Source organism: Heterodontus francisci, chromosome 3 (assembly GCF_036365525.1).
Source record: "Heterodontus francisci isolate sHetFra1 chromosome 3, sHetFra1.hap1, whole genome shotgun sequence".
In the NCBI taxonomy this organism is placed as follows: domain Eukaryota; kingdom Metazoa; phylum Chordata; class Chondrichthyes; order Heterodontiformes; family Heterodontidae; genus Heterodontus; species Heterodontus francisci.
This window is the reverse complement of record NC_090373.1, coordinates 7,821,662-8,104,263: the sequence shown is the minus strand read 5'-3', so window position 1 is coordinate 8,104,263 and position 282,602 is coordinate 7,821,662. Positions and strand designations below refer to the sequence as shown.

Genomic DNA, 282,602 nt, shown 5'->3' with positions numbered 1-282,602 from the left:
ACTTCACTGCACTCTGGATCTCTGGCACTGTTTCCTCTCAGGCTCTCTCACTCTGTCTCCCACTGATTCCCAGCCACTTCTCTGCACTCTGGATCTCTGTTACTGTTCTCCCTCTGGCTCTCTCACTCTGTCTCCCACTGATTCCCAGTCGTTTCTCTGCCCTCTGGGTCTCTGGTACTGTTCTCTCTCAGGTTCTCCCACTCTATCCCGCACTGATTCCCACTCGCTTCCCTGTCATCTGGGTCTCTGGTACTGTTCTCTCTCAGGTTTACTCACGCTATCTCCCAGTGATTCCCACTCGCTTCTCTGCCCTTTGGGTCTTTGGTACAGTTCTCTCTCAGGTTCTCTCACTCCATCTCCCACTGATTCCCAGCCACTTCACTGCACTCTGGATCTCTGGCACTGTTCTCTCTCAGGCTCTCTCCCTCCTTCTCCCACTGAATCCCAGCCACTTCTCTGCACTCTTGGTCTCTGGTACTGTTCTCTCTCAGGTTCTCTCACTCTATCTCCCACTGATTCCCACTCGCTTCTCTGCCCTCTGGGTCTCTGGCACTGTTCTCTCTCAGGCTCTCTCACTCCATCTCCCACTGATTCCCAGCCACTTCTCTGCACTCTGGGTCTCTGGCACGGCTCTCTCTCAGGTTCTCTCACTCTGTCTCCCACTGATTCCCAAAAACTTCTCTGCACTCTGGATCTCTGGCACTGTTCTCTCTCAGGCTCTCTCAATCCGTCTCCCACTGATTCCCAGTCACTTCTCTGAACTCTCGGTATCTGGCACTGTTTTCTCTCAGGTTCTCTCACTCCGTCTCCCACTGATTCCCAGTCACATCTCTGCACTCTGGATCTCTGGCACTGTTTCCTCTCAGTTTCTCTCACTCTGTCTCCTGCTGATTCCCAGCCACCTCTCTGCACTCTGGATCTCTGGCACTGTTTCCTCTCAGGTTCTCTCACTCTGCCTCCCACGGATTCTCAGTCGTTTCTCTGCCCTCTGGGTCTCTGGTACTGTTCTCTCTCAGGTTCTCCCACTCTATCTCGCACTGATTCCCACTCGCTTCTCTGCCCTCTGGGTCTTTGGTACTGTTCTCTCTCAGGTTCTCTCACTCCATCTCCCACTGATTCCCAGCCACTTCCCTGCACTCTGGGTCTTTGGTACTGTTCTCTCTCAGACTCTCTCACTCTGTCTCCAGCTGATTTCCAGCCACTTCTCGGCACTCTGCGTCTCTGGTACGGATCTCTCTCAGGTTCTCTCACTCTGTCTCCCACTGATTCCCAGCCACTTCTCTGAACTCTGGGTCTCTGGCACTGTTTCCTCTCAGGCTCTCTCACTCTGTCTCCCACTGATTCCCACTCGCTTCTCTGTCCTCTGGGTCTCTGGTACTGTTCTCCCTCTGGCTCTCTCACTCTGTCTCCCACTGATTCCCACTCGCTTCTCTGCCCTCTGGGTCTTTGGTACTGTTCTCTCTCAGGTTCTCCCACTCTATCCCGCACTGATTCCCACTTGCTTCCCTGTCCTCTGGGTCTCTGGCACTGTTCTCTCTCAGGTTCTCTCACTCAATCTCCCACTGATTCCCAGCCACTTCACTGCACTCTGGATCTCTGGCACTTTTCTCTATCAGGCTCTCTCACTCCGTCTCCCACTGATTCCCAGCCACTTCTCTGCACTCTGGGTCTCTGGCACTGTTCTCTCTCAGGCTCTCTCCCTCCTTCTCCCACTGAATCCCAGCCACTTCTCTGCACTCTGGATCTCTGGCACTGTTTCCTCTCAGTTTCTCTCACTCTGTCTCCCACTGATTCCCATTCGCTTCTCTGCCCTCTGGGTCTCTGGTACTGTTCTCTCACTCTATCTCCCACTGATTACCACTCGCTTCTCTGCCCTCTGGGACTCTGGCACTGTTCTCCCTCAGGTTCTCTCACTCCGTCTCCCACGGATTCCCAGTCGTTTCTCTGCCCTCTGGGTCTCTGGTACTGTTCTCTCTCAGGTTCTCCCACTCTTTCCCGTACTGATTTCCACTCGCTCCTCTGCACTCTTGGTCTCTGGTACTGTTCTCTCTCAGGTTCTCTCACTCTATCTCCCACTGATTCCCACTCGCTTCTCTGCCCTCTGGGTCTCTGGCACTGTTCTCTCCCAGGCTCTCTCACTCCATCTCCCACTGATTCCCTGCCACTTCCCTGCACGCTGGGTCTTTGGTACTGTTCTCTCTCAGGCTCTCTCAATCCGTCTCCCACTGATTCCCAGCCACTTCTCTGAACTCTGGGTCTCTGGCACTGTTTCCTCTCAGGCTCTCTCAATCTGTCTCCCACTGATTTCCCTTCGCTTCTCTGCCCTCTGGGTCTCTGGTACTGTTCTCGCAGTCTATCTACCACTGATTCCCACTCGCTTCTCTGCCCTCTGGGTCTCTGGCACTGTTCTCTCTCAGGTTCTCTCACTCCGTCTCCCACGGATTCCAAGTCGTTTCTCTGCCCTCTGGGTCTCTGGTACTGTTCTATCTCAGGTTCTCCCACTCTATCTCGTACTGATTCCCACTCGCTTCTCTGCCCTCTGGGACTCTGGCACCGTTCTCTCTCAGGCTGTCTCACTCCATCTCCCACTGATTCCCAGCCACTTCTCTGCACTCTGGGTCTCTGGCACGGCTCTCTCTCAGGTTTTCTCACTCTGTCTCCCACTGATTCCCAGCCACTTCTCTGCACTCTGGATCTCTGGCACTGTTCTCTCTCAGGCTCTCTCAATCCATCTCCCACTGATTCCCAGTCACTTCTCTGAACTCTCGGTATCTGGCACTGTTCTCTCTCAGGTTCTCTCACTCCGTCTCCCACTGATTCCCAGTCACTTCTCTGCACTCTGGATCTCTGGCACTGTTTCCTCTCAGTTTCTCTCACTCTGTCTCCTGCTGATTCCCAGCCACCTCTCTGCACTCTGGATCTCTGGCACTGTTTCCTCTCAGCTTCTCTCACTCTGTCTCCCACGGATTCTCAGTCGTTTCTCTGCCCTCTGGGTCTCTGGTACTGTTCTCTCTCAGGTTCTCGCATGCTATCTCCCACTGATTCCCACTCGCTTATCTGCACTCTGGATCTCTGGCACTGTTCTCTCTCAGGTTCTCTCAATCCGTCTCCCACTGATTCCCAGCCACTTCTCTGAACTCTGGGTCTCTGGCACCTTTCTCTCTCAGGCTCTCTCCCTCTGTCTCCCACTGATTCCCAGCCACTTCTCTGCACTCTGGATCTCTTGTACTGTTCTCCCTCTGGCTCTCTCACTCTGTCTCCCACTGATTCCCAGTCGTTACTCTGCCCTCTGGGTCTCTGGTACTGTTCTCTCTCAGGTTCTCCCACTCTATCTCGCACTGATTCCCACTCGCTTCTCTGTCTCTGAGTCTCTGGTGCTGATCTCTCTCAGGTTCTCTCACGCTATCTCCCACTGATTCCCACTCGCTTCTCTGCCCTCTGGGTCTTTGGTACAGTTCTCCCTCAGGTTCTCTCACTCCATCTCCCACTGATTCCCAGCCACTTCACTGCACTCTGGATCTCTGGCACTGTTTCCTCTCAGGCTCTCTCAATACGTCTCCCACTGATTCCCAGCCACTTCTCTGCACTCTGGATCTCTGGCACTGTTCTCTCTCAGGCTCTCTCACTCCGTCTCCCACTGATTCCCAGCCGCTTCTCTGCACTCTGGGTCTCTGGCACTGTTCGCTCTCAGGCTCTCTCCCTCCTTCTCCCACTGAATCCTAGCCACTTCTCTGCACTCTGGATCTCTGGCACTGTTTCCTCTCAGTTTCTCTCACTCTGTCTGCCACTGATTCCCATTGATTCTCTGCCCTCTTGGTCTCTGGTACTGTTCTCTCACTCTATCTCCCACTGATTCCCACTCGCTTCTCTGCCCTCTGGATCTCTGGCACTGTTCTCTCTCAGGTTCTCTCACTCCGTCTCCCACGGATTCCAAGCCATTTCTCTGCACTCTGGATCTCTGGTACTGTTCTCCCTCTGGCTCTCTCACTCTGTCTCCCACTGATTCCCAGTCGTTTCTCTGACCTCTGTGTCTCTGGTACTGTTCTCTCTCAGGTTCTCCCACTCTATCTCGCACTGATTCCCACTCGCTTCCCTGTCCTCTGGGTCTCTGGTACTGTTCTCTCTCAGGTTTACTCACGCTATCTCCCACTGATTCCCACTCGCTTCTCTGCACTCTGGATCTCTGGTACTGTTCTCCCTCTGGCTCTCTCACTCCGTCTCCCACGGATTCCAAGTCGTTTCTCTGCCCTCTGGGTCTCTGGTACTATTCTATCTCAGGTTCTCCCACTCTATCTCGTACTGATTCCCACTCGCTTCTCTGCCCTCTGGGTCTCTGGTACTGTTCTCTCTCAGGTTCTCCCACTCTATCTCCCACTGATTCCCACTCGCTTCTCTGCCCTCTGGGTCTCTGACACTGTCCTCTCTCAGGCTCTCTCACTCTATCTCGCACTGATTCCCACTCGCTTCTCTGTCTCTGAGTCTCTGGTGCTGATCTCTCTCAGGTTCTCTCACGCTATCTCCCACTGATTCCCACTCGCTTCTCTGCCCTCTGGGTCTTTGGTACAGTTCTCCCTCAGGTTCTCTCACTCCATCTCCCACTGATTCCCAGCCACTTCACTGCACTCTGGATCTCTGGCACTGTTTCCTCTCAGGCTCTCTCAATACGTCTCCCACTGATTCCCTGCCACTTATCTGCACTCTGGGTCTCTGGCACGGTTCTCTCAGGTTCTCTCACTCCGTCTCCCACTGATTCCCAGCCACTTCTCTGAACTCTGGGTCTCTGGCACCTTTCTCTCTCAGGCTCTCTCCCTCTGTCTCCCACTGATTCCCAGCCACTTCTCTGCACTCTGGATCTCTTGTACTGTTCTCCCTCTGGCTCTCTCACTCTGTCTCCCACTGATTCCCAGTCGTTACTCTGCCCTCTGGGTCTCTGGTACTGTTCTCTCTCAGGTTCTCCCACTCTATCTCGCACTGATTCCCACTCGCTTCTCTGTCTCTGAGTCTCTGGTGCTGATCTCTCTCAGGTTCTCTCACGCTATCTCCCACTGATTCCCACTCGCTTCTCTGCCCTCTGGGTCTTTGGTACAGTTCTCCCTCAGGTTCTCTCACTCCATCTCCCACTGATTCCCAGCCACTTCACTGCACTCTGGATCTCTGGCACTGTTTCCTCTCAGGCTCTCTCAATACGTCTCCCACTGATTCCCAGCCACTTCTCTGCACTCTGGATCTCTGGCACTGTTCTCTCTCAGGCTCTCTCACTCTATCTCGCACTGATTCCCACTCGCTTCTCTGTCTCTGAGTCTCTGGTGCTGATCTCTCTCAGGTTCTCTCACGCTATCTCCCACTGATTCCCACTCGCTTCTCTGCCCTCTGGGTCTTTGGTACAGTTCTCCCTCAGGTTCTCTCACTCCATCTCCCACTGATTCCCAGCCACTTCACTGCACTCTGGATCTCTGGCACTGTTTCCTCTCAGGCTCTCTCAATACGTCTCCCACTGATTCCCTGCCACTTATCTGCACTCTGGGTCTCTGGCACGGTTCTCTCAGGTTCTCTCACTCCGTCTCCCACTGATTCCCAGCCACTTCTCTGAACTCTGGGTCTCTGGCACCTTTCTCTCTCAGGCTCTCTCCCTCTGTCTCCCACTGATTCCCAGCCACTTCTCTGCACTCTGGATCTCTTGTACTGTTCTCCCTCTGGCTCTCTCACTCTGTCTCCCACTGATTCCCAGTCGTTACTCTGCCCTCTGGGTCTCTGGTACTGTTCTCTCTCAGGTTCTCCCACTCTATCTCGCACTGATTCCCACTCGCTTCTCTGTCTCTGAGTCTCTGGTGCTGATCTCTCTCAGGTTCTCTCACGCTATCTCCCACTGATTCCCACTCGCTTCTCTGCCCTCTGGGTCTTTGGTACAGTTCTCCCTCAGGTTCTCTCACTCCATCTCCCACTGATTCCCAGCCACTTCACTGCACTCTGGATCTCTGGCACTGTTTCCTCTCAGGCTCTCTCAATACGTCTCCCACTGATTCCCAGCCACTTCTCTGCACTCTGGATCTCTGGCACTGTTCTCTCTCAGGCTCTCTCACTCCGTCTCCCACTGATTCCCAGCCGCTTCTCTGCACTCTGGGTCTCTGGCACTGTTCGCTCTCAGGCTCTCTCCCTCCTTCTCCCACTGAATCCTAGCCACTTCTCTGCACTCTGGATCTCTGGCACTGTTTCCTCTCAGTTTCTCTCACTCTGTCTGCCACTGATTCCCATTGATTCTCTGCCCTCTTGGTCTCTGGTACTGTTCTCTCACTCTATCTCCCACTGATTCCCACTCGCTTCTCTGCCCTCTGGATCTCTGGCACTGTTCTCTCTCAGGTTCTCTCACTCCGTCTCCCACGGATTCCAAGCCATTTCTCTGCACTCTGGATCTCTGGTACTGTTCTCCCTCTGGCTCTCTCACTCTGTCTCCCACTGATTCCCAGTCGTTTCTCTGACCTCTGTGTCTCTGGTACTGTTCTCTCTCAGGTTCTCCCACTCTATCTCGCACTGATTCCCACTCGCTTCCCTGTCCTCTGGGTCTCTGGTACTGTTCTCTCTCAGGTTTACTCACGCTATCTCCCACTGATTCCCACTCGCTTCTCTGCACTCTGGATCTCTGGTACTGTTCTCCCTCTGGCTCTCTCACTCCGTCTCCCATGGATTCCAAGTCGTTTCTCTGCCCTCTGGGTCTCTGGTACTATTCTATCTCAGGTTCTCCCACTCTATCTCGTACTGATTCCCACTCGCTTCTCTGCCCTCTGGGTCTCTGGTACTGTTCTCTCTCAGGTTCTCCCACTCTATCTCGTACTGATTCCCACTCGCTTCTCTGCCCTCTGGGACTCTGGCACCGTTCTCTCTCAGGCTGTCTCACTCCATCTCCCACTGATTCCCAGCCACTTCTCTGCACTCTGGGTCTCTGGCTCGGCTCTCTCTCAGGTTTTCTCACTCTGTCTCCCACTGATTCCCAGCCACTTTTCTGCACTCTGGATCTCTGGCACTGTTCTCTCTCAGGCTCTCTCAATCCATCTCCCACTGATTCCCAGTCACTTCTCTGAACTCTCGGTATCTGGCACTGTTCTCTCTCAGGTTCTCTCACTCCGTCTCCCACTGATTCCCAGTCACTTCTCTGCACTCTGGATCTCTGGCACTGTTTCCTCTCAGTTTCTCTCACTCTGTCTCCCACGGATTCTCAGTCGTTTCTCTGCCCTCTGGGTCTCTGGTACTGTTCTCTCTCAGGTTCTCCCACTCTATCTCGCACTGATTCCCACTCGCTTCTCTGCCCTCTGGGTCTCTGTTACTGTTCTCTCTCAGGTTCTCGCATGCTATCTCCCACTGATTCCCACTCGCTTATCTGCACTCTGGATCTCTGGCACTGTTCTCTCTCAGGTTCTCTCAATCCGTCTCCCACTGATTCCCAGCCACTTCTCTGAACTCTGGGTCTCTGGCACCTTTCTCTCTCAGGCTCTCTCACTCTGTCTCCCACTGATTCCCAGCCACTTCTCTGCACTCTGGATCTCTGGTACTGTTCTCCCTCTGGCTCTTTCACTCTGTCTCCCACTGATTCCCAGTCGTTTCTCTGCCCTCTGGGTCTCTGGTACTGTTCTCTCTCAGGTTCTCCCACTCTATCTCGCACTGATTCCCACTCGCTTCTCTGTCTCTGAGTCTCTGGTGCTGTTCTCTCTCAGGTTCTCTCACGCTATCTCCCACTGATTCCCACTTGCTTCTCTGCCCTCTGGGTCTTTGGTACAGTTCTCCCTCAGGTTCTCTCACTCCATCTCCCACTGATTCCCAGCCACTTCACTGCACTCTGGATCTCTGGCACTGTTTCCTCTCAGGCTCTCTCAATACGTCTCCCACTGATTCCCAGCCACTTCTCTGCACTCTGGATCTCTGGCACTGTTCTCTCTCAGGCTCTCTCAATCCGTCTCCCACTGATTCCCAGTCACTTCTCTGAACTCTCGGTATCTGGCACTGTTTTCTCTCAGGTTCTCTCACTCCATCTCCCACTGATTCCCAGTCACATCTCTGCACTCTGGATCTCTGGCACTGTTTCCTCTCAGTTTCTCTCACTCTGTCTCCTGCTGATTCCCAGCCACTTCTCTGCACTCTGGATCTCTGGCACTGTTTCCTCTCAGGGTCTCTCACTCTGTCTCCCACGGATTCTCAGTCGTTTCTCTGCCCTCTGGGTCTCTGGTACTGTTCTCTCTCAGGTTCTCCCACTCTATCTCGCACTGATTCCCACTCGCTTCTCTGCCCTCTGGGTCTTTGGTACTGTTCACTCTCAGGTTCTCTCACTCCATCTCCCACTGATTCCCAGCCACTTCCCTGCACTCTGGGTCTTTGGTACTGTTCTCTCTCAGGCTCTCTCACTCTGTCTCCAGCTGATTTCCAGCCACTTCTCGGCACTCTGCGTCTCTGGTACGGATCTCTCTCAGGTTCTCTCACTCTGTCTCCCACTGATTCCCAGCCACTTCTCTGAACTCTGGGTCTCTGGCACTGTTCTCTCTCAGGTTCTCCCACTCTATCTCGCACTGATTCCCACTCGCTTCTCTGTCCTCTGGGTCTCTGGTACTGTTCTCTCTCAGGTTCTCTCACTCAATCTCCCACTGATTCCCAGCCACTTCACTGCACTCTGGATCTCTGGCACTTTTCTCTATCAGGCTCTCTCACTCAGTCTCCCACTGATTCCCAGCCACTTCTCTGCACTCTGGGTCTCTGGTACTGTTCTATCTCAGGTTCTCCCACTCTATCTCGTACTGATTCCCACTCGCTTCTCTGCCCTCTGGGACTCTGGCACCGTTCTCTCTCAGGCTGTCTCACTCCATCTCCCACTGATTCCCAGCCACTTCTCTGCACTCTGGGTCTCTGGCACGGCTCTCTCTCAGGTTTTCTCCCTCTGTCTCCCACTGATTCCCAGCCACTTCTCTGCACTCTGGATCTCTGGCACTGTTCTCTCTCAGGCTCTCTCAATCCATCTCCCACTGATTCCCAGTCACTTCTCTGAACTCTCGGTATCTGGCACTGTTCTCTCTCAGGTTCTCTCACTCCGTCTCCCACTGATTCCCAGTCACTTCTCTGCACTCTGGATCTCTGGCACTGTTTCCTCTCAGTTTCTCTCACTCTGTCTCCTGCTGATTCCCAGCCACCTCTCTGCACTCTGGATCTCTGGCACTGTTTCCTCTCAGCTTCTCTCACTCTGTCTCCCACGGATTCTCAGTCGTTTCTCTGCCCTCTGGGTCTCTGGTACTGTTCTCTCTCAGGTTCTCGCATGCTATCTCCCACTGATTCCCACTCGCTTATCTGCACTCTGGATCTCTGGCACTGTTCTCTCTCAGGTTCTCTCAATCCGTCTCCCACTGATTCCCAGCCACTTCTCTGAACTCTGGGTCTCTGGCACCTTTCTCTCTCAGGCTCTCTCCCTCTGTCTCCCACTGATTCCCAGCCACTTCTCTGCACTCTGGATCTCTTGTACTGTTCTCCCTCTGGCTCTCTCACTCTGTCTCCCACTGATTCCCAGTCGTTACTCTGCCCTCTGGGTCTCTGGTACTGTTCTCTCTCAGGTTCTCCCACTCTATCTCGCACTGATTCCCACTCGCTTCTCTGTCTCTGAGTCTCTGGTGCTGATCTCTCTCAGGTTCTCTCACGCTATCTCCCACTGATTCCCACTCGCTTCTCTGCCCTCTGGGTCTTTGGTACAGTTCTCCCTCAGGTTCTCTCACTCCATCTCCCACTGATTCCCAGCCACTTCACTGCACTCTGGATCTCTGGCACTGTTTCCTCTCAGGCTCTCTCAATACGTCTCCCACTGATTCCCAGCCACTTCTCTGCACTCTGGATCTCTGGCACTGTTCTCTCTCAGGCTCTCTCACTCCGTCTCCCACTGATTCCCAGCCGCTTCTCTGCACTCTGGGTCTCTGGCACTGTTCGCTCTCAGGCTCTCTCCCTCCTTCTCCCACTGAATCCTAGCCACTTCTCTGCACTCTGGATCTCTGGCACTGTTTCCTCTCAGTTTCTCTCACTCTGTCTGCCACTGATTCCCATTGATTCTCTGCCCTCTTGGTCTCTGGTACTGTTCTCTCACTCTATCTCCCACTGATTCCCACTCGCTTCTCTGCCCTCTGGATCTCTGGCACTGTTCTCTCTCAGGTTCTCTCACTCCGTCTCCCACGGATTCCAAGCCATTTCTCTGCACTCTGGATCTCTGGTACTGTTCTCCCTCTGGCTCTCTCACTCTGTCTCCCACTGATTCCCAGTCGTTTCTCTGACCTCTGTGTCTCTGGTACTGTTCTCTCTCAGGTTCTCCCACTCTATCTCGCACTGATTCCCACTCGCTTCCCTGTCCTCTGGGTCTCTGGTACTGTTCTCTCTCAGGTTTACTCACGCTATCTCCCACTGATTCCCACTCGCTTCTCTGCACTCTGGATCTCTGGTACTGTTCTCCCTCTGGCTCTCTCACTCCGTCTCCCACGGATTCCAAGTCGTTTCTCTGCCCTCTGGGTCTCTGGTACTATTCTATCTCAGGTTCTCCCACTCTATCTCGTACTGATTCCCACTCGCTTCTCTGCCCTCTGGGTCTCTGGTACTGTTCTCTCTCAGGTTCTCCCACTCTATCTCGTACTGATTCCCACTCGCTTCTCTGCCCTCTGGGACTCTGGCACCGTTCTCTCTCAGGCTGTCTCACTCCATCTCCCACTGATTCCCAGCCACTTCTCTGCACTCTGGGTCTCTGGCACGGCTCTCTCTCAGGTTTTCTCACTCTGTCTCCCACTGATTCCCAGCCACTTTTCTGCACTCTGGATCTCTGGCACTGTTCTCTCTCAGGCTCTCTCAATCCATCTCCCACTGATTCCCAGTCACTTCTCTGAACTCTCGGTATCTGGCACTGTTCTCTCTCAGGTTCTCTCACTCCGTCTCCCACTGATTCCCAGTCACTTCTCTGCACTCTGGATCTCTGGCACTGTTTCCTCTCAGTTTCTCTCACTCTGTCTCCCACGGATTCTCAGTCGTTTCTCTGCCCTCTGGGTCTCTGGTACTGTTCTCTCTCAGGTTCTCCCACTCTATCTCGCACTGATTCCCACTCGCTTCTCTGCCCTCTGGGTCTCTGTTACTGTTCTCTCTCAGGTTCTCGCATGCTATCTCCCACTGATTCCCACTCGCTTATCTGCACTCTGGATCTCTGGCACTGTTCTCTCTCAGGTTCTCTCAATCCGTCTCCCACTGATTCCCAGCCACTTCTCTGAACTCTGGGTCTCTGGCACCTTTCTCTCTCAGGCTCTCTCACTCTGTCTCCCACTGATTCCCAGCCACTTCTCTGCACTCTGGATCTCTGGTACTGTTCTCCCTCTGGCTCTCTCACTCTGTCTCCCACTGATTCCCAGTCGTTTCTCTGCCCTCTGGGTCTCTGGTACTGTTCTCTCTCAGGTTCTCCCACTCTATCTCGCAATGATTCCCACTCGCTTCTCTGTCTCTGAGTCTCTGGTGCTGTTCTCTCTCAGGTTCTCTCACGCTATCTCCCACTGATTCCCACTCGCTTCTCTGCCCTCTGGGTCTTTGGTACAGTTCTCCCTCAGGTTCTCTCACTCCATCTCCCACTGATTCCCAGCCACTTCACTGCACTCTGGATCTCTGGCACTGTTTCCTCTCAGGCTCTCTCAATACGTCTCCCACTGATTCCCAGCCACTTCTCTGCACTCTGGATCTCTGGCACTGTTCTCTCTCAGGCTCTCTCAATCCGTCTCCCACTGATTCCCAGTCACTTCTCTGAACTCTCGGTATCTGGCACTGTTTTCTCTCAGGTTCTCTCACTCCATCTCCCACTGATTCCCAGTCACATCTCTGCACTCTGGATCTCTGGCACTGTTTCCTCTCAGTTTCTCTCACTCTGTCTCCTGCTGATTCCCAGCCACTTCTCTGCACTCTGGATCTCTGGCACTGTTTCCTCTCAGGTTCTCTCACTCTGTCTCCCACAGATTCTCAGTCGTTTCTCTGCCCTCTGGGTCTCTGGTACTGTTCTCTCTCAGGTTCTCCCACTCTATCTCGCACTGATTCCCACTCGCTTCTCTGCCCTCTGGGTCTTTGGTACTGTTCACTCTCAGGTTCTCTCACTCCATCTCCCACTGATTCCCAGCCACTTCCCTGCACTCTGGGTCTTTGGTGCTGTTCTCTCTCAGGCTCTCTCACTCTGTCTCCAGCTGATTTCCAGCCACTTCTCGGCACTCTGCGTCTCTGGTACGGATCTCTCTCAGGTTCTCTCACTCTGTCTCCCACTGATTCCCAGCCACTTCTCTGAACTCTGGGTCTCTGGCACTGTTCTCTCTCAGGTTCTCCCACTCTATCTCGCACTGATTCACACTCGCTTCTCTGTCCTCTGGGTCTCTGGTACTGTTCTCTCTCAGGTTCTCTCACTCAATCTCCCACTGATTCCCAGCCACTTCACTGCACTCTGGATCTCTGGCACTTTTCTCTATCAGGCTCTCTCACTCCGTCTCCCACTGATTCCCAGCCACTTCTCTGCACTCTGGGTCTCTGGCACTGTTCTCTCTCAGGCTCTCTCCCTCCTTCTCCCACTGAATCCCAGCCACTTCTCTGCACTCTGGATCTCTGGCACTGTTTCCTCTCAGTTTCTCTCACTCTGTCTCCCACTGATTCCCATTCGCTTCTCTGCCCTCTGGGTCTCTGGCACTGTTCTCCCTCAGGTTCTCTCACACCGTCTCCCACGGATTCCCAGTCGTTTCTCTGCCCTCTGGGTCTCTGGTACTGTTCTCTCTCAGGTTCTCCCACTCTTTCCCGTACTGATTTCCACTCGCTCCTCTGCACTCTTGGTCTCTGGTACTGTTCTCTCTCAGGTTCTCTCACTCTATCTCCCACTGATTCCCACTCGCTTCTCTGCCCTGTGGGTCTCTGGCACTGTTCTCTCTCAGGCTCTCTCACTCCATCTCCCACTGATTCCCTGCCACTTCCCTGCACGCTGGGTCTTTGGTACTGTTCTCTCTCAGGCTCTCTCAATCCGTCTCCCGCTGATTCCCAGCCACTTCTCTGAACTCTGGGTCTCTGGCACTGTTTCCTCTCAGGCTCTCTCAATCTGTCTCCCACTGATTTCCCTTCGCTTCTCTGCCCTCTGGGTCTCTGGTACTGTTCTCGCAGTCTATCTACCACTGATTCCCACTCGCTTCTCTGCCCTCTGGGTCTCTGGCACTGTTCTCTCTCAGGTTCTCTCACTCCGTCTCCCACAGATTCCAAGTCGTTTCTCTGCCCTCTGGGTCTCTGGTACTGTTCTATCTCAGGTTCTCCCACTCTATCTCGTACTGATTCCCACTCGCTTCTCTGCCCTCTGGGTCTCTGGTACTGTTCTCTCTCAGGTTCTCCCACTCTATCTCGTACTGATTCCCACTCGCTTCTCTGCCCTCTGGGACTCTGGCACCGTTCTCTCTCAGGCTCTCTCACTCCATCTCCCACTGATTCCCAGCCACTTCTCTGTACTCTTGGTCTCTGGCATGGCTCTATCTCAGGCTTTCTCACTCTGTCTCCCACTGATTCCCAGCCACTTCTCTGCACTCTAGATCTCTGGCACTGTTCTCTCTCAGGCTCTCTCAATCCATCTCCCACTGATTCCCAGTCACTTCTCTGAACTCTCGGTGTCTGGCACTGTTCTCTCTCAGGTTCTCTCACTCCGTCTCCCACTGATTCCCAGTCACTTCTCTGCACTTTGGATCTCTGGCACTGTTTCCTCTCAGTTTCTCTCACTCTGTCTCCTGCTGATTCCCAGCCACCTCTCTGCACTCTGGATCTCTGGCACTGTTTCCTCTCAGGTTCTCTCACTCTGTCTCCCACGGATTCTCAGTCGTTTCTCTGCCCTCTGGGTCTCTGGTACTGTTCTCTCTCAGGTTCTCCCACTCTATCTCGCACTGATTCCCACTCGCTTCTCTGCCCTCTGGGTCTCTGGTACTGTTCTCTCTCAGGTTCTCGCATGCTATCTCCCACTGATTCCCACTCACTTCTCTGCACTCTGGATCTCTGGTACTGTTCTCTCTCAGGCTCTCTCAATCCGTCTCACACTGATTCCCAGCCACTTCTCTGCACTCTGGATCTCTGGTACTGTTCTCCCTCTGGCTCTCTCACTCTGTCTCCCACTGATTCCCAGTCGTTTCTCTGCCCTCTGGGTCTCTGGTACTGTTCTCTCTCAGGTTCTCCCACTCTATCTCGCACTGATTCCCACTCGCTTCTCTGCCCTCTGGGTCTTTGGTACAGTTCTCCCTCAGGTTCTCTCACTCCATCTCCCACTGATTCCCAGCCACTTCACTGCACTCTGGATCTCTGGCACTGTTTCCTCTCAGGCTCTCTCCATACGTCTCCCACTGGTTCCCAGCCACTTCTCTGCACTCTGGATCTCTGGCACTGTTCTCTCTCAGGCTCTCTCACTCCGTCTCCCACTGATTCCCAGCCGCTTCTCTGCACTCTGGGTCTCTGGCACTGTTCTCTCTCAAGCTCTCTCCCTCCTTCTCCCACTGAATCCTAGCCACTTCTCTGCACTCTGGATCTCTGGCACTGTTTCCTCTCAGGCTCTCTCAATACGTCTCCCACTGATTCCCAGCCACTTCTCTGCACTCTGGATCTCTGGCACTGTTCTCTCTCAGGCTCTCTCACTCCGTCTCCCACTGATTCCCAGCCGCTTCTCTGCACTCTGGGTCTCTGGCACTGTTCTCTCTCAGTCTCTCTCCCTCCTTCTCCCACTGAATCCTAGCCACTTCTCTGCACTCTGGATCTCTGGCACTGTTTCCTCTCAGTTTCTCTCACTCTGTCTCCCACTGATTCCCATTGCTTCTCTGCCCTCTGGGTCTCTGGTACTGTTCTCTCACTCTATCTCCCACTGATTCCCACTCGCTTCTCTGCCCTCTGGATCTCTGGCACTGTTCTCTCTCAGGTTCTCTCACTCCGTCTCCCACGGATTCCCAGTCGTTTCTCTGCCCTCTGGGTCTCTGGTACCGTTCTCTCTCAGGTTCTCCCACTCATTCCCGTACTGATTCCCACTCGCTCCTCTGCACTCTTGGTCTCTGGTACTGTTCTCTCTCAGGTTCTCTCACTCTATCTCCCACTGATTCCCACTCGCTTCTCTGCCCTCTGGTTCTCTGACACTGTTCTCTCTCAGGCTCTCTCACTCCATCTCCCACTGATTCCCTGCCACTTCCCTGCACTCTGGGTCTTTGGTACTGTTCTCTCTCAGGCTCTCTCACTCTGTCTCCCACTGATTCCCAGCCACTTCTCTGCACTCTGGGTCTCTGGCACGGTTTTCTCTCAGGTTCTCTCACTCTGTCTCCCACTGATTCCCAGACACTTCTCTGCACTCTGGGTCTCTGGCACTGTTCTCTCTCAGGCTCTCTCACTCTGTCTCCCACTGATTCCCAGCCACTTCTCTGCACTCTGCATCTCTGGTACTGTTCTCTCTCTGGCTCTCTCACTCTGTCTCCCACGGATTCTCAGTCGTTTCTCTGCCCTCTGGGTCTCTGGTACTGTTCTCTCTCAGGTTCTCCCACTCTATCTCGCACTGATTCCCACTCGCTTCTCTGTCTCTGAGTCTCTGGTGCTGTTCTCTCTCAGGTTCTCTCACGCTATCTCCCACTGATTCCCACTCGCTTCTCTGCCCTCTGGGTCTTTGGTACAGTTCTCCCTCAGGTTCTCTCACTCCATCTCCCACTGATTCCCAGCCACTTCACTGCACTCTGGATCTCTGGCACTGTTTCCTCTCAGGCTCTCTCAATACGTCTCCCACTGATTCCCAGCCACTTCTCTGCACTCTGGATCTCTGGCACTGTTCTCTCTCAGGCTCTCTCAATCCGTCTCCCACTGATTCCCAGTCACTTCTCTGAACTCTCGGTATCTGGCACTGTTTTCTCTCAGGTTCTCTCACTCCATCTCCCACTGATTCCCAGTCACATCTCTGCACTCTGGATCTCTGGCACTGTTTCCTCTCAGTTTCTCTCACTCTGTCTCCTGCTGATTCCCAGCCACTTCTCTGCACTCTGGATCTCTGGCACTGTTTCCTCTCAGGTTCTCTCACTCTGTCTCCCACAGATTCTCAGTCGTTTCTCTGCCCTCTGGGTCTCTGGTACTGTTCTCTCTCAGGTTCTCCCACTCTATCTCGCACTGATTCCCACTCGCTTCTCTGCCCTCTGGGTCTTTGGTACTGTTCACTCTCAGGTTCTCTCACTCCATCTCCCACTGATTCCCAGCCACTTCCCTGCACTCTGGGTCTTTGGTGCTGTTCTCTCTCAGGCTCTCTCACTCTGTCTCCAGCTGATTTCCAGCCACTTCTCGGCACTCTGCGTCTCTGGTACGGATCTCTCTCAGGTTCTCTCACTCTGTCTCCCACTGATTCCCAGCCACTTCTCTGAACTCTGGGTCTCTGGCACTGTTCTCTCTCAGGTTCTCCCACTCTATCTCGCACTGATTCACACTCGCTTCTCTGTCCTCTGGGTCTCTGGTACTGTTCTCTCTCAGGTTCTCTCACTCAATCTCCCACTGATTCCCAGCCACTTCACTGCACTCTGGATCTCTGGCACTTTTCTCTATCAGGCTCTCTCACTCCGTCTCCCACTGATTCCCAGCCACTTCTCTGCACTCTGGGTCTCTGGCACTGTTCTCTCTCAGGCTCTCTCCCTCCTTCTCCCACTGAATCCCAGCCACTTCTCTGCACTCTGGATCTCTGGCACTGTTTCCTCTCAGTTTCTCTCACTCTGTCTCCCACTGATTCCCATTCGCTTCTCTGCCCTCTGGGTCTCTGGCACTGTTCTCCCTCAGGTTCTCTCACACCGTCTCCCACGGATTCCCAGTCGTTTCTCTGCCCTCTGGGTCTCTGGTACTGTTCTCTCTCAGGTTCTCCCACTCTTTCCCGTACTGATTTCCACTCGCTCCTCTGCACTCTTGGTCTCTGGTACTGTTCTCTCTCAGGTTCTCTCACTCTATCTCCCACTGATTCCCACTCGCTTCTCTGCCCTGTGGGTCTCTGGCACTGTTCTCTCTCAGGCTCTCTCACTCCATCTCCCACTGATTCCCTGCCACTTCCCTGCACGCTGGGTCTTTGGTACTGTTCTCTCTCAGGCTCTCTCAATCCGTCTCCCGCTGATTCCCAGCCACTTCTCTGAACTCTGGGTCTCTGGCACTGTTTCCTCTCAGGCTCTCTCAATCTGTCTCCCACTGATTTCCCTTCGCTTCTCTGCCCTCTGGGTCTCTGGTACTGTTCTCGCAGTCTATCTACCACTGATTCCCACTCGCTTCTCTGCCCTCTGGGTCTCTGGCACTGTTCTCTCTCAGGTTCTCTCACTCCGTCTCCCACAGATTCCAAGTCGTTTCTCTGCCCTCTGGGTCTCTGGTACTGTTCTATCTCAGGTTCTCCCACTCTATCTCGTACTGATTCCCACTCGCTTCTCTGCCCTCTGGGTCTCTGGTACTGTTCTCTCTCAGGTTCTCCCACTCTATCTCGTACTGATTCCCACTCGCTTCTCTGCCCTCTGGGACTCTGGCACCGTTCTCTCTCAGGCTCTCTCACTCCATCTCCCACTGATTCCCAGCCACTTCTCTGTACTCTTGGTCTCTGGCATGGCTCTATCTCAGGCTTTCTCACTCTGTCTCCCACTGATTCCCAGCCACTTCTCTGCACTCTAGATCTCTGGCACTGTTCTCTCTCAGGCTCTCTCAATCCATCTCCCACTGATTCCCAGTCACTTCTCTGAACTCTCGGTGTCTGGCACTGTTCTCTCTCAGGTTCTCTCACTCCGTCTCCCACTGATTCCCAGTCACTTCTCTGCACTTTGGATCTCTGGCACTGTTTCCTCTCAGTTTCTCTCACTCTGTCTCCTGCTGATTCCCAGCCACCTCTCTGCACTCTGGATCTCTGGCACTGTTTCCTCTCAGGTTCTCTCACTCTGTCTCCCACGGATTCTCAGTCGTTTCTCTGCCCTCTGGGTCTCTGGTACTGTTCTCTCTCAGGTTCTCCCACTCTATCTCGCACTGATTCCCACTCGCTTCTCTGCCCTCTGGGTCTCTGGTACTGTTCTCTCTCAGGTTCTCGCATGCTATCTCCCACTGATTCCCACTCACTTCTCTGCACTCTGGATCTCTGGTACTGTTCTCTCTCAGGCTCTCTCAATCCGTCTCACACTGATTCCCAGCCACTTCTCTGCACTCTGGATCTCTGGTACTGTTCTCCCTCTGGCTCTCTCACTCTGTCTCCCACTGATTCCCAGTCGTTTCTCTGCCCTCTGGGTCTCTGGTACTGTTCTCTCTCAGGTTCTCCCACTCTATCTCGCACTGATTCCCACTCGCTTCTCTGCCCTCTGGGTCTTTGGTACAGTTCTCCCTCAGGTTCTCTCACTCCATCTCCCACTGATTCCCAGCCACTTCACTGCACTCTGGATCTCTGGCACTGTTTCCTCTCAGGCTCTCTCCATACGTCTCCCACTGGTTCCCAGCCACTTCTCTGCACTCTGGATCTCTGGCACTGTTCTCTCTCAGGCTCTCTCACTCCGTCTCCCACTGATTCCCAGCCGCTTCTCTGCACTCTGGGTCTCTGGCACTGTTCTCTCTCAAGCTCTCTCCCTCCTTCTCCCACTGAATCCTAGCCACTTCTCTGCACTCTGGATCTCTGGCACTGTTTCCTCTCAGGCTCTCTCAATACGTCTCCCACTGATTCCCAGCCACTTCTCTGCACTCTGGATCTCTGGCACTGTTCTCTCTCAGGCTCTCTCACTCCGTCTCCCACTGATTCCCAGCCGCTTCTCTGCACTCTGGGTCTCTGGCACTGTTCTCTCTCAGTCTCTCTCCCTCCTTCTCCCACTGAATCCTAGCCACTTCTCTGCACTCTGGATCTCTGGCACTGTTTCCTCTCAGTTTCTCTCACTCTGTCTCCCACTGATTCCCATTGCTTCTCTGCCCTCTGGGTCTCTGGTACTGTTCTCTCACTCTATCTCCCACTGATTCCCACTCGCTTCTCTGCCCTCTGGATCTCTGGCACTGTTCTCTCTCAGGTTCTCTCACTCCGTCTCCCACGGATTCCCAGTCGTTTCTCTGCCCTCTGGGTCTCTGGTACCGTTCTCTCTCAGGTTCTCCCACTCATTCCCGTACTGATTCCCACTCGCTCCTCTGCACTCTTGGTCTCTGGTACTGTTCTCTCTCAGGTTCTCTCACTCTATCTCCCACTGATTCCCACTCGCTTCTCTGCCCTCTGGTTCTCTGACACTGTTCTCTCTCAGGCTCTCTCACTCCATCTCCCACTGATTCCCTGCCACTTCCCTGCACTCTGGGTCTTTGGTACTGTTCTCTCTCAGGCTCTCTCACTCTGTCTCCCACTGATTCCCAGCCACTTCTCTGCACTCTGGGTCTCTGGCACGGTTTTCTCTCAGGTTCTCTCACTCTGTCTCCCACTGATTCCCAGACACTTCTCTGCACTCTGGGTCTCTGGCACTGTTCTCTCTCAGGCTCTCTCACTCTGTCTCCCACTGATTCCCAGCCACTTCTCTGCACTCTGCATCTCTGGTACTGTTCTCTCTCTGGCTCTCTCACTCTGTCTCCCACGGATTCTCAGTCGTTTCTCTGCCCTCTGGGTCTCTGGTACTGTTCTCTCTCAGGTTCTCCCACTCTATCTCGCACTGATTCCCACTCGCTTCTCTGCCCTCTGGGTCTCTGGTACTGTTCTCTCTCAGGTTCTCGCACGCTATCTCCCACTGATTCCGACACACTTCTCGACACTCTGGGTCTCTGGCACGGTTCTCTCTCAGGTACTCTCACTGTGTCTCCCACTGACTCCCAGCCACTTCTCTGCACTCTGGATCTCTGGCACTGTTTCCTCTCAGGTTCTCTCAATCTGTCTCCCACTGATTCCCAGCCACTTCTCTGCACTCTGGGTCTCTGGCACTGTTCTCTCTCAGGCTCTCTCAATCCGTCTCCCACTGATTCCCAGCCACCTCTCTGAACACTGGGTCTCTGGCATTGTTCTCTCTCAGGTTCTCTCACTCCGTCTCCCACTGATTCCCAGCCACTTCACTGCGCTCTGGGTCTCTGGCACTGTTTGCTCTCAGGCTCTCTCATTCTGTCTCCCACTGATTCCCAGCCACTTCTCTGCACTCTGGATCTCTGGTACTATTCTCCCTCTGGCTCTCTCACTCTGTCTCCCATTGATTCCCAGTCGTTTCTCTGCCCTCTGGGTCTCTGGTACTGTTCTCTCTCAGGTTCTCCCACTCGATCTCGCACTGATTCCCACTCGCTTCTCTGCCCTCTGTGTCTCTGGTACTGTTCTCTCTCAGGTTCTCGCACGCTATCTCCCACTGATTCCCACTCGCTTCTCTGCCCTCTGGGTCTTTGTTACTGTTCTCTCTCAGGTTCTCTCACTCCATCTCCCACTGATTCCCAGCCACTTCACTGCACTCTGGATCTCTGGCACTGTTCTCTCTCAGGCTCTCTCAATCCGTCTCCCACTGATTCCCTGCCACTTCCCTGCACTCTGGGTCTTTGGTACTGTTCTCTTTCAGGCTCTCTCACTCTGTCTACCGCTGATTTCCAGCCACTTCTCGGCACTCTGGCTCTCTTGCACGTTTCTCTCTCAGGTTCTCTCACTCTGTCTCCCACTGATTCCCAGCCACTTCACTGCACTCTGGATCTCTGGCACTGTTCTCTCTCAGGCTCTCTCAATCCGTCTCCCACTGATTCCCTGCCACTTCCCTGCACTCTGGATCTCTGGCACTGTTCTCTCTCAGGTTCTCTCACTCCGTCTCCCACTGATTCCCAGTCACTTCTCTGCACTCTGGATCTCTGGCACTGTTTCCTCTCAGTTTCTCTCACTCTGTCTCCTGCTGATACCCAGCCACGTCTCTGCACTCTGGATCTCTGGCACTGTTTCCTCTCAGGTTCTCTCACTCTGTCTCCCAAGGATTCTCAGTCGTTTCTCTGCCCTCTGGGTCTCTGGTACTGTTCTCTCTCAGGTTCTCCCACTCTATTTCGCACTGATTCCCACTCGCTTCTCTGCCCTCTGGGTCTCTGGTACTGATCTCTCTCAGGTTCTCCCACTCTATCTCGCACTGATTCCCACTCGCTTCTCTGCACTCTGGATCTCTGGCACTGTTCTCTCTCAGGCTCTCTCAATCCGTCTCCCACTGATTCCCAGCCACTTCTCTGAAATCTGGGTCTCTGGCACTGTTTGCTCTCAGGCTCTCTCACTCTGTCTCCCACTGATTCCCAGCCACTTCTCTGCACTCTGGATCTCTGGTACTGTTCTCCCTCTGGCTCTCGCACTCTGTCTCCCACTGATTCCCAGTCGTTCCTCTGCCCTCTGGGTCTCTGTTACTGTTCTCTCTCAGGTTCTCCCACTCTATCTCGCACTGATTCCCACTCGCTTCTCTGCCCTCTGAGTCTCTGGTGCTGTTCTCTCTCAGGTTCTCTCACGCTGTCTCCCACTGATTCCCACTCGCTTCTGTGCCCTCTGGGTCTTTGGTACAGTTCTCCCTCAGGTTCTCTCACTCCATCTCCCACTGATTCCCAGCCACTTCACTGCACTCTGGATCTCTGGCACTGTTTCCTCTCAGGCTCTCTCAATACGTCTCCCACTGATTCCCAGCCACTTCTCTGCACTCTGGATCTCTGGCACTGTTCTCTCTCAGGCTCTCTCACTCCGTCTCCCACTGATTCCCAGCCGCTTCTCTGCACTCTGGGTCTCTGGCACTGTTCTCTCTCAGGCTCTCTTCCTCCTTCTCCCACTGAATCCCAGCCACTTCTCTGCACTCTGGATCTCTGGCACTGTTCACTCATTTTCTCTCACTCTGTCTCCCACTGATTCCCATTGCTTCTCTGCCCTGTGGGTCTCTGGTACTGTTCTCTCACTCTATCTCCCACTGATTCCCACTCGCTTCTCTGCCCTCTGGGTCTCTGGCACTGTTCTCTCTCAGGTTCTCTCACTCCGTCTCCCACGGATTCCCAGTCGTTTCTCTGCCCTCTGGGTCTCTGGTACTGTTCTCTCTCAAGTTCTCCCACTCTTTCCCGTACTGATTCCCACTCGCTCCTCTGTACTCTTGGTCTCTGGTACTGTTCTCTCTCAGGTTCTCTCACTCTATCTCCCACTGATTCCCACTCGCTTCTCTGCCCTCTGGGTCTCTGACACTGTCCTCTCTCAGGCTCTCTCAATCCATCTCCCACTGATTCCCTGCCACTTATCTGCACTCTGGGTCTCTGGCACGGTTCTCTCAGGTTCTCTCACTCTGTCTCCCACTGATTCCCAGACACTTCTCTGCACTCAGGGTTTCTGGCACTGTTCTCTCTAAGGCTCTCTCACTCTGTCTCCCACTGATTCCCAGCCACTTCTCTGCACTCTGGATCTCTGGCACTGTTCTCTCTCAGGTTCTCTCACTCCGACTCCCACTGATTCCCAGCCACTTCACTGCGCTCTGGGTCTCTGGCACTGTTTGCTCTCAGGCTCTCTCATTCTGTCTCCCACTGATTCCCAGCCACTTCTCTGCACTCTGGATCTCTGGTACTATTCTCCCTCTGGCTCTCTCACTCTGTCTCCCATTGATTCCCAGTCGTTTCTCTGCCCTCTGGGTCTCTGGTACTGTTCTCTCTCAGGTTCTCCCACTCGATCTCGCACTGATTCCCAATCGCTTCTCTGTCCTCTGTGTCTCTGGTACTGTTCTCTCTCAGGTTCTCGCACGCTATCTCCCACTGATTCCCACTCGCTTCTCTGCCCTCTGGGTCTTTGGTACTGTTCTCTCTCAGGCTCTCTCACTCCATCTCCCACTGATTCCCAGCCACTTCACTGCACTCTGGATCTCTGGCACTGTTCTCTCTCAGGCTCTCTCAATCCGTCTCCCACTGATTCCCTGCCACTTCCCTGCACACTGGATCTCTGGCACTGTTCTCTCTCAGGCTCTCTCAATCCATCTCCCACTGATTCCCAGTCACTTCTCTGAACTCTCGGTATCTGGCACTGTTCTCTCTCAGGTTCTCTCACTCCGTCTCCCACTGATTCCCAGTCACTTCTCTGCACTCTGGATCTCTGGCACTGTTTCCTCTCAGTTTCTCTCACTCTGTCTCCTGCTGATACCCAGCCACCTCTCTGCACTCTGGATCTCTGGCACTGTTTCCTCTCAGGTTCTCTCACTCTGTCTCCCAAGGATTCTCAGTCGTTTCTCTGCCCTCTGGGTCTCTGGTACTGTTCTCTCGGTTCTCCCACTCTATCTCGCACTGATTCCCACTCGCTTCTCTGCCCTCTGGGTCTCTGGTACTGTTCTCTCTCAGGTTCTCCCACTGTATCTCGCACTGATTCCCACTCGCTTCTCTGCACTCTGGGTCTCTGGCACTGTTTGCTCTCAGGCTCTCTCACTCTGTCTCCCACTGATTCCCAGCCACTTCTCTGCACTCTGGATCTCTGGTACTGTTCTCCCTCTGGCTCTCGCACTCTGTCTCCCACTGATTCCCTTTCGCTTCTCTGCCCTCTGAGTCTCTGGTGCTGTTCTCTCTCAGGTTCTCTCACGCTATCTCCCACTGATTCCCACTCGCTTCTGTGCCCTCTGGGTCTTTGGTACAGTTCTCCCTCAGGTTCTCTCACTCCATCTCCCACTGATTCCCAGCCACTTCACTGCACTCTGGGTCTCTGGCACGGTTCTGTCTCAGGTTCTCTCACTCTGTCTCCCACTGATTCCCAGACACTTCTCTGCACTCTGGGTTTCTGGCACTGTTCTCTCTAAGGCTCTCTCACTCTGTCTCCCACTGATTCCCAGCCACTTCTCTGCACTCTGGATCTCTGGCACTGTTCTCTCTCAGGCTCTCTCAATCCGTCTCCCACTGATTCCCAGCCACCACTCTGAACTCTGGGTCTCTGGCATTGTTCTCTCTCAGGTTCTCTCACTCCGTCTCCCACTGATTCCCAGCCACTTCACTGCGCTCTGGGTCTCTGGCACTGTTTGCTCTCAGGCTCTCTCATTCTGTCTCCCACTGATTCCCAGCCACTTCTCTGCACTCTGGATCTCTGGTACTATTCTCCCTCTGGCTCTCTCACTCTGTCTCCCATTGATTCCCAGTCGTTTCTCTGCCCTCTGGGTCTCTGGTACTGTTCTCTCTCAGGTTCTCCCACTCGATCTCGCACTGATTCCCACTCGCTTCTCTGCCCTCTGTGTCTCTGGTACTGTTCTCTCTCAGGTTCTCGCACGCTATCTCCCACTGATTCCCACTCGCTTCTCTGCCCTCTGGGTCTTTGGTACTGTTCTCTCTCAGGTTCTCTCACTCCATCTCCCACTGATTCCCAGCCACTTCACTGCACTCTGGATCTCTGGCACTGTTCTCTCTCAGGCTCTCTCAATCCGTCTCCCACTGATTCCCTGCCACTTCCCTGCACTCTGGATCTCTGGCACTGTTCTCTCTCAGGCTCTCTCAATCCATCTCCCACTGATTCCCAGTCACTTCTCTGAACTCTCGGTATCTGGCACTGTTCTCTCTCAGGTTCTCTCACTCCGTCTCCCACTGATTCCCAGTCACTTCTCTGCACTCTGGATCTCTGGCACTGTTTCCTCTCAGTTTCTCTCACTCTGTCTCCTGCTGATACCCAGCCACCTCTCTGCACTCTGGATCTCTGGCACTGTTTCCTCTCAGGTTCTCTCACTCTGTCTCCCAAGGATTCTCAGTCGTTTCTCTGCCCTCTGGGTCTCTGGTACTGTTCTCTCTCAGGTTCTCCCACTCTATCTCGCACTGATTCCCACTCGCTTCTCTGCCCTCTGGGTCTCTGGTACTGTTCTCTCTCAGGTTCTCCCACTCTATCTCGCACTGATTCCCACTCGCTTCTCTGCACTCTGGATCTCTGGCACTGTTCTCTCTCAGGCTCTCTCAATCCGTCTCCCACTGATTCCCAGCCACTTCTCTGAAATCTGGGTCTCTGGCACTGTTTGCTCTTAGGCTCTCTCACTCTGTCTCCCACTGATTCCCAGCCACTTCTCTGCACTCTGGATCTCTGGTACTGTTCTCCCTCTGGCTCTCGCACTCTGTCTCCCACTGATTCCCAGTCGTTCCTCTGCCCTCTGGGTCTCTGTTACTGTTCTCTCTCAGGTTCTCCCACTCTATCTCGCACTGATTCCCACTCGCTTCTCTGCCCTCTGAGTCTCTGGTGCTGTTCTCTCTCAGATTCTCTCACGCTATCTCCCACTGATTCCAACGCGCTTCTGTGCCCTCTGGGTCTTTGGTACAGTTCTCCCTCAGGTTCTCTCACTCCATCTCCCACTGATTCCCAGCCACTTCACTGCACTCTGGATCTCTGGCACTGTTTCCTCTCAGGCTCTCTCAATACGTCTCACACTGATTCCCAGCCACTTCTCTGCACTCTGTGTCTCTGGCACTGTTCTCTCTCAGGCTCTCTCCCTCCTTCTCGCACTGATTCCCTGCCACTTCCCTGCACTCTGGGTCTCTGGCACGGTTCTCTCTCAGGTTCTCTCACTCTGTCTCCCACTGATTCCCACTCGCTTCTCTGCCCTCTGGGTCTCTGACACTGTTCTCTCTCAGGCTCTCTCACTCCATCTCCCACTGATTCCTTGCCACTTCCCTGCACTCTGGGTCTCTGGCACGGTTCTCTCTCAGGTTCTCTCACTCTGTCTCCCACTGATTCCCAGACACTTCTCTGCACTCTGGGTTTCTGGCACTGTTCTCTCTCAGGCTCTCTCACTCTGTCTCCCACTGATTCCCAGCCACTTCTCTGCACTCTGGATCTCTGGTACTGTTCTCTCTCTGGCTCTCTCACTCTGTCTCCCACTGATTCCCAGCCACTTCTCTGCACTCTGGATCTCTGGCACTGTTCTCTCTCAGGCTCTCTCATTCTGTCTCCCAGTGATTCCCAGCCACTTCTCTGCACTCTGGATCTCTGGCACTGTTCTCTCTCAGGCTCTCTCATTCTGTCTCCCACTGATTCCCAGCCACTTCTCTGCACTCTGGATTTCTGGAACTGTTTCCTCTCAGGTTGTCTCACTCTGTCTCCCACGGATTCTCAGTCGTTTCTCTGCCCTCTGGGTCTCTGGTACTGTTCTCTCTCAGGTTCTCCCACTCTATCTCGCACTGATTCCCACTCGCTTCTCTGCCCTCTGTGTCTCTGGTACTGTTCTCTGTCAGGTTCTCGCACGCTATATCCCACTGATTCCGACTCACTTCTCGGCACTCTGGGTCTCTGGCACGGTTCTCTCTCAGGTTCTCTCACTCTGTCTCCCACTGATTCCCAGCCACGTCTCTGCACTATGGATCTCTGGCACTGTTTCCTCTCAGGCTCTCTCAATCTGTCTCCCACTGATTCCCAGCCACTTCTCTGCACTCTGGATCTCTGGCACTGTTTCCTCTCAGGCTCTCTCAATCCGTCTCCCACTGATTCCCAGTCACTTCTCTGAACTCTGGGTCTCTGGCATTGTTCTCTCTCAGGTTCTCTCACTCCGTCTCCCACTGATTCCCAGCCACTTCACTGCGCTCTGGGTCTCTGGCACTGTTTGCTCTCAGGCTCTCTCACTCTGTCTCCCACTGATTCCCAGCCACTTCTCTGCACTCTGGATCTCTGGTACTGTTCTCCCTCTGGCTCTCTCACTCTGTCTCCCACTGATTCCCACTCGCTTCTCTGCCCTCTGGGTCTCTGACACTGTTCTCTCTCAGGCTCTCTCACTCCATCTCCCACTGATTCCCAGTCACGTCTCTGCACTCTGGATCTCTGGCACTGTTTCCTCTCAGTTTCTCTCACTCTGTCTCCTGCTGATACCCAGCCACCTCTCTGCACTCTGGATCTCTGGCACTGTTTCCTCTCAGGTTCTCTCACTCTGTCTCCCAAGGATTCTCAGTCGTTTCTCTGCCCTCTGGGTCTCTGGTACTGTTCTCTCTCAGGTTCTCCCACTCTATCTCGCACTGATTCCCACTCGCTTCTCTGCCCTCTGGGTCTCTGGTACTGTTCTCTCTCAGGTTCTCCCACTCTATCTCGCACTGATTCCCACTCGCTTCTCTGCACTCTGGATCTCTGGCACTGTTCTCTCTCAGGCTCTCTCAATCCGTCTCCCACTGATTCCCAGCCACTTCTCTGAAATCTGGGTCTCTGGCACTGTTTGCTCTCAGGCTCTCTCACTCTGTCTCCCACTGATTCCCAGCCACTTCTCTGCACTCTGGATCTCTGGTACTGTTCTCCCTCTGGCTCTCGCACTCTGTCTCCCACTGATTCCCAGTCGTTCCTCTGCCCTCTGGGTCTCTGTTACTGTTCTCTCTCAGGTTCTCCCACTCTATCTCGCACTGATTCCCACTCGCTTCTCTGCCCTCTGAGTCTCTGGTGCTGTTCTCTCTCAGGTTCTCTCACGCTATCTCCCACTGATTCCCACTCGCTTCTGTGCCCTCTGGGTCTTTGGTACAGTTCTCCCTCAGGTTCTCTCACTCCATCTCCCACTGATTCCCAGCCACTTCACTGCACTCTGGATCTCTGGCACTGTTTCCTCTCAGGCTCTCTCAATACGTCTCCCACTGATTCCCAGCCACTTCTCTGCACTCTGGATCTCTGGCACTGTTCTCTCTCAGGCTCTCTCACTCCGTCTCCCACTGATTCCCAGCCGCTTCTCTGCACTCTGGGTCTCTGGCACTGTTCTCTCTCAGGCTCTCTCCCTCCTTCTCCCACTGAATCCCAGCCACTTCTCTGCACTCTGGATCTCTGGCACTGTTCACTGAATTTCTCTCACTCTGTCTCCCACTGATTCCCATTGCTTCTCTGCCCTGTGGGTCTCTGGTACTGTTCTCTCACTCTATCTCCCACTGATTCCCACTCGCTTCTCTGCCCTCTGGGTCTCTGGCACTGTTCTCTCTCAGGTTCTCTCACTCCGTCTCCCACGGATTCCCAGTCGTTTCTCTGCCCTCTGGGTCTCTGGTCCTGTTCTCTCTCAGATTCTCCCACTCTTTCCCGTACTGATTCCCACTCACTCCTCTGTACTCTTGGTCTCTGGTACTGTTCACTCTCAGGTTCTCTCACTCTATCTCCCACTGATTCCCACTCGCTTCTCTGCCCTCTGGGTCTCTGACACTGTTCTCTCTCAGGCTCTCTCACTCCATCTCCCACTGATTCCCTGCCACTTCCCTGCACTCTGGGTCTCTGGCACGGTTCTCTCTCAGGTTCTCTCACTCTGTCTCCCACTGATTCCCAGACACTTCTCTGCACTCTGGGTTTCTGGCACTGTTCTCTCTCAGGCTCTCTCACTCTGTCTCCCACTGATTCCCAGCCACTTCTCTGCACTCTGGATCTCTGGTACTGTTCTCTCTCTGGCTCTCTCACTCTGTCTCCCACTGATTCCCAGCCACTTCTCTGCACTCTGGATCTCTGGCACTGTTCTCTCTCAGGCTCTCTCATTCTGTCTCCCACTGATTCCCAGCCACTTCTCTGCACTCTGGATCTCTGGCACTGTTTCCTCTCAGTTTCTCTTACTCTGTCTCCTACTGATTCCCAGCCACCTCTCTGCACTCTGGATTTCTGGAACTGTTTCCTCTCAGGTTCTCTCACTCTGTCTCCCACGGATTCTCAGTCGTTTCTCTGCCCTCTGGGTCTCTGGTACTGTTCTCTCTCAGGTTCTCCCTCTCTATCTCGCACTGATTCCCACTCGCTTCTCTGCCCTCTGTGTCTCTGGTACAGTTCTCTCTCAGGTTCTCGCACGCTATATCCCACTGATTCCGACTCACTTCTCGGCACTCTGGGTCTCTGGCACGGTTCTCTCTCAGGTTCTCTCACTCTGTCTCCCACTGATTCCCAGCCACGTCTCTGCACTATGGATCTCTGGCACTGTTTCCTCTCAGGCTCTCTCAATCTGTCTCCCACTGATTCCCAGCCACTTCTCTGCACTTTGGATCTCTGGCACTGTTTCATCTCAGGCTCTCTCAATCCGTCTCCCACTGATTCCCAGCCACTTCTCTGAACTCTGGGTCTCTGTCATTGTTCTCTCTCAGGTTCTCTCACTCCGTCTCCCACTGATTCCCAGCCACTTCTCTGCGCTCTGGGTCTCTGGCACTGTTTGCTCTCAGGCTCTCTCACTCTGTCTCCCACTGATTCCCAGCCACTTCTCTGCACTCTGGATCTCTGGTACTGTTCTCCCTCTGGCTCTCTCACTCTGTCTCCCACTGATTCCCACTCGCTTCTCTGCCCTCTGGGTCTCTGACACTGTTCACTCTCAGGCTCTCTCACTCCATCTCCCACTGATTCCCTGCCACTTCCCTGCACTCTGGGTCTCTGGCAAGGTTCTCTCTCAGGTTCTCTCACTCTGTCTCCCACTGATTCCCAGACACTTCTATGCACTCTGGGTTTCTGGCACTGTTCTCTCTCAGGCTCTCTCACTCTGTCTCCCACTGATTCCCAGCCACTTCTCTGCACTCTGGATCTCTGGCACTGTTCTCTCTCTGGCTCTCTCACTCTGTCTCCCACTTATTCCCAGCCACTTCTCTGCACACTGGATCTCTGGCACTGTTCTCTCTCAGGCTCTCTCAATCCGTCTCCCACTGATTCCCAGCACCTTCTCTGAACTCTGGGTCTCTGGCACTGTTCTCTCTCAGGTTCTCTCACTCCGTCTCCCACTAATTCCCAAACACTTCACTGCGCTCTGGGTTTCTGGCACTGTTTGCTCTCAGGCTATCTCACTCTGTCTCCACTGATTCCCAGCCACTTCTCTGCACTCTGGGTCTTTGGTCCTGTCCTCTCTCAGGCTCTCTCACTCTGTCTCCCACTGATTCCCAGCCACTTCGCGGCACTCTGGGTCTCTGGCATGGTTCTCTCTCAGGTTCTCTCACTCTGTCTCCCACTGATTCCCAGCCACATCTCTGCACTCTGGATCTCTGGCACTGTTTCCTCTCAGGCTCTCTCAATCTGTCTCCCACTGATTCCCAGCCGCTTCTCTGCTCTCTGGATCTCTGGCACTGTTCTCTCTAAGGCTCTCTCAATCCTTCTCCCACTGATTCCCAGCCACTTCTCTGAACTCTGGGTCTCTGGCATTGTTCTCTCTCAGGTTCTCTCACTCCGTCTCCAACTGATTCCCAGCCACTTCACTGCGCTCTGGGTCTCTGGCACTGTTTGCTCTCAGGCTCTCTCAATCTGTCTCCTGCTGATTCCCAGCCACTTCTCTGCACTCTGGATCTCTGGCACTGTTCTCTCTCAGGCTCTCTCATTCTGTCTCCCACTGATTCCCAGCCACTTCGCGGCACTCTGGGTCTCTGGCATGGTTCTCTCTCAGGTTCTCTCACTCTGTCTCCCACTGATGCACAGCCACTTCTCTGCAATCTGGATCTCTGGCACTGTTTGCTCTCAGGCTCTCTCAATCTGTCTCCCACTGATTCCCAGCCACTTCTCTGCTCTCTGGATCTCTGGCACTGTTCTCTCTCAGGCTCTCTCACTCCGTCTCCTACTGATTCCTAGCCGCTTCTCTGCACTCTGTGTCTCTGGCACTGTTCTCTCTCAGGCTCTCTCCCTCCTTCTCCCACTGATTCCCAGCCACTTCTCTGCACTCTGGATCTCTGGCACTGTTCACTCAGTTTCTCTCACTCTGTCTCCCACTGATTCCCATTGCTTCTCTGCCCTGTGGGTCTCTGGTACTGTTCTCTCACTCTATCTCCCACTGATTCCCACTCGCTTCTCTGCCCTCTGGGTCTCTGGCACTGTTCTCTCTCAGGTTCTCTCACTCCGTCTCCCACTGATTCCCAGTCGTTTCTCTGCCCTCTGGGTCTCTGGCACTGTTCTCTCTCAGGTTCTCTCACTCCGTCTCCCACTGATTCCCAGTCGTTTCTCTGCCCTCTGGGTCTCTGGCATGGTTCTCTCTCAGGTTCTCTCACTCTGTCTCCCACTGATTCCCAGCCACTTCTCTGCACTATGGATCTCTGGCACTGTTTCCTCTCAGGCTCTCTCAATCTGTCTCCCACTGATTCCCAGCCACTTCTCTGCACTCTGGATCTCTGGCACTGTTTCCTCTCAGGCTCTCTCAATCCGTCTCCCACTGATTCCCAGCCACTTCACTGAACTCAAGGTCTCTGGCATTGTTCTCTCTCAGGTTCTCTCAATCCGTCTCCCACTGATTCCCAGCCACTTCACTGAACTCAAGGTCTCTGGCATTGTTCTCTCTCAGGTTCTCTCACTCCGTCTCCCACTGATTCCCAGCCACTTCTCTGCACTCTCTATCTCTGGTACTGTTCTCCCTCTGGCTCTCTCACTCTGTCTCCCACTGATTCCCACTCGCTTCTCTGCCCTCTGGGTCTCTGACACTGTTCTCTCTCAGGCTCTCTCACTCCATCTCCCACTGATTCCCTGCCACTTCCCTGCACTCTGGGTCTCTGGCAAGGTTCTCTCTCAGGTTCTCTCACTCTGTCTCCCACTGATTACCAGACACATCTCTGCACTCTGGATCTCTGGTACTGTTCTCTCTCTGGCTCTCTCACTCTGTCTCCCACTTATTCCCAGCCACTTCTCTGCACTCTGGATCTCTGGCACTGTTCTCTCTCAGGCTCTCTCATTCTGTCTCCCAATGATTCCCAGCCACTTCTCTGCACTCTGGATCTCTGGCACTGTTTCCTCTCAGTTTCTCTTACTCTGTCTCATACTGATTCCCAGCCACCTCTCTGCACTCTGGATTTCTGGCACTGTTTCCTCTCAGGTTCTCTCACTCTGTTTCCCACGGATTCTCAGTCGTTTCTCTGCCCTCTGGGTCTCTGGTACTGTTCTCTCTCTGGTTCTCCCACTCTATCTCGCACTGATTCCCACTCGCTTCTCTGCCCTCTGTGTCTCTGGTACTGTTCTCTCTCAGGTTCTCGCACGCTATATCCCACTGATTCCGACTCACTTCTCGGCACTCTGGGTCTCTGGCACGGTTCTCTCTCAGGCTCTCTCAATCTGTCTCCCACTGATTCCCAGCCACTTCTCTGCACTCTGGATCTCTGGCACTGTTTCCTCTCAGGCTCTCTCAATCCGTCTCCCACTGATTCCCAGCCACTTCTCTGCACTCTGGATCTCTGGCACTGTTTCCTCTCAGTTTCTCTTACTCTGTCTCATACTGATTCCCAGCCACCTCTCTGCACTCTGGATTTCTGGCACTGTTTCCTCTCAGGTTCTCTCACTCTGTCTCCCACGGATTCTCAGTCGTTTCTCTGCCCTCTGGGTCTCTGGTACTGTTCTCTCTCTGGTTCTCCCACTCTATCTCGCACTGATTCCCACTCGCTTCTCGGCCCTCTGTGTCTCTGGTACTGTTCTCTCTCAGGTTCTCGCACGCTATATCCCACTGATTCCGACTCACTTCTCGGCACTCTGGGTCTCTGGCACTGTTTCCTCTCAGGCTCTCTCAATCCGTCTCCCACTGATTCCCAGCCACTTCTCTGAACTCTGGGTCTCTGGCATTGTTCTCTCTCAGGTTCTCTCACTCCGTCTCCCACTGATTCCCAGCCACTTCACTGCGCTCTGGGTCTCTGGCACTGTTTGCTCTCAGGCTCTCACACTCTGTCTCCCACTGATTCCCAGCAACTTCTCTGCACTCTGGATCTCTGGTACTGTTCTCCCTCTGGCTCTCTCACTCTGTCTTCCACTGATTCCCACTCGCTTCTCTGCCCTCTGGGTCTCTGGTACTGTTCTCTCTCAGGTTCTCGCACGCTATCTCCCACTGATTCCCACTCGCTTCTCTGCCCTCTGGGTCTTTGGTACTGTTCTCTCTCAGGTTCTCTCACTCCATCTCCCACTGATTCCCAGCCACCTCACTGCACTCTGGATCTCTGGCACTGTTCTCTCTCAGGCTCTCTCAATCCGTCTCCCACGATTCCCTGCCACTTCCCTGCACTCTGGGTCTTTGGTACTGTTCTCTTTCAGGCTCTCTCACTCTGTCTACCGCTGATTTCCAGCCACTTCTCGGCACTCTGGGTCTCTGGCACTGTTTCCTCTCAGGCTCTCTCAATCTGTCTCCCACTGATTCCCAGCCACTTCTCTGCACACTGGATCTCTGGCACTGTTCTCTCTCAGGCTCTCTCAATCTGTCTCCCACTGATTCCCAGCCACTTCTCTGCACTCTGGATCTCTGGCACTGTTTCCTCTCAGTTTCTCTTACTCTGTCTCATACTGATTCCCAGCCACCTCTCTGCACTCTGGATTTCTGGCACTGTTTCCTCTCAGGTTCTCTCACTCTGTCTCCCACGGATTCTCAGTCGTTTCTCTGCCCTCTGGGTCTCTGGTACTGTTCTCTCTCTGGTTCTCCCACTCTATCTCGCACTGATTCCCACTCGCTTCTCTGCCCTCTGTGTCTCTGGTACTGTTCTCTCTCAGGTTCTCGCACGCTATATCCCACTGATTCCGACTCACTTCTCGGCACTCTGGGTCTCTGGCACGGTTCTCTCTCAGGTTCTCTCACTCTGTCTCCCACTGATTCCCAGCCACTTCTCTGCACTCTGGATCTCTGGCACTGTTTCCTCTCAGGCTCTCTCAATATGTCTCCCACTGATTCCCAGCCACTTCTCTGCACTCTGGATCTCTGGCACTGTTTCCTCTCAGGCTCTCTCAATCCGTCTCCCACTGATTCCCAGCCACTTCTCTGAACTCTGGGTCTCTGGCATTGTTCTCTCTCAGGTTCTCTCACTCCGTCTCCCACTGATTCCCAGCCACTTCACTGCGCTGTGGGTCTCTGGCACTGTTTGCTCTCAGGCTCTCACACTCTATCTCCCACTGATTCCCAGCCACTTCTCTGCACTCTGGATCTCTGGTACTGTTCTCCCTCTGGCTCTCTCACTCTGTCTTCCACTGATTCCCACTCGCTTCTCTGCCCTCTGGGTCTCTGGTACTGTTCTCTCTCAGGTTCTCGCACGCTATCTCCCACTGATTCCCACTCGCTTCTCTGCCCTCTGGGTCTTTGGTACTGTTCTCTCTCAGGTTCTCTCACTCCATATCCCACTGATTCCCAGCCACCTCACTGCACTCTGGATCTCTGGCACTGTTCTCTCTCAGGCTCTCTCAATCCATCTCCCACTGATTCCCTGCCACTTCCCTGCACTCTGGGTCTTTGGTACTGTTCTCTTTCAGGCTCTCTCACTCTGTCTACCGCTGATTTCCAGCCACTTCTTGGCACTGTGGGTCTCTGGCACTGTTTCCTCTCAGGCTCTCTCAATCTGTCTCCCACTGATTCCCAGCCACTTCTCTGCACACTGGATCTCTGGCACTGTTCTCTCTCAGGCTCTCTCAATCTGTCTCCCACTGATTCACAGCCACTTCTCTGCACACTGGATCTCTGGCACTGTTCTCTCTCAGGCTCTCTCAATCCGTCTCCCATTGATTCCCAGCACCTTCTCTGAACTCTGGGTCTCTGGCACTGTTCTCTCTCAGGTTCTCTCACTCCGTCTCCCACTGATTCCCAAACACTTCACTGCGATCTGGGTCTCTGGCACTGTTTGCTCTCAGGCTCTCTCACTCTGTCTCCCACTGATTCCCAGCCACTTCTCTGCACTCTGGATCTCTGGTACTGTTCTCCCTCTGGCTCTCTCACTCTGTCTCCCACTGATTCCCACTCGCTTCTCTGCCCTCTGTGTCTCTGACACTTTTCTCTCTCAGGCTCTCTCACTCCATCTCCCACTGATTCCCTGCCCCTTCCCTGCACTCTGGGTCTCTGGCAAGGTTCTCTCTCAGGTTCTCTCACTCTGTCTCCCACTGATTCACAGACACTTCTCTGCACTCTGGGTTTCTGGCACTGTTCTCTCTCAGGCTCTCTCACTCTGTCTCCCACTGATTCCCAGCCACTTCTTTGCACTCTGGATCTCTGGTACTGTTCTCTCTCTGGCTCTCTCACTCTGTCTCCCACTTATTCCCAGCCACTTCTCTGCCCTCTGGGTCTTTGGTACTGTTCTCTCTCAGGTTCTCTCACTCCATCTCCCACTGATTCCCAGCCACCTCACTGCACTCTGGATCTCTGGCACTGTTCTCTCTCAGGCTCTCTCAATCCGTCTCCCACTGATTCCCTGCCACTTCCCTGCACTCTGGGTCTTTGGTACTGTTCTCTTTCAGGCTCTCTCACTCTGTCTACCGCTGATTTCCAGCCACTTCTCGGCACTGTGGGTCTCTGGCACTGTTTCCTCTCAGGCTCTCTCAATCTGTCTCCCACTGATTCCCAGCCACTTCTCTGCACACTGGATCTCTGGCACTGTTCTCTCTCAGGCTCTCTCAATCTGTCTCCCACTGATTCACAGCCACTTCTCTGCACACTGGATCTCTGGCACTGTTCTCTCTCAGGCTCTCTCAATCCGTCTCCCATTGATTCCCAGCACCTTCTCTGAACTCTGGGTCTCTGGCACTGTTCTCTCTCAGGTTCTCTCACTCCGTCTCCCACTGATTCCCAAACACTTCACTGCGATCTGGGTCTCTGGCACTGTTTGCTCTCAGGCTCTCTCACTCTGTCTCCCACTGATTCCCAGCCACTTCTCTGCACTCTGGATCTCTGGTACTGTTCTCCCTCTGGCTCTCTCACTCTGTCTCCCACTGATTCCCACTCGCTTCTCTGCCCTCTGTGTCTCTGACACTTTTCTCTCTCAGGCTCTCTCACTCCATCTCCCACTGATTCCCTGCCCCTTCCCTGCACTCTGGGTCTCTGGCAAGGTTCTCTCTCAGGTTCTCTCACTCTGTCTCCCACTGATTCACAGACACTTCTCTGCACTCTGGGTTTCTGGCACTGTTCTCTCTCAGGCTCTCTCACTCTGTCTCCCACTGATTCCCAGCCACTTCTCTGCACTCTGGATCTCTGGTACTGTTCTCTCTCTGGCTCTCTCACTCTGTCTCCCACTTATTCCCAGCCACTTCTCTGCCCTCTGGGTCTTTGGTACTGTTCTCTCTCAGGTTCTCTCACTCCATCTCCCACTGATTCCCAGCCACCTCACTGCACTCTGGATCTCTGGCACTGTTCTCTCTCAGGCTCTCTCAATCCGTCTCCCACTGATTCCCTGCCACTTCCCTGCACTCTGGGTCTTTGGTACTGTTCTCTTTCAGGCTCTCTCACTCTGTCTACCGCTGATTTCCAGCCACTTCTCGGCACTCTGGGTCTCTGGCACTGTTTCCTCTCAGGCTCTCTCAATCTGTCTCCCACTGATTCCCAGCCACTTCTCTGCACACTGGATCTCTGGCACTGTTCTCTCTCAGGCTCTCTCAATCTGTCTCCCACTGATTCCCAGCCACTTCTCTGCACTCTGGATCTCTGGCACTGTTTCCTCTCAGTTTCTCTTACTCTGTCTCATACTGATTCCCAGCCACCTCTCTGCACTCTGGATTTCTGGCACTGTTTCCTCTCAGGTTCTCTCACTCTGTCTCCCACGGATTCTCAGACGTTTCTCTGCCCTCTGGGTCTCTGGTACTGTTCTCTCTCAGGTTCTCGCACGCTATATCACACTGATTCCGACTCACTTCTCGGCACTCTGGGTCTCTGGCACGGTTCTCTCTCAGGTTCTCTCACTCTGTCTCCCACTGATTCCCAGCCACTTCTCTGCACTCTGGATCTCTGGCACTGTTTCCTCTCAGGCTCTCTCAATCTGTCTCCCACTGATTCCCAGCCACTTCTCTGCACTCTGGATCTCTGGCACTGTTTCCTCTCAGGCTCTCTCAATCCGTCTCCCACTGATTCCCAGCCACTTCTCTGAACTCTGGGTCTCTGGCATTGTTCTCTCTCAGGTTCTCTCACTCCATCTCCCACTGATTCCCAGCCACTTCACTGCGCTCTGGGTCTCTGGCACTGTTTGCTCTCAGGCTCTCACACTCTGTCTCCCACTGATTCCCAGCCACTTCTCTGCACTCTGGATCTCTGGTACTGTTCTCCCTCTGGCTCTCTCACTCTGTCTTCCACTGATTCCCACTCGCTTCTCTGCCCTCTGTGTCTCTGGTACTGTTCTCTCTCAGGTTCTCGCACGCTATCTCCCACTGATTCCCACTCGCTTCTCTGCCCTCTGGGTCTTTGGTACTGTTCTCTCTCAGGTTCTCTCACTCCATCTCCCACTGATTCCCAGCCACCTCACTGCACTCTGGATCTCTGGCACTGTTTTCTCTCAGGCTCTCTCAATCCGTCTCCCACTGATTCCCTGCCACTTCCCTGCACTCTGGGTCTTTGGTACTGTTCTCTTTCAGGCTCTCTCACTCTGTCTACCGCTGATTTCCAGCCACTTCTCGGCACTCTGGGTCTCTGGCACTGTTTCCTCTCAGGCTCTCTCAATCTGTCTCCCACTGCTTCCCAGCCACTTCTCTGCACACTGGATCTCTGGCACTGTTCTCTCTCAGGCTCTCTCAATCCGTCTCCCACTGATTCCCAGCACCTTCTCTGAACTCTGGGTCTATGGCACTGTTCTCTCTCAGGTTCTCTCACTCCGTCTCCCACTGATTCCCAAACACTTCACTGCGCTCTGGGTTTCTGGCACTGTTTGCTCTCAGGCTATCTCACTCTGTCTCCCACTGATTCCCAGCCACTTCTCTGCACTCTGGGTCTTTGGTCCTGTCCTCTCTCAGGCTCTCTCACTCTGTCTCCCACTGATTCCCAGCCACTTCGCGGAACTCTGGGTCTCTGGCATGGTTCTCTCTCAGGTTCTCTCACTCTGTCTCCCACTGATTCCCAGCCACTTCTCTGCACTCTGGATCTCTGGCACTGTTTCCTCTCAGGCTCTCTCAATCTGTCTCCCACTGATTCCCAGCCGCCTCTCTGCTCTCTGGATCTCTGGCACTGTTCTCTCTAAGGCTCTCTCAATCCTTCTCCCACTGATTCCCAGCCACTTCTCTGAACTCTGGGTCTCTGGCATTGTTCTCTCTCAGGTTCTCTCACTCCGTCTCCAACTGATTCCCAGCCACTTCACTGCGCTCTGGGTCTCTGGCACTGTTTGCTCTCAGGCTCTCTCAATCTGTCTCCTGCTGATTCCCAGCCACTTCTCTGCACTCTGGATCTCTGGCACTGTTCTCTCTCAGGCTCTCTCATTCTGTCTCCCACTGATTCCCAGCCACTTCTCTGCACTCTGGATCTCTGGCACTGTTTCCTCTCAGTTTCTCTGACTCTGTCTCCTACTGATTCCCAGCCACCTCTCTGCACTCTGGATTTCTGGCACTGTTTCCTCTCAGGTTCTCTCACTCTGTCTCCCACGGATTCTCAGTCGTTTCTCTGCCCTCTGCGTCTCTGGTACTGTTCTCTCTCAGGTTCTCCCACTCTATCTCGCACTGATTCCCACTCGCTTCTCTGCCCTCTGTGTCTCTGGTACTGTTATCTCTCAGGCTCTCTCAATCTGTCTCCCACTGATTCCCAGCCACTTCTCTGCACTCTGGATCTCTGGCACTGTTTCCTCTCAGGCTCTCTCAATCCGTCTCCCACTGATTCCCAGCCACTTCTCTGAACTCTGGGTCTCTGGCATTGTTCTCTCTCAGGTTCTCTCACTCCGTCTCCCACTGATTCCCAGCCACTTCACTGCGCTCTGGGTCTCTGGCACTGTTTGCTCTCAGGCTCTCACACTCTGTCTCCCACTGATTCCCAGCAACTTCTCTGCACTCTGGATCTCTGGTACTGTTCTCCCTCTGGCTCTCTCACTCTGTCTTCCACTGATTCCCACTCGCTTCTCTGCCCTCTGGGTCTCTGGTACTGTTCTCTCTCAGGGTCTCTCACTCCATCTCCCACTGATTCCCAGCCACCTCACTGCACTCTGGATCTCTGGCACTGTTCTCTCTCAGGCTCTCTCAATCCGTCTCCCACGATTCCCTGCCACTTCCCTGCACTCTGGGTCTTTGGTACTGTTCTCTTTCAGGCTCTCTCACTCTGTCTACCGCTGATTTCCAGCCACTTCTCGGCACTCTGGGTCTCTGGCACTGTTTCCTCTCAGGCTCTCTCAATCTGTCTCCCACTGATTCCCAGCCACTTCTCTGCACACTGGATCTCTGGCATTGTTCTCTCTCAGGCTCTCTCAATCTGTCTCCCACTGATTCCCAGCCACTTCTCTGCACTCTGGATCTCTGGCACTGTTTCCTCTCAGTTTCTCTTACTCTGTCTCATACTGATTCCCAGCCACCTCTCTGCACTCTGGATTTCTGGAACTGTTTCCTCTCAGGTTCTCTCACTCTGTCTCCCACGGATTCTCAGTCGTTTCTCTGCCCTCTGGGTCTCTGGTACTGTTCTCTCTCTGGTTCTCCCACTCTATCTCGCACTGATTCCCACTCGCTCCTCTGCCCTCTGTGTCTCTGGTACTGTTCTCTCTCAGGTTCTCGCACGCTATATCCCACTGATTCCGACTCACTTCTCGGCACTCTGGGTCTCTGGCACGGTTCTCTCTCAGGTTCTCTCACTCTGTCTCCCACTGATTCCCAGCCACTTCTCTGCACTCTGGATCTCTGGCACTGTTTCCTCTCAGGCTCTCTCAATATGTCTCCCACTGATTCCCAGCCACTTCTCTGCACTCTGGATCTCTGGCACTGTTTCCTCTCAGGCTCTCTCAATCCGTCTCCCACTGATTCCCAGCCACTTCTCTGAACTCTGGGTCTCTGGCATTGTTCTCTCTCAGGTTCTCTCACTCCGTCTCCCACTGATTCCCAGCCACTTCACTGCGCTGTGGGTCTCTGGCACTGTTTGCTCTCAGGCTCTCACACTCTGTCTCCCACTGATTCCCAGCCACTTCTCTGCACTCTGGATCTCTGGTACTGTTCTCCCTCTGGCTCTCTCACTCTGTCTTCCACTGATTCCCACTCGCTTCTCTGCCCTCTGGGTCTCTGGTACTGTTCTCTCTCAGGTTCTCGCACGCTATCTCCCACTGATTCCCACTCGCTTCTCTGCCCTCTGGGTCTTTGGTACTGTTCTCTCTCAGGTTCTCTCACTCCATATCCCACTGATTCCCAGCCACCTCACTGCACTCTGGATCTCTGGCACTGTTCTCTCTCAGGCTCTCTCAATCCATCTCCCACTGATTCCCTGCCACTTCCCTGCACTCTGGGTCTTTGGTACTGTTCTCTTTCAGGCTCTCTCACTCTGTCTACCGCTGATTTCCAGCCACTTCTCGGCACTGTGGGTCTCTGGCACTGTTTCCTCTCAGGCTCTCTCAATCCGTCTCCCATTGATTCCCAGCACCTTCTCTGAACTCTGGGTCTCTGGCACTGTTCTCTCTCAGGTTCTCTCACTCCGTCTCCCACTGATTCCCAAACACTTCACTGCGCTCTGGGTCTCTGGCACTGTTTGCTCTCAGGCTGTCTCACTCTGTCTCCCACTGATTCCCAGCCACTTCTCTGCACTCTGGGTCTTTGGTCCTGTCCTCTCTCAGGCTCTCTCACTCTGTCTCCCACTGATTCCCAGCCACTTCGCGGCACTCTGGGTCTCTGGCATGGTTCTCTCTCAGGTTCTCTCACTCTGTCTCCCACTGATTCCCAGACACTTCTCTGCACTCTGGATCTCTGGCACTGTTTCCTCTCAGGCTCTCTCAATCTGTCTCCCACTGATTCCCAGCCACTTCTCTGCTCTCTGGATCTCTGGCACTGTTCTCTCTAAGGCTCTCTCAATCCTTCTCCCACTGATTCCCAGCCACTTCTCTGAACTCTGGGTCTCTGGCATTGTTCTCTCTCAGGTTCTCTCACTCCGTCTCCAACTGATTCCCAGCCACTTCACTGCGCTCTGGGTCTCTGGCACTGTTTGCTCTCAGGCTCTCTCAATCTGTCTCCTGCTGATTCCCAGCCACTTCTCTGCACTCTGGATCTCTGGCACTGTTCTCTCTCAGGCTCTCTCATTCTGTCTCTCACTGATTCCCAGCCACTTCTCTGCACTCTGGACCTCTGGCACTGTTTCCTCTCAGTTTCTCTTACTCTGTCTCCTACTGATTCCCAGCCACCTCTCTGCACTCTGGATTTCTGGCACTGTTTCCTCTCAGGTTCTCTCACTCTGTCTCCCACGGATTCTCAGTCGTTTCTCTGCTCTCTGCGTCTCTGGTACTGTTCTCTCTCAGGTTCTCCCACTCTATATCGCACTGATTCCCACTCGATTCTCTGCCCTCTGGGTCTCTGGTACTGTTCTCTCTCAGGTTGTCGCAAGCTATCTCCCACTGATTCCGACTTACTTCTCGGCACTCTGGGTCTCTGGCACGGTTCTCTCTCAGGTTCTCTCACTCTGTCTCCCACTGATTCCCAGCCACTTCTCTGCACTCTGGATCTCTGGCACTGTTTCCTCTCAGGCTCTCTCAATCTGTCTCCCACTGATTCCCAGCCACTTCTCTGAACTCTGGGTCTCTGGCATTGTTCTCTCTCAGGTTCTCTCACTCTGTCTCCCACTGATTCCCAGCCACTTCACTGCGCTCTGGGTCTCTGGCACTGTTTGCTCTCAGGCTCTCTCACTCTGTCTCCCACTGATTCCCAGCCACTTCTCTGCACTCTGGATCTCTGGTACTGTTCTCCCTCTGGCTCTCTCACTCTGTCTCCCATTGATTCCCAGTCGTTTCTCTGCCCTCTGGGTCTCTGGTACTGTTCTCTCTCAGGTTCTCCCACTCTATCTCGCACTGATTCCCACTCGCTTCTCTGCCCTCTGGGTCTCTGGTACTGTTCTCTCTCAGGTTCTCGCACGCTATCTCCCACTGATTCCCACTCGCTTCTCTGCCCTCTGGGTCTTTGGTACTGTTCTCTCTCAGGTTCTCTCACTCCATCTCCCACTGATTCCCAGCCACTTCACTGCACTCTGGATCTCTGGCACTGTTCTCTCACAGGCTCTCTCAATCCGTCTCCCACTGATTCCCTGCCACTTCCCTGCACTCTGGGTCTTTGGTACTGTTCTCTTTCAGGCTCTCTCACTCTGTCTACCGCTGATTTCCAGCCACTTCTCGGCACTCAAGGTCTCTGGCACGGTTCTCTCTCAGGTTCTCTCACTCTGTCTCCCACTGATTCCCAGCCACTTCTCTGCCCTCTGGATCTCTGGCACTGTTTCCTCTCAGGCTCTCTCAATCTGTCTCCCACTGATTCCCAGCCACTTCTCTGCTCTCTGGATCTCTGGCACTGTTCTCTCAAAGGCTCTCTCAATCCGCCTCCCACTGATTCCCAGCCACTTCTCTGAACTCTGGGTCTCTGGCATTGTTCTCTCTCAGGTTCTCTCACTCCGTCTCCAACTGATTCCCAGCCGCTTCTCTGAACTCTGGGTCTCTGGCACTGTTCTCTCTCAGGTTCTCTCACTCCGTCTCCCACTGATTCCCAAACACTTCACTGCGCTCTGGGTCTCTGGCACTGTTTGCTCTCAGGCTATCTCACTCTGTCTCCCACTGATTCCCAGCCACTTCTCTGCACTCTGGATCTCTGGCACTGTTCTCTCACAGGCTCTCTCAATCCGTCTCCCACTGATTCCCTGCCACTTCTCTGCACACTGGGTCTTTGGTACTGTTCTCTTTCAGGCTCTCTCACTCTGTCTACCGCTGATTTCCAGCCACTTCTCGGCACTCAAGGTCTCTGGCACGGTTCTCTCTCAGGTTCTCTCACTCTGTCTCCCACTGATTCCCAGCCACTTCTGTGCACTCTGGATCTCTGGCACTGTTCTCTCTCAGGCTCTCTCAATCCGTCTCCCACTGATTCCCAGCCGCTTCTCTGAACTCTGGGTCTCTGGCACTGTTCTCTCTCAGGTTCTCTCACTCCGTCTCCCACTGATTCCCAAACACTTCACGGCGCTCTGGGTCTCTGGCACTGTTTGCTCTCAGGCTATCTCACTCTGTCTCCCACTGATTCCCAGCCACTTCTCTGAACTCTGGGTCTCTGGCATTGTTCTCTCTCAGGTTCTCTCACTCCGTCTCCCACTGATTCCCAGCCACTTCACTGCGCTGTGGGTCTCTGGCACTGTTTCCTCTCAGGCTCTCTCAATCCGTCTCCCACTGATTCCCAGCCACTTCTCTGAACTCTGGGTCTCTGGCATTGTTCTCTCTCAGTTTCTCTCACTCCGTCTCCCACTGATTCCCAGCCACTTCACTGCGCTGTGGGTCTCTGGCACTGTTTGCACTCAGGCTCTCACACTCTGTCTCCCACTGATTCCCAGCCACTTCTCTGCACTCTGGATCTCTGGTACTGTTCTCCCTCTGGATCTCTCACTCTGTCTTCCACTGATTCCCACTCGCTTCTCTGCCCTCTGGGTCTCTGGTACTGTTCTCTCTCAGGTTCTCGCACGCTATCTCCCACTGATTCCCACTCGCTTCTCTGCCCTCTGGGTCTTTGGTACTGTTCTCTCTCAGGTTCTCTCACTCCATATCCCACTGATTCCCAGCCACCTCACTGCACTCTGGATCTCTGGCACTGTTCTCTCTCAGGCTCTCTCAATCCATCTCCCACTGATTCCCTGCCACTTCCCTGCACTCTGGGTCTTTGGTACTGTTATCTTTCAGGCTCTCTCACTCTGTCTACCGCTGATTTCCAGCCACTTCTCGGCACTGTGGGTCTCTGGCACTGTTTCCTCTCAGGCTCTCTCAATCTGTCTCCCACTGATTCCCAGCCACTTCTCTGCAAACTGGATCTCTGGCACTGTTCTCTCTCAGGCTCTCTCAATCTGTCTCCCACTGATTCCCAGCCACTTCTCTGCACACTGGATCTCTGGCACTGTTCTCTCTCAGGCTCTCTCAATCCGTCTCCCATTGATTCCCAGCACCTTCTCTGAACTCTGGGTCTCTGGTACTGTTCTCTTTCAGGCTCTCTCACTCTGTCTACCGCTGATTTCCAGCCACTTCTCGGCACTCAAGGTCTCTGGCACGGTTCTCTCTCAGGTTCTCTCACTCTGTCTCCCACTGATTCCCAGCCACTTCTCTGCCCTCTGGATCTCTGGCACTGTTTCCTCTCAGGCTCTCTCAATCTGTCTCCCACTGATTCCCAGCCACTTCTCTGCTCTCTGGATCTCTGGCACTGTTCTCTCAAAGGCTCTCTCAATCCGCCTCCCACTGATTCCCAGCCACTTCTCTGAACTCTGGGTCTCTGGCATTGTTCTCTCTCAGGTTCTCTCACTCCGTCTCCAACTGATTCCCAGCCGCTTCTCTGAACTCTGGGTCTCTGGCACTGTTCTCTCTCAGGTTCTCTCACTCCGTCTCCCACTGATTCCCAAACACTTCACTGCGCTCTGGGTCTCTGGCACTGTTTGCTCTCAGGCTATCTCACTCTGTCTCCCACTGATTCCCAGCCACTTCTCTGCACTCTGGATCTCTGGCACTGTTCTCTCACAGGCTCTCTCAATCCGTCTCCCACTGATTCCCTGCCACTTCTCTGCACACTGGGTCTTTGGTACTGTTCTCTTTCAGGCTCTCTCACTCTGTCTACCGCTGATTTCCAGCCACTTCTCGGCACTCAAGGTCTCTGGCACGGTTCTCTCTCAGGTTCTCTCACTCTGTCTCCCACTGATTCCCAGCCACTTCTGTGCACTCTGGATCTCTGGCACTGTTCTCTCTCAGGCTCTCTCAATCCGTCTCCCACTGATTCCCAGCCGCTTCTCTGAACTCTGGGTCTCTGGCACTGTTCTCTCTCAGGTTCTCTCACTCCGTCTCCCACTGATTCCCAAACACTTCACGGCGCTCTGGGTCTCTGGCACTGTTTCCTCTCAGGCTCTCTCAATCCGTCTCCCACTGATTCCCAGCCACTTCTCTGAACTCTGGGTCTCTGGCATTGTTCTCTCTCAGGTTCTCTCACTCCGTCTCCCACTGATTCCCAGCCACTTCACTGCGCTGTGGGTCTCTGGCACTGTTTGCACTCAGGCTCTCACACTCTGTCTCCCACTGATTCCCAGCCACTTCTCTGCACTCTGGATCTCTGGTACTGTTCTCCCTCTGGATCTCTCACTCTGTCTTCCACTGATTCCCACTCGCTTCTCTGCCCTCTGGGTCTCTGGTACTGTTCTCTCTCAGGTTCTCGCACGCTATCTCCCACTGATTCCCACTCGCTTCTCTGCCCTCTGGGTCTTTGGTACTGTTCTCTCTCAGGTTCTCTCACTCCATATCCCACTGATTCCCAGCCACCTCACTGCACTCTGGATCTCTGGCACTGTTCTCTCTCAGGCTCTCTCAATCCATCTCCCACTGATTCCCTGCCACTTCCCTGCACTCTGGGTCTTTGGTACTGTTATCTTTCAGGCTCTCTCACTCTGTCTACCGCTGATTTCCAGCCACTTCTCGGCACTGTGGGTCTCTGGCACTGTTTCCTCTCAGGCTCTCTCAATCTGTCTCCCACTGATTCCCAGCCACTTCTCTGCACACTGGATCTCTGGCACTGTTCTCTCTCAGGCTCTCTCAATCTGTCTCCCACTGATTCCCAGCCACTTCTCTGCACACTGGATCTCTGGCACTGTTCTCTCTCAGGCTCTCTCAATCCGTCTCCCATTGATTCCCAGCACCTTCTCTGAACTCTGGGTCTCTGGCACTGTTCTCTCTCAGGTTCTCTCACTCCGTCTCCCACTGATTCCCAAACACTTCACTGCGCTCTGGGTCTCTGGCACTGTTTGCTCTCAGGCTATCTCACTCTGTCTCCCACTGATTCCCAGCCACTTCTCTGCACTCTGGGTCTTTGGTCCTGTCCTCTCTCAGGCTCTCTCACTCTGTCTCCCACTGATTCCCAGCCACTTCGCGGCACTCTGGGTCTCTGGCATGGTTCTCTCTCAGTTTCTCTCACTCTGTCTCCCACTGATTCCCAGACACTTCTCTGCACTCTGGATCTCTGGCACTGTTTCCTCTCAGGCTCTCTCAATCTGTCTCCCACTGATTCCCAGCCACTTCTCTGCTCTCTGGATCTCTGGCACTGTTCTCTCTAAGGCTCTCTCAATCCTTCTCCCACTGATTCCCAGCCACTTCTCTGAACTCTGGGTCTCTGGCATTGTTCTCTCTCAGGTTCTCTCACTCCGTCTCCAACTGATTCCCAGCCACTTCACTGCGCTCTGGGTCTCTGGCACTGTTTGCTCTCAGGCTCTCTCAATCTGTCTCCTGCTGATTCCCAGCCACTTCTCTGCACTCTGGATCTCTGGCACTGTTCTCTCTCAGGCTCTCTCATTCTGTCTCTCACTGATTCCCAGCCACTTCTCTGCACTCTGGATCTCTGGCACTGTTTCCTCTCAGTTTCTCTTACTCTGTCTCCTACTGATTCCCAGCCACCTCTCTGCACTCTGGATTTCTGGCACTGTTTCCTCTCAGGTTCTCTCACTCTGACTCCCACGGATTCTCAGTCGTTTCTCTGCTCTCTGCGTCTCTGATACTGTTCTCTCTCAGGTTCTCCCACGCTATCTCGCACTGATTCCAACTCGCTTCTCTGCCCTCTGGGTCTCTGGTACTGTTCTCTCTCAGGTTCTCGCAAGCTATCTCCCACTGATTCCGACTTGCTTCTCGGCACTCTGGGTCTCTGGCACGGTTCTCTCTCAGGTTCTCTCACTCTGTCTCCCACTGATTCCCAGCCACTTCTCTGCACTCTGGATCTCTGGCACTGTTTCCTCTCAGGCTCTCTCAATCTGTCTCCCACTGATTCCCAGCCACTTCTCTGAACTCTGGGTCTCTGGCATTGTTCTCTCTCAGGTTCTCTCACTCTGTCTCCCACTGATTCCCAGCCACTTCACTGCGCTCTGGGTCTCTGGCACTGTTTGCTCTCAGGCTCTCTCACTCTGTCTCCCACTGATTCCCAGCCACTTCTCTGCACTCTGGATCTCTGGTACTGTTCTCCCTCTGGCTCTCTCACTCTGTCTCCCACTGATTCCCAGTCGTTTCTCTGCCCTCTGGGTCTCTGGTACTGTTCTCTCTCAGGTTCTCCCACTCTATCTCGCACTGATTCCCACTCGCTTCTCTGCCCTCTGGGTCTCTGGTACTGTTCTCTCTCAGGTTCTCGCACGCTATCTCCCACTGATTCCCACTCGCTTCTCTGCCCTCTGGGTCTTTGGTACTGTTCTCTCTCAGGTTCTCTCACTCCATCTCCCACTGATTCCCAGCCACTTCACTGCACTCTGGATCTCTGGCACTGTTCTCTCACAGGCTCTCTCAATCCGTCTCCCACTGATTCCCTGCCACTTCCCTGCACTCTGGGTCTTTGGTACTGTTCTCTTTCAGGCTCTCTCACTCTGTCTACCGCTGATTTCCAGCCACTTCTCGGCACTCAAGGTCTCTGGCACGGTTCTCTCTCAGGTTCTCTCACTCTGTCTCCCACTGATTCCCAGCCACTTCTCTGCACTCTGGATCTCTGGCACTGTTTCCTCTCAGGCTCTCTCAATCTGTCTCCCACTGATTCCCAGCCACTTCTGTGCACTCTGGATCTCTGGCACTTTTCTCTCTCAGGCTCTCTCAATCCGTCTCCCACTGATTCCCAGCCGCTTCTCTGAACTCTGGGTCTCTGGCACTGTTCTCTCACAGGTTCTCTCACTCCGTCTCCCACTGATTCCCAAACACTTCACTGCGCTCTGGGTCTCTGGCACTGTTTGCTCTCAGGCTATCTCACTGTGTCTCCCACTGATTCCCAGCCACTTCTCTGCACTCTGGGTCGTTGGTCCTGTCCTCTCTCAGGCTCTCTCACTCTGTCTCCCACTGATTCCCAGCCACTTCGCGGCACTCTGGGTCTCTGGCATGGTTCTCTCTCAGGTTCTCTCACTCTGTCTCCCACTGATTCCCAGCCACTTCTCTGCGCTCTGGATCTCTGGAACTGTTTCCTCTCAGGCTCTCTCAATCTGTCTCCCACTGATTCCCAGCCACTTCTCTGCTCTCTGGGTCTCTGGCACTGTTCTCTCTAAGGCTCTCTCAATCCGTCTCCCACTGATTCCCAGCCACTTCTCTGAACTCTGGGTCTCTGGCATTGTTCTCTCTCATGTTCTCTCACTCCGTCTCCAACTGATTCCCAGCCACTTCACTGCGCTCTGGGTCTCTGGCACTGTTTGCTCTCAGGCTCTCTCACTCTGTCTCCTGCTGATTCCCAGCCACTTCTCTGCACTCTGGATCTCTGGCACTGTTTCCTCTCAGTTTCTCTTACTCTGTCTCCGACTGATTACCAGCCACCTCTCTGCACTCTGGATTTCTGGCACTGTTTCCTCTCAGGTTCTCTCATTCTGTCTCCCACTGATTCCCAGCCACTTCTCTGCACTCTGGATCTCTGGCACTGTTTCCTCTCAGTTTCTCTTACTCTGTCTCCTACTGATTACCAGCCACCTCTCTGCACTCTGGATTTCTGGCACTGTTTCCTCTCAGGTTCTCTCACTCTGTCTCCCACGGATTCTCAGTCGTTTCTCTGCCCTCTGGGTCTCTGGTACTGTTCTTTCTCAGGTTCTCCCACTCTATCTCGCACTGATTCCCAATCGCTTCTCTGCCCTCTGGGTGTCTGGTACTGTGCTCTCTCAGGTTCTTGCAAGCTATCTCCCACTGATTCCGACTTACTTCTCGGCACTCTGGGTCTCTGGCACGGTTCTCTCTCAGGTTCTCTCACTCTGTCTCCCACTGATTCCCAGCCACTTCTCTGCACTCTGGATCTCTGGCACTGTTTCCTCTCAGGCTCTCTCAATCTGTCTCCCACTGATTCCCAGCCACTTCTCTGAACTCTGGGTCTCTGGCATTGTTCTCTCTCAGGTTCTCTCACTCTGTCTCCCACTGATTCCCAGCCACATCACTGCGCTCTGGGTCTCTGGCACTGTTTGCTCTCAGGCTCTCTAACTCTGTCTCCCACTGATTCCCAGCCACTTCTCTGCACTCTGGATCTCTGGTACTGTTCTCCCTCTGGCTCTCTCACTCTGTCTCCCACTGATTCCCAGTCGTTTCTCTGCCCTCTGGGTCTCTGGTACTGTTCTCTCTCAGGTTCTCCCACTCTATCTCGCACTGATTCCCACTCGCTTCTCTGCCCTCTGGGTCTCTGGTACTGTTCTCTCTCAGGTTCTCGCACGCTATCTCCCACTGATTCCCACTCGCTTCTCTGCCTCTGGGTCTTTGTTACTGTTCTCTCTCAGGTTCTCTCACTCCATCTCCCACTGATTCCCAGCCACTTCACTGCACTCTGGATCTCTGGCACTGTTCTCTCACAGGCTCTCTCAATCCGTCTCCCACTGATTCCCTGCCACTTCCCTGCACTCTGGGACTTTGGTACTGTTCTCTTTCAGGCTCTCTCACTCTGTCTACTGCTGATTTCCTGCCACTTCTCGGCACTCAGGGTCTCTGGCACTGTTCTCTCTCAGGTTCTTTCACTCCGTCTCCCACTGATTCCCAAAAACTTCACTGCGCTCGGGGTCTCTGGCACTGTTTGCTCTCAGGCTATCTCACTCTGTCTCCCACTGATTCCCAGCCACTTCTCTGCACTCTAGGTCTTTGGTCCTGTCCTCTCTCAGGCTCTCTCAATCTGTCTCCCACTGATTCCCAGCCACTTCTCTGCTCTCTGGATCTCTGGCACTGTTCTCTCTAGGGCTCTCTCAATCCGTCTCCCACTGATTCCCAGCCACTTCTCTGAACTCTGGGTCTCTGGCACTGTTTGCTCTCAGGCTCTCTCACTCCGTCTCCAACTGATTCCCAGCCACTTCTCTGCGCTCTGGGTCTCTGGCACTGTTTGCTCTCAGGCTCTCTCACTCTGTCTCCTGCTGATTCCCAGCCACTTCTCTGCGCTCTGGATCTCTGGCACTGTTCTCTCTCAGGCTCTCTCATTCTGTCTCCCACTGATTCCCAGCCACTTCTCTGCACTCTGGATCTCTGGCACTGTTTCCTCTCAGTTTCTCTTACTCTGTCTCCTACTGATTCCCAGCCACCTCTCTGCACTCTGGATTTCTGGCACTGTTTCCTCTCAGGTTCTCTCACTCTGTCTCCCACGGATTCTCAGTCGTTTCTCTGCCCTCTGGGTCTCTGGTACTGTTCTCTCTCAGGTTCTCCCACTCTATCTCGCACTGATTCCCACTCGCTTCTCTGCCCTCTGGGTCTCTGGTTCTGTTCTCTCTCAGGTTCTCGCAAGCTATCTCCCACTGATTCCGACTTACTTCTTGGCACTCTGGATCTCTGGCACTGTTTGCTCTCACGCTCTCTCACTCTGTCTCCTGCTGATTCCCAGCCACTTCTCTGCACTCTGGATATCTGGCACTGTTTCCTCTCAGGCTCTCTCAATCTGTCTCCCACTGATTCCCAGCCACTTCCCTGAACTCTGGGTCTCTGGCATTGTTCTCTCTCAGTTTCTCTCACTCTGTCTCCCACTGATTCCCAGCCACTTGACTGCGCTCTGGGTCTCTGGCACTGTTTGCTCTCAGGCTCTCTCACTCTGTCTCCCACTGATTCCCAGCCACTTCTCTGCACTCTGGATCTCTGGTACTGTTCTCCCTCTGGCTCTCTCACTCTGTCTCCCACTGATTCCCAGTCGTTTCTCTGCCCTCTGGGTCTCTGGTACTGTTCTCTCTCAGGTTCTCCCACTCTATCTCGCACTGATTCCCACTCGCTTCTCTGCCCTCTGGGTCTCTGGTACTGTTCTCTCTCAGGTTCTCACACGCTATCTCCCACTGATTCCCACTCGCTTCTCTGCCCTCTGGGTCTTTGGTACTGTTCTCTCTCAGGATCTCTCACTCCATCTCCCACTGATTCCCAGCCACTTCACTGCACTCTGGATCTCTGGCACTGTTCTCTCACAGGCTCTCTCAATCCGTCTCCCACTGATTCCCTGCCACTTCCCTGCCCTCTGGGTCTTTGGTACTGTTCTCTTTCAGGCTCTCTCACTCTGTCTACCGCTGATTTCCAGCCACTTCTCGGCAATCTGGGTCTCTGGCACGGTTCTCTCTCAGGTTCTCTCACTCTGTCTCCCACTGATTCCCAGCCACTTCTCTGCACTCTGGATCTCTGGCACTCTTTCCTCTCAGGCTCTCTCAATTTGTCTCCCACTGATTACCAGCCACTTCTGTGCACTCTGGATCTCTGGCACTGTTCTCTCTCAGGCTCTCTCAATCCGTCTCCCACTGATTCCCAGCAGCTTCTCTGAACTCTGGGTCTCTGGCACTGTTCTCTCTCAGGTTCTCTCACTCTGTCTCCCACTGATTCCCAGCCACTTCTCTGCACTCTGGATCTCTGGCACTGTTTCCTCTCAGGCTCTCTCAATCTGTCTCCCACTGATTCCCAGCCACTTCTCTGCTCTCTGGATCTCTGGCACTGTTCTCTCAAAGGCTCTCTCAATCCGCCTCCCACTGATTCCCAGCCACTTCTCTGAACTCTGGGTCTCTGGCATTGTTCTCTCTCAGGTTCTCTCACTCCGTCTCCAACTGATTCCCAGCCACTTCACTGCGCTCTGGGTCTCTGGCACTGTTTGCTCTCAGGCTCTCTCACTCTGTCTCCTGCTGATTCCCAGCCACTTCTCTGCACTCTGGATCTCTGGCACTGTTTGCTCTCAGGCTCTCTCATTCTGTCTCCCACTGATTCCCAGCCACTTATCTGCACTCTGGATCTCTGGCACTGTTTCCTCTCAGTTTCTCTTACTCTGTCTCCTACTGATTACCAGCCACCTCTCTGCACTCTGGATTTCTGGCACTGTTTCCTCTCAGGTTCTCTCACTCTGTCTCCCACGGATTCTCAGTCGTTTCTCTGCCCTCTGGGTCTCTGGTACTGTTCTTTCTCAGGTTCTCCCACTCTATCTCGCACTGATTCCCAATCGCTTCTCTGCCCTCTGGGTGTCTGGTACTGTGCTCTCTCAGGTTCTTGCAAGCTATCTCCCACTGATTCCGACTTACTTCTCGGCACTCTGGGTCTCTGGCACGGTTCTCTCTCAGGTTCTCTCACTCTGTCTCCCACTGATTCCCAGCCACTTCTCTGCACTCTGGATCTCTGGCACTGTTTCCTCTCAGGCTCTCTCAATCTGTCTCCCACTGATTCCCAGCCACTTCTCTGAACTCTGGGTCTCTGGCATTGTTCTCTCTCAGGTTCTCTCACTCTGTCTCCCACTGATTCCCAGCCACATCACTGCGCTCTGGGTCTCTGGCACTGTTTGCTCTCAGGCTCTCTAACTCTGTCTCCCACTGATTCCCAGCCACTTCTCTGCACTCTGGATCTCTGGTACTGTTCTCCCTCTGGCTCTCTCACTCTGTCTCCCACTGATTCCCAGTCGTTTCTCTGCCCTCTGGGTCTCTGGTACTGTTCTCTCTCAGGTTCTCCCACTCTATCTCGCACTGATTCCCACTCGCTTCTCTGCCCTCTGGGTCTCTGGTACTGTTCTCTCTCAGGTTCTCGCACGCTATCTCCCACTGATTCCCACTCGCTTCTCTGCCTCTGGGTCTTTGTTACTGTTCTCTCTCAGGTTCTCTCACTCCATCTCCCACTGATTCCCAGCCACTTCACTGCACTCTGGATCTCTGGCACTGTTCTCTCACAGGCTCTCTCAATCCGTCTCCCACTGATTCCCTGCCACTTCCCTGCACTCTGGGACTTTGGTACTGTTCTCTTTCAGGCTCTCTCACTCTGTCTACTGCTGATTTCCTGCCACTTCTCGGCACTCAGGGTCTCTGGCACTGTTCTCTCTCAGGTTCTTTCACTCCGTCTCCCACTGATTCCCAAAAACTTCACTGCGCTCGGGGTCTCTGGCACTGTTTGCTCTCAGGCTATCTCACTCTGTCTCCCACTGATTCCCAGCCACTTCTCTGCACTCTAGGTCTTTGGTCCTGTCCTCTCTCAGGCTCTCTCAATCTGTCTCCCACTGATTCCCAGCCACTTCTCTGCTCTCTGGATCTCTGGCACTGTTCTCTCTAAGGCTCTCTCAATCCGTCTCCCACTGATTCCCAGCCACTTCTCTGAACTCTGGGTCTCTGGCACTGTTTGCTCTCAGGCTCTCTCACTCTGTCTCCTGCTGATTCCCAGCCACTTCTCTGCTCTCTGGATCTCTGGCATTGTTCTCTCTCAGGTTCTCTCACTCCGTCTCCAACTGATTCCCAGCCACTTCACTGCGCTCTGGGTCTCTGGCACTGTTTGCTCTCAGGCTATCTCACTCTGTCTCCCACTGATTCCCAGCCACTTCTCTGCACTCTGGGTCTCTGGCATTGTTCTCTCTCAGGTTCTCTCACTCCGTCTCCCACTGATTCCCAGCCACTTCACTGCGCTGTGGGTCTCTGGCACTGTTTGCACTCAGGCTCTCACACTCTGTCTCCCACTGATTCCCAGCCACTTCTCTGCACTCTGGATCTCTGGTACTGTTCTCCCTCTGGATCTCTCACTCTGTCTTCCACTGATTCCCACTCGCTTCTCTGCCCTCTGGGTCTCTGGTACTGTTCTCTCTCAGGTTCTCGCACGCTATCTCCCACTGATTCCCACTCGCTTCTCTGCCCTCTGGGTCTTTGGTACTGTTCTCTCTCAGGTTCTCTCACTCCATATCCCACTGATTCCCAGCCACCTCACTGCACTCTGGATCTCTGGCACTGTTCTCTCTCAGGCTCTCTCAATCCATCTCCCACTGATTCCCTGCCACTTCCCTGCACTCTGGGTCTTTGGTACTGTTATCTTTCAGGCTCTCTCACTCTGTCTACCGCTGATTTCCAGCCACTTCTCGGCACTGTGGGTCTCTGGCACTGTTTCCTCTCAGGCTCTCTCAATCTGTCTCCCACTGATTCCCAGCCACTTCTCTGCACACTGGATCTCTGGCACTGTTCTCTCTCAGGCTCTCTCAATCTGTCTCCCACTGATTCCCAGCCACTTCTCTGCACACTGGATCTCTGGCACTGTTCTCTCTCAGGCTCTCTCAATCCGTCTCCCATTGATTCCCAGCACCTTCTCTGAACTCTGGGTCTCTGGCACTGTTTGCTCTCAGGCTATCTCACTCTGTCTCCCACTGATTCCCAGCCACTTCTCTGCACTCTGGGTCTTTGGTCCTGTCCTCTCTCAGGCTCTCTCACTCTGTCTCCCACTGATTCCCAGCCACTTCGCGGCACTCTGGGTCTCTGGCATGGTTCTCTCTCAGTTTCTCTCACTCTGTCTCCCACTGATTCCCAGACACTTCTCTGCACTCTGGATCTCTGGCACTGTTTCCTCTCAGGCTCTCTCAATCTGTCTCCCACTGATTCCCAGCCACTTCTCTGCTCTCTGGATCTCTGGCACTGTTCTCTCTAAGGCTCTCTCAATCCTTCTCCCACTGATTCCCAGCCACTTCTCTGAACTCTGGGTCTCTGGCATTGTTCTCTCTCAGGTTCTCTCACTCCGTCTCCAACTGATTCCCAGCCACTTCACTGCGCTCTGGGTCTCTGGCACTGTTTGCTCTCAGGCTCTCTCAATCTGTCTCCTGCTGATTCCCAGCCACTTCTCTGCACTCTGGATCTCTGGCACTGTTCTCTCTCAGGCTCTCTCATTCTGTCTCTCACTGATTCCCAGCCACTTCTCTGCACTCTGGATCTCTGGCACTGTTTCCTCTCAGTTTCTCTTACTCTGTCTCCTACTGATTCCCAGCCACCTCTCTGCACTCTGGATTTCTGGCACTGTTTCCTCTCAGGTTCTCTCACTCTGACTCCCACGGATTCTCAGTCGTTTCTCTGCTCTCTGCGTCTCTGATACTGTTCTCTCTCAGGTTCTCCCACTCTATCTCGCACTGATTCCCACTCGCTTCTCTGCCCTCTGGGTCTCTGGTACTGTTCTCTCTCAGGTTCTCGCAAGCTATCTCCCACTGATTCCGACTTACTTCTCGGCACTCTGGGTCTCTGGCACGGTTCTCTCTCAGGTTCTCTCACTCTGTCTCCCACTGATTCCCAGCCACTTCTCTGCACTCTGGATCTCTGGCACTGTTTCCTCTCAGGCTCTCTCAATCTGTCTCCCACTGATTCCCAGCCACTTCTCTGAACTCTGGGTCTCTGGCATTGTTCTCTCTCAGGTTCTCTCACTCTGTCTCCCACTGATTCCCAGCCACTTCACTGCGCTCTGGGTCTCTGGCACTGTTTGCTCTCAGGCTCTCTCACTCTGTCTCCCACTGATTCCCAGCCACTTCTCTGCACTCTGGATCTCTGGTACTGTTCTCCCTCTGGCTCTCTCACTCTGTCTCCCACTGATTCCCAGTCGTTTCTCTGCCCTCTGGGTCTCTGGTACTGTTCTCTCTCAGGTTCTCCCACTCTATCTCGCACTGATTCCCACTCGCTTCTCTGCCCTCTGGGTCTCTGGTACTGTTCTCTCTCAGGTTCTCGCACGCTATCTCCCACTGATTCCCACTCGCTTCTCTGCCCTCTGGGTCTTTGGTACTGTTCTCTCTCAGGTTCTCTCACTCCATCTCCCACTGATTCCCAGCCACTTCACTGCACTCTGGATCTCTGGCACTGTTCTCTCACAGGCTCTCTCAATCCGTCTCCCACTGATTCCCTGCCACTTCCCTGCACTCTGGGTCTTTGGTACTGTTCTCTTTCAGGCTCTCTCACTCTGTCTACCGCTGATTTCCAGCCACTTCTCGGCACTCAAGGTCTCTGGCACGGTTCTCTCTCAGGTTCTCTCACTCTGTCTCCCACTGATTCCCAGCCACTTCTCTGCACTCTGGATCTCTGGCACTGTTTCCTCTCAGGCTCTCTCAATCTGTCTCCCACTGATTCCCAGCCACTTCTGTGCACTCTGGATCTCTGGCACTGTTCTCTCTCAGGCTCTCTCAATCCGTCTCCCACTGATTCCCAGCCGCTTCTCTGAACTCTGGGTCTCTGGCACTGTTCTCTCTCAGGTTCTCTCACTCCGTCTCCCACTGATTCCCAAACACTTCACTGCGCTCTGGGTCTCTGTCACTGTTTGCTCTCAGGCTATCTCACTCTGTCTCCCACTGATTCCCAGCCACTTCTCTGCTCTCTGGGTCGTTGGTCCTGTCCTCTCTCAGGCTCTCTCACTCTGTCTCCCACTGATTCCCAGCCACTTCGCGGCACTCTGGGTCTCTGGCATGGTTCTCCCTCAGGTTCTCTCACTCTGTCTCCCACTGATTCCCAGCCACTTCTCTGCGCTCTGGATCTCTGGAACTGTTTCCTCTCAGGCTCTCTCAATCTGTCTCCCACTGATTCCCAGCCACTTCTCTGCTCTCTGGATCTCTGGCACTGTTCTCTCTAAGGCTCTCTCAATCCGTCTCCCACTGATTCCCAGCCACTTCTCTGAACTCTGGGTCTCTGGCATTGTTCTCTCTCAGGTTCTCTCACTCCGTCTCCAACTGATTCCCAGCCACTTCACTGCGCTCTGGGTCTCTGGCACTGTTTGCTCTCAGGCTCTCTCACTCTGTCTCCCACTGATTCCCAGCCACTTCTCTGCACTCTGGATCTCTGGCACTGTTCTCTCTCAGGCTCTCTCATTCTGTCTCCCACTGATTCCCAGCCACTTCTCTGCACTCTGGATCTCTGGCACTGTTTCCTCTCAGTTTCTCTTACTCTGTCTCCTACTGATTACCAGCCACCTCTCTGCACTCTGGATTTCTGGCACTGTTTCCTCTCAGGTTCTCTCACTCTGTCTCCCACGGATTCTCAGTCGTTTCTCTGCCCTCTGGGTCTCTGGTACTGTTCTTTCTCAGGTTCTCCCACTCTATCTCGCACTGATTCCCAATCGCTTCTCTGCCCTCTGGGTGTCTGGTACTGTGCTCTCTCAGGTTCTTGCAAGCTATCTCCCACTGATTCCGACTTACTTCTCGGCACTCTGGGTCTCTGGCACGGTTCTCTCTCAGGTTCTCTCACTCTGTCTCCCACTGATTCCCAGCCACTTCTCTGCACTCTGGATCTCTGGCACTGTTTCCTCTCAGGCTCTCTCAATCTGTCTCCCACTGATTCCCAGCCACTTCTCTGAACTCTGGGTCTCTGGCATTGTTCTCTCTCAGGTTCTCTCACTCTGTCTCCCACTGATTCCCAGCCACATCACTGCGCTCTGGGTCTCTGGCACTGTTTGCTCTCAGGCTCTCTAACTCTGTCTCCCACTGATTCCCAGCCACTTCTCTGCACTCTGGATCTCTGGTACTGTTCTCCCTCTGGCTCTCTCACTCTGTCTCCCACTGATTCCCAGTCGTTTCTCTGCCCTCTGGGTCTCTGGTACTGTTCTCTCTCAGGTTCTCCCACTCTATCTCGCACTGATTCCCACTCGCTTCTCTGCCCTCTGGGTCTCTGGTACTGTTCTCTCTCAGGTTCTCGCACGCTATCTCCCACTGATTCCCACTCGCTTCTCTGCCTCTGGGTCTTTGTTACTGTTCTCTCTCAGGTTCTCTCACTCCATCTCCCACTGATTCCCAGCCACTTCACTGCACTCTGGATCTCTGGCACTGTTCTCTCACAGGCTCTCTCAATCCGTCTCCCACTGATTCCCTGCCACTTCCCTGCACTCTGGGACTTTGGTACTGTTCTCTTTCAGGCTCTCTCACTCTGTCTACTGCTGATTTCCTGCCACTTCTCGGCACTCAGGGTCTCTGGCACTGTTCTCTCTCAGGTTCTTTCACTCCGTCTCCCACTGATTCCCAAAAACTTCACTGCGCTCGGGGTCTCTGGCACTGTTTGCTCTCAGGCTATCTCACTCTGTCTCCCACTGATTCCCAGCCACTTCTCTGCACTCTAGGTCTTTGGTCCTGTCCTCTCTCAGGCTCTCTCAATCTGTCTCCCACTGATTCCCAGCCACTTCTCTGCTCTCTGGATCTCTGGCACTGTTCTCTCTAAGGCTCTCTCAATCCGTCTCCCACTGATTCCCAGCCACTTCTCTGAACTCTGGGTCTCTGGCACTGTTTGCTCTCAGGCTCTCTCACTCTGTCTCCTGCTGATTCCCAGCCACTTCTCTGCACTCTGGATCTCTGGCATTGTTCTCTCTCAGGTTCTCTCACTCCGTCTCCAACTGATTCCCAGCCACTTCACTGCGCTCTGGGTCTCTGGCACTGTTCTCTCTAAGGCTCTCTCAATCCGTCTCCCACTGATTCCCAGCCACTTCTCTGAACTCTGGGTCTCTGGCATTGTTCTCTCTCAGGTTCTCTCACTCCGTCTCCAACTGATTCCCAGCCACTTCACTGCGCTCTGGGTCTCTGGCACTGTTTGCTCTCAGGCTCTCTCACTCTGTCTCCTGCTGATTCCCAGCCACTTCTCTGCACTCTGGATCTCTGGCACTGTTCTCTCTCAGGCTCTCTCATTCTGTCTCCCACTGATTCCCAGCCACTTCTCTGCACTCTGGATCTCTGGCACTGTTTCCTCTCAGTTTCTCTTACTCTGTCTCCTACTGATTACCAGCCACCTCTCTGCACTCTGGATTTCTGGCACTGTTTCCTCTCAGGTTCTCTCACTCTGTCTCCCACGGATTCTCAGTCGTTTCTCTGCCCTCTGGGTCTCTGGTACTGTTCTTTCTCAGGTTCTCCCACTCTATCTCGCACTGATTCCCAATCGCTTCTCTGCCCTCTGGGTGTCTGGTACTGTGCTCTCTCAGGTTCTTGCAAGCTATCTCCCACTGATTCCGACTTACTTCTCGGCACTCTGGGTCTCTGGCACGGTTCTCTCTCAGGTTCTCTCACTCTGTCTCCCACTGATTCCCAGCCACTTCTCTGCACTCTGGATCTCTGGCACTGTTTCCTCTCAGGCTCTCTCAATCTGTCTCCCACTGATTCCCAGCCACTTCTCTGAACTCTGGGTCTCTGGCATTGTTCTCTCTCAGGTTCTCTCACTCTGTCTCCCACTGATTCCCAGCCACATCACTGCGCTCTGGGTCTCTGGCACTGTTTGCTCTCAGGCTCTCTAACTCTGTCTCCCACTGATTCCCAGCCACTTCTCTGCACTCTGGATCTCTGGTACTGTTCTCCCTCTGGCTCTCTCACTCTGTCTCCCACTGATTCCCAGTCGTTTCTCTGCCCTCTGGGTCTCTGGTACTGTTCTCTCTCAGGTTCTCCCACTCTATCTCGCACTGATTCCCACTCGCTTCTCTGCCCTCTGGGTCTCTGGTACTGTTCTCTCTCAGGTTCTCGCACGCTATCTCCCACTGATTCCCACTCGCTTCTCTGCCTCTGGGTCTTTGTTACTGTTCTCTCTCAGGTTCTCTCACTCCATCTCCCACTGATTCCCAGCCACTTCACTGCACTCTGGATCTCTGGCACTGTTCTCTCACAGGCTCTCTCAATCCGTCTCCCACTGATTCCCTGCCACTTCCCTGCACTCTGGGACTTTGGTACTGTTCTCTTTCAGGCTCTCTCACTCTGTCTACTGCTGATTTCCTGCCACTTCTCGGCACTCAGGGTCTCTGGCACTGTTCTCTCTCAGGTTCTTTCACTCCGTCTCCCACTGATTCCCAAAAACTTCACTGCGCTCGGGGTCTCTGGCACTGTTTGCTCTCAGGCTATCTCACTCTGTCTCCCACTGATTCCCAGCCACTTCTCTGCACTCTAGGTCTTTGGTCCTGTCCTCTCTCAGGCTCTCTCAATCTGTCTCCACTGATTCCCAGCCACTTCTCTGCTCTCTGGATCTCTGGCACTGTTCTCTCTAAGGCTCTCTCAATCCGTCTCCCACTGATTCCCAGCCACTTCTCTGAACTCTGGGTCTCTGGCACTGTTTGCTCTCAGGCTCTCTCACTCTGTCTCCTGCTGATTCCCAGCCACTTCTCTGCTCTCTGGATCTCTGGCATTGTTCTCTCTCAGGTTCTCTCACTCCGTCTCCAACTGATTCCCAGCCACTTCACTGCGCTCTGGGTCTCTGGCACTGTTTGCTCTCAGGCTCTCTCACTCTGTCTCCTGCTGATTCCCAGCCACTTCTCTGCACTCTGGATCTCTGGCACTGTTCTCTCTCAGGCTCTCTCATTCTGTCTCCCACTGATTCCCAGCCACTTCTCTGCACTCTGGATCTCTGGCACTGTTTCCTCTCAGTTTCTCTTACTCTGTCTCCTACTGATTCCCAGCCACCTCTCTGCACTCTGGATTTCTGGCACTGTTTCCTCTCAGGTTCTCTCACTCTGTCTCCCACGGATTCTCAGTCGTTTCTCTGCCCTCTGGGTCTCTGGTACTGTTCTCTCTCAGGTTCTCCCACTCTATCTCGCACTGATTCCCACTCGCCTCTCTGCCCTCTGGTCTCTGGTTCTGTTCTCTCTCAGGTTCTCGCAAGCTATCTCCCACTGATTCCGACTTACTTCTCGGCACTCTGGATCTCTGGCACTGTTTGCTCTCAGGCTCTCTCACTCTGTCTCCTGCTGATTCCCAGCCACTTCTCTGCACTCTGGATATCTGGCACTGTTTCCTCTCAGGCTCTCTCAATCTGTCTCCCACTGATTCCCAGCCACTTCCCTGAACTCTGGGTCTCTGGCATTGTTCTCTCTCAGTTTCTCTCACTCTGTCCCCCACTGATTCCCAGCCACTTGACTGCGCTCTGGGTCTCTGGCACTGTTTGCTCTCAGGCTCTCTCACTCTGTCTCCCACTGATTCCCAGCCACTTCTCTGCACTCTGGATCTCTGGTACTGTTCTCCCTCTGGCTCTCTCACTCTGTCTCCCACTGATTCCCAGTCGTTTCTCTGCCCTCTGGGTCTCTGGTACTGTTCTCTCTCAGGTTCTCCCACTCTATCTCGCACTGATTCCCACTCGCTTCTCTGCCCTCTGGGTCTCTGGTACTGTTCTCTCTCAGGTTCTCGCACGCTATCTCCCACTGATTCCCACTCGCTTCTCTGCCCTCTGGGTCTTTGGTACTGTTCTCTCTCAGGATCTCTCACTCCATCTCCCACTGATTCCCAGCCACTTCACTGCACTCTGGATCTCTGGCACTGTTCTCTCACAGGCTCTCTCAATCCGTCTCCCACTGATTCCCTGCCACTTCCCTGCCCTCTGGGTCTTTGGTACTGTTCTCTTTCAGGCTCTCTCACTCTGTCTACCGCTGATTTCCAGCCACTTCTCGGCAATCTGGGTCTCTGGCAAGGTTCTCTCTCAGGTTCTCTCACTCTGTCTCCCACTGATTCCCAGCCACTTCTCTGCACTCTGGATCTCTGGCACTCTTTCCTCTCAGGCTCTCTCAATTTGTCTCCCACTGATTACCAGCCACTTCTGTGCACTCTGGATCTCTGGCACTGTTCTCTCTCAGGCTCTCTCAATCCGTCTCCCACTGATTCCCAGCAGCTTCTCTGAACTCTGGGTCTCTGGCACTGTTCTCTCTCAGGTTCTCTCACTCAGTCTCCCACTGATTCCCAGCCACTTCTCTGCACTCTGGATCTCTGGCACTGTTTCCTCTCAGGCTCTCTCAATCTGTCTCCCACTGATTCCCAGCCACTTCTCTGCTCTCTGGATCTCTGGCACTGTTCTCTCAAAGGCTCTCTCAATCCGCCTCCCACTGATTCCCAGCCACTTCTCTGAACTCTGGGTCTCTGGCATTGTTCTCTCTCAGGTTCTCTCACTCCGTCTCCAACTGATTCCCAGCCACTTCACTGCGCTCTGGGTCTCTGGCACTGTTTGCTCTCAGGCTCTCTCACTCTGTCTCCTGCTGATTCCCAGCCACTTCTCTGCACTCTGGATCTCTGGCACTGTTCTCTCTCAGGCTCTCTCATTCTGTCTCCCACTGATTCCCAGCCACTTCTCTGCACTCTGGATTTCTGGCACTGTTTCCTCTCAGGTTCTCTCACTCTGTCTCCCACGGATTCTCAGTCGTTTCTCTGCCCTCTGGGTCTCTGGTACTGTTCTTTCTCAGGTTCTCCCACTCTATCTCGCACTGATTCCCAATCGCTTCTCTGCCCTCTGGGTGTCTGGTACTGTGCTCTCTCAGGTTCTTGCAAGCTATCTCCCACTGATTCCGACTTACTTCTCGGCACTCTGGGTCTCTGGCACGGTTCTCTCTCAGGTTCTCTCACTCTGTCTCCCACTGATTCCCAGCCACTTCTCTGCACTCTGGATCTCTGGCACTGTTTCCTCTCAGGCTCTCTCAATCTGTCTCCCACTGATTCCCAGCCACTTCTCTGAACTCTGGGTCTCTGGCATTGTTCTCTCTCAGGTTCTCTCACTCTGTCTCCCACTGATTCCCAGCCACATCACTGCGCTCTGGGTCTCTGGCACTGTTTGCTCTCAGGCTCTCTAACTCTGTCTCCCACTGATTCCCAGCCACTTCTCTGCACTCTGGATCTCTGGTACTGTTCTCCCTCTGGCTCTCTCACTCTGTCTCCCACTGATTCCCAGTCGTTTCTCTGCCCTCTGGGTCTCTGGTACTGTTCTCTCTCAGGTTCTCCCACTCTATCTCGCACTGATTCCCACTCGCTTCTCTGCCCTCTGGGTCTCTGGTACTGTTCTCTCTCAGGTTCTCGCACGCTATCTCCCACTGATTCCCACTCGCTTCTCTGCCTCTGGGTCTTTGTTACTGTTCTCTCTCAGGTTCTCTCACTCCATCTCCCACTGATTCCCAGCCACTTCACTGCACTCTGGATCTCTGGCACTGTTCTCTCACAGGCTCTCTCAATCCGTCTCCCACTGATTCCCTGCCACTTCCCTGCACTCTGGGACTTTGGTACTGTTCTCTTTCAGGCTCTCTCACTCTGTCTACTGCTGATTTCCTGCCACTTCTCGGCACTCAGGGTCTCTGGCACTGTTCTCTCTCAGGTTCTTTCACTCCGTCTCCCACTGATTCCCAAAAACTTCACTGCGCTCGGGGTCTCTGGCACTGTTTGCTCTCAGGCTATCTCACTCTGTCTCCCACTGATTCCCAGCCACTTCTCTGCACTCTAGGTCTTTGGTCCTGTCCTCTCTCAGGCTCTCTCAATCTGTCTCCCACTGATTCCCAGCCACTTCTCTGCTCTCTGGATCTCTGGCATGGTTCTCTCTAAGGCTCTCTCAATCCGTCTCCCACTGATTCCCAGCCACTTCTCTGAACTCTGGGTCTCTGGCACTGTTTGCTCTCAGGCTCTCTCACTCTGTCTCCTGCTGATTCCCAGCCACTTCTCTGCTCTCTGGATCTCTGGCATTGTTCTCTCTCAGGTTCTCTCATTCCGTCTCCAACTGATTCCCAGCCACTTCACTGCGCTCTGGGTCTCTGGCACTGTTTGCTCTCAGGCTCTCTCACTCTGTCTCCTGCTGATTCCCAGCCACTTCTCTGCACTCTGGATCTCTGGCACTGTTCTCTCTCAGGCTCTCTCATTCTGTCTCCCACTGATTCCCAGCCACTTCTCTGCACTCTGGATCTCTGGCACTGTTTCCTCTCAGTTTCTCTTACTCTGTCTCCTACTGATTCCCAGCCACCTCTCTGCACTCTGGATTTCTGGCACTGTTTCCTCTCAGGTTCTCTCACTCTGTCTCCCACGGATTCTCAGTCGTTTCTCTGCCCTCTGGGTCTCTGGTACTGTTCTCTCTCAGGTTCTCCCACTCTATCTCGCACTGATTCCCACTCGCTTCTCTGCCCTCTGGGTCTCTGGTTCTGTTCTCTCTCAGGTTCTCGCAAGCTATCTCCCACTGATTCCGACTTACTTCTCGGCACTCTGGATCTCTGGCACTGTTTGCTCTCAGGCTCTCTCACTCTGTCTCCTGCTGATTCCCAGCCACTTCTCTGCACTCTGGATATCTGGCACTGTTTCCTCTCAGGCTCTCTCAATCTGTCTCCCACTGATTCCCAGCCACTTCCCTGAACTCTGGGTCTCTGGCATTGTTCTCTCTCAGTTTCTCTCACTCTGTCTCCCACTGATTCCCAGCCACTTGACTGCGCTCTGGGTCTCTGGCACTGTTTGCTCTCAGGCTCTCTCACTCTGTCTCCCACTGATTCCCAGCCACTTCTCTGCACTCTGGATCTCTGGTACTGTTCTCCCTCTGGCTCTCTCACTCTGTCTCCCACTGATTCCCAGTCGTTTCTCTGCCCTCTGGGTCTCTGGTACTGTTATCTCTCAGGTTCTCCCACTCTATCTCGCACTGATTCCCACTCGCTTCTCTGCCCTCTGGGTCTCTGGTACTGTTCTCTCTCAGGTTCTCGCACGCTATCTCCCACTGATTCCCACTCGCTTCTCTGCCCTCTGGGTCTTTGGTACTGTTCTCTCTCAGGATCTCTCACTCCATCTCCCACTGATTCCCAGCCACTTCACTGCACTCTGGATCTCTGGCACTGTTCTCTCACAGGCTCTCTCAATCCGTCTCCCACTGATTCCCTGCCACTTCCCTGCCCTCTGGGTCTTTGGTACTGTTCTCTTTCAGGCTCTCTCACTCTGTCTACCGCTGATTTCCAGCCACTTCTCGGCAATCTGGGTCTCTGGCACGGTTCTCTCTCAGGTTCTCTCACTCTGTCTCCCACTGATTCCCAGCCACTTCTCTGCACTCTGGATCTCTGGCACTGTTTCCTCTCAGGCTCTCTCAATCTGTCTCCCACTGATTCCCAGCCACTTCTCTGAACTCTGGGTCTCTGGCATTGTTCTCTCTCAGGTTCTCTCACTCTGTCTCCCACTGATTCCCAGCCACATCACTGCGCTCTGGGTCTCTGGCACTGTTTGCTCTCAGGCTCTCTAACTCTGTCTCCCACTGATTCCCAGCCACTTCTCTGCACTCTGGATCTCTGGTACTGTTCTCCCTCTGGCTCTCTCACTCTGTCTCCCACTGATTCCCAGTCGTTTCTCTGCCCTCTGGGTCTCTGGTACTGTTCTCTCTCAGGTTCTCCCACTCTATCTCGCACTGATTCCCACTCGCTTCTCTGCCCTCTGGGTCTCTGGTACTGTTCTCTCTCAGGTTCTCGCACGCTATCTCCCACTGATTCCCACTCGCTTCTCTGCCTCTGGGTCTTTGTTACTGTTCTCTCTCAGGTTCTCTCACTCCATCTCCCACTGATTCCCAGCCACTTCACTGCACTCTGGATCTCTGGCACTGTTCTCTCACAGGCTCTCTCAATCCGTCTCCCACTGATTCCCTGCCACTTCCCTGCACTCTGGGACTTTGGTACTGTTCTCTTTCAGGCTCTCTCACTCTGTCTACTGCTGATTTCCTGCCACTTCTCGGCACTCAGGGTCTCTGGCACTGTTCTCTCTCAGGTTCTTTCACTCCGTCTCCCACTGATTCCCAAAAACTTCACTGCGCTCGGGGTCTCTGGCACTGTTTGCTCTCATGCTATCTCACTCTGTCTCCCACTGATTCCCAGCCACTTCTCTGCACTCTAGGTCTTTGGTCCTGTCCTCTCTCAGGCTCTCTCAATCTGTCTCCCACTGATTCCCAGCCACTTCTCTGCTCTCTGGATCTCTGGCATGGTTCTCTCTAAGGCTCTCTCAATCCGTCTCCCACTGATTCCCAGCCACTTCTCTGAACTCTGGGTCTCTGGCACTGTTTGCTCTCAGGCTCTCTCACTCTGTCTCCTGCTGATTCCCAGCCTCTTCTCTGCTCTCTGGATCTCTGGCATTGTTCTCTCTCAGGTTCTCTCATTCCGTCTCCAACTGATTCCCAGCCACTTCACTGCGCTCTGGGTCTCTGGCACTGTTTGCTCTCAGGCTCTCTCACTCTGTCTCCTGCTGATTCCCAGCCACTTCTCTGCACTCTGGATCTCTGGCACTGTTCTCTCTCAGGCTCTCTCATTCTGTCTCCCACTGATTCCCAGCCACTTCTCTGCACTCTGGATCTCTGGCACTGTTTCCTCTCAGTTTCTCTTACTCTGTCTCCTACTGATTCCCAGCCACCTCTCTGCACTCTGGATTTCTGGCACTGTTTCCTCTCAGGTTCTCTCACTCTGTCTCCCACGGATTCTCAGTCGTTTCTCTGCCCTCTGGGTCTCTGGTACTGTTCTCTCTCAGGTTCTCCCACTCTATCTCGCACTGATTCCCACTCGCTTCTCTGCCCTCTGGGTCTCTGGTTCTGTTCTCTCTCAGGTTCTCGCAAGCTATCTCCCACTGATTCCGACTTACTTCTCGGCACTCTGGATCTCTGGCACTGTTTGCTCTCAGGCTCTCTCACTCTGTCTCCTGCTGATTCCCAGCCACTTCTCTGCACTCTGGATATCTGGCACTGTTTCCTCTCAGGCTCTCTCAATCTGTCTCCCACTGATTCCCAGCCACTTCCCTGAACTCTGGGTCTCTGGCATTGTTCTCTCTCAGTTTCTCTCACTCTGTCTCCCACTGATTCCCAGCCACTTGACTGCGCTCTGGGTCTCTGGCACTGTTTGCTCTCAGGCTCTCTCACTCTGTCTCCCACTGATTCCCAGCCACTTCTCTGCACTCTGGATGTCTGGTACTGTTCTCCCTCTGGCTCTCTCACTCTGTCTCCCACTGATTCCCAGTCGTTTCTCTGCCCTCTGGGTCTCTGGTACTGTTATCTCTCAGGTTCTCCCACTCTATCTCGCACTGATTCCCACTCGCTTCTCTGCCCTCTGGGTCTCTGGTACTGTTCTCTCTCAGGTTCTCGCACGCTATCTCCCACTGATTCCCACTCGCTTCTCTGCCCTCTGGGTCTTTGGTACTGTTCTCTCTCAGGATCTCTCACTCCATCTCCCACTGATTCCCAGCCACTTCACTGCACTCTGGATCTCTGGCACTGTTCTCTCACAGGCTCTCTCAATCCGTCTCCCACTGATTCCCTGCCACTTCCCTGCCCTCTGGGTCTTTGGTACTGTTCTCTTTCAGGCTCTCTCACTCTGTCTACCGCTGATTTCCAGCCACTTCTCGGCAATCTGGGTCTCTGGCACGGTTCTCTCTCAGGTTCTCTCACTCTGTCTCCCACTGATTCCCAGCCACTTCTCTGCACTCTGGATCTCTGGCACTGTTTCCTCTCAGGCTCTCTCAATCTGTCTCCCACTGATTCCCAGCCACTTCTCTGAACTCTGGGTCTCTGGCATTGTTCTCTCTCAGGTTCTCTCACTCTGTCTCCCACTGATTCCCAGCCACATCACTGCGCTCTGGGTCTCTGGCACTGTTTGCTCTCAGGCTCTCTAACTCTGTCTCCCACTGATTCCCAGCCACTTCTCTGCACTCTGGATCTCTGGTACTGTTCTCCCTCTGGCTCTCTCACTCTGTCTCCCACTGATTCCCAGTCGTTTCTCTGCCCTCTGGGTCTCTGGTACTGTTCTCTCTCAGGTTCTCCCACTCTATCTCGCACTGATTCCCACTCGCTTCTCTGCCCTCTGGGTCTCTGGTACTGTTCTCTCTCAGGTTCTCGCACGCTATCTCCCACTGATTCCCACTCGCTTCTCTGCCTCTGGGTCTTTGTTACTGTTCTCTCTCAGGTTCTCTCACTCCATCTCCCACTGATTCCCAGCCACTTCACTGCACTCTGGATCTCTGGCACTGTTCTCTCACAGGCTCTCTCAATCCATCTCCCACTGATTCCCTGCCACTTCCCTGCACTCTGGGACTTTGGTACTGTTCTCTTTCAGGCTCTCTCACTCTGTCTACTGCTGATTTCCTGCCACTTCTCGGCACTCAGGGTCTCTGGCACTGTTCTCTCTCAGGTTCTTTCACTCCGTCTCCCACTGATTCCCAAAAACTTCAATGCGCTCGGGGTCTCTGGCACTGTTTGCTGTCAGGCTATCTCACTCTGTCTCCCACTGATTCCCAGCCACTTCTCTGCACTCTAGGTCTTTGGTCCTGTCCTCTCTCAGGCTCTCTCAATCTGTCTCCACTGATTCCCAGCCACTTCTCTGCTCTCTGGATCTCTGGCACTGTTCTCTCTAAGGCTCTCTCAATCCGTCTCCCACTGATTCCCAGCCACTTCTCTGAACTCTGGGTCTCTGGCACTGTTTGCTCTCAGGCTCTCTCACTCTGTCTCCTGCTGATTCCCAGCCACTTCTCTGCTCTCTGGATCTCTGGCATTGTTCTCTCTCAGGTTCTCTCACTCCGTCTCCAACTGATTCCCAGCCACTTCACTGCGCTCTGGGTCTCTGGCACTGTTTGCTCTCAGGCTCTCTCACTCTGTCTCCTGCTGATTCCCAGCCACTTCTCTGCACTCTGGATCTCTGGCACTGTTCTCTCTCAGGCTCTCTCATTCTGTCTCCCACTGATTCCCAGCCACTTCTCTGCACTCTGGATCTCTGGCACTGTTTCCTCTCAGTTTCTCTTACTCTGTCTCCTACTGATTCCCAGCCACCTCTCTGCACTCTGGATTTCTGGCACTGTTTCCTCTCAGGTTCTCTCACTCTGTCTCCCACGGATTCTCAGTCGTTTCTCTGCCCTCTGGGTCTCTGGTACTGTTCTCTCTCAGGTTCTCCCACTCTATCTCGCACTGATTCCCACTCGCCTCTCTGCCCTCTGGGTCTCTGGTTCTGTTCTCTCTCAGGTTCTCGCAAGCTATCTCCCACTGATTCCGACTTACTTCTCGGCACTCTGGATCTCTGGCACTGTTTGCTCTCAGGCTCTCTCACTCTGTCTCCTGCTGATTCCCAGCCACTTCTCTGCACTCTGGATATCTGGCACTGTTTCCTCTCAGGCTCTCTCAATCTGTCTCCCACTGATTCCCAGCCACTTCCCTGAACTCTGGGTCTCTGGCATTGTTCTCTCTCAGTTTCTCTCACTCTGTCCCCCACTGATTCCCAGCCACTTGACTGCGCTCTGGGTCTCTGGCACTGTTTGCTCTCAGGCTCTCTCACTCTGTCTCCCACTGATTCCCAGCCACTTCTCTGCACTCTGGATCTCTGGTACTGTTCTCCCTCTGGCTCTCTCACTCTGTCTCCCACTGATTCCCAGTCGTTTCTCTGCCCTCTGGGTCTCTGGTACTGTTCTCTCTCAGGTTCTCCCACTCTATCTCGCACTGATTCCCACTCGCTTCTCTGCCCTCTGGGTCTCTGGTACTGTTCTCTCTCAGGTTCTCGCACGCTATCTCCCACTGATTCCCACTCGCTTCTCTGCCCTCTGGGTCTTTGGTACTGTTCTCTCTCAGGATCTCTCACTCCATCTCCCACTGATTCCCAGCCACTTCACTGCACTCTGGATCTCTGGCACTGTTCTCTCACAGGCTCTCTCAATCCGTCTCCCACTGATTCCCTGCCACTTCCCTGCCCTCTGGGTCTTTGGTACTGTTCTCTTTCAGGCTCTCTCACTCTGTCTACCGCTGATTTCCAGCCACTTCTCGGCAATCTGGGTCTCTGGCAAGGTTCTCTCTCAGGTTCTCTCACTCTGTCTCCCACTGATTCCCAGCCACTTCTCTGCACTCTGGATCTCTGGCACTCTTTCCTCTCAGGCTCTCTCAATTTGTCTCCCACTGATTACCAGCCACTTCTGTGCACTCTGGATCTCTGGCACTGTTCTCTCTCAGGCTCTCTCAATCCGTCTCCCACTGATTCCCAGCAGCTTCTCTGAACTCTGGGTCTCTGGCACTGTTCTCTCTCAGGTTCTCTCACTCTGTCTCCCACTGATTCCCAGCCACTTCTCTGCACTCTGGATCTCTGGCACTGTTTCCTCTCAGGCTCTCTCAATCTGTCTCCCACTGATTCCCAGCCACTTCTCTGCTCTCTGGATCTCTGGCACTGTTCTCTCAAAGGCTCTCTCAATCCGCCTCCCACTGATTCCCAGCCACTTCTCTGAACTCTGGGTCTCTGGCATTGTTCTCTCTCAGGTTCTCTCACTCCGTCTCCAACTGATTCCCAGCCACTTCACTGCGCTCTGGGTCTCTGGCACTGTTTGCTCTCAGGCTCTCTCACTCTGTCTCCTGCTGATTCCCAGCCACTTCTCTGCACTCTGGATCTCTGGCACTGTTCTCTCTCAGGCTCTCTCATTCTGTCTCCCACTGATTCCCAGCCACTTCTCTGCACTCTGGATCTCTGGCACTGTTTTCTCTCAGTTTCTCTTACTCTGTCTCCTACTGATTACCAGCCACCTCTCTGCACTCTGGATTTCTGGCACTGTTTCCTCTCAGGTTCTCTCACTCTGTCTCCCACGGATTCTCAGTCGTTTCTCTGCCCTCTGGGTCTCTGGTACTGTTCTTTCTCAGGTTCTCCCACTCTATCTCGCACTGATTCCCAATCGCTTCTCTGCCCTCTGGGTGTCTGGTACTGTGCTCTCTCAGGTTCTTGCAAGCTATCTCCCACTGATTCCGACTTACTTCTCGGCACTCTGGGTCTCTGGCACGGTTCTCTCTCAGGTTCTCTCACTCTGTCTCCCACTGATTCCCAGCCACTTCTCTGCACTCTGGATCTCTGGCACTGTTTCCTCTCAGGCTCTCTCAATCTGTCTCCCACTGATTCCCAGCCACTTCTCTGAACTCTGGGTCTCTGGCATTGTTCTCTCTCAGGTTCTCTCACTCTGTCTCCCACTGATTCCCAGCCACATCACTGCGCTCTGGGTCTCTGGCACTGTTTGCTCTCAGGCTCTCTAACTCTGTCTCCCACTGATTCCCAGCCACTTCTCTGCACTCTGGATCTCTGGTACTGTTCTCCCTCTGGCTCTCTCACTCTGTCTCCCACTGATTCCCAGTCGTTTCTCTGCCCTCTGGGTCTCTGGTACTGTTCTCTCTCAGGTTCTCCCACTCTATCTCGCACTGATTCCCACTCGCTTCTCTGCCCTCTGGGTCTCTGGTACTGTTCTCTCTCAGGTTCTCGCACGCTATCTCCCACTGATTCCCACTCGCTTCTCTGCCTCTGGGTCTTTGTTACTGTTCTCTCTCAGGTTCTCTCACTCCATCTCCCACTGATTCCCAGCCACTTCACTGCACTCTGGATCTCTGGCACTGTTCTCTCACAGGCTCTCTCAATCCGTCTCCCACTGATTCCCTGCCACTTCCCTGCACTCTGGGACTTTGGTACTGTTCTCTTTCAGGCTCTCTCGCTCTGTCTACTGCTGATTTCCTGCCACTTCTCGGCACTCAGGGTCTCTGGCACTGTTCTCTCTCAGGTTCTTTCACTCCGTCTCCCACTGATTCCCAAAAACTTCACTGCGCTCGGGGTCTCTGGCACTGTTTGCTCTCAGGCTATCTCACTCTGTCTCCCACTGATTCCCAGCCACTTCTCTGCACTCTAGGTCTTTGGTCCTGTCCTCTCTCAGGCTCTCTCAATCTGTCTCCCACTGATTCCCAGCCACTTCTCTGCTCTCTGGATCTCTGGCATGGTTCTCTCTAAGGCTCTCTCAATCCGTCTCCCACTGATTCCCAGCCACTTCTCTGAACTCTGGGTCTCTGGCACTGTTTGCTCTCAGGCTCTCTCACTCTGTCTCCTGCTGATTCCCAGCCACTTCTCTGCTCTCTGGATCTCTGGCATTGTTCTCTCTCAGGTTCTCTCATTCCGTCTCCAACTGATTCCCAGCCACTTCACTGCGCTCTGGGTCTCTGGCACTGTTTGCTCTCAGGCTCTCTCACTCTGTCTCCTGCTGATTCCCAGCCACTTCTCTGCACTCTGGATCTCTGGCACTGTTCTCTCTCAGGCTCTCTCATTCTGTCTCCCACTGATTCCCAGCCACTTCTCTGCACTCTGGATCTCTGGCACTGTTTCCTCTCAGTTTCTCTTACTCTGTCTCCTACTGATTCCCAGCCACCTCTCTGCACTCTGGATTTCTGGCACTGTTTCCTCTCAGGTTCTCTCACTCTGTCTCCCACGGATTCTCAGTCGTTTCTCTGCCCTCTGGGTCTCTGGTACTGTTCTCTCTCAGGTTCTCCCACTCTATCTCGCACTGATTCCCACTCGCTTCTCTGCCCTCTGGGTCTCTGGTTCTGTTCTCTCTCAGGTTCTCGCAAGCTATCTCCCACTGATTCCGACTTACTTCTCGGCACTCTGGATCTCTGGCACTGTTTGCTCTCAGGCTCTCTCACTCTGTCTCCTGCTGATTCCCAGCCACTTCTCTGCACTCTGGATATCTGGCACTGTTTCCTCTCAGGCTCTCTCAATCTGTCTCCCACTGATTCCCAGCCACTTCCCTGAACTCTGGGTCTCTGGCATTGTTCTCTCTCAGTTTCTCTCACTCTGTCTCCCACTGATTCCCAGCCACTTGACTGCGCTCTGGGTCTCTGGCACTGTTTGCTCTCAGGCTCTCTCACTCTGTCTCCCACTGATTCCCAGCCACTTCTCTGCACTCTGGATCTCTGGTACTGTTCTCCCTCTGGCTCTCTCACTCTGTCTCCCACTGATTCCCAGTCGTTTCTCTGCCCTCTGGGTCTCTGGTACTGTTCTCTCTCAGATTCTCCCACTCTATCTCGCACTGATTCCCACTCGCTTCTCTGCCCTCTGGGTCTCTGGTACTGTTCTCTCTCAGGTTCTCGCACGCTATCTCCCACTGATTCCCACTCGCTTCTCTGCCCTCTGGGTCTTTGGTACTGTTCTCTCTCAGGATCTCTCACTCCATCTCCCACTGATTCCCAGCCACTTCACTGCACTCTGGATCTCTGGCACTGTTCTCTCACAGGCTCTCTCAATCCGTCTCCCACTGATTCCCTGCCACTTTCCTGCCCTCTGGGTCTTTGGTACTGTTCTCTTTCAGGCTCTCTCACTCTGTCTACCGCTGATTTCCAGCCACTTCTCGGCAATCTGGGTCTCTGGCACGGTTCTCTCTCAGGTTCTCTCACTCTGTCTCCCACTGATTCCCAGCCACTTCTCTGCACTCTGGATCTCTGGCACTCTTTCCTCTCAGGCTCTCTCAATTTGTCTCCCACTGATTACCAGCCACTTCTGTGCACTCTGGATCTCTGGCACTGTTCTCTCTCAGGCTCTCTCAATCCGTCTCCCACTGATTCCCAGCAGCTTCTCTGAACTCTGGGTCTCTGGCACAGTTCTCTCTCAGGTTCTCTCACTCTGTCTCCCACTGATTCCCAGCCACTTCTCTGCACTCTGGATCTCTGGCACTGTTTCCTCTCAGGCTCTCTCAATCTGTCTCCCACTGATTCCCAGCCACTTCTCTGCTCTCTGGATCTCTGGCACTGTTCTCTCAAAGGCTCTCTCAATCCGCCTCCCACTGATTCCCAGCCACTTCTCTGAACTCTGGGTCTCTGGCATTGTTCTCTCTCAGGTTCTCTCACTCCGTCTCCAACTGATTCCCAGCCACTTCACTGCGCTCTGGGTCTCTGGCACTGTTTGCTCTCAGGCTCTCTCACTCTGTCTCCTGCTGATTCCCAGCCACTTCTCTGCACTCTGGATCTCTGGCACTGTTCTCTCTCAGGCTCTCTCATTCTGTCTCCTACTGATTCCCAGCCACCTCTCTGCACTCTGGATTTCTGGCACTGTTTCCTCTCAGGTTCTCTCACTCTGTCTCCCACGGATTCTCAGTCGTTTCTCTGCCCTCTGGGTCTCTGGTACTGTTCTCTCTCAGGTTCTCCCACTCTATCTCGCACTGATTCCCACTCGCTTCTCTGCCCTCTGGGTCTCTGGTTCTGTTCTCTCTCAGGTTCTCGCAAGCTATCTCCCACTGATTCCGACTTACTTCTCGGCACTCTGGATCTCTGGCACTGTTTGCTCTCAGGCTCTCTCAATCTGTCTCCTGCTGATTCCCAGCCACTTCTCTGCACTCTGGATATCTGGCACTGTTTCCTCTCAGGCTCTCTCAATCTGTCTCCCACTGATTCCCAGCCACTTCCCTGAACTCTGGGTCTCTGGCATTGTTCTCTCTCAGTTTCTCTCACTCTGTCTCCCACTGATTCCCAGCCACTTGACTGCGCTCTGGGTCTCTGGCACTGTTTGCTCTCAGGCTCTCTCACTCTGTCTCCCACTGATTCCCAGCCACTTCTCTGCACTCTGGATCTCTGGTACTGTTCTCCCTCTGGCTCTCTCACTCTGTCTCCCACTGATTCCCAGTCGTTTCTCTGCCCTCTGGGTCTCTGGTACTGTTCTCTCTCAGGTTCTCCCACTCTATCTCGCACTGATTCCCACTCGCTTCTCTGCCCTCTGGGTCTCTGGTACTGTTCTCTCTCAGGTTCTCGCACGCTATCTCCCACTGATTCCCACTCGCTTCTCTGCCCTCTGGGTCTTTGGTACTGTTCTCTCTCAGGATCTCTCACTCCATCTCCCACTGATTCCCAGCCACTTCACTGCACTCTGGATCTCTGGCACTGTTCTCTCACAGGCTCTCTCAATCCGTCTCCCACTGATTCCCTGCCACTTCCCTGCCCTCTGGGTCTTTGGTACTGTTCTCTTTCAGGCTCTCTCACTCTGTCTACCGCTGATTTCCAGCCACTTCTCGGCAATCTGGGTCTCTGGCACGGTTCTCTCTCAGGTTCTCTCACTCTGTCTCCCACTGATTCCCAGCCACTTCTCTGCACTCTGGGGATCTCTGGCACTCTTTCCTCTCAGGCTCTCTCAATTTGTCTCCCACTGATTACCAGCCACTTCTGTGCACTCTGGATCTCTGGCACTGTTCTCTCTCAGGCTCTCTCAATCCGTCTCCCACTGATTCCCAGCAGCTTCTCTGAACTCTGGGTCTCTGGCACAGTTCTCTCTCAGGTTCTCTCACTCTGTCTCCCACTGATTCCCAGCCACTTCTCTGCACTCTGGATCTCTGGCACTGTTTCCTCTCAGGCTCTCTCAATCTGTCTCCCACTGATTCCCAGCCACTTCTCTGCTCTCTGGATCTCTGGCACTGTTCTCTCAAAGGCTCTCTCAATCCGCCTCCCACTGATTCCCAGCCACTTCTCTGAACTCTGGGTCTCTGGCATTGTTCTCTCTCAGGTTCTCTCACTCCGTCTCCAACTGATTCCCAGCCACTTCACTGCGCTCTGGGTCTCTGGCACTGTTTGCTCTCAGGCTCTCTCACTCTGTCTCCTGCTGATTCCCAGCCACTTCTCTGCACTCTGGATCTCTGGCACTGTTCTCTCTCAGGCTCTCTCATTCTGTCTCCCACTGATTCCCAGCCACTTCTCTGCACTCTGGATCTCTGGCACTGTTTCCTCTCAGTTTCTCTTACTCTGTCTCCTAAAGATTCCCAGCCACCTCTCTGCACTCTGGATTTCTGGCACTGTTTCCTCTCAGGTTCTCTCACTCTGTCTCCCACGGATTCTCAGTCGTTTCTCTGCCCTCTGGGTCTCTGGTACTGTTCTCTCTCAGGTTCTCCCACTCTATCTCGCACTGATTCCCACTCGCTTCTCTGCCCTCTGAGTCTCTGGTTGTGTTCTCTCTCAGGTTCTCGCAAGCTATCTCCCACTGATTCTGACTTACTTCTCGGCACTCTGGATCTCTGGCACTGTTTGCTCTCAGGCTCTCTCACTCTGTCTCCTGCTGATTCCCAGCCACTTCTCTGCACTCTGGATCTCTGGCACTGTTTCCTCTCAGGCTCTCTCAATCTGTCTCCCACTGATTCCCAGCCACTTCCCTGAACTCTGGGTCTCTGGCATTGTTCTCTCTCAGGTTCTCTCACTCTGTCTCCCACTGATTCCCAGCCACTTGACTGCGCTCTGGGTCTCTGGCACTGTTTGCTCTCAGGCTCTCTCACTCTGTCTCCCACTGATTCCCAGCCACTTCTCTGCACTCTGGATCTCTGGTACTGTTCTCCCTCTGGCTCTCTCACTCTGTCTCCCACTGATTCCCAGTCGTTTCTCTGCCTTCTGGGTCTCTGGTACTGTTCTCTCTCAGGTTCTCCCACTCTATCTCGCACTGATTCCCACTCGCTTCTCTGCCCTCTGGGTCTCTGGTACTGTTCTCTCTCAGGTTCTCGCACGCTATCTCCCACTGATTCCCACTCGCTTCTCTGCCCTCTGGGTCTTTGGTACTGTTCTCTCTCAGGATCTCTCACTCCATCTCCCACTGATTCCCAGCCACTTCACTGCACTCTGGATCTCTGGCACTGTTCTCTCACAGGCTCTCTCAATCCGTCTCCCACTGATTCCCTGCCACTTCCCTGCCCTCTGGGTCTTTGGTACTGTTCTCTTTCAGGCTCTCTCACTCTGTCTACCGCTGATTTCCAGCCACTTCTCGGCAATCTGGGTCTCTGGCACGGTTCTCTCTCAGGTTCTCTCACTCTGTCTCCCACTGATTCCCAGCCACTTCTCTGCACTCTGGATCTCTGGCACTCTTTCCTCTCAGGCTCTCTCAATTTGTCTCCCACTGATTCCCAGCCACTTCTGTGCACTCTGGATCTCTGGCACTGTTCTCTCTCAGGCTCTCTCAATCCGTCTCCCACTGATTCCCAGCAGCTTCTCTGAACTCTGGGTCTCTGGCACTGTTCTCTCTCAGGTTCTCTCACTCTGTCTCCCACTGATTCCCAGCCACTTCTCTGCACTCTGGATCTCTGGCACTGTTTCCTCTCAGGCTCTCTCAATCTGTCTCCCACTGATTCCCAGCCACTTCTCTGCTCTCTGGATCTCTGGCACTGTTCTCTCAAAGGCTCTCTCAATCCGCCTCCCACTGATTCCCAGCCACTTCTCTGAACTCTGGGTCTCTGGCATTGTTCTCTCTCAGGTTCTCTCACTCCGTCTCCAACTGATTCCCAGCCACTTCACTGCGCTCTGGGTCTCTGGCACTGTTTGCTCTCAGGCTCTCTCACTCTGCCTCCTGCTGATTCCCAGCCACTTCTCTGCACTCTGGATCTCTGGCACTGTTCTCTCTCAGGCTCTCTCATTCTGTCTCCCACTGATTCCCAGCCACTTCTCTGCACTCTGGATCTCTGGCACTGTTTCCTCTCAGTTTCTCTTACTCTGTCTCCTAAAGATTCCCAGCCACCTCTCTGCACTCTGGATTTCTGGCACTGTTTCCTCTCAGGTTCTCTCACTCTGTCTCCCACGGATTCTCAGTCGTTTCTCTGCCCTCTGGGTCTCTGGTACTGTTCTCTCTCAGGTTCTCCCACTCTATCTCGCACTGATTCCCAATCGCTTCTCTGCCCTCTGAGTCTCTGGTTCTGTTCTCTCTCAGGTTCTCGCAAGCTATCTCCCACTGATTCCGACTTACTTCTCGGCACTCTGGATCTCTGGCACTGTTTGCTCTCAGGCTCTCTCAATCTGTCTCCCACTGATTCCCAGCCACTTCCCTGAACTCTGGGTCTCTGGCATTGTTCTCTCTCAGGTTCTCTCACTCTGTCTCCCACTGATTCCCAGCCACTTGACTGCGCTCTGGGTCTCTGGCACTGTTTGCTCTCAGGCTCTCTCACTCTGTCTCCCACTGATTCCCAGCCACTTCTCTGCACTCTGGATCTCTGGTACTGTTCTCCCTCTGGCTCTCTCACTCTGTCTCCCACTGATTCCCAGTCGTTTCTCTGCCTTCTGGGTCTCTGGTACTGTTCTCTCTCAGGTTCTCCCACTCTATCTCGCACTGATTCCCACTCGCTTCTCTGCCCTCTGGGTCTCTGGTACTGTTCTCTCTCAGGTTCTCGCACGCTATCTCCCACTGATTCCCACTCGCTTCTCTGCCCTCTGGGTCTTTGGTACTGTTCTCTCTCAGGATCTCTCACTCCATCTCCCACTGATTCCCAGCCACTTCACTGCACTCTGGATCTCTGGCACTGTTCTCTCACAGGCTCTCTCAATCCGTCTCCCACTGATTCCCTGCCACTTCCCTGCCCTCTGGGTCTTTGGTACTGTTCTCTTTCAGGCTCTCTCACTCTGTCTCCCACTGATTCCCAGCCACTTCTCTGCACTCTGGATCTCTGGTACTGTTCTCCCTCTGGCTCTCTCACTCTGTCTCCCACTGATTCCCAGTCGTTTCTCTGCCCTCTGGGTCTCTGGTACTGTTCTCTCTCAGGTTCTCCCACTCTATCTCGCACTGATTCCCACTCGCTTCTCTGCCCTCTGGGTCTCTGGTACTGTTCTCTCTCAGGTTCTCGCACGCTATCTCCCACTGATTCCCACTCGCTTCTCTGCCCTCTGGGTCTTTGGTACTGTTCTCTCTCAGGATCTCTCACTCCATCTCCCACTGATTCCCAGCCACTTCACTGCACTCTGGATCTCTGGCACTGTTCTCTCACAGGCTCTCTCAATCCGTCTCCCACTGATTCCCTGCCACTTCCCTGCCCTCTGGGTCTTTGGTACTGTTCTCTTTCAGGCTCTCTCACTCTGTCTACCGCTGATTTCCAGCCACTTCTCGGCAATCTGGGTCTCTGGCACGGTTCTCTCTCAGGTTCTCTCACTCTGTCTCCCACTGATTCCCAGCCACTTCTCTGCACTCTGGGGATCTCTGGCACTCTTTCCTCTCAGGCTCTCTCAATTTGTCTCCCACTGATTACCAGCCACTTCTGTGCACTCTGGATCTCTGGCACTGTTCTCTCTCAGGCTCTCTCAATCCGTCTCCCACTGATTCCCAGCAGCTTCTCTGAACTCTGGGTCTCTGGCACAGTTCTCTCTCAGGTTCTCTCACTCTGTCTCCCACTGATTCCCAGCCACTTCTCTGCACTCTGGATCTCTGGCACTGTTTCCTCTCAGGCTCTCTCAATCTGTCTCCCACTGATTCCCAGCCACTTCTCTGCTCTCTGGATCTCTGGCACTGTTCTCTCAAAGGCTCTCTCAATCCGCCTCCCACTGATTCCCAGCCACTTCTCTGAACTCTGGGTCTCTGGCATTGTTCTCTCTCAGGTTCTCTCACTCCGTCTCCAACTGATTCCCAGCCACTTCACTGCGCTCTGGGTCTCTGGCACTGTTTGCTCTCAGGCTCTCTCACTCTGTCTCCTGCTGATTCCCAGCCACTTCTCTGCACTCTGGATCTCTGGCACTGTTCTCTCTCAGGCTCTCTCATTCTGTCTCCCACTGATTCCCAGCCACTTCTCTGCACTCTGGATCTCTGGCACTGTTTCCTCTCAGTTTCTCTTACTCTGTCTCCTAAAGATTCCCAGCCACCTCTCTGCACTCTGGATTTCTGGCACTGTTTCCTCTCAGGTTCTCTCACTCTGTCTCCCACGGATTCTCAGTCGTTTCTCTGCCCTCTGGGTCTCTGGTACTGTTCTCTCTCAGGTTCTCCCACTCTATCTCGCACTGATTCCCACTCGCTTCTCTGCCCTCTGAGTCTCTGGTTCTGTTCTCTCTCAGGTTCTCGCAAGCTATCTCCCACTGATTCTGACTTACTTCTCGGCACTCTGGATCTCTGGCACTGTTTGCTCTCAGGCTCTCTCACTCTGTCTCCTGCTGATTCCCAGCCACTTCTCTGCACTCTGGATCTCTGGCACTGTTTCCTCTCAGGCTCTCTCAATCTGTCTCCCACTGATTCCCAGCCACTTCCCTGAACTCTGGGTCTCTGGCATTGTTCTCTCTCAGGTTCTCTCACTCTGTCTCCCACTGATTCCCAGCCACTTGACTGCGCTCTGGGTCTCTGGCACTGTTTGCTCTCAGGCTCTCTCACTCTGTCTCCCACTGATTCCCAGCCACTTCTCTGCACTCTGGATCTCTGGTACTGTTCTCCCTCTGGCTCTCTCACTCTGTCTCCCACTGATTCCCAGTCGTTTCTCTGCCTTCTGGGTCTCTGGTACTGTTCTCTCTCAGGTTCTCCCACTCTATCTCGCACTGATTCCCACTCGCTTCTCTGCCCTCTGGGTCTCTGGTACTGTTCTCTCTCAGGTTCTCGCACGCTATCTCCCACTGATTCCCACTCGCTTCTCTGCCCTCTGGGTCTTTGGTACTGTTCTCTCTCAGGATCTCTCACTCCATCTCCCACTGATTCCCAGCCACTTCACTGCACTCTGGATCTCTGGCACTGTTCTCTCACAGGCTCTCTCAATCCGTCTCCCACTGATTCCCTGCCACTTCCCTGCCCTCTGGGTCTTTGGTACTGTTCTCTTTCAGGCTCTCTCACTCTGTCTACCGCTGATTTCCAGCCACTTCTCGGCAATCTGGGTCTCTGGCACGGTTCTCTCTCAGGTTCTCTCACTCTGTCTCCCACTGATTCCCAGCCACTTCTCTGCACTCTGGATCTCTGGCACTCTTTCCTCTCAGGCTCTCTCAATTTGTCTCCCACTGATTCCCAGCCACTTCTGTGCACTCTGGATCTCTGGCACTGTTCTCTCTCAGGCTCTCTCAATCCGTCTCCCACTGATTCCCAGCAGCTTCTCTGAACTCTGGGTCTCTGGCACTGTTCTCTCTCAGGTTCTCTCACTCTGTCTCCCACTGATTCCCAGCCACTTCTCTGCACTCTGGATCTCTGGCACTGTTTCCTCTCAGGCTCTCTCAATCTGTCTCCCACTGATTCCCAGCCACTTCTCTGCTCTCTGGATCTCTGGCACTGTTCTCTCAAAGGCTCTCTCAATCCGCCTCCCACTGATTCCCAGCCACTTCTCTGAACTCTGGGTCTCTGGCATTGTTCTCTCTCAGGTTCTCTCACTCCGTCTCCAACTGATTCCCAGCCACTTCACTGCGCTCTGGGTCTCTGGCACTGTTTGCTCTCAGGCTCTCTCACTCTGCCTCCTGCTGATTCCCAGCCACTTCTCTGCACTCTGGATCTCTGGCACTGTTCTCTCTCAGGCTCTCTCATTCTGTCTCCCACTGATTCCCAGCCACTTCTCTGCACTCTGGATCTCTGGCACTGTTTCCTCTCAGTTTCTCTTACTCTGTCTCCTAAAGATTCCCAGCCACCTCTCTGCACTCTGGATTTCTGGCACTGTTTCCTCTCAGGTTCTCTCACTCTGTCTCCCACGGATTCTCAGTCGTTTCTCTGCCCTCTGGGTCTCTGGTACTGTTCTCTCTCAGGTTCTCCCACTCTATCTCGCACTGATTCCCAATCGCTTCTCTGCCCTCTGAGTCTCTGGTTCTGTTCTCTCTCAGGTTCTCGCAAGCTATCTCCCACTGATTCCGACTTACTTCTCGGCACTCTGGATCTCTGGCACTGTTTGCTCTCAGGCTCTCTCAATCTGTCTCCCACTGATTCCCAGCCACTTCCCTGAACTCTGGGTCTCTGGCATTGTTCTCTCTCAGGTTCTCTCACTCTGTCTCCCACTGATTCCCAGCCACTTGACTGCGCTCTGGGTCTCTGGCACTGTTTGCTCTCAGGCTCTCTCACTCTGTCTCCCACTGATTCCCAGCCACTTCTCTGCACTCTGGATCTCTGGTACTGTTCTCCCTCTGGCTCTCTCACTCTGTCTCCCACTGATTCCCAGTCGTTTCTCTGCCTTCTGGGTCTCTGGTACTGTTCTCTCTCAGGTTCTCCCACTCTATCTCGCACTGATTCCCACTCGCTTCTCTGCCCTCTGGGTCTCTGGTACTGTTCTCTCTCAGGTTCTCGCACGCTATCTCCCACTGATTCCCACTCGCTTCTCTGCCCTCTGGGTCTTTGGTACTGTTCTCTCTCAGGATCTCTCACTCCATCTCCCACTGATTCCCAGCCACTTCACTGCACTCTGGATCTCTGGCACTGTTCTCTCACAGGCTCTCTCAATCCGTCTCCCACTGATTCCCTGCCACTTCCCTGCCCTCTGGGTCTTTGGTACTGTTCTCTTTCAGGCTCTCTCACTCTGTCTACCGCTGATTTCCAGCAACTTCTCGGCAATCTGGGTCTCTGGCACGGTTCTCTCTCAGGTTCTCTCACTCTGTCTCCCACTGATTCCCAGCCACTTCTCTGCACTCTGGATCTCTGGCACTCTTTCCTCTCAGGCTCTCTCAATTTGTCTCCCACTGATTCCCAGCCACTTCTGTGCACTCTGGATCTCTGGCACTGTTCTCTCTCAGGCTCTCTCAATCCGTCTCCCACTGATTCCCAGCAGCTTCTCTGAACTCTGGGTCTCTGGCACTGTTCTCTCTCAGGTTCTCTCACTCTGTCTCCCACTGATTCCCAGCCACTTCTCTGCACTCTGGATCTCTGGCACTGTTTCCTCTCAGGCTCTCTCAATCTGTCTCCCACTGATTCCCAGCCACTTCTCTGCTCTTTGGATCTCTGGCACTGTTCTCTCAAAGGCTCTCTCAATCCGTCTCCCACTGATTCCCAGCCACTTCTCTGAACTCTGGGTCTCTGGCATTGTTCTCTCACAGGTTCTCTCACTCCGTCTCCAACTGATTCCCAGCCACTTCACTGCGCTCTGGGTCTCTGGCACTGTTTGCTCTCAGGCTCTCTCACTCTGTCTCCTGCTGATTCCCAGCCACTTCTCTGCACTCTGGATCTCTGGCACTGTTCTCTCTCAGGCTCTCTCATTCTGTCTCCCACTGATTCCCAGCCACTTCTCTGCACTCTGGATCTCTGGCACTGTTTCCTCTCAGTTTCTCTTACTCTGTCTCCTAAAGATTCCCAGCCACCTCTCTGCACTCTGGATTTCTGGCACTGTTTCCTCTCAGGTTCTCTCACTCTGTCTCCCACGGATTCTCAGTCGTTTCTCTGCCCTCTGGGTCTCTGGTACTGTTCTCTCTCAGGTTCTCCCACTCTATCTCGCACTGATTCCCACTCGCTTCTCTGCCCTCTGGGTCTCTGGTACTGTTCTCTCTCAGGTTCTCGCAAGCTATCTCCCACTGATTCCGACTTACTTCTCGGCACTCTGGGTCTCTGGCACGGTTCTCTCTCAGGTTCTCTCACTCTGTCTCCCACTGATTCCCAGCCACTTCCCTGCACTCTGGATCTCTGGCACTGTTTCCTCTCAGGCTCTCTCAATCTGTCTCCCACTGATTCCCAGCCACTTCTCTGAACTCTGGGTCTCTGGCATTGTTCTCTCTCAGGTTCTCTCACTCTGTCTCCCACTGATTCCCAGCCACTTCACTGCGCTCTGGGTCTCTGGCACTGTTTGCTCTCAGGCTCTCTCACTCTGTCTCCCACTGATTCCCAGCCACTTCTCTGCACTCTGGATCTCTGGTACTGTTCTCCCTCTGGCTCTCTCACTCTGTCTCCCACTGATCCCAGTCGTTTCTCTGCCCTCTGGGTCTCTGGTACTGTTCTCTCTCAGGTTCTCCCACTCTATCTCGCACTGATTCCCACTCGCTTCTCTGCCCTCTGGGTCTCTGGTACTGTTCTCTCTCAGGTTCTCGCACGCTATCTCCCACTGATTCCCACTCTCTTCTCTGCCCTCTGGGTCTTTGGTACTGTTCCCTCTCAGGTTCTCTCACTCCATCTCCCACTGATTCCCAGCCACTTCACTGCGCTCTGGGTCTCTGGCACTGTTTGCTCTCAGGCTATCTCACTCTGTCTCCCACTGATTCCCAGCAGCTTCTCTGAACTCTGGGTCTCTGGCACTGTTCTCTCTCAGGTTCTCTCACTCCGTCTCCCACTGATTCCCAAACACTTCACTGCGCTCTGGGTCTCTGGCACTGTTTGCTCTCAGGCTATATCACTCTGTCTCCCACTGATTCCCAGCTTTTTCTCTGCACTCTAGGTCTTTGGTCCTGTCCTCTCTCAGGCTCTCTCACTCTGTCTCCCACTGATTCCCAGCCACTTCGCGGCACTCTGGGTCTCTGGCATGGTTCTCTCTCAGGTTCTCTCACTCTGTCTCCCACTTATTCCCAGCCACTTCTCAGCACTCTGGATCTCTGGCACTGTTTCCTCTCAGGCTCTCTTAATCTGTCTCCCACTGATTCCCAGCCACTTCTCTGCACTCTGGATCTCTGGCACTGTTCTCTCTCAGGCTCTCTCAATCCGTCTCCCACTGATTCCCAGCCACTTCTCTGAACTCTGGGTCTCTGGCATTGTTCTCTCTCAGGTTCTCTCACTCTGTCTCCCACTGATTCCCAGCCACTTGACTGCGCTCTGGGTCTCTGGCACTGTTTGCTCTCAGGCTCTCTCACTCTGTCTCCCACTGATTCCCAGCCACTTCTCTGCACTCTGGATCTCTGGTACTGTTCTCCCTCTGGCTCTCTCACTCTGTCTCCCACTGATTCCCAGTCGTTTCTCTGCCCTCTGGGTCTCTGGTACTGTTCTCTCTCAGGTTCTCCCACTCTATCTCGCACTGATTCCCACTCGCTTCTCTGCCCTCTGGGTCTCTGGTACTGTTCTCTCTCAGGTTCTCGCACGCTATCTCCCACTGATTCCCACTCGCTTCTCTGCCCTCTGGGTCTTTGGTACTGTTCTCTCTCAGGATCTCTCACTCCATCTCCCACTGATTCCGAGCCACTTCACTGCACTCTGGATCTCTGGCACTATTCTCTCACAGGCTCTCTCAATCCGTCTCCCACTGATTCCCTGCCACTTCCCTGCCCTCTGGGTCTTTGGTACTGTTCTCTTTCAGGTTCTCTCACTCTGTCTTCCACTGATTCCCAGCCACTTCTCTGCACTCTGGATCTCTGGCACTCTTTCCTCTCAGGCTCTCTCAATTTGTCTCCCACTGATTCCCAGCCACTTCTGTGCACTCTGGATCTCTGGCACTGTTCTCTCTCAGGCGCTCTCAATCCGTCTCCCACTGATTCCCAGCAGCTTCTCTGAACTCTGGGTCTCTGGCACTGTTCTCTCTCAGGTTCTCTCACTCTGTCTCCCACTGATTCCCAGCCACTTCTCTGCACTCTGGATCTCTGGCACTGTTTCCTCTCAGGCTCTCTCAATCTGTCTCCCACTGATTCCCAGCCACTTCTCTGCTCTCTGGAACTCTGGCACTGTTCTCTCAAAGGCTCTCTCAATCCGTCTCCCACTGATTCCCAGCCACTTCTCTGAACTCTGGGTCTCTGGCATTGTTCTCTCTCAGGTTCTCTCACTCCGTCTCCAACTGATTCCCAGCCACTTCACTGCGCTCTGGGTCTCTGGCACTGTTTGCTCTCAGGCTCTCTCACTCTGTCTCCTGCTGATTCCCAGCCACTTCTCTGCACTCTGGATCTCTGGCACTGTTCTCTCTCAGGCTCTCTCATTCTGTCTCCCACTGATTCCCAGCCACTTCTCTGCACTCTGGATCTCTGGCACTGTTTCCTCTCAGTTTCTCTGACTCTGTCTCCTACTGATTCCCAGCCATCTCTCTGCACTCTGGATTTCTGGCACTGTTTCCTCTCAGGTTCTCTCACTCTGTCTCCCACGGATTCTCAGTCGTTTCTCTGCCCTCTGGGTCTCTGGTACTGTTCTCTCTCAGGTTCTCCCACTCTATCTCGCACTGATTCCCACTCGCTTCTCTGCCCTCTGGGTCTCTGGTTCTTTTCTCTCTCAGGTTCTCGCAAGCTATCTCCCACTGATTCCGACTTACTTCTCGGCACTCTGGATCTCTGGCACTGTTTGCTCTCAGGCTCTCTCACTCTGTCTCCTGCTGATTCCCAGCCACTTCTCTGCACTCTGGATCTCTGGCACTGTTTCCTCTCAGGCTCTCTCAATCTGTCTCCCACTGATTCCCAGCCACTTCCCTGAACTCTGGGTCTCTGGCATTGTTCTCTCTCAGGTTCTCTCACTCTGTCTCCCACTGATTCCCAGCCACTTGACTGCGCTCTGGGTCTCTGGCACTGTTTGCTCTCAGGCTCTCTCACTCTGTCTCCCACTGATTCCCAGCCACTTCTCTGCACTCTGGATCTCTGGTACTGTTCTCCCTCTGGCTCTCTCACTCTGTCTCCCACTGATTCCCAGTCGTTTCTCTGCCCTCTGGGTCTCTGGTACTGTTCTCGCTCAGGTTCTCGCACGCTATCTCCCACTGATTCCCACTCGCTTCTCTGCCCTCTGGGTCTTTGGTACTGTTCTCTCTCAGGATCTCTCACTCCATCTCCCACTGATTCCCAGCCACTTCACTGCACTCTGGATCTCTGGCACTGTTCTCTCACAGGCTCTCTCAATCCGTCTCCCACTGATTCCCTGCCACTTCCCTGCCCTCTGGGTCTTTGGTACTGTTCTCTTTCAGGCTCTCTCACTCTGTCTACCGCTGATTTCCAGCCACTTCTCGGCAATCTGGGTCTCTGGCACGGTTCTCTCTCAGGTTCTCTCACTCTGTCTCCCACTGATTCCCAGCCACTTCTCTGCACTCTGGATCTCTGGCACACTTTCCTCTCAGGCTCTCTCAATTTGTCTCCCACTGATTCCCAGCAGCTTCTCTGAACTCTGGGTCTCTGGCACTGTTCTCTCTCAGGTTCTCTCACTCTGTCTCCCACTGATTCCCAGCCACTTCTCTGCACTCTGGATCTCTGGCACTGTTTCCTCTCAGGCTCTCTCAATCTGTCTCCCACTGATTCCCAGCCACTTCTCTGCTCTCTGGATCTCTGGCACTGTTCTCTCAAAGGCTCTCTCAATCCGTCTCCCACTGATTCCCAGCCACTTCTCTGAACTCTGGGTCTCTGGCATTGTTCTCTCTCAGGTTCTCTCACTCCGTCTCCAACTGATTCCCAGCCACTTCACTGCGCTCTGGGTCTCTGGCACTGTTTGCTCTCAGGCTCTCTCACTCTGTCTCCTGCTGATTCCCAGCCACTTCTCTGCACTCTGGATCTCTGGCACTGTTCTCTCTCAGGCTCTCTCATTCTGTCTCCCACTGATTCCCAGCCACTTCTCTGCACTCTGGATCTCTGGCACTGTTTCCTCTCAGTTTCTCTTACTCTGTCTCCTAAAGATTCCCAGCCACCTCTCTGCACTCTGGATTTCTGGCACTGTTTCCTCTCAGGTTCTCTCACTCTGTCTCCCACGGATTCTCAGTCGTTTCTCTGCCCTCTGGGTCTCTGGTACAGTTCTCTCTCAGGTTCTCCCACTCTATCTCGCACTGATTCCCACTCGCTTCTCTGCCCTCTGGGTCTCTGGTACTGTTCTCTCTCAGGTTCTCGCAAGCTATCTCCCACTGATTCCGACTTACTTCTCGGCACTCTGGGTCTCTGGCACGGTTCTCTCTCAGGTTACCTCACTCTGTCTCCCACTGATTCCCAGCCACTTCTCTGCACTCTGGATCTCTGGCACTGTTTCCTCTCAGGCTCTCTCAATCTGTCTCCCACTGATTCCCAGCCACTTCTCTGCTCTCTGGAACTCTGGCACTGTTCTCTCAAAGGCTCTCTCAATCCGTCTCCCACTGATTCCCAGCCACTTCTCTGAACTCTGGGTCTCTAGCATTGTTCTCTCTCAGCTTCTCTCACTCTGTCTCCCACTGATTCCCAGCCACTTCTCTGAACTCTGGGTCTCTGGCATTGTTCTCTCTCAGGTTCTCTCACTCTGTCTCCCACTGATTCCCAGCCACTTCACTGCGCTCTGGGTCTCTGGCACTGTTTGCTCTCAGGCTCTCTCACTCTGTCTCCCACTGATTCCCAGCCACTTCTCTGCACTCTGGATCTCTGGTACTGTTCTCCCTCTGGCTCTCTCACTCTGTCTCCCACTGATCCCAGTCGTTTCTCTGCCCTCTGGGTCTCTGGTACTGTTCTCTCTCAGGTTCTCCCACTCTATCTCGCACTGATTCCCACTCGCTTCTCTGCCCTCTGGGTCTCTGGTACTGTTCTCTCTCAGGTTCTCGCACGCTATCTCCCACTGATTCCCACTCGCTTCTCTGCCCTCTGGGTCTTTGGTACTGTTCCCTCTCAGGTTCTCTCACTCCATCTCCCACTGATTCCCAGCCACTTCACTGAGCTCTGGGTCTCTGGCACTGTTTGCTCTCAGGCGATCTCACTCTGTCTCCCACTGATTCAAAGCAGCTTCTCTGAACTCTGGGTCTCTGGCACTGTTCTCTCTCAGGTTCTCTCACTCTGTCTCCCACTGATTCCCAAACACTTCACTGCGCTCTGGGTCTCTGGCACTGTTTGCTCTCAGGCTATATCACTCTGTCTCCCACTGATTCCCAGCTTTTTCTCTGCACTCTAGGTCTTTGGTCCTGTCCTCTCTCAGGCTCTCTCACTCTGTCTCCCACTGATTCCCAGCCACTTCGCGGCACTCTGGGTCTCTGGCATGGTTCTCTCTCAGGTTCTCTCACTCTGTCTCCCACTGATTCCCAGCCACTTCTCTGCACTCTGGATCTCTGGCACTGTTTCCTCTCAGGCTCTCTCAATCTGTCTCCCACTGATTCCCAGCCACTTCTCTGCACTCTGGATCTCTGGCACTGTTTCCTCTCAGGCTCTCTCAATCCGTCTCCCACTGATTCCCAGCCACTTCTCTGAACTCTGGGTCTCTGGCATTGTTCTCTCTCAGGTTCTCTCACTCGTCTCCCACTGATTCCCAGCCACTTGACTGCGCTCTGGGTCTCTGGCACTGTTTGCTCTCAGGCTCTCTCACTCTGTCCCCCACTGATTCCCAGCCACCTCTCTGCACTCTGGATCTCTGGTACTGTTCTCCCTCTGGCTCTCTCACTCTGTCTCCCACTGATTCCCAGTCGTTTCTCTGCCCTCTGGGTCTCTGGTACTGTTCTCTCTCAGGTTCTCCCACTCCATCTCACACTGATTCCCACTCGCCTCTCTGCCCTCTGGGTCTCTGGTACTGTTCTCTCTCAGGTTCTCGCACGCTATCTCCCACTGATTCCCACTTGCTTCTCTGCCCTCTGGGTCTCTGGTACTGTTCTCTCTCAGGTTCTCTCACTCCATCTCACACTGATTCCCAGCCACTTCACTGCACTCTGGATCTCTGGCACTGTTCTCTCTCAGGCTCTCTCAATCCGCCTCCCACTGATTCCCTGCCACTTCCCTGCATTCTGGGTCTTTGGTACTGTTCTCTTTCAGGCACTCTCACTCTGCCTACCGCTGATTTCCAGCCACTTCTCGGCACTCTGGGTCTCTGGCATGGTTCTCTCTCAGGTTCACTCACTCTGTCTCCCACTGATTCCAAGCCACTTCTCTGCACTCTGGATCTCTGGCACTGTTTCCTCTCAGGCTCTCTCAATCTGTCTCCCACTGATTCCCAGCCACTTCTCTGCACTCTGGATCTCTGGCACTGTTCTCTCTCAGGCTCTCTCAATCCGTCTCCCACTGATTCCCAAACACTTCACTGTGCTCTGGGTCTCTGGCACTGTGTGCTCTCAGGCTATCTCACTCTGTCTCCCACTGATTCCCAGCCACTTCTCTGCACTCTGGGTCTTTGGTACTGTCCTCTCCCAGGCTCTCTCAATCTGTCTCCCACTGATTCCCAGCCACTTCTCTGCACTCTGGATCTCTGGCACTGTTCTCTCTCAGGCTCTCTCAATCCGTCTCCCACTGATTCCCAGCCACTTCTCTGAACTCTGGGTCTCTCGCACTGTTTCATCTCAGACTCTCTCAATCTGCGTCCCACTGATTCCCAGTTGCTTCTCTGCCCTCTGGGTCGCTGCTACTGTTCTCTCACTCTATCTACCACTGATTCCCACTCGCTTCTCTGCCCTCTGGGTCACTGGCACTGTTCTCTCTCAGGTTCTCTCACTCCGTATCCCACGGATTCCAAGTCGTTTCTCTGCCCTCTGGGTCTCTGATACTGTTCTCTCTCAGGTTTTCCCACTCTATCTCGTACTGATTCCCACTCGCTTCTCTGCCCTCTGGGTCTCTGGTACTGTTCTCTCTCAGGTTCTCTCACTCTATCTCCCACTGATTCCCCCTCGCTTCTCTGCCCTCTGGGTCTCTGGCACTGTTCTCTCTCAGGCTCTCTCACTCCATCTCCCACTGATTCCCAGCCACTTCTCTGCACTCTGGGTCTCTGGCACGGCTCTCTCTCTCAGGTTCTCTCACTCTGTCTCCCACTGATTCCCAGCCACTTCTCTGCACTCTGGATCTCTGGCACTGTTCTCTCTCAGGCTCTCTCAATCCGTCTCCCACTGATTCCCAGTCACTTCTCTGAACTCTCGGTATCTGGCACTGTTTTCTCTCAGGTTCTCTCACTCCGTCTCCCACTGATTCCCAGTCACTTCTCTGCACTCTGGATCTCTGGCACTGTTTCCTCTCAGTTTCTCTCACTCTGTCTCCTACTGATTCCCAGCCACCACTCTGCACTCTGGATCTCTGGCACTGTTTCCTCTCAGTTTCTCTCGCTCTATCTCCTACTGATTCCCAGCCACCTCTCTGCACTCAGGATCTCTGGCACTGTTTCCTCTCAGGTTCTCTCACTCCGTCTCCCACTGATTCCCAGCCACTTCTCTGCACTCTGGATCTCTGGCACTGTTCTCTCTCAGGCTCTCTCAATCCGTCTCCCACTGATTCCCAGTCACTTCTCTGAACTCTCGGTATCTGGTACTGTTCTCTTTCAGGTTCTCTCACTCCATCTCCCACTGATTCCCAGCCACTTCCCTGCACTCTGGGTCTTTGGCACTGTTCTCTCTCAGGCTCTCTCACTCTGTCTCCCGCTGATTTCCAGCCACTTCTCGGAACTCTGCGTCTCTGGCACGGTTCTCTCTCAGGTTCTCTCAATCTGTCTCCCACTGCTTCCCAGCCACTTCTCTGCACTCTGGATCTCTGGCACTGTTTCCTCTCAGGCTCTCTCACTCTGTCTCCCACTGATTCCCAGCCACTTCTCTGCACTCTGGATCTCTGGCACTGTTTCCTCTCAGGCTCTCTCAATCCGTCTCCCACTGATTCCCAGCCACTTCTCTGAACTCTGGGTCTCTGGCATGGTTCTCTCTCAGGTTCTCTCACTCTGTCTCCCACTGATTCCCAGCCACGTCTCTGCACTCTGGATCTCTGGCACTCTTTCCTCTCACGCTCTCTCAATCTGTCTCCCACTGATTCCCAGCCACTTCTCTGCACTCTGGATCTCTGGCACTGTTCTCTCTCAGGCTCTCTCAATCCGTCTCCCACTGATTCCCAGCCACTTCTCTGAACTCTGGGTCTCTGGCACTGTTTCCTCTCAGGCTCTCTCAATCTGTCTCCCACTAATTCCCAGTTGCTTCTCTGCCCTCTGGGTCTCTGGTACTGTTCTCTCACTCTATCTACCACTGATTCCCACTCGCTTCTCTGCCCTCTGGGTCTCTGGCACTGTTCTCTCTCAGGTTCTCTCACTCCGTATCCCACGGATTCCAAGTCGTTTCTCTGCCCTCTGGTTCTCTGATACTGTTCTCTCTCTGGTTTTCCCACTCTATCTCGTACTGATTCCCCCTCGCTTCTCTGCCCTCTGGGTCTCTGGCACTGTTCTCTCTCAGGCTCTCTCACTCCATCTCCCACTGATTCCCAGCCACTTCTCTGCACTCTGGGTCTCTGGCACGGCTCTCTCTCAGGTTCTCTCACTCTGTCTCCCACTGATTCACAGCCACTTCTCTGCACTCTGGATCTCTGGCACTGTTCTCTCTCAGGCTCTCTCAATCCGTCTCCCACTGATTCCCAGCAGCTTCTCTGAACTCTCGCTATCTGGCACTGTTTTCTCTCAGGTTCTCTCACTCCATCTCCCACTGATTCCCAGCCACTTCACTGCGCTCTGGGTCTCTGGCACTGTTTGCTCTCAGGCTCTCTCACTCTGTCCCCCACTGATTCCCAGCCACTTCTCTGCACTCTGGATCTCTGGTACTGTTCTCCCTCTGGCTCTCTCACTCTGTCTCCCACTGATTCCCAGTCGTTTCTCTGCCCTCTGGGTCTCTGTTACTGTTCTCCCTCAGGTTCTCCCACTCCATCTCGTACTGATTCCCACTCGCTTCTCTGCCCTCTGGGTCTCTGGTACTGTTCTCTCTCAGGTTCTCGCAAGCTATCTCCCACTGATTCCCACTCGCTTCTCTGCCCTCTGAGTCTCTGGTACTGTTCTCTCTCAGGTTCTCTCACTCCATCTCCCACTGCTTCCCAGCCAGTTCACTGCACTCTGGATCTCTGGCACTGTTCTCTCTCAGGCTCCCTCAATCCGCCTCCCACTGACTCCCTGCCACTTCCCTGCACTCTGGGTCTTTGGTACTGTTCTCTTTCAGGCACTCTCACTCTGTCTACCGCTGATTTGCAGCCATTTCTCGGCACTCTGGGTCTCTGGCACGGTTCTCTCTCAGGTTCTCTCACTCTGTCTCCCACTGATTCCCAGCCACTTCTCTGCACTCTGGGTCTCTGGCACGGCTCTCTCTCTCAGGTTCTCTCACTCTGTCTCCCACTGATTCCCAGCCACTTCTCTGCACTCTGGATCTCTGGCACTGTTCTCTCTCAGGCTCTCTCAATCCGTCTCCCACTGATTCCCAGTCACTTCTCTGAACTCTCGGTATCTGGCACTGTTTTCTCTCAGGTTCTCTCACTCCGTCTCCCACTGATTCCCAGTCACTTCTCTGCACTCTGGATCTCTGGCACTGTTTCCTCTCAGTTTCTCTCACTCTGTCTCCTACTGATTCCCAGCCACCACTCTGCACTCTGGATCTCTGGCACTGTTTCTTCTCAGGTTCTCTCACTCTGTCTCCCACTGATTCCCAGTCACTTCTCTGCACTCTGGATCTCTGGCACTGTTTCCTCTCAGTTTCTCTCACTCTATCTCCCACTGATTCCCAGCCACCTCTCTGCACTCAGGATCTCTGGCACTGTTTCCTCTCAGGTTCTCTCACTCCGTCTCCCACTGATTCCCAGCCACTTCTCTGCACTCTGGATCTCTGGCACTGTTCTCTCTCAGGCTCTCTCAATCCGTCTCCCACTGATTCCCAGTCACTTCTCTGAACTCTGGGTCTCTGGCACTGTTCTCTCTCAGGTTCTCTCACTCTGTCTCCCACTGATTCCCAGTCACTTCACTGCCCTCTGGGTCTCTGGCACTGTTCTCTCTCAGGCTCTCTCATTCTGTCTCCCACTGATTCCCAGCCACTTCCCTGCACTCTGGGTCTCTGGCACTGTTCTCTCTGACGTTCTCTCACTCCGTCTCCCAGTGATTCCCAGCCACTTCTCTGCGCTCTGAGTCTCTGGCACTGTTTGCTCTCAGGCTCACTCTCTCTATCTCCCACTGATTCCCAGCCACTTCTCTGCACTCTGGATCTCTGGTACTGCTCTCTCTGGCTCACTCACTCTGTCTCCCACTGATTCCCAGTTGCTTCTCTGCACTCTGGGTCTCGGGCACTGTTACCTCTCTGGCTCTCTCACTCTGTCTCCCACTGATTCCCAGCCACTTCTCTGCACTCTGGGTCTCTGGTGCTGTTCCCTCTCAGGTTCTCCCACTCTATCTCGTACTGATTCCCACTCGCTTCTCTGCCCTCTGGGTCTCTGGTACTGTTCTCTCTCAGGTTCTCTCACTCTATCTCCCACTGATTCCCCCTCGCTTCTCTGCCCTCTGGGTCTCTGGCACTGTTCTCTCTCAGGCTCTCTCACTCCATCTCCCACTGATTCCCAGCCACTTCTCTGCACTCTGGGTCTCTGGCACGGCTCTCTCTCTCAGGTTCTCTCACTCTGTCTCCCACTGATTCCCAGCCACTTCTCTGCACTCTGGATCTCTGGCACTGTTCTCTCTCAGGCTCTCTCAATCCGTCTCCCACTGATTCCCAGTCACTTCTCTGAACTCTCGGTATCTGGCACTGTTTTCTCTCAGGTTCTCTCACTCCGTCTCCCACTGATTCCCAGTCACTTCTCTGCACTCTGGATCTCTGGCACTGTTTCCTCTCAGTTTCTCTCACTCTGTCTCCTACTGATTCCCAGCCACCACTCTGCACTCTGGATCTCTGGCACTGTTTCCTCTCAGTTTCTCTCGCTCTATCTCCTACTGATTCCCAGCCACCTCTCTGCACTCAGGATCTCTGGCACTGTTTCCTCTCAGGTTCTCTCACTCCGTCTCCCACTGATTCCCAGCCACTTCTCTGCACTCTGGATCTCTGGCACTGTTCTCTCTCAGGCTCTCTCAATCCGTCTCCCACTGATTCCCAGTCACTTCTCTGAACTCTCGGTATCTGGTACTGTTCTCTCTCAGGTTCTCTCACTCCATCTCCCACTGATTCCCAGCCACTTCCCTGCACTCTGGGTCTTTGGCACTGTTCTCTCTCAGGCTCTCTCACTCTGTCTCCCGCTGATTTCCAGCCACTTCTCGGAACTCTGCGTCTCTGGCACGGTTCTCTCTCAGGTTCTCTCAATCTGTCTCCCACTGCTTCCCAGCCACTTCTCTGCACTCTGGATCTCTGGCACTGTTTCCTCTCAGGCTCTCTCACTCTGTCTCCCACTGATTCCCAGCCACTTCTCTGCACTCTGGATCTCTGGCACTGTTTCCTCTCAGGCTCTCTCAATCCGTCTCCCACTGATTCCCAGCCACTTCTCTGAACTCTGGGTCTCTGGCATGGTTCTCTCTCAGGTTCTCTCACTCTGTCTCCCACTGATTCCCAGCCACGTCTCTGCACTCTGGATCTCTGGCACTCTTTCCTCTCACGCTCTCTCAATCTGTCTCCCACTGATTCCCAGCCACTTCTCTGCACTCTGGATCTCTGGCACTGTTCTCTCTCAGGCTCTCTCAATCCGTCTCCCACTGATTCCCAGCCACTTCTCTGAACTCTGGGTCTCTGGCACTGTTTCCTCTCAGGCTCTCTCAATCTGTCTCCCACTAATTCCCAGTTGCTTCTCTGCCCTCTGGGTCTCTGGTACTGTTCTCTCACTCTATCTACCACTGATTCCCACTCGCTTCTCTGCCCTCTGGGTCTCTGGCACTGTTCTCTCTCAGGTTCTCTCACTCCGTATCCCACGGATTCCAAGTCGTTTCTCTGCCCTCTGGTTCTCTGATACTGTTCTCTCTCTGGTTTTCCCACTCTATCTCGTACTGATTCCCCCTCGCTTCTCTGCCCTCTGGGTCTCTGGCACTGTTCTCTCTCAGGCTCTCTCACTCCATCTCCCACTGATTCCCAGCCACTTCTCTGCACTCTGGGTCTCTGGCACGGCTCTCTCTCAGGTTCTCTCACTCTGTCTCCCACTGATTCACAGCCACTTCTCTGCACTCTGGATCTCTGGCACTGTTCTCTCTCAGGCTCTCTCAATCCGTCTCCCACTGATTCCCAGCAGCTTCTCTGAACTCTCGCTATCTGGCACTGTTTTCTCTCAGGTTCTCTCACTCCATCTCCCACTGATTCCCAGCCACTTCACTGCGCTCTGGGTCTCTGGCACTGTTTGCTCTCAGGCTCTCTCACTCTGTCCCCCACTGATTCCCAGCCACTTCTCTGCACTCTGGATCTCTGGTACTGTTCTCCCTCTGGCTCTCTCACTCTGTCTCCCACTGATTCCCAGTCGTTTCTCTGCCCTCTGGGTCTCTGTTACTGTTCTCCCTCAGGTTCTCCCACTCCATCTCGTACTGATTCCCACTCGCTTCTCTGCCCTCTGGGTCTCTGGTACTGTTCTCTCTCAGGTTCTCGCAAGCTATCTCCCACTGATTCCCACTCGCTTCTCTGCCCTCTGAGTCTCTGGTACTGTTCTCTCTCAGGTTCTCTCACTCCATCTCCCACTGCTTCCCAGCCAGTTCACTGCACTCTGGATCTCTGGCACTGTTCTCTCTCAGGCTCTCTCAATCCGCCTCCCACTGACTCCCTGCCACTTCCCTGCACTCTGGGTCTTTGGTACTGTTCTCTTTCAGGCACTCTCACTCTGTCTACCGCTGATTTGCAGCCACTTCTCGGCACTCTGGGTCTCTGGCACGGTTCTCTCTCAGGTTCTCTCACTCTGTCTCCCACTGATTCCCAGCCACTTCTCTGCACTCTGGGTCTCTGGCACGGCTCTCTCTCTCAGGTTCTCTCACTCTGTCTCCCACTGATTCCCAGCCACTTCTCTGCACTCTGGATCTCTGGCACTGTTCTCTCTCAGGCTCTCTCAATCCGTCTCCCACTGATTCCCAGTCACTTCTCTGAACTCTCGGTATCTGGCACTGTTTTCTCTCAGGTTCTCTCACTCCGTCTCCCACTGATTCCCAGTCACTTCTCTGCACTCTGGATCTCTGGCACTGTTTCCTCTCAGTTTCTCTCACTCTGTCTCCTACTGATTCCCAGCCACCACTCTGCACTCTGGATCTCTGGCACTGTTTCTTCTCAGGTTCTCTCACTCTGTCTCCCACTGATTCCCAGTCACTTCTCTGCACTCTGGATCTCTGGCACTGTTTCCTCTCAGTTTCTCTCACTCTATCTCCTACTGATTCCCAGCCACCTCTCTGCACTCAGGATCTCTGGCACTGTTTCCTCTCAGGTTCTCTCACTCCATCTCCCACTGATTCCCAGCCACTTCTCTGCACTCTGGATCTCTGGCACTGTTCTCTCTCAGGCTCTCTCAATCCGTCTCCCACTGATTCCCAGTCACTTCTCTGAACTCTGGGTCTCTGGCACTGTTCTCTCTCAGGTTCTCTCACTCTGTCTCCCACTGATTCCCAGTCACTTCACTGCCCTCTGGGTCTCTGGCACTGTTCTCTCTCAGGCTCTCTCATTCTGTCTCCCACTGATTCCCAGCCACTTCCCTGCACTCTGGGTCTCTGGCACTGTTCTCTCTGACGTTCTCTCACTCCATCTCCCAGTGATTCCCAGCCACTTCTCTGCGCTCTGAGTCTCTGGCACTGTTTGCTCTCAGGCTCACTCTCTCTATCTCCCACTGATTCCCAGCCACTTCTCTGCACTCTGGATCTCTGGTACTGCTCTCTCTGGCTCACTCACTCTGTCTCCCACTGATTCCCAGTTGCTTCTCTGCACTCTGGGTCTCGGGCACTGTTACCTCTCTGGCTCTCTCACTCTGTCTCCCACTGATTCCCAGCCACTTCTCTGCACTCTGGGTCTCTGGTGCTGTTCCCTCTCAGGTTCTCTCACTCTATCTCCCACTGATTCCCAGCCACTTCTCTGCACTCTGGATCTCTGGCACTGTCTGCTCTCAGGCTCTCTCACTCTGTCTCCCACTGATTTCCAGCCACTTCTCTGCACTCTGGATCTCTGGCACTGTTTCCTCTCAGTTTCTCTCACTCTGTCTCCCACTGATTCCCAGCCACTTCTCGGCACTCTGGATCTCTGGCACTGTTCTCTCTCATGTTCTCTCTCTCTGTCTCCCACTGATTCCCAGTCACTTCTCTGCGCTCTGGTTCACAGGCACTGTTCTCTCTCAGGCTCTCTCAGTCTGTCTCCCACTGATTCCCAGTCACTTCTCTGCACTCTGGGTCTCTGGGACTGTTTCCTCTCAGTTTCTCTCACTCTGTCTCCCACTGATTCCCAGCCACTTCTCGGCTCTCTGGATCTCTGGTACTGTTCTCTCTCAGGTTCTCTCACTCTGTCTCCCACTGATTCCCAGTTGCTTCTGTGAACTCTGGGTCACTGACACTGTTCTCTCTCAGGTTCTCTCACTCCGTCTCCCACTGATTCCCAGTTGATTCTCTGCACTCTGGGTCTCTGGCACTGTTTCCTCTCAGGTTCTCTCACTCCGTCTCCCACTGCTTCCCAGTTGCTTCTCTGCACTCTGGGTATCTGGCACTGTTTCCTCTCAGGTTCTCTCACTCTGTCTCCCACTGATTCCCAGCCACTTCTCTGCGCTCTGGGTCACTGACACTGTTCTCTCTCAGGTTCTCTCACTCTGTCTCCCGCTGATTGCCAGCCACTTCTCGGCTCTCTGAATCTCTGGCACTGTTCTCTCTCAGGTTCTCTCACTCCGTCTCCCACTGATTCCCAGTTGCTTCTCTGCACTCTGGATCTCTGGCACTGTTTCCTCTCAGTTTCTCTCACTCTGTCTCCCACTGATTCCAAGCCACTTCTCTGCACTCGGGATCTCTGGCACTTTTTCCTCTCAGGCTCTCTGACTCTGTCTCCCACTGATTCCCTGCCATTTCTCTGCACTCTGTGTCTCTGGCACTGTTCTCTCTCAGGTTATCTCACTCTGTCTCCCACTGATTCCCAGTCACTTCACTGCCCTCTGGGTCTATGGCACTGTTCTCTCTCAGGCTCTCTCATTCTGTCTCCCACTGATTCCCAGCCACTTCCCTGCACTCTGGGTCTCTGGCACTGTTCTCTCTGACGTTCCCTCACTCCGTCTCCCAGTGATTCCCAGCCACTTCTCTGCGCTCTGAGTCTCTGGCACTGTTTGCTCTCAGGCTCACTCACTCTGTCTCCCACTGATTCCCAGCCACTTCTCTGCACTCTGGGTCTCTGGCACTGTTCTCTCTGACGTTCTCTCACTCCGTCTCCCACTGATTCCCAGTTGCTTCTCTGCACTCTGGGTCTCGGGCACTGTTACCTCTCTGGCTCTCTCACTCTGTCTCCCACTGATTCCCAGCCACTTCTCTACACTCTGGGTCTCTGGTACTGTTCCCTCTCAGGCTCTCTCACTCTGTCTCCCACTGATTTCCAGCCACTTCTCTGCACTCTGGATCTCTGGCACTGTTTCCTCTCAGTTTCTCTCACTCTGTCTCCCACTGATTCCCAGCCACTTCTCGGCACTCTGGATCTCTGGCACTGTTCTCTCTCATGTTCTCTCTCTCTGTCTCCCACTGATTCCCAGTCGCTTCTCTGCACTCTGGATCTCTGGCACTGTTCTCTCTCAGGTTCTCTCACTCCGTCTCCCAATGATTCCCAGCCACTTCTCTGCGCTCTGGTTCACTGGCACTGTTCTCTCTCAGGCTCTCTCTCTCCGTCTCCCACTGATTCCAAGCCACTTCTCTGCACTCTGGGTCCCTGGCACTGTTCTCTCTCAGGTTCTCTTACTCCGTCTCCCACTGATTCCCAGCCACTTCTCTGCACTCTGGATCTCTGGCACTGTTTCCTCTCAGGTTCTCTCACTCTGTCTCCTACTGATTCCCAGCCACTTCTCTGCGCTCTGGGTCTGAGGCACAGTTCTCTCTCAGGTTCCCTCATTCCGTCTCCCACTGATTCCCAGCCACTTCTCTGCACTCTGGGTCCCTGGCACTGTTCTCTCTCAGGTTCTCTCACTCTGTCTCCCACTGATTCCCAGCCACTTCTCTGCACTCTGGATCTCTGGCACTGTTCTCTCTCAGGTTCTCTCACTCTGTCTCCCACTGATTCCCAGCCACTTCTCTGCACTCTGGATCTCTGGCACTGTTTCCTCTCAGGCTCTCTCACTCCGTCTCCCACTGATTATCAGCCACTTCTCAGCACTCTGAGTGTCTGGCACTGTTCTCTCTCAGGCTCTTTCACTCTGTCTCCCAATGATTCCCAGCCACTCCTCTGCCCTCTGCGTCTCTGTCACTGTTCTCTCTCAGGTTCTCTCTCTCTGTCTCCCACTGATTCCCAGCCACTTCTCTGCACTCTGGATCTCTGGCACTGTTCTCTCTCAGGTTCTCTCACTCTGTCTCCCACGGATTCTCAGTCGTTTCTCTGCCCTCTGGGTCTCTGGTACTGTTCTCTCTCAGGTTCTCCCACTCTATCTCGCACTGATTCCCACTCGCTTCTCTGCCCTCTGGGTCTCTGGTACTGTTCTCTCTCAGGTTCTCTCAATCCGTATCCCACTGATTCCCTGCCACTTCCCTGCACTCTGGGTCTTTGGTACTGTTCTCTCTCAGGCTCTCTCACTCTGTCTCCGGCTGATTTCCAGCCACTTCTCGGCACTCTGGGTCTCTGGCACGGTTCTCTCTCAGGTTCTCTCACTCTGTCTCCCACTGATTCCCAGCCACTTCTCTGCACTCTGGATCTCTGGCACTGTTTCCTCTCAGGCTCTCTCAATCAGTCTCCCACTGATTCCAAGCCACTTCTCTGCACTCTGGATCTCTGGCACTGTTCTCTCTCAGGCTCTCTCAATCCGTCTCCTACTGATTCCCAGCCACTTCCCTGCACTCTGGGTCTTTGGTACTGTTCTCTCTCAGGCTCTCTCACTCTGTCTCCCGCTGATTTCCTGCCACTTCTTGGCACTCTGGGTCTCTGGTACGGTTCTCTCAAAGGTTCTCTCACTCTGTCTCCCACTGATTCCCAGCCACTTCTCTGCACTCTGGATCTCTGGCACTGTTTCCTCTCAGGCTCTCTCAATCTGTCTCCCACTGATTCCCAGCCACTTCTCTGCACTCTGGATCTCTGGCACTGTTCTCTCTCAGGCTCTCTCAATCCATCTCCCACTGATTCCCAGCCACTTCTCTGAACTCTGGTTCTCTGGCATTGTTCCCTCTCAGGTTCTCTCACTCCATCTCCCACTGATTCCCAGCCACTTCACTGCACTCTGAGTCTCTGGCATGGTTCTCTCTCAGGTTCTCTCACTCTGTCTCCCACTGATTCCCAGCCACTTCTCTGCCCTCTGGGTCTCTGGCACTGTTCTCTCTCAGGTTCTCTCACTCCGTCTCCTGCTGATTCCCAGCCACCTCTCTGCGCTCTGGGTCTCTGGCACTGTTTGCTCTCAGGCTCTCTCACTCTGTCTCCCACTGATTCCCTGCCACTTCACTGCACTCTGGATCTCTGGTACTGTTTTCTCTCAGGCTCTCTCACTCCGTCTCCCACTGATTCCCAGCCGCTTCTCTGCACTCTGGGTCTCTGGCACTGTTCTCTCTCAGGCTCTCTCCCTCCTTCTCGCACTGATTCCCAGTTGCTTCTCTGCACTCTGGGTCTCTGGCACTGTTTCCTCTCAGGCTCTCTCAATACGTCTCCCACTGATTCCCAGCCACTTCTCTGCACTCTGGATCTCTGGCACTGTTCTCTCTCAGGCTCTCTCACTCCGTCTCCCACTGATTCCCAGCCGCTTCTCTGCACTCTGGGTCTCTGGCACTGTTCTCTCTCAGGCTCTCTCCCTCCTTCTCGCACTGATTCCCAGTTGCCTCTCTGCACTCTGGGTCTCTGGCACTGTTTCCTCTCAGTTTCTCTCACTCTATCTCCCACTGATTCCCCCTCACTTCTCTGCCCTCTGGGTCTCTTGCACTGTTCTCTCTCAGCTTCTCTCACTCCATCTCCCACGGATTCCCAGTCGTTTCTCTGCCCTCTGGGTCTCTGGTACTGTTCTCTCTCAGGGTCTCCCACTCTTTCCCGTAATGATTCCCACTCGCTCCTCTGCACTCTTGGTCTCTGGTACTGTTCTCTCTCAGGTTCTCTCACTCTGTCTCCTACTGATTCCCAGCCACTTCTCTGCACTCTGTGTCTCTGGCACGGTTCTCTCTCAGGTTCTCTCACTCCGTCTCCCACTGATTCCCAGCCACTTCTCTGCACTCTGGGTCTCTGGCACTGTTTCCTCTCAGTTTCTCTCACTCCGTCTCCCACTGATTCCAAGCCACTTCTCTGCACTCTGGATCTCTGGCACTGTTTCCTCTCAGGCTCTCTGACTCTGTCTCCCACTGATTCCCAGCCATTTCTCTGCACTCTGGGTCTCTGGCACTGTTCTCTCTCAGGTTCTCTCACTCTGTCTCCCACTGATTCCCAGTCACTTCACTGCCCTCTGGGTCTCTGGCACTGTTCTCTCTCAGGCTCTCTCATTCTGTCTCCCACTGATTCCCAGCCACTTCCCTGCACTCTGGGTCTCTGGCACTGTTCTCTCTGACGTTCTCTCACTCTGTCTCCCACTGATTCCCAGTCACTTCACTGCCCTCTGGGTCTATGGCACTGTTCTCTCTCAGGTTCTCTCACTCCGTCTCCCACTGATTCCCAGCCACTTCTCTGCACTCTGGGTCTCTGGCACTGTTTCCTCTCAGTTTCTCTCACTCCGTCTCCCACTGATTCCAAGCCACTTCTCTGCACTCTGGATCTCTGGCACTGTTTCCTCTCAGGCTCTCTGACTCTGTCTCCCACTGATTCCCAGCCATTTCTCTGCACTCTGGGTCTCTGGCACTGTTCTCTCTCAGGTTCTCTCACTCTGTCTCCCACTGATTCCCAGTCACTTCACTGCCCTCTGGGTCTCTGGCACTGTTCTCTCTCAGGCTCTCTCATTCTGTCTCCCACTGATTCCCAGCCACTTCCCTGCACTCTGGGTCTCTGGCACTGTTCTCTCTGACGTTCTCTCACTCCGTCTCCCAGTGATTCCCAGCCACTTCTCTGCGCTCTGAGTCTCTGGCACTGTTTGCTCTCAGGCTCACTCTCTCTATCTCCCACTGATTCCCAGCCACTTCTCTGCACTCTGGATCTCTGGTACTGCTCTCTCTGGCTCACTCACTCTGTCTCCCACTGATTCCCAGTTGCTTCTCTGCACTCTGGGTCTCGGGCACTGTTACCTCTCTGGCTCTCTCACTCTGTCTCCCACTGATTCCCAGCCACTTCTCTGCACTCTGGGTCTCTGGTGCTGTTCCCTCTCAGGTTCTCTCACTCTATCTCCCACTGATTCCCAGCCACTTCTCTGCACTCTGGATCTCTGGCACTGTCTGGTCTCAGGCTCTCTCACTCTGCCTCCCACTGATTTCCAGCCACTTCTCTGCACTCTGGATCTCTGGCACTGTTTCCTCTCAGTTTCTCTCACTCTGTCTCCCACTGATTCCCAGCCACTTCTCGGCACTCTGGATCTCTGGCACTGTTCTCTCTCATGTTCTCTCTCTCTGTCTCCCACTGATTCCCAGTCGCTTCTCTGCACTCTGGATCTCTGGCACTGTTCTCTCTCAGGTTCTCTCACTCCGTCTCCCACTGATTCCCAGTTGATTCTCTGCACTCTGGGTCTCTGGCACTGTTTCCTCTCAGGTTCTCTCACTCCGTCTCCCACTGATTCCCAGTTGCTTCTCTGCACTCTGGGTCTCTGGCACTGTTTCCTCTCAGGTTCTCTCACTCTGTCTCCCACTGATTCCCAGCCACTTCTCTGCGCTCTGGGTCACTGACACTGTTCTCTCTCAGGTTCTCTCACTCTGTCTCCCACTGATTCCCAGCCACTTCTCGGCTCTCTGGATCTCTGGCACTGTTCTCTCTCAGGTTCTCTCACTCTGTCTCCCACTGATTCCCAGCCACTTCTCTGCACTCTGGGTCACTGACACTGTTCTCTCTCAGGTTCTCTCACTCCGTCTCCCACTGATTCCCAGTTGCTTCTCTGCACTCTGGATCTCTGGCACTGTTTCCTCTCAGTTTCTCTCACTCTGTCTCCCACTGATTCCAAGCCACTTCTCTGCACTCTGGGTCTCTGGCACTGTTCTCTCTCAGGTTCTCTCACTCTGTCTCCCACTGATTCCCAGTCACTTCACTGCCCTCTGGGTCTATGGCACTGTTCTCCCTCAGGTTCTCTCACTCCGTCTCCCACTGATTCCCAGCCACTTCTCTGCACTCTGGGTCTCTGGCACTGTTTCCTCTCAGTTTCTCTCACTCCGTCTCCCACTGATTCCAAGCCACTTCTCTGCACTCTGGATCTCTGGCACTGTTTCCTCTCAGGCTCTCTGACTCTGTCTCCCACTGATTCCCAGCCACTTCCCTGCACTCTGGGTCTCTGGCACTGTTCTCTCTGACGTTCTCTCACTCCGTCTCCCAGTGATTCCCAGCCACTTCTCTGCGCTCTGAGTCTCTGGCACTGTTTGCTCTCAGGCTCACTCTCTCTATCTCCCACTGATTCCCAGCCACTTCTCTGCACTCTGGATCTCTGGTACTGCTCTCTCTGGCTCACTCACTCTGTCTCCCACTGATTCCCAGTTGCTTCTCTGCACTCTGGGTCTCGGGCACTGTTACCTCTCTGGCTCTCTCACTCTGTCTCCCACTGATTCCCAGCCACTTCTCTGCACTCTGGGTCTCTGGTGCTGTTCCCTCTCAGGTTCTCTCACTCTATCTCCCACTGATTCCCAGCCACTTCTCTGCACTCTGGATCTCTGGCACTGTCTGGTCTCAGGCTCTCTCACTCTGCCTCCCACTGATTTCCAGCCACTTCTCTGCACTCTGGATCTCTGGCACTGTTTCCTCTCAGTTTCTCTCACTCTGTCTCCCACTGATTCCCAGCCACTTCTCGGCACTCTGGATCTCTGGCACTGTTCTCTCTCATGTTCTCTCTCTCTGTCTCCCACTGATTCCCAGTCGCTTCTCTGCACTCTGGATCTCTGGAACTGTTCTCTCTCAGGTTCTCTCACTCCGTCTCCCACTGATTCCCAGTTGATTCTCTGCACTCTGGGTCTCTGGCACTGTTTCCTCTCAGGTTCTCTCACTCCGTCTCCCACTGATTCCCAGTTGCTTCTCTGCACTCTGGGTCTCTGGCACTGTTTCCTCTCAGGTTCTCTCACTCTGTCTCCCACTGATTCCCAGCCACTTCTCGGCTCTCTGGATCTCTGGCACTGTTCTCTCTCAGGTTCTCTCACTCTGTCTCCCACTGATTCCCAGCCACTTCTCTGCACTCTGGGTCACTGACACTGTTCTCTCTCAGGTTCTCTCACTCCGTCTCCCACTGATTCCCAGTTGCTTCTCTGCACTCTGGATCTCTGGCACTGTTTCCTCTCAGTTTCTCTCACTCTGTCTCCCACTGATTCCAAGCCACTTCTCTGCACTCTGGGTCTCTGGCACTGTTCTCTCTCAGGTTCTCTCACTCTGTCTCCCACTGATTCCCAGTCACTTCACTGCCCTCTGGGTCTATGGCACTGTTCTCTCTCAGGCTCTCTCATTCTGTCTCCCACTGATTCCCAGCCACTTCCCTGCACTCTGGGTCTCTGGCACTGTTCTCTCTGACGTTCTCTCACTCCGTCTCCCAGTGATTCCCAGCCACTTCTCTGCGCTCTGAGTCTCTGGCACTGTTTGCTCTCAGGCTCACTCACTCTGTCTCCCACTGATTCCCAGCCACTTCTCTGCACTCTGGGTCTCTGGCACTGTTCTCTCTGACGTTCTCTCACTCCGTCTCCCACTGATTCCCAGTTGCTTCTCTGCACTCTGGGTCTCGGGCACTGTTACCTCTCTGGCTCTCTCACTCTGTCTCCCACTGATTCCCAGCCACTTCTCTGCACTCTGGGTCTCTGGTACTGTTCCCTCTCAGGTTCTCTCACTCTATCTCCCACTGATTCCCAGCCACTTCTCTGCACTCTGGATCTCTGACACTGTCTGCTCTCAGGCTCTCTCACTCTGTCTCCCACTGATTTCCAGCCACTTCTCTGCACTCTGGATCTCTGGCACTGTTTCCTCTCAGTTTCTCTCACTCTGTCTCCCACTGATTCCCAGCCACTTCTCGGCACTCTGGATCTCTGGCACTGTTCTCTCTCATGTTCTCTCTCTCTGTCTCCCACTGATTCCCAGTCGCTTCTCTGCACTCTGGATCTCTGGCACTGTTCTCTCTCAGGTTCTCTCACTCCGTCTCCCAATGATTCCCAGCCACTTCTCTGCGCTCTGGTTCACTGGCACTGTTCTCTCTCAGGCTCTCTCTCTCCGTCTCCCACTGATTCCAAGCCACTTCTCTGCACTCTGGGTCCCTGGCACTGTTCTCTCTCAGGTTCTCTTACTTCGTCTCCCACTGATTCCCAGCCACTTCTCTGCACTCTGGATCTCTGGCACTGTTTCCTCTCAGGTTCTCTCACTCTGTCTCCCACTGATTCCCAGCCACTTCTCTGCGCTCTGGGTCTGAGGCACAGTTCTCTCTCAGGTTCTCTCATTCCGTCTCCCACTGATTCCCAGCCACTTCTCTGCACTCTGGGTCCCTGGCACTGTTCTCTCTCAGGTTCTCTCACTCTGTCTCCCACTGATTCCCAGCCACTTCTCTGCACTCTGGATCTCTGGCACTGTTCTCTCTCAGGTTCTCTCACTCTGTCTCCCACTGATTCCCAGCCACTTCTCTGCACTCTGGATCTCTGGCACTGTTTCCTCTCAGGCTCTCTCACTCCGTCTCCCACTGATTATCAGCCACTTCTCAGCACTATGAGTGTCTGGCACTGTTCTCTCTCAGGCTCTTTCACTCTGTCTCCCAATGATTCCCAGCCACTCCTCTGCCCTCTGCGTCTCTGTCACTGTTCTCTCTCAGGTTCTCTCACTCTGTCTCCCACTGATTCCCAGTCGCTTCTCTGCCCTCTGGGTCTCGGTACTGTTCTCTCTCAGGCTCTCATACATACATCCATACATATGAACATACGACTTAGGTGCAGGAGTAGGCCACTCGGCCCCTCAAGCCTACCCCGTCATTCAATAAGATCATGGCTGATCTGATTGTAACTTCAACTCCACATTCCTAACCCCCCACCCCGATAAGCTTTAACCCACTTGCTTGTTAAGAATATATCTACCTTTTCCTTAAAAATATTCAAAGACTCTTCTTCCACCGCCTTTCGAGGAAGAGATTTCCAAAGACTCACGACCCTCGGAGAAAAAATTTCATCTCATCTCTGTTTTAATTGGTTGACCCCTTATTTTTAAATAGTGTCCCCTCGTTCTAGATTCTCCCACAAGGGGAAATATCCTTATCACATTCACCCTGTCAAGACCCCTCAGGATCTTACAAGTTTCAATCAAGTTGCCTCTCACTCTCCTAAATTCTGTTGGATACAAGCATAGCCTGTCCAACCTTTCATAAAGTCATAGAGTTAGAATCATAGAGTTATACATCCCAGAAACAGGCCCTTTGGCCCACCATGTCCGTGCCGGCCATCAAGCATCTATCTATTCTAATCCCATTTTCCAGCACTTGGTCCGTAGCCTTGTATGCTATGACGTTTCAAGTGCTCATCTAAATACTTCTTAAATGTTGTGAGGGTTCCTGCCTTTACCACCTCTTCAGGCAGTGCGTTCCAGATTCCAATCATCCTCTGGGTGAAAATATCTTTCCTCAAATCCCCTCTAAACCTGCTGCATCTTACCTTAAATCCATGCCCCCCTGGTTATTGAACCCTCCGCAAAGGGAAAAGGTTTCTTCCTCTCTACCCTATCAATGAACCTCATAATTTTGTATACCTCAATCAGGTCTCCCCTCAGCCTTCTCTTCTCTAAGGAAAGCAACCCTAGCCTATCCAGTCTCTCTTCATAGCTGAAATGCTGCAGCCTAGGCAACATCCTGGTGAATCTCCTCTGCACCCTCTCCAGTGCAATCACATCCTTCCTACAGTGTGGCGACCAGAACTATATACCGTACTCCAGCTGTGGCCTCACTAGCATTTGATACAGCTCCATCATAACCTCCCTGCTCTTATATTCTATGCCTTGGCTAATAAAGGCATGTATCCCATATGCCTTCCTAACCACCTTATCTATCTGTGCTGTTGCCTTCGGTGATCTACGGACAAGTACACCAAGGTCCCTCTGATCCTCTGTACTTCCTAGGGTCCTGCCATCCATTGTATATTCCCTTGCCTGTTAGTCCATCACCTCACACTTCTCGGGATTAAATTCCATTTGCCACTGTTCTGCCCATCTTACCAGCCCATTTACATCGTCCTGTAATCTAAGGCTTTCCTCCTCACTATTTACGACAACATCAATTTTTGTGTCATCATAAGACAACCTGTCCATTCCAGGTATTAGTCTAGTAAACCTTCTCTGAACTGCTTCCAATGAATTTACATCCTTCCTTCAATCAGGAGAGCAATATTGTACACAGTACTCCAGATGTGGTCTCACTAATGTGCTGTGTAGCTGAAGCATAACCTGTCTACTTTTGCATTCAATTCCCCTCGCAATAAATGATAGCATTGTTATGACCAGGTGAGAAAGAGGTCTAGAGTTTCCTTTCAGCCTTCACCTGGTCTTACTGTAACAGGGTTTAATTTTAAACACACTGTGTTTTTAGCTCTCCCTTGGTGAATCATGTTCACTGCTTTCCAATTATAAGGCAAAGAAACCAGCACAAACAGACTTTGTTAGGTTTAAAGAAGAAAAGTTGAAATTTATTAAACTTAAACTCTAATTTGGTTAACGCCTACCGATACACGCTGTGCTCCACGTTGGCATGCATACACAATACACACATGCAAATAGAGACAGAAAAGAGCAGAAGAAAAATAAAGTGGAAAAGTTTGAGGCAATATCTGGACAGTTGTTGTTACGGTTCTTGGAGCTCACTGTTGAGTCCTTGTTTGTCAGTAGATCTTGCTTTCGTTGGGGCCCAGCATTCTTCTCAAACCTTATTCACTGTGGGGGACTTTTCTCTCTTGGGGTTCATGTGTTTTCAGTGGATTCAGAGGCTTGTGAGAAAGAGATGGGAGCAAACACGCGAGATCTTCTCAGTCCAGGAGCAAACAGACACTCTGCCCAAACTGTTTGTACAAATTCAAAAAGCTCAGGTTGCCCAGCAGGTTAGTCATGTGACATGCTGGTTCGACCATGTCCGTTTGTGTATTCGGCCATCTTGGCAGTCAACCTGGAATGCGAGCTCCCCCACCTTCAAAAGTCCATTGTGGGTTGAATGTGTCAGGAAATGGCTGCTTTGTCCTTCCAAACACTGTCTATTAATATGAAAATGTCTTTTCCAGCCACGGCTGATTTGTTTAAGAATTAGAATTAGAACATTACAGTGCAGTACAGGCCCTTCGGCCCTCGATGTTGCGCCGACCTGTGAAACCATCTGACCTACGCTATTCCATTTTCATCCATGTGTCTATCCAATGTCCACTGAAATGCCCTTAAAGTTGGCGAATCTACTACTGCTGCAGGCAGGGCGTTCCACGCCCTTACTACTCTCTGAGTAAAGAAACTACCTCTCACATCTGTCCTATATCTATCACCCCTCAACTTGAAGCTATGTCCCCTCATGTTTGCCATCACCATCCGAGGAAAAAGACGCTCACGATCCACCCTGTCTAACCCTCTGATTATCTTATATGTCTCTATTAAGTCACCTCTCCTCCTCCTTCTCTCCAACGAAAACAACCTCAAGTCCCTCAGCCTTTCCTCGTAAGACCTTCCCTCCATACCAGGCAACATCCTAGTAAATCTCCTCTGCACCCTTTCCATAGCTTCCACATCCTTCCTATAATGCGGTGACCAGAACTGCACGCAATACTCCAGGTGCGGTCTCACCAGAGTTTTGTACAGCTGCAGCATGACCTCGTGGCTCCGAAACTCGACCCCCCCTACTAATAAAAGCTAACACACCATATGCCTTCTTAACAGCCCTATTAACCTGGTTAGCAACCTTCAGGGATTTATGCACCTGGACACCAAGATCTCTCTGTTCATCTACACTACCAAGAATCTTCCCATTAGCCCAGTACTCTGCATTCTTGTTACTCTTTCCAAAGTGAATCACCTCACACTTTTCCGCATTAAACTCCATTTGCCATCTCTCAGCCCAGCTCTGCAGCCTATCTATGTCTCTCTGTACCCGACAACATCCTTCGGCACTATCCACAACTCCACCGACCTTAGTGTCATCTGCAAATTTACTAACCCACCCTTCTACACCCTCTTCCAGGTCATTTATAAAAATGACAAACAGCAGTGGCCCCAAAACAGATCCTTGCGGTACACCACTAGTAACTAAACTCCAGGATGAACATTTGCCATCAACCACCACCCTCTGTCTTCTTTCAGCTAGCCAATTTCTGATCCAAAGCTCTAAATCACCTTCAACCCCATACTTCCGTATTTTCTGCAATAGCCTACCGTGGGGAACCTTATCAAACGCCTTACTGAAATCCATATACACCACATCCACTGCTTTACCCTCATCCACCTGTTTGGTCACCTTCTCGAAAAACTCAATAAGGTTTGTGAGGCACGACCTACCCGTCACAAAACCGTGCTGACTATCTCTAATGTACTTATTCTTTTCAAGATGATTATAAATCCTGTCTCTTATAACCTTTTCCAACATTTTACCCACAACCGAAGTAAGGCTCACAGGTCTATAATTACCAGGGCTGTCTCTACTCCCCTTCTTGAACAAGGGGACAACATTTGCAATCCTCCAGTCTTCCAGCACTATTCCTGTCGACAATGACGACATAAAGATCAAGGACAAAGGCTCTGCAATCTCCTCCCTAGCTTCCCAGAGAATCCTAGGATAAATCCCATCTGGCCCAGGGGACTTATCTATTTTCACACTTTCCAAAATTGATAACACCTCCTCCTTGTGAACCTCAATCCCATCTAGCCTCGTAGCCTGAATCTCAGTATTCTCAACAACATTTTCTTTCTCTACTGTAAATACTGACGCAAAATATTCATTTCACACTTCCCCTATCTCCTCTGATTCCACACATAACTTCCCACTACTATCCTTGATTGGCCCTAATCTAACTCTAGTCATTCTTTTATTCCTGATATACCTATAGAAAGCCTTAGGGTTTTCCCTGATCCGATCCACCAATGACTTCTCGTGTCCTCTCCTTGCTCTTCTTAGCTCTCCCTTTAGATCCTTCCTGGCTAGCTTGTAGCTCTCAAGCGCCCTAACTGAGCCTTCACGTCTCATCCTAACATAAGCCTTCTTCTTCCTCTTGACAAGCGCTTCAACTTATTTAGTAAACCACGGCTCCCTCGCACGACAACTTCCTCCCTGCCTCACAGGTACATACTTATCAAGGACACACAGTAGCTGCTCCTTGAATAAGCTCCACATTTCGATTGTTCCCATCCCCTGCAGTTTCCTTCCCCATCCTACGCATCCTAAATCTTGCCTAATCGCATCATAATTTCCTTTCCCCCAGTTATAATTCTTGCACTGCGGTATATACCTGTCCCTGCCCATCGCTAAGGTAAACCTAACCGAATTGTGATCACTATCACCAAAGTGCTCACCTACATCTAAATCTAACACCTGGCCGGGTTCATTTCCCAGTACCAAATCCAATGTGGCATCGCCCCTGGTTGGCCTGTCCACATACTGTGTCAGAAAACCCTCCTGCACACACTGGACAAAAACTGACCCATCTAAAGTACTCGAACTATAGTATTTCCAGTCGATATTTGGAAAGTTAAAGTCCCCCATAACAACTACCCTGTTACTCTCACCCCTGTCGAGAATCATCTTCGCTATCCTTTCCTCTACATCTCTGGAACTATTCGGAGGTCTATAAAAGACTCCCAACAGGGTAACCTCACCTCTCCTGTTTCTAACCTCAGCCCATACTACCTCAGTAGACGAGTCCTCAAACGTCCTTTCTGTCGCTGTAATACTCTCCTTGATTAACAATGCCACACCCCCCCCTCTTTTACCATCTTCTCTGTTCTTACTGAAACATCTAAATCCCGGAATCTGCAACATCCATTCCTGCCCCTGCTCTACCCATGTCTCCGAAATGGCCACTACATCGAGATCCCAGGTACCAACCCATGCTGCAAGCTCACCCACCTTATTCCGGATGCTCCTGGCGTTGAAATAGACACACTTTAAACCAGGTTCTTGCTTGCCAGTGCCCTCTTGCGTCCTTGTAACCATATCCCTGACCTCACTACTCTCAACATCCTGTACACTGGCACTACAATTTAGGTTCCCATTCCCCTGCTGAATTAGTTTAAACCCCCCCGAAGAGCACTAGCAAACCTCCCCCCCAGGATATTGGTACCCCTCTGGTTCAGGTGAAGACCATGCTGTTTGTAGAGGTCCCACCTACCCCAGAAAGAGCCGCAATTATCCAGGAAACCAAAACCCTCCCTCCTGCACCATCCCTGCAGCCACGTGTTCAACTCCTCTCTCTCCCTATTCCTCGCTTCGCTATCACGTGGCACGGGCAACAACCCAGAGATAACAACTCTGTTTGTCTTCTTCACTCCAGTAACAGTTTAAAATCAAAATTCATAACAAAATTAATGTGTCTCATTTTTGGCAGGTGGGGGCCTGGCATGACAACATTCTATTAGCTTTCGTAATATTCCTGATATATATTAATGACCTAGACGTTGGTGTACAGGGCACAATTTCAAAGTTTGCAGCTGATACAAAACTTGGAAGCATTGTGAATTGTGAGTAGGATAGTGTAGAACTTCAAAAGGATACAAACAATTTGATGGAATGGGCAGACAGGTGGCAGATGAAATTCAATGCAGAGAAATGTGAGGTGATTCATTTTGGTAGGAAGGACATGGAGAGACAATATAAAATAAAGGGTACAATTCTAAAGGGGGTTCAGGAGCAGAGGGACCTGGGTGTATATGTGCATAAGTCATTAAAGATGGCAGGACAGGTTGAGAGAGCAGTTAATAAAGCATACAGTATCCTGGGCTTTATTGATAGGGGCATAGAGTACAAGAGCACGGAAGTTGTGTTGAACTTGTATAAGACACTAGTTCGGCTTGTTTTCCTTGGAAAAGAGAAGGCTGAGAGGTGATTTGATAGAGGTATTCAAAATCATGAGGGGTCTGGACAGAGTAGATGGAGAGAAACTGTTCCCACTCGTGAAAGGATCGAGAATGATTTAAAGTATTTGGTAAGAGAAGCAAAAGTGACATGAGGACAAATGTTTTCACGCAGCGAGTGGTTAAGGTCTGGAATGCGCTGAGAGTGTGGTGGTGGCAGGTTCAATTGAAGCATTCATAAGGGAATTAGACAGTTATATGAAAAGGAAGAATGTGCAGAGTTACGGGGAGAAGGCAGGGGAATGGGACTGAGGGAATTTCTCTTTCAGAGAGCCAGTGCGGACACGATGGGCCAAATGGACTCATTCTGCACTGTAACAGTTCTGTTATTCTGTAATTACTTGTACGTACATACTAATCTTTTGTGATTCATGCATTTGGACACTCAGATCCCTCTGCATCTCAGAGCTCTGCAATCTCTCACCATTTAGATAATATGCTTCTTTTTTATTCTTCCTGCCAAAGTGGACAATTTCACACTTTCCCACATTATACTCCATTTGCCAGATCTTTACCCACTCACTTAACCTATCTATATCTCCTTATGTCCTGTTCACAAGTTACTTTCCTACCTATCTTTGTGTCATCAGCAAATTTAACAACCATACCTTTGGTTCCTTCATCCAAGTCATTTATATATTGTCTCCTACTGACTCCCTATTGCTGCTTTTAACTGTGGATGTCCAGCACTATTCTCTCTCAGGCTCGCACTCTGTCTCCCACTGATTCCTAGTCACTGCTTTTAACTGTGGTCTCTGGCACTGTTCTCTCTCAGGTTCACTCGCTTGGAAGAGCCAGCTCCACACTCTGACCTGTCCTGCATTCTCCTCCCCAGCACTTCTCAGAACACACCTTGAAGCTCCACTCATTCCTCTCACTCCAAGTACATCCTCATATCCCCATCTGAACAGCCAACACTCACACTCACCCTCATCCAATTGCCCTCTCACATCCATGCCTCACAGTCACCCTCCACAGATGTTGTCCTTCCCACACAATCCATTTCTCCCATTCACAACTCTCTGCTTTCTCTCCTTGCAGGTGAAGGGAGCACACAACTCCTGGGACAGGCAGAGAACCAGCCAGGGAGGGGGTTGGGGAAAAGGGGCTGGGGGGAGAGGTGCTCCAGTGACAGATACCCTGATGGTGTGCCCAGCTGGTCCACTGGGAAAGAGGTCTTATTCCAGGAGGCTGCAGATGTCAGCAATGACCAGCTGTGAAAGCTGGAGTGTCCTGAGCACAGGTTGAGAGAGCTGATCCTCTGTCTGTGGACCCTGTGTTGGGGACTCACCCAGGGATAGGCACCAATATGTTGCACCACACACATCTGACAAAATTATTGACTCAGCCATGTACATGTGGGCAATTAATCTGTATATAAAGTATGTAGCCAACCTAATGCTATCAAAACACAGTCTGATTTAAAACACATTTCTCCCCATAAATAAAGTAGCTAAGCATACAAACATCAGTGGAGAGTAGCACAACTGTATTAGATAGTTAGTAAGCAAAATAGTATGCAATGCCAATGTGAATTACTTTTGTTGACGTTGTGTTAGCATGTAGCTAGACAGCTTTTTTTTATTCGTTCATAGGATGTGGGCATCACTGGCAAGGTCAACATTTGTTGCCCATCCCTAACTGCCCTTGAGAAGGTGGTGCTGAGCTGCCTTCTTTCACTGCTTCAGTCCATCTGAGGTGAACACGCGCACAGTGCTGTTGGGGAGGGAGTTCCAGGATTCTGATCCAGCGACAGTGAAGGAATGGTGATATCTTTTCAAGTCAGGATGGTGTGACTTGGAGCTGAACTTGCAGGTGGTGTTCCCAGGCATCTGCTGCCCTTCTCCTTCCAGGTGGTAGAGGTCACAGGTTTGGAAGGTGCTGTCTAAGGATCCTTGGTGAGTTGCTGCAGTGCACCTTGTGTATGGTACACACTGCTGCCACTATGCATTGGTGGTGGAGGGAGTGCATGTTGAAGGTTGAGGATGGGATGCCAATCAAGTGGGCTGCTTTGTCCTGAATGGTGTTGAGCTTCTTGAGTGTTGTTGGAGCTGCACCCATCCAGGCAAGTGGAGAGTATTTCATCACACTCCTGATTTGTGCCTTGTAGATGATGGACAAGCTTTGGGGAGTCAGGAAGTGAGTTACTCACCGCAGAATTCCCAGCCTCTGACCTGCTCTTGTAATTACAGTATTTATGTGGCTACTCCAGTTCAATTTATGGTCAACGTTTTCAATGGTTTCTGGTCAATGGTAGCCCCCAGAATGTTAAACCATTACGTGACAAAAACCAGGACTGTGAGAAGTAACTGTCTCATTCCCAACCTGGGTTGAACGATCTGCTTCTCGATTTTGACACCATGTTTTTTCACGGGTAAGGTAAAAAGCGGGAAAACGTGAAAGTAGAATTAGAATTCATAGCTGCTTCCCGAGTCCACATTAGATTTTATAAATGTGTGCTAGTCAAAAATTTGAATGAGATATGACTGTGTAGATTGATGTCCTTCACATAGTCTAACACCAGAACGTGTGCAATATCGCTGCATTCTTTATGAAGTGATTCATTTCTTTTTATTTGTTCGTGGAATGTGTGCATTGCTGGCGAGGCCAGCATGTGTTGCCCATCTCTAATTGCCCTTGAACTGAGTGGCTTGCTCGGCCATTTCAGAGGGCATTTAAGAGTCAACCACATTGTGGGTCTGGAGTCACATGTAGGCCAGACCAGGTAAGGACAGCAGATTTCCTTCCCTAAAGGACATTAGATTTACTCAACCTCTTGTCCTCTTCCTTTCTATTATGTCAAACCAGTATTTCTAGGCTTTTTCTAGTTTGTTTCTGATAGAGATGTTTTTGTTAATTAAAGGAATTATCACCTTACGCAGTAGCTCTAGATCTCTTGCTCTCCTTTTCGGGCAGGTGCTCTCACCAACACCCCCCACCCACCCCCATCAACCCCCACTTGTGCTGTGTCCCTATGGTTCTTCCATCCCTTCCACCAGACCCCTTTATACCTGAGCTGAGTTTTCTTTAAAGTTTTGCGTTTTGATGTTACAGTTTATTAATCCTTAGCTCCTGCAAAAGAACTAGAAAGCTGGTGGCCATTACCCAGGCCTGTCACCGGGAGAAGTCCCACAGCTGCCGCTCCACTTGGTGCAAACGTGGGACTAGGAGCATCTTATTCGGGGTTTGAGGCCTACAACTGGTGATTACGAAGCCTCCCCTCTGGCCAGCTCCATTCTCCACCCCACCCACTCACTTGCCAGCTCCATTCTCCTACCACCCACCCGCCAGTTCCATGCCCCCCATTCTCCTGCCAGCTCCATATCCTCCCACCCACCTGCCAGTTCCATTTCCACCCCCGCACCCCGCACCCCACCCGCCAGCTCCATTCCTCCCATACATTCGGCGGATTCTCACCCACTGCGGATCCGACATGACTGCTTCCATCCAGCTCCAGCACCCAGACTGTGCATGCTCCAATCACAGCCAGTGAGCTGCCGCACCTGGAGAGGTGGGTGTTGTTGATACTCCAATGATCCCTTCTAATTATTTTGGCTTCTGGTCATTTTAAATTTTAAACTTGTGTCTTAAAATAACCTCGCGATCAGACAAACAAAATTAGCATGGACCTCAGAATTTTTACCACAGACACTAGCGTCCGTGTACATGTTGCCGACCTCTGGTCTCGGATCCTTCCAGCTGGATCTCAGTGTCCATCCACTCTCTCCCGATGGAGCCACATGTGGCTGAGGAGACGGCAGCTGGTGGTGTTGGTGTTGATGCTACTGTTGGTGCAGCTGTTGGTGCAGGTGCAGGAGCCGGTGTTGGTTTTGGTGTTGATGCAAGTGTTGGTGTTGATGATGGTGTTGGTGTTGATGTTGGTATTGGTGTTGATGCAGGTGTTGGTGCTGGTGCTGCTGTTGGTGCTGGTGTTGATGCTGGTGTTGGTGCTGGTGCTGCTGTTGGTGCTGGTGTTGATGCAGGTGTTGGTGTTGATGTTGGTGTTGATGCAGGTGTTGGTACTGGTGTTTGTGTTGATACTGCTGTTGGAATTGGTTCTGATGCAGGTGTCGGTGCTGCTGTTCGTGTTGATGCAGGTGTTGGTGATGCTGTTGGTGTTGGTGCTGATGCAGGTGTTGGTGCCGCTGTTGGTGTTGATGCAGGTGTTGGTGCCGCTGTTGATGCAGGTGTTGGTGCCGCTGTTGGTGTTAATGCAGCTGTTGGTGTTGGTGTTCATGCAAGTGTTGGTGCTGCTGTTGGTGTTGATGCTGCTGTTGGTGTTGGTGTTGATGCAGGTGTTGGTGCTGGTGTTGGTGCTGATGCAGGTGTTGGTGTTGATGCAGGTGTTGGTGTTGATGCAGGTGTTGGTGTGGATGCTGCTGTTGGTGTTGATGCTGCTGTTGGTGTTGGTGTTCATGCAAGTGTTGGTGCTGCTGTTGGTGTTGGTGCTGCTGTTGGCGTTGATGCTGCTGTTGGTGTTGGTGTTGATGCAGGTGTTGGTGCTGGTGTTGGTGCTGATGCAGGTGTTGGTGTTGATGCAGGTGTTGGTGTTGATGCAGGTGTTGGTGTTGATGCAGGTGTTGGTGTTGATGCTGCTGTTGGTGTTGATGCTGCTGTTGGTGTTGGTGTTCATGCAAGTGTTGGTGCTGCTGTTGGTGTTGGTGCTGCTGTTGGCGTTGATGCTGCTGTTGGTGTTGATGCTGCTGTTGGTGTTGATGCTGCTGTTGGTGTTGATGCTGCTGTTGGTGTTGGTGTTCATGCAAGTGTTGGTGCTGCTGTTGGTGTTGGTGCTGCTGTTGGTGTTGGTGTTCATGCAAGTGTTGGTGCTGCTGTTGGTGTTGGTGCTGCTGTTGGTGTTGATGCTGCTGTTGGTGTTGGTGTTCATGCAAGTGTTGGTGCTGCTGTTGGTGTTGGTGCTGCTGTTGGTGTTGGTGCTGCTGTTGGTGTTGGTGCTGCTGTTGGTGCGATGATGATGCAGGTGTTGGTGCTGCTGTTGGTGTTGATGCAGGTGCTGGTGCTGGTGTTGGTGCTGATGCAGGTGTTGGTGCTGGTGTTGGTGTTGGTGCTGATGTTGGCTTTGGTGCTGATGCTGGTGTTGATGCTGCTGTTGGTGTTGATGCTGCTGTTGGTGTTGGTGCCGATGTAGGTGTTGGTGCTGCTGTTGGTGTTGGTGCTGCCATTGATGTTGATGCTGCTGCTGGTGTTGGTGTTGATGCAGGTGTTGGTGCTGCTGTTGGTGTTGGTGCTGCCGTTGATGCTGCTGTTGGTATTGGTGCTGATGTTGGTGTTGGGGTTGATGCAGGTGTTGATGCAGGTGTTGGTGCTGCTGTTGGTGTTGGGGTTGATGCAGGTGTTGATGCAGGTGTTGGTGCTGGTGCTGCTGTTGCTGCTGGTGTTGATGCAGGTGTTGGTGTTGATGTTGGCGTTGATGCAGGTGTTAGTGCTGATGTTGATGCAGGTGTTGGTGCTGATGCTGGTTTTGGTGCTGCTGTTGGTGTTGATGATGCTGTTGGTGTTGATTATGCTGTTGGTGTTGGTGTTGTTGCAGGTGTTCTTGCTGGTGTTGGTCCTGATGTAGGTGTTGGTGCTGCTGTTGGTGTTCGGGTTGATGCAGGTGTTGATGCAGGTGTTGGTGCTGGTGTTGGCGCTGATGCAGGTGTTGGTGCTGCTGTTGGTGTTCTTGCTGCCGTTGATGTTGATGCTGCTGTTGGTATTGGTGCTGCTGTTGGTGTTGGTGTTGATGCAGGTGTTGGTGCTGCTGTTGTGGCTGGCATTGGTGATGATGCAGGTGTTGGTGCTGCTGTTGGTGTTGATGCTGCTGTTGGTGTTGATTATGCTGTTGGTGTTGGTGTTGTTGCAGGTGTTCTTGCTGGTGTTGGTGTTGGTGCTGCTGTTGGTGTTGATGCTGCTGTTGGTGTTGATGCTGCTGTTGGTGTTGGTGCTGCTGTTGGCGTTGTTGCAGGTGTTGGTGCTGGTGTTGGTGCTGATGCAGGTGTCGGTGCTGGTGTTGGTGCTGATGTAGGTGATGGTGCTGCTGCACGTGTTGGTGCTGGTGTTGGTGTTGTTGCAGGTGTTGGTGCTGGTGTTGGTGCTGATGCAGGTGTCGGAGCTGGTGTTGGTGCTGATGTAGGTGTTGGTGCTGCCATTGGTGTTGATGCTGCTGCTGGTGTTGGTGTTGTTGCAGGTGTTGGTGCTGGTGTTGGTGCTGATGCAGGTGTTGGTGCTGCCGTTGGTGTTGGTGCTGCCGTTGATGTTGATGCTGCTGTTGGTATTGGTGCTGCTGTTGGTGTTGGTGTTGGTGTTGATGCAGGTGTTGGAGCTGCTGTTGGTGTTGGTGCTGATGCAGGTGTTGGTGCTGCTGTTGGTGTTGGTCCTGCTGTTGGTGTTGGTGTTGATGCATCTGTTGGTGCTGGTGTTGGTGTTGTTGCAGGTGTTGGTGCTGGTGTTGGTGCTGATGTAGGTGTTGGTGCTGCTGTTGGTGTTGATGCTGCTGCTGGTGTTGGTGTTGATGCAGGTGTTGGTGCTGGTGTTGGTGCTGATACAGGTGTTGGTGCTGCTGTTGGTGTTGGTGCTGCCGTTGATGTTGATGCTGCTGTTGGTATTGGTGCTGCTGTTGGTGTTGGTGTTGATGCAGGTGTTGGAGCTGCTGTTGGTGTTGGGATTGATGCAGGTGTTGGTGCTGATGTTGATGCAGGTGTTGGTGCTGATGTTGGCTTTGGTGCTGATGCTGGTGTTGGTGTTGATGCTGCTTTTGGTGTTGGTGTTGATGCAGGTGTTGGTGCTGATGCAGGTGTTGGTGCTGCTGTTGGTGTTGGTGCTGCTGTTGGTGCAGGTGTTGGTGCTGCTGTTGGTGTTGATGCTGCTGTTGGTGTTGGAGCTGGTGTTGGTGTTGTTGCAGGTGTTGGTGCTGATGCAGGTGTCGGTGATGGTGTTGGTGCTGATGTAGGTGTTGGTGCTGCTGTTGGTGTTGGTGCTGCCGTTGATGTTGATGCTGCCGTTGGTATTAGTGCTGCTGTTGTTGTTGGTGCTTATGCTGGTGTTGGTGCTGATGTTGGTGTTGGTGCTGATGCAGATGTTGGTGCTGCTGTTGGTGTTGATGCAGATGTTGGTGCTGATGCAGGTGTTGGTGCTGCTGTTGGTGTTGATGCTGCTGTTGGTGTTGGTGTTGATGCAGGTGTTGGTACTGGTGTTTGTATTGAAGCTGCTGTTGGTATTGGTGCTGATGCAGGTGTCGGTGCTGATGCTGCTGTTGTTGTTGATGCAGGTGTTGGTGCTGGTGTTGGTGATGATGCTGCTGTTGGTGTTGATGCAGGTGTTGGTGCTGCTGTTGGTGCTGATGCAGGTGTTGGTGCTGATGCAGGTGTAGGTGCTGCTGTTGGTGTTGATGCAGGAGTTGGCGCTGATGCAGGTGTTGGTGCTACTGTTGGTGTTGGTGCTGATGCAGGTGTTGATGTTGATGCAGGTGTTGGTGTTGATGCAGTTGTTGGTGCTGATGCAGGTGTTGGTGCTGATGCAGGTGTTGGTGCTGATGCTGGTGTTGGTGCTGATGCAGGTGTTGGTGCTGATGCTGGTGTTGGTGTTGATGCAGGTGCTGATTCAGGTGTTGGTGCTGCTGCAGTTGTTCGTTCTGCTGTTGGAGTTGGTTCTGCTGTTGGTGTTGGTTTTGATGTTGGTGTTGGTGTTGATGCAGGTGTTGGTGCTGCTGTAGGTGTTCGTTCTGCTGTAGGTGTTGGTGCTGCTGTTGGTGTTGGTGTTGGTGTTGATGCAGGTGCTGGTGCAGGTGTTGGTGCTGCTGTTGGTGTTGGTGTTGATGCAGAGTTTGTTGCTGATGCAGGTATTGGTGCTGCTGTTGATGTTGATGCCGCTGTTGTTGTTGATGGTGATGCAGGTGTTGGTACTTGTGTTTGTGTTGATGCTGCTGTTGGTATTGGTGCTGTTGCAGGTGTCGGTGCTGCTGTTCGTGTTGATGCAGGTGTTGGTATTAGTGCTGATGCAGGTGTTGGTGATGCTGTTGGTATTGGTGCTGTTGCAGGTGTCGGTGCTGCTGTTCGTGTTGGTGCTGATGCAGGTGTTGGTATTAGTGCTGATGCAGGTGTTGGTGATGCCGTTGGTATTGGTGTTGATGCAGGTGCTTGTGCTGCTGTTGGTGTTAATGCTGCTGTTGGTGTTGATGCAGGTGTTGGTGCTGCTGTTGGTGTTGGTGCTGCTGTTGGTGTTGATGCTGCTGTTGGTGTTGATGCTGCTGTTGGTGTTGGTGCTGGTGTTGGTGTTGTTGCAGGTGTTGGTGCTGGTGTTGGTGCTGATGCAGGTGTCGGTGCTGGTGTTGGTGCTGATGCAGGTGTTGGTGCTGATGCACGTGTTGGTGCTGGTGTTGGTGTTGTTGCAGGTGTTGGTGCTGGTGTTGGTGCTGATGCAGGTGTCGGTGCTGGTGTTGGTGCTGATGTAGGTGTTGGTGCTGCTGTTGGTGTTGGTGCTGCCGTTGGTGTTGATGCTGCTGCTGGTGTTGGTGTTGTTGCAGGTGTTGGTGCTGGTGTTGGTGCTGATGCAGGTGTTGGTGCTGGTGTTGGTGTTGGTGCTGCCGTTGATGTTGATGCTGCTGTTGGTATTGGTGCTGCTGTTGGTGTTGATGCAGGTGTTGGTGCTGCTGTTGGTGTTGGTGCTGGTGTTGGTGTTGTTGCAGGTGTTGGTGCTGGTGTTGGTGCTGATGCTGCTGCTGGTGTTGGTGTTGATGCTGATACAGGTGTTGGTACTGCTGTTGGTGTTGGTGCTGCCGTTGATGTTGATGCTGCTGTTGGTGTTGATGCAGGTGTTGGTGCTGGTGTTGGTGCTGATGCAGGTGTTGGTGCTGCTGTTGGTGTTGGTGCTGCTGTTGTGGCTGGCATTGGTGATGATGCAGGTGTTGGTGCTGCTGTTGGTGTTGATGCTGCTGTTGGTGTTGATTATGCTGTTGGTGTTGGTGTTGTTGCAGGTGTTCTTGCTGGTGTTGGTGCTGATGCAGGTGTCGGTGCTGGTGTTGGTGCTGATGTAGGTGTTGGTGCTGCTGTTGGTGTTCGGGTTGATGCAGGTGTTGATGCAGGTGTTGGTGCTGGTGTTGGTGCTGATGCAGGTGTTGGTGCTGCTGTTGGTGTTCTTGCTGCCGTTGATGTTGATGCTGCTGTTGGTATTGGTGCTGCTGTTGGTGTTGGTGTTGATGCAGGTGTTGGTGTTGATGCAGAGTTTGGTGCTGATGCAGGTATTGGTGCTGCTGTTGATGTTGTTGTTGATGCAGGTGTTGGTGTTGGTGCTGGTGTTGGTGCTGCTGTTGGTGTTGGTGTTGATGCAGGTGTTGGTGTTGATGCAGGTGTTGGTGCTGATGCTGCTGTTGTTGTTGATGCAGGTGTTGGTGTTGGTGATGATGCTGCTGTTGGTGTTGATGCAGGTGTTGGTGCTGCTGTTGGTGCTGATGCAGGTGTTGGTGCTGATGCAGGTGTAGGTGCTGCTGTTGGTGTTGGTGTTGATGCAGGTGCTGGCGCTGATGCAGGCGTTGGTGCTGATGCAGGTGTTGGTGCTACTGATGGTGTTGGTGCTGATGCAGGTGTTGTGCTGCTGTTGGTGTTGATGCAGGTGTTGGTGTTGGTGCTGATGCAGGTGTTGGTGTTGATGCAGCTGTTGATGTTGGTGCTGATGCAGGTGTTGGTGCTGATGCAGGTGTTGGTGCTGATGCTGGTGTTGGTGCTGATGCAGGTGCTGATTCAGGTGTTGGTGCTGCTGCAGTTGTTCGTTCTGCTGTTGGAGTTGGTTCTGCTGTTGGTGTTGGTTTTGATGCTGGTGTTGGTGTTGATGCAGGTGTTGGTGCTGCTGTAGGTGTTCGTTCTGCTGTAGTTGTTGGTGCTGCTGTTGGTGTTGGTGTTGATGCAGGTGCTGGTGCAGGTGTTGGTGCTGCTGTTGGTATTGGTGTTGATGCAGAGTTTGGTGCTGATGCAGGTATTGGTGCTGCTGTTGATGTTGATGCCGCTGTTGTTGTTGATGGTGATGCAGGTGTTGATGCCGCTGTTGGTGTTGGTGTTGATGCAGGTGTTGGTACTGGTGTTTGTGTTGATGCTGCTGTTGGTATTGGTGCTGTTGCAGGTGTCGGTGCTGCTGTTCGTGTTGATGCAGGTGTTGGTATTAGTGCTGATGCAGGTATTGGTGATGCTGTTGGTGCTGATGCAGGTGTTGGTGTTGCTGTTGGTGTTGGTGCTGATGCAGGTGTTGGTGATGCTATTGGTATTGGTGCTGTTGCAGGAGTCGGTGCTGCTGTTCGTGTTGATGCAGGTGTTGGTATTAGTGCTGATGCAGGTGTTGGTGATGCTGTTGGTGTTGGTGCTGATGCAGGTGTTGGTGATGCTATTGGTATTGGTGCTGTTGCAGGAGTCGGTGCTGCTGTTCGTGTTGATGCAGGTGTTGGTATTAGTGCTGATGCAGGTGTTGGTGATGCTGTTGGTATTGATGTTGATGCAGGTGCTTGTGCTGCTGTTGGTGTTGGTGCTGCTGTTGGTGTTGATGCTGCTGTTGGTGTTGGTGTTGATGCACGTGTTGGTGCTGGTGTTGTTGTTGTTGCAGGTGTTGGTGCTGGTGTTGGTGCTGATGCAGGTGTCGGTGCTGGTGTTGGTGCTGATGTAGTTGTTGGTGCTGATGCACGTGTTGGTGCTGGTGTTGGTGTTGTTGCAGGTGTTGGTGCTGGTGTTGGTGCTGATGCAGGTGTCGGTGCTGGTGTTGGTGCTGATGTAAGTGTTGGTGCTGCTGTTGGTGTTGGTGCTGCCGTTGGTGTTGATGCAGGTGTTGGTATTAGTGCTGATGCAGGTGTTGGTGATGCTGTTGGTATTGGTGTTGATGCAGGTGCTTGTGCTGCTGTTGGTGTTGGTGCTGCTGTTGGTGTTGATGCTGCTGTTGGTGTTGGTGTTGATGCACGTGTTGGTGCTGGTGTTGTTGTTGTTGCAAGTGTTGGTGCTGGTGTTGGTGCTGATGCAGGTGTCGGTGCTGGTGTTGGTGCTGATGTAGGTGTTGGTGCTGATGCACGTGTTGGTGCTGGTGTTGGTGTTGTTGCAGGTGTTGGTGCTGGTGTTGGTGCTGATGCAGGTGTCGGTGCTGGTGTTGGTGTTGATGTAGGTGTTGGTGCTGCTGTTGGTGTTGGTGCTGCCGTTGGTGTTGATGCTGCTGCTGGTGTTGGTGTTGTTGCAGGTGTTGGTGCTGGTGTTGGTGCTGATGCAGGTGTTGGTGCTGCTGTTGGTGTTGGTGCTGCCGTTGATGATGATGCTGCTGTTGGTATTGGTGCTGCTGTTGGTTTTGGTGTTGGTGTTGATGCATGTGTTGTTGCTGGTGTTGGTGTTGTTGCAGGTGTTGGTGCTGGTGTTGGTGCTGATGCAGGTGTCGGTGCTGGTGTTGGTGCTGATGCCGGTGTTGGAGCTGTTGTTGGTGTTGGGGTTGATGCAGGTGTTGGTGCTGCTGTTGGTGTTGGTGCTGCTGTTGGTGTTGGTGTTGATGCATGTGTTGTTGCTGGTGTTGGTGTTGTTGCAGGTGTTGGTGCTGGTGTTGGTGCTGATGCAGGTGTCGGTGCTGGTGTTGGTGTTGGTGCTGCCGTTAACGTTGATGCTGCTGTTGGTATTGGTGCTGCTTTTGGTATTGGTGCTGCTGTTGGTGTTGGTATTGATGCAGGTGTTGGAGCTACTTTTGGTGTTGGGATTGATGCAGGTGTTGGTGCTGATGTTGATGCAGGTGTTGGTGCTGATGTTGGCTTTGGTGCTGATGCTGGTGTTGGTGCTGCTGTTGGTGTTGATGCTGCTTTTGGTGTTGGTGTTGATGCAGGTGTTGGTGCTGGTGTTGGTGCTGATGCAGGGGTTGGTGCTGCTGTTGGTGTTGGTGCTGCTGTTGGTGCAGGTGTTGGTGCTGCTGTTGGTGTTGATGCTGCTGTTGGTGTTGGAGCTGGTGTTGGTGTTGTTGCAGGTGTTGGTGCTGGTGTTGGTGCTGATGCAGGTGTCTGTGCTGGTGATGGTGCTGATGTAGGTGTTGGTGCTGATGCAGGTGTTGGTGCTGCTGTTGGTGTTGGTGCTGCCGTTGATGTTGATGCTGCTGTTGGTATTGGTGCTGCTGTTGGTGTTGGTGCTGATGCTGGTGTTGGTGCTGATGTCGGTGTTGGTGCTGATGCAGATGTTGGTGCTGCTGTTGGTGTTGATGCAGATGTTGGTGCTGATGCAGGTGTTGGTGCTGCTGTTGGTGTTGATGCTGCTGTTGGTGTTGGTGTTGATGCAGGTGTTGGTACTGGTGTTTGTGCTGAAGCTGCTGTTGGTATTGGTGCTGATGCAGGTGTCGGTGCTGCTGTTCGTGTTGATGCAGGTGTTGGTGATGCTGTTGGTGTTGGTGCTGATGCAGGTGTTGGTGCTGCTGTTGGTGTTGATGCTGCTGTTGGTGCTGATGCTGCAGTTGGTGTTGGTGCTGCTGTTGATGTTGGTGTTGATGCAAGTGTTGGTGCTGCTGTTGGTATTGTTGCTGCTGTTGGTGTTGGTGCTGCCGTTGGTGTTGATGCTGCTGTTGGTATTGGTGCTGCTGTTGTTGTTCGTGCTGATGCAGGTGTTGGTGCTGCTGCTGGTGTTGGTGCTGCTTTTGGTGTTGATGCAGGTGTTGGTGCTGATGCTGCTGTTGGTGTTTGTGCTGCTGTTTGTGTTGGTGTTGATGCAAGTGTTGGTGCTGCTGTTCGTATTGTTGCTGCTGTTGGTGTTGGTGCTGCCGTTGGTGTTGATGCTGCCGTTGGTATTGGTGCTGCTGTTGTTGTTGGTGCTGATGCAGATGTTGGTGCTGCTGTTGGTGTTGGTGTTGATGCAGGTGTTGGTGCTGGTGTTGGTGCTGATGCAGGTGTTGGTGCTGGTGTTGGTGCTGGTGTTGGTGTTGGTGTTGGTGTTGGTGCTGATGCTGGTGTTGGTGCTGCTGTTGTTGTTGATGCTGCTGTTGGTGTTGATGCTGCTGTTGGTGTTGGTGTTGATGCATGTGGTGGTGCAGCTGTTGGTGATGATGCTGCTGTTGGTGTTGGTGTTGATGCAGGTGTTGGTGTTGATGCAGGTGTTTGTGCTGATGCTGCTGTTGGTGTTGGTGCAGCTGTTAGTGTAGGTGTTGATGCAGGTGTTGGTGCTGGTGCTAGTGCTGCTGTTAGTGTTGGTGTTGATGCAGGTGTTGGTGTTGCTGTTGGTGTTGATGCAGGTGTTGGTGCTGATGCTGCTGTTGTTGTTGATGCAGGTGTTGGTGCTGGTGTTGGTGTTGGTGCTGGTGTTGGTGATGATTCTGCTGTTGGTGCTGATGCAGGTGTAGGTGCTGCTGTTGGTGTTGATGCAGGTGTTGGTGCTACTGTTGCTGTTGGTGCTGATGCAGGTGTTGTGCTGCTGTTGGTGTTGATGCAGGTGTTGGTGTTGGTGCTGATGCAGGTGTTGATGTTGATGCAGCTGTTGATGTTGGTGCTGATGCAGGTGTTGATGTTGATGCAGGTGTTGGTGTTGATGCAGTTGTTGGTGCTGATGCAGGTGTTGGTGCTGATGCTGGTTTTGGTGTTGATGTAGGTGCTGATTCAGGTGTTGGTGCTGCTGCAGTTGTTCGTTCTGCTGTTGGAGTTGGTTCTGCTGTTGGTGTTGGTTTTGATGCTGGTGTTGGTGTTGATGCAGGTGTTGGTGCTGCTGTAGGTGTTCGTTCTGCTGTAGGTGTTGGTGCTGCTGTTGGTGTTGGTGTTGATGCAGGTGCTGGCGCAGGCGATGGTGCTGCTGTTGGTGTTGGTGTTGATGCAGGTGTTGGTGTTGGTTCTGTTGCAGGTGCTGATGCAGGTGTTGGTGCAGCGGTTGGTGTTGGTGCTGCTGTTGGTGTTGCTGTTGGTGTTGGTACAGCTGTTGTTGGTGCTGATGTTGGCTTTGGTGCTGCTGTTGGTGTTGGTGTTGCTGTTGGTGTTGATGCAGGTGTTGCTGCTGCTGTTGGTGTTGGTGCTGCTGTTGGTGTTGGTGTTGATGCATGTGTTGGTGCTGGTGTTGGTGTTGTTGCAGGTGTTGGTGCTGGTGTTGGTGCTGATGCAGGTGTCGGTGCTGGTGTTGGTGCTGATGTTTGTGTTGGTGTTGCTGTTGGTGCTGCCGTTGGTGTTGATGCTGCTGCTTGTGTTGGTGTTGATGCAGGTGTTGGTGCTGGTGTTGGTGCTGATGCAGGTGTTGGTGCTGCTGTTGGTGTTGGTGCTGCCGTTGGTGTTGATGCTGCTGTTGGTATTGGTGCTGCTGTTGGTGTTGGGGTTGATGCAGGTGTTGGTGCTGATGTTGATGCAGGTGTTGGTGCTGATGTTGGCTTTGGTGCTGATGCTGGTTTTGGTGCTGCTGTTGGTGTTGATGATGCTGTTGGTGTTGGTGTTGATGCAGGTGTTGGTGCTGGTGTTGGTGCTGATGCAGGTGTTGGTGCTGATGCAGGTGTTGGTGCTGCTGTTTGTGCTGGTGTTGGGGCTGATGCAGGTGTTGGTGCTGATGTTGATGCAGGTGTTGGTGCTGATGTTGGCTTTGGTGTTGATGCTGGTTTTGGTGCTGCTGTTGGTGTTGGTGCTGCTGTTGGTGTTGCTGTTGGTGTTGGTAGAGCTGTTGTTGGTGCTGATGTTGGCTTTGGTGCTGCTGTTGGTGTTGGTGTTGCTGTTGGTGTTGATGCAGTTGTTGGTGCTGCTGTTGGTGTTGGTGCTGCTGTTGGTGTTGGTGTTGGTGCTGCTGTTGATGCACATGTTGGTGCTGGTGTTGGTGTTGTTGCAGGTGTTGGTGCTGGTGTTGGTGCTGATGCAGGTGTCGGTGCTGGTGTTGGTGCTGATGTTTGTGTTGGTGTTGGTGCTGCCGTTGGTGTTGATGCTGCTGCTTGTGTTGGTGTTGATGCAGGTGTTGGTGCTGGTGTTGGTGCTGATGCAGGTGTTGGTGCTGCTGTTGGTGTTGGTGCTGATGCAGGTGTTGGTATTAGTGCTGATGCAGGTGTTGATGCAGCTGTTGGTTTTGGTGTTGATGCAGGTGTTGGTATTAGTGCTGATGCAGGTGTTGATGCAGCTGTTGGTGATGCTGTTGGTGTTGGTGCTGATGCAGGTGTTGGTGATGCTGTTGGTATTGGTGTTGATGCAGGTGCTTGTGCTGCTGTTGGTGTTAATGCTGCTGTTGGTGTTGATGCAGGTGTTGGTGCTGCTGTTGGTGTTGCTGCTGCTGTTGGTGTTGCTGCTGCTGTTGGTGTTGGTGTTGATGCACGTGTTGGTGCTGGTGTTGGTGTTGTTGCAGGTGTTGGTGCTGGTGTTGGTGCTGATGCAGGTGTCGGTGCCGGTGTTGGTGCTGATGCACCTGTTGGTGCTGGTGTTGGTGTTGTTGCAGGTGTTGGTGCTGATGCAGGTGTCGGTGCTGGTGTTGGTGCTGATGTAGGTGTTGGTGCTGCTGTTGGTGTTGGTGCTGCCGTTGGTGTTGATGCTGCTGCTGGTGTTGGTGCTGATGCAGGTGTTGGTGCTGCTGTTGGTGTTGGTGCTGCCGTTGATGTTGATGCTGCTGTTGGTATTGGTGCTGCTGTTGGTGTTGGTGTTGATGCAGGTGTTGGAGCTGCTGTTGGTGTTGGGGTTGATGCAGGTGTTGGTGCTGCTGTTGGTGTTGGTGCTGCTGTTGGTGTTGGTGTTGATGCATCTGTTGGTGCTGGTGTTGGTGCTGATGTTGGTGTTGGTGCTGCTGTTGGTGCTGGTGCTGCCGTTGGTGTTGATGCTGCTGCTGGTGTTGGTGTTGATGCTGATACAGGTGTTGGTGCTGCTGTTGGTGTTGGTGCTGCGTTGATGTTGATGCTGCTGTTGGTATTGGTGCTGCTGTTGGTGTTGGTGTTGATGCAGGTGTTGGAGCTGCTGTTGGTGTTGGTGCTGCCGTTGATGTTGATGCCTCTGTTGGTATTGGTGTTGATGCAGGTGTTGGTGCTGCTGTTGGTGTTGGTGCTGCCGTTGATGTTGATGCTGCTGTTGGTATTGGTGCTGATGCTGGTGTTGGTGCTGATGTCGGTGTTGGTGCTGATGCAGATGTTGGTGCTGCTGTTGGTGTTGATGCAGATGTTGGTGCTGATGCAGGTGTTGGTGCTGCTGTTGGTGTTGATGCTGCTGTTGGTGTTGGTGTTGATGCAGGTGTTGGTACTGGTATTTGTGCTGAAGCTGCTGTTGGTATTGGTGCTGATGCAGGTGTCGGTGCTGCTGTTCGTGTTGATGCAGGTGTTGGTGATGCTGTTGGTGTTGGTGCTGATGCATGTGTTGGTGCAGCTGTTGGTGATGATGCTGCTGTTGGTGTTGGTGTTGATGCAGGTGTTGGTGTTGATGCAGGTGTTTGTGCTGATGCTGCTGTTGGTGTTTGTGTTGGTGATGCTGTTAGTGTTGGTGCAGCTGTTAGTGTAGGTGTTGATGCAGGTGTTGGTGCTGGTGCTAGTGCTGCTGTTAGTGTTGGTGTTGATGCAGGTGTTGGTATTGGTGCTGCTGTTGGTGTTGGTGTTGATGCAGGTGTTGGAGCTGCTGTTGGTGTTGGGGTTGATGCAGGCGTTGGTGCTGCTATTGGTGTTGGTGCTGCTGTTGGTGTTGGTGTTGATGCATCTGTTGGTGCTGGTGTTGGTATTGTTGCAGGTGTTGGAGCTGGTGTTGGTGATGATGTAGGTGTTGGTGCTGCTGTTGGTGCTGGTGCTGCCGTTGGTGTTGATGCTGCTGCTGGTGTTGGTGTTGATGCTGATACAGGTGTTGGTGCTGCTGTTGGTGTTGGTGCTGCCGTTGATGTTGATGCTGGTGTTGGTATTGGTGCTGCTGTTGGTGTTGGTGTTGATGCAGGTGTTGGAGCTGCTGTTGGTGTTGGGATTGATGCAGGTGTTGGTGCTGCTGTTGGTGTTGGTGCTGCCGTTGATGTTGATGCTGCTGTTGGTATTGGTGTTGATGCAGGTGTTGGTGCTGCTGTTGGTGTTGGTGCTGCCATTTATGTTGATGCTGCTGTTGGTATTGGTGCTGCTGTTGGTGTTGGTGTTGATGCAGGTGTTGGTGCTGCTGTTGGTGTTGGTGCTGCCGTTGATGTTGATGCTGCTGTTGGTATTGGTGCTGCTGTTGGTGTTGGTGTTGATGCAGGTGTTGGTGTTGATGCAGGTGTTTGTGCTGATGCTGCTGTTGGTGTTTGTGTTGGTGCTGCTGTTAGTGTTGGTGCAGCTGTTAGTGTAGGTGTTGATGCAGGTGTCGGTGCTGGTGCTAGTGCTGCTGTTAGTGTTGGTGTTGATGCAGGTGTTTTTGCTGGTGTTGGTGTTGGTGCTGGTGTTGGTGATGATTCTGCTGTTGGTGTTGATGCAGGTGTTGGTGCTGCTGTTGGTGCTGATGCAGGTGTTGGTGCTGATGCAGGTGTTGTGCTGCTGTTGGTGTTGATGCAGGTGTTGATGTTGATGCAGTTGTTGATGTTGATGCAGTTGTTGGTGCTGATGCTGGTGTTGGTGCTGATGCAGGTGTTGGTGTTGATGCTGGTGTTGGTGCTGATGCAGGTGTTGGTGCTGTTGGTGTTGATGCAGGTGCTGATTCAGGTGTTGGTGCTGCTGCAGTTGTTCGTTCTGCTGTTGGAGTTGGTTCTGCTGTTGGTGTTGGTTTTGATGCTGGTGTTGGTGTTGATGCAGGTGGTGGTGCTGCTGTAGGTGTTCGTTCTGCTGTAGGTGTTGGTGCTGCTGTTGGTGTTGGTGTTGTGATGCAGGTGCTGGTGCAGGTGTTGGTGCTGCTGTTGGTGTTGGTGTTGATGCAGAGTTTGGTGCTGATGCAGGTATTGGTACTGCTGTTGATGTTGATGCCGCTGTTGTTGTTGATGGTGATGCAGGTGTTGATGCCGCTGTTGGTGTTGGTGTTGATGCAGGTGTTGGTACTGGTGTTTGTGTTGATGCTGCTGTTGGTATTGGTGCTGTTGCAGGTGTCGGTGCTGCTGTTCGTGTTGATGCAGGTGTTGGTATTAGTGCTGATGCAGGTGTTGGTGCTGATGCAGGTGTTGGTGATGCTGTTGGTATTGGTGCTGTTGCAGGAGTCGGTGCTGCTGTTCGTGTTGATGCAGGTGTTGGTATTAGTGCTGATGCAGGTATTGGTGATGCTGTTGGTGCTGATGCAGGTGTTGGTGTTGCTGTTGGTGTTGGTGCTGATGCAGGTGTTGGTGATGCTATTGGTATTGGTGCTGTTGCAGGAGTCGGTGCTGCTGTTCGTGTTGATGCAGGTGTTGGTATTAGTGCTGATGCAGGTATTGGTGATGCTGTTGGTGCTGATGCAGGTGTTGGTGTTGCTGTTGGTGTTGGTGCTGATGCAGGTGTTGGTGATGCTATTGGTATTGGTGCTGTTGCAGGAGTCGGTGCTGCTGTTCGTGTTGATGCAGGTGTTGGTATTAGTGCTGATGCAGGTGTTGGTGATGCTGTTGGTATTGGTGTTGATGCAGGTGCTTGTGCTGCTGTTGGTGTTAATGCTGCTGTTCGTGTTGATGCAGGTGTTGGTGCTGCTGTTGGTGTTGGTGCTGCTGTTGGTGTTGGTGTTGATGCACGTGTTGGTGCTGGTGTTGGTGTTGTTGCAGGTGTTGGTGCTGGTGTTGGTGCTGATGCAGGTGTCGGTGCTGGTGTTGGTGCTGATGTAGGTGTTGGTGCTGATGCACGTGTTGGTGCTGGTGTTGGTGTTGTTGCAGGTGTTGGTGCTGGTGTTGGTGCTGATGCAGGTGTCAGTGCTGGTGTTGGTACTGATGTAGGTGTTGGTGCTGCTGATGGTGTTGGTGCTGCCGTTGGTGTTGATGCTGCTGCTGGTGTTGGTGTTGTTGCAGGTGTTGGTGCTGGTGTTGGTGCTGATGCAGGTGTTGGTGCTGCTGTTGGTGTTGGTGCTGCCATTGATGTTGATGCTGCTGTTGGTATTGGTGCTGCTGTTGGTGTTGGTGTTGATGCAGGTGTTGGAGCTGTTGTTGTTGTTGGGGTTGATGCAGGTGTTGTTGCTGGTGTTGGTGTTGTTGCAGGTGTTATTGCTGGAGTTGGTGCTGATGCAGGTGTCGGTGCTGGTGTTGGTGCTGATGTAGGTGTTGGTGCTGCTGTTGGTACTGGTGCTGCCGTTGGTGTTGATGCTGCTGCTGTTGTTGGTGTTGATGCTGATACAGGTGTTGGTGCTGCTGTTGGTGTTGGTGCTGCCGTTGATGTTGATGCTGCTGTTGGTATTGGTGCTGCTGTTGGTGTTGGTGTTGATGCAGGTGTTGGAGCTGCTGTTGGTGTTGGGATTGATGCAGGTGTTGGTGCTGATGTTGATGCAGGTGTTGGTGCTGATGTTGGCTTTGGTGCTGATGCTGGTGTTGGTGCTGCTGTTGGTGTTGATGCTGCTTTTGGTGTTGGTGTTGATGCTGATGCAGGTGTTGGTGCTGCTGTTGGTGTTGGTGCTGCTGTTGGTGCAGGTGTTGGTGCTGCTGTTGGTGTTGATGCTGCTGTTGGTGTTGGAGCTGGTGTTGGTGTTGTTGCAGGTGTTGGTGCTGGTGTTGGTGCTGATGCAGGTGTCGGTGCTGGTGTTGGTGCTGATGTAGGTGTTGGTGCTGATGCAGGTGTTGGTGCTGCTGTTGATGTTGATGCTGCTGTTGGTATTGGTGCTGCTGTTGGTGTTGGTGCTGATGCTGGTGTTGGTGCTGATGGTGTTGGTGTTGATGCAGATGTTGGTGCTGCTGTTGGTGTTGATGCAGATGTTGGTGCTGCTGTTGGTGTTGGTGCTGCTGTTGGTGTTGATGCTGCTGTTGGTGTTGGTGTTGATGCAGGTGTTGGTACTGGTGTTTGTGTTGAAGCTGCTGTTGGTATTGGTGCTGATGCAGGTGTCGGTGCTGCTGTTCGTGTTGATGCAGGTGTTGGTGATGCTGTTGGTGTTGGTGCTGATGCAGGTGTTAGTGCTGGTGTTGGTGTTGATGCAGGTGTTGGTGCTGATGCTGCTGTTGGTGTTGGTGCTGCTGTTGATGTTGGTGTTGATGCTGCTGTTGGTGTTGGTGCTGCCGTTGGTTTTGATGCTGCTGTTGGTGTTGGTGCTGCCGTTGGTGTTGGTGCTGCTGTTGTTGTTGGTGCTGATGCAGGTGTTGGTGCTGCTGCTGGTGTTGGTGCTGCTTTTGGTGTTGATGCAGGTGTTGGTGCTGATGCTGCTGTTGGTGTTTGTGCTGCTGATTGTGTTGGTGTTGATGCAAGTGTTGGTGCTGCTGTTGGTATTGTTGCTGCTGTTGGTGTTGGTGCTGCCGTTGGTGTTGATGCTGCCGTTCGTATTGGTGCTGCTGTTGTTGTTGGCGCTGATGCAGGTGTTGGTGCTGCTGTTGGTGTTGGTATTGATGCAGGTGTTGGTGCTGGTGTTGGTGCTGATGCAGGTGTTGGTGCTGGTGTTGGTACTGGTGTTGGTGTTGGTGCTGCTGTTGGTGTTGATGCTGCTGTTGGTGTTGATGCTGCTGTTGGTGTTGGTGTTGATGCAGGTGTTTGTGCTGATGCTGCTGTTGGTGTTTGTGTTGGTGCTGCTGTTAGTGTTGGTGCAGCTGTTAGTGTTGGTGCAGCTGTTAGTGTAGGTGTTGATGCAGGTGTTGGTGCTGGTGCTAGTGCTGCTGTTAGTGTTGGTGTTGATGCAGGTGTTGGTGTTGCTGTTGGTGTTGATGCAGGTGTTGGTGCTGATGCTGCTGTTGTTGTTGATGCAGGTGTTGGTGCTGGTGTTGGTGTTGGTGCTGGTGTTGGTGATGATTCTGCTGTTGGTGTTGATGCAGGTGTTCGTGCTGCTGTTGGTGCTGATGCAGGTGTTGGTGCTGATGCAGGTGTTGGTGCTGCTGTTGGTGTTGGTGTTGATGCAGGTGTTGGTGTTGGTGTTGATGCAGGTGTTGGCGCTACTGTTGGTGCTGATGCAGGTGTTGGTGCTGATGCAGGTGTTGTGCTGCTGTTGGTGTTGATGCAGGTGTTGGTGTTGGTGTTGGTGTTGATGCAGGTGCTGGTGCAGGTGTTGGTGCTGCTGTTGGTGTTGGTGTTGATGCAGGTGTTGGTGTTGGTACTGTTGCAGGTGCTGATGCAGGTGTTGGTGCTGATGCAGGTGTTGGTGCTGATGCTGGTGTTGGTGTTGATGCAGGTGCTGATTCAGGTGTTGGTGCTGCTGCAGTTGTTCGTTCTGCTGTTGGAGTTGGTTCTGCTGTTGGTGTTGGTTTTGATGCTGGTGTTGGTGTTGATGCAGGTGTTGGTGTTGGTTCTGTTGCAGGTGCTGATGCAGGTGTTGGTGTTGATACAGGTGTTGGTGCTGATGCAGGTGTTGGTGTTGATGCAGGTGATGATGCAGGTGTTGGTGCAGCGGTTGGTGTTGGTGCTGCTGTTGGTGTTGGTTTTGATGCTGGTGTTGGTGTTGATGCAGGTGTTGGTGTTGGTTCTGTTGCAGGTGCTGATGCAGGTGTTGGTGTTGATACAGGTGTTGGTGCTGATGCAGGTGTTGGTGTTGATGCAGGTGATGATGCAGGTGTTGGTGCAGCGGTTGGTGTTGGTGCTGCTGTTGGTGTTGCTGTTGGTGTTGGTACAGCTGTTGTTGGTGCTGATGTTGGCTTTGGTGCTGCTGTTGGTGTTGGTGTTGCTGTTGGTGTTGATGCAGGTGTTGCTGCTGCTGTTGGTGTTGGTGCTGCTGTTGGTGTTGGTGTTGATGCATGTGTTGGTGCTGGTGTTGGTGTTGTTGCAGGTGTTGGTGCTGGTGTTGGTGCTGATGCAGGTGTCGGTGCTGGTGTTGGTGCTGATGTTTGTGTTGGTGTTGCTGTTGGTGTTGGTGCTGCCGTTGGTGTTGATGCTGCTGCTTGTGTTGGTGTTGATGCTGATGCAGGTGTTGGTGCTGCTGTTGGTGTTGGTGCTGCCGTTGATGTTGATGCTGCTGTTGGTATTGGTGCTGCTGTTAGTGTTGGTGTTGATGCAGGTGTTGGTGCTGCTGTTGGTGTTGGGGTTGATGCAGGTGTTGGTGCTGATGTTGATGCAGGTGTTGGTGCTGATGTTGGCTTTGGTGCTGATGCTGGTTTTGGTGCTGCTGTTGGTGTTGATGATGCTGTTGGTGTTGATGTTGATGCAGGTGTTGGTGTTGATGCAGGTGATGATGCAGGTGTTGGTGCAGCTGTTGGTGTTGGTGCTGCTGTTGGTGTTGCTGTTGGTGTTGGTACAGCTGTTGTTGGTGCTGATGTTGGCTTTGGTGCTGCTGTTGGTGTTGGTGTTGCTGTTGGTGTTGATGCAGTTGTTGGTGCTGCTGTTGGTGTTGGTGCTGCTGTTGGTGTTGGTGCTGCTGTTGGTGTTGGTGTTGATGCACGTGTTGGTGCTGGTGTTGGTGTTGTTGCAGGTGTTGGTGCTGGTGTTGGTGCTGATGCAGGTGTCGGTGCTGGTGTTGGTGCTGATGTTTGTGTTGGTGTTGCTGTTGGTGTTGGTGCTGCCGTTGGTGTTGATGCTGCTGCTTGTGTTGGTGTTGATGCAGGTGTTGGTGCTGGCGTTGGTGCTGATACAGGTGTTGGTGCTGCTGTTGGTGTTGGTGCTGCCGTTGATGTTGATGCTGCTGTTGGTATTGGTGCTGCTGTTGGTATTGGTGCTGCTGTTGGTATTGGTGCTGCTGTTGGTGTTGGTGTTGATGCAGATGTTGGTGCTGCTGTTGGTGTTGTGGTTGATGCAGGTGTTGGTGCTGATGTTGATGCAGGTGTTGGTGCTGATGTTGGCTTTGGTGCTGCTGTTGGTGTTGATCATGCTGTTGGTGTTGATGCAGGTGTTGGTGCTGGTGTTGGTGCTGATGCAGGTGTTGGTGCTGCTGTTGGTCTTGGTGCTGCTGTTGGTGCTGGTGTTGGTGCTGATGCAGGTGGTGGTGCTGCTGTTGGTGTTGATGATGCTGTTGGTGTTGTTGCAGGTGTTCTTGCTGGTGTTGGGGTTGATGCAGGTGTTGATGCAGGTGTTGGTGCTGGTGTTGGGGTTGATGCAGGTGTTGGTGCTGGTGTTGGTGCTGATGCAGGTGTTGGTGCTGATGTTGGTGTTGGTGTTGATGCAGATTTTGGTGCTGATACAGGTGTTGGTGCTGCTGTTGGTGTTGGGGTTGATGCAGGTGTTGATGCTGGTGTTGGTGCTGATGCAGGTGTTGGTGCTGATGTTGGTGTTGGTGTTGATGCAGATTTTGGTGCTGATGCAGGTGTTGGTGCTGCTGTTGATTTTGATGCTGCTGTTGTTGTTGGTGGTGATGCAGGTGTTGATGCCGCTGTTGGTGTTGGTGCTGATGCTGCTGTTGGTATTGGTGCTGATGCAGGTGTCGGTGCTGCTGCTCGTGTTGATGCAGGTGTTGGTATTGGTGCTGATGCAGGTGTTGGTGATGCTGTTGGTGTTGGTGCTGATGCAGGTGTTGGTGTTGCTGTTGGTGTTGGTGTTGCTGTTCGTATTGGTGTTGATGCAGGTGTTGGTGCTGATGTTGATGCAGGTGTTGGTGCTGGTGCTGGTGCTGATGCAGGTGTCGGTGCTGGTGTTGGTGCTGATGTAGGTTTTGGTGCTGCTGTTGGTATTGGTGCTGCCGTTGGTGTTGGTGCTGCTGCTGGTGTTGGTGCTGATGCAGGTGTTGGTGCTGCTGTTGGAGTTGGTACTGCCATTGATGTTGATGCTGCTGTTGGTATTGGTGCTGGTGTTGGTGTTGATGCACGTGTTGGTGCTGGTGTTGGTGTTGTTGCAGGTTTTGGTGCTGGTGTTGGCGCTGATGCAGGTGTCGGTGCTGGTGTAGGTGTTGGTGCTGCTGTTGGTGTTGGTGCTGCCGTTGGTGTTGATGCTGCTGCTGGTGTTGATGCTGCTGCTGGTGTTGATGCTGCTGCTGGTGTTGGTGTTGATGCAGGTGTTGGTGCTGGTGTTGGTGCTGATGCAGGTGTTGGTGCTGCCGTTGGTATTGGTGCTGCTGTTGGTGTTGGTGTTGATGCAGGTGTTGGAGCTGCTGTTGGTGTTGGGGTTGATGCAGGTGTTGGTGCTGATGTTGATGCAGGTGTTGGTGCTGATGTTGGCTTTGGTGCTGATGCTGGTGTTGGTGCTGCTGTTGGTGTTGATGCTGCTGTTGGTTTTGGAGCTGGTGTTGGTGTTGTTGCAGGTGTTGGTGCTGGTGTTCGTGCTGATGCAGGTGTCGGTGCTGGTGTTGGTGCTGATGTAGGTGTTGGTGCTGCTGTTGGTGTTGGTGCTGCCGTTGGTGTTGGTGCTGCTGCTGGTGTTGGTGTTGATGCAGGTGTTGGTGCTGGTGTTGGTGCTGATGCAGGTGTTGGTGCTGCTGTTGGTGTTGGTGCTGCCGTTGATGTTGATGCTGCTGTTGGTATTGGTGCTGGTGTTGGTGTTGATGCACGTGTTGGTGCTGGTGTTGGTGCTGATGCAGGTGTCGGTGCTGGTGTTGGTGCTGATGTAGGTGTTGGTGCTGCTGTTGGTGTTGGTGCTGCTGGTGTGGGTGTTGATGCAGGTGTTGGTGCTGGTGTTGGTGCTGATGCAGGTGTTGGTGCTGCTGTTGGTGTTGGTGCTGCCGTTGGTATTGGTGCTGCTGTTGGTGTTGGTGTTGATGCAGGTGTTGGAGCTGCTGTTGGTGTTGGGGTTGATGCAGGTGTTGGTGCTGATGTTGATGCAGGTGTTGGTGCTGATGTTGGCTTTGGTGCTGATGCTGATGCTGGTGTTGGTGCTGCTGTTGGTGTTGATGCTGCTGTTGGTGTTGGTGTTGATGCAGGTGTTGGTGCTGGTGTTGGTGCTGATGCAGGTGTTGGTGCTGCTGTTGACGTTGATGCTGCTGTTGGCATTGGTGCTGCTGTTGGTGTTGGTGTTGATGCAGGTGTTGGTGCTGCTGTTGCGGTTGGGGTTGATGCAGGTGTTGATGCAGGTGTTGGTGCTGCTGTTGGTGTTCTTGATGCCGTTGATGTTGATGCTGCTGTTGGTATTGGTGCTGCTGTTGATGCAGGTGTTGGTGCTGCTGTTGGTGTTGGGGTTGATGCAGGTGTTGATGCAGGTGTTGGTGCTGCTGTTGGTGTTGGTGCTGCCGTTGATGTTGATGCTGCTGTTGGTATTGGTGCTGCTGTTGGTGTTGGTGTTGATGCAGGTGTTGGTGCTGCTGTTGGGGTTGGGGTTGATGCAGGTGTTGATGCAGGTGTTGGTGCTGCTGTTGGTGTTCTTGATGCCGTTGATGTTGATGCTGCTGTTGGTATTGGTGCTGCTGTTGATGCAGGTGTTGGTGCTGCTGTTGGTGTTGGGGTTGATGCAGGTGTTGATGCAGGTGTTGGTGCTGCTGTTGGTGTTGGTGCTGCCGTTGATGTTGATGCTGCTGTTGGTATTGGTGCTGCTGTCGGTGTTGGGGTTGATGCAGGTGTTGATGCTGGTGTTGGTGCTGATGCAGGTGTTGGTACTGATGTTGGTGTTGGTGTTGATGCAGATTTTGGTGCTGATGCAGGTGTTGGTGCTGCTGTTTATGTTGATGCTGCTGTTGTTGTTGATGGTGATGCAGGTGTTGATGCCGCTGTTGGTATTGGTGTTGATGCAGGTGTTGGTACTGGTGTTTGTGTTGATGCTGCTGTTGGTATTGGTGCTGATGCAGGTGTCGGTTCTGCTGTTCGTGTTGATGCAGGTGTTGGTATTGGTGCTGATGCAGGTGTTGGTGATGCTGTTGGTGTTGGTGCTGATGCAGGTGTTGGTGTTGCTGTTGGTGTTGGTGTTGCTGTTGGTATTGGTGTTGATGCAGGTGTTGGTGCTGATGTTGATGCAGGTGTTGGTGCTGGTGTTGATGCAGGTGTTGGTGCTGGTGTTGGTGTTGTTGCAGGTATTGGTATTGGTGCTGATGCAGGTGTTGGTGATGCTGTTGGTGTTGGTGCTGATGCAGGTGTTGGTGCTGCTGTTGGTGTTGGTGCTGCTGTTGGTGTTGGTGTTGATGCTGCTGTTGGTGTTGGTGTTGATGCAGGTGTTGATGCTGGTGTTGGTGCTGATGCAGGTGTTGGTGCTGCTGTTGGTGCTGACGCAGGTGGCGGTGCTGGTGTTGGTGCAGAGGTAGGTGTTGGTGTTGATGCACGTGTTGCTGCTGGTGTTGGTGTTGTTGCAGGTGTTGGTGCTGGTGTTGGTGCTGATGCAGGTGTCGGTGCTGGTGTTGGTGCTGATGTAGGTGTCGGTGCTGGTGTTGGTGCTGATGCAGGTGTTGGTGCTGCTGTTGGTGTTCGGGTTGATGCAGATGTTGATGCAGGTGTTGCTGTTGGTGTTGGTGCTGCCGTTGATGTTGGTGCTGCCGTTGATGTTGATGCTGCCGTTGATGTTGATGCTGCTGTTGGTATTGGTGCTGCTGTTGGTATTGGTGCTGCTGTTGGTGTTGGTGTTGATGCAGATTTTGGTGCTGATGCAGGTGTTGGTGCTGCTGTTGATGCTGCTGTTGTTGTTGATGGTGATGCAGGTGTTGATGCCGCTGTTGGTGTTGGTGTTGATGCAGGAGTCGGTGCTGGTGTTGGTGCTGATGTAGGTGTTGGTGCTGCTGTTGGTGTTGGTGCTGCCGTTGGTGTTGATGCTGCTGCTGGTGTTGGTGTTGATGCAGGTGTTGGTGCTGGTGTTGGTGCTGATGCAGGTGTCGGTGCTGGTGTTGGTGCTGATGTAGGTGTTGGTGCTGCTGTTGGTGTTGGTGTTGTTGCAGGTGTTGGTGCTGGTGTTCGTGCTGATGCAGGTGTCGGTGCTGGTGTTGGTGCTGATGTAGGTGTTGATGCTGCTGCTGGTGTTGATGCTGCTGCTAGTGTTGGTGCTGGTGTTGGTGCTGATGCAGGTGTTGGTGCTGCTGTTGGTGTTGATGCTGCTGTTGGTGTTGCGGTTGATGCAGGTGTTGATGCTGGTGTTGATGCAGGTGTTGGTGCTGGTGTTGGTGCTGATGCAGGTGTCGGTGCTGGTGTTGGTGCTGATGTAGGTGTTGGTGCTGGTGTTGGTGTTGATGCACGTGTTGGTGCTGGCGTTGGTGTTGTTGCAGGTGTTGGCGCTGGTGTTGGTGCTGATGTAGGTGTTGGTGCTGCTGTTGGTGTTGGTGCTGCCGTTGGTGTTGATGCTGCTGCTGGTGTGGGTGTTGATGCAGGTGTTGGTGCTGGTGTTGGTGTTGGTGCTGCCGTTGGTGTTGATGCTGCTGCTGGTGTTGGTGTTGATGCAGGTGTTGGTGCTGATGTTGAAGCAGGTGTTGGTGCTGGTGTTGGTGCTGCCGTTGGTGTTGATGCTGCTGCTGGTGTTGGTGCTGATGCAGGTGTTGGTGCTGCTGTTGGTGTTGGTGCTGCCGTTGGTGTTGATGCTGCTGCTGGTGTTGGTGTTGATGCAGGTGTTGGTGCTGATGTTGAAGCAGGTGTTGGTGCTGGTGTTGGTGCTGGTGTTGATGCTGGTGTTGGTGCTGGTGTTGGTGATGCTGTTGGTGTTGGTGCTGATGCAGGTGTTGGTGCTGCTGTTGGTGTTGGTGCTGCCGTTGATGTTGATGCTGCTGTTGGTATTGGTGCTGCTGTTGGTGTTGGTGTTGATGCAGGTGTTGGTACTGCTGTCGGTGTTGGGGTTGATGCAGGTGTTGATGCTGGTGTTGGTGCTGATGCAGGTGTTGGTACTGATGTTGGTGTTGGTGTTGATGCAGATTTTGGTGCTGATGCAGGTGTTGGTGCTGCTGTTTATGTTGATGCTGCTGTTGTTGTTGATGGTGATGCAGGTGTTGATGCCGCTGTTGGTATTGGTGTTGATGCAGGTGTTGGTACTGGTGTTTGTGTTGATGCTGCTTTTGGTATTGGTGCTGATGCAGGTGTCGGTTCTGCTGTTCGTGTTGATGCAGGTGTTGGTATTGGTGCTGATGCAGGTGTTGGTGATGCTGTTGGTGTTGGTGCTGATGCAGGTGTTGGTGTTGCTGTTGGTGTTGGTGTTGCTGTTGGTATTGGTGTTGATGCAGGTGTTGGTGCTGATGTTGATGCAGGTGTTGGTGCTGATGTTGATGCAGGTGTTGGTGCTGGTGTTGATGCAGGTGTTGGTGCTGGTGTTGGTGTTGTTGCAGGTATTGGTATTGGTGCTGATGCAGGTGTTGGTGATGCTGTTGGTGCTGATGCAGGTGTTGGTGCTGCTGTTGGTGTTGGTGCTGCTGTTGGTGTTGGTGTTGATGCTGCTGTTGGTGTTGGTGTTGATGCAGGTGTTGATGCTGGTGTTGGTGCTGATGCAGGTGTTGGTGCTGCTGTTGGTGCTGACGCAGGTGGCGGTGCTGGTGTTGGTGCAGAGGTAGGTGTTGGTGTTGATGCACGTGTTGCTGCTGGCGTTGGTGTTGTTGCAGGTGTTGGTGCTGGTGTTGGTGCTGATGCAGGTGTCGGTGCTGGTGTTGGTGCTGATGTAGGTGTCGGTGCTGGTGTTGGTGCTGATGCAGGTGTTGGTGCTGCTGTTGGTGTTCGGGTTGATGCAGATGTTGATGCAGGTGTTGCTGTTGGTGTTGGTGCTGCCATTGATGTTGGTGCTGCCGTTGATGTTGGTGCTGCCGTTGATGTTGATGCTGCCGTTGATGTTGATGCTGCCGTTGATGTTGATGCTGCTGTTGATGTTGGTGCTGCTGTTGGTATTGGTGCTGCTGTTGGTATTGGTGCTGCTGTTGGTATTGGTGCTGCTGTTGGTGTTGGTGTTGATGCAGATTTTGGTGCTGATGCAGGTGTTGGTGCTGCTGTTGATGCTGCTGTTGTTGTTGATGGTGATGCAGGTGTTGATGCCGCTGTTGGTGTTGGTGTTGATGCAGGTGTTGGTGCTGCTGTTGGTGTTGGTGCTGCCGTTGGTGTTGGTGTTGATGCAGGTGTTGGTACTGCTGTCGGTGTTGGGGTTGATGCAGGTGTTGATGCTGGTGTTGGTGCTGATGCAGGTGTTGGTACTGATGTTGGTGTTGGTGTTGATGCAGATTTTGGTGCTGATGCAGGTGTTGGTGCTGCTGTTGATGTTGATGTTGATGCTGCTGTTGTTTTTGATGGTGATGCATGTGTTGATGCCGCTGTTGGTATTGGTGTTGATGCAGGTGTTGGTACTGGTGTTTGTGTTGATGCTGCTGTTGGTATTGGTGCTGATGCAGGTGTCGGTGCTGCTGTTCGTGTTGATGCAGGTGTTGCTATTGGTGCTGATGCAGGTGTTGGTGATGCTGTTGGTGTTGGTGCTGATGCAGGTGTTGGTGTTGCTGTTGGTGTTGGTGTTGCTGTTGGTATTGGTGTTGATGCAGGTGTTGGTGCTGATGTTGATGCAGGTGTTGGTGCTGGTGTTGATGCAGGTGTTGGTGCTGGTGTTGGTGTTGGTGCTGATGCAGGTGTTGGTGCTGCTGTTGGTGTTGTTGCAGGTATTGGTATTGGTGCTGATGCAGGTGTTGGTGATGCTGTTGGTGTTGGTGCTGATGCAGGTGTTGGTGCTGCTGTTGGTGTTGGTGCTGCTGTTGGTGTTGGTGTTGATGCTGCTGTTGGTGTTGGTGTTGATGCAGGTGTTGATGCTGGTGTTGGTGCTGATGCAGGTGTTGGTGCTGCTGTTGGTGCTGACGCAGGTGGCGGTGCTGGTGTTGGTGCAGAGGTAGGTGTTGGTGTTGATGCACGTGTTGCTGCTGGTGTTGGTGTTGTTGCAGGTGTTGGTGCTGGTGTTGGTGCTGATGCAGGTGTCGGTGCTGGTGTTGGTGCTGATGTAGGTGTCGGTGCTGGTGTTGGTGCTGATGCAGGTGTTGGTGCTGCTGTTGGTGTTCGGGTTGATGCAGATGTTGATGCAGGTGTTGCTGTTGGTGTTGGTGCTGCCGTTGATGTTGGTGCTGCCGTTGATGTTGATGCTGCCGTTGATGTTGATGCTGCTGTTGGTATTGGTGCTGCTGTTGGTATTGGTGCTGCTGTTGGTGTTGGTGTTGATGCAGATTTTTGTGCTGATGCAGGTGTTGGTGCTGCTGTTGATGCTGCTGTTGTTGTTGATGGTGATGCAGGTGTTGATGCCGCTGTTGGTGTTGGTGTTGATGCAGGTGTCGGTGCTGGTGTTGGTGCTGATGTAGGTGTTGGTGCTGCTGTTGGTGTTGGTGCTGCCGTTGGTGTTGATGCTGCTGCTGGTGTTGGTGTTGATGCAGGTGTTGGTGCTGGTGTTGGTGCTGATGCAGGTGTCGGTGCTGGTGTTGGTGCTGATGTAGGTGTTGGTGCTGCTGTTGGTGTTGGTGTTGTTGCAGGTGTTGGTGCTGGTGTTCGTGCTGATGCAGGTGTCGGTGCTGGTGTTGGTGCTGATGTAGGTGTTGGTGCTGCTGTTGGTGTTGGAGCTGCCGTTGGTGTTGATGCTGCTGCTGGTGTTGATGCTGCTGCTAGTGTTGGTGCTGGTGTTGGTGCTGATGCAGGTGTTGGTGCTGCTGTTGGTGTTGATGCTGCTGTTGGTGTTGCGGTTGATGCAGGTGTTGATGCTGGTGTTGATGCAGGTGTTGGTGCTGGTGTTGGTGCTGATGCAGGTGTCGGTGCTGGTGTTGGTGCTGATGTAGGTGTTGGTGCTGGTGTTGGTGTTGATGCACGTGTTGGTGCTGGCGTTGGTGTTGTTGCAGGTGTTGGCGCTGGTGTTGGTGCTGATGTAGGTGTTGGTGCTGCTGTTGGTGTTGGTGCTGCCATTGGTGTTGATGCTGCTGCTGGTGTGGGTGTTGATGCAGGTGTTGGTGCTGGTGTTGGTGCTGATGCAGGTGTTGGTGCTGCTGTTGGTGTTGGTGCTGCCGTTGATGTTGATGCTGCTGCTGGTGTTGGTGTTGATGCAGGTGTTGGTGCTGATGTTGAAGCAGGTGTTGGTGCTGATGTTGGCTTTGGTGCTGATGCTGATGCTGGTGTTGGTGCTGCTGTTGGTGTTGATGCTGCTGCTGGTGTTGGTGTTGATGCAGGTGTTGGTGCTGTTGTTGGTGCTGATGCAGGTGTTGGTGCTGGTGTTGGTGCTGATGCAGGTGTTGGTGCTGCTGTTGGTGTTGAAGCTGCTGTTGGTGTTGAAGCTGGTGTTGGTGTTGTTGCAGGTGTTGGTGCTGGTGTTGGTGCTGATGCAGGTGGCGGTGCTGGTGTTCGTGCTGATGTAGGTGTTGGTGCTGCTGTTGGTGTTCGGGTTGATGCAGGTGTTGATGCAGGTGTTGGTGCTGGTGTTGGTGCTGATGCAGGTGTTGGTGCTGCTGTTGGTGTTGGTGCTGCTGTTGGTGTTCATGCTGCTGCTGGTGTTGGTGTAGGTGTGGGTGCTGGTGTTGGTGCTGATGCAGGTGTTGGTGCTGCTGTTGGTGTTCTTGATGCCGTTGATGTTGATGCTGCTGTTGGTATTGGTGCTGCTGTTGGTGTTCGTGTTGATGCAGGTGTTGGTGCTGCTGTTGGTGTTGGGGTTGATGCAGGTGTTGATGCTGGTGTTGGTGCTGATGCAGGTGTTGGTGCTGATGTTGGTGTTGGTGTTGATGCAGATTTTGGTGCTGATGCAGGTGTTGGTGCTGCTGTTGATGTTGATGCTGCTGTTGTTGTTGGTGGTGATGCAGGTGTTGGTACTGGTGTTGGTGCTGAGGTAGGTGTTGGTGTTGGTGCACGTGTTGGTGCTGGTGTTGGTGTTGTTGCAGGTGTTGGTGCTGGTGTTGGTGCTGATGCAGGTGTCGGTGCTGGTGTTGGTGCTGATGTAGGTGTTGGTGCTGCTGTTGGTGTTCGGGTTGATGCAGGTGTTGATACAGGTGTTGCTGCTGGTGTTGGTGCTGATGCAAGTGTTGGTGCTGCTGTTGGTGTTGGGGTTGATGCAGGTGTTGATGCAGGTGTTGGTGCTGGTGTTGGTGCTGATGCAAGTGTTGCTGCTGCTGTTGGTGTTCTTGATGCCGTTGATGTTGATGCTGCTGTTGGTATTGGTGCTGCTGTTGGTGTTGGTGTTGATGCAGGTGTTGGTGCTGCTGTTGGTGTTGGGGTTGATGCAGGTGTTGATGCTGGTGTTGGTGCTGATGCAGGTGTTGGTGCTGATGTTGGTGTTGGTGTTGATGCAGATTTTGGTGCTGATACAGGTGTTGGTGCTGCTGTTGGTGTTGGGGTTGATGCAGGTGTTGATGCTGGTGTTGGTGCTGATGCAGGTGTTGGTGCTGATGTTGGTGTTGGTGTTGATGCAGGTGTTGGTGCTGCTGTTGGTGTTGGGGTTGATGCAGGTGTTGATGCTGGTGTTGGTGCTGATGCAGGTGTTGGTGCTGATGTTGGTGTTGGTGTTGATGCAGATTTTGGTGCTGATGCAGGTGTTGGTGCTGCTGTTGATGTTGATGCTGCTGTTGTTGTTGGTGGTGATGCAGGTGTTGGTACTGGTGTTGGTGCTGAGGTAGGTGTTGGTGTTGGTGCACGTGTTGGTGCTGGTGTTGGTGTTGTTGCAGGTGTTGGTGCTGGTGTTGGTGCTGATGCAGGTGTCGGTGCTGGTGTTGGTGCTGATGTAGGTGTTGGTGCTGCTGTTGGTGTTCGGGTTGATGCAGGTGTTGATACAGGTGTTGCTGCTGGTGTTGGTGCTGATGCAAGTGTTGGTGCTGCTGTTGGTGTTGGGGTTGATGCAGGTGTTGATGCAGGTGTTGGTGCTGGTGTTGGTGCTGATGCAAGTGTTGGTGCTGCTGTTGGTGTTCTTGATGCCGTTGATGTTGATGCTGCTGTTGGTATTGGTGCTGCTGTTGGTGTTGGTGTTGATGCAGGTGTTGGTGCTGCTGTTGGTGTTGGGGTTGATGCAGGTGTTGATGCTGGTGTTGGTGCTGATGCAGGTGTTGGTGCTGATGTTGGTGTTGGTGTTGATGCAGATTTTGGTGCTGATACAGGTGTTGGTGCTGCTGTTGGTGTTGGGGTTGATGCAGGTGTTGATGCTGGTGTTGGTGCTGATGCAGGTGTTGGTGCTGATGTTGGTGTTGGTGTTGATGCAGATTTTGGTGCTGATGCAGGTGTTGGTGCTGCTGTTGATTTTGATGCTGCTGTTGTTGTTGGTGGTGATGCAGGTGTTGATGCCGCTGTTGGTGTTGGTGTTGATGCAGGTGTTGGTGCTGGTGTTGGTGTTGTTGCAGGTGTTGGTGCTGGTGTTGGTGCTGATGCAGGTGTTGGTGCTGGTGTTGGTACTGATGTAGGTGTCGGTGCTGGTGTTGGTGCTGATGTAGGTGTTGGTGCTGGTGTTGGTGCTGATGCAGGTGTTGGTGCTGGTGTTGGTACTGATGTAGGTGTCGGTGCTGGTGTTGGTGCTGAGGTAGGTGTTGGTGTTGATGCACGTGTTGGTGCTGGTGTTGGTGTTGTTGCAGGTGTTGGTGCTGGTGTTGGTGCTGATGCAGGTGTTGGTGCTGGTGTTGGTACTGATGTAGGTGTCGGTGCTGGTGTTGGTACTGATGTAGGTGTTGGTGCTGCTGTTGGTGTTCGGGTTGATGCAGATGTTGATGCAGGTGTTGGTGCTGATACAAGTTTTGGTGCTGCAGTTGTTGTTGGTGCTGCCGTTGATGTTGATGCTGCTGTTGATGTTGATGCTGCTGTTGATGTTGGTGTTGATGCAGGTGTTGGTGCTGCTGTTGGTGTTGGGGTTGATGCAGGTGTTGGTGCTGGTGTTGGTGCTGATGCAGGTGTTGGTGCTGCTGTTGGTGTTCTTGATGCCGTTGATGTTGATGCTGCTGTTGGTATTGGTGCTGCTGTTGGTATTGGTGTTGATGCAGGTGTTGGTGCTGCTGTTGGTTTTGGGGTTGTTGCAGGTGTTGATGCTGGTGTTGGTGCTGATGCAGGTGTTGGTGCTGATGTTGGTGTTGGTGTTGATGCAGATTTTGGTGCTGATGCAGGTGTTGGTGCTGCTGTTGATGTTGATGCTGCTGTTGTTGTTGATGGTGATGCAGGAGATGATGCCGCTGTTGGTGTTGGTGTTGATGCAGGTGTTGGTACTGGTGTTTGTGTTGATGCAGGTGTTGGTGTTGGTGCTGATGCAGGTGTTGGTGTTGCTGTTGGTGTTGGTGTTGATGCAGGTGTTGGTGCTGATGTTGATGCAGGTGTTGGTGCTGGAGTTGTTGCAGGTGTTGGTATTGGTGCTGATGCAGGTGTTGGTGATGCTGTTGGTGTTGGTGCTGATGCAGGTGTTGATGCTGCAGTTGGTGTTGGTGCTGATGCAGGTGTTGGTGCTGATGTAGGTGTTGATGCTGCTGTTGGTGTTGATGCTGCTGTTGGTGTTGGTGCTGCTGTTGGTGTTGGTGCTGATGCAGGTGTTGGTGCTGATGCAGGTGTTGGTGCTGATGCAGGTGTTGATGCTGATGTAGGTGTTGATGCTGCTGTTGGTGTTGATGCAGGTGTTGGTGCGGCTGTTGGTGTTGATGCTGCTGTTGGTGTTGATGCTGCTGTTGGTGTTGGTGTTGATGCAGGTGTTGGTGCTGATGTAGGTGTTGATGCTGCTGTTGGTGTTGATGCTGCTGTTGGTGTTGATGCTGCTGTTGGTGTTGATGCTGCTGTTGGTGTTGGTGTTGATGCAGGTGTTGATGCTGGTGTTGGTGCTGATGCAGGTGTTGATGCTGGTGTTGGTGCTGATGCAGGTGTCGGTGCTGGTGTTGGTGCTGATGTAGGTGTTGGTGTTGATGCACGTGTTGGTGCTGTTGTTGGTGTTGTTGCAGGTGTTGGTGTTGATGCAGGTGTTGGTGCTGGTGTTGCTGCTGATGCAGGTGTCGGTGCTGGTGTTGGTGCTGATGTTGGTGTTGGTGCTGCTGTTGGTGTTGGTGCTGCCGTTGGTGTTGATGCTGCTGCTGGTGTTGGTGTTGATGCAGGTGTTGGTGCTGGTGTTGGTGCTGCTGTTGGTGTTGGTGCTGCTGTTGGTGTTGGTGCTGCCGTTGATGTTGATGCTGCCGTTGATGTTGATGCTGTTGTTGGTATTGGTGCTGCTGTTGGTGTTGGTGTTGATGCAGGTGTTGGAGCTGCTGTTGGTGTTGGGGTTGATGCAGGTGTTGCTGCTGATGTTGATGCAGGTGTTGGTGCTGATGTTGGCTTTGGTGCTGATGCTGGTGTTGGTGCTGGTGTTGGTGCTGATGCAGGTGTTGGTGCTGGTGTTGGTGCTGATGCAGGTGTTGGTGCTGCTGTTGGTGTTGGTGCTGCGGCAGGTGTTGGTGCTGCTGTTGGTGTTCTTGCTGCCGTTGATGTTGATGCTGCTGTTGGTATTGGTGCTGCTGTTGGTGTTGGTGTTGATGCAGGTGTTGGTGCTGCTGTTGGTGTTGGGTTGATGCAGGTGTTGGTGCTGCTGTTGGTGCTGATGCAGGTGTTGGTGCTGCTGTTGGTGTTGGTGTTGATGCAGATTTTGGTGCTGATGCAGGTGTTGGTGCTGCTGTTGATGTTGATGCTGCTGTTTTTGTTGATGGTGATGCAGGTGTTGATGCCGCTGTTGGTGTTGGTGTTGATGCAGGTGTTGATATTGGTGCTGATGCAGGCGTTGGTGATGCTGTTGTTGTTGGTGTTTCTGTTGGTATTGGTGTTGATGCAGGTGTTGGTGCTGATGTTGATGCAGGTGTTGGTGCTGGTGTTGGTGTTGTTGCAGGTGTTGGTATTGGTGCTGATGCAGGTGTTGGTGATGCTGTTGGTGTTGGTGCTGATGCAGGTGTTGGTGCTGCTGTTGGTGTTGGTGCTGCTGTTGGTGTTAATGCTGCTGTTGGTGTTGGTGTTGATGCAGTTGTTGGTGCTGCTGTTGATGTTGTTGCAGGTGTTGATGCTGCTGTTGGTGTTGATGCAGGTGTTGGTACTGGTGTTTGTGTTGATGCTGCTGTTGGTATTGGTGCTGATGCAGGTGTCGGTTCTGCTGTTCGTGTTGATGCAGGTGTTGGTGTTGGTGCTGATGCAGGTGTTGGTGTTGCTGTTGGTGTTGGTGTTGATGCAGGTGTTGGTGCTGATGTTGATGCAGGTGTTGGTGCTGGAGTTGTTGCAGGTGTTGGTATTGGTGCTGATGCAGGTGTTGGTGATGCTGTTGGTGTTGGTGCTGATGCAGGTGTTGATGCTGCAGTTGGTGTTGGTGCTGATGCAGGTGTTGGTGCTGATGCAGGTGTTGATGCTGCTGTTGGTGTTGATGCTGCTGTTGGTGTTGGTGCTGCTGTTGGTGTTGGTGCTGATGCAGGTGTTGGTGCTGATGCAGGTGTTGGTGCTGATGTAGGTGTTGATGCTGATGTAGGTGTTGATGCTGCTGTTGGTGTTGATGCAGGTGTTGGTGCTGCTGTTGGTGTTGATGCTGCTGTTGGTGTTGATGCTGCTGTTGGTGTTGGTGTTGATGCAGGTATTGGTGCTGATGTAGGTGTTGATGCTGCTGTTGGTGTTGATGCTGCTGTTGGTGTTGATGCTGCTGTTGGTGTTGATGCTGCTGTTGGTGTTGATGCTGCTGTTGGTGTTGATGCTGCTGTTGGTGTTGGTGTTGATGCAGGTGTTGATGCTGGTGTTGGTGCTGATGCAGGTGTTGATGCTGGTGTTGGTGCTGATGCAGGTGTCGGTGCTGGTGTTGGTGCTGATGTAGGTGTTGGTGTTGATGCACGTGTTGGTGCTGTTGTTGGTGTTGTTGCAGGTGTTGGTGTTGATGCAGGTGTTGGTGCTGGTGTTGCTGCTGATGCAGGTGTCGGTGCTGGTGTTGGTGCTGATGTTGGTGTTGGTGCTGCTGTTGGTGTTGGTGCTGCCGTTGGTGTTGATGCTGCTGCTGGTGTTGGTGTTGATGCAGGTGTTGGAGCTGCTGTTGGTGTTGGGGTTGATGCAGGTGTTGCTGCTGATGTTGATGCAGGTGTTGGTGCTGATGTTGGCTTTGGTGCTGATGCTGGTGTTGGTGCTGGTGTTGGTGCTGATGCAGGTGTTGGTGCTGGTGTTGGTGCTGATGCAGGTGTTGGTGTAGCTGTTGGTGTTGGTGCTGCGGCAGGTGTTGGTGCTGCTGTTGGTGTTCTTGCTGCCGTTGATGTTGATGCTGCTGTTGGTATTGGTGCTGCTGTTGGTGTTGGTGTTGATGCAGGTGTTGGTGCTGCTGTTGGTGTTGGGTTGATGCAGGTGTTGGTGCTGGTGTTGGTGCTGATGCAGGTGTTGGTGCTGCTGTTGGTGTTGGTGTTGATGCAGATTTTGGTGCTGATGCAGGTGTTGGTGCTGCTGTTGATGTTGATGCTGCTGTTTTTGTTGATGGTGATGCAGGTGTTGATGCCGCTGTTGGTGTTGGTGTTGATGCAGGTGTTGATATTGGTGCTGATGCAGGCGTTGGTGATGCTGTTGTTGTTGGTGTTTCTGTTGGTATTGGTGTTGATGCAGGTGTTGGTGCTGATGTTGATGCAGGTGTTGGTGCTGCTGTTGGTGTTGATGCAGGTGTTGGTACTGGTGTTTGTGTTGATGCTGCTGTTGGTATTGGTGCTGATGCAGGTGTCGGTTCTGCTGTTCGTGTTGATGCAGGTGTTGGTGCTGATGCAGGTGTTGGTGTTGCTGTTGGTGTTGGTGTTGATGCAGGTGTTGGTGCTGCTGTTGGTGTTGGGTTGATGCAGGTGTTGGTGCTGGTGTTGGTGCTGATGCAGGTGTTGGTGCTGCTGTTGGTGTTGGTGTTGATGCAGATTTTGGTGCTGATGCAGCTGTTGGTGCTGCTGTTGATGTTGATGCTGCTGTTTTTGTTGATGGTGATGCAGGTGTTGATGCCGCTGTTGGTGTTGGTGTTGATGCAGGTGTTGATATTGGTGCTGATGCAGGCGTTGGTGATGCTGTTGTTGTTGGTGTTTCTGTTGGTATTGGTGTTGATGCAGGTGTTGGTGCTGATGTTGATGCAGGTGTTGGTGCTGCTGTTGGTGTTGATGCAGGTGTTGGTACTGGTGTTTGTGTTGATGCTGCTGTTGGTATTGGTGCTGATGCAGGTGTCGGTTCTGCTGTTCGTGTTGATGCAGGTGTTGGTGTTGGTGCTGATGCAGGTGTTGGTGTTGCTGTTGGTGTTGGTGTTGATGCAGGTGTTGGTGCTGGAGTTGTTGCAGGTGTTGGTATTGGTGCTGATGCAGGTGTTGGTGATGCTGTTGGTGTTGGTGCTGATGCAGGTGTTGATGCTGCAGTTGGTGTTGGTGCTGATGTAGGTGTTGGTGCTGATGTAGGTGTTGATGCTGCTGTTGGTGTTGGTGCTGCTGTTGGTGTTGGTGCTGATGCAGGTGTTGGTGCTGATGCAGGTGTTGGTGCTGATGCAGGTGTTGGTGCTGATGTAGGTGTTGATGCTGCTGTTGGTGTTGATGCAGGTGTTGGTGCTGCTGTTGGTGTTGATGCTGCTGTTGGTGTTGATGCTGCTGTTGGTGTTGGTGTTGATGCAGGTGTTGGTGCTGATGTAGGTGTTGACGCTGCTGTTGGTGTTGATGCTGCTGTTGGTGTTGATGCTGCTGTTGGTGTTGATGCTGCTGTTGGTGTTGGTGTTGATGCAGGTGTTGATGCTGGTGTTGGTGCTGATGCAGGTGTTGATGCTGGTGTTGGTGCTGATGCAGGTGTCGGTGCTGGTGTTGGTGCTGATGTAGGTGTCGGTGCTGGTGTTGGTGCTGATGTAGGTGTTGGTGTTGATGCACGTGTTGGTGCTGTTGTTGGTGTTGTTGCAGGTGTTGGTGTTGATGCAGGTGTTGGTGCTGGTGTTGCTGCTGATGCAGGTGTCGGTGCTGGTGTTGGTGCTGATGTTGGTGTTGGTGCTGCTGTTGGTGTTGGTGCTGCCGTTGGTGTTGATGCTGCTGCTGGTGTTGGTGTTGATGCAGGTGTTGGTGCTGGTGTTGGTGTTGGTGCTGCTGTTGGTGTTGGTGCTGCCGTTGATGTTGATGCTGCCGTTGATGTTGATGCTGTTGTTGGTATTGGTGCTGCTGTTGGTGTTGGTGTTGATGCAGGTGTTGGAGCTGCTGTTGGTGTTGGGGTTGATGCAGGTGTTGCTGCTGATGTTGATGCAGGTGTTGGTGCTGATGTTGGCTTTGGTGCTGATGCTGGTGTTGGTGCTGGTGTTGGTGCTGATGCAGGTGTTGGTGCTGGTGTTGGTGTTGATGCAGGTGTTGGTGCTGCTGTTGGTGTTGGTGCTGCGGCAGGTGTTGGTGCTGCTGTTGGTGTTCTTGCTGCCGTTGATGTTGATGCTGCTGTTGGTATTGGTGCTGCTGTTGGTGTTGGTGTTGATGCAGGTGTTGGTGCTGCTGTTGGTGTTGGGTTGATGCAGGTGTTGGTGCTGGTGTTGGTGTTGGTGTTGATGCAGATTTTGGTGCTGATGCAGGTGTTGGTGCTGCTGTTAATGTTGATGCTGCTGTTTTTGTTGATGGTGATGCAGGTGTTGATGCCGCAGTTGGTGTTGGTGTTGATGCAGGTGTTGATATTGGTGCTGATGCAGGCGTTGGTGATGCTGTTGTTGTTGGTGTTTCTGTTGGTATTGGTGTTGATGCAGGTGTTGGTGCTGATGTTGATGCAGGTGTTGGTGCTGGTGTTGGTGTTGTTGCAGGTGTTGGTATTGGTGCTGATGCAGGTGTTGGTGATGGTGTTGGTGCTGATGCAGGTGTTGGTGCTGCTGTTGGTGTTGGTGCTGCTGTTGGTGTTAATGCTGCTGTTGGTGTTGGTGTTGATGCAGTTGTTGGTGCTGCTGTTGATGTTGTTGCAGGTGTTGATGCTGCTGTTGGTGTTGATGCAGGTGTTGGTGTTGATGCTGCTGTTGGTGTTGATGCTGCTGTTGGTGTTGGTGTTGATGCACGTGTTGGTGCTGGTGTTGGTGTTGTTGCTGGTGTTGGTGCTGATGCAGGTGTCGGTGCTGGTGTTGGTGCTGATGTAGGTGTTGGTGCTGCTGTTGGTGTTGGTGTTGATGCAGGTGTTGATGGTGATGCAGGTGTTGATGCCGCTGTTGGTGTTGGTGTTGATGGAGGTGTTGGTACTGGTGTTTGTGTTGATGCTGCTGTGGTTATTGGTGCTGATGCAGGTGTCGGTGCTGCTGTTCGTGTTGATGCAGGTGTTGCTATTGGTGCTGATGCAGGTGTTGGTGATGCTGTTGGTGTTGGTGCTGACGATGGTGTTGGTGTTGCTGTTGGTGTTGGTGTTGCTGTTGGTATTGGTGTTGATGCACGTGTTGGTGCTGGTGTTGGTGTTGTTGCAGGTGTTGGTATTGGTGCTGATGCAGGTGTTGGTGATGCTGTTGGTGTTTTTGCTGATGCAGGTGTTGGTGCTGCAATTGGTGTTGGTGCTGCTGTTGGTGTTGATGCTCCTGTTGGTGTTGGTGTTGATGTAGGTGTTGATGCTGGTGTTGGTGCTGATGCAGGTGTTGGTGCTGCTGTTGGTGCTGATGCAGGTGTCGGTGCTGGTGTTGGTGCTGATGCAGGTGTTGGTGCTGCTGTTGGTGTTGGTGCTGCCGTTGATGTTGATGCTGCTGTTGGTATTGGTGCTGGTGTTGGTGTTGGTGCACGTGTTGGTGCTGGTGTTGGTGTTGTTGCAGGTGTTGGTGCTGGTGTTGGTGCTGATGCAGGTGTCAGTGCTGGTGTTGGTGCTGATGTAGGTGTTGGTGCTGCCGTTGGTGTTGATGCTGCTGCTGGTGTTGGTGTTGATGCAGGTGTTGGTGCTGGTGCTGATGCAGGTGTTGGTGCTGATGCAGGTGTTGGTGCTGCTGTTGGTGTTGGTGCTGCCGTTGATGTTGATGCTGTTGTTGGTATTGGTGCTGCTGTTGGTGTTGGTGTTGATGCAGGTGTTGGAGCTGCTGTTGGTGTTGGGGTTGATGCAGGTGTTGGTGCTGATGTTGATGCAGGTGTTGGTGCTGATGTTGGCTTTGGTGCTGATGCTGGTGTTGGTGCTGCTGTTGGTGTTGATGCTGCTGTTGGTGTTGGTGTTGATGCAGGTGTTGGTGCTGGTGTTGGTGCTGATGCAGGTGTTGGTGCTGCTGTTGGTGTTGGGGCTGCTGTTGGTGCTGGTGTTGGTGCTGATGCAGGTGTTGGTGCTGCTGTTGGTGTTGATGCTGCTGTTGGTGTTGGAGCTGGTGTTGGTGTTCGGGTTGATGCAGGTGTTGATGCAGGTGTTGGTGCTGGTGTTGGTGCTGATGCAAGTGTTGGTGCTGCTGTTGGTGTTGGTGCTGCCGTTGATGTTGATGCTGTTGTTGATGTTGATGCTGCTGTTAGTGTTGGTGTTGATGCAGGTGTTAGTGCTGCTGTTGGTGTTGGGGTTGATGCAGGTGTTGATGCAGGTGTGGGTGCTGGTGTTGGTGCTGATGCAGGTGTTGGTGCTGCTGTTGGTGTTCTTGCTGCCGTTGATGTTGATGCTGCTGTTGGTATTGGTGTTGATGCAGGTATTGATGCTGGTGTTGGTGCTGATGCAGGTGTTGGTGCTGATGTTGGTGTTGGTGTTGATGCAGATTTTGGTGCGGATGCAGGTGTTGGTGCTGCTGTTGATGTTGATGCTGCTGTTGTTGTTGGTGGTGATGCAGGTGTTGATGCCGCTGTTGGTGTTGGTGTTGATGCAGGTGTTGGTTCTGGTGTTGGTGCTGAGGTAGGTGTTGGTGTTGATGCACGTGTTGGTGCTGGTGTTGTTGTTGTTGCAGGTGTTGGTGCTGGTGTTGGTGTTCGGGTTGATGCAGATGTTGATGCAGGTGTTGGTGCTGATGTAGGTGTCGGTGCTGGTGTTGGTGCTGATGTAGGTGTTGGTGCTGCTGTTGGTGTTCGGGTTGATGCAGATGTTGATGCAGGTGTTGGTGCTGATACAAGTGTTGGTGCTGCTGTTGGTGTTGGTGCTGCCGTTGATGTTGATGCTGCTGTTGATGTTGATGCTGCTGTTGATGTTGGTGTTGATGCAGGTGTTGATGCAGGTGTTGGTGCTGGTGCTGGTGTTGGTGCTGATGCAGGTGTTGGTGCTGATGTAGGTGTCGGTGCTGGTGTAGCTGTTGGAGCTGCTGTTGGTGTTGGGGTTGATGCAGGTGTTGATGCAGGTGTTGGTGCTGGTGTTGGTGCTGATGCAGGTGTTGGTGCTGCTGTTGGTGTTCTTGATGCCGTTGATGTTGATGCTGCTGTTGGTATTGGTGCTGGTGTTGGTGTTGATGCAGGTGTTGGTGCTGCTGTTGGTTTTGGGGTTGATGCAGGTGTTGACGCTGGTGTTGGTGCTGATGCAGGTGTTGGTGCTGATGTTGGTGTTGGTGTTGATGCAGATTTTGGTGCTTATGAAGGTGTTGGTGCTGCTGTTGATGTTGATGCTGCTGTTGTTGTTGATGGTGATGCAGGTGTTGATGCCGCTGTTGGTGTTGGTGTTGATGCAGGTGTTGGTATTGGTGCTGATGCAGGTGTTGGTGATGCTGTTGGTGTTCGTGTTTCTGTTGGTATTGGTGTTGATGCAGGTGTTGGTGCTGATGTTGATGCAGGTGTTGGTGTTGTTGCAGGTGTTGGTATTGGTGCTGATGCAGGTGTTGGTGATGCTGTTGGTGTTGGTGCTGATGCAGGTGTTGGTGCTGCTGTTGGTGTTGGTGCTGCTGTTGGTGTTGATGCTGCTGTTGGTGTTGGTGTTGATGCAGGTGTTGGTACTGCTGTTGGTGCTGATGCAGGTGTCGGTGCTGGTGTTGGTGCTGAGGTAGGTGTTGGTGTTGATGCTGCTGTTGGTGTTGGTGCTGATGCAGGTGTTGGTGCTGCTGTTGGTGCTGATGCAGGTGTCGGTGCTGGTGTTGGTGTTGATGCACGTGTTGGTGCTGGTGTTGGTGTTGTTGCAGGTGTTGGTGCTGGTGTTGGTGCTGATGCAGGTGTCAGTGCTGGTGTTGGTGCTGATGTAGGTGTTGGTGCTGCTGTTGGTGTTTGGGTTGATGCAGGTGTTTTTTGCTGGTGTTGGTGCTGATGCAGGTGTTGGTGCTGCTGTTGGTGTTCTTGATGCCGTTGATGTTGATGCTGCTTTTGGTATTGGTGCTGCTGTTGGTGTTGGTGTTGATGCAGGTGTTGGTGCTGCTGTTGGTGTTGGGGTTGATGCAGGTGTTGATGCTGGTGTTGGTGCTGATGCAGGTGTTGGTGCTGATGTTGGTGTTGGTGTTGATGCAGATTTTGGTGCTGATACAGGTGTTGGTGCTGCTGTTGGTGTTGGGGTTGATGCAGGTGTTGATGCTGGTGTTGGTGCTGATGCAGGTGTTGGTGCTGATGTTGGTGTTGGTGTTGATGCAGATTTTGGTGCTGATGCAGCTGTTGGTGCTGCTGTTGATGTTGATGCTGCTGTTGTTGTTGGTGGTGATGCAGGTGTTGATGCCGCTGTTGGTGTTGGTGTTGATGCAGGTGTTGGTGCTGGTGTTGGTGTTGTTGCAGGTGTTGGTGCTGGTGTTGGTGCTGATGCAGGTGTTGGTGCTGGTGTTGGTACTGATGTAGGTGTCGGTGCTGGTGTTGGTGCTGATGTAGGTGTTGGTGCTGGTGTTGGTGCTGATGCAGGTGTTGGTGCAGGTGTTGGTACTGATGTAGGTGTCGGTGCTGGTGTTGGTGCTGAGGTAGGTGTTGGTGTTGATGCACGTGTTGGTGCTGGTGTTGGTGTTGTTGCAGGTGTTGGTGCTGGTGTTGGTGCTGATGCAGGTGTTGGTGCTGGTGTTGGTACTGATGTAGGTGTCGGTGCTGGTGTTGGTGCTGATGTAGGTGTTGGTGCTGCTGTTGGTGTTCGGGTTGATGCAGATGTTGATGCAGGTGTTGGTGCTGATACAAGTTTTGGTGCTGCAGTTGGTGTTGGTGCTGCCGTTGATGTTGATGCTGCTGTTGATGTTGATGCTGCTGTTGATGTTGGTGTTGATGCAGGTGTTGGTGCTGCTGTTGGTGTTGGGGTTGATGCAGGTGTTGATGCAGGTGTTGGTGCTGGTGTTGGTGCTGATGCAGGTGTTGGTGCTGCTGTTGGTGTTCTTGATGCCGTTGATGTTGATGCTGCTGTTGGTATTGGTGCTGCTGTTGGTGTTGGTGTTGATGCAGGTGTTGGTGCTGCTGTTGGTTTTGGGGTTGATGCAGGTGTTGATGCTGGTGTTGGTGCTGATGCAGGTGTTGGTGCTGATGTTGGTGTTGGTGTTGATGCAGATTTTGGTGCTTATGAAGGTGTTGGTGCTGCTGTTGATGTTGATGCTGCTGTTGTTGTTGATGGTGATGCAGGTGTTGATGCCACTGTTGGTGTTGGTGTTGATGCAGGTGTTGGTATTGGTGCTGATGCAGGTGTTGGTGAAACTGTTGGTGTTCGTGTTTCTGTTGGTATTGGTGTTGATGCAGGTGTTGGTGCTGATGTTGATGCAGGTGTTGGTGCTCGTGTTGGTGTTGTTGCAGGTGTTGGTATTGGTGCTGATGCAGGTGTTGGTGATGCTGTTGGTGTTGGTGCTGATGCAGGTGTTGGTGCTGCTGTTGGTGTTGGTGCTGCTGTTGGTGTTGATGCTGCTGTTGGTGTTGGTGTTGATGCAGGTGTTGGTGCTGCTGTTGGTGCTGATTCAGGTGTCGGTGCTGGTGTTGGTGCTGAGGTAGGTGTTGGTGTTGATGCTGCTGTTGGTGTTGGTGCTGATGCAGGTGTTGGTGCTGCTGTTGGTGCTGATGCAGGTGTCGGTGCTGGTGTTGGTGTTGATGCACGTGTTGGTGCTGGTGTTGGTGTTGTTGCAGGTGTTGGTGCTGGTGTTGGTGCTGATGCAGGTGTCAGTGCTGGTGTTGGTGCTGATGTAGGTGTTGGTGCTGCTGTTGGTGTTGGGGTTGATGCAGGTGTTGATGCAGGTGTTGGTGCTGGTGTTGGTGCTGATGCAGGTGTTGGTGCTGCTGTTGGTGTTCTTGATGCCGTTGATGTTGATGCTGCTGTTGGTGTTGGTGTTGATGCAGGTATTGGTGCTGCTGTTGGTGTTGGGGTTGATGCACGTGTTGATGCTGGTGTTGGTGCTGATGCAGGTGTTGGTGCTGATGTTGGTGTTGGTGTTGATGCAGATTTTGGTGCTGATACAGGTGTTGGTGCTGCTGTTGGTGTTGGGGTTGATGCAGGTGTTGATGCTGGTGTTGGTGCTGATGCAGGTGTTGGTGCTGATGTTGGTGTTGGTGTTGATGCAGATTTTGGTGCTGATGCAGGTGTTGGTGCAGCTGTTGATGTTGATGCTGCTGTTGTTGTTGGTGGTGATGCAGGTGTTGATGCCGCTGTTGGTGTTGGTGTTGATGCAGGTGTTGGTGCTGGTGTTGGTGTTGTTGCAGGTGTTGGTGCTGGTGTTGGTGCTGATGCAGGTGTTGGTGCTGGTGTTGGTACTGATGTAGGTGTCGGTGCTGGTGCTGGTGCTGATGTAGGTGTTGGTGCTGGTGTTGGTGCTGATGCAGGTGTTGGTGCTGGTGTTGGTACTGATGTAGGTGTCGGTGCTGGTGTTGGTGCTGAGGTAGGTGTTGGTGTTGATGCACGTGTTGGTGCTGGTGTTGGTGTTGTTGCAGGTGTTGGTGCTGGTGTTGGTGCTGATGCAGGTGTTGGTGCTGGTGTTGGTACTGATGTAGGTGTCGGTGCTGGTGTTGGTGCTGATGTAGGTGTTGGTGCTGCTGTTGGTGTTCGGGTTGATGCAGATGTTGATGCAGGTGTTGGTGCTGATACAAGTTTTGGTGCTGCAGTTGGTGTTGGTGCTGCCATTGATGTTGATGCTGCTGTTGATGTTGATGCTGCTGTTGATGTTGGTGTTGATGCAGGTGTTGGTGCTGCTGTTGGTGTTGGGGTTGATGCAGGTGTTGATGCAGGTGTTGGTGCTGGTGTTGGTGCTGATGCAGGTGTTGGTGCTGCTGTTGGTGTTCTTGATGCCGTTGATGTTGATGCTGCTGTTGGTATTGGTGCTGCTGTTGGTGTTGGTGTTGTTGCAGGTGTTGGTGCTGCTGTTGGTTTTGGGGTTGTTGCAGGTGTTGATGCTGGTGTTGGTGCTGATGCAGGTGTTGGTGCTGATGTTGGTGTTGGTGTTGATGCAGATTTTGGTGCTGATGCAGGTGTTGGTGCTGCTGTTGATGTTGATGCTGCTGTTGTTGTTGATGGTGATGCAGGAGATGATGCCGCTGTTGGTGTTGGTGTTGATGCAGGTGTTGGTACCTGTGTTTGTGTTGATGCTGCTGTTGGTATTGGTGCTGATGCAGGTGTCGGTTCTGCTGTTCGTGTTGATGCAGGTGTTGGTGTTGGTGCTGATGCAGGTGTTGGTGTTGCTGTTGGTGTTGGTGTTGATGCAGGTGTTGGTGCTGATGTTGACGCAGGTGTTGGTGCTGGAGTTGTTGCAGGTGTTGGTATTGGTGCTGATGCAGGTGTTGGTGATGCTGTTGGTGTTGGTGCTGATGCAGGTGTTGATGCTGCTGTTGGTGTTGGTGCTGATGCAGGTGTTGGTGCTGATGTAGGTGTTGATGCTGCTGTTGGTGTTGATGCTGCTGTTGGTGTTGGTGCTGCTGTTGGTGTTGGTGCTGCTGTTGGTGTTGGTGCTGATGCAGGTGTTGATGCTGATGTAGGTGTTGATGCTGCTGTTGGTGTTGATGCAGGTGTTGGTGCTGCTGTTGGTGTTGATGCTGCTGTTGGTGTTGATGCTGCTGCTGGTGTTGGTGTTGATGCAGGTGTTGGTGCTGATGTAGGTGTTGATGCTGCTGTTGGTGTTGATGCTGCTGTTGGTGTTGATGTTGATGCAGGTGTTGATGCTGGTGTTGGTGCTGATGCAGGTGTTGATGCTGGTGTTGGTGCTGATGCAGGTGTCGGTGCTGGTGTTGGTGCTGATGTAGGTGTTGGTGTTGATGCACGTGTTGGTGCTGGTGTTGGTGTTGTTGCAGGTGTTGGTGTTGATGCAGGTGTTGGTGCTGGTGTTGCTGCTGATGCAGGTGTCGGAGCTGGTGTTGGTGCTGATGTTGGTGTTGGTGCTGCTGTTGGTGTTGGTGCTGCCGTTGGTGTTGATGCTGCTGCTGGTGTTGGTGTTGATGCAGGTGTTGGTGCTGGTGTTGGTGCTGCTGTTGGTGTTGGTGCTGCTGTTGGTGTTGGTACTGCCGTTGATGTTGATGCTGCCGTTGATGTTGATGCTGTTGTTGGTATTGGTGCTGCTGTTGGTGTTGGTGTTGATGCAGGTGTTGGAGCTGCTGTTGGTGTTGGGGTTGATGCAGGTGTTGCTGCTGATGTTGGTGTTCTTGCTGCCGTTGATGTTGATGCTGATGTTGGCTTTGGTGCTGATGCTGGTGTTGGTGCTGGTGTTGGTGCTGATGCAGGTGTTGGTGCTGGTGTTGGTGCTGATGCAGGTGTTGGTGCTGCTGTTGGTGTTGGTGCTGCGGCAGGTGTTGGTGCTGCTGTTGGTGTTCTTGCTGCCGTTGATGTTGATGCTGCTGTTGGTATTGGTGCTGCTGTTGGTGTTGGTGTTGATGCAGGTGTTGGTGCTGCTGTTGGTGTTGGGTTGATGCAGGTGTTGGTGCTGGTGTTGGTGCTGATGCAGGTGTTGGTGCTGCTGTTGGTGTTGGTGTTGATGCAGATTTTGGTGCTGATGCAGGTGTTGGTGCTGCTGTTGATGTTGATGCTGCTGTTTTTGTTGATGGTGATGCAGGTGTTGATGCCGCTGTTGGTGTTAGTGTTGATGCAGGTGTTGATATTGGTGCTGATGCAGGCGTTGGTGATGCTGTTGTTGTTGGTGTTTCTGTTGGTATTGGTGTTGATGCAGGTGTTGGTGCTGATGTTGATGCAGGTGTTGGTGCTGCTGTTGGTGTTGTTGCAGGTGTTGGTATTGGTGCTGATGCAGGTGTTGGTGATGCTGTTGGTGTTGGTGCTGATGCAGGTGTTGGTGCTGCTGTTGGTGTTGGTGCTGCTGTTGGTGTTAATGCTGCTGTTGGTGTTGGTGTTGATGCAGTTGTTGGTGCTGCTGTTGATGTTGTTGCAGGTGTTGATGCTGCTGTTGGTGTTGATGCAGGTGTTGGTGTTGATGCTGCTGTTGGTGTTGATGCTGCTGTTGGTGTTGATGCTGCTGTTGGTGTTGGTGCTGGTGTTGGTGTTGTTTCTGGTGTTGGTGCTGATGCAGGTGTCGGTGCTGGTGTTGGTGCTGATGTAGGTGTTGGTGCTGCTGTTGGTGTTGGTGTTGATGCAGGTGTTGATGGTGTTGCAGGTGTTGATGCCGCTGTTGGTGTTGGTGTTGATGGAGGTGTTGGTACTGGTGTTTGTGTTGATGCTGCTGTGGTTATTGGTGCTGATGCAGGTGTCGGTGCTGCTGTTCGTGTTGATGCAGGTGTTGGTATTGGTGCTGATGCAGGTGTTGGTGATGCTGTTGGTGTTGGTGCTGACGATGGTGTTGGTGTTGCTGTTGGTGTTGCTGTTGCTGTTGGTATTGGTGTTGATGCACGTGTTGGTGCTGGTGTTGGTGTTGTTGCAGGTGTTGGTATTGGTGCTGATGCAGGTGTTGGTGATGCTGTTGGTGTTTTTGCTGATGCAGGTGTTGGTGCTGCAATTGGTGTTGGTGCTGCTGTTGGTGTTGATGCTCCTGTTGGTGTTGGTGTTGATGCAGGTGTTGGTGCTGATGCAGGTGTTGGTGCTGCTGTTGGTGCTGATGCAGGTGTCGGTGCTGGTGTTGGTGCTGATGCAGGTGTTGGTGCTGCTGTTGGTGTTGGTGCTGCCGTTGATGTTGATGCTGCTGTTGGTATTGGTGCTGGTGTTGGTGTTGGTGCACGTGTTGGTGCTGGTGTTGGTGTTGTTGCAGGTGTTGGTGCTGGTGTTGGTGCTGATGCAGGTGTCAGTGCTGGTGTTGGTGCTGATGTAGGTGTTGGTGCTGCCGTTGGTGTTGATGCTGCTGCTGGTGTTGATGCTGCTGCAGGTGTTGGTGCTGGTGCTGATGCAGGTGTTGGTGCTGATGCAGGTGTTGGTACTGCTGTTGGTGTTGGTGCTGCCGTTGATGTTGATGCTGCTGTTGGTATTGGTGCTGCTGTTGGTGTTGGTGTTGATGCAGGTGTTGGAGCTGCTGTTGGTGTTGGGGTTGATGCAGGTGTTGGTGCTGATGTTGATGCAGGTGTTGGTGCTGATGTTGGCTTTGGTGCTGATGCTGGTGTTGGTGCTGCTGTTGGTGTTGATGCTGCTGTTGGTGTTGGTGTTGATGCAGGTGTTGGTGCTGGTGTTGGTGCTGATGCAGGTGTTGGTGCTGCTGTTGGTGTTGGTGCTGACGATGGTGTTGGTGTTGCTGTTGGTGTTGCTGTTGCTGTTGGTATTGGTGTTGATGCACGTGTTGGTGCTGGTGTTGGTGTTGTTGCAGGTGTTGGTATTGGTGCTGATGCAGGTGTTGGTGATGCTGTTGGTGTTTTTGCTGATGCAGGTGTTGGTGCTGCAATTGGTGTTGGTGCTGCTGTTGGTGTTGATGCTCCTGTTGGTGTTGGTGTTGATGCAGGTGTTGATGCTGGTGTTGGTGCTGATGCAGGTGTTGGTGCTGCTGTTGGTGCTGATGCAGGTGTCGGTGCTGGTGTTGGTGCTGATGCAGGTGTTGGTGCTGCTGTTGGTGTTGGTGCTGCCGTTGATGTTGATGCTGCTGTTGGTATTGGTGCTGGTGTTGGTGCACGTGTTGGTGCTGGTGTTGGTGTTGTTGCAGGTGTTGGTGCTGGTGTTGGTGCTGATGCAGGTGTCAGTGCTGGTGTTGGTGCTGATGTAGGTGTTGGTGCTGCCGTTGGTGTTGATGCTGCTGCTGGTATTGATGCTGCTGCAGGTGTTGGTGCTGGTGCTGATGCAGGTGCTGGTGCTGATGCAGGTGTTGGTACTGCTGTTGGTGTTGGTGCTGCCGTTGATGTTGATGCTGCTGTTGGTATTGGTGCTGCTGTTGGTGTTGGTGTTGATGCAGGTGTTGGAGCTGCTGTTGGTGTTGGGGTTGATGCAGGTGTTGGTGCTGATGTTGATGCAGGTGTTGGTGCTGATGTTGGCTTTGGTGCTGATGCTGGTGTTGGTGCTGCTGTTGGTGTTGATGCTGCTGTTGGTGTTGGTGTTGATGCAGGTGTTGGTGCTGGTGTTGGTGCTGATGCAGGTGTTGGTGCTGCTGTTGGTGTTGGGGCTGCTGTTGGTGCTGCTGTTGGTATTGGTGCTGGTGTTGGTGTTGATGCAGGTGTTGGTGCTGCTGTTGGTTTTGGGGTTGATGCAGGTGTTGATGCTGGTGTTGGTGCTGATGCAGGTGTTGGTGCTGATGTTGGTGTTGGTGTTGATGCAGATTTTGGTGCTTATGAAGGTGTTGGTGCTGCTGTTGATGTTGATGCTGCTGTTGTTGTTGATGGTGATGCAGGTGTTGATGCCGCTGTTGGTGTTGGTGTTGATGCAGGTGTTGGTATTGGTGCTGATGCAGGTGTTGGTGATGCTGTTGGTGTTCGTGTTTCTGTTGGTATTGGTGTTGATGCAGGTGTTGGTGCTGATGTTGATGCAGGTGTTGGTGCTCGTGTTGGTGTTGTTGCAGGTGTTGGTATTGGTGCTGATGCAGGTGTTGGTGATGCTGTTGGTGTTGGTGCTGATGCAGGTGTTGGTGCTGCTGTTGGTGTTGGTGCTGCTGTTGGTGTTGATGCTGCTGTTGGTGTTGATGCTGCTGTTGGTGCTGATGCAGGTGTCGGTGCTGGTGTTGGTGCTGAGGTAGGTGTTGGTGTTGATGCTGCTGTTGGTGTTGGTGCTGATGCAGGTGTTGGTGCTGCTGTTGGTGCTGATGCAGGTGTCGGTGCTGGTGTTGGTGTTGATGCACGTGTTGGTGCTGGTGTTGGTGTTGTTGCAGGTGTTGGTGCTGGTGTTGGTGCTGATGCAGGTGTCAGTGCTGGTGTTGGTGCTGATGTAGGTGTTGGTGCTGCTGTTGGTGTTGGGGTTGATGCAGGTGTTGATGCAGGTGTTGGTGCTGGTGTTGGTGCTGATGCAGGTGTTGGTGCTGCTGTTGGTGTTCTTGATGCCGTTGATGTTGATGCTGCTGTTGGTATTGGTGCTGCTGTTGGTGTTGGTGTTGATGCTGGTGTTGGTGCTGATGCAGGTGTTGGTGCTGCTGTTGATGCAGGTGTTGGTGCTGGTGTTGGTGTTGTTGCAGGTGTTGGTATTGGTGCTGATGCAGGTGTTGGTGATGCTGTTGGTGTTGGTGCTGATGCAGGTGTTGGTGCTGCTGTTGGTGTTGGTGCTGCTGTTGGTGTTGATGCTGCTGTTGGTGTTGATGCTGCTGTTGGTGTTGATGCTGCTGTTGGTGCTGATGCAGGTGTCGGTGCTGGTGTTGGTGCTGAGGTAGGTGTTGGTGTTGATGCTGCTGTTGGTGTTGGTGCTGATGCAGGTGTTGGTGCTGCTGTTGGTGCTGATGCAGGTGTCGGTGCTGGTGTTGGTGTTGATGCACGTGTTGGTGCTGGTGTTGGTGTTGTTGCAGGTGTTGGTGCTGGTGTTGGTGCTGATGCAGGTGTCAGTGCTGGTGTTGGTGCTGATGTAGGTGTTGGTGCTGCTGTTGGTGTTTGGGTTGATGCAGGTGTTGATGCAGGTGTTGGTGCTGGTGTTGGTGCTGATGCAGGTGTTGGTGCTGCTGTTGGTGTTCTTGATGCCGTTGATGTTGATGCTGCTGTTGGTATTGGTGCTGCTGTTGGTGTTGGTGTTGATGCTGGTGTTGGTGCTGATGCAGGTGTTGGTGCTGATGTTGATGCAGGTGTTGGTGCTGGTGTTGGTGTTGTTGCAGGTGTTGGTATTGGTGCTGATGCAGGTGTTGGTGCTGCTGTTGGTGTTGGTGCTGATGCAGGTGTTGGTGCTGATGCAGGTGTTGGTGCTGATGTTGGCTTTGGTGCTGATGCTGGTGTTGTTGCTTTTTTTGGTGTTGATGCTGGTGTTGGTGCAGATGCAGGAGTTGGTTTTGATGCTGGTGTTGGTGCAGATGCAGGAGTTGGTTCTGATTTTGGCCTTGGTGCTGATGCTGGTGTTGGTGCTGCTGTTGGTGTTGATGCTGCTGTTGGTGTTGATGCTGCTGTTGGTGTTGATGCTGCTGTTGGTGTTGATGCTGCTGTTGGTGTTGATGCTGCTGTTGGTGTTGTTGCTGCTGTTGGTGTTGTTGCTGCTGTTGGTGTTGGTGCTGCTGTTGGTGTTGGTGCTGCTGTTGGTGTTGGTGCTGCTGTTGGTGTTGGTGCTGCTGTTGGTGTTGGTGCTGCTGTTGGTGTTAATGCTGCTGTTGGTGTTGGTGCTGATGCAGGTGTTGGTGCTGCTGTTCATGCTGGTTTTGGTGCTGCTGTTGGTGTTGGTGCTGCTGTTGGTGTTGGTGCTGGTGCTGCTGTTGGCGTTGGTGTTGATTTCGGAGTTGGTGCTGCTGTTGTTGTTGATGCAGGTGTTGGTGCTGCTGTTGGTGTTGATGCTGTTGGTGTTGATGCTGCTGTTGGTGTTGATACATTTGTTGGTGCTGGTGTTGGTGCAGGTGTTGGTGCTGCTGTTGGTGCAGGTGTTGGTGCTGCTGTAGGTGTTGGTGCTGATGCAAGTGTTGGTGCTGCTGTTGGTGTTGATGCAGGTGTTGGTGCTGATGCAGGTGTTGGTGCTGCTGGTGGTGTTGTGCTGCTGTTGGTGTTGATGCAGGTGTTGATGTTGATGCAGGTGTTGATGCAGCTGTTGATGTTGGTGCTGATGCAGGTGTTGGTGCTGATGCAGGTGTTGGTGTTGATGCAGTTGTTGGTGCTGATGCAGGTGTTGGTGCTGATGCAGGTGTTGGTGCTGCTGTCGGTGTTGGTGTTGATGCAGGTGCTGGTGCTGGTGCAGTTGCAGGTGTTGGTGCAGGTGTTGGTGTTGATGCAGGTGTTGTTTTTGCTGATGTTGGTGTTGCTTTTGGTGTTGGTGCTGCTGTTGGTGTTGATGCAGCTGTTGGTGTTGGTGCTGCCGTTGGTGTTAATGCTGCTGTTGGTATTGTTGCTGCTGTAGGTATTGGTGCTGGTGTTGGTGCTGATGCAGGTGTTGGTGCTGCTATTGGTGTTGGTGTTGATGCAGGTGTTGGTGCTGATGCTGCTGTTGGTGTTGGTGCTGCTGATGGTATTGGTGCGGACGTTGGTGTTAATGCTGCTGTTGGTGTTGGTGCTGCTGCTGATGTTGATGCTGATGCAGGCGTTGGAGCTGATGTTGGCTTTGGTGCTGCTGTTGGTGTTGATGCTGCTGTTGGTGTTGATGCATGTGTTGGTGTTGATGCATGTGTTGGTGCTGGTGCTGCTGTTGGTGTTGGTGCTGCTGTTGATGTTGGTGCTGCTGTTGATGTTGATGCAGGTGTTGGTGTTGGTGCTGCTGTTGCTGTTGGTGCTGCTGATGGTATTGGTGCGGACATTGGTGTTGATGCTGCTGTTGGTGTTGATGCTGCTGTTGGTGTTGATGCTGCTGTTGGTGTTGATGCTGCTGTTGATGCAGGTGTTGGTGCTGGTGCTGGTGTTGGTGTTGGTGCTGCTGTTAGTGTTGGTGTTGATGTAGGTGTTGGTGCTGCTGTTGGTGTTGATGCTGCCGTTGGTCTTTGTGCCGCTGTTGGTATTGGTGCTGCTGTTGGTGTTGGTGTTGATGCAGGTGTTGGTGCTGCTGTTGGTGTAGATGCTGCCGTTGGTGTTGATGCTGCCGTTGGTGTTGATGTTGCTGTTGGTATTGGTGTTGATGCAGGTGTTGGGGCAGGTCTTGGTGCTGATGCTGCTGTTGGTGGTGCTGCTGTTGGTATTGGTGCTGCCGTTGGTGTTGATGCAGGTCTTGGTGCTGATGCTGCTGTTGGTGTTGATGCTGCTGTTGGTGTTGGTGCTGCTGTTGATGCAGGTGTTGGTGCTGGTGTTGGTGTTGGTGCGGCTGTTAGTGTTGGTGCTGCTGTTGGTGTTGATGCTGCTGTTGGTGTTGGTGCTGCTGTTGATGCAGGTGTTGGTGCTGGTGTTGGTGTTGGTGCTGCTGTTGGTTTTGGTGCTGCTGTTGGTGTTGATGCTGCTGTTGGTGTTTATGCTGCTGTTGGTTTTGGTGTTGATGCAGGTCTTGGTGCTGGTGTTGGTGCTGCTGTTGGTGCTGCTGTTTTTTTTAGATTAGAGATACAGCACTGAAACAGGCCCTTCAGCCCATCGAGTCTGTGCCGAACATCAACCACCCATTTATACTAATCCTACACTAATCCCATATTCCTACCAAACATCCCCACCTGTCCCTATATTTCCCTACCACCTACCTCTTCTAGTGACAATTTATAATGGCCAATTTACCTATCAACCTGCAAGTCTTTTGGCTTGTGGGAGGAAACCGGAGCACCCGGAGAAAACCCACGCAGACACAGGGAGAACTTGCAAACTCCACACAGGCAGTACCTGGAATCGAACCCGGGTCCCTGGAACTGTGAGGCTGCGGTGCTAACCACTGCACCACTGTGCCGCCCTGTGTGTTGCAGGTGTTGGTGCTGCTGTTGGTGTTGATGCAGGTGTTGATGCAGGTGTTGGTGTTGATGCAGGTGTTGGTGCTGCTGTTCGTGCTGCTGTTGGTGTTGGTGCAGATACAGGTGTTAGCGCTGCTGTTGCAGGTGTTGGTGCTAATGCAGGTTTTGGTGCTGCTGTTGGTGTTGATGCTGCTGTTGGTGTTGGTGTTGATGCAGGTGTTGGTGCTGCTGTTGGTGTTGGTGCTGCTGTTGGGGTTGGTGTTGATGCAGGTATTGGTGTTGATGCAGGTGTCGGTGCTGATGCAGATGTTGGTGCTGCTGTTGGTATTGGTGCTGCCGTTGGTGTTGATGCTGCTGCTGGTGTTGGATTTGATGCAGGTGTTGGTGCTGGTGTTGTTGCTGATGGAGGTGTTGGTGCTGATGCAGGTGTTGGTGCTGATGGCTTTGGTGCTGATGCTGGTGTTGTTGCTGGTGTTGGTGCTGATGCAGGAGTTGGTTCTGATGTTGGCTTTGGTGCTGATGCTGGTGTTGGTGCTGCTGTTGGTGTTGATGCTGCTGTTGGTGTTGATGCTGCTGTTGGTGTTGATGCTGCTGTTGGTGTTGGTGTTGATGTTGGTGTTGATGCTGCTGTTGGTGTTGGTGTTGATGTTGGTGTTGATGCTGCTGTTGGTGTTGGTGTTGATGTTGGTGTTGATGCTGCCATTGGTGTTAATGCTGCTGTTGTTGGTGTTGATGCAGGTGTTCATGCTGGTTTTGGTGCTGCTGTTGGTGTTGGTGCTGCTGTTGGTGTTGATGCAGGTGTTGGTGCTGGTGCTGCTGTTGGTGTTGGTGTTGATGTCGGTGCTGGTGTTGATGCTGATGCAGGTGTTGGTGCTGATGCAGGTGTTGGTGCTGATGCAGGTGTTGGTGCAGATGTTGATGTTGGTGCAGATGTTGATGTTGGTGCTGATGCAGGTGTTGGTGTTGATGTTGATGCAGGTGTTGGTGTTGGTGTTGATGTTGATGCAGGTGTTGGTGTTGATGCAGGTGTTCGTTCTGCTGTCGGTGTTTGTTCTGCTGTCGGTGTTGGTGTTGATGCAGGTGCTGGTGTTGGTGCAGATGCAGGTGTTGGTATAGGTGTTGGTGTTGATGCAGGTGTTGGTGCTGATGCAGGTGTTGGTGCTGCTGTTGGTGTTGATGCAGGTGTTGATGCTGATGCTGCTGTTGGTGTTGGTGCTGCTGTTGATGTTCGTGTTGGTGCAGGTGTTGGTGCTGATGCAGGTGTTGGTGCTGATGCAAGTGTTGGTGCTGCTGCTGCAGGTGTTGGTGCTGATGCAGGTTTTGGTGCTGCTGTTGGTTTTGATGCTGCTGTTGGTTTTGATGCTGCTGTTGGTGCTGGTGTTGATGCAGGTGTCAATGCTGCTGTTGGTGTTGGTGCTGCTGTTGTTGTGGTTGGTGTTGATGCAGGTGTCGGTGCTGGTGTTGGTGCTGATGCAGGTGTTGGTGTTGGTGCTGATGCAGGTGTTGGTGCTGCTGTTGATGCAGGTGTTGGTGCTGATGCAGGTGTTGGTGCTGATGCAGGTGTTGGTGCTGATGCAGGTGTTGGTGTTGGTTTTGGTACAGGTGTTGTTGGTGCTGATGTTGGCTTTGGTGCTGCTGTTGGTGTTGGTATTGGTGTTGATGCAGGTGTTGGTGCTGCTGTTGGTGTTGGTGCTGCTGTTAGTGTTGGTGTTGATGCAGGTGTTGGTGCTGCTGTTGGTGTTGATACAGTTGTTGGTGCTGATGCAGGTGTTGGTGTTGATGCAGCTGTTGTTGATGCTGATGCAGGTGTTGGTGCTGCTGTTGGTGTTGGTGCAGCTGTTGATGTTGGTGCTGATGCAGGTGTTGGTGCTGATGCAGGTGTTGGTGCTGATGCAGGTGTTGGTGTTGGTGTTGGTGCAGGTGTTGGTGCTGCTGTTGGTGCTGATGCAGGTGTTGGTGCTGCTTTTGGTGTTGATACAGATGTTGGTGTTGATGTTCGTGTTGGTGTTCCTGTTCTTCCTCATCAGAGGTGCAAGGTGGAGCTGCATATGCTACTCCCATGCTGCAGTGAAGACCGACAGCTGGGAAGGGCAAATCAACGTGAGTGAAGTGCAGAACAGGCAATCCCTGTAAAGCAGTGAAAACACTCTCTGAGAAGGAGTGCTGTGAGCAGCAGCCTCTCACCTGGCCCTGGCTGGAGCTCTTGCATTTCACTGATCAAAGGCTTCCCAGCCTGTCAGTTTCATTGAGGAAATATTCCCCACACTGCATTCACCTGGTTGACTCTGAGAAGTTGCTGACAGCTCGGGAAACCTGTGCTCTGACTGTTAAAGCCAGAATGGTTGGTTTAAAAAGCGGTTAATAACCTATTTGAATATTTTAATTACTTACTCGACAACTCCACGGGGGTTTCACACTCATCTGCAAACCCAGCCAGGTTAAACCTTGCGTGGACGGGATGATGTCAGGATCCTGGCCCGACAACATTTTTAGGAGATTTAACCCCTCACACACACCTGACCCTGCCTTCCCTTGCCTGGGAAAAGTTCCCCATGGGAGTTCAACAAGGTACAATAGCTGGTTAGCAATCTGGAGGTGGTGAAGTCAGTGTTCTAGTGATTTTACATTTTATATGGTTAAAGTCAGTAATGTGGTGGTTCAAGTCTTTGGGAGAATACATTTTGGAAGTAATAGGAAATCACACTTAAAAATAGAACAGAAGAAAAATGGAGCTATTTGAGGATGCATTTACACTACACTGAGAGCAATAGATAACTTTTGGATTCCAGAAAGGTAGAAATGTGCTTATAAAAGCAAAATACTGTGGATGTTGGAAATCTGAAATAAAAACAAGAAATGCTGGAAATACTCAGCAGGTCTGGCAGCATCTGTGGAGTGGTTTCAGGTCAATGACCCTTCTTCAGAACTGGCAAATATCAGAAATGTGAAAGGTTTTAAGCAAGTAAAGTGGGGGTGGGGCAAGAGATAACAAAGGAGAAGGTGTAGACAGGACAAGGTCACAGAGAATAACTGACAAGGTGGTCATGGAGCAAAGGCAAACAATATGTTAATGGTGTGTTGAAAGACAAAGCATTAGTACAGATAGGGTGTTAATGGACTGAAAATTGAACAGCTGCAAGTACAAACATGAAAAAAAAACAGTGGGTAAGCAAACTGAACAAACTAAGATAAAATAAAATAAACACAAAAAAAATAAAAAATAACTAAAAATAAAAGTAAAATGGGGGGCCCGTCATGCTCTGAAATTATTGAACACAATGTTCAGTCTGGCAGGCTGTAGCGTGCCTAATCGGTAAATGAGATACTGTTCCTCGAGCTTGCGTTGATGTTCACTGGAACACTGCAGCAAGCCCAGGACAGAAATGTGAGCACAAGAGCATGGTGGGGGGGTGGGGAGTGTTGAAATGGCAACATTGTGTTTACATTAATATAAAAGCAAAATACTGCAGATGCTGGAAATTTGAAATAAAAACAAATGCTGGAAATACTCATCAGGTCTGGCAGCATCTGTAGAAAGAGAAGCAGAGTTAACGTTTCGGGACAGTGACCCTTCTTCGGAATTGGCAAATATTAGAAATGTCAAAGGTTATAGGCAAGTGAGGCAGGGGTGGGGCAAGAGATAACAAAGGAGAAGGTGTAGATTGGACAAGGCCACATAGCTGACAGTCCGTTAACACCCTATCTGGTCACCAGGTCTACAAAATGTAGAATACATTTTTCTGTTTTCATCCCATACCTTTAGATCCATGGCAACTACCTTTTAAAGGCTTAAAATAGGATGTGGCAGCATCCTCGATACTTTTTACCGACTTCACACTTCTCACTAATCTATTCTATTAGCCTTGCACACCACAACAACACCAGCATCTATTAGCAGGATTTTTAACCTTTGACAAGTAGGGTGATCAATTTGTCTATGTAACTTTAAGAAACTTGCTTTTTTTCTCACTGATTCATATCACCTGATGCCATTAATACAGCCGGCATCTGATCTGACAGGGTCTCCCTTTCTGAGAACCAAATACCAGTTAGAATCAGGAGTCTGCCCATATGAGACACCTTAGCAAAATCCAGAAATTTAAAACACTAGTACTGATCGAGGGATTCCCAAGTTGAATTTTGTGAATCTTTCATACAATCTGTCGAAGTCCATGATGTATTCCTCTATGGAATGACCATCTGTTATCTGAAATCTATCGAAATCTGACCATACCTCAGGCATTTTCTTGTAAATCTCATGCAAGAACTCTAATAGAAGATCCAAAACTTAATCACAATCTAACTAATGGACATCCAGTTCACATAAGGATTAAATAATGACGTCATAGTAAAGGCACCCCTAGACAGCAGTGATCATAAGATAATTGAATTTTACATTCCATTTGAGGGAAAGAAGAATGGGTTTAAGATGAGTATTTTAAAGTTAAATAAGGCCAAATATGAGAGCATGAAAGCAGAGCTAGCTAAAGTGAACTGATAAAGTAATTTAAGGGTCGGTCAATAGAGATGCAGTGGCAGACAGTTAAAGGCACAATACACAATAAACCACTGACCACCTCCAGGCGCTTATCCATTGTCTCTCGAGATAAGGAGGCCAAAGAAACACAATACATAAGGGTTTCACAATACGCAGAACAGATACATTCCAACTACAAATAAAAATTTCAAGGGGAGGACCCACCATCCATGGTAACTAACAAAGTTAAAGATAGTATCAAACTTAACGAAAAAGCATAAAATTGTGCAAAGTTGGGAGGCAGGTCATGAGATGGACAGAATACAAAAAGCAGAAAAGAATGACTAAAAGATTAATGAGGGAAAAGTTATCGTATGAGAGAAAGCTGGTTGGAAATATAAACACAGATAGTATGAGTTTCTAAAGATATTTAAAAAGAAAAGAGTTAACAAATTGAGCGTTGGTCCGATAGAAAGTGAGTCTGGGGAATTAATAAAGGAAAATAAGGAGATGGCAGATAAATTGAACAGGTATTTTGCATCGGTCTTGACCACTGAGGATACAAGTAACATCCCAGAAATAGATCTAAATCAGGAAATGGAAAGAAGGGAGGGAGGAACTCAAGAAAATTACAATCACTGGGGAAGTCTTCTTTCTTCTTCTTCTTTGGCCTTCTTGTCTCGTGAGCCAACGGGTAAGCGCCTGGAGGTGGTCAGTGGTTTGTGAAACAGCGCCTGGAGTGGCTATAAAGGCCAATTCTAGAGTGACAGACTCTTCCACAGGCGCTGCAGATAACATTGGTTGTCGGGGCTGTTACACAGTTGGCTCTCCCCTTGCGCTTCTGTCTTTTTTCCTGCCAACTGCTAAGTCTCTTCGACTCGCCACTGTTTAGCCCTGCCTTTATGGCTGTCTGCCAGCTCTGGTGATCACTGGCAACTGACTCCCACGACTTGTGATCAATGTCACAGGACTTCATGTCGCGTTTGCAGACGTCTTTAAAGTGGAGGCACGGACGGCCAGTGACGAGCTCGCTGTATAATGCGTCCTTGGGGATCCTGCCATCTTCCATGCGGCTCACATGGCCAAGCCATCTCAAGCGGCGCTGGCTCAGTAGGGTGTATATGCTGGGGATGCTGGCCGCCTCAAGGACTTCTGCGTTGGAGATACGGTCCTGCCATCTGATGCCAAGGATTCTCCGGAGACAGCGAAGATGGAATGAATTGAGACGTTGCTCAGAAAGCACAGAAGGAGGTCAAAATTCTAATCTACTCAATGACTTTCAGAAAGTAACAGTTTAATGGGTTTAATAAGCTGGTAAGACAGGTCTTATTAAATGGGAGTTGAGAACTATAAAGGAGGTGGGATAAGTCTAGGGAAAAGAACATATTATTTAACAACCGCCACCTGCATTTATATAGTACCTTCACCTAGCTACCACAAGACAATGGCATCAGTTCAAAGAGGGAAGTTGAACTCAACAGTGTCAACACTTCTGTGAGGCTCTTGGCACGACATTGGGCTGGATTTTACAGCCCCCTAAACGTTGGAGGTCGTGGCGAAGGGAGCTGGAAAATGCCTCCGGCAGAGGCCCATCACGATCCTTGACGCCAGGAAGGCTCAGCACAATATTGCTGGTGGTGGTGAGGCCTCGTAGCCAGTCATTTAAATGAGCCGCCGTGCTGAATATCGCGGCAGCTCCGCAAAGAATGGCTTGCACGTGTGTGCCGCCATTGTTTCTGGCGGTGGCGGCAATGTAAAATCCAGCCTATTATGTCAACAATAGCGTGATCACTTTCTCACTACAAATTCACACAGCCCTCACTGCCCAATCAACAAAGGTACACAAAAAACACGAGGTTCTATAGAATCTTTATTTCCAAATATTCATAAAACAGAAAGCACTACAATTAAAGCTTAGCAGGGACTCTCCGAGAAGAATGCTATATGATGATTAGATTCCATGTGTGAGTCTCAACCTGTAATAAAGTTAAAAAGGACAAATTAAAATGAACCCAAGGATGTACTTCATTCCTGCCCATCTGCCCCACTGGAATTCCAGAATCAGAACAGTGTTGTGTGGAGTACTTCATATTTTTTCATTATGCCCAAGTTCTCTCCTACTGGCAGAAGATGCTGCATAACATCTGTAAAATCATAAAGCCCTCCCAGCCCCAATGAACCAGACCAAACATCCTGGATCTTTCTATAATTAACCTCTTCCCACAGCTCATTGCAGTCAATCTGCTGGTTTATTCCAAATTGAAGTCAGTCAGTCATTCCAGCCCACTCAGCTGGTGACAGCAAATGTGGATCGGCATGTCTGAGAAAATCAGTAACTCTCTGAACTTAAATACAGTTAAATCCTTCGGGTAAAATGATAGGTGGACTCAGTCCTCATTTCTTGTCTTGTCTTTATTTTAATGTTACATTGTAATATGCAGGATGTAGTCAAGCTAAGATACAAGTTCTTCAGACTCTAACAGCTTTAACTAAATCATTCCTTTTCATACATTTAAATCTACCGCTTATTTCCTGGAACTCCGTGATTGGTTATAAATTTCTGCATTGTATTATATAGTGCATCACCCTTTTTTTTGTTTGTGCTTTGCTCAGTAATCTCAGCAGCTCCCAGTTCCAGCCTGTGGTAAAATGAGTTTTCTGCTGCTAATTTGATCAATTGCTCAGGTGATCAGAGCCTTTGTCTTGATTTATGTAACACCTTTCAAATGAATTACTTTTTGAAACTAGTCACTGCTGCATTGTAGAAAATATGGCAGCCAATTTGTGCACAGCAAGCTCCCACAGCAGCAATATGATAATTACCAGATAATCTGTTTTTGTGATGTTGATTGAGGAATAAATATTGGCCAGGACACCGGGCAGAACTCCCCTGACCTTCTTCAAAATAGTGCCATAGGATCTTTTACATTCATCTGAGAGCAGACGGGCTCTCAGTTTGGTATCAGGAAAACGTTAGAATCTATGATAAAGGATGAGATAACTGGACACTTGGAAAATAATATGATTGGGCAGAGTCAACATGGATTTGTGAAAGGGAAATGTTTGACAAACCTCTTGAAGTTTTTCGAGGATGTTACTTGTAGCAAAGATAAAGCAGAACCAGTGGATGTGGTGTACTTGGATTTTCAGAAAGCTTTTGATAACGTCCCACACAGGAGGTTAGTAAACAAAATTAGGACACTTGGGAAATATACTGCAGTGGATTGAGAATTGGTTAACAGACAGAAAGCAGAGAGTAGGAATAAATGGGTTACTCTCAGGATGGCAGGTTGTTACTAGTGGGGTACTGCAGGGATCAGTGCTTGGGTCACAGCTGTTCACAATCTATATAAATGATTTGATGTGGGGACCAACTGTAATATTTCCAAATTTGCAGATGGCACAAAACAAGGTGGGAATGTAAGTTATGAGGAGGATGCAAGGAGGCTTCATGGGGATTTAGACAGGCTAAGTGAATGGGCAAGAACATGACAGTTGGAATATAACATGAAGTATGAAGTGATCCACTTTGGTAGGAAAAACAGAAAGGCCGAGTATTTCTTAAATGGAGAGAGGTTGGGAAGTGTTGATGTCCAAAGAGACCTGGGTATACTTGTTCATGAGTCACCAAAAGTACAGGAGTAAAGATGTATTGCTTCAATTTTACAAAGCCTTGGTGAGACCGCACCTGGAGTATTGTGTAATTTTGGTTTTGGTCCCCTATCTAAGGAAGGATATACTTGCCATAGAGAGAGTGCAACAGAGGTTCACCAGACTAATTCCTGGAATGGCAGGATTGCCTAATTAGGAGAGATTGCAGAAACTGGGCCTGTATTCTCTGGAGTTTCGAAGATTGAGAGGTGATCTCGTTGAAACTTACAACATTTTTACAGGGCGTGACAGGGTAGTGTGCATAGAATGCTTCCTCTGGCTAGTGAGTCTAGAACCAGGGGACACGGTCTCAGAATAAGGGGCAGGTCATTTAAGACTGAGAAGAGGAGGAATTTCTTTAATCAGAGGATGGTGAATCTGTGGAATTCTTTACCCCAGAGGGCTGTGGAAGCTCAATCATTGGACATGTCAAAGACAGAAATCGATAGATTTCGGAATACTAATGACATCAAGGGATCTGGAGATAGTGGGGAAAAATGGCTGACAGATAGATGATCAGCTATGATCTGTTTGAATGGCAGAGCAGGCTCAATGGCTGAATGGCCTACTTCTGCCCTATTTCATATGATCTTCAGTTTAACATCTCATCTGAAAGACAGCACCTTGGACAGTGCAGCACTCCCTCAGCACCACATTACAGCATCAGCCTGAACTTTTGCACTCAAGTCTCTGGAGTGGGCATTAAACCCAGAACCTTTTGACTCAGAGGCGAGAGTGCTACCAACTGAGCCACGACCAACACAAATCTAACAACAAACACTTGCACATCAGGTATGAACTAAAGTCACTACAAAAAGTAATCAATACAAGTTTCAGTAGCCTTTTAATGACATGTTAATTACTGCCAGTTAACCTCTCTGGCACTGAAAAGTAACTATTACAAGTGTGTAGTCCCATTCCTTTAGGATTTAATTGCCTTTGGAGATATTAAAAACAATTTTTTTCTTTTCCTTGTCGTTTTTCTCTTTCTCAATTCAATCTTTCTTTCCCTCTGTTTATTTCTCTTTATAATTTATACATCCTTCACATTCTTTGCGTTGTTCAATTCCCAACACTTCAATCCGATTGCCCTTCATGGTTCACCCAGTTCCAGCTGCCCTGTAGAAGGTTTCCATCTCCCATTTACAGCAACTAGCAGTGCAAAATATTATAGAGATTAAACGGACAAGGAAGGATCTAACTCACAGTGGGCACTATTTGTTGCCCGGCCACAGCCACTGTGTATTATAACTAAAGAACAATTGTAATTAAAACATGGATATTGACAACTGGAATATCAGACATTAAAACATTTTCCATCCCAGTTATATTGTTCAATTTATTCTATGTGCGTACCGTCTGGTTTAGAAATTTAACATCCCATTTAGAAGTTGCACTTTTTGTCATTTTTTTGCCTTTCCTGTAGCTTGTGGCTGTGGTTTTAAATCTGTCTAATCTGCCTTTAAAAAACACAGAAAAGAAGATCATTCAATCATAGACTCATAGAAAGTTTAAGGCACAAAAAGAGGCCATTTGGCCCTTCAGGTCTGTGCCAGCCTAAAAACGATCCACTTGTTCTAATCCCACCTTCCAGCATTTGGTCCGTAGCCCTGCAGATTACAGCACATGAAGTGCATATCCAGACTCCTTTTGAATGAGTTGAGGGTTTCTGCCTTATTACCTTTTCAGGCAGTGAGTTCCAGACTCCCACCATCCTCTAGGTGAAAACGTTTTTCCTCATGTCCCCTCTAATTTTTCTACCTATCATTTTAAATCTATGCCCCCTCGTCACTGACCCTTCACCTCCACAACATGAGAGTTTTTCCAGTGCTTATACTGCTTTGAAGGAAAAACATTCCAAATTTGCTGGGGACAAATTCTATATCAACAGCAATTAATTCTGATCTGGCAGATCAACTTTGAATCTTTATAGAAGCCCATTTCAGAAAGACAAATTCTAGAAAGCCCACCCAAATATATAAAAGAACAAACTTTGAGTTGCAGAGTAAAAATACACTGGAGCATAGAGCAGAATGTACCATATCACCATTGCAGGTTATCCGAAAGTGTTAATTACAGCTAATTAATTACTTTGGAAGTGTAGTTACTGTTATGTATACAAAACATACCTGCCAATTTGCACACTGCAAGATCCCAACAAAGTGCAAGAAGTAATCTATTTTGCTGATCTTGATTAAGAGATGAATGAGGCCTTGGACACTAGAAGACCCCCCTGCTCCTTTTCAGCAAATAGATAGGGCCTAAGTTGAATGTTTCAGCCAAAAGCTAGCACCTTGAATAATGCAGCATTCTTTCATACTGTAATGAAGCGTCAGGTTAGTTTAAGTGCTCAATTCCCTAGTGGGATTTGAACCCCTGACCTTCTGGCACAGCAAATGTTACCACGGAGAATTGAATCCGCTCTTTTCTTTTGTCCAATAATATATTCAGCACCTGAAGCTGCCAACGTGTGTTCCACAGGCAACAGCTGCCTTCCAGTGCCTCAGTTCCTGTGTGATCCTAAGCAGTGAGTGGCAACAAGCTGTTGGATTATGGAAGGAATGTGATCCTGACTTCAGTGAGGGGCACAGGGAGGTCACTGGATGGTGATCAGAAGAGAGAAGCCTGACTGATCACCACTCACTTGTCACTCGCTTTGGATCATTGAGGCCAATTATTGTGTCCTTGCTGTTGCCTTGGCTACCATCAGATTAATTAGCACAGATCAAGGATCAAACCAGGAAATTTCCTGTTCTGTCACACTGAAAGGATTAACTATAACTGAGCATGAATTTCATTAATAACTCCAGTGATAGCTGATAAATGATGATACTCATTAATGATCCAATAGAAAGACTAAGAATCAGTACCTCGGTGTCACTTCTTCCTCCGTGCTGACTTTACTGGGGAATATCTTCAATGCCAGAAGTGCGGACCTCTCCCAAAGCAACACCATAAAAGATCATGTCGTCTGTTATTGCAGCCCATGGCATATTTTCAGTGGTGAACTTGGCTGCCCAGTCCCCAGCACTGTTAACGACTATTGCTCCAGCAAGACTCTGTAATCTGGTCCACATGCTCTTAAGGCTAATGTCAGCAGCCTCTGCTGGAGACATGCCTATTGGTGGTTATAGATAAAAGACACAAAGGTTACACTTTACCCAAACCTACATGTGCATTTTTTTTTGGACAGAATATGAACGATTTACATTGAATTTTTCATCACATGCTATAGGCCCAGCTGCTCTATGCCAGTGTTTATGCTACACATGAGCCTCCACCGCCACCACCACCCCCCCAAATTTCATCTAACTCTATGAGTGTATCCTTCTATTCCTTTCTCCCTCATGTACTTATCTAGTTCCCCTTAAATGCATCTGTTATTCATCTCAACTACTCCATGTGAAAGTGGATTCCACATTCTAAACACACTCTGGGTAAAGAGGTTTCTGCTTAATTCATTATTGGATTTAGTAGTGACCATCTTACATTGATGTCACCTAATTTTGGACTCGTCCATCAGTGGAAACCATCTACGTTATCAAATCCCTTCTTTAATTTTAAAGACATCTCTTAGTAGGTGCCGTCTGTATTCTTCCTACCAAAATGCACCACTTAATATTTATCTACATTGAAATTAATAATTTGCCATTTATACACCCATTCAGCAAGTTTTCCTATATTCCTCTATTTAGTCGTACTCTCCTTCACTATTAATTATAATCCCCAATTTGATATCATACAAATAATTTTGAAATTATACTGCTGATTTCTGAGTACAAATTATTTCTGTAACTGGTGAGTACTGATTTCCAGTATATCACCTTCTGTAACCTTTAACCCCTATTCTCTGTTTTGCAGCCAATTTGCTATCCATTCCACTACTTGTTCCCTGACTCCACATACTGACCTTAGTCATGAATCTACTATTAAAGGCCTTTTGAAAGTCCAGATACAACACATCCACTGCATTACCCTTATCTACCCTGTTATTTCTTCAAAGAATTCAATAAAGCTTGTCAAGTATGAACTGCCCCTTTGAAATCCGCGCTGACTATTCTTTATTATATTCTCGGTTTCTAGATATTTTTCTATTATGGCTTTGCGTGAAGATAGCAATAAATTTACCACCACTGATGTTATGTTAATTGGTCTATAGCTCTCTGGTCTAGTAATAATATAAATGTGATTCAGTAGTTGAGGATTAATATCACAGTAATACTTTATGCCCAAGTAGTTTTATTGCTCAAATATTTATATTTAAACCAGATGGCCCAGGGAGCTTACCTTGACATTTTGACAATCTAAAAGCTAAAAAAAATGATTAACTTGCAACAATCGGCCACTAACCTTTTCATGGTTTTGGTGGGATACTGTCCTTCAGACATAAAATACAACCCCTGGGAATGTCAGTTAACTCAACAGTGTAACCATAATAAAACCAATCCCTTCCTGTAATTAGTAACAGCCAGCACATAAAAGAAAGACTGTTAAAGAAAGTCTCACCTTAGTAGGGCAAGACTTCATTCTAAATACAAGTGTTTGTGAAAGATGACATAATAATTAACCAGCCCTGGATTGACATTGTATACAAACCCGTCAAGTTACACCAAGCAGCTGCAAACTGATAAATGACCACTCACCTCTGAATTCTCAAATCAATGTTTCTTTTTTCAAAAAACACGCTTTTCCACCCCCTCTCCTTCTAAAGGCCATTATTCCTCCCTGGAATACTGGTTCAATGGGCCCTCGTCACCCTCCACTAACTAGCTGCCCAAGTGGCTGTTCTTGACCTGAGACTTGAAAGGGTGGAAGTTATGTCACAGATATATAAGCGCTGGTTAGATCTTATCTGCAGTTCTGTATCCAGTTCTGCACCACACCTCAGGAAGGATATATTGGCCTTAGAGGAGGTGTAGTGCAGATTCACCAGAATGATACCAAGGCTAAAAGGATTAAATTATGTGAACAGGTTGCATAGACTAAACTTGTATTCCCCTGAACATAAAAGATCAAGGGTGATCTAATTGAGGTGTTGAAGGTAATTAAAGGATTTGATAGGGTGGATAGAGAGAAACTATTTCCTCTAGTGGGGGAGTCCAGAACAAAGGGACATAACAAAATTAGAGCTGGGCAGTTCGGGGGTAATGTTAGGAAGCACTTATTCACACAAAGCATAGCTGAAATCTGGAACACACTCCCACCGCAAAGTTGTTGAGGCTGGGGGGTCAACTGAAAATTTAAAAATTGAGATTGATAGATTTTTCTTAGGCAAGGGTATTTTGGGTTACAGAACCAAGACAGGTAGATGAAGATAAGATACAGATTAGCCATGATCTAAATGAACTATGGCTGTAATATGTATGATCTACAGAATACAATGCAGCCACACACGAAGCCTACTTCAACTGTACCAACTATCCCCATTCCTCCACTGCCAAAAAGGACAAAAGTAGCAAAATCTTGGGAACTCCAAGTCACACACCATCCTGACTGGGACATGCTATTCTGTTCCTTCACCTTCGCTGAGACAGTATCCTGGAATTCCTAACCTAACACCATCACCACAAGGACTGCAGCAGTTCAATGAGAAAGCCCCTCAAAACCTACTCAGGGCAAAAGCAAAATATGGCTGTTGTTGGACATCTGAAACAAAAACAGAAAATGCTGGAAATACTCAGCAGGTCAGGCAGCATCTGTGGAGAGAAAAACAGAGTTAACATTTCAGGTCTGTGACCTTTCATCACAATAGGCAAAGGTTAGAAATGTAATAGGTTTTGAGCAAGTGAAAGGGGGAGGGATGAGAAGAACAAAAAGGGTGATAGGGTGGAGAGCAGGGGGGGATTATATGACAAAAGGTTTCATTGTACAAAGCCAGGTAAAGCAACAAAAGGTGTGTCTGGATGAGGTGTAAATGGTAGGAGAGCAGCAACAGGAGGGGGAAGGAAGGAAAAGCAGCAAAATAAAAAAAATAGGGGCAGAGGTTATGATCTAAAATGATTAAACTCAATGAGGACACTGGAAGGCTGTAAAGTGCCCAGTCGAAAGAGGAAGTGTTGTTCCTCGAGCTTGCATTGAGCTTCATTGGTACATAGTGGCCGGCCAAGGACTGAAAGGTCAGAGTGGGAGCAAGGTGGAGAATTAAAATGACAAGTAACAGGAAGCTTGGGCTTGCACTTCCAGACTGAACGGCAACTAGAAATGGACAATAAATATGGCTTTTACAGTACTGATAACATTTCGAGAACAAAGAGAAAGAAAAGAGATCACCAATGGAGTGGCATGGACTTGCCCTGAATTTTTTTCCCAAGGTCAATGGAAAACTTCAGAGCAAACAGCAGCTTTCATAACCTTCCAGAGCACAGAGGTAAGAGCAAAGAGGGATAGGACAAACGTAAATAAAGTTCTATTAGGAAGGAAAGATAAATTGCAATACATTTCTTCTAAAAATTTTAAGTAAAACATATGTAAGTAATTCGTCCCATTCTGATTTTGTTTTTCACATTGATGGAAACAGGAATTCTTTCAAATAATTGACAAAATTAATATTTAACCAACAAACAAAAGCAATGGTAGTCGACATTGCCCGAAGGTCAACGAACAGTTTCATTGGCACTTCAAACTGACTTCACAACCGCTTTCAAAAAGATCATTTAAGAAAGTTAGTCTGGGCAGAAACCAACTACAACAGCTATAAAAATCAAATTAAATGTGGCATCTTCTTGTCTGCACCCTACACTCTGTAAATGGAATACAAGTCACAACTGAGAAGTGCAGAAAATATGCCCCATACTGAGGATTTCATGTTAGCTGATTAACCGGTTTTACCACAATACTGTATATAGTTCGGAATTGAGTAAAATATTAAATTCTTTGCTGCTCTTTTTCTGAAAAGCTTGGATGGAAGTATTCCAAAAGATAAACGACATAACATCAGTGTTATTTTAACTTGCAGTAATGAAACCTCCTTTTACTTCAAGGTAGGAGGGAGTGTTTACTGAAAAGCGACAAGCATTTGGAAAGGCCTTGAAATCAGAACTTAGATGTGGCTCCAAAATAAAAGGGAAAGCAGCAGAATGTGAATGACACCTACAAGGAGAATCCAGAAGGATAATAGGAGAAACCGCTAAAAAAAAACAAAGCTTTGAGATCAGTTCTTATATGGCTGCCCAAAAAAGATGAGATATTTCAGTCGATTTTACAAAATCAGGCCAACAGTGGAAGCCCCACTCACCAATGATGTTACGTAAGTCACCTTTTGGAAAATTCTGAACTAAAGACAGTTTGGTGGTACAACTGGTTAATCAGCCAGCATGAAATTCTCAGTATGGGCCATATTTTCTCCACACCTCAGCTTTGATTTGTATTCCATTTACAGAACGTAGGGTGCTGACAAGAAGATTGAACAATTAATTTGATTTTTATTTCTATTGTAGTTGGTTTCAGCCCCAAATAACTGAACATTTTTTTTAAAAAACCGTTGTGTATTATGGAAAATCGCAGGAGCAGCCCTAGATTTTCTGTCCTTAAAAGGTGTTGCAAAGAAAGTTCCCATTCGTGAAACAGCACTTTTTTGTTTCCACTACAAAGCAGCTTTTACTGCCCTCTACAGGAACTAAATGGAGCTACTACAGAACTTCTGTGATCCTAACAGCATAGATTAGGCTATCAATTCAAGATTAGACTTTACAAATACATGCTCCACATCTAGAGCCTCCTCTATATCAAAAAAAATTGTGGGTACACTTCAAATGATTTTTGATTTTTTTTTTAGGGACATGGACGCCACTAGTAAGGCCAGTATTTATGGCCATTGAGAAGGTAGTGATGAGCTGCTAACTTGAAATACTGCAGTCCATGTGGTGAAGGTGCTTCAACAATAATGTTAGGTAAAGAGGTTCAGGATTTTGACCCAGTGACAATGCAGGAATGGCAATATATGCCCAAGTCTGGATGGGGCATGATCTGGAGAGGAACTTGGAGATGAATGCATTCCCATGCATCTGCTGCCCTTATCCTTCTACGTGGTGGAAATGCCACGTTTGGGAGGTGCTGTTGAAGAAGCCTTGGCAAGTTGCTCCAGTGCATCATGAGGATAGTACATACTGCAGACACTGTGTACCAATGGTGGAGAGAGCAGCTGTTTAAGGTACTGTGTGAACTGCTAACCAAGCAGTCTGCATTGTCCACAATAATGTTGAGGTTTTTGAGTGTTGTTAGAGCTCCATCCATCCAGGCAGGGAGACCATTCCACCACACTCCTGATTTGTGTCTTGTTGATGGTAGAGAGGCTATAGGAAGTCAGAAGGTGAGATATTCACTGCAGTGTACCCTGTCTCTGACGTGCTGTTACATTTACATGGGTAGTTCTATTGTATTTCTGGTCAACGATGACCCTTAGAATGTTGAATGTCATTGGCAGGTGATTAACTGAAGAGTTGTGAATGGTACTGAACACTCTGATCAAGCGAACATCCCAACTTTTGACCTATTGATGGTCATTGACGAAGCAACTAAAACTGGTTGGGCCTAGGATACAACCATGAGGAACTCCTGCAGTGATGTTCTGCAGCTGAGATGGTTGGCCTCTAACAATCACAACCATCTTCCTTTATACTCAGTATGACTCCAGACAATGGAGAGTTTTCCCTTTGATTTTCACTGCTTTGAACTTCACTAGAACTCCTTGATACAATTTGTCCAAAGCAGCTTTGATTCCAAGGGAAGCCATTCTTACCTCACCTCTGCAATGTAGCATTTTTATCCATGTTTGGCCTAAGGCTATAATGAAGGCTGAAGCAGAGTGATCCTGGCAGAGCTCACATTAAGCATTAGTGAGCAGCTTACTGGCGAGTATGTGCCACCAGCACTGTTGACGACTCCTTCCCTCACTTTGCTGATGAGTAAGTCAACAGGACAGTAATTGGCCTGGTTGGGCTTATCGTCATTGTTGTAGACAAGACCTACCTGGGCAATTTTGCACTTTGTCAGGTAGATGTCATTGTTGTAGCTGTATTGGGGCAGCTTGGCTAGAGGCACAGCTAGTTCTGGATAACAGGTCTTCAGCACTAAAGCCAGGATGTTGTCAACACTCATAGACTTTGCCATGCCCAGTGCAATCAGCAGATGGCTCAAGGTTGGTGTCTGTGATGATGAGACCCTCAGGAAGAGGCCAAGCAAGATCATCCACTTAGCACTTCTGGCTGAAAATGGTTGCAAATACTTCAAGCTTGTCTTTTGCACTCATGTGCTGGACTCCACCATTGTTGGGAGTAAGAGTATTCATAGACCCTCCTGCCCCCCCCATTAGTTGCTTAATTATCCAGCACCATTCATGATTAGAGTGGCAAGACTGCAGACCTTTGATCTGATTGTAGGATCTCTTAGCTCTGTCTATAGGATGCTGCTTCCACTGTTTAGCATGCAAGGCAGCTTGTGTTGTAGCTTCAACATATTGACACCTCACTTTTAGGTGCACCTAAAAATGCACGGGAGGTGGTTGCATAGTGGTGTTGTCACTGGACTAGTAACCCAGAGACCCAGGTATTGCTCTGGGGACATGGGTTTGAATCCCACCACAGCAGAAAGATGGAATTTGAATTCAATTAAATCTGGAATTTAAAAAAAAAGCTAGTCTAATGATGGCCATGAAACCATTGTCGATTGTTGTAAAAACCCATCTGGTTCACTAATGTACTTTAGGGAAGGAAATCTGCTGTCCTTACCTGGTCTGGCCTACCATGTGACTTCAGATCCACGGCAATGTGGTTGACTCTTACATGCACCTGAAATGGCCTAGCAAGCCACTCAGTTCAAGGGCAATTAGGGATGGGCAATAAATGCTGGCCTGGCCTGCGATGCCCTCATCCCATGAATGAATAAAAAAAAAATCTGGCGTTGCTCCTGGCATGGCCTCCTGCACTCCTCACTGAACTGAACTAGGGTTGGATAGCTGGCTTGATGGTGATGGGGGAGTGAGGGGTATATGACCAAAATTAAAGACAAGTCATTTCACTAAATGTAATTTCCATGGTTATTCAAGCAAGCTAATGGGGGAAGAACTTCGATACAATCTGAAAATGGGTGTAGGGGTCATGGTAAATGATGCAGACCGTACATCAAATTTGTGCTGCCTGCATTTTTAAAGTTTAGGCTGCACGGAGCAATCATAACTGTGCTGTTCATTAGCTGCAATCATCAGCAAGTGGCCCCATATCACAGGTGGCTTGTATCACTTAAAGGCAGCCTTCCCCTCAAAGATGAGGTGGATTAGGGCTGAAAGTAGCAGCATTCCTTTGTGAGCAGAATCTGTGCTGTCAAAGATTGAAGGATGGCTGAACATGGTAGTGTGCACCAAGAATTTCTGATCGTACACTGGAGGCCTTGGTGGAAGCTGTGGAATAGAGGAGAGATGTCCTGTATTCAAAGTGAGGAGAGGGTATAAGTTTAATGAACTCACACAAGTTGTCAAGGCGAGTGACTTCTTATTCAAATAGCACACACTAACTGCATCAACAGTCTCATCCACTGTTCACCTCCTGACAATCTCTATCAATCTGCTCTCAATCCTACCATACACATGAATTGAACCCTGTATGGGTCCTAGTTATGCCTGTCTTTTTGTGGGATATGTAAACATTCCTTGTTCCAATCCCACTCAGGCCCCCTCCCCCAACTCTTTTTTCGGTACATTGATGACTATCGGTGCTGTTTCCTGCTCCCGCCCCGAACTGGAAAACTTTATCAACTTTGCTTCCAACTTCCACCCTTCTCTCACCTTTACATGGTCCATCTCCAACACTTCCCTTTTCTTCCTCGACCTCTCTGGGGATAGGCTGTCTACTAATATTCATTATCAGCCCACCGACTGCCACAGCTACCTTGACTACACTTCTTCACACCCTGCCTCCTGTAAGGACTCCATTCCATTCTCCCAGTTTCTCCATCTCCGACGCATCTGCTCTGATGATGCTACCTTCCACAATAGCTCTTCTGATGTCTTCCTTTTTCCTTAACTGAGGATTCCCTCCCACTGTGGTTGACAGGGCCCTCAACCGGATCCAGCTCATTTCCTGCACTTCTGCCCTCACCCCTTCCCCTCCCGCCCCCGGAATCCACAATAATGGGTTCCCCTTGTCCTCACTTTCCACATCATCAGCCTTCACAACCAAAGGATCATCCTCCGCCCATTTCTGCTATGTCCAGCGTGATGCCACTACCAAACGCATCTTCTCCTCCCCTGTCAGCATTCCGAAGGGATCGTTCCCTCTGCAGCATCCTGGTCCACTCCTCTGTTACCCCCACCACCTCGTCCCCTTCCTACGGCACCTTCCTTTTAAGGAAGTGCATTCCAGATCATAACTCAGGAAAAGAAAAATACTGTCATGTCACCTCTGGTTCCTTTGCCACTTAAATCTGTGTCCCCTGGTTATTAACCTTTCTGCCACTAGAAACAGTTTCCCCTTATTTATTCCGTCAAAACCCTTTATAACTTTCAATACTTCTAATAAATCTCCCATAAACCTTCTCTATTCCAAGATCAAGCACCCCACCTTCTCTAATTTTTCCTCGTAACTGAAGTCCCTTGTCTCTGGTACCATTCTAACAAATCTGCTGTGCACCCTCTCTGAGGACTAGACATTTAACCTAAAACGTGGTGCCCAGAATAGACACAGTACTTCAGCTGGTGACTAACCAATGATTTATAAAGCTTCAGCATAACTCACTCTTGTACTCTATGGCTGGAATTTAATGTTGGATGGGAGGCCCTGCCCACTGGCCGAAAATCAGTGGTGAGCCTGCCTCCACCGGGTCTGGGGAGCCAGGCCAGAATTCTTCGCTCCCCAGGCCCTTATTTGGCTTTGGAGGGACTTCCACCTCCTTAAGGCAGGAAGAGCTTGCTTAATCGAGCTGCCGGCCAATAGCTCTTAGTCCCAGCAGCAGCACCGGCAGGAAGAGGAAGGATGGCCCCAGAAAACAGGTACGTTTTTGGGGCCTCGGCAGGGATAATCAGCTGGGCCCCAGTGAGGCAAGGTGGGGGGGGGGGGGGGGGGTGGGTGGGAGGGGAGTTTTGTGCTGGGGGCAGTGGGGGTTTCAGGGACGGCCCTCCATGGTACACAAGGTGCCCAATCAGGAGGGCCCTTCCCAACCCACAAGGCGGCTGCTCTTGGGGCCTTTGCCACCTGCTGGCCATGGGTAAGGTACCTGCGGTGGTGGGAGGAGGCCCTTAAGTGGCAGTTAATTGGCCACTTAAGGGCCTTGATTGGCCTGGGGCAGTCAGGCCGTTTCTCACTACCGCCACCCCACATAAAATAGAAGCAGAGGCGGGAAGGCGTTGGGAACTGCACCCCCGCCTCCCATTCAATTATTCGGACCTTGCCACCCCCCCATCAACAGCCCGCTGGTTTTGGTGGGGGTGGGGGCTAAAATTTCAGCCTATGTCTCAGTTTATAAAGCCAAGGATCCCATATGACTTTTCAAACGAACAGTCTATTCAGCTTGTCCTGCCACTTTCAAGGTTTTATGTACATACACCCGCTCCAAAACTGTGCACATTACTCTAGGTGTGGTCTTACCAATGCCCTTTACAGTTGTAGTCAGACTTTCCTACTTTCATACACCATCCCCCTTGCAATAAAGGACAACATTCCATTTGCCTTCCTAATAACTTGCTGTACTTGCATGCTGACTTTTTGTGATTCATGTACAAAGACACCCAGATCCCTATGTGCCGCAACATTCTGCAGTCTCTCTCCATTTAAGTAATATTCTGTTTCTGTTCTTCCCAAAGTGGACAACCTTACATTTTCCCACATTATGGGCTGGATTTTAATAACCTGCCGCAGCTCAAAAAATGGTGGCCCATGCCAAAGTGCTCCCGTGATCTCCCACGCAGCGCCTCATTTAAATAGCTGGGGCGCCCCGTACCACCTCCCCCCCACCCACAATCACATGGAGGGGGAGGGCCATCCGTCTCCGGTAATGGCGGCAGCTGCCTGCGCGCAGGTACCATTTTTAAAGGGCCACCAGCCCTGCCAGTCAATTTCCTTTTTAAAGCCGTATACCCCCAAAATTTATTAAATACATTTCTAATGCCCCTTTCCCACCCCAATAACAATTACGTTAACTATTTGCCCTTCTCCACCACCCCCCCTGCAAACCATTTACCTTTTAAGTATGACCTTTCGTCACCCAGACTGCACAAAGTTTAAAGTTCACCCCTTCCCACCATCACGACACCCATTATGTTTATTTGGCCCCATCTTCTCCCACCACCCTCCCCCACTCCACAAAAAATATGAACTCCTTTCCCCTCCCCACCAATGTCATGCTGGCTTTGCCCAGATGGGGAACTGAAGGCACGGGAGTGCCGGCCACCGCTCTGAAGACTGCAGCGGGCCCGTAAGTTCCCACGTAGGTGTAAAGTAACTTATTCATTTAATTAATTTACATATTTAAATCCAGGTCTGGTCACCCAGCAGCGGGGCAGCCGCCACAGATCCTTGCCACCACCGGCAGCATCGGGCCAGGCTCTCCCAGCGTCAGCTTCCGTGGCAGCCCGCTACCGGCTCAGGTATAAAATTAAAACCAGACCCAGGCCCCGAGTCCTTTAATTTATTTTTTGCGCCCGATCCAACCAGACACGAATATCGTTCATCCGTTCCAGCAGCAAGCTATTCCTGCAGTTGGAGTTGTGGGGAATCATGGGTAAGCCTGATCCCCTGACTTCCTGGAAGCAGCACTGTCCAGCCCGACCTGACCCGAGCCCGAAAGCTGGACTCGGAATATAGGCCCGACCCGAACCAGAAACATGTAGTCGGGTCTAATTGGGTTCGGGTCGTGTAGCCAGGTTTTACACCCCGCCATGGAACCAGACGTCATGGGCTTGGTAAAATCCAGCCCTAGACTGCACGTGCCAAATTTTTGCCCACTCACTTAACCTATCTCTTTGCAAACACTTTGCGTCCTCCTCACAACTTGCTTTCCCACCTATCTTTGTATCGTCAGCAAATTTGGCTATAATATCCTTTCATCCAAATCATTAACACAGATCTTAGATAGTTGAGGCCCCAGCGCTGATCCCTGTGGCACTCCACGAGTAAGAGTTTGCCAAACCGAAAACATCCCAGTTATCCTAACAGTATTTCCTGTTAGCTAGCCAATTCTTTATCTATGCTAATATATTACCCACAACACCAGGAGCTCTTATCTTGTGTTGTAACCTTTTTTTAATGGCACCTTATCGAATGCCTTTTGGAAATCCAAATACACTACATCTACTGGTACCTTTATCCACCCTGTTTGTGACATCCTCAAAGAACTCTAATAAATTTGTCAAACACGATTTCCCTTTTGTAAAACCATGTTGAATCTGCCTGATTGTATGATGATTTTCTGAATGTCCTGTTACTACTTCCTTAATGATGGATTCCAACATTTTCCCAATGACAGATGTTAAACTAACTGGCCTATAGTTTCCTGCTTTCTGTCTCTCTCCTTTCTTGAAAGAGGTGTTACATTTGCTTTTGCCCCTTAGCCAATTTCATATCTATGCTGCCACTGCCCATTTAATCCCATGGGCTTAAAATTTTGTAAAGAGGTCTGTTATGTGGTCCATCATCACATAACAGACTTTTTGAAGCCCATATAGACATCAACCCTCTCTGCTACTTCATCAAAGAACTCGATCAAGTTCATCAAACATGATTTGCTTTTTAACAAATTTGTGTTGTCTGTCATTTATGAACCCTTATTTTCCAAGTGACAATTCATTTTGACTCGGATTACAGTCCCTCAGAGGACCCCCCCCCCCCCCCCACCACCCCCATCACCGACATTCAGCTGACTGGCCTGTAGTTGCCGGGTTTATCCCTTTCCCTGAGGAGTCGCGAATGATACTGAACATCGTAAATCATCAGTGAACATCCCCACTTCTGACCTTATGATGCAGGGAAGGTCATTGAAGCAGCTGAAGATGGTTGGGTCTAGGACACGACCCTGAGGAACTCCTGCAGTGATATCCTGGGGCTGAGATGATTGACCTCCAACAACCACAACCATCTTCCTTTGTGTTAGGTATGACTCCAACTAGTGGAGAGTGTTCCCCGATTCCCATTGACCTAAATTTGGACAGGGCTCTTTGATGCCATACTCGGTCAAATGCCGTTTGGCTATCAAGGGCAATCACTCTCACCTTGCCTTTCGAGTTTGGCTCTTTTGTCCATGTTTGGATTAAGACTGTAACGAGTTCAGGAGCAGAATGGCTCTGGCAGAACCCAACTGAGCATCAGTGATCAGGTTGTTGCCGTTTAAGTGGCACTTGGTCGCACTGTCGATGACTCATTCCATCACTTTACTGATGATTGAGAGTAGGCTGATAGAGCGGTAATTAGCTGGATTGGATTTGTCCTGCTTTTTGTGGACAGGATATCTGCGTGCAACTTTCCACATTGTCGGGTAGATGCCAGTGTTGCAGCTGTACTGGAACAGCTTGGCTAGGGGCGCGGCTAGTTCAGCAGCACAAGTCTTCAGTACTATAGCCAGAATGTTATCAGCACCCATAGCCTTTGCAGTATCCAGTGCCTTCAGCCATTTCTTGATATCAGATGGGAGTAAATCAAATTGGTCAGATTGAATTTCTTCTGGCAACCCATACGGAGTGAAAAACTGGATCAACTCCTCAATCACAACTTTCGCTTTGCTCTTCTTTTAATGATGGTCAGGAGATAATGATGACCAAACTTAGTCTTAGGCAAGGATTCAACACAATCCACAAGAACCCTACGAAATGGTTCATCAAATGCAGGTATCGGTATTAATGGGGCTGGCTTAAATGAAGGCTTTGGCTGGTAAAAATGCCATGAATCGAGCCGGAGTCTTCTGAATACCCAAATAACCTGTGACTGGAATCTCATGGACAATTCTCTAAATTTCACTGCGGTAGCAAAGAGGCAGAACAATTTGATGGATTATAGCACAATCCTCATCAGCGGGCCTTATGGGGGGGTCTCCACTTCCTCATTAAAATTTCATTCTTGACATAATAACACCCAGGGACCCTTTCAACCTCTGCCTCAGATCACACTGTCTGAGACAAGCTCCTCAAATCAGGGTCTTCCTGTTGTGCCTCAACTAAGGAAGATCTGCTAAACAATTCACCACTGTGAGTCTCGGAGTCTTTAACACCAACATCCCCATCTAAATCCTTGAAAAAAGGTTTCAGCCAACCAAACATCCGAATCCATCACATCTTGTTTAACCCTATCAGCCCGGAACGTAGTCACAACATAATCCGGGAATGGTCTGGGAAACCCTGGCTCAATAAAGAATGCAAGGGTGCATGCCAAGTGCAGCACCAGGCATACTTAAAAATTATGTGTCAACCTGGAAAAGCTTCAACACAGGACTACTTGCATACCAAACAGTGGAAGCAGCATGCAATAGACAGAGCTAAGCGATCACGCAACCAATGGATCAGATCAAGGCACTGCAGTCCTGCCACATCCAGTCGTGAATGGGGTGGACATGGACGCTCCACAAATATCACTAGCTTCAATGATGTAGGAGCCCAGCAGATCAATGCAAAAGAAAAGGCTGAAGCATTTGTGAGCATCTTCAGCAAGAAATGCTGAGTGGATGATCCATCTCAGCCTCTTCCTGAGGTCACCAGCATCATAGTTTTTTAGTTTCGGTGACTGCAGCTTTGATAGTAACGGAGGTGCGGGAGCGGGCTTACAGCTGTGAAGTCAATTTCAGTGTAAGTTTAAAAGTGAATTCCCTTTTGTTTTCGGAGGACCAGGGGACTGCTGGGTAAGTAAAAAGTATATATTTGTGTGGTGGCTGTACCCGAGACACTACACGTGTAGTGTCTCCCACCCACCCTCCTCCTCTAACCAAAAAAAAAGGACTCTGGTGTGTTGATAAGGTAAGCTTTTTATTTAAGAAGTTCTGTCCGTTGGATTGCTAACCTAACAAGTTTTGACTTTTTGTTTTTGTTTTTTCAGTAGATTTGTTGGGAATTTAGAATAGTGGGAATGGAGGTTAAGGCAGTTGTATTTTCCTCCTGCAGAATGTGGGAGGTAAGGGTCGCCAAGAGTGTCCCTGCTGACTGCATCTGTGGGAAGTGCACCCAACTCCAGCTCCTCGAGAACCGCGTTAGGGAACTGGAGCTGGAGCTGGATGAACTTCGGATCATTCGGGAGGCGGAGGAGGTTATTGAGAGGAGTTATGGGGAGGTAGTCACACCTCAGGTAAAAGAAGTAGGTAGATGGGTTACCGTCAGGGGAAGGAGAGGGAACCAGCAGGCAGTGCAGGGATCCCCTGTGGCCGTTTCCCTCAACAACAGGTATACCATTTTGGATACTGTTGCGGGGGACGACTGACCAGGGGTAAGCAATGGGGTACAGGTATCTGGCACAGAGTCTGTCCCTGTTGCTCAGAAGGGAAGGGGGAAGAGGAGCAGAACATTAGTCATTGGGGACTCCATAGTTAGGGGAACAGATAGGAGGTTCTGTGGGAACGAGAGAGACTCACGGTTGGTATGTTGCCTCCCAGGTGCCAGGGTTCGCGATGTCTCGGATCGTGTTTTTGGGATCCTTAAGGGGGAGGGTGTGCAGCCCCAAGTCGTGGTCCACATAGGCACCAACGACATAGGTAGGAAGAGAGATGGGGCTTTAAGACAGAAATTCAGGGAGCGAGGGTGGAAGCTTAGAGCGAGAACAGAGTTGTTATCTCTGGGTTGTTGCCCGTGCCACGTGATAGCGAAGCGAGGAATAGGGAGAGAGAGGAGTTGAACACGTGGCTGCAGGGATGGTGCAGGAGGGAGGGTTTTGGTTTCCTGGATAATTGGGGCTCTTTCTGGGGTAGGTGGGACCTCTACAAACAGGATGGTCTTCACCTGAACCAGAGGGGTACCAATATCCTGGGTGGGAGATTTGCTAGTGCTCTTCGGGGGGGGTTTAAACTAATTCAGCAGGGGAATGGGAACCTAAATTGTAGTGCCAGTGTACAGGATGTTGAGAGTAGTGAGGTCAGGGATATGGTTACAAGGACGCAAGAGGGCACTGGCAAGCAAGAACCTCTTTTAAAGTGTGTCTACTTCAACGCCAGGAGCATCCGGAATAAGGTGGGTGAGCTTGCAGCATGGGTTGGTACCTGGGATCTCGATGTAGTGGCCATTTCGGAGACATGGGTAGAGCAGGGGCAGGAATGGATGTTGCAGGTTCCGGGATTTAGATGTTTCAGTAAGAACAGAGAAGATGGTAAAAGAGGGGGGGGTGTGGCATTGTTAATCAAGGACAGTATTACAGCGACAGAAAGGACGTTTGAGGACTCGTCTACTGAGGTAGTATGGGCCGAGGTTAGAAACAGGAGAGGTGAGGTTACCCTGTTGGGAGTCTTTTATAGACCTCCGAATAGTTCCAGAGATGTAGAAGAAAGGATAGCAAAGATGATTCTCGACAGGGGCGAGAGTAACAGGGTAGTTGTTATGGGGGACTTTAACTTTCCAAATATCGACTGGAAATACTATAGTTCGAGTACGAGTACTTTAGATGGGTCAGTTTTTGTCCAGTGTGTGCAGGAGGGTTTTCTGACACAGTATGTAGACAGGCCAACCAGGGGCGATGCCATATTGGATTTGGTACTGGGAAATGAACCTGGCCAGGTGTTAGATTTAGATGTAGGTGAGCACTTTGGTGATAGTGATCACAATTCGGTTAGGTTTACCTTAGCGATGGGCAGGGACAGGTATATACCGCAGGGCAAAAATTATAGCTGGGGGAAAGGAAATTATGATGCGATTAGGCAAGATTTAGGATGTGTAGGATGGGGAAGGAAACTGCAGGGGATGGGAACAATCGAAATGTGGAGCTTATTCAAGGAGCAGCGACTGTGTGTCCTTGATAAGTATGTACCTGTGAGGCAGGGAGGAAGTTGTCGAGCGAGGGAACCGTGGTTTACTAAAGAAGTTGAAGCGCTTGTCAAGAGGAAGAAGAAGGCTTATGTTAGGATGAGACGTGAAGGCTCAGTTAGGGCGCTTGAGAGCTACAAGCTAGCCAGGAAGGATCTAAAGGGAGAGCGAAGAAGAGCAAGGAGAGGACACGAGAAGTCATTGGCGGATAGGATCAGGGAAAACCCTAAGGCTTTCTATCGGTATATCAGGAATAAAAGAATGACTAGAGTTAGATTAGGGCCAATCAAGGATAGTAGTGGGAAGTTGTGTGTGGAATCAGAGGAGATAGGGGAAGTGTTAAATGAATATTTTGCGTCAGTATTTACAGTAGAGAAAGAAAATGTTGTTGAGGAGAATACTGAGATTCAGGCTACTAGGCTAGATGGGATTGAGGTTCACAAGGAGGAGGTGTTATCAATTTTGGAAAGTGTGAAAATAGATAAGTCCCCTGGGCCAGATGGGATTTATCCTAGGATTCTCTGGGAAGCTAGGGAGGAGATTGCAGAGCCTTTGTCCTTGATCTTTATGTCGTCATTGTCGACAGGAATAGTGCCGGAAGACTGGAGGATAGCAAATGTTGTCCCCTTGTTCAAGAAGGGGAGTAGAGACAGCCCTGGTAATTATACACCTGTGAGCCTTACTTCGGTTGTGGGTAAAATGTTGGAAAAGGTTATCAGAGACAGGATTTATAATCATCTTGAAAAGAATAAGTTCATTAGAGATAGTCAGCACGGTTTTGTGACGGGTAGGTCGTGCCTTACAAACCTTATTGAGTTTTTCGAGAAGGTGACCAAACAGGTGGATGAGGGTAAAGCAGTGGATGTGGTGTATATGGATTTCAGTAAGGCGTTTGATAAGGTTCCCCACGGTAGGCTATTGCAGAAAATACGGAAGTATGGGGTTGAAGGTGATTTAGAGCTTTGGATCAGAAATTGGCTAGCTGAAAGAAGACAGAGGGTGGTGGTTGATGGCAAATGTTCATCCTGGAGTTTAGTTACTAGTGGTGTACCGCAAGGATCTGTTTTGGGGCCACTGCTGTTTGTCATTTTTATAAATGACCTGGAAGAGGGTGTAGAAGGGTGGGTTAGTAAATTTGCAGATGACACTAAGGTCGGTGGAGTTGTGGATAATGCCGAAGGATGTTGTAGGGTACAGAGAGACATAGATAGGCTGCAGAGCTGGGCTGAGAGATGGCAAATGGAGTTTAATGCGGAAAAGTGTGAGGTGATTCACTTTGGAAGGAATAACAGGAATGCAGAGTACTGGGCTAATGGGAAGATTCTTGGTCGTGTCGATGAACAGAGAGATCTTGGTGTCCAGGTGCATAAATCCCTGAAGGTTGCTACCCAGGTTAATAGGGCTGTTAAGAAGGCATATGGTGTGTTAGCTTTTATTAGTAGGGGGATCGAGTTTCGGAGCCACAAGGTCATGCTGCAGCTGTACAAAACTCTGGTGAGACCGCACCTGGAGTATTGCGTGCAGTTCTGGTCACCGCATTATAGGAAGGATGTGGAAGCTATGGAAAGGGTGCAGAGGAGATTTACTAGGATGTTGCCTGGTATGGAGGGAAGGTCTTACGAGGAAAGGCTGAGGGACTTGAGGTTGTTTTCGTTGGAGAGAAGGAGGAGGAGAGGTGACTTAATAGAGACATATAAGATAATCAGAGGGTTAGATAGGGTGGATAGTGAGCGTCTTTTTCCTCGGATGGTGATGGCAAACACGAGGGGACATAGCTTCAAGTTGAGGGGTGATAGATATAGGACAGATGTGAGAAGTAGTTTCTTTACTCAGAGAGTAGTAAGGGCGTGGAACGCCCTGCCTGCAGCAGTAGTAGATTCGCCAACTTTAAGGGCATTTAAGTGGTCATTGGATAGACATATGGATGAAAATGGAATAGTGTAGGTCAGATGGTTTCACAGGTCGGCGCAACATCGAGGGCCGAAGGGCCTGTACTGCGCTGTAATGTTCTAATTCTAATTCATAGGTGGTCAAATTTCATATCATTTGTATTTCAGGAGGTCATGTGTAATTTAGGAGTGAAGCAACACAAGTCATCTGCTTGTCACCCGCAGTCCCAATGTGCTTTGGAGAGGTATCGTTAAATCCTAAAGAGTATGATCAGGGCCTATTGTCCTGAGTATTCCCAGTATTGGGATAAAGGGCTATCATTTTTGTGATTTGCTATGAAGGACACACCAAATGAGTCTACTGGTTTCAGTCCATTCAATTTGGTCTATGGGCATGAGGTTAGGGGCCCCTTTAAACTTATTAAAGAGCGATTTTTGGCACAAGAGGAGGAAACTACCCTCCTACATTATGTGTTAAAATTCTGGAGAATAGCTTGTGCGGTGGTCAGAGAACATCTCAAGGCTTCCCAGCAGGTGATGAAAGCACAAGCAGATAGAACAGCTCAGGCATGTAGTTTTCAACCCAGGGATAAGGTGCTAGTTTTGTTGCCTTTGCCTGGCGAACCATTGATAGCGAGGTTTAGTGGACCCAACTGTATCAAAAGGTAACTCAGTGAGGTGAACTATGTAGTTAGTACCCCAGACAGACAAAAGAGTCAAAGGGCGTGTCATGTGAATATGCTGAACAGGTACTATGATCGTGAGCATAGTTAGCCAGTAGGTGTTGCACAGGTGGTAGAGAATGTAGATGGTGAACTGATGCCTGTGATAAAGCAGACGATGAGTCTGAGACTAAGAGTTCTCAATTGAGCCTCCTGCGGTGAAACTGGCGAATGCAGAGATGTTGGGGGATCTGGATGAGGTGCTACATCATCGACTTGAGCAACAGTGAAATGACACAGATGACCTATTGAGAATATAAGCCTGTATGTGCACATAAGCTGAGTCGTACTTCTCTGGCCATTCATGAGGTTGATGTAGGGGAAGCTAAGCCAATTAAACAAAACCCCTACAGACTCAATCCCAGCAAATTAGCCAAAGTCAGGGAGAAGGTTCAACACGTTAACTAATTTTGTAATTGAACCCTGTCAAAGTAGTTGAGTTCTGTAGTCCTGCCATCAAAACTAGACGGTTCCCAAAGGTTCTATATAATTACTGAAAGGTTATTGTGATAACCAAGACAGACTCCAATCCAATCCCAAGGCTGCAGGATTGTATTGATAGGGTGGGAAACTCAGCCTTTGTTAGCAAGATTGATTTGCTTAAGGCAGGCATCAAGATCGGCGCAGGCTTGGAGAGCCAAATGGCCTGTTCCTATGCTGTACTGTTCTTTGTTCTTGATATTGGCAAGTCCCATTGACCAACAAAGCCAAAGAAATTTCTACTTTTATGACGCCAGATAGTCTGTTCCAATGTAAAGTCAGGCTATTTGGTTTGAAAAACACACCAGCTACATTTCAAAGATTAACCAATCAAGTGATTGCCGGGTTGAGTAATTGTGTTGTGTATATCAATAACCTTTCAGTACAGCAACGCATGGAGTGATCATGCCAGACACTGGAGAACTCTATTTGACAGGCTGGCCAAGGCTAAGCCTGTCATAAACCTGGCAAAGGGCGGAGTTTGCCAAAGCCAAAGTCACTTATTTAGGACATATTGTGGGTCAACGTCAAGTGCTACCGCGAAAGGCCAAGGTTCAGGCAATAATACTTTCCTGTACCCAAAGCAAAGAAAGAAGTGTTACAATTTCTGGGTATCTGTAGATTCTCCAGGAAATTTGTCCCTAATTTCAGCACAGTGGTCACCCCATTGATCAATCTGTTAAAGAAAAACATCAAGTTCCAATGTCACGCCAAATGGCATTTGAGAAGTTAAAAGTCATTTCGATTAAGAAGCCTGTTCTTGCAACACCAGATTTTATTACGCCATTCAAGGTTGTTTTTTTTTTTAGATATACAGCACTGAAACAGTGCTGTCGATGCCAGTGATGTAGGGGTTATAGCGGTTCAAGAACACCCGGATGTAGATCCACAAGGCCTGCATCCGGGCTTGCCAGCTGGACATGCTTGGTATTAGTCCCTGTCTGTGTCTTGCCTTGACCATTCCTGCCATTGGAAAAAATACCTTGCTTCGCTTGGACCATGTGGAAGTTGGTGTGCAATGGCTACCCCACTTTAAAACAACCCATGCACAGGCATTTTCCACCCCCTCAAAATGATCTTCGGGACCTGGAATATCAAGACTCTTATGGACAACCCCAGCAGCGACAGACCTGAACATTGCACCATAATCATAGCCCGAGAACTCTGCCACTACAACAGTGATATCACTGTCCTGAGTGGGACACGGTGGCAGGAGAAGACCAGCTCAAGGAACAAGGTGGCGGATACGCCTTCTACTGGAAAGGTAAACCAGAAGACCGCTGACTCCATGGGGTTGGCTTTGTCATAAAAAATGAACCAGCCAACCACCTCAGCGAGCCCCCTTATACATTAAACGATCGTCTTGTGACCCTCCGGCTCACCCTAACCCAGAAAACAGCATGCCACAGTCGTCAGCTCATACACCCCAACCCTACATGCAACAGATGAGGCTAAGAGGAACTCTACTCCAGCTTTAATCACTTGCTGTCCAGTATTTCCAAGGAAGACAAGCTGATCTTCGTCGAAGACTTCAATGCCAGAGTTGGGAGGGACACAAACCTTTGGAAAGGTGTGATTGGCAAGGAAGGTGTTGGAACGGCTAACACCAATGGAGTCTTTCTTCTGATGAAATGCCTTGAACAGGGCCTGATCATAATGAACACCCTATTTCATCAGAAAGACAAATACAAGATACCATGGCAGCACCCTCACTCCAGGCATTGGCATTTGCTTGACTATATCATCGTCAGAGCAAAGGACTGCTAAGATATTCGCATCACCCGTTCCATGATAGGAACCGATGACTGCTGGACCGACCATTGCCTAATCCGAGCTAATATCTCCATAAATCCAGTCCAAAGACGGCAGCGGCAGAAGAAGTAGGAAAATCAATGTCAATGGTATCAAGGATTCTGCGAAGGAAGACCGACTCAGACAGTGTCGTACAAGCAACTTCGTGATGCCGAAAGAACAGGAACCACAGAACATCCACAATGCCCTCAAACCTACCATAATCAGTACTTGTGAAGATACTCTTGTTTCTCAACCAGGAAACATCAAGACTGGTTTGGTGAGACCAACCAGGATATCCAGGAGCTACTAAATCACAAGCGCGAGACATTCCTGAACTGGAAGCATCACCAAAATTCGAGGGAAAAAAAGCAGGTAGACAGACAGGCTGATGAGGCTCAACAAAAAAATCCCGTGGGCCGAAACAGCGCAGGAAGCACAGCAACGACATGCGTGGATTCTTCGGCGCAGTCAAGACCATTTACGGCCCAAGTACCCAAAGTTCTACCCCAGTGAGAGCAAAGAATGGAGTGGCGCTAATCAAGGACAGAGAGGCAGTCAGCACTCGTTAGAAGGAGCACTCAGAAGATCTCCTCAATTGTGACTCAGTCCTTGATGAGAATGTCCAGACCACATTCCATAGCATATCATGACCTCAGCACAAACCCAGCCCGACATGAGATCGAAAAGGCACTCTTGACACAAACACCTGGGCTCATCTCCCTTATCTGGAAGGAGGAGAGCATGCCAGGGGATCTCAGAGACACCGTAATTGTGACCATCTTCCAAAAAGGCAACAAGAGCGACTGCAGTAACTACAGAGGGGTATCCCTGCTGTCCGACACAGAGGTCATCGCATGAGTGCTTCTCAACCGCCTCCTCCCAATGGCTGAAGAGCTCCTACCGGAATCACAGTGTGGATTCCGTCCATCAAGAGCCTTAGTGGACATGATCTTCACAGCAGGACAACTCCAAGAAAAATGTAGGGAGCAGGAGGAACTTTTATACACGGCCTCTTTGACCTCACAGATATCTTCGACTATCAACTGGGAGGGATTATAGAATATGTTCCTCAAATTTGTCTGCCGGGACAAATTCGTCACCAGCCTCCACTTGCTGCATAATGACATGCAAGCTGTAATCCTTGCCAACGGACCTACCGCGATCCAATCCAAGTGCAAAGTGGAGTAAAGCAAGGCTGTGTCATTGCACCAACGCCCTTTTCCATCTTCCTCGCTACAACATTCCACCTCATCTCCATGAAGCTCCCTGTCGGAGTAGATCTACTCTACAGGACAAGCGAGAAACTATTTAACCTATGCCATCTCCAGTCCAGAACCAAGGTCACTCCAACGTCTGTCAACAAGCTGTAGTACGCTGATGACACTGCGTATGCATTCGTGCAGAGGCCAAGCTTCAAACCCTCATCGATGCATTCACGAAAGCATATGAAAGAATGGGCCTTAAGCTAAACATCCGGAAAACAAAGGTCCTCTACCAGCCTGCTCCCGCAGCACAACACTGCCCCCCAACTGTCAAGATCCAAGATGGACCACTGGACAATATGGATCACAACTCATACCTTGGGAGCCTCCTCTCAGCAAGGGCAGACATTGACAATGAAACTCAGCATCGCCTCCAGTGTGCCAGTGTAGCCTTCGGTCGTCTGAGGAAAAGAGTGTTTGACCATAAAGACCTCAAACCTGGCACCAAGCTCATGGTCTACAGGGCTGCAGTGTTACCTGCCCTCCTGTATGTGTCGGAAACATGGACACTATACAGCAGACATCTCAAAGCCCTGGACAGATGTCACCAGCGGTGCCTCCACAAGATCCTACAAATTCAGTGGCAGGCTCCAATATCAGTGTCCCCTCTCAGCCAATATCCCCAGTATCATGACACTGGTCATGGTTAATCAGTTACGTTGGGCGGGCCACATTGTCCGCATGCCTGACACAAGACTCGACTCCCAAAACAAGCTTTCTACTCTGAGCTCTGTCACAGCAAGAAGAAATGCTACAAGGACGTCCTTAAAGCCTCCCTGAAAAAAATGTGACATCTTCACTGATTCATGGGAATCTCTTGCCCGAGACCACCCAAAATGGAGAAGAAGCATCCACGAAGGTGCCAGCCAGTTCGAACAATGCCTAGACAGCGACCAAGTACAAAAGCGGAAGGGGCGTTTGGAAATTCGAGCATCCCATCCACTTACCTCACAAAACACCACCTGCCTCACCTATGGCAGAGAGTGCAGATCCAGAATTGGACTATTCAGTCACCGAAGGACCCATAACCCTGGAGTGGAAGAAAGTCATCCTCGTTCCAGAGGGACTGCCTAAGATGATGATAGCGGTGCTGTATTAAGATGATGTGCTGGTATGGAATGGCCAGTTAGCTACTTCTCTAGGTAGCTTAATATGCATCAAAGTAGTTGACCATCAAGAAAGAGACTTTAAGTCTTATAACGGCTCTTCAACACTTTGAGATATGTGTAACCAATAGTCAGAGAGAAGTACTAGCTTATACAGACCACAACCCACTTGTTTCTGGAAAAGAACAGAAAAATGAACCCCAGCTTGTTTCATTGGAGTTCCACGGTACAGCCATTTACATTAAAAATTGTGCATGATGCAGGGGAAAACAATGTAATTGTTGATGCTCTGTTCAGTGCATAAACGGATGTAAAGAGAAGGCTCGGAGTTATGAAAATTTTATGATGCTTGAATCCTGCTGATCCTAATTGTTAATGGTCAAGTCCCCATGATTTTGTAAATGTGATATGTATAATTGTGGAATATGAAAATGTTACCTGGATATAATAAGCTATTTGTTAAAAGGTTTATGATGTTATGATGTATTTCTACGCTGTTGTAAAGAAAATGTTACTAAGGTAAAGTTTTTTTTTTCCAAAAAGGGGTAAATGTGATGGAATCCACAGGACCAGTGGGGGAACATGTGCGAGCTGTTGTCTGAACAGATGATTGTCGAATGTTCAGTTAGGTACACTAAGCTTGGTTTCAAAGAAACAAACAAAATGTGAAAGAAAAACTTTGGGTTTCTGGGGAAACTGAAACTAATTGGAACTAGATAAAAGGGCACAGAGCCATCTGAGCTCAGATCATGCAGGAGTGGAGTGCCGGCAAGCTGAAGAAAGAGGGCTAGATCCAGGAGCTGTTTTGGTTATTTAAAGTAACTGATTAAACAGACCCAGCCATACAGTGCATAGGGTTGTCACCAAAGGGCTCGGTTACAGGTAATACTAATGGATCCATTAAGATCGTCATGAGCTGAGCTGGTTCTGGAGATGTGTGCTGTTTTGGGTGAAGGCCGTAATCATGGAGTTTGGGTTGAAGAGGAACTGCTGTTGGATGCGAATCAGAGGCCGCCTTTTGGAAGTCAGGAGCTGGAGCTCTACCTGAGCAAGTTCAGAGCTTTGAAGAACTTTGTGGCTGTAATTGGTGCCATATGTGCTGAGTGGTATCACAGGTGGCTCAGATGCAGAAGAGTGGAAGGGCATAGTGATAGGGGATTCGATAGTCAGGGGATGAGACAGGCATTTCTGCGGCAGTAAACGCGACTCCAGGATGGTGTGTTGCCTCCCTGGTGCCAGGGATAAGGATGTCACGGAGTGCCTTCGAGGGAGAGGTCGTGGGCCACATTGGTACCAATGACATAGGTAGGAGGAGGGATGAGGTCCTGAAAGGAGATTTTAGGGAGTTAGGAAGGAAATTAAAAAGCAGGACCTTCAAAGCAGTAATCTCAGGATTACTCCCAGTGCCACGTGCTAGTGAGCATAGGAATAGGAGAATTGATCGATTGAACACGTGGCTGGAGAATTGGTGTAGGAGGGAGGGCATCAGATTTCTGAGGCACTGGGACCAGTTCTGGAGCAGGTGGGACCTGTACAAGATGGACGGGCTACACCTTAACAGGACCGGAACTAACATTCTCGCAGGGAGATTTGCTGGTGCTGTTGGGCAGGGTTTAAACTAGCTTGTTAGGGGGATGGGAACCTGAGGGGTCGCACAAATTGGAAGGAAGTAAAGCTGGTAACAGGAGGTAGAAAAGTAGCAAGTGACATTAGAAGGCAGGAGAAACAAAGGTGAGCATCAACTAGACTTAGAATGCAGAACGTCAAGACGACAAGGTTAAGGGCACTCTACCTGAATGCACACAGCATTCACAACAAGATAGATGATTTAAAGGCCCAAATAGAGGTAAATGGGTATGATCTAATTACCATAACAGAAATGTGGCTACAGGGCGACCAAAACTGGGAACCGAATATTCAAGGATATTCGACATTTAGGAAGGACAGGCAAAAAGGTATAGGAGGTGGTGTTGGACTGATAATAAGGGATGGGATCAGTACATTAGTAAGGGAGGATCTCAGATCGGAAGAACAAAGTGTGGAATCTGTTTGGATAGAGCCAAGAAACAGCAAGGGCAGAAAATATTGGTAGGAGTTGTTTATAGGCCACCAAACAGTTGTGGGGCGATTACAGAAACATGTGGCATGGGTAATACAGCAATCATGGCTGACTTCAATCTGCAAATAGAGTGGATAAACCGACTGAGCACTAATGCTGTGGAGGATGAGTTTCTGGAGTGTGTTGGGGATCGTTTTCTGGAGCAGTATGTTGAGAAACCGACTAGAGAACAGGCTATTTTAGATCTAGTATTATGTAAGGGCTAATTAATAATTTTTTAGGTTAGAGATACAGCACTGAAACAGGCCCTTCGGCCCACCGAGTCTGTGCCGAACATCAACCACCCATTTATACTAATGCTACACTAATCCCATATTCCTACCAAACATCCCCACCTGTCCTTATATTTCTCGACCACCTACCTATACTAGTGACAATTTATAATGGCCAATTTACCTATCAACCTGCAAGTCTTTTGGCTTGTGGGAGGAAACCGGAGCACCCGGAGAAAACCCACGCAGACACAGGGAGAACTTGCAAACTCCACACAGGTAGTACCCGGAATCGAACCCGGGTCCGTGGAGCTGTGAGGCTGCGGTGCTAACCACTGCACCACTGTGCCGCCCTAAATCTTGTTATAAATGAATCTTTAGGGATGAGTGAGCATAATATGATGGAATTTTACATTACGTTTGAAAGTGAGGTAGTTCAATCTGAAGCCAGCGTGTTAAATTTGAACAAAGGAAATTATGAAGGCATGAGGGGAAAATTGGCTGATGTGGATTGGGAAAATACTTTAAAAGGTGTGTTAATACATAGGCAATGGATAGTCTTTAAAGAAATATTACATAGTTTACAGCAACTATACATTCCTTCAAGACACAAAACCCTAAAAGTAAAGGCAGTCAACCGTGGATAACAAAGGAAGTTAAGGATTATATATGATTAAAAGAAAAGGCCTATACAGTTGCCAGAAATAGTAGTTACCTGAGGATTGGGAGGATTTTAGAATGCAAAGGAGAACCAAGAAACTGATAAAGAAAGGGAGAATAGAATATGAATGTAAGCCAGCAAAAGATATAAAAACGGACTGTTAACGCTTCTACAGGTACATAAAAAGGAAATGTTTGGCTAAGACATGCGGGTCCATTACTGGCAGAGTCAGGAGACTTTATGATGGGGAATAGAGAAATGGCAAGGAAGCTAAATGATTACTTTGTGTCTGTCTTCACTGAGGAAGATACAAGAAATCTCCCAGAATTAAATAAAAAATAAATAAAAATGCTAAACAGAGATGGGCCTATACATTGAAGGGGAAATTTTCATTAGAAATATGAGGGAACTCACCTTGATTTGAAGGTGATACCCTTGTTAATAAAAAAATGGCGGCACAGTGGCTCAGTGGTTAGCACCGCAGCCTCACAGCTCCATGGACCCGGGTTCAATTCTGGGTTTGTGTGCGGAGTTTGCAAGTTCTCCCTGTGACCGCGTGGGTTTTCGCCGGGTGCTCCTGTTTCCTCCCACAGCCAAAGACTTGCAGGTGATAGGTAAATTGGGCATTGTAAATTGCTCCTAGTGTAGGTAGGTGGTAGGGAATATGGGATTACTGTAGGGTTAGTATAAATGGGTGGTTCTTGGTCGGCACAGACTCGGTGGGCTGAAGGGCCTGTTTCAGTGCTGTATCACTAAATAAAATAAATAAATAAAAATAATAAAATAAAAATTAGAGATCCAAGGGATTGGGGGAACGAGGAATTGAAGGAAATTAGTAAGAAAGTTGTATTGGAGAAATTAATGGGGCTGAAGGTTGATAAGTCCCCATGACTGGATAATCTACATCCCAGAATGCTGAAAGAGGTAGCTATGGAGATAGTGGATGCATTGATCATCTTCCAAAATCCTATAGCTTCTGGAGCGGTTCCTGCAGATTAGAAGGTTGCAAATGTCATCCCATTACTTAAGAAGGGAGGGAAAGTGCTGGAAAATGGGATTAGAATAGATAGGTGCTTGATGGCACGATGGGCCGAAGGGCCTGTTTCTGTGCTGTACAACTCTATGAGAGAAAACAGGGAATTACAGACCTATTAGCCTTACATCAGTCATTGGGAAAATGCTAGAATCTATTCTAAACAATGTGATAAATGGACACTTGGATAATAATGATCTGATTGGGCATAGTCAACATAGATTTATGAATGGGAAATCATGTTTGATGAACCTGTTCGGAGTTTTTTTTGAGAATACTACCGAATTTCTAAAGGGGAGTTGGTGGATGTGGTGTTCTTGGATTTTCAGAAGGCTTTTGATAAAGTCCCTCACAGGAGATTGGCTAGCAAAATTAAAGCACATGGGATAGGAGGTAATTAATTGGCATGGATTAAGGATTGGTTAACAAGCAGAAAACAGAGAATAGGAATAAATGAGTCATTCTAGCATGGCAGGCTGTAACTAGTGGGGTACCGCAGGGATCAGTGCTTGGGCCCCAGCTGATCACAATATATATCAATGATTTAGGTGTGGGGACCAAACGTAGTTTGCGTGATGACACAAAACTAGGTGGGAATGTGTGTTGTGGGGAAGATGCAAAGTGGCTTGAAGGGGATTTGGACAGCCTTAGTGAGTGAGCAAGAGCGTGGCAGATGGAATATAATGTGGTAAAAGTAATACATGGATGGACAAAAACAAATTCTGATTGGTCTCACTATGTTTTTGTACCTGCAGTGAGAGAACATTTAAAAAAAAAGAAAACCTGAAGATAGCCAAGCTATTCATTTATTAGACAATTGTCGTGCTTGCCCTCATGAATCAAAGTTAGCGTCCGGTAATATTTTTACCACCTCCCTGCCTGCCAATGTTACAATGGGTTGAATGGCCTCCTTCTGTGTTGTAACAATTCTGTGACTGTTACCAAAGGATCAGGGCGTTATCTAGAATATGAAATGCTTTTACAGGAGAGATTTCTTAAGAAAGTTGATCAGTCATGAAGGCAGAATCCAAAAATTTCAAATCAAGTTACAACATTAAAAGATGCAATTTTCAATGTGGCTTGGGCATGGAATTCAGTTAAAGGTAAAACATTAAGGAGGGCTTGGAGAAAGTTGTGGACCAGTTTCATGCTTGCAGAAGTATCTTCTGATGAAGAGGAATTTGAAAGGTTTAATATTCGCCATTAAAAAAAAAATCACAAATTCTTAACATGCTGAGGGACGTTCCTTCGACAAACCCAGTCGACCAGCTTAAGTGAAAGTGACGTGGAAGATTGGGTTGAAGCTGACAAGGAGATTGAAGCGACACATATTGTTAAATGATGCAGAAATAATAGTGCCCTGAATCCTGAGAAGTCAAAGGAAACTGTTGGCCAGGGGCTGCAAGAAACACAGAATCAGTTACAAACTGCTGGAATTGTTTGACCTGTAGTAACCTGGAGCTCGGACACTGGCCTGTGCTGGTAAAAACCAGTTTGAACTAATTACTTTATGGGACAAGACAAAGAACAGGACACAGGAAAAGGGCCTTATTTGGACACTGTGATACCGGGGTCTTTGGGCCTGGGCCAATTAAGAGAAGCTGTGAACGAGGTGAGCAAGCTTAAGCCAATCGGAAAGACACAGCTCAGATTTGGAGAGATAAGCAACAGGATAAGAATAGAGCTTTTTGGGCATAGAGCCAGCGAAAACTCCGGAGATCAACCATCGTGGAAGCGGAAGACCCTGCGTGAGCGACGCGGCGACAACGTAGAAAAAAGAGAGAGAGAGAGAGAGAGAGAGAGAGAGAGAGAGAGAGAGAGAGAGAGAGAGAGAGAGAGAGAGAGAGAGAGAGAGAGAGAGAGAGAAAAAGAAAAAGAAAAAGAAAAAGAAAAAGAAACGCCTGGCCAGCGTTAACTCTCCCTTTTTCGGGTAATATCCTTTGTATTCTGTGACTAGGACAGGGAAAGGTCAGAGGAACCTAGTGGGTGTGCTTATGAATTCTAGCTAGTTTTGTTATTAACTGTATAACTCAGGGGAGTTGTATGTTTTTGTCTAAGTGTATAAGCCTTATTCTTACATTGTACAACAATGTGAATAAAGTAAATTGATAGTTAAAGAAAGGACTGAGTTCCCCCTCTTTGTACTAAGCCAGTAACTGTAGCTGTGGACAAGGGGGAATTGACTCCGCTCCACGGTTAACAAAACTGAAGAACACTCTGCAGAAGATTATTTTACTGAGGAACAGAAGATAACTTGGGCTAATGCTGAAGCATTAGGCAGTGTTAGGATCTATTATTAGGGATGTGGTGATAGGGCATTTAGAAATTATATGATTAGGCAAAGTCAACAATCTCATTAAAAGGAAATTTGCGTTTGACAAATCTTTTTTGAGGATGTAACTGGCAGGGTAGATAATGGAGAAATCAGTGGATATAGTATATTTGGATTTTGGGAAGCATTTCGACAAAGTGCTACACAAGAGGTTGTTACACAGAATAGGGCTTAAGGAATTGGAAATAATATATTAACATGGATCAAGAATTGGTTAACGGTCAGTAAACAGAGTAGGAATAAAAAGGTAATTTTCATGTTGGCAGATTGTAACTAGTGAAGTGCCGCAAGGATCAGTGCTGGGGCCTCAGGTGTTTACAATTTATATCAATGACTTAGATGAGGGGATCAAGTATAATTTATCCAATTTTGCTGACAATACAAAGATAGATGGGAAAGTAAACTGCGAGGAGGACACAAAAAGATGGCAGATGGATATAGACAGGTTAAATGAGTGGGCAAGAACATGGCAGATGGAGTATAATGTGGAGAGAAGTGAAATTGTCCACTTTGGTAGGAAGAATAGAAAATCCGAACAAGTTTTTACAAAATGAGAGACCAGCAAATGTTGGTATGCAGAGGGATCTGTGTGTCCTTGTACATGAATTAACATGCAGGTACAGCAAGTAATTAGGATGAAAAATGGCATGTTGGACTCCACCTGCTTACAATAAAGGCTAAGAGTAAGGAAGTCTTACTGCAATTACATAAGGCTTTAGAGAGATCACACCTGGAGTTCTGTGTACAGTTCTGGTCTCCATTACAAGGGAAGGATATACTTGCCAAGGAGGTAGTGCAAAAAAGATCGATTCCTGGGATGGGTTGTCCTATGAAGAGAGATTGAGATATTCTCTGGCGTTTAGAGAATTAAAGGTGATCTCGTTGAAACGTCTAACATTCTTAGAGGGCTTTACAGGGTTAATGCTGTGAGGCTATTTTTTTAAAAACTTTTTATTCATTCATGGGATGTGGACATCAGCTGGCAAGGCCAGAATTGATTACCCATCCCTAACAATCCTCGAGAAGGTGGTGGCGAACTGCCTTCTTGAAAAGCTACAGTCCATGTGGTGAAGATACTCCCAGAATGCTGTTGGATAGGGAGATCCAGCATTTTGACCCAGAGACGACGAACGAATAGAATCGTGGGTGACTCAACAGGTTGTAATGTTCCCATGAATCTGCTTCCCTTGTACTTATAAGTGGTAGAGGTTGTGGGTTTAGGAGGTGCTGTCGAAGAAGGCTTAGTGAATTGCTGTAATGCATTTTGTAGATGATGCACACTGTTACACTGTGTGCCGGCAGCGAATGTTTATCTTTGGAATTCTCTCGCACAGAGGGCTGTGTATGCTTAGTCGATGCGTATATTCAAGACTGAGATCGTTAGATCTTGAACTTGAAGAGAATAAGGGGTATGGGGATAGTGGGGAAAGCAGAGTTGAGGTAGAAAATCAGGCATAATTTTATTGAAATGACGGAGTCGGTTATTTCTTATGTACTTACAACCCAGTGAATATTTTCAATAGCTCACTGAGAACAGAGGAGGTGCCATATAATTGAAGCAAGCCAAATTAAATCCCGGAATTAATAGACCAGAGTTTATCTTTGTGGTGAGAAAGTTAATCAAGCATCATAGAAGATGCTATAAATGATTATCTAGAATGCTGAGGGCTGGTAGCAGACATACAATATAGTTTCAGAAAACAGATGACATGTGACAAAGTGAATCCAGATTTTTGAAGAATTTACTTCAATGTTGGATCAAGGAGATGCAGAAGGCAACATCTCCTTAGATTTCCAAAAAGCTTTTGATAAAGTGCCTCATTCGGGGTTGTGTACAAAAGTTATGTCCCATGGTATAAAGGGCAAGATTGCTACATGCATCACAAATTGGATAAGGGGTGATAAGCAAAGGGTGATTTTTGAAGGCAATAGCTTTGCAATGGGTTTGGTAATTAGTAGAACCCTCCCCAGGGCTCAGAGTCCACTCCTCTATTTATATTCATCATTGATATAAGGAAGACAGATAGTACAGTAATTGATCTGTGGATGATTTCAAATTGCATGGGCAAAAAAGACAATAGAAGAGGGAAACAGATTGCAACGGGATCTTCAGAGACTTAGGAAGTGGGCCCAGGGCCTTTCAATGGACACATAAGTATGCAGTTACCCGCATTGGTGCAAAAAGTAAAGATACAGAGTCCTGTTGCAGTGGATGAGGGCTTTTGATCGCAAGGGAGGAAGACTTGGGAGTGCTCATTGACTGAAACTTCAAGCACACTGTCAGGAAGCTACAGCTGAAATTAACAGTGTCCTGGGCTGCACTGGTTGGATTAAAAGCAGTATAATACTAGAGGCACAGTAATAAGGTGACATCAGGCTTTAGTGAACCTCATTTGGAGTATTGTGTACAATTTTTGTGCCCCAACCTCAAGAACAACAGTGTGGCTCTCGAGAACGCACAGAGCACAGAGAAGGACAAAAAGGATGATCCAGTAGCCTCCCTAGGGTAGACAGGGACCAGAAATGTACCCTTAGTAGCACAAGCCCCTCCAACCCTGCTACCCTCAGCTCTATACAGGTGAGGTGGCCTCCCACGGACCGGCACACTGCAAAGGGATCAATGTGGGATAGTCATCGAAAAGTACGATCCTGTTGTTACTGTTGGCATCTCATCCCTGAGGATTTTCAAGCCCACAGTCTTAAAATTAGGCCAAGGTGTGATTCTCCAGTCTGTGCATTGTGCTGACTCACCACATAATATTCAATTGATCAGTAGATTAAAAACCGGACTACCTTGTTCCATGTGAAACACGATCAATCTGGCCAGTGTCATCTTCATAATTGCCTCCCCTTTTCCTGTGGTAGAGACCGCACCGCTCTCATTATCAGCATAGCCTCCACTTCCTGCCCAAAATAACATATGTAAATGTAAAGATGGCTGTCCATGATCTAAAATACTGCACTGGAAAGTATGCCAGGGATTAATCACCATGCAGCGAGCTGGGTGGATTTTATCTGACCACTGTGCATGACACATACATAACACACACCAACAGCTTCTGCAACTCATCTAGTTCTGAAGAGTTGCTGGTTCAGCAAGGGGTACAAAGTACCAGCGAACCGCATCACAAAGCAGTAGGATGCAAATATTCTCCTGAAATTATTCACCAGAGCTCACGCTGCCACGAAGATATCAGCTCTGACTGAGATTCCCAGTTCAGAGTTGTCACCTTCACATGGAGCCAGAGACCAAGGCACAGTCCAAGGATATAGGGAAAGAAATAAAAGAAAGTCAGAGTCATTACAGCACAGAAGGAGGGCCTTCGGCCCATTGAGTTCATGCTGGATCTCTGTAGATCAATCTAGTCCGTCCCATTCCCTGCTGTATCCCCATAGCTCTGCAAGCTAATTTACCTCAAGTGCCTATCCAATTTCCTTTTGAAATTATTGATCTTCTCCATTTCCACCACACACGTAGGGAGAGAATTCCAGGTCATTACCACTTGCTGCATAAAAAAGATCTTCCTCACAGCTCCCTGTATCTCCTGCTCAAACCTTAAATATGTGCCCCCTAGTTCTTGTACCATCAGCTAAGTGTACCTTATTTAAACCAATCACAATCTTGTACATCTCTATCAAATCCCCCCTCAATCGGCTTTGCTCCAAGTAGAACCACCCCAGCCTTTCCAACCTAACTTCTATCTAAAATCTTTCATCCCTGGAACCATTCTGGTGAATCTCATCTGCACCCTCTCAAGGATCTAGCATCCTGGTCATCACACTTTCCAAAGAACTGGATGCAATACTCAAGCTTTGGCCTATTCAGAGCTTTATAAAAGGTTCAGTGTAACTTCCTGCTTTTGTACTCGATACCCTTATTTATGATGCCAAAGATCTCATATGCTTTGCTAACCACTCTCTCAATACGTCCTGCCACTTTCAAAGATATATGCATCTCTGTAACTGCACACATTTTAAAATTGTACCATTAAGTCTATACTGCCTCCCCCTATCCCTTCTGCGAAAATTCATCACCTCACACATCTATATATTAAATTCAATCTTCCACTTGTCTCTCCTTTCTGCTCACCTATCTATGTCCTGTTTTAATCAATTAGTATAGTCCTCACTGTCCAAGTTTCAGATCAACAAGTTTTGAAAATTTTACGCTGTATTCCAATATCCAAGTCTTACAGGCAGAAGGCGGCTGCAGTGGGATGACACAGTCGTCATGGCTTGACATGCCATCGAATAAAGATTGCCAACCCATCAAGACAACGCTGATGTTCACTGTGCGCCAACTTTTTCATATTTCCTGCCTTCCCTCAACTTCTGATGCCACAACCTCTCATGATACCCCACTTCACCCGCCATACCACGTCCACTTTCTCCCCCCCCCGTGCTCTCCCTTTCCCTCCTTCCACTGTGTCCCCTCTTCCCCCACCCTCCCTCTTCCCTCCGCATCTCCTTTATCCCCTTCCCCCCGCATCCTCACTTCCCCCCCCGCCTGACCTCCCACAGCCCCTCTACCTCTCCACTCTTCCTCCTGTGCCCCCTCAATCATGTTCCCCACTTGTGTCCCCCCCGCCTTCCTTGTCACCCTTCCTTCCCACTGCCTTCCGTGTCACTCCCTCTTCCCAATGCCTTCCGTGTCACTCCCTCTTCCCAACGCCTTCCGTGTTACCCTCCTTCCCACTGCCTTCCGTGTCACCCGCCTTCCATGCTCCGCCTACCGTGGCTCCCCTTCCCACCGCCTTCCGTGGCTCCCCTTCCCACCGCCTTCTGTGCCCCCCCTTCCCACCGCCTTCTGTGCCCCCCCTTTCCCACCGCCTTCCGTGTACTCCCCCTTCTGTGTCCCCCCCTTCCGACCGCCATCCATCTTCCCCCTCCTACCGCCTTCCGTGCCCCCCCACCGCCTTCAGTCCCACCTCCCATCGCCTTCCGTGCCCCGCCTGCTGTGTCCCCCCTTCCCACAGCCTTCCGTATACTTCCCCTTCTGTGTCCCCCCTCCTAACGCTTTCCGTGCCCCCTCCCTTCCCACCGCCTTCTGTGCCCCCCACCGCCTTCTGCCCCCCTCCCATCGCCTTCCGTGCCCCCCCTTCCACCGCCTACCACCACCTTCCGTGCCCCCCACCGCCATCTGTGCCCCCTCCCACTGCCTTCCGTGTCCCCCTTTCCCACCGCCTTCCATGCCCCCCACTTCCGCGTCCCCCTTCCCACCGCTCCCCTGTCCCGCCTTCCGTGCCACCCCCTTCCCAACGCCTTCCGTGCCCCCTCCCCTTCCGGCCCACTTCCATGTCACCCCAACCCGCCTTCCGTGTCCCCCCCCCTTTCGACCGCCATGCGTGTCCCCCCCTTCCGACCGCCTTCCGTGTCCCCCCCTTCCGACCGCCTTCCATGTCCCCCCCTTCCGACCGCCTTCCATGTCCCCCCCTTCCGACCGCCTTCCGTACCACCCCCTTCCGTGCCCCCTCCCCTTCCGACCCACTTCCATGTCACCCCAACCCGCCTTCCGTGTCCCCCCCACTTTCGACCGCCATGCGTGTCCCCCCCTTCCGACTGCCTTCCATGTCCCCCCCTTCCGACCGCCTTCCGTGTCCCCCCTTCCCACCGCCTTCCATGCCCCCCACTTCCGCGTCCCCCTTCCCACCGCTCCCCTGTCCCGCCTTCCCACCGCCTTCCGTGCCCCCTCCCCTTCTGACCCACTTCCATGTCCCCCCCCCACTTCCGACCGCCATGCGTGTCCCCCCCCCTTCTGACCGCATTCTGTGCCGCCCCCCCATTTCCGACCGTCTTCCGTGCCACCCCCCCTTCCCACCGCCTTTCCTGTCCCTCCGTTCCATGTCCCCCCTTCCGTGTCCCCTCGTTCCCCCCTTCCGTGTCCCCCCTCCACTGTTTTCCCCCTTCCTACCGTTTTCCGTGTTCCCCCCTTTCCACCGCCTTCCGTGTCCCCCCCTTCCCACCGCCTTTCCTGCCCCCCCTTCCGTCTCACCGCCTTCCGCGTCCCACCCCCAGCTCACCGCCTTCCGTGTCTCACCGCCTTCCGCGTCCCCCCTTCTCACTGCCTTCCGCGTCCCACCCCCATCTCACCGCCTTCCGCGTTGCCCCGTTCCCACTGCCTTTCCTATCCACCCCCCCTTCTGTGTTCCCCCCCTTCCATCTCACCGCCTTCTGTGTCCCCCCGCTTCATATTGCCTTCCGTGTCCCTCCCCCTCTCACCGCCTTCCGTGTCCTCCCCTTCCCACCGCCTTCTGTGGGCCCTGCGCCTTCCTTTGTCCTGCCTTCCCGTGTCCACCCCCCATCCCCATGCTTCCCTTCTTCCCCTCCTTCCTGTGCCTCCCCTTCACATTTTCCCCCCTTCCCCAACCTATTGAAAGATGAAGGGAAAGATGTGGTTGCTGAGTTTTCTTGGTCATTTGTGAGTACCTAGATACAGCACCTGAAAGCAGATGCATTTTATAAGTTAGGAACACCATGCTGAAAACAAGTGGAAATGCTGCACCTATGCAGGGAGTATCACCAATCCGGCCCACCATCTTGTCGTTTAGTCCTCCAGTCGAGGTGGCACAGGCCACATTTCCATCAGTGTCTAATGCAACAGCACCAATTGTCCCAAGTTCTCTGTGTTGGAGAAAGAATCAAAAGGTGAAGGTTAAGAGATTATAAATCATATAAACTCAGTGTTAGCTCACTATCTTTCAGTATTATATTGCCATTTTAACAAACGAAGCAAAGCAACCAGATGAAAGTTGCTGGAACTGCAGCATAAGTGTTCAGATTCTTCTTCAAACTTGTAGAAGCTTAAGTCTTAAACTTCATGGCATGGAATTTCACTGAAGTCACACTCAAGTTTCTGCACAACCTTATTATCATCGACCCAAACATAAAATCTCCCGTACATCAGTGGAATCAGGCAGTGTAATGGATTGGAATTAATTTGTGGCTGGAACAGGGAATTGTCCAGCTTCACAAAGAGGAGCGAGAATGTCATGAAATAAGCCATTCTTCAACTGACTGATGTAACGCTCTTCATCTTACATTTCAATTGGTTTTAGTGGACTACATTGATCTACCCTTTTTTTTTACCCTTGGTGCACAAGACCTGAGACCAGCAGTCAGCAGGTATAACCTGCTCTTCTGGAGTTGATTGAAGATACAGAATTTGTAGAAGACACTGAACTGACTGCTGGTCACTGCAAGTACAGGTGATTAAGGCCGGCATCAGGTGACCACAGGTGTCTGTGCACCCAGACGTCTAGGCACAATGTGATAAACACCCCTGAATGGACACATTTAGTAGAAACTCACCATTCAACCTGGGAAAATGGCCAGTTTTGTGGGCAGGAACTGCTTCAGGTGAATGGACGTTTGAACCAGCGTAAAAGATATTCAACAGTAAAGCCGTTATAGTCATAACTCACTTCTGTGATTATTCGTGCTAATTCAGTCACTTCTGCATAGATTATGCTGATATGTGTGGCAGAAATCACGTGTAAACTCCAGGCCCACAGATTACACCAGGTTAACACAGCAAAGTTAATTATGGCAGCTGATTTAAATAGGTGCTTGATTGTAAGAAATGCTTATTGTGGACACATATCAGATCAAAGGTGTAGTAGCAGCCAATGGATAATTCACAAGACTCAACAAGTGTTAAAATAAGTTATTTTGCTATCACAGTTTACAATGAGAACAGGCAGTGTCTCTTACTAGTTGGCCGGTAGTTAGGTATGCTACCTTTGGGCAGGTCACAACCAAACAGGAGCAGGACAGTGTAAGATCCGGCGGTGGGGTCACAGTCTGTGTTCAGATATCTTTACTACAAATCCAAACTTTTTGGAAAAAAGCTTGCATTTATATAACACCTTTCAAGACCACCATATGTCTCAAAATGCTTCAGAGCCAATGAAGTACATTTGTAGTGTTTTAATGTTGGCAACATAGCAGCCAATGTGCACACAGCAAACTACTACAAACAGTAAGTGATAATGACCAGATAATCTCTTTTTGTGATTGTAGATTGAGGGATAAATATTGACCAGGTCACCTGGGAGAACTTCCCTGTTCTTCTTCAAGTCTTGGGATCTTTTATGTCCACCTGAGAGGGCAGAGGGGGCTTAGTTTAACGTCTCGTCTGAAAAACAGTACCTCCAACCAAAGCAGCACTCACTCAATACTGCTGTGGAGTGTCAGCCTTGATTTTTGTGCTCAAGTCCTGGAGTGATCCTTGAACCCAGAACATTCTGATTCAGAGGTGAGAGTGCTACTAACTGAGCTATAGCTGACAATAACGAATGGACCACTTCCATTCTGCAAGCATGGCCCTAAGTTACCAGTCGTCTGTCATTTTAATTCTTCACCTTGCTCCCATTCTGACTTTTCTGTCCCTGGTCTGTCCAATGAATCTCAACAGAAGCTCGAGGAGCAGCACCTCATCTTTCAACTGGGTGCTTGGCAACCTTCTGCAACATTGTAGGAAGCGGAGGACAGAGAGGTGAGAGGGAGAGTGGGGCAGAGAATTAAAATGACAAGCGACTGGAAGCTCAGGATCATGTTTGTGAACTGAATAGAGGTGCTCAGCAAAGTGATCAGACAATTTGCGTTTGGTCTCATCAGCATTAAATATATTATACTAAACTGAAGATTACAAATAAATCACTGTTTCTCCTGGAAGGAGGGTTTGGGGACCTGGGCGGGGAGAAGGGAGGAGGCAAAAGAGCAAATGTTGCATCTCCTGCGCCTGCATGAAGGAATGGTTACTCGGAATGCTGAAAGGGAAGGGGAGGGGATGATGAGTTTGGTGGTGATATCACACTGGAAGTGACAGATAATGATCTTTTAAATGTGGAGGCTGATAGAGTGGATGGTGAGGACAAGGGTGCTTTTGTGCTTCTGGGAGGGAGGGAAAGGGGTGAGAGCAAAAGTGAGGGAAATGGGATGGACACAGCCGAGGGCCCTGTCAACCATGGTGGATGGGAAATCTTCAGTTGAGGAAAAAGGAAGACGTATCAGCAGCATGGTTGTGAAAGGTGGCATCATCAGAAAAGATGTGACTGAGACAGAGAAACTGGGAGAATGGAAGAGAGTCCTGACAAGAAGTTGAGTGGAAAGAATGGTAATCAAGGTAGTTGTGGATGTCAGTGGGCTTTTAATGTTTTTGGTGTCATTGATTAAATGAAGAATGTTGACCAGGACACAGAGAACCTCTGCTCTGGTCCCGTGGGGTCTTTAATGTCCACCTAAATATGGTCTTAGTTTGCAGTCTCATCCAAAGTACAGCACCTTTGACAGTGTAGCACTTCCCCAGCACTGCACAGAAGTATCAGCCTAGATTATGTGTTCAAATCCTGGAGTGAAAGTAAAAGCTATGATACTGAACTACATGGAGCCTACGTTTTATGAGATAAATTGAACAACATTTACAGACCTCCTACATTTAAATCTTCAGGTATACCTCCAATCTGAGTTGATATTAACTGAGCTGCACATAAACCAGCATTCACAATGTGGGCATTAAAAGTCAATGAGTAGACTTCTGTCCAAGGGATATTAAACCCTGTCCAATTAAAATAGGAGATTTCAATTAAATGCATTTACATCTGTGACTGCACTGGGGCAGAACCTGTTTGGAATTTTCTCTGCCATCGTTCTCTCGACCTTTTTGTAATCAAAGATTCCATTGGAACTTCAGGGAAACCCACTGCTTTAGCGAATCGTGATGCACCTCGGTCACTCAGTATCACATGTTTGGTCTAGAAAAGAAACAGCTTCTAATCAGCATTTATTAAAACAAATACCAACATATTAGGTTCACTTTTAAGCAGGCTCAATGACGGGGATTAGGAGCATCTAATGTACAAAGGACGAACTCTCAGGCCATAACATGGAGACAATACATCAGACTCGAGAGATTAATATCACACAGGTATTCCTCTGAAGTCAGGCTGCATCTGAAAGTTGGGATCAGCCAATATTTAATTTTGTAAATAAACTACAGTGCACCAAGCAAACAGATCCAGCTCTGGACCAGCATAACTGAGGTGCAGCTGGTAACTGTACCCTGAACATCTGATTAGATTCAATGTTCCAAATCCCAACATTTTGGCTTTGATATTAATGGCCCCATGACAGGTGATGAGTTGGGGCCTCCGAGGTGCCACACCGTGGGAAGGCAGGACATTGAATAATATATTTAAATTGGGCTCCCACAGTGCAATTGGAAGCCCAATTTTAAACATACTGCTGCTGCTCAAGTTTAACACTTCAAAGGGAGGCGGGAGCTGCCAACTCCACAGGATAAGTGCCTGTTTCAGCTCTCCTTCTAAGTCAGGAAGAGTAGAAATGCTCGTCCAAACCAGATTGCTGATGTCTTCCCCCTCAGCTCCAATTGCCAACTTCCCCTCACAGCCCTCCCAATCATGGGCCTCTCCTCCCTCCCAATTGCCAGGGACTGTTCTCAAGGGTCCCTGGCCATGGCTTCATGTCACTGGTGTTCTCTCCCACCTGCCGACCAGTCTGTCCATTTGGTTGGCTGCCGGGTGTGATATGAACCTATAAAATGCTTATATTTGTGCCATTAAGATCTGCAGGACCTCCAGGTCCCTGGGTTCTTCAGACTCACCCTCATTGCCTCCCAGGTAATGTTATTTGGGGCCTTCAACTCAGAGGGAGCAAGGTTGCCGCTCCTGTTCAACAGGCTTTGGCATGTAAATGAGCAATGGGTGATGACAGGTCGGCCACTGATGTCAATACCTGACTGATCCACTGTCTCGGCTCAGAGGTGGACTATGGCCTCTTCAGCGAGTTAAGAAATAGTAACTGGTCGCCATTGAAATCAGACCCCAATAGGAGAGATGGGAGAAAATACAGGAATGAACAGAAATGCACAGAACTATGCACATGTAACCAAATAACCAAACCAGCAGGATGAAACTTGCTAACGAATGGCTTTCTGGACTGCATCTATTGAGTTTACTCCCTATAATCTGAACAACAGCAGCATCAGACCAAGGATTGACATGGAAGTGGAGCCACAATTTATGGAATAGACTGCACAGTCCACGTGAACTTGGCTGAGGTATTCAAAAAGAAACAGTTGTGTTTCTGATTCAGTTGGTGTAATAGAGATATCACTGGCCTGAAAGTTCCACCCAAGAAAAAAAAAACAGTAATTGAGCAAATCTAAGTAACTGAACCATCTTTGCTTATTTACAGTCTTTAGGCCTGACTTATCAGAGCAATAGCCAGTGGGAGAATGAAGGGAATTGGTTTACATCCACACTCTGTCTTATCAGAGTTTACAAGCTCAGCCATGTTGCTGCAGTGGAACTAGCGAAAGCAAATTGATGGGGTGGAAGATCAGCACAGCCATTACTGGGCTTTCCATCTGCAATTCCTAACAGTTAGTTGAGAGCTGCAGCAACCGAGACAGATTTGGCACATTTTGGCTGGAGTTTTCTGCTTCACCACTTCTGACACATGCAGGAGGATATATCAGAATTCCTCACAGCTATCCCAAAATATTCCGACCACGAAGATTAATGGTCAAAAAATCACAGGCAGAGAATGTGGCATTTCCAGAACATCCCAGTTTTGGAGAGTGTTGGGATTTTGCCCTGCGCAGAACCAGACAGAGGTTTGAAAGGGGAATTAATAAAAAAGAGTGCGTGTATTAAATAGGTACTAAACATACTGACAGCAATTAAAGAGCAGCAACTAAAAACTCGGGTTCTGCCATCCAATGCTTGATGACCAAAATCACTAGGTGACCATACCTGAAAGTAGAGGTCTGGTTCCAAACCAGATACAGTCACCCACCGTGCATGTTGTGGGATACCATGGCAGGGGAAATACATTTCTTGGGGAAAAAAAAGGAACACTACTGAATCTAAAAATAGTTATACATTTGGAGTGCATCAAACTTTGTGTTATTGAATTATTCCTATCTTCACTGCCTTAATTTTGGCCCTACAACAATGGGAGCGAGTTACGTTGACAAGTTTCTGAGTGAAAGGCCCTGTCAGAGTTACCATAGCGAACAATAGGATCCTGAACTACTATTTCCTAAAGGGGCTCCTGATCTTATTCATTTGGGATGAATGCAGGGGAGGAAAGAATGAAGGAAACAAAAGGAAGAACTTGCAGATATCGTGTCTCATCATGTCCTCAGACATCCCAAACAGATGTTTCAAACAGATTAATTGCTCTTGAAGTGCGGTCACTGTTGTTATGTTGGGAAATACAGCAGTCAAAGCGCACACAGCAAGGTTCCACAAATAACAGAAGAAGCGACTGACCATTTAATTGGATTTGGTGGTGTTGCTTGAGGAACTAGTGTTGGCCGGGATACTCCCTCGTTCTTCAAATAGTAGTGTGGAGTCCTGTTTGTACAACTCATCAGGCCTGATTTGGGCAACATTTCTGACCAATGTTGCTCCCCTTCAGTACTGCACCGATGTCTGAGCCTAGATTATGTGCTCATGTCTGGGCAGGAGAACATTTTATTTGTGACATACCAAAGGACAAGTCAAATAGTATTTCAAGGCTCCTTTGTTTTACATTGCTGCTGCCAGCACTCATCACTTCAGCAATCTCACTGCAAAGCGAAATAGATGAACTGCCTCTGCTGCACTGAGACACCAATATCAAGGTTCCATTGAGTGGGGATCTACCAATCTCTGGGAGTAATTTCATTCAGAGAATGGCAGAAACCTTGCTGAAACAGTTAAAACTTTTCCTCTATTTCTGTGGAGTGTCCACCTAAGTAATGGTGGCAGACTGGGTGATTTGCATGGAATTTTCACTTTGTAGTATTTAAATACATCTCTGAAGGTGACAACATCCAGGTACCTGTTAAATAAAACATGGCATCTACAGGTAGAGGTTGCAGTTGTTCCTGGAGGATTTGCTTGCTGCCCTGCATGCATAGTAGTTTCTCAGAGTCATACAGCAAAGAAACAGGCCCTTCGGCCCACTGCGTCCATGCCGACCATAATGCCTATCTATACTAATCCCACCTGCCTGCATTAATTCCATATCCCTCTATGCCTTGCTCATTCAAGTACCTGTCCAGATGCCTCTTAAATATCGCTACTGTTTCTGCCTCCACCACCTCCTCAGGTAGCTCATTCCAGATACCCTCTATTCTTTGTGTGAAAAATATACCCCTTTGATCCCCTTTAAACCTCCTCCCTCTCACCTTAAATCTATGCCCTCTAGTTTTAGTCACCCCTACCATGGGAAACAGACTCTGGCTATCTACCCTATCTATGCCTCTCATAATTTTATATACTTCTATCATGTCCCCTCACAGCCTCCTTCGCTCCAGGGAAAACAGACCCAGCCTATCCAATCTCTCTTTGTAACTCAAACCCTCCAAACCAGGCAACATTCTTGAGAATCTTTTCTGCACCCTCTCTAGCTTAATCACATCTTCCCTGTAGTGCGGCGACCAGAACTACACACAGTACTGCAAATGTGGCCTAACCAACATTATGTACACGCCTTCTTCACCATCCTGTCTACCTGTGTTGCCACATTCAGGGAACGATGTATAGAACATAGAACAGTATAGCACAGTACAGGCCCTTTGGCCCACGATGTTGTGCCGACCCTTTAATCTACTCTAAGATCAAACTACCTACGTACCCTTCATTCTACTATCATCCATGTACCTATCCAAGAGTCGCTTAAATGTCCCTAATGTATCTGCTTCTACTACCACCGCTGGCAGTGCATTCCACGCACCCACCACTCTGTGTGTAAAGAACCTACCTCTGACATCTCCCCGAAACCTTCCTCCAATCACCTTAAAATTATGCCCCCTGGCGATAGCCCTTTCCGCCCTGGGAAAAAGTCTCTGGCTATCCACTCTATCTATGCCTCTCATCATCTTGTACCCCTCTATCAAGTCACCTCTCATCCTTCTTCGCTCCAATGAGAAAAGCCCTAGCTCCTTCAACCTTTCTTCATAAGACATGCCCTCCAGTCCAGGCAGCATCCTGGTAAATCTCCTCTGCACCCTCTCTAAAGCTTCCACATCCTTCCTATAATGAGGCGACCAGAACTGAACACAATATTCCAAGTGTGGTCTAACCAGGGCTTTATAGAGCTGCAGCATAACCTCGCGGCTCAAACTCAATCCCCCTGTTAATGAAAGCCAACACACCATACGCCTTCTTAACGACCCTATCAACTTGGGTGGCAACTTTGAGGGATCTATGGACGTGGACCCCAAGATCCCTCTGTTCCTCCACACTGCCAAGAATCCTGTCTTTAAGCCTGTATTCTGCATTCAAATTCGACCTTCCAAAATGAATCACTTCACACTTTTCCAGGTTGAACTCCATCTGCCACTTCTCAGCCCAGCTCTGCATCCTGTCACTGTCCCATTGCAACCTACAACAGCCTTCCACACTATCCACAACTCCAGCAACCTTTGTGTCATCGGCAAACTTACTAACCCAGCCTTCCACTTCCTCATCCAAGTCATTTATAAAAATCACAAAGAGCAGAGGTCCCAGAACAGATCCCTGCGGAACACCACTGGTCACCGAGCTCCAGGCTGAATACTTTCCATCTTCTATGGGCCAGCCAATTCTGTATCCAGACAGCCAAATTTTCCTGTATCCCATGCCTCCTTACTTTCTGAATGAGCCTACCATGGGGAACTTTATCAAACGCCTTGCTAAAATCCATATAACCACATCCACTGCTCTTCCTTCATCAATGTGTTTTGTCACATCCTCAAATAATTCAATAAGGCTTGTGAGGCATGACCTGCCCCTCACAAAGCTATGCTGACTATCTCTAATCAAACTATGCTTTTCCAAATAATCATAAATCCTGTCTCTCAGAAACCTCTCCAATAATTTGCCCACCACCGACGTAAGATTGACTGGTCTGTAATTCCCAGGGTTATCCCTAGTTGTCAATAGCTTTCAAGATGGCTCCTGGGCTGGAAGCTCCCTAGGAAGCTCCCTTGCTGTTCAAATCTATCCATGGCCATCTGCTCCCATCCCTAACGTTTTCTCCCCCAATCTGCCCTCTTAAACTGTTTAAATTCCCCTGGCTCTTTAAATCAGTTCATTTTAGCCCTATCTAAAGGCTAACAGTTAGTTTAGTGTATGTTACCTGGGCCCACTGCCCTCCCCCAGCCACACCTGCTCTTTGTTTTCTCAATGAAATTGATCCGGATGAAACTGACGAGCACAGCTGCCGATACTTTAATCTCCGATCCTGCTGTCTTCACAGTCCAGAGCGTCTGCAGCCAAGGCATGCGGTAAGTCCATTGAGGCGAAGAAGGAGCTGCGGGACCCGAGAGAAGTCCTGTGAAAAGGTGCCCCGAACACCCAAAACATCCACGAGCGGCCCCCCCGGCCGCAACTTCAAAGCGCCCGCGGGAGATGGCTCGGAGAGCATCTACAGCGCACTGTCGGCAATGCTGCATGCCTTTATTTAAACCACTGCAAAAAAAAAAACCCTTAGCAAATGTAATCACCTCTAAGTCTGCCAAAAGATGCTTCACCTCCCGAAGGACGTGGATGAGCTTTCCGGACGTCGATGGTGGGCACTGAGGAAATGGCTTATTACCTGCACCAGATTCCACCCCCCCTCCCCCCCCCCTTTACCCCCCTTCCACCCCCCCCACCCCCGTCCCCTTCCCTGCTCCACCCTCTCAGCTCACCCCCTCACAACCCCGTCCCAGCCCGCCCCCCCCTTGCACCATCTTCACCCCGCACCCCCTTCCCCTGCACCCCCCCCCACCCCCTCCCTCTACCCCTCCCCCTTGCATCCCCTCCTCCCACCGGCACCATCCTACACCTGTGTAGGGGCCCCAACAACCCCACTGCCTTGTGGGCGTCTCGGGAGAGACCAAGGCTAAGGGAGTAAACCCTAACAGAAAATCCAGAGTGGAACCCCGTAGGCGGTCATGTGTCACCTTTGGCATGTTTCCGGCAGTTCCTGCAGCCATACTGGTGCCAAACGTCGTGTCCTGCACTCCTTTGGACCCCACCAGAAAGGCCGAGAGGGGGATTTTGACGACTGGGCAACTCTCAACCTCCATAAACTTGCCCAGGCATGCGCCATGGAGAGGTCACTCCATAGTTGCCTCACAGCGACTGAAACAACACGGAAGGCAGCAGTTACGGGTTATAAGTCCAGATAAATTGGCGTAGAAACTGGGCGCCACGGGTTGCCTTTGTCGGTGGGAGAGGTCATTGCACCTCACTGGACAGCTACCGCCCGCCTCAAACCGGGCAGCCCCCGGTCAATAAGGTTCTGTCCCGCCACAGTCTGCCTGCTTCAATGGGTGCTTGGAGCTCAGGGTCATTGCCCGAAAGGTGGACTGATACACCGCACCAAACAACATGAAAAAAGGAAAGAAGGTACCAGCCCTTCGCTTTGCAAGCTGGAACGTCAGAACTATGTGTCCTGGCCTGTCGGAAGACCTTACACAAATCAACGATTCTCGGAAGACCGCCATCATTAACAACGAGCTCAGTAGACTCAATGTGGACATTGCAGCACTTCAGGAGACTCGCCTCCCCGCGAGTGGCTCTCTAGCAGAGCAAGACTACACCTTCTTCTGGCAGGGCAGGGATCCTGAAGAACCAAGACAGCATGGAGTGGGCTTCGCCATCAGAAACTCCTTGCTCAGCATGATAGAGCCTCCCTCAAATGGCTCGGAACGCATACTGTCCATCCGACTGCTCACCACCTCTGGTCCAGTACACCTACTCAGCATCTATGCTCCAACACTCTGTTCCGCACCTGAAGCTAAAGACCAGTTCTATGAACAACTCCATAACATCATTAGCAGCATCCCCAACACCGAACACCTATTCCTGCTGGGGGACTTTAATGCCAGGGTTGGGGCCGACCATGACTCATGGCCCTCCTGCCTTGGGCGCTATGGCGTTGGAAGGATGAATGAGAACGGGCAGAGACTGCTTGAGTTGTGTACCTATCATAACCTCTGCATCACCAACTCGTTCTTTCACACTAAACCCTGTCACCAGGTTTCATGGAGGCACCCAAGATCACGTCGTTGGCACCAGCTAGACCTCATTGTCACAAGGCGAGCCGCCTTAAACAGTGTTCAAATCACACGCAGCTTCCACAGTGCGGACTGCGACACCGACCACTCCCTGGTGTGCAGCAAGGTTAGACTCAGACCAAAGAAGTTGCATCATTCCAAGCAGAAGGGCCACCCGCGCATCAACACGAGCAGAATTTCTCACCCACAGCTGTTACAAAAATTTCTAAATTCACTTGTAACAGCCCTTCAAAACACTCCCACAGGGGATGCTGAGACCAAGTGGGCCCACATCAGAGACGCCATCTATGAGTCAGCTTTGACCACCTACGGCAAAAGTGCGAAGAGAAATGCAGACTGGTTTCAATCTCATAATGAAGAGCTGGAACCTGTCATAGCCGCTAAGCGCATTGCACTTTTGAACTACAAGAAAGCCCCCAGCGATTTAACATCCGCAGCACTTAAAGCAGCCAGAAGTACTGCACAAAGAACAGCTAGGCGTTGCGCAAACGACTACTGGCAACACCTATGCAGTCATATTCAGCTGGCCTCAGACACCGGAAACATCAGAGGAATGTATGATGGCATGAAGAGAGCTCTTGGGCCAACCATCAAGAAGATCACCCCCCTCAAATCTAAATCGGGGGACATAATCACTGACCAACGCAAACAGATGGACCACTGGGTTGAGCACTACCTAGAACTGTACTCCAGGGAGAATGCTGTCACTGAGACTGCCCTCAATGCAGCCCAGCCTCTACCAGTCATGGATGAGCTGGACATACAGCCAACCAAATCGGAACTCGGTGATGCCATTGATTCCCTAGCCAGCGGAAAAGCCCCTGGGAAGGACAGCATTACCCCTGAAATAATCAAGAGTGCTAAGCCTGCTATACTCTCAGCACTACATGAACTGCTATGCCTGTGCTGGGACGAGGGAGCAGTACCCCAGGACATGCGCGATGCCAACATCATCACCCTCTATAAAAACAAAGGTGACCGCGGTGACTGCAACAACTACCGTGGAATCTCCCTGCTCAGCATAGTGGGGAAAGTCTTTGCTCGAGTCGCTCTGAACAGGCTCCAGAAGCTGGCCGAGCGCGTCTACCCTGAGGCACAGTGTGGCTTTCGTGCAGAGAGATCGACTATTGACATGCTGTTCTCCCTTCGTCAGATACAGGAGAAATGCCGTGAACAACAGATGCCCCTCTACATTGCTTTCATTGATCTCACCAAAGCCTTTGACCTCGTCAGCAGACGTGGTCTCTTCAGACTACTAGAAAAGATCGGATGTCCACCAAAGCTACTAAGTATCATCACCTCATTCCATGATAATATGAAAGGCACAATTCAACATGGTGGCTCCTCATCAGAGCCCTTTCCTATCCTGAGTGGTGTGAAACAGGGCTGTGTTCTCGCACCCACACTTTTTTGGGATTTTCTTCTCCCTGCTGCTTTCACATGCGTTCAAATCCTCTGAAGAAGGAATTTTCCTCCACACAAGATCAGGGGGCAGGTTGTTCAACCTTGCCCGTCTAAGAGCGAAGTCCAAAGTACGGAAAGTCCTCATCAGAGAACTCCTCTTTGCTGACGATGCTGCTTTAACATCTCACACTGAAGAATGCCTGCAGAGTCTCATCGACAGGTTTGCGGCTGCCTGCAATGAATTTGGCCTAACCATCAGCCTCAAGAAAACGAACATCATGGGGCAGGATGTCAGAAATGCTCCATCCATCAATATTGGCGACCACGCTCTGGAAGTGGTTCAAGAGTTCACCTACCTAGGCTCAACTATCACCAGTAACCTGTCTCTAGATGCAGAAATCAACAAGCGCATGGGTAAGGCTTCCACTGCTATGTTCAGACTGGCCAAGAGAGTGTGGGAAAATGGCGCACTGACACGGAACACAAAAGTCCGAGTGTATCAGGCCTGTGTCCTCAGTACCTTGCTCTACGGCAGCGAGGTCTGGACAACGTGTGCCAGCCAAGAGCGACGTCTCAATTCATTCCATCTTCGCTGCCTTCGGAGAATACTTGGCATCAGGTGGCAGGACTATATCTCCAACACAGAAGTCCTTGAAGCGGCCAACACCCCCAGCTTATACACACTACTGAGTCAGCGGCGCTTGAGATGGCTTGGCCATGTGAGCCGCATGGAAGATGGCAGGATCCCCAAAGACACATTGTACAGCGAGCTCGCCACTGGTATCAGACCCACCGGCCGTCCATGTCTCCGTTATAAAGACGTCTGCAAACGCGACATGAAATCGTGTGACATTGATCACAAGTCGTGGGAGTCAGTTGCCAGCATTCGCCAGAGCTGGCGGGCAGCCATAAAGACAGGGCTAAATTGTGGCGAGTCGAAGAGACTTAGTAGTTGGCAGGAAAAAAGACAGAGGCGCAAGGGGAGAGCCAACTGTGCAACAGCCCCAACAAACAAATTTCTCTGCAGCACCTGTGGAAGAGCCTGTCACTCCAGAATTGGCCTGTATAGCCACTCCAGGCGCTGCTTCACAAACCACTGACCACCTCCAGGCGCGTATCCATTGTCTCTCGAGATAAGGAGGCCCAAAAGAAAAAAAAGAAAAGATCCCTATTCCCTTTCTTGAAGAAGGGAATAACATTTGCCACCCTCCAATCATCTGGTACTACTCCAGTGGACAGTGAGGACACAAAGATCATCGCCAAAGGCGCGGCAATCTCTTCCCTCGCTTCCCGTAATAACTTTGGGTATATCCCGTCTGGCCCCGGGGACTTATCTATCCTCATGTCTTTCAAAATTTCCAGCACATCCTCCTTCTTAACATTAACCTGTTCGAGCATATCAGCCTGTTTCACGCTGTCCTCACAAACGACAAGGTCCCTCTCACTAGTGAATACTGAAGCAAAGTATTCATTAAGGACCTCCCCTACCTCCTCCGACTCAAGGCACAAGTTCCCTCCACTATCCCTGATCGGCCCTACCCTCACTCTGGCCATCCTCTTGTTCCTCACATAAGTGTAGAACGCCTTGGGATTTTCCTTAATTCTACCAGCCAAGACTTTTTCATGTCCCCTTCTAGCTCTCCTAAGTCCATTCTTCAGTTCCTTCCTGGCTACCTTGTAACCCTCTAGAGCCCTGTCTGATCCTTGCTTCCTCAACATTAAGTAAGCTTCCTTCTTCCTCTTGACTAGCTGTTCCACATTTCTTGTAATTCAAGGTTCTTTCACCCTACCATCCCTTCCTTGCCTCATCGGGACAAACCTATCCAGCAGTCGCAGCATGTGCTCCCTAAACAACCTCCACATTTCTGTCATGCATTTCCCTGAGAACATCTGTTCCCAATTTAAGCTCCCCAGTTCCTGCCTAATTGCATTGTAATTCCCCCTCCCCCAATTAAATATTTTCCCATCCCGTCTGCTCCTGTCCCTCTCCATGACTATAGTAAAGGTCAGGGAGTTGTGATCACTATCACCGAAATGCTCTCACACCGAGAGATCTGCCACCTGGCCTGGTTCGTTGCCAAGCACCAAGTCCAACATAGCCTCCCCTCTCGTTGGCCTATCTACATATTGAGTCAGGAAACCTTCCTGGACACACCTGACAAAATCTGCTCCATCCAAACTATTTGCACTAAGGAGGTTCCAATCAATATTAGGGAAGTTGAAGTCACCCATGACAACCACCCTGTTACTTCTGCACCTTTCCAAAATCTGCCTCCCAATCTGTTCCTCCGTGTCTCTGTTGCTATTGGGGGGTCTATAGAAAACTCCCAATAAAATGACTGCTCCTTTCCTGTTTCTGACTTCCACCCATAATGACTCAGTAGACAAACCCTCCTCGACGACCTCCCTTTCTGCAGCTGTGATACTATCCCTGATTAGCAATGCCACTCCCCCACCTCTTTTACCTCCCTCCCTATTCCTTTTGAAACATCTAAACCCCGGAACATCCAACATCCATTCCTGCCCCTGTGATAACCAAGTCTCCGTACTTATACCCCGAGGTCTCTCTGCTCAACAACACTCCCCAGGGCCCTGCCATTCACTGTAAATGTCCTGCCCTGGTTTAACTTCCCAAAATGCATCACTTCACACTTGGCTGCTTTAAATTAGAATATAAACAGGGTGCATTCACAATGCTACAGCCTAGATTATTACAGGACCGCTCCTTAAAATTGTGAAAATTGTTGCCATAGAGAGGAAAATACAACTCTGAAATGGATCACATAACAGACATGATAATTTTGTTTAGCTGCATGCAAGAGAGGAGGAAAAGTATGTTTCCATAAAGAGATTTATTCAGTCCGACGACAGTACTTTTTTTTTTAAGTGCTTAATTTTGCAGGTCTGTGGTTGATTTGTGATGCTGTTCATACTTCAAGATGACCTGCCTGCAGCAGGCAGCTTCCACCGTAAAATAGTGATCCAGAGGTTCAGCAGATAGTTCCCATTGATGAACGAGGACACGTAACCATTCTTTCCTTCCACTAAGAGATTTACTGTCCTCTGCAGGGACTAAGTGACATAACAACACAATATCTGCTATCCCGAAAACACAGGTTGAGGAATAACAAGTTACTTAATGAAGATAGATTGCTTTTCACCTCAGAATATCCCAAAGTGCTTCACATCCAATGAAGTACTGTTGAAGTGTAGTCAATGTTGTGATATTGTGAAATGAACTCATGGGGAAATTTCACCAATGCAGGGTCCCAGCACAAAGCCTTGCTCACCAGGAGCAGCAACCATTGGCATTCCACCTGGCTTTAGACTGTGCAGCTTAGGCTGAGTCTTAATATCACTGTTAAAATATGGAGAGCTCACCTATGATCTCTCCCCACAGACTCCAGTACTGTTATTTGTAAAATGTACTCAAATCTATAGTTTTGCAAGTTGTTAAACCCACAGGTTGTTTGTAGGAGAAAATAATTATGCCAAAGAAGTAACACATCCTTTAAATATTGCCTCATTCTGATCTTTAAGGGGAAAAGAGCTACAATATATAGCCAGGAGCAAATTCTACCTGTTCCAGAACCAGTCGAGCAAGCTTGGTTGGATTAGCTATGTTTCTGACAGCTGCGACTGCTCCTGCATCAAGGCTTTTCCCATCCATGATCATGGCATCAAGCTCAGTTTCACCACATTCGTTGAGCACAGATCCACAACCTAAATCCAAAAGGAAGGAAATTTATAGCCATATTGTCTCATTTGAGGTTCCTGCTCTAGCAATGGCTTTTCCATCAAAAGCAGAGTCGCCCAGGCCCAGTTTCAGCTTTCTCCTGCATTAATACACAGCTTATGCTGGTGTCCACTTACATTTTCAATGATTCTCCAGTTTCCATCCCCACAAATAATCAGCTGAGTTCAAAGGTAAAAGGCTAATAGTGTTATGATTGCTGGACTTTGTAGTACGGTTATGTTTTTAAAACTGGTGATCTTTAATGCAGTGTAAAATGGATTTCGGAGAGACATGTAACCTCACACCAATTCTTCCCAGAGATAAGCCATAAATCTTGGTTACCATGAGAACAAGGAACAGATCAAAAACCCTTTTGAAAGCATGGTGCAAGGTTGTAACAGTTAAAGGACAATGGGTTTTAACAATTCTGTACCCAGCCCCGAATTATGATCCTCCATACTGGCCATGCTTCACTGGGGTTACTCTGTCGCCCCCAAGTTAGCTCAAGCTGCCTCAGCTCTCTCTCCTCGCATTCCTTCTGGAAGGCTCTCTCTTTTTCTTCAAGTTCCTTCTCTCTCCTGTCTCTCTCTTTCTTCAAATTCAAGTTTCCTCTGTTCCAATTATATCTTTGCTCGCAATACCTTGTTGGAATCTATTTCTAATCTTGCTTCTGCTCCTTCAGATTCAAGGGAAAAATGGTTGGCCACTAGTCTTAGAAGTTCAGACGTCCTCCCATGATACGGTGATCCCACACTGCTCAGCCATTTTTCTCAACTCTTCCATAGACAGTGCCTTTAACTTATCCCAAGTTACTTCACCCTGGCTTGGAGAGTTACTGATTTCAGTCACAGACATGTTAGTATTCTAGCTGCAGCGTAACCAGAACTTTATAAAGGTTCAGCATAACTTCCCTGCTTTTGTATTCACGACCTCTATAAAGTCCAATATCCCATATGCTTTGTTAACTCCTCTCTTAATGTGTCCTGTCTCTTCCAAAGATCTAGGCACGTGCACCCCCAGGTCCCTCTGTTCCTGGACCCTATTTAAAACTGTGCCATTAAGTATATAATGCCTTTCCCTATCAGTTCTGCCAAAATGCTACAAGAGCAAGCAAACAACACTCAAGAAGCTCCACACCATCCAGAGCAAAGCAGCCCATTTGATCGGCACCCCACTGCCACCTCTACCAGCTAGAAGGACATGGACAGCAAACACATGGGGCCACCACCAGCTGCAAATTCCCCTCAATCCACACAGTATCCTGACATGCAACTTGATTGCTGGGTCAAAAACTTGAAACTCCCTTCCTAACCGCACTGCGGGTGTACCTACACCACATGAACTACAGTGGTTCAAGAAGACGGCTTACCATCACCTTCTCGAGGACAATTGGGGATGGGTAGTAAATGTTGGCCTTGCCAGTGATGCTCAATCGCATGAAAGAATTAAAATTTGAGCCTCGTACCCCCCTGCCCTCATATACCTTTATTCCTTTGATTATGATTATGATTAGAGATACAGCACTGAAACAGGCCCTTCGGCCGACCGAGTCCGTGCCGACCATCAACCACCCATTTATACTAATCCTACACTAATCCCATATTCCTACCAAACATCCCCACCTGTCCCTATATTTCCCTACCACCTACCTATACGAGGGGCAATTTATAATGGCCAATTTATCTATCAACCTGCAAGTCTTTTGGCTGTGGGAGGAAACCGGAGCACCCAGAGGAAACCCACGCAGACACAGAGAGAACTTGCAAACTCCACACAGGCAGTACCCAGAATTGAACCCGGGTCGCTGGAGCTGTGAGACTGCAGTGCTAACCACTGCGCCACTGTGCCGCCCGTGAGTAGCATGAGGAAGTCAAGTTACCAAACAAATAGCGGCTCCACTCTATGCTAAATGTAAGCGCACACATTTACAACACTCTTAAGTCAAAAAAAAAGCAAAGGTAAACATGACAGGATGCAGAGTTGGGCTGAGAAGTGGCAGATGGAGTTCAACCTGGAAAATTGCATCCAGTTCTGGTCACCGTGCCTCCAGAGGATGTGGAGGTCCCTGAGAGGGCACAGAGGAGATCTACCAGAATGATTCTAGGGAGAGGGTGTTTTAGCTACAAGGTTAGGTTGGAGAAACTGGGGTTCTTCTCCTTGGAGCAAAGGAGATGTACAAGATTATGATAGGTTTAGATAAGGTAGACAAAGAAAAGCTGTTCCCATTAGCTGATGGTACAAGGACTAGGGGCAGAGATGGTGAGGGGGGGGGGGGGTTGGTGGTGGTGGCCGGAAATGTGAGGAGGAACATTATTTTACACAGCGAGCGATAAGGACCTGGAACTTGCTGCTTACAAGGGTGGTGGAAGCAGAAACCGTGATTTCAAAAGCAAATTGGATAGGCACTTGAGGGAAATAAACTTGCAAGAACAGAGCAGGGGAATAGAACTGATTGGATCGCTCAACAGAGAGCTGGCATGGACTCAATGGATTGAATGGCCTACTTCTCAGCCATAATGACTGTTCTGACATATTTGTCTAATATCTCCTTACAATTCAACCCTTGAAGTGCAGGCATCATTCAGGTAAACGCATGCTGCACCCCCTCAAAGGCCAATACATCCTTCCCAATGTCTGGTGCCCAGAACTGAACACAGTACTCCAGGTATGAGCCAGCCAGGGTTTTGTATATCTTAGTGCTTTTGCAGTCCCACTGATATGCAAAATTTTTTCCCCACAAAAAGAGCAGACACAGAGGAAGAACGCAATATCATACAAAAGGCCATTAGAAACTTGCAGACTGATCAGTTAAGTGGTAGAAGGGCTTTAACAGGTAAATAGAAGGTAAATTAAATGGGGTTGAAGAGCAAAAGGGATTAGGGAAACAGATTAACAAATCATAAAAAAAGTCAGCATCTGAATATAGAAAATACAATAAAGAGGTAATCAGCATGGACTCCAAAAGATGAAATCATGCTCAAGTAACCTGATAGACGCCTTTGAAGAGGTAACAAAGATTCGATGAAGGTAATTCAGTAGATGTCATAAACTTAGATTTTCAATTAACCTTCGGTAAGGTACATGGTAGGCTCAAAAGTTAGGCATGTGAATCAGGGGACAAATAGCTGAATGGATAACAATTTGAGTAAAAAAAAGTAACAGAGTAAGGGGTTCTTCTTCTTTGGCCTCCTTGTCTCGAGAGACAATGGGTAAGCACCTGGAGGTGGTCAGTGGATTGTGGAGCAGCGCCTGGAGTGGCTCTAACGTCAATATTAGAGTGACAGATTCTTCCACAGGTGCTGCAGATAAAATTGGTTGTCGGGGCTGTCACACAGTTGGCTCTCCCCTTGCGCTTCTGTCTTTTTTCCTGCCAACTGCGAAGTCTCTTCGACTTGCCACACTTTAGCCCCGCCAGCTCTGGCGATCGCTGGCAACTGACTCCCACGACTTGTGATCAATGTCACAGGACTTCATGTCGCGTTTGCAGACGTCTTTAAAGCAGAGACATGGACGGCAGGTGGGTCTGATACCAGTGACAAGCTCGGATAGTTATTCAGATTGCAGCAAGTAGAAAGCAGTGCCACACAGGGACCAGTGCTGGGCCCACTGTTATTTATAATAATGATTTGGACTTAGGAACAAGTTACTCAGTATCAAAATTGCAGATGATGACAAACTGGGTGGGGGCGAGGTAGCTAACACGGAGGAAGAATGCAACATCATACAAAAAGACATTAGAAAACTTGCAGACTAAGCAGTTAGGTGGCAAATGGACTTTAACAGATAAATATGAGGCAATGCAGTTTGGTAGGAAAAACAGAAACATCACCTACACCTTAGAAAATCATAAACTGAATGAGGTCGAAGAGCAAGAGGGATCTCGGGAGACAGGTTAATAAATAATTAAAAGCAGCATTGCAGGTCAGCAAAGCAATTCAAAAGTAGTGAAGTTCTGGTCTCCATCTATAAACAGGACATAGAAGCAATGGAGATTGTGCAAAACAGATCAACAAGGTTGGTACCAGAACTGAGAGATTACAGCTGTCAGGAAAGATCACAGAATCGTTACAGCGCAGAAGGAAGCCATGTAAGATTGAACAGGTTGAGCCTTTTTTTAAATAAAGGAACGACATAGAGCTGACCTGATGGAGGTCAAAAGTAGTTTGGAGGAAAAGTTTGTGGAATACATTCAAGACAGTTTCCCAGAAAAATACTTTGTGGAACCAATTAGGGAAAAAGTCTATTTTAGATCTCCAATGCTCTCCGTCACTTCAACAGTTTCTGTTTTCCTATTCACCATGGACATTCAATCCCTCTCCATCGCCATCCCACAAACAGGATGGCCTGAGAGCTCACTGCTTCTTCCTAGAATGGAGGTCCAATTAGTCCCCATCCACCACCACCCTCCTCCACCTGGCTGAACTGGTTTTCACATTGAACAACTTCTCTTCAACTTCACTCACTTACTGCAAAAAGGTGTTGCTATGGGTACTCACAGTTAGCTATGCCTGCCATTTTGTGGGATATGTGGAACTACCATGCTAGGCCCCCACCCGCCAAGAATGAGGCACATTAATTATGTCATGAACATTGATTTTTAACTGTTGCTGGAGCAAGGAAATAACTTGTTAAACTGACTAGCCATGGCTGCAAAAGATATTTGCACAGTACTTGGAAAGACAAAAGGAGCATTCTCTGACACATTCAACCCACAATGGATGTTGATCACTGGACAGTGATGGGTAGGAGCACATTCCAGGGCCTGCTGGGGTGATGCAATCCACAGGAGCCAGGACTGGTTAGACAAGCTGGTCATATGACTAAATGGCTGGTCCTGTCTTCTGAACAAGCCACAGAGAGTTTGAACTCAAAGACTCTTTGCTCCTGGACTAAGATCTCTCTCCTGACTGCTCTCCTCTCTTTCTCACAAGCTTCTGAATCCACTGATGACACATGAACCCCAAGAGAAAGGTCTCCTGCAGCAAACAAGGTCGAAGAAGAATACTGGGCCCCAACGAAAAGCAAGATCTACCTACAATCAAGGACTCTACAGTGAGCTCAAAGAACCGTAACAACAACTCTTCAGATATTGCCTCAAACTTTTCCACTTTATTTTTCTTCTGCTCTTTTCTGTCTCTATTCACATGTGTGTATTGCATATGCATGCTAGCATGGGTGCTTCCTGTATTTGTAGGTGCCAACCAAATTAGAGTTTAAGTTCAAGTTTAATAAATTTCGACTTTTCTTCTTTAAACCCAAGAAAATCTGTTTGTGCTCGTTTCTTTGCCTTATAACTGGAAAGCGGTGAACAAGGATTCACCAAGGGGGAGCTAAAAACACGGTGTGTTTAAAATTAAACCCTGTTACGGTAAAACCAAGTGAAGGCTGAAAGGGACCCCTAGACACCTTTCTCACCGGGTCATAACAGGAACATTCCTTGTTCCAATCCTATTCAGGCACCCTTACTCACCTTTTCTTCCGGTACATTGATGACTATAGGTGCCGTTTCCTGTTCTCGCCCTGAACTGGAAAATTTCATAGGCTTTGTTTCCAATTTCCACCCTTCTCTTATCTTAACACGGTCCTTCTTAGGCTCTTCCCTTCCTTGACTTCTCTGTCTTCATCTCTGGGGATAGGCTATGAACCAATACTCACTACAAGATCACTGGCTTCCACAGCTATCTGGACTACACTTTCTCACACCCCACTTTCTGCCAGGACTCGATTCCATTCTCCCAGTTTCTCCATCATACCTGTTCGGACAACGCAACCTTCCATTCTAATGCTTCAGTTATGTCTTCCTCGTTCCTTAACTGAGGATGCCCCCACCATGATTGACAGGGCCCTTAAACATGTCCGATCTATTTCACGCACTTCTGCTCTCACCCCTTCCCCTCGCTCCCCGATTCCCCTTGTCCTAACCTTCCACTTCACCAGCCGCCTTATTCAACGGATTATCCTCCACCATTTCTGCCACGTCCAGCATGATACCACCACCTTCCCCTCCCCTCTCAGCATTCTGAAGGGACTGTTCCCTCTGCAACACCCTGGTCGACTCCTCTGTCAACCCCAACTCCTTCCCCCTTTCCTACAGCACCTCCAACACCTGTCCTAGTATCTCCTCTATCCTCGCCATCCAAGGCCCTGAACACTCCTTCCAGGTTAAACAGTGATTTGCTTGCACTTCTTTCAATTTAGTAGACAGTATTCATAATCACTGACCAACACAAACAAATGGACCGCTGGGTTGAGCACTACCTAGAACTGTACTCCAGGGAGAATGCTGTCACTGAGACTGCCCTCAATGCAGCCTAGCCTCTACCAGTCATGGATGAGCTGGACATACAGCCAAAAAAATCGGAACTCAGTGATGCCATTGATTCTCTAACCAGCGGAAAAGCCCGAGAAGGACAGCATTACCCCTGAAATAATCAAGAGTGCCAAGCCTGCTATACTCTCAGCACTACATGAACTGCTATGCCTGTGCTGGGACGAGGGAGCAGTACCTCAGGACATGCGCGATGCCAATATCATCACCCTCTATAAAAACAAAGGTGACCGCGGTGACTGCAACAACTGCCGTGGAATCTCCCTGCTCAGCATAGTGGGGAAAGTCTTTGCTCGAGTCGCTCTTAACAGGCTCCAGAAGCTGGCCGAGCGCGTCTACCCTGAGGCACAGTGTGGCTTTCGTGCAGAGAGATCGACCGTTGACATGCTGTTCTCCCTTCGTCAGATACAGGAGAAATGCCGTGAACTACAGATGCCCCTCTACATTGCTTTCATTGATCTCACCAAAGCCTTTGACCTCATCAGCAGATGTGGTCTCTTCAGACTACTAGAAAAGATCGGATGCCCACCAAAGCTACTAAGTATCTTCACCTCATTCCATGACAATATGAAAGGCACAATTCAACATGGTGGCTCCTCATCAGAGCCCTTTCCTACCCTGAGTGGCGTGAAACAGGGCTGTGTTCTCGCACCCACACTTTTTGGGATTTTCTTCTCCCTGCTGCTTTCACATGCGTTCAAGTCCTCTGAAGAAGGAATTTTCCTCCACACAAGATCAGGGGGCAGGTTGTTCAACCTTGCCCGTCTAAGAGCGAAGTCAAAAGTACGGAAAGTCCTCATCAGAGAACTCCTCTTTGCTGACGATGCTGCTTTAACATCTCACACTGAAGAATGCCTGCAGAGTCTCATCGACAGGTTTGCGGCTGCCTGCAATGAATTTGGCCTAACCATCAGCCTCAAGAAAACGAACATCATGGGGCAGGACGTCAGTAATGCTCCATCCATCAATATTGGCCACCACGCTCTGGAAGTGGTTCAAGAGTTCACCTACCTAGGCTCAACTATCACCAGTTACCTGTCTCTAGATGCAGAAATCAACAAGCGCTTGGGAAAGGCTTCCACTGCTATGTCCAGACTGGCCAAGAGAGTGTGGGAAAATGGCGCACTGACACGGAACACAAAAGTCCGAGTGTATCAGGCCTGTGTCCTCAGTACCTTGCTCTATGGCAGCGAGGCCTGAACAACATATGCCAGCCAAGAGCGACGTCTCAATTCATTCCATCTTCACTGCCTCCGGAGAATACTTGGCATCAGGTGGCAGGATCGTATCTCCAACACAGAAGTCCTCGAGGTGGCCAACATCCCCAGCTTGTACACACTACTGAGTCAGCGGTGCTTGAAATGGCTTGGCCATGTGAGCCGCATGGAAGATGGCAGGATCCCCAAAAGACACATTGTACAGCGAGCTCGCCACTGGTATCAGACCCACCGGCCGTCCACGTCTCCGCTTTAAAGACGTCTGCAAACGCGACATGAAATCCTGTGACATTGATCACAAGTCGTGGGAGTCAGTTGCCAGCGTTCGCCAGAGCTGGCGGGCAGCCATAAAGACAGGGGTAAAATGTGGCGAGTCGAAGAGACTTAGTAGTTGGCAGGAAAAAAAACAGACGAAAGGGAAGAGCCAACTGTGCAACAGCCCCGACAAACAAATTTCTCTGCAGCACCTGTGGAAGAGCCTGTCTCTCTAGAATTGGCCTTTATAGCCACTCCAGGCGCTGCTTCACAAACCATTGACCACCTCCAGACGCGTATCCATTGTCTCTCGAGATAAGGAGGCACAAAAGAAGAAGAAGAAAGAAGAATATTCACTGCTCACGAAGTGGTTTCCTCTACATAGGTGGAACACCTCCATTCAGTTTGCAAGAATAACCCCGAGTTTCCTGTCACATGCCATTTCAATTCTCTACCTTCTCCCATTCTCACTTTTCGGTCCTTGGCCCTCTACTAGTGTTCCAATGAAGCTCAATGTAAGCTCGAGGAATGGCACCTCATCTTTAGACTGGGCACCTTACAGCCTTTCGGACTCAACAACGAGTTTAATAACTTTAGTCCCCATTTTATTTTGCCAATTTGTGTTATTCCCCTTGTGTGTGTTTCTTAATCCCTTTACTTTGTGTATGGACAGCTGCTATCCTGCCATTCACAGGTCATCCAGACATATCATTTGTTTCTTTACTTTTTCCATTACCACTCCCTTTGGCTTTGTACCATAGACCTTTCATCATTTAATCTCTCCTGCTCTCCACCTTCTCTTTTGTTGTTCTTCTCCCCTCCCATCACTTGCTCAAAATCTATTCCATTTCCAAGTTTTCCAAGTTCTGATGAAAGATCACAGAGCTGAAATGTCTTCTCTCCACATATGCTGCCTGACCTGCTGAGTATTTACAGCATTTTCTGTTTTTGTTTCAGATTTCCAGTACCTACAGTATTTTGCTTTTGTTTTGCTTTTCTATTTTAAGTCTCATTTTATGTAATGAGACAGGGTTAATTAGCGAACTCATATTGACACTGTTCTCTGCAGCAAAGAGCTAGAGTCCAGATGGCTGTGTTGCCTGCCCAGTGCCAGAGTTCAGGACATCTGCTCAGGGCTGGAGAGGAACTTACAGTGGGAGGGGGAGGATCCAGTCATCATGGTCCATGTAGTTAACAAAAACATAGGCAGGACAAGGAAAAAGGTTCTGCGTCGTCAGTATGAGGAACTAGGCACAAAATTAAGAAGCAGAACCCCAAAGATAACAACCTCTGCATTATCAACTGAGCCACGTGAAAATTGGCATAGGGCAAATAAGATTAGAGAAATGAATGCGTGGCTCAAAGTTTGGTGTGGTAGAAGTGGGTTCCGGTTCGTAGGGCATTGGCACCAGTACTGGGGAAAGTGGTGGCTGTACCTTCGGGACGGTCTACACCTGAACCGTGCCGAGGCCGCTGTTCTAGCAAGCCGCATAACTCGGGAAGTAAAGAGGGTTTTCAACTGAGTAGTGGGGGCAAGGGATCAAATTTGGGAAGATGTAGTAAATCAAGGAGTAGAGACAAGGCAAGAGAGAAAGGTATTAATATGGGAAAAGATAAACAGTCTGTGACAGGAAGGGACAGAGTGCACAAATCTGAGAGTAAATCAACAGATAAGGCTTGAGGTTACAAAAATAATAAAAAGGACACAACTAAAGGCTCTGTATCTTAATGCACATAGCATTCAAAACAAAACAGATGAATTCATAGTGCAAATAGAAATAAATAAGTACGATCTGATAGTCATTACAGTGACATGGCTGCAGGACGACATCGATTGGGACCTGAATATTGAAGGATACATGGCATTTAGGAAGGACAGGGATAGCTCTGTTAATTAATGATGGTATTAGTGCATTAGAGAGGGATGACCCAAGTTCAAGAGACCAGAATGTCGAAGTTTGGGTACAGATGAGAAATCATAAAGGCAAGAAGTCACTCGCGGAAGTGGAGTGCAGGCCACCTAACATTAACCACACTGTGGGACGGGGTATAAAGGAAGAAATAATGGGAGCTGGTCAGAAAGGTACAGTGATAATTACAGGGGATTTTAACTTACATATAGACTGGAAAAAGAAGATGGGCCGAGGTAACCTAGATGAGGAGTACATAGAATGTTTTCGGAACAATTTCTGTGAACTATACGTTCTGGAGCCAATTAGAGAGCAGGCTATACCAGACCTGGTATTGTGCAACGAGATAGGCATAAATAATGACCCCATTAGTTAAGGCACCCCTAGGTAGCAGCGATCATAATATGATTGAATTTTATATTCAGTTTGAGGGAGAGAAGAGTGGGTCCTAGACTAGTATTTTAAACTTAAATAAAGGGCAATTATGAGGGCATGAAAGCAGAGCTAGCTAAAGTGAACTGGCAAATCAGGTTAAGGGATAAGTTATTAGAGATGCAGTGGCAGACATTTAAGTGGATATTTCAGAATACACAGAATGGATACGTTACCCACCATCCGTGGTCAACTAAAACAATCAAAGAAAAAGCTTATAAGTGTGCAAAGATGGGAGGCAGGTCAGAAGATTGCACACAATATAAAAAACAGCAAAAAAGGACTAAAAGATTGATAAGGAAGGTAAAATTAATGTATGACAGAAAGCTAGCTAGAATTATAAAGACAGATAGTAAGAGTTTCTATAGAAATTTAAAAAGAAAAGTTAACGACGTGAGCGTTGGTCCTATAAAAAGCAAGTCAGGGGAATTAATAAGGGATCATAAGGAGATGGCAGATGAACTGAACAGGGATTTTGCATCGGTCTTCACTATTGAGGATACAAGTAACATCCCAGTATTACCTGCAAGTCAGGAAATGGAAGGGAGGGAAGAATTCAAGAAATTTACAATCATCAGGGAAGTGGTACTGAACAAATTGTTAGAGCTGCGGGCTGACAAGTCCCCGGGTCCTGATGGATTTCATCCTTGAGTCTTAAAAGAAGTGGCTAGTGAGATAGTTGATATGCAAGTTTTAATTTTCCAAAATTCCCTAGATTCTGGGAAGGTTCCTTTAGGTTGGAAAATCGTGAATGTAACTCCTTTTATTCAAAAAAGGAGGGAGACAGAAAGCAGGAAACTGCAGGCCAGTTAGCTTAACATCTGTCTTGGGAAAATGTTAGACACTATTACTAAAGATGTTATAGCAGGGCATTTAGAAAAATTCCAGGTAATCAGGTAGAGTCAACATGGTTTTGTGAAATGGAAATCATGTTTAACCAATTTATTGGAGATCTTTGAGGGAATTACATGTGTTGTGGATAAAGGGGAACTGGTATTGTACTTAGATTTCCAGAAGGCATTTGATAAGGTGCCACATCAAAGGTTATTGCAGAAAATAAAAGCTTATGGTGTAGGGGGTTACATGTAGACATGGATAGACATGGTTAGCTAACAGGAAACAAAGAGTAGGCACAAATGGGTCATTTTCTGGTTGGCAAGATGTAATGAGTGGTGTGACACAGGGATCTATGCTGGGGCCTCAACTTTTTACAATTTATATAAATGACTTAGATGAAGGGACCGAAGGTATGGTTGCTAAATTTGCTGATGACACAAAGATAGGTAGGAAAGTAACTTGTGAAGAGGACACAAGGAGGCTACAAAGGGATATAGATAGGTTAAGTGAGTGTGCAAAGACCTAGCAAATGGAGTATAATGTGGGAAAGGATGAAATTGTCCACTTTGGCAGGAATAATAAAAAAGAAGCATATTATCTAAATGGTGAGAGATTACAGAGCTCTGAGATGTACAGATGTACTGGGATCTGGGTGTCCTAGTGCATGAACCGCAAAAACGTTAGTATGCAGGTACAGTACTTAAGTAGGAAAGCTAACAGAATGATATTGTTTATCACAAGGGGAGTTAAATACAAAAGTAGGGAGGTTATGCTTCAGCAAGATAGGGCATTGGTCAGACCACATCTGGAGTACTGTGGACAGTACTGGTCTCCTTATTTAAGGAAGGATGTAAATGCGTTGGAGGGAGTACAGAGAAGGTTTATTAGACTAATATCTGGAATGGGTGGGCTGTCTTACAAGGAAAGGTTGGACAGGCTAGGCTTGTATCCTCTGGAATATAGAAGAGTAAGAGGTGACTTGATTGAAACATACAAGATCCTGAGGGGTCTTGAGAGGGTGGATGTGGAAAGAATGTTTCCCCATGTGGGGAATCTTGAACTAGGGGTCACTGTTTAAAAATAAGGGGTCACCCATTTAAGACAGAGATAATGAGAAATTTTTTCTAAGGGTTGGGAGTCTTTGGAATTCTCTTCCTCAAAAAGCAGTGGAAGCAGAGACTTTGAATATTTTTAAGGCAGAGGTAGATAGATTCTTGATAAGCAAAGGGGTGGAAGGTTATCTGGGGTAGGTGGAAATGTGGAGTAATCAGTTCAGCCATGAACTTATTGAATGGTGGAGCAGGCTCGAGGGGCCTACTCCTGATCCTAATTCATATGCTCGCATGTTCAGATAGCACCTCTGGGAAACAGTGATCATATGACACAGTTGAACATTGACTTTAAGAGTGGCATACATAAGTCCAAAACTAGAATACTGAACTTAAATAAAGTCAATTACATAGGTACGAGAGGCAAGTTGGCTTTGGTTGATTGGCAAATTAGATAAAAAGATATGATAGTGACTGAGCAGCAGCAGCAAACATTTCAAGAATCTACTTTCCAGTGCGAAATAAAAACGCCGCAGGAAAAGTGATCCATCCATAGCTAATTAAAGAGGTTAAGGATACAATGAGATTAAAAGAAGAGGCCTACAGTATTGCTAAGAGTAGCATTAAGCCTGAAGATTGGGAAAGTTTTAGATAACAGTAAATAATGACCAAGGAATTGACAAAGGGGGAGAAAATAGAATATAAGTATATACCAGTCAGAAATATGAAATCAGATTTTAAGAACTTACACAAGTATTTAAAGGAGAATGACAAAACTAATTGTGGTTTACTTAGTGGCCCAGACAGGAGAAATTATCATAGAATGATTACAGCACAGAATGAGGCCATTCGGCCTGTCATTGTGTGCTGGCTCTCTGAAGGAGCAATTCACCTAGTGCCACTCCCCGTCTTCTCCCCAAAACACAATGCACATCTTCCTTTTTCATCTAGTAATCCAATTCCCTCTTGGATGCCTCGATTGAACCTGCCTCCACCACACTCTCAGGCATTCCAGATCCTAACCACTTGCAGTGCAAAAAAGATTTTCCTCATGTCGCCATTGCTTCTTTTGCCAAGTACCTTAAATCTGTACCTTCTGGTTCTCAATCTTTCCACCAGTGGGAACAGTTTTTCCCTATTCACTCTAGCCAGACTCCTCATGATTTTGAATACCATTATCAAATCTCCTCTCAACCTCCTCTCCTCCAAAGAGAAAAAAAGTGCAGTACCCAGAACTGGATGCAATACTCCAGGTGAGGCTGAACCAGAGTTTTATACAGGTTTATCATAACTTCCTTGTTTTTGTACTCTAAGACTCAATTGATAAATCCCAGGATTAGAATTAGAACATTACAGCGCAGTACAGGCCCTTCGGCCCTCGATGTTGCGCCGACCTGTGAAACCATCTGACCTACACTATTCCATTTTCATCCATATGTCTATCCAATGACCACTTAAATGCCCTTAAAGTTGGCGAGTCTACCACTGTTGCAGGCAGGGCATTCCACGCCCCTACTACCCTCTGACATCTGTCCTATATCTATCACCCCTCAACTTAAAGCTATGTCCCCTCGTGTTTGCCATCACCATCCGAGGAAAAAGACTCTCACTATCCACCCTATCTAACCCTCTGATTATATGTCTCTATTAAGTCACCTCTCCTCCTCCTTCTCTCCAACGAAAACAACCTCAAGTCCCTCAGCCTTTCCTCGTAAGACCTTCCCTCCATACCAGGCAACATCCTAGTAAATCTCCTCTGCACCCTTTCCATAGCTTCCACATCCTTCCTATAATGCGGTGACCAGAACTGCACGCAATACTCCAGGTGCGGTCTCACCAGAGTTTTGTACAGCTGCAGCATGACATCGTGGCTCCGAAACTCGATCCCCCTACTAATAAATGCTAACACACCATATGCCTTCTTAACAGCCCTATTAACCTGGGTAGCAACTTTCAGGGATTTATGCACCTGGACACCAAGATCTCTCTGTTCATCTACACTACCAAGAATCTTCCCATTAGCCCAGTACTCTGCATTCCTGTTACTCCTTCCAAAGTGAATCACCTCGCACTTTTCCGCATTAAACTCCATTTGCCATCTCTCAGCCCAGCTCTGCAGCCTATCTATGTCCCTCGGAACCCTACAACATCCTTCGGCACTATCCACAACTCCTCCGACCTTAGTGTCATCCGCAAATTTACTAAGCCACCCTTCTACACCCTCTTCCAGGTCATTTATAAATATGACAAACAGCAGTGGCCTCAAAACAGATCCTTGCAGTACACCACTAGTAACTAAACTCCAGGATGAACATTTGCCATCAACCACCACCCTCTGTCTTCTTTCAGCTCGCCAATTTCTGATCCAAAGATCTAAATCACCTTCAACTCCATACTTCCGTATTTTCTGCAATAGCCTACCATGGGGAACCTTATCAAATTCCTTACTGAAATCCATATACACCACATCCACTGCTTTACCCTCGTCCACCTGTTTGGTCACCTTCTCGAAAAACTCAATAAGGTTTGTGAGGCACGACCTACCCGTCACAAAACCGTGCTGACTATCGATAATGAACTTATTCTTTTCAAGATGATTATAAATCCTGTCTCTTATAACCTTTTCCAACATTTTACCCACAACCGAAGTAAGGCTCACAGGTCTATAATTACCAGGGCTGTCTCTGCTCCCCTTCTTGAACAAGGGGACAACATTTGCTATCCTCCAGTCTTCCGGCACTATTCCTGTCGACAATGACGACATAAAGATCAAGGACAAAGGCTCTGCAATCTCCTCCCTAGCTTCCCAGAGAATCCTAGGATAAATCCCATCTGGCCCAGGGGACTTATCTATTTTCACACTTTCCAAAATTGATAACACCTCCTCCTTGTGAACCTCAATCCCATCTAGCCTAGTAGCCTGAATCTCAGTATTCCCCTCGACAACATTTTCTTTCTCTACTGTAAATACTGACGCAAAATATTCATTTAACACTTCCCCTACCTCCTCTGATTCCACACACAACTTCCCACTACTATCCTTGATTGGCCCTAATCTAACTCTAGTCATTCTTTTATTCCTGATATACCTATAGAAAGCCTTAGGGTTTTCCCTGATCCTATCCGCCAATGACTTCTCGTGTCCTCTCCTTGCTCGTCTTATCTCTCCCTTTAGATCCTTCCTGGCTAGCTTGTAACTCTCAAGCGCCCTAACTGAGCCTTCACGTCTCATCCTAACATAAGCCTTCTTCTTCCTCTTGACAAGCGCTTCAACTTCTTTAGTAAACCACGGCTCCCTCGCTCGACAACTTCCTCCCTGCCTCACAGGTACATACTTATCAAGGACACGCAGTAGCTGCTCCTTGAATAAGCTCCACATTTCGATTGTTCCCATCCCCTGCAGTTTCCTTCCCCATCCTACGCATCCTAAATCTTGCCTAATCGCATCATAATTTCCTTTCCCCCAGCTATAATTTTTGCCCTGCGGTATATACCTGTCCCTGCCCATCGCTAGGATAAACCTAACCGAATTGTGGTCACTATCACCAAAGTGCTCACCTACATCTAAATCTAACACCTGGCCGGGTTCATTACCCAGTACCAAATCCAATGTGGCATCGCCCCTGGTTGGCCTGTCTACATACTGTGTCAGAAAACCCTCCTGCACACACTGGACAAAAACTGACCCATCTAAAGTACTCGTACTCGAACTATAGTATTTCCAGTCGATATTTGGAAAGTTAAAGTCCCCCATAACAACTACCCTGTTACTCTTGCCCCTGTCGAGAATCATCTTCGCTATCCTTTCCTCTACATCTCTGGAACTATTTGGAGGTCTATAAAAGACTCCCAACAGGGTGACCTCACCTCTCCTGTTTCTAACCTCGGCCCATACTACCTCCGTAGACGTGTCCTCAAACGTCCTTTCTGTCGCTGTAATACAATGCCACACCCCCCCCCTTTTACCATCTTCTCTGTTCTTACTGAAACATCTAAATCCCGGAACCTGCAACATCCATTCCTGTCCCTGCTCTACCCATGTCTCCGAAATGGCCACTACATCGAGATCCCAGGTACCAACCCATGCTGCAAGCTCACCCACCTTATTCCGGATGCTCCTGGCGTTGAAGTAGACACACTTTAAACCAGGTTCTTGCTTGCCAGTGCCCTCTTGCGTCCTTGTAAGCTTATCCCTGACCTCACTACTCTCAACATCCTGTACACTGGCACTACATTTTAGGTTCCCATTCCCCTGCTGAATTAGTTTAAACCCCCCCGAAGAGCACTAGCAAATCTCCCCCCCAGGATATTGGTACCCCTCTGGTTCAGGTGAAGACCATCCTGTTTGTAGAGGTCCCACCTACCCCAAATTTTTCTAAGTTCTCCGCTATAAAATCTTGAATAATTGCTCCTAACATTTTCCCTAAGACAGATATTAAGCTAACTGGCCTGTAGTTTCATGCTTTCTGTCTCCCTCCCTTTTTGAATAAAGGAGCTACATTCATTATTTTCCAATCCAAAGGAACCTTCCCCGAATCTAAGTTTTAATTTTCCAAAATTCCCAACGCATCAACTATCTCACTAGCCACTTCTTTTAAGACCCTAGGATGAAGTCCATCAGGACCCGGGGACTTGTCAGCCCACAGCTCCAACGGTGCCACTTCCCTGGTGATTGTAATTTTCTCAAGTTCCTGCCTCTTTACTTCGTCCATCCCACTTGGCGCAGTAGTTCTACACCACACAGTGAAGGACATCCTCACTGTGGAGCTTGAGATTTTTGACTTCCGAAGGACTGTATTGTGGTCACTCCTACCAATGATGTCATGGACAGATGCCTCTCACAGATAGACTATTCAGAATAAGGTCAACGCTGGTTATTCCCTCTTATTGGTTCCCTTACCAATGGCTGTAGGCTGAGGCAGCGAGTTGTATCCTTCAGGGCTCAGCCAACTCTTTAGTGGTGATATTACTGATCCACTTTTGCGAGTGGACATTGTGTCCCCCATTCAGATTACATTCTGTGCCTTTACCTCTACAAGGTGATGCTTAACACGGAGAAAGACTAACTTGTCAGTTAGCGGGGAGCTGTGATGAGCCAAAAGTTTCCTTGAACTTGATTGAAACATCATGGAGTTAAGAATCATTATAAAGGAATCCTTGTGGCATTTCCACCCAACTGTCCCACTATGCTCCAACCTCTGGTGCGCCATCCTGCCAATGATAGATATAATATGACATATCTAGGAATGGGGGAGGTGGAGTCTGGGATGGTGGCTGATGCATATAATTTTCCCAGTATCATTGCAGAAGGATAGCTGGACGAGTCTGTGAAGAACTGTTCTGACACAAAAACAAAAAGTGCTGTAAATACTCAGTAGGTCTGGCAGCATCTGTGGAGAGTGAAGCAAAGTTAACGTTTCAGGTCTATGATCTTTGCCAGTTCTGATGAAAGATGAGAAAAGAATTGAGTTTTTAACAAGTGAAGCGGAGTGGGGGGGGGGGGGGAGGGGAGAAAGAGAGAAAAAAGGGATAGGGCAGGAGAGATTAAATAACAAAGCTGTCCTGGGGCAGCACAGTGGCGCAGTGGTTAGCACCGCAGCCTCACAGCTCCAGCGACCCGGGTTCAATTCTGGGTACTGCCTGTGTGGAGTTTGCAAGTTCTCCCTGTCTCTGCGTGGGTTTCCTCCCACATGCCAAAGACTTGCAGGTTGATAGTTTAATTGGCCATTATAAATTGCCCCTAGTATAGGTAGGTGGTAGGGAAATATAGGGACAGGTGGGGATGTGGTAGGAATATGGGATTAGTGTAGGATTAGTATAAATGGGTGGTTGATGGTCGGCACAGACTCGGTGGGCCGAAGGGCCTGTTTCAGTGCTGTATCTCTAAACTAAACTAAAAGAAAAGCATGCATTAATGCTTGCGGTGAAAGACAAAGCATTAGTCCAGAGAGACTATTAAGGGCAGAATAATGAGCAGAACTCTTCTGACTTGGGCATCAGTCGGCGACATGTCCCACAGAATAATCAAGCAGGATTGACTCGGCTCAGACTGTCTAAGTCCTATCCTGCGTTGTTGCTAATGCTTGTAAGCAATGGTTACATAGGCATCAGTAGGCTACTTCAGAAGGCATTAAAATTGTGGAGCTAGAATCACATGTAGAGCAGACCAGATAGGGGTGGCAGGCTCCCTGCCTGAAGGACATTAGTGCTCTGGTTGGGATTTTAACCACAACCTGAAATCTTTCACAGTGGCTTTTCTGAATGTAGGCAATAAACAATCCGATTTACTGATTTCATAGGAACATAGGAGCAGGAGTAGGCCATTCAGCCAATCGAGCCTGTGCTGCCATTCAATATGATTATGGCTGATCATCCACTTCAATGCCTTTTTCCCACGCTATCCCCATATCCCTTTATGTAATTGGGATTTAGAAATCTGTCAATCTCTACTTTAAACATACTCAGTGACTGAGCTTCCACAGCCCTCTGGGGTAGAGAATTCCAAAGATTCACAACCCTCTGAGTAAAGAAATTTCTCCTCATCTCGGTTCTAAGTGGCTTCCACCTTATTCTGAAATTGTGTCCCTTGGTTCTAGACTCCCCAACCAGGGAAAACATCTTAGCTGCATCTACCCTGTCTATCCCTTTCAGTATTTTGTAGGTTTCAATGAGATCACCTCTGATTCTTCGAAACTCCAGAGAATACAGGCAGTTTCCCGAATCTCTCATCAAAAGGACAGTCCTGCCATCCCGGGAACAAGTCTGGTGAACCTTCGTTGCACTCCCTCCATGGCAATAATATCCTTCCTCGGGTAAGGGGACCAAAACTGCACACAGTACTCCAGGTGCAGTCTAAGCAAGGTTCTACACAATTGAAGCAAGTCTTCACTACACCTGTACGCAAATCCTCTTGCGATAAAGGCTAACATACCATTAGCCTTCTTAATTGTTTGCTGCACTTGCATGTTAGCTTTCAGTGACTTATTGACAAGGACACCCAGGTCCCTTTGTACATCTACACTTTCTAATCTCTTACCATTTAAGAACTACTCTGCACATCTATTCCTCCTACCAAAATGAATAACCTCACATTTTTCCACATTTGGAAGATGGTCACCAATTCATCCACTATCTCCATAGCTACCTCTTTCAACACTCTGGGCTGTAGAATATCAGGTCCTGGGGACTTTTCAACCTTCAGCCCCATATTTTCTCCAATATAACCTTCTAACTAATACTAATTTCCTTCAATTTCTCATTTTCCCTCGTCCCTTGGGTCTCTAATTTTGGGAGATTTCTTGTATCTTCCTCAGTGAAGACAGACACAAAGTAATCATTTAGCTTCTCTGCCATTTCTCTATTTCCCCCATTATAAATTTTCTTGACCCTGCCTGTAATGAACCCACATTTGTCTTAGCCACACGTTTCCTTTTTGCGTATCTATAGAAGCTTTTACAGTCCGTTTTTATATTTTTTGCTAGTTTACATTCATATTCTTTTCTCCCTTTATTTATCAGTTTCTTGGTCCTCCTTTGCTGTTTTCTAAAGTCCTCTCAATCCTTAGGTTTACTACTATTTCTGGCAACTTTATAGGCTTTATCTTCTAATCTTATACAATCCTTAACTTCGTTAGCCACAGTTGACTGCCTTTACTTTTGGGGTTTTTGTGCCTTGAGGAATGTATAGTTGCTGTAAACTATGCAACAATTCTTTTAAGACTATCCATTGTCCACATACTATCATACCTTTTAACGTATTTTCCCAAACTACCAGCCAATTTGCCCCTCAAACCTTCACGATTTCCTCTGTTCAAATTTAACACCCTCGCTTCAGATTGAACTACCTCACTTTCAAACATCATGTAAAATTCTATCATATTACAGTCACTCATCCCTAAAGGTTTTTTAATAACAAGATTAATCAGTCTTTTCTCATTACATAATACTAGATCTAAAATAGCCTGTTCTCTAGTCGGTTTTTCAACATACTGCTCTAGAAAACCATCCCAAACACTCCAGAAACAACTTCTCCACAGCATTAGTGCTCATTCGGTTTACCCAGTCTATATGCAGATTGACGTTACCTATAATTACTGTATTACCCATGCTACATGCTTCTTTAATCTCCTGATTAATACCATGTCCCACACTACCATTACTGTTTGGTAGCCTATGAACAACTCCTACCAACGTTTGCTGCCCCTTGCTGTTTCTTAGCTCCACCCAAACAGATTCCACATCTTGTTCTTCCGATCGGAGATTCTCCCTTACTAATGTACTGATCCCATCCCTTATTATCAGTGTAACATTACCTCCGAAGAAGGGTCACTGACCTGAAACGTTAACTCTGCTTCTCTTTCCACAGATGCTGCCAGACCTGCAGAGTGGTTCCAGCATTTCTTGTTTTTATTTCAGATTTCCAGCATCCGCAGTATTTTGCTTTTATTACCTCCTATTCCTTTTTTCCTGTCCTTCCCAAATGTCGAATATCCTTGAATATTCAGTTCCCAGTCTTGGTCACCCTGTATCCATGTTTTCGTAATGGCAATTAGATTATACCCATTCACCTCTATTTGGGCCTTTAAGTTATCTTGTTGTGAATTCTGCGTGCATTCTGGTAGAGTGCCTTTAACCTGATCTTCTTGACATTATTCTGCATTCTAAACCTAGTTGATCCCTGTGTTTCACCTGCCTTCTAATGTCACTTGCTACTTTTCTACCTCCATTTTACCAGCTTTACTTCATTCCAATTGGAGCTACCCCTCAGGTTCCCATCCCCCTGACAAGCTAGTTTAAACCATTCCCAACAGCACTAGCAAATCTCCCTGTGAGGATATTAGTTCCAGTCCTGTTAAGGTGTAGCCCGTCCATCTTGTACAGGTCCCACCTGCTCCAGAACCGGTCCCAGTGCCTCAGAAATCTGATGCCCTCCCTCCTACACAAATTCTACAGCTACATGTTCAATCGGTTAATTCTCCTATTCCTATGCTCACTAGCACATGGCACTGGGAGCAATCCTGTGATTACTGCTCGAGGTCCCGCTTTCTAATTTCCTTGCTAACTCCCTAAAATCTGCTGTCAGGTCCTCATCCCTCTTCCTACCTATGTCATTGGTACCAATGTGGACCACGACCTCTAGCTGTTCACCCTCCCCCAGAAGGATATCCTGCAGCTGCTCCGTGACATCCTTAACCCTGGCACCAGGGAGGCAACACACTATCCTGGAGTCACGTTTACTGCTGCAGAAACGCCTGTCTCATCTCCTATCACTACTGCTCTTCCACTCCTCTTGTGCAGCTGAGCCACCAGTGGTGTCACAGACTTTGCTCTGGCAGCACTCCTGAGGAACCATTGCTCTCACCAGTATCCAAAATGGAAATCGATTAGCAAGCAAAAAAGACTTAGGGTTTCCTGCACTGCCTGCCTGTTTATCCTACACTGCCTGGCATTCACTCATTCCCTCTCTGCCTGCATGCTCCTAACCTGTGGTGTGACCACCTCCCTAAATGTGCCAAGCACATAGTCCTCCGCCTCGCAGATGCACAATGGGTGGCACAGTGGCGCACTGGTTAGCACCACAGCCTCACAGCTCCAGCGAACTGGGTTCAATTCTGGGTACTGCCTGTGTGGAGTTTGCAAGTTCTCCCTGTGTCTGTGTGGGTTTCCTCCGGATGCTCCGGTTTCCTCCCACAGCCAAAAGACTTGCAGGTTGATAGGTAAATTGGCCATTATAAATTTCCCCTAGTATTGGTAGGTGGTAGGGGAATACAGGGACAGGTGAGGATGTGGTAGGAATATGGGATTAGTGTAGGATTAGTATAAATGGGTGGTTAATGGTCAGCACAGACTCGGTGGGCCGAAAGGCCTGTTTCAGTGCTGTATCTCTTAAAAAAAAACAGTGACTCCATTTTGGATACTGGTGAGGGCGATGGTTCCTCAGGGTAGTGCAGCAAGAGCAAAGCCCGTGGCTCCACTGGTAGCTCAGCTACACAGAGGGGAGGAAGAAGCGTGGAAGAGCAATAGTGATCGGGGATTCGATAGTAACCATGCTGAAGGACGGGGTATACAGGAAGAAATAATGGGGGCATGTGAGAAAGGTATGGCGATAATCATGGGTGATTTTAATCTACATATAGATTGAATGAATCAGATCAGCAAAGGATCAGAATTAAGGATCGAATAAAATCATCACTTGCTATAAAGTTCCAAGCTATATATTCTGATCAGAATCTGCATAATAGCCACCTCTCACCAAGACAAGACATGTGAAGGAGTGAGATAGGAGAAGCCAGAGTGCCAGACCCAGAGAGAGAGTGAGACAGCAGACAGCCTGAGCGTCAGACCCAGAGAGGGAGAGAGACAGGAGACAGCCTGAGCACCAGACCCGGAGAGGGAGAGAGACAGGAGACAGCCTGAGCACCAGGCCCGGAGAGGGAGAGAGACAGGAGACAGCCTGAGCACCAGACCCGGAGAGGGAGAGAGACAGGAGACAGCCTGAGCACCAGACCCGGAGAGGGAGTGAGACAGCAGACAGCCTGAGCACCAGACCCAGAGAGGGAGAGAGACAGCAGACAGCCTGAGCACCAGACCCAGAGAGGGAGAGAGAGATCAGACAGCCTGAGCACCAGACCCAGAGAGGGAGAGAGACAGCAGACAGCCTGAGCACCAGACCCAGAGAGGGAGTGAGACAGCAGACAGCCTGAGCACTAGACCCAGAGAGGGAGTGAGACAGGAGACAGCCTCAGCACCAGACCCAGCGAGGGAAAGAGATAGCAGACAGCCTGAGCACCAGACCCAGAGAGGGAGTGAGACAGGAGACAGCCTCAGCACCAGACCGGGAGCGAGACAGGAGACAGCCTGAGCGCCAGACCCAGAGAGGGAGCGAGACAGCAGACAGCCTGAGCGCCAGACCCAGAGAGGGAGCGAGACAGCAGACAGCCTGAGCGCCAAACCCAGAGAGGGAGCGAGACAGCAGACAGCCTGAGCGCCAGACCCAGAGAGGGAGCGAGACAGCAGACAGCCTGAGCGCCAGACCCAGAGAGGGAGCGAGACAGCAGACAGCCTGAGCGCCAGACCCAGAGAGGGAGCGAGACAGCAGACAGCCTGAGCGCCAGACCCAGAGAGGGAGAGAGACAGGAGACAGCCTGAGCACCAGACCCGGAGAGGGAGAGAGACAGGAGACAGCCTGAGCACCAGACCCGGAGAGGGAGTGAGACAGCAGACAGCCTGAGCACCAGACCCAGAGAGGGAGAGAGACAGCAGACAGCCTGAGCACCAGACCCAGAGAGGGAGAGAGAGATCAGACAGCCTGAGCACCAGACCCAGAGAGGGAGAGAGACAGCAGACAGCCTGAGCACCAGACCCAGAGAGGGAGTGAGACAGCAGACAGCCTGAGCACTAGACCCAGAGAGGGAGTGAGACAGGAGACAGCCTCAGCACCAGACCCAGCGAGGGAAAGAGATAGCAGACAGCCTGAGCACCAGACCCAGAGAGGGAGTGAGACAGGAGACAGCCTCAGCACCAGACCGGGAGCGAGACAGGAGACAGCCTGAGCGCCAGACCCAGAGAGGGAGCGAGACAGCAGACAGCCTGAGCGCCAGACCCAGAGAGGGAGCGAGACAGCAGACAGCCTGAGCGCCAAACCCAGAGAGGGAGCGAGACAGCAGACAGCCTGAGCGCCAGACCCAGAGAGGGAGCGAGACAGCAGACAGCCTGAGCGCCAGACCCAGAGAGGGAGCGAGACAGCAGACAGCCTGAGCGCCAGACCCAGAGAGGGAGCGAGACAGCAGACAGCCTGAGCGCCAGACCCAGAGAGGGAGCGAGACAGCAGACAGCCTGAGCGCCAGACCCAGAGAGGGAGCGAGACAGCAGACAGCCTGAGCGCCAGACCCAGAGAGGGAGAGAGACAGCAGACAGCCTGAGCACCGGACCCAGAGAGAAAAAGGCACAGAGATAGTGCAACTTCCAAGGTCAGCATTGGGACCTGGGATATGTTGCACATTGGCCTCCAACATATGAAAAAAAAAATGTGCTGCAAACAAGTTTTGGTTGATAACTTGAATACCTGATGTCCGAGTCATGCAAAATACGAGGAGAAAAAGCAAAACCTTATTTCAGCTGTCAAGTTTACATTTGAAAATTTACAGGCAGCTGCCTCAAAAACCCAACCACTGGATGTACTGTCATTTAAAGCAGCTGAAAGAAAGAATTTACCAGCATTAAATAAAGGATGGTTCTCCAATATAACTGAAGCCTCTTCCACCGTGTCCAGGGCGCTACCTCCCTGCTGAAGTCGCCGATAACCCTGGAGAGCAGCTTTCATCACTTCCAGCAGACATTCTTCCTTACGATCCGCCGTGTATTTTCCACAACCTCCGTGCGCGACAATTACAGGCTTCCTGGTGCACATTCTTCATCCAGTGAAAAACATATGGGAAAGATTTAATGCAGCATATAACAACAATAGAACATTTCATACCAATAACTGAATCTGAGAGTGAAACAGATGAAGGGAATTGTTCTGAGACAGTTCACGAAGCACAGGAGCTGGAGGGACAGGATGAAATTTTCCACTAGCAAGTGTCCGACCAGGAGCCTCACCTGTCGGGAAAACAGATTGGAAATAGTGGCCTGAATTTCCCACAGCTCAGATTCCCCATCACAAGCAACAATTGGGAGTTTACCCCTCATGCCTCACACAGCCAGAAATCTGTAACACACACATTTCTCAGTGTGTTTTAGTGATTTTACACTTGGCAAAGCAATTCCAATGAAGCCTGATCCGACCATCCGTCAGAACAAACCTCAGGATGTGACAGAATGCAGAGCCACTCAGACAATTCGTTCTCCCATTTACCTCACCCGTTTCGGGCTTTCACCCTCCAAAACCTACTCTGCTCTGCAGAGCTGGAAGAGTTTACACCGGGAACTGCTGATCCTCCCTGTCTCCCTCTCTGCTCCTCTCAGAAAAAACCTCAGGAGTTTATTAGGTCCACAGTTCACCCAGGTCCACGGAGATATTCGTCACTGCCTCCCGCCCGCGTGACGGAAACGCAACAAATAGGAACCACTGGACGGTTACGTCATGCCGATAACTGCAGGGGAGGCGCCGACGCGGGGGGTGGGGGGAGGCCGGATGTGCGCATGGGTAAGAAAAAAGTGGCTGCACGCGAATTACAACTGATTGAGCTGAAGATGAAATGGAGAGAGAGAATGACAGTTACAGGGACTGAGGAGAGAGAGAGAGAGAGAATGACAGTTACAGGGACTGAGGAGAGAGAGAGAGAGAGAATGACAGTTACAGGGACTGAGGAGAGAGAGAGAGAGAATGACAGTTACAGGGACTGAGGAGAGAGAGAGAGAGAATGACAGTTACAGGGACTGAGGAGAGAGAGAGAGAGAGAGAGAGAATGACAGTTACAGGGACTGAGGAGAGAGAGAGAGAGAGAGAATGACAGTTACAGGGACTGAGGAGAGAGAGAGAGAGAATGACAGTTACAGGGACTGAGGAGAGAGAGAGAGAATGACAGTTACAGGGACTGAGGAGAGAGAGAGAGAGAGAGAGAATGACAGTTACAGGGACTGAGGAGAGAGAGAGAGAGAGAATGACAGTTACAGGGACTGAAGAGAGAGAGAGAGAATGACAGTTACAGGGACTGAAGAGAGAGAGAGAGAATGACAGTTACAGGGACTGAGGAGAGAGAGAGAGAGAGAATGACAGTTACAGGGACTGAGGAGAGAGAGAGAGAGAATGACAGTTACAGGGACTGAGGAGAGAGAGAGAGAGAATGACAGTTACAGGGACTGAGGAGAGAGAGAGAGAGAGAGAATGACAGTTACAGGGACTGAGGAGAGAGAGAGAGAGAGAATGACAGTTACAGGGACTGAGGAGAGAGAGAGAGAGAGAGAATGACAGTTACAGGGACTGAGGAGAGAGAGAGAGAGAATGACAGTTACAGGGACTGAGGAGAGAGAGAGAGAGAATGACAGTTACAGGGACTGAGGAGAGAGAGAGAGAGAATGACAGTTACAGGGACTGAGGAGAGAGAGAGAGAGAATGACAGTTACAGGGACTGAGGAGAGAGAGAGAGAGAGAGAATGACAGTTACAGGGACTGAGGAGAGAGAGAGAGAATGACAGTTACAGGGACTGAGGAGAGAGAGAGAGAGAATGACAGTTACAGGGACTGAGGAGAGAGAGAGAGAGAATGACAGTTACAGGGACTGAGGAGAGAGAGAGAGAGAGAATGACAGTTAGAAGGACTGAGGAGAGAGAGAGAATGACAGTTACAGGGACTGAGGAGAGAGAGAGAGAATGACAGTTACAGGGACTGAAGAGAGAGAGAGAGAGAATGACAGTTACAGGGACTGAGGAGAGAGAGAGAGAGAATGACAGTTACAGGGACTGAGGAGAGAGAGAGAGAGAATGACAGTTACAGGGACTGAAGAGAGAGAGAGAATGACAGTTACAGGGACTGAAGAGAGAGAGAGAGAATGACAGTTACAGGGACTGAAGAGAGAGAGAGAGAATGACAGTTACAGGGACTGAGGAGAGAGAGAGAGAGAATGACAGTTACAGGGACTGAGGAGAGAGAGAGAGAGAATGACAGTTACAGGGACTGAAGAGAGAGAGAGAATGACAGTTACAGGGACTGAAGAGAGAGAGAGAATGACAGTTACAGGGACTGAGGAGAGAGAGAGAGAGAGAGAGAATGACAGTTACAGGGACTGAGGAGAGAGAGAGAATGACAGTTACAGGGACTGAGGAGAGAGAGAGAGAATGACAGTTACAGGGACTGAAGAGAGAGAGAGAGAATGACAGTTACAGGGACTGAGGAGAGAGAGAGAGAATGACAGTTACAGGGACTGAAGAGAGAGAGAGAGAATGACAGTTACAGGGACTGAGGAGAGAGAGAGAGAGAATGACAGTTACAGGGACTGAGGAGAGAGAGAGAGAGAATGACAGTTACAGGGACTGAAGAGAGAGAGAGAATGACAGTTACAGGGACTGAAGAGAGAGAGAGAGAATGACAGTTACAGGGACTGAAGAGAGAGAGAGAGAATGACAGTTACAGGGACTGAGGAGAGAGAGAGAGAGAATGACAGTTACAGGGACTGAGGAGAGAGAGAGAGAGAGAGAATGACAGTTACAGGGACTGAGGAGAGAGAGAGAGAATGACAGTTACAGGGACTGAAGAGAGAGAGAGAGAATGACAGTTACAGGGACTGAGGAGAGAGAGAGAGAGAATGACAGTTACAGGGACTGAGGAGAGAGAGAATGACAGTTACAGGGACTGAGGAGAGAGAGAGAGAATGACAGTTACAGGGACTGAGGAGAGAGAGAGAGAGAATGACAGTTACAGGGACTGAGGAGAGAGAGAGAGAGAATGACAGTTACAGGGACTGAGGAGAGAGAGAGAGAGAATGACAGTTACAGGGACTGAGGAGAGAGAGAGAGAGAATGACAGTTACAGGGACTGAGGAGAGAGAGAGAGAGAATGACAGTTACAGGGACTGAGGAGAGAGAGAGAGAGAGAGAATGACAGTTACAGGGACTGAGGAGAGAGAGAGAGAATGACAGTTACAGGGACTGAGGAGAGAGAGAGAGAGAATGACAGTTACAGGGACTGAGGAGAGAGAGAGAGAGAGAATGACAGTTACAGGGACTGAGGAGAGAGAGAGAGAGAGAGAGAGAGAGAGAGAATGACAGTTACAGGGACTGAAGAGAGAGAGAGAGAATGACAGTTACAGGGACTGAGGAGAGAGAGAGAGAGAATGACAGTTACAGGGACTGAGGAGAGAGAGAGAGAGAATGACAGTTACAGGGACTGAAGAGAGAGAGAGAGAATGACAGTTACAGGGACTGAGGAGAGAGAGAGAGAATGACAGTTACAGGGACTGAGGAGAGAGAGAGAGAATGACAGTCACAGGGATTGAGGAGAGAGAGGATGACAGTCACAGGGATTGAGGAGAGAGAGGTTGACTGTCACAGGGATTGAGGAGAGAGAGAGGATGACTGTCACAGGGATTGAGGAGAGAGAGGATGACTGTCACAGGGATTGAGGAGAGAGAGGATGACAGTTACAGGGATTGAGGAGAGAGAGGATGACAGTCACAGGGATTGAGGAGAGAGAGGATGACAGTCACAGGGATTGAGGAGAGAGAGGATGACAGTCACAGGGATTGAGGAGAGAGAGGATGACAGTCACAGGGATTGAGGAGAGAGAGGATGACAGTCACAGGGATTGAGGAGAGAGAGGATGACAGTCACAGGGATTGAGGAGAGAGAGGATGACAGTCACAGGGATTGAGGAGAGAGAGGATGACAGTCACAGGGATTGAGGAGAGAGAGGATGACAGTCACAGGGATTGAGGAGAGAGAGGATGACAGTTATAGGGACTGAGGGAGAGAGGGGGAATGACAGTTATAGGGACTGAGGGAGAGAGGGGGAATGACAGTTATAGGGACTGAGCCAGAGAAAGGGAATGACAGTTCTTGGGACTGAGGGAGAGAGGGGGAATGCCAGTTCTTGGGACTGAGGGAGAGAGGGGGAACGACAGTTATCGGGACTGAGGGAGAGAGGGGGAATGACAGTTCTTGGGACTGAGGGAGAGAGGTGGAATGACAGTTATAGTGACTGAGGCAGAGAGGGCCGATGACAGTTATCGGCACTGAGGGAGAGAGGGGGTATGACAATTTTAGGGACTGAGGGAGAGGGGAATGACAGTTCTAGTGACTGAGGGAGAGAGGGGGAATGACAGTTATATGGACTGAGGGAGAGAGGGGGAATGACAGTTATAGGGACTGAGGGAGAGCGGGGGAATGACAGTTGTCGGGACTGAGGGAGAGAGGGGGAATGACAGCGATAGGTACTGAGGGAGAGAGGGGGAATGACAGTTATCGGGACTTTGGGAGACAGTGGGAGACTGACAGTTACTGGAACTGAGGGAGAGAGGGGGAATGACAGTTAGAGGGACTGAGGCAGAGAGGGGGAAATCACAGTTATAGGGACAGCGGGAGAGAGGTGGTTTGACAGTTATAGGGACAGAGGGAGAGGGGGGGATTAACAGTTATATGGACTGAGGGAGAGAGGGGGAATGTCAGTTACAGGGACTGAGGGAGAGAGAGGGAATGACAGTTACAGGGACTGAGGAGAGAGAGAGAGAGAGAGAATGACAGTTACAGGGACTGAGGAGAGAGAGAGAGAGAATGACAGTTACAGGGACTGAGGAGAGAGAGAGAGAATGACAGTTACAGGGACTGAGGAGAGAGAGAGAGAATGACAGTTACAGGGACTGAGGAGAGAGAGAGAGAGAGAATGACAGTTACAGGGACTGAGGAGAGAGAGAGAGAGAGAGAGAATGACAGTTACAGGGACTGAGGAGAGAGAGAGAGAGAATGACAGTTAGAAGGACTGAGGAGAGAGAGAGAATGACAGTTACAGGGACTGAGGAGAGAGAGAGAGAATGACAGTTACAGGGACTGAAGAGAGAGAGAGAGAATGACAGTTACAGGGACTGAGGAGAGAGAGAGAGAGAATGACAGTTACAGGGACTGAGGAGAGAGTGAGAGAGAATGACAGTTACAGGGACTGAAGAGAGAGAGAGAATGACAGTTACAGGGACTGAAGAGAGAGAGAGAGAATGACAGTTACAGGGACTGAGGAGAGAGAGAGAGAATGACAGTTACAGGGACTGAGGAGAGAGAGAGAGAGAGAGAATGACAGTTACAGGGACTGAGGAGAGAGAGAGAGAATGACAGTTACAGGGACTGAGGAGAGAGAGAGAGAGAATGACAGTTACAGGGACTGAGGAGAGAGAGAGAGAGAGAGAGAATGACAGTTACAGGGACTGAGGAGAGAGAGAGAGAATGACAGTTACAGGGACTGAAGAGAGAGAGAGAGAATGACAGTTACAGGGACTGAGGAGAGAGAGAGAGAGAATGACAGTTACAGGGACTGAGGAGAGAGAGAGAGAGAATGACAGTTACAGGGACTGAAGAGAGAGAGAGAATGACAGTTACAGGGACTGAAGAGAGAGAGAGAGAATGACAGTTACAGGGACTGAAGAGAGAGAGAGAGAATGACAGTTACAGGGACTGAGGAGAGAGAGAGAGAGAATGACAGTTACAGGGACTGAGGAGAGAGAGAGAGAGAGAATGACAGTTACAGGGACTGAGGAGAGAGAGAGAGAATGACAGTTACAGGGACTGAAGAGAGAGAGAGAGAATGACAGTTACAGGGACTGAGGAGAGAGAGAGAGAGAATGACAGTTACAGGGACTGAGGAGAGAGAGAATGACAGTTACAGGGACTGAGGAGAGAGAGAGAGAATGACAGTTACAGGGACTGAGGAGAGAGAGAGAGAGAATGACAGTTACAGGGACTGAGGAGAGAGAGAGAGAGAATGACAGTTACAGGGACTGAGGAGAGAGAGAGAGAGAATGACAGTTACAGGGACTGAGGAGAGAGAGAGAGAGATAATGACAGTTACAGGGACTGAGGAGAGAGAGAGAGAGAATGACAGTTACAGGGACTGAGGAGAGAGAGAGAGAGAATGACAGTTACAGGGACTGAGGAGAGAGAGAGAGAGAATGACAGTTACAGGGACAGAGGAGAGAGAGAGAGAGAGAGAATGACAGTTACAGGGACTGAGGAGAGAGAGAGAGAGAATGACAGTTACAGGGACTGAGGAGAGAGAGAGAGAGAGAATGACAGTTACAGGGACTGAGGAGAGAGAGAGAGAGAGAATGACAGTTACAGGGACTGAGGAGAGAGAGAGAGAGAGAGAGAGAGAGAATGACAGTTACAGGGACTGAAGAGAGAGAGAGAGAATGACAGTTACAGGGACTGAGGAGAGAGAGAGAGAGAATGACAGTTACAGGGACTGAGGAGAGAGAGAGAGAGAATGACAGTTACAGGGACTGAAGAGAGAGAATGACAGTTACAGGGACTGAGGAGAGAGAGAGAGAGAATGACAGTTACAGGGACTGAGGAGAGAGAGAGAGAGAATGACAGTTACAGGGACTGAGGAGAGAGAGAGAGAGAATGACAGTTACAGGGACTGAGGAGAGAGAGAGAGAATGACAGTTACAGGGACTGAGGAGAGAGAGAGAGAGAATGACAGTTACAGGGACTGAGGAGAGAGAGAGAGAGAATGACAGTTACAGGGACTGAGGAGAGAGAGAGAGAGAGAGAGAGAGAATGACAGTTACAGGGACTGAAGAGAGAGAGAGAGAATGACAGTTACAGGGACTGAGGAGAGAGAGAGAGAGAATGACAGTTACAGGGACTGAGGAGAGAGAGAGAGAGAGAATCTCAGTTACAGGGACTGAAGAGAGAGAGAGAGAATGACAGTTACAGGGACTGAGGAGAGAGAGAGAGAATGACAGTTACAGGGACTGAGGAGAGAGAGAGAGAATGACAGTCACAGGGATTGAGGAGAGAGAGGATGACAGTCGCAGGGATTGTGGAGAGAGAGGTTGACTGTCACAGGGATTGAGGAGAGAGAGAGGATGACTGTCACAGGGATTGAGGAGAGAGAGGATGACTGTCACAGGGATTGAGGAGAGAGAGGATGACAGTTACAGGGATTGAGGAGAGAGAGGATGACAGTCACAGGGATTGAGGAGAAAGAGGATGACAGTCACAGGGATTGAGGAGAGAGAGGATGACAGTCACAGGGATTGAGGAGAGAGAGGATGACAGTCACAGGGATTGAGGAGAGAGAGGATGACAGTCACAGGGATTGAGGAGAGAGAGGATGACAGTCACAGGGATTGAGGAGAGAGAGGATGACAGTCACAGGGATTGAGGAGAGAGAGGATGACAGTCACAGGGATTGAGGAGAGAGAGGATGACAGTCACAGGGATTGAGGAGAGAGAGGATGACAGTCACAGGGATTGAGGAGAGAGAGGATGACAGTCACAGGGATTGAGGAGAGAGAGGATGACAGTCACAGGGATTGAGGAGAGAGAGGATGACAGTTATAGGGACTGAGGGAGAGAGGGGGAATGACAGTTATAGGGACTGAGGGAGAGAGGGGGAATGACAGTTATAGGGACTGAGCCAGAGAAAGGGAATGACAGTTCTTGGGACTGAGGGAGAGAGGGGGAATGCCAGTTCTTGGGACTGAGGGAGAGAGGGGGAACGACAGTTATCGGGACTGAGGGAGAGAGGGGGAATGACAGTTCTTGGGACTGAGGGAGAGAGGTGGAATGACAGTTCTAGTGACTGAGGCAGAGAGGGCCGATGACAGTTATCGGCACTGAGGGAGAGAGGGGGTATGACAATTTTAGGGACTGAGGGAGATGGGAATGACAGTTCTAGTGACTGAGGGAGAGAGGGGGAATGACAGTTATATGGACTGAGGGAGAGAGGGGGAATGACAGTTATAGGGACTGAGGGAGAGCGGGGGAATGACAGTTGTCGGGACTGAGGGAGAGAGGGGGAATGACAGTTAGAGGGACTGAGGCAGAGAGGGGGAAATCACAGTTATAGGGACAGCGGGAGAGAGGTGGTTTGACAGTTATAGGGACAGCGGGAGAGGGGGGGATTAACAGTTATATGGACTGAGGGAGAGAGGGGGAATGTCAATTACAGGGACTGAGGGAGAGAGAGGGAATGACAGTTACAGGGACTGAGGAGAGAGAGAGAGAGAGAGAATGACAGTTACAGGGACTGAGGAGAGAGAGAGAGAGAATGACAGTTACAGGGACTGAGGAGAGAGAGAGAGAATGACAGTTACAGGGACTGAGGAGAGAGAGAGAGAATGACAGTTACAGGGACTGAGGAGAGAGAGAGAGAGAGAATGACAGTTACAGGGACTGAGGAGAGAGAGAGAGAGAGAATGACAGTTACAGGGACTGAGGAGAGAGAGAGAGAGAATGACAGTTAGAAGGACTGAGGAGAGAGAGAGAATGACAGTTACAGGGACTGAGGAGAGAGAGAGAGAATGACAGTTACAGGGACTGAAGAGAGAGAGAGAGAATGACAGTTACAGGGACTGAGGAGAGAGAGAGAGAGAATGACAGTTACAGGGACTGAGGAGAGAGTGAGAGAGAATGACAGTTACAGGGACTGAAGAGAGAGAGAGAATGACAGTTACAGGGACTGAAGAGAGAGAGAGAGAATGACAGTTACAGGGACTGAGGAGAGAGAGAGAGAATGACAGTTACAGGGACTGAGGAGAGAGAGAGAGAATGACAGTTACAGGGACTGAGGAGAGAGAGAGAGAATGACAGTTACAGGGACTGAGGAGAGAGAGAGAGAGAATGACAGTTACAGGGACTGAGGAGAGAGAGAGAGAGAATGACAGTTACAGGGACTGAGGAGAGAGAGAGAGAATGACAGTTACAGGGACTGAGGAGAGAGAGAGAATGACAGTTACAGGGACTGAGGAGAGAGAGAGAGAGAGAGAGAGAGAGAGAATGACAGTTACAGGGACTGAGGAGAGAGAGAGAGAGAATGACAGTTACAGGGACTGAGGAGAGAGAGAGAGAGAGAGAGAGAATGACAGTTACAGGGACTGAGGAGAGAGAGAGAGAGAATGACAGTTACAGGGACTGAGGAGAGAGAGAGAGAATGACAGTTACAGGGACTGAAGAGAGAGAGAGAGAATGACAGTTACAGGGACTGAGGAGAGAGAGAGAGAGAATGACAGTTACAGGGACTGAGGAGAGAGAGAGAGAGAGAATGACAGTTACAGGGACTGAAGAGAGAGAGAGAGAATGACAGTTACAGGGACTGAGGAGAGAGAGAGAGAGAATGACAGTTACAGGGACTGAGGAGAGAGAGAGAGAGAATGACAGTTACAGGGACTGAGGAGAGAGAGAGAGAGAATGACAGTTACAGGGACTGAGGAGAGAGAGAGAGAGAATGACAGTTACAGGGACTGAGGAGAGAGAGAGAGAGAATGACAGTTACAGGGACTGAAGAGAGAGAGAGAATGACAGTTACAGGGACTGAAGAGAGAGAGAGAGAATGACAGTTACAGGGACTGAGGAGAGAGAGAGAGAGAATGACAGTTACAGGGACTGAGGAGAGAGAGAGAGAGAATGACAGTTACAGGGACTGAGGAGAGAGAGAGAGAGAGAATGACAGTTACAGGAACTGAGGAGAGAGAGAGAGAATGACAGTTACAGGGACTGAAGAGAGAGAGAGAGAATGACAGTTACAGGGACTGAGGAGAGAGAGAGAGAGAATGACAGTTACAGGGACTGAGGAGAGAGAGAGAATGACAGTTACAGGGACTGAGGAGAGAGAGAGAGAATGACAGTTACAGGGACTGAGGAGAGAGAGAGAGAATGACAGTTACAGGGACTGAGGAGAGAGAGAGAGAATGACAGTTACAGGGACTGAGGAGAGAGAGAGAGAGAGAGAGAGAGAGAATGACAGTTACAGGGACTGAGGAGAGAGAGAGAGAGAATGACAGTTACAGGGACTGAGGAGAGAGAGAGAGAGAATGACAGTTACAGGGACTGAGGAGAGAGAGAGAGAGAATGACAGTTACAGGGACTGAGGAGAGAGAGAGAGAGAATGACAGTTACAGGGACTGAGGAGAGAGAGAGAGAGAATGACAGTTACAGGGACTGAGGAGAGAGAGAGAGAGAATGACAGTTACAGGGACTGAGGAGAGAGAGAGAGAGAATGACAGTTACAGGGACTGAGGAGAGAGAGAGAGAGAATGACAGTTACAGGGACTGAGGAGAGAGAGAGAGAGAATGACAGTTACAGGGACTGAGGAGAGAGAGAGAGAGAATGACAGTTACAGGGACTGAGGAGAGAGAGAGAGAGAATGACAGTTACAGGGACTGAGGAGAGAGAGAGAGAGAATGACAGTTACAGGGACTGAAGAGAGAGAGAGAGAATGACAGTTACAGGGACTGAGGAGAGAGAGAGAGAATGACAGTCACAGGGATTGAGGAGAGAGAGAATGACAGTCACAGGGATTGAGGAGAGAGAGGATGACAGTCGCAGGGATTGAGGAGAGAGAGGTTGACTGTCACAGGGATTGAGGAGAGAGAGAGGATGACTGTCACAGGGATTGAGGAGAGAGAGGATGACTGTCACAGGGATTGAGGAGAGAGAGGATGACAGTTACAGGGATTGAGGAGAGAGAGGATGACAGTCACAGGGATTGAGGAGAGAGAGGATGACAGTCACAGGGATTGAGGAGAGAGAGGATGACAGTCACAGGGATTGAGGAGAGAGAGGATGACAGTCACAGGGATTGAGGAGAGAGAGGATGACAGTCACAGGGATTGAGGAGAGAGAGGATGACAGTCACAGGGATTGAGGAGAGAGAGGATGACAGTCACAGGGATTGAGGAGAGAGAGGATGACAGTCATAGGGATTGAGGAGAGAGAGGATGACAGTCACAGGGATTGAGGAGAGAGAGGATGACAGTCACAGGGATTGAGGAGAGAGAGGATGACAGTCACAGGGATTGAGGAGAGAGAGGATGACAGTTATAGGGACTGAGGGAGAGAGGGGGAATGACAGTTATAGGGACTGAGGGAGAGAGGGGGAATGACAGTTATAGGGACTGAGCGAGAGAGGGGGAATGACAGTTATAGGGACTGAGCCAGAGAGAGGGAATGACAGTTCTTGGGACTGAGGGAGAGAGGGGGAATGCCAGTTCTTGGGACTGAGGGAGAGAGGGGGAACGACAGTTATCGGGACTGAGGGAGAGAGGGGGAATGACAGTTCTTGGGACTGAGGGAGAGAGGTGGAATGACAGTTATAGTGACTGAGGCAGAGAGGGCCGATGACAGTTATCGGCACTGAGGGAGAGAGGGGGTATGACAATTTTAGGGACTGAGGGAGAGGGGAATGACAGTTCTAGTGACTGAGGGAGAGAGGGGGAATGACAGTTATATGGACTGAGGGAGAGAGGGGGAATGACAGTTATAGGGACTGAGGGAGAGCGGGGGAATGACAGTTGTCGGGACTGAGGGAGAGAGGGGGAATGACAGCGATAGGTACTGAGGGAGAGAGGGGGAATGACAGTTATCGGGACTTTGGGAGACAGTGGGAGACTGACAGTTACTGGAACTGAGGGAGAGAGGGGGAATGACAGTTAGAGGGACTGAGGCAGAGAGGGGGAAATCACAGTTATAGGGACAGCGGGAGAGAGGTGGTTTGACAGTTATAGGGACAGAGGGAGAGGGGGGGATTAACAGTTATATGGACTGAGGGAGAGAGGGGGAAAGTCAGTTACAGGGACTGAGGGAGAGAGAGGGAATGACAGTTACAGGGACTGAGGAGAGAGAGAGAGAGAGAGAGAGAATGACAGTTACAGGGACTGAGGAGAGAGAGAGAGAGAGAGAGAATGACAGTTACAGGGACTGAGGAGAGAGAGAGAGAATGACAGTTACAGGGACTGAGGAGAGAGAGAGAGAATGACAGTTACAGGGACTGAGGAGAGAGAGAGAGAGAGAATGACAGTTACAGGGACTGAGGAGAGAGAGAGAGAGAATGACAGTTACAGGGACTGAGGAGAGAGAGAGAGAGAATGACAGTTAGAAGGACTGAGGAGAGAGAGAGAATGACAGTTACAGGGACTGAGGAGAGAGAGAGAGAATGACAGTTACAGGGACAGAAGAGAGAGAGAGAGAATGACAGTTACAGGGACTGAGGAGAGAGAGAGAGAGAATGACAGTTACAGGGACTGAGGAGAGAGAGAGAGAGAATGACAGTTACAGGGACTGAAGAGAGAGAGAGAATGACTGTTACAGGGACTGAAGAGAGAGAGAGAGAATGACAGTTACAGGGACTGAGGAGAGAGAGAGAGAATGACAGTTACAGGGACTGAGGAGAGAGAGAGAGAGAGAGAATGACAGTTACAGGGACTGAGGAGAGAGAGAGAGAATGACAGTTACAGGGACTGAAGAGAGAGAGAGAGAATGACAGTTACAGGGACTGAGGAGAGAGAGAGAGAGAATGACAGTTACAGGGACTGAGGAGAGAGAGAGAGAGAATGACAGTTTCAGGGACTGAGGAGAGAGAGAGAGAATGACAGTTACAGGGACTGAGGAGAGAGAGAGAATGACAGTTACAGGGACTGAGGAGAGAGAGAGAGAGAATGACAGTTACAGGGACTGAGGAGAGAGAGAGAGAATGACAGTTACAGGGACTGAAGAGAGAGAGAGAGAATGGCAGTTACAGGGACTGAGGAGAGAGAGAGAGAGAATGACAGTTACAGGGACTGAGGAGAGAGAGAGAGAGAATGACAGTTACAGGGACTGAAGAGAGAGAGAGAATGACAGTTACAGGGACTGAAGAGAGAGAGAGAGAATGACAGTTACAGGGACTGAAGAGAGAGAGAGAGAATGACAGTTACAGGGACTGAGGAGAGAGAGAGAGAGAATGACAGTTACAGGGACTGAGGAGAGAGAGAGAGAGAGAGAGAATGACAGTTACAGGGACTGAGGAGAGAGAGAGAGAATGACAGTTACAGGGACTGAAGAGAGAGAGAGAGAATGACAGTTACAGGGACTGAGGAGAGAGAGAGAGAGAATGACAGTTACAGGGACTGAGGAGAGAGAGAGAGAATGACAGTTACAGGGACTGAGGAGAGAGAGAGAGAATGACAGTTACAGGGACTGAGGAGAGAGAGAGAGAATGACAGTTACAGGGACTGAGGAGAGAGAGAGAGAATGACAGTTACAGGGACTGAGAGAGAGAGAGAGAGAGAGAGAATGACAGTTACAGGGACTGAGGAGAGAGAGAGAGAGAATGACAGTTACAGGGACTGAGGAGAGAGAGAGAGAGAATGACAGTTACAGGGACTGAGGAGAGAGAGAGAGAGAATGACAGTTACAGGGACTGAGGAGAGAGAGAGAGAGAATGACAGTTACAGGGACTGAGGAGAGAGAGAGAGAGAATGACAGTTACAGGGACTGAGGAGAGAGAGAGAGAGAATGACAGTTACAGGGACTGAGGAGAGAGAGAGAGAGAATGACAGTTACAGGGACTGAGGAGAGAGAGAGAGAGAATGACAGTTACAGGGACTGAGGAGAGAGAGAGAGAGAATGACAGTTACAGGGACTGAGGAGAGAGAGAGAGAGAGAATGACAGTTACAGGGACTGAGGAGAGAGAGAGAGAGAATGACAGTTACAGGGACTGAGGAGAGAGAGAGAGAATGACAGTTACAGGGACTGAGGAGAGAGAGAGAGAATGACAGTTACAGGGACTGAGGAGAGAGAGAGAGAGAATGACAGTTACAGGGACTGGGGAGAGAGAGAGAGAGAATGACAGTTACAGGGACTGAGGAGAGAGAGAGAGAGAATGACAGTTACAGGGACTGAGGAGAGAGAGAGAGAATGACAGTTACAGGGACTGAGGAGAGAGAGAGAGAATGACAGTTACAGGGACTGAGGAGAGAGAGAGAGAATGACAGTTACAGGGACTGAGGAGAGAGAGAGAGAATGACAGTTACAGGGACTGAGGAGAGAGAGAGAGAGAATGACAGTTACAGGGACTGAGGAGAGAGAGAGAGAGAATGACAGTTACAGGGACTGAGGAGAGAGAGAGAGAGAATGACAGTTAGAAGGACTGAGGAGAGAGAGAGAATGACAGTTACAGGGACTGAGGAGAGAGAGAGAGAATGACAGTTACAGGGACTGAAGAGAGAGAGAGAGAATGACAGTTACAGGGACTGAGGAGAGAGAGAGAGAGAATGACAGTTACAGGGACTGAGGAGAGAGAGAGAGAGAGAATGACAGTTACAGGGACTGAAGAGAGAGAGAGAATGACAGTTACAGGGACTGAAGAGAGAGAGAGAGAATGACAGTTATAGGGACTGAGGAGAGAGAGAGAGAATGACAGTTACAGGGACTGAGGAGAGAGAGAGAGAGAGAGAGAATGACAGTTACAGGGACTGAGGGGAGAGAGAGAGAATGACAGTTACAGGGACTGAGGAGAGAGAGAGAGAATGACAGTTACAGGGACTGAAGAGAGAGAGAGAGAATGACAGTTACAGGGACTGAGGAGAGAGAGAGAGAGAATGACAGTTACAGGGACTGAGGAGAGAGAGAGAGAGAATGACAGTTACAGGGACTGAAGAGAGAGAGAGAATGACAGTTACAGGGACTGAAGAGAGAGAGAGAATGACAGTTACAGGGACTGAGGAGAGAGAGAGAGAGAGAGAATGACAGTTACAGGGACTGAGGAGAGAGAGAGAGAGAGAGAATGACAGTTACAGGGACTGAGGAGAGAGAGAGAGAATGACAGTTACAGGGACTGAAGAGAGAGAGAGAGAATGACAGTTACAGGGACTGAGGAGAGAGAGAGAGAGAATGACAGTTACAGGGACTGAGGAGAGAGAGAGAGAATGACAGTTACAGGGACTGAAGAGAGAGAGAGAGAATGACAGTTACAGGGACTGAGGAGAGAGAGAGAGAGAATGACAGTTACAGGGACTGAGGAGAGAGAGAGAGAGAATGACAGTTACAGGGACTGAGGAGAGAGAGAGAGAATGACAGTTACAGGGACAGAAGAGAGAGAGAGAGAATGACAGTTACAGGGACTGAGGAGAGAGAGAGAGAGAATGACAGTTACAGGGACTGAGGAGAGAGAGAGAGAGAATGACAGTTACAGGGACTGAAGAGAGAGAGAGAATGACTGTTACAGGGACTGAAGAGAGAGAGAGAGAATGACAGTTACAGGGACTGAGGAGAGAGAGAGAGAATGACAGTTACAGGGACTGAGGAGAGAGAGAGAGAGAGAGAATGACAGTTACAGGGACTGAGGAGAGAGAGAGAGAATGACAGTTACAGGGACTGAAGAGAGAGAGAGAGAATGACAGTTACAGGGACTGAGGAGAGAGAGAGAGAGAATGACAGTTACAGGGACTGAGGAGAGAGAGAGAGAGAATGACAGTTTCAGGGACTGAGGAGAGAGAGAGAGAATGACAGTTACAGGGACTGAGGAGAGAGAGAGAATGACAGTTACAGGGACTGAGGAGAGAGAGAGAGAGAATGACAGTTACAGGGACTGAGGAGAGAGAGAGAGAATGACAGTTACAGGGACTGAAGAGAGAGAGAGAGAATGGCAGTTACAGGGACTGAGGAGAGAGAGAGAGAGAATGACAGTTACAGGGACTGAGGAGAGAGAGAGAGAGAATGACAGTTACAGGGACTGAAGAGAGAGAGAGAATGACAGTTACAGGGACTGAAGAGAGAGAGAGAGAATGACAGTTACAGGGACTGAGAGAGAGAGAGAGAGAATGACAGTTACAGGGACTGAGGAGAGAGAGAGAGAGAATGACAGTTACAGGGACTGAGGAGAGAGAGAGAGAGAGAGAGAATGACAGTTACAGGGACTGAGGAGAGAGAGAGAGAATGACAGTTACAGGGACTGAAGAGAGAGAGAGAGAATGACAGTTACAGGGACTGAGGAGAGAGAGAGAGAGAATGACAGTTACAGGGACTGAGGAGAGAGAGAGAGAATGACAGTTACAGGGACTGAGGAGAGAGAGAGAGAATGACAGTTACAGGGACTGAGGAGAGAGAGAGAGAATGACAGTTACAGGGACTGAGGAGAGAGAGAGAGAATGACAGTTACAGGGACTGAGGAGAGAGAGAGAGAGAGAGAGAATGACAGTTACAGGGACTGAGGAGAGAGAGAGAGAGAATGACAGTTACAGGGACTGAGGAGAGAGAGAGAGAGAATGACAGTTACAGGGACTGAGGAGAGAGAGAGAGAGAATGACAGTTACAGGGACTGAGGAGAGAGAGAGAGAGAATGACAGTTACAGGGACTGAGGAGAGAGAGAGAGAGAATGACAGTTACAGGGACTGAGGAGAGAGAGAGAGAGAATGACAGTTACAGGGACTGAGGAGAGAGAGAGAGAGAATGACAGTTACAGGGACTGAGGAGAGAGAGAGAGAGAATGACAGTTACAGGGACTGAGGAGAGAGAGAGAGAGAATGACAGTTACAGGGACTGAGGAGAGAGAGAGAGAGAGAATGACAGTTACAGGGACTGAGGAGAGAGAGAGAGAGAATGACAGTTACAGGGACTGAGGAGAGAGAGAGAGAATGACAGTTACAGGGACTGAGGAGAGAGAGAGAGAATGACAGTTACAGGGACTGAGGAGAGAGAGAGAGAGAATGACAGTTACAGGGACTGGGGAGAGAGAGAGAGAGAATGACAGTTACAGGGACTGAGGAGAGAGAGAGAGAGAATGACAGTTACAGGGACTGAGGAGAGAGAGAGAGAATGACAGTTACAGGGACTGAGGAGAGAGAGAGAGAATGACAGTTACAGGGACTGAGGAGAGAGAGAGAGAATGACAGTTACAGGGACTGAGGAGAGAGAGAGAGAATGACAGTTACAGGGACTGAGGAGAGAGAGAGAGAGAATGACAGTTACAGGGACTGAGGAGAGAGAGAGAGAGAATGACAGTTACAGGGACTGAGGAGAGAGAGAGAGAGAATGACAGTTAGAAGGACTGAGGAGAGAGAGAGAATGACAGTTACAGGGACTGAGGAGAGAGAGAGAGAATGACAGTTACAGGGACTGAAGAGAGAGAGAGAGAATGACAGTTACAGGGACTGAGGAGAGAGAGAGAGAGAATGACAGTTACAGGGACTGAGGAGAGAGAGAGAGAGAGAATGACAGTTACAGGGACTGAAGAGAGAGAGAGAATGACAGTTACAGGGACTGAGAGAGAGAGAGAGAGAATGACAGTTATAGGGACTGAGGAGAGAGAGAGAGAATGACAGTTACAGGGACTGAGGAGAGAGAGAGAGAGAGAGAGAATGACAGTTACAGGGACTGAGGGGAGAGAGAGAGAATGACAGTTACAGGGACTGAGGAGAGAGAGAGAGAATGACAGTTACAGGGACTGAAGAGAGAGAGAGAGAATGACAGTTACAGGGACTGAGGAGAGAGAGAGAGAGAATGACAGTTACAGGGACTGAGGAGAGAGAGAGAGAGAATGACAGTTACAGGGACTGAAGAGAGAGAGAGAATGACAGTTACAGGGACTGAAGAGAGAGAGAGAATGACAGTTACAGGGACTGAGGAGAGAGAGAGAGAGAGAGAATGACAGTTACAGGGACTGAGGAGAGAGAGAGAGAGAGAGAATGACAGTTACAGGGACTGAGGAGAGAGAGAGAGAATGACAGTTACAGGGACTGAAGAGAGAGAGAGAGAATGACAGTTACAGGGACTGAGGAGAGAGAGAGAGAGAATGACAGTTACAGGGACTGAGGAGAGAGAGAGAGAATGACAGTTACAGGGACTGAAGAGAGAGAGAGAGAATGACAGTTACAGGGACTGAGGAGAGAGAGAGAGAGAATGACAGTTACAGGGACTGAGGAGAGAGAGAGAGAGAATGACAGTTACAGGGACTGAAGAGAGAGAGAGAATGACAGTTACAGGGACTGAAGAGAGAGAGAGAGAATGACAGTTACAGGGACTGAAGAGAGAGAGAGAGAATGACAGTTACAGGGACTGAGGAGAGAGAGAGAGAGAATGACAGTTACAGGGACTGAGGAGAGAGAGAGATAGAGAATGACAGTTACAGGGACTGAGGAGAGAGAGAGAGAATGACAGTTACAGGGACTGAAGAGAGAGAGAGAGAATGACAGTTACAGGGACTGAGGAGAGAGAGAGAGAGAATGACAGTTACAGGGACTGAGGAGAGAGAGAATGACAGTTACAGGGACTGAGGAGAGAGAGAGAGAATGACAGTTACAGGGACTGAGGAGAGAGAGAGAGAGAATGACAGTTACAGGGACTGAGGAGAGAGAGAGAGAGAATGACAGTTACAGGGACTGAGGAGAGAGAGAGAGAGAATGACAGTTACAGGGACTGAAGAGAGAGAGAGAGAATGACAGTTACAGGGACTGAGGAGAGAGAGAGAGAGAATGACAGTTACAGGGACTGAGGAGAGAGAGAGAGAGAATGACAGTTACAGGGACTGAAGAGAGAGAGAGAATGACAGTTACAGGGACTGAAGAGAGAGAGAGAGAATGACAGTTACAGGGACTGAAGAGAGAGAGAGAGAATGACAGTTACAGGGACTGAGGAGAGAGAGAGAGAGAATGACAGTTACAGGGACTGAGGAGAGAGAGAGAGAGAGAATGACAGTTACAGGGACTGAGGAGAGAGAGAGAGAATGACAGTTACAGGGACTGAAGAGAGAGAGAGAGAATGACAGTTACAGGGACTGAGGAGAGAGAGAGAGAGAATGACAGTTACAGGGACTGAGGAGAGAGAGAATGACAGTTACAGGGACTGAGGAGAGAGAGAGTGAGAATGACAGTTACAGGGACTGAGGAGAGAGAGAGTGATAATGACAGTTACAGGGACTGAGGAGAGAGAGAGAGAGAGAATGACAGTTACAGGGACTGAGGAGAGAGAGAGAGAGAATGACAGTTACAGGGACTGAGGAGAGAGAGAGAGAGAATGACAGTTACAGGGACTGAGGAGAGAGAGAGAGAGAATGACAGTTACAGGGACTGAGGAGAGAGAGAGAGAGAATGACAGTTACAGGGACTGAGGAGAGAGAGAGAGAGAATGACAGTTACAGGGACTGAGGAGAGAGAGAGAGAGAATGACAGTTACAGGGACTGAGGAGAGAGAGAGAGAGAATGACAGTTACAGGGACTGAGGAGAGAGAGAGAGAGAATGACAGTTACAGGGACTGAGGAGAGAGAGAGAGAGAATGACAGTTACAGGGTCTGAGGAGAGAGAGAGAGAGAATGACAGTTACAGGGACTGAGGAGAGAGAGAGAGAGAGAGAGAATGACAGTTACAGGGACTGAGGAGAGAGAGAGAGAATGACAGTTACAGGGACTGAGGAGAGAGAGAGAGAGAATGACAGTTACAGGGACTGAGGAGAGAGAGAGAGAGAGAGAGAGAATGACAGTTACAGGGACTGAAGAGAGAGAGAGAGAATGACAGTTACAGGGACTGAGGAGAGAGAGAGAGAGAATGACAGTTACAGGGACTGAGGAGAGAGAGAGAGAGAATGACAGTTACAGGGACTGAGGAGAGAGAGAGAGAATGACAGTTACAGGGACTGAGGAGAGAGAGAGAGAATGACAGTTACAGGGACTGAGGAGAGAGAGAGAGAATGACAGTCACAGGGATTGAGGAGAGAGAGGATGACAGTCGCAGGGATTGAGGAGAGAGAGGTTGACTGCCACAGGGATTGAGGAGAGAGAGAGGATGACTGTCACAGGGATTGAGGAGAGAGAGGATGACTGTCACAGGGATTGAGGAGAGAGAGGATGACAGTTACAGGGATTGAGGAGAGAGAGGATGACAGTCACAGGGATTGAGGAGAGAGAGGATGACAGTCACAGGGATTGAGGAGAGAGAGGATGACAGTCACAGGGATTGAGGAGAGAGAGGATGACAGTCACAGGGATTGAGGAGAGAGAGGATGACAGTCACAGGGATTGAGGAGAGAGAGGATGACAGTCACAGGGATTGAGGAGAGAGAGGATGACAGTCACAGGGATTGAGGAGAGAGAGGATGACAGTCACAGGGATTGAGGAGAGAGAGGATGACAGTCACAGGGATTGAGGAGAGAGAGGATGACAGTCACAGGGATTGAGGAGAGAGAGGATGACAGTTATAGGGACTGAGGGAGAGAGGGGGAATGACAGTTATAGGGACTGAGGGAGAGAGGGGGAATGACAGTTATAGGGACTGAGCGAGAGAGGGGGAATGACAGTTATAGGGACTGAGCCAGAGAAAGGGAATGACAGTTCTTGGGACTGAGGGAGAGAGGGGGAATGCCAGTTCATGGGACTGAGGGAGAGAGGGGGAACGACAGTTATCGGGACTGAGGGAGAGAGGGGGAATGACAGTTCTTGGGACTGAGGGAGAGAGGTGGAATGACAGTTATAGTGACTGAGGCAGAGAGGGCCGATGACAGTTATCGGCACTGAGGGAGAGAGGGGGTATGACAATTTTAGGGACTGAGGGAGAGGGGAATGACAGTTCTAGTGACTGAGGGAGAGAGGGGGAATGACAGTTATATGGACTGAGGGTGAAAGGGGGAATGACAGTTATAGGGACTGAGGGAGAGCGGGGGAATGACAGTTGTCGGGACTCAGGGAGAGAGGGGGAATGACAGCGATAGGTACTGAGGGAGAGAGGGGGAATGACAGTTATCGGGACTTTGGGAGACAGTGGGAGACTGACAGTTACTGGAACTGAGGGAGAGAGGGGGAATGACAGTTAGAGGGACTGAGGCAGAGAGGAGGAAATCATAGTTATAGGGACAGCGGGAGAGAGGTGGTTTGACAGTTATAGGGACAGAGGGAGAGGGGGGGATTAACAGTTATATGGACTGAGGGAGAGAGGGGGAATGTCAGTTACAGGGACTGAGGGAGAGAGAGGGAATGACAGTTACAGGGACTGAGGGAGAGAGAGAGAGAGAGAGAATGACAGTTACAGGGACTGAGGAGAGAGAGAGAGAGAATGACAGTTACAGGGACTGAGGAGAGAGAGAGAGAATGACAGTTACAGGGACTGAGGAGAGAGAGAGAGAATGACAGTTACAGGGACTGAGGAGAGAGAGAGAGAGAGAATGACAGTTACAGGGACTGAGGAGAGAGAGAGAGAGAGAATGACAGTTACAGGGACTGAGGAGAGAGAGAGAGAGAGAATGACAGTTAGAAGGACTGAGGAGAGAGAGAGAATGACAGTTACAGGGACTGAGGAGAGAGAGAGAGAATGACAGTTACAGGGACTGAAGAGAGAGAGAGAGAATGACAGTTACAGGGACTGAGGAGAGAGAGAGAGAGAATGACAGTTACAGGGACTGAGGAGAGAGAGAGAGAGAATGACAGTTACAGGGACTGAAGAGAGAGAGAGAATGACAGTTACAGGGACTGAAGAGAGAGAGAGAGAATGACAGTTACAGGGACTGGGGAGAGAGAGAGAGAATGACAGTTACAGGGACTGAGGAGAGAGAGAGAGAGAATGACAGTTACAGGGACTGAGGAGAGAGAGAGAGAATGACAGTTACAGGGACTGAGGAGAGAGAGAGAGAGAATGACAGTTACAGGGACTGAGGAGAGAGAGAGAGAGAATGACAGTTACAGGGACTGAGGAGAGAGAGAGAGAATGACAGTTACAGGGACTGAGGAGAGAGAGAGAATGACAGTTACAGGGACTGAGGAGAGAGAGAGAGAGAGAGAGAATGACAGTTACAGGGACTGAGGAGAGAGAGAGAGAGAATGACAGTTACAGGGACTGAGGAGAGAGAGAGAGAATGACAGTTACAGGGACTGAAGAGAGAGAGAGAATGACAGTTACAGGGACTGAGGAGAGAGAGAGAGAGAATGACAGTTACAGGGACTGAGGAGAGAGAGAGAGAATGACAGTTACAGGGACTGAAGAGAGAGAGAGAGAATGACAGTTACAGGGACTGAGGAGAGAGAGAGAGAGAATGACAGTTACAGGGACTGAAGAGAGAGAGAGAGAATGACAGTTACAGGGACTGAAGAGAGAGAGAGAGAATGACAGTTACAGGGACTGAGGAGAGAGAGAGAGAGAATGACAGTTACAGGGACTGAGGAGAGAGAGAGAGAATGACAGTTACAGGGACTGAGGAGAGAGAGAGAGAATGACAGTTACAGGGACTGAGGAGAGAGAGAGAGAATGACAGTTACAGGGACTGAGGAGAGAGAGAGAGAATGACAGTTACAGGGACTGAGGAGAGAGAGAGAGAGAGAGAGAGAGAGAGAATGACAGTTACAGGGACTGAGGAGAGAGAGAGAGAGAATGACAGTTACAGGGACTGAGGAGAGAGAGAGAGAGAATGACAGTTACAGGGACTGAGGAGAGAGAGAGTGAGAATGACAGTTACAGGGACTGAGGAGAGAGAGAGTGATAATGACAGTTACAGGGACTGAGGAGAGAGAGAGAGAGAGAATGACAGTTACAGGGACTGAGGAGAGAGAGAGAGAGAATGACAGTTACAGGGACTGAGGAGAGAGAGAGAGAGAATGACAGTTACAGGGACTGAGGAGAGAGAGAGAGAGAATGACAGTTACAGGGACTGAGGAGAGAGAGAGAGAGAATGACAGTTACAGGGACTGAGGAGAGAGAGAGAGAGAATGACAGTTACAGGGACTGAGGAGAGAGAAAAAGAGAATGACAGTTACAGGGACTGAAGAGAGAGAGAGAGAATGACAGTTACAGGGACTGAGGAGAGAGAGAGAGAGAATGACAGTTACATGGACTGAGGAGAGAGAGAGAGAGAATGACAGTTACAGGGACTGAAGAGAGAGAGAGAGAATGACAGTTACAGGGACTGAGGAGAGAGAGAGAGAATGACAGTTACAGGGACTGAGGAGAGAGAGAGAGAATGACAGTTACAGGGATTGAGGAGAGAGAGAGAATGGCAGTTACAGGGACTGAGGAGAGAGAGAGAGAGAGAATGACAGTTACAGGGACTGAGGAGAGAGAGAGAGAGAATGACAGTTACAGGGACTGAGGAGAGAGAGAGAGAATGACAGTTACAGGGACTGAGGAGAGAGAGAGAGAATGACAGTTACAGGGATTGAGGAGAGAGAGAGAATGACAGTTACAGGGACTGAGGGGAGAGAGAGAGAATGACAGTTACAGGGACTGAGGAGAGAGAGAGAGAGAATGACAGTTACAGGGACTGAGGAGAGAGAGAGAGAGAGAATGACAGTTACAGGGACTGAGGAGAGAGAGAGAGAATGACAGTCACAGGGATTGAGGAGAGAGAGAATGACAGTCACAGGGATTGAGGAGAGAGAGGATGACAGTCGCAGGGATTGAGGAGAGAGAGGTTGACTGTCACAGGGATTGAGGAGAGAGAGAGGATGACTGTCACAGGGATTGAGGAGAGAGGATGACAGTCACAGGGATTGAGGAGAGAGAGGATGACAGTCACAGGGATTGAGGAGAGAGAGGATGACAGTCACAGGGATTGAGGAGAGAGAGGGTGACAGTCACAGGGATTGAGGAGAGAGAGGATGACAGTTATAGGGACTGAGGGAGAGAGGGGGAATGACAGTTATAGGGACTGAGGGAGAGAGGGGGAATGACAGTTATTGGGACTGAGCGAGAGAGGGGGAATGACAGTTATAGGGACTGAGCCAGAGAGGGGGAATGACAGTTCTAGGGACTGAGGGAGAGAGGGGGAATGCCAGTTCTTGGGACTGAGGGAGAGAGGGGGAACGACAGTTATCGGGACTGAGGGAGAGAGGGGGAATGACAGTTCTTGGGACTGAGGGAGAGAGGTGGAATGACAGTTATAGTGACTGAGGCAGAGAGGGCCGATGACAGTTATCGGCACTGAGGGAGAGAGGGGGTATGACAATTTTAGGGACTGAGGGAGAGGGGAATGACAGTTCTAGTGACTGAGGGAGAGATGGGGAATGACAGTTATATGGACTGAGGGAGAGAGGGGGAATGACAGTTATAGGGACTGAGGGAGAGCGGGGGAATGACAGTTGTCGGGACTGAGGGAGAGAGGGGGAATGACAGCGATAGGTACTGAGGGAGAGAGGGGGAATGACAGTTATCGGGACTTTGGGAGACAGTGGGAGACTGACAGTTACTGGAACTGAGGGAGAGAGGGGGAATGACAGTTAGAGGGACTGAGGCAGAGAGGGGGAAATCACAGTTATAGGGACAGCGGGAGAGAGGTGGTTTGACAGTTATAGGGACTGAGGGAGAGGGGGGGATTAACAGTTATATGGACTGAGGGAGAGAGGGGGAATGTCAGTTACAGGGACTGAGGGAGAGAGGGGGAATGCCAGTTCTTGGGGCTGAGGCAGAGAGGGGGAATGACAGTTATAGGGACTGAGCCAGAAAGGGGGAATTACAGTTCTTGGGACTGAGGGAGAAAGGGGGAATGACAGTTATCGGGACTGAGGGAGAGAGGGGGAATGACAGTTCTAGTGACTGAGGGAGAGAGGAGGAATGACAGTGAAAGGGACTGAAGGAGAGAGGGGGAATGACAGTTATCGGGACTGAGGGAGAGAGGGGGAATGACAGTTATAGGGACTGAGGGAGAGAGGGGGAATGACAGTCATAGGGACTGAGGGAGAGAGGGGGAATGACAGTTATAGGGAAAGAGGGAGAGACGGGGAATGACTGTTATAGGGACTTTGGGAGAGAGGGGGAGACTGACAGTTACAGGAACTGAGGGGGAGACGGGGAATGACAGTTGTAGGGACTGAGGCAGAGAGGGGGAATGTCAGTTACAGGGACTGAGGGAGAGAGAGGGAATTGCTGTTTTAGGGACTGAGGGGAGAGAGGGGGATGACAGGTTGAGGCACTGAGGGAGAGAGGGGGAATGACAGTTATAGGGACGGAGGGAGAGAGGGGGAATGACAGTTTTTGGGACGGAGGGAGAGAGGGGGAATGACAATTATAGGGACTGAGGGAGAGAGGGGGAATGACTGTTATATGGATTGAGGGAGAGACGGGAGAAGACAGTTATAGTGACTGAGGGAGAGAGGGGGTTTGACAGTTATAGGGGCTGATGGAGAGAGGGGGGAAATGACAGTTTTTGGGGCTGAGGGAGAGAGGGGCAATGACATTTATAGGGACTGAGAGAGAGAGTGGGGGAATGACAGTTATCGGGACAGAGAGAGAGAGAGGGGGGAAATAACTGTGAAAGGGACTGAGGGACAGAGGGGTAATGACAATTATAGGGACTGAGGGAAAGAGGGGGAATGACAGTTATCGGAACTGAGGGAGAGAGGGGGAATGACAGTTCTTGGGTCTGAGGGAGAGAGGGGGAATGACAGTTATAGGGACTGAGGGAGAGAGGGGAAATTGCAGTTATAGGGACTGAGGGAGAGAGGTGGAATGACAGTTATTGGGACTCAGGCAGAGAGGGGGAATGACAGTTCTTGGGACTGAGGGAGAGGGGGAATGACAGTTATAGGGACTGAGGGAGAGAGGGGGAATGACAGTTGTAGGGACTGAGGGAGAGAGGAGGAATGGCAGTTATAGGTACAGAGAGAGAGGGGGAATGACAGTTGTAGGGACTGAGGGAGAGAGGGGGCATGACAGTTATAGGGACTGAGGGAGAGATGGGTAATGACAGTTCTATTGACTGAGGGAGAGAGGGAGAGAATGACAGGTATGGGCACTGAGGGAGAGAGGGGGAATGACAGTTCGCATGACTGAGGGCCAGAGGGGGAGAATGACAGGTATAGGGACTGAGCGAGAGAGGGGGAATGACAGGTACAGGGACTGAGGGAGAGAGGGGGAATGACAGTTCTTGGGACTGAGGGAGAGAGGGGGAATGCCAGTTCTTCGGACTGAGGGAGAGAGGGGGAATGACAGGTATAGGCTCTGAGGGAGAGAGGGGGAATGTCAGGTATAGGCTCTGAGGGAGAGAGGGGGAATGACAGTTCTTGGGACTGACGGAGAGAGGGAGAATGACAGGTCGAGGCACTGAGGGAGAGGGGGAATGACAGTTATAGGGACTGAGGGAGAGAGGGGGAATGACAGTAATAGGGAGAGAGGGGGAATGACAGTTATAGGGACTGAGGGAGAGAGGGGGAATGACAGTTATAGGGACTGAGGGAGAGAGGGGGAATTACAGTTCTTGGGACTGAGGGAGAGAGGGGGAATGACAGTTATAGGGACTGACGAAGAGAGGGGGAATGACAGTTCTTGGGACTGACGGAGAGAGGGAGAATGACAGGTCGAGGCACTGAGGGAGAGGGGGAATGACAGTTATAGGGACTGAGGGAGAGAGGGGGAATGACAGTCATAGGGACTGAGGGAGAGAGGTGGAATGACAGTAATAGGGAGAGAGGGGGAATGACAGTTATAGGGACTGACGAAGAGAGGGGGAATGGCAGTTCTTGGGACTGAGGGAGAGAGGGGGAATGACAGTAATAGGGACTGAGGGAGAGAGGGGGAATGACAGGTATCGGCTCTGAGGGAGAGAGAGGGAATGACAGTTCTTGGGACTGACGGAGAGAGGGGGAATGACAGGTCTAGGCACTGAGGGAGAGAGGGGGAATGACAGTTCTTGGGACAGAGGGAGAGAGGGGGAATGACAGTTCTTTGGACAGAGGGAGAGAGGTGGAATGACAGTTCTTGGGACAGAGGGAGAGAGGGGGAATGACAGTTCTTGGGACTGAGGGAGAGACGGGGAATGTCAGGTACAGGTTCTGAGGGAGAGAGGGGGAATGAGAGTTCTTGGGACTGAGGGAGAGAGGGGGAATGTCAGTTATAGTGACTGAGGGAGAGAGGGGGAATGACAGTTGAAGGGACTGTGGGAGAGAGGGGGAATGACAGTTATAGGGACTGAGGGAGAGAGGGGGAATGACAGTTGTAGGGACTGAGGGAGAGAGGGGGAATGACATTTATAGGGACTGAGGGAGAGAGGGGGAATGACAGGTACAGGGACTGAGGGAGAGAGGGGGAATGACAGTTCTTGGGACTGAGGGAGAGAGGGGCAATGACAGTTATAGGGACTGAGGGAGAGAGGGGGAATGCCAGTTCTTCGGACTGAGGGAGAGAGGGGGAATGACAGGTATAGGCTCTGAGGGAGAGAGGGGGAATGTCAGGTATAGGCTCTGAGGGAGAGAGGGGGAATGACAGTTCTTGGGACTGACGGAGAGAGGGAGAATGACAGGTCGAGGCACTGAGGGAGAGGGGGAATGACAGTTATAGGGACTGAGGGAGAGAGGGGGAATGACAGTAATAGGGAGAGAGGGGGAATGACAGTTATAGGGACTGAGGGAGAGAGGGGGAATGACAGTTATAGGGACTGAGGGAGAGAGGGGGAATGACAGTTCTTGGGACTGAGGGAGAGAGGGGGAATGACAGTTATAGGGACGGACGAAGAGAGGGGGAATGACAGTTCTTGGGACTGACGGAGAGAGGGAGAATGACAGTAATAGGGAGAGAGGGGGAATGACAGTTATAGGGACTGAGGGAGAGAGGGGGAATGACAGTCATAGGGACTGAGGGAGAGAGGGGGAATGACAGTCATAGGGACTGAGGGAGAGAGGTGGAATGACAGTAATAGGGAGAGAGGGGGAATGACAGTTATAGGGACTGAGGGAGAGAGGGGGAATGACAGTTCTTGGGACTGAGGGAGAGAGGGGGAATGACAGTTATAGGGACTGACGAAGAGAGGGGGAATGGCAGTTCTTGGGACTGAGGGAGAGAGGGGGAATGACAGTAATAGGGACTGAGGGAGAGAGGGGGAATGACAGGTATCGGCTCTGAGGGAGAGAGAGGGAATGACAGTTCTTGGGACTGACGGAGAGAGGGGGAATGACAGGTCTAGGCACTGAGGGAGAGAGGGGGAATGACAGTTCTTGGGACAGAGGGAGAGAGGGGGAATGACAGTTCTTTGGACAGAGGGAGAGAGGGGGAATGACAGTTCTTGGGACAGAGGGAGAGAGGGGGAATGACAGTTCTTGGGACTGAGGGAGAGACGAGGAATGTCAGGTACAGGTTCTGAGGGAGAGAGGGGGAATGACAGTCCTTGGGACTGATGGAGAGAGGGGGAATGTCAGTTATAGTGACTGAGGGAGAGAGGGGGAATGACAGTTTTTGGGACGGAGGGAGAGAGGGGGAATGACAATTATAGGGACTGAGGGAGAGAGGGGGAATGACAGTTGAAGGGACTGAGGGAGAGAGGGGGTTTGACAGTTATAGGGGCTGATGGAGAGAGGGGGGAAATGACAGTTTTTGGGGCTGAGGGAGAGAGGGGCAATGACATTTATAGGGACTGAGAGAGAGAGTGGGGGAATGACAGTTATCGGGACAGAGAGAGAGAGAGAGAGGGGGGGGAAATAACTGTGAAAGGGACTGAGGGACAGAGGGGTAATGACAATTATAGGGACTGAGGGAGAGAGGGGGAATGACAGTTATCGGAACTGAGGGAGAGAGGGGGAATGACAGTTCTTGGGTCTGAGGGAGAGAGGGGGAATGACAGTTATAGGGACTGAGGGAGAGGGGGAATGACAGTTATAGGGACTGAGGGAGAGAGGGGGAATGACAGTTGTAGGGACTGAGGGAGAGAGGGGGAATGACAGTTGTAGGGACTGAGGGAGAGAGGAGGAATGGCAGTTATAGGGACAGAGAGAGAGGGGGAATGACAGTTGCAGGGACTGAGGGAGAGAGGGGGCATGACAGTTATCGGGACTGAGGGAGAGATGGGTAATGACAGTTCTATTGACTGAGGCAGAGAGGGAGAGAATGACAGGTGTGAGCACTGAGGGAGAGAGGGGGAATGACAGTTTGCATGACTGAGGGCCAGAGGGGGAGAATGACAGGTATAGGGACTGAGGGAGAGAGGGGAATGACAGGTACAGGGACTGAGGGAGAGAGGGGGAATGCCAGTTCTTCGGACTGATGGAGAGAGGGGGAATGACAGGTATAGGCTCTGAGGGAGAGAGGGGGAATGTCAGGTATAGGCTCTGAGGGAGAGAGGGGGAATGACAGGTCGAGGCACTGAGGGAGAGGGGGAATGACAGTTATAGGGACTGAGGGAGAGAGGGGGAATGACAGTAATAGGGAGAGAGGGGGGAATGACAGTTATAGGGACTGAGGGAGAGAGGGGGAATGACAGTTCTTGGGACTGAGGGAGAGAGGGGGAATGACAGTTCTTGGGACTGAGGGAGAGGGGGAATGACAGTTATAGGGACTGACGAAGAGAGGGGGAATGACAGTTCTTGGGACTGACGGAGAGAGGGAGAATGACAGGTCGAGGCACTGAGGGAGAGGGGGAATGACAGTTCTTGGGACTGAGGGAGAGAGGGGGAATGACAGTTATAGTGACTGAGGGAGAGAGGGGGAATGACAGTTGTAGGGACTGAGGGAGAGAGGGGGAATGACAGTTGTAGGGACTGCGGGAGAGAGGGGGAATGAGAGGTATAGGGACTGAGGGAGAGAGGGGTAATGACAGTTCTTGGGACTGAGGGAGAGAGGGGGAATGACAGTTATAGGGACTGAGGGAGAGAGGGGGAATGACAGGTATAGGGACTGAGGGAGAGAGGGGGAATGACAGTTCTTGGGACTGAGGGAGAGAGGGGGAATGACAGTTATAGGGACTGACGAAGAGAGGGGGAATGGCAGTTCTTGGGACTGAGGGAGAGAGGGGGAATGACAGTAATAGGGACTGAGGGAGAGAGGAGGAATGACAGGTATAGGCTCTGAGGGAGAGAGAGGGAATGACAGTTCTTGGGACTGACGGAGAGAGGGGGAATGACAGGTCTAGGCACTGAGGGAGAGAGAGGGAATGACAGTAATAGGGACTGAGGGAGAGAGGAGGAATGACAGGTATAGGCTCTGAGGGAGAGAGGGGGAATGACAGTTCTTGGGACAGATGGAGAGAGGGGGAATGACAGTTCTTGGGACAGAGGGAGAGAGGGG

The 282,602-nt window shown here is 50.3% G+C and overlaps 4 protein-coding genes across 7 annotated transcripts; 2 read left to right on the top strand and 2 right to left on the bottom strand.

Annotated features, from left to right (window-relative positions):
* The first annotated feature begins 114,956 nt into the window (after positions 1-114,956).
* On the top strand, positions 114,957-117,248 carry LOC137353672 (uncharacterized). Its single transcript, XM_068020036.1, has 6 exons — positions 114,957-115,149; positions 115,294-115,509; positions 116,235-116,378; positions 116,631-116,852; positions 116,973-117,064; positions 117,189-117,248. The coding sequence occupies exons 1-6, from the start codon at positions 114,957-114,959 to the stop codon at positions 117,246-117,248; spliced, it is 927 nt and encodes a 308-aa protein (XP_067876137.1).
* A 981-nt stretch (positions 117,249-118,229) lies between these two features.
* Positions 118,230-163,212, bottom strand: LOC137353664 (serine-rich adhesin for platelets-like). The gene is made up of 27 exons (XM_068020025.1): positions 163,149-163,212; positions 162,787-162,988; positions 159,075-159,448; positions 158,607-158,686; positions 157,126-157,181; positions 156,462-156,713; positions 154,438-154,835; positions 154,021-154,331; positions 153,189-153,418; positions 152,627-152,845; positions 144,211-144,662; positions 140,723-140,735; positions 139,415-139,691; positions 133,627-133,781; positions 133,153-133,433; positions 132,652-132,812; positions 132,250-132,452; positions 128,578-129,639; positions 127,519-127,988; positions 125,550-125,851; positions 124,613-125,202; positions 123,438-123,733; positions 120,906-121,681; positions 119,905-120,152; positions 119,125-119,384; positions 118,819-119,090; positions 118,230-118,310 (listed from the first exon to the last, which is right to left on the bottom strand). Exons 1-27 carry the CDS (start codon positions 163,210-163,212, stop codon positions 118,230-118,232), a joined length of 8,085 nt encoding a protein of 2,694 aa, XP_067876126.1.
* On the top strand, positions 163,211-167,469 carry LOC137353655 (fibroin heavy chain-like). Its single transcript, XM_068020012.1, has 7 exons — positions 163,211-163,371; positions 163,520-163,674; positions 163,906-164,355; positions 164,440-165,000; positions 165,407-165,940; positions 166,886-167,008; positions 167,081-167,469. Exons 1-7 carry the CDS (start codon positions 163,211-163,213, stop codon positions 167,467-167,469), a joined length of 2,373 nt encoding a protein of 790 aa, XP_067876113.1.
* A 4,226-nt stretch (positions 167,470-171,695) lies between these two features.
* asrgl1 (asparaginase and isoaspartyl peptidase 1) lies at positions 171,696-253,236 on the bottom strand. 4 transcript variants are annotated; one of them, XM_068020109.1, is made up of 8 exons: positions 253,128-253,236; positions 252,449-252,645; positions 228,053-228,195; positions 215,607-215,761; positions 212,512-212,630; positions 208,803-208,913; positions 176,360-176,607; positions 171,696-171,814 (listed from the first exon to the last, which is right to left on the bottom strand). In XM_068020109.1, the coding sequence occupies exons 2-7, from the start codon at positions 252,642-252,644 to the stop codon at positions 176,390-176,392; spliced, it is 942 nt and encodes a 313-aa protein (XP_067876210.1). In that variant the 5' UTR covers position 252,645; positions 253,128-253,236; the 3' UTR covers positions 171,696-171,814; positions 176,360-176,389. The 4 variants fall into 4 exon arrangements, with proteins under 4 accessions (XP_067876210.1, XP_067876211.1, XP_067876212.1 ...); XM_068020110.1 differs by having other exon boundaries at positions 253,092-253,234; XM_068020111.1 differs by having other exon boundaries at positions 253,097-253,234.
* Between the last annotated feature and the right edge of the window lie 29,366 nt (positions 253,237-282,602).

Excerpts from the sequence above, each read along its gene's own strand:
- LOC137353672 (XM_068020036.1), top strand. The coding sequence starts at position 114,957 with ATGGAGCCACATGTGGCTGAGGAGACGGCAGCTGGTGGTGTTGGTGTT. Across the intron at positions 115,150-115,293 it reads TGGTGCTGGTGCTGCTGTTG|GTGTCGGTGCTGCTGTTCGT; the intron begins GTGCTGGTGTTG and ends GTTCTGATGCAG. Across the intron at positions 115,510-116,234 it reads TGATGCTGCTGTTGGTGTTG|GTGCTGGTGCTGGTGTTGGT; the intron begins GTGTTGATGCAG and ends GTGTTGATGCAG.
- LOC137353655 (XM_068020012.1), top strand. The coding sequence starts at position 163,211 with ATGCTGGTTTTGGTGCTGCTGTTGGTGTTGGTGCTGCTGTTGGTGTTG. Across the intron at positions 163,675-163,905 it reads AGTTGTTGGTGCTGATGCAG|GTATTGGTGCTGGTGTTGGT; the intron begins GTGTTGGTGCTG and ends TTGCTGCTGTAG. Across the intron at positions 164,356-164,439 it reads TGGTGTTGATGCTGCTGTTG|GTGTTGGTGCTGCTGTTGGT; the intron begins GTGTTGATGCTG and ends GTGTTGATGTAG.
- asrgl1 (XM_068020109.1), bottom strand. The coding sequence starts at position 252,644 with ATGTGCACCAGGAAGCCTGTAATTGTCGCGCACGGAGGTTGTGGAAAA. Across the intron at positions 215,762-228,052 it reads CTCGACTGGTTCTGGAACAG|ACCAAACATGTGATACTGAG; the intron begins GTAGAATTTGCT and ends TTTCTTTTCTAG. Across the intron at positions 212,631-215,606 it reads GCCCCAGTGCAGTCACAGAT|AGAACTTGGGACAATTGGTG; the intron begins GTAAATGCATTT and ends TCTCCAACACAG.
- LOC137353664 (XM_068020025.1), bottom strand. The coding sequence starts at position 163,212 with ATGAACAGCAGCACCAACACCTGCATCAGCACCAACACCAACAGCAGC. Across the intron at positions 153,419-154,020 it reads CAGCAGCACCAACACCTGCA|AAACACGAACACCAACAGCA; the intron begins TCAACACCAACA and ends CAATACCAACAG. Across the intron at positions 125,852-127,518 it reads CATCAACACCAACACCAACA|CCAACATCAGCACCAACAAC; the intron begins GCAGCATCATCA and ends GCAGCACCAAAG.